We start from the raw sequence: 288358 nt of genomic DNA, 5'->3' as shown, positions 1-288358 counted from the left end.
AAGTGACCACTGCAGCTGAGGGGACGGCCAAGTAGGGTCAGCAACATTGAAGGCAGAACTGTAGATTTCTTGTTAGAGATGCCACCTGCCTTTACCTGGCCAGCTCTCCTCCCAGACCAGCTAGGTAATGGAAGTCAACAGGGTGCCTTCCCCAAGAAGGTTCACACCTCCCCTAGGATGTACCCTATGTGAAGAGATAGGTCTGGGCCTCTTATAAGACCTAAAGCCCACCAGATTATTATCAAACCCCTTCTGTCAGGTTCTATTTGCCTCTCAATCAGAAAACTTAGTTGACTCTACTCCCAACCTGTGTGTATTGATGGTCCTCTCCTCCACCTAATTTGTATGATTATTCAGCATTTCTCTCAGACAAACCCCTCTACCTGCAAAAGTTGAGTGGCCTTTCTCCTGGTCTTGGCTGGGATCAGATTTAAACCACATCCATCAAACAATCCTCACAAGGGTCCAGGGACCCCCCATTTCCTCTACTCTATGAAATCCTTTCATTACCTGTTTAATGCCACTCTTAGGATCATTGGTTGCTATTCTCACCCTGACTTGTATACTACAGTATCTGTTTAAGTGTTTACAGCAGGTTATAATGGAATGAACCAAGGCCTTCAGCAACCAGGCAGTCAACCAGATGCTTCTCCATCCATACATGCCTGTCGTTAAGGAGCCCCAAGATACCCCCAGCGGGCCCCTGTAGACGACGTCCTCAATCAGCAGGAAGTAGCCAGAGACTCATCGTTGCCCCCTTTCCTATCATCAAAAGTTCGGGATGGTAGCTTTGGGATCCACAAGGGGGAAGGCCTACACTTCCAGGAATGGAAAGGCCTACTTCTGGGGAAGAAAGTCCTTGTCAAGGTCCCTGCGGGTGCCTAAAGGTCAACCAATGAGGATCAGACCCACCTCAACCTTTAACTCCCATGCCCTGAATCTATAAAAGGAGCTCTCCCAATCTCTGATGCGTGACCTCCCCATCCCCCGCTCTGTTGCTCTGTTGGGACTGGAGAACCTCGTCCGGGAGCGGAACCCCAATAAAAGCCTGTGAATTAATCGATTCATCTGCCTGGGAAGATCTGTTACGCGCCGGACACCTTACAGCCAGGAAGAGGGGCAACCGGGACAGAATCCGGCACCCTGACCAGGACTAAACCAGGTGTGCCAGCACCGCAGGCGGAGGATTAGCCTATTGAGCCACGGCACCGGCCCAAATTTGATTTTTGACCAAGATTTATGATAGTCAGAAAAAGCAGTACTACAAGGGAAATTTGGAGTTTTAAAATATACAATCAAAAAAAAAAAGATTTAAATTATTGATCCAACAATACAATAGCTTAACTGCATAATACATATGACAAAGAAGTTTATTCCAGGAAAGCAAGGATATTTCAAGTGTCTGAAGTCAATCAGTATAATTCATAACATTAACGCAATAAAGGAAAGCAAGTATCTCATTAGATTTAGAAAAGACATGAATGTACTCCACAAACTAGGGAAAGAAGGCAGACTCAATTAGATTCAAAAAGGAAAACTATTACAGAAAAAAATGAGTAAAAATAAGTTGAGATAATATTTTGGCTGTTGCCTCACAGAACAAATTACATTAGTGAAGTTTATTCTTGCTTTTCCCTTTGGTTTTAAAGCAGTCAGAAAGATGATGATGATGGCAATAATAAGGACTACAAGGATACTTCTTGTTTTCTACTTAGAAAATTGTTTCAGGATTCATCATCCTGACTAAAGTAGTCTGGTCTGAATGAATACAGTAAAGAAGATATCTCCACATTCAGGAAACATACAGCTTAATTTGACATATTTTTCTGTTTAAAATTAAAGTAAACTTTTTTCACAAGACCCCATATCTGCTTAGGAATGGATAACACAAACTTATTAATTCAAGCTAAAGTCATTCATGCAAATATTCAACAAATATTTACTTACTACTTAGAACATGCCACATACTTAAGATTTACCAGTGAACAAAAAAAAAAAAAAAAAAAAAAAAGACCCTACCCTTGAGAGTCTTATATTCTAGCCAAAAAGATAGACAATAGCATTATTAATGAATAAATTATGTAATAGATTGAAAGGATATACATATGGAAAAATGTCAAAATAATATAGATTAGAGGGCTCAAAAGTGCTGGGAGGCACGTGGAGCTTAGGGATAAGGACATTTGGGCTGGGAATGAGTTGGGAAGGAATTTTCCGGTTACCATTGCTGGATAACAATTTTTTTTTAACTTTTATTTAATGAATATAAATTTCCAAAGTACAGCTTATGGATTACAATGGCTTTCCTCCCCGTAACTTCCCTCCCACCTGCAACTCTCCCATCTCCCGCCCCCTCTCCCCTTCCATTCACATCAAGATTCATTTTCAATTCTCTTTATATACAGAAGATCAGTTTAGTATATATTAAGTAAAGATTTCAACAGTTTGCACCCACATAGCAACACAAAGTGAAAAATACTGTTTGAGTACTAGTTATAGCATTAAATCACAATTAAGGACAGAGATCCTACGTGAGGAGGAAGTGCACAATGACTCCTGTTGTTGACTTAACAAATTGGCACTCTTGTTTATGGCATCAGTAATCACCCTAGGCCCTTTCATGAGTTGAAAAAGCTATGGAGAGTCGAATCCAAGATGGCGGAATAGGAAGGGAGCACATTGATATTCTTCGGCAAGACACAGGTTAATAAAAGTGGAGATACTGCAGGGTCAAGGAAGAGTAGGGGAAGAAACAGCAGAGGAAACTCTTCCGGAACTAGTGATTCACAGTGGACCTGCGTGGAGAGCGTGGGAGCCCAAGTTCGGGACACCAGCAGCAGACTCAACGCACCAGCGCTGGAACGCGAGGTGAGCCGAACCTCCATAGCCCGAGACACCAGCGGGCAAGCGGAAAGAGGAGGCTAGAGGGAACGAGGCTTGAAACTCCGTGGGGAAAAGTTCACCAGGCTAACTAGAAGAGAGAGAGGGAAAAAAAAAAGTGACCGATACAGACACGAGTTTCTCTCTCTCCGCTCACCCCTCAAGGGCGAGCAAGACAAAGAGCAGGCGCCATTTTGGACATACGTCATAAGCAGGGCGACCTCAGGTCTGCACCGGCCCTGAGCCTAGCAGAAAAACCTGACTCTGGGGGGAGGGGTGAAATAACTGGAGATTAGCATCTAACTTGGCAACCCAGTGGGAGACTGCAGGAGAATTGGAGCCCACACCAAGGGCAGCAGAGATTCCCTGTGTGGTCCTTGGGAAAGAGCTTCCAATCTCTGGCTCCTGTGGGTATATCATTTGCCTGCTAACTACCTCCAATTACATTCAGCTGTGCGGAATTACTTCCCTTTCGAATCAACAAAAGAAAGAGACATTTACCACACCTAACCTGGGAGTGTCATCTTGACACACCCTCAACCCTGAGGAACCAAACACAGCTCTCAGTCCACACCCATCTCAAGCCTCTAAGGCTCCACCAAAAGCAGACAGTCCACTTAATCTAGAGTCATAGTATAACAAGAAAAAAAAAACACCACAGTGAAGAAACCAAATATCTCCAACATGCCATACAACAAACGCAAAAACCGAGGTAACAAGAACAAGGAAGACACTATGACGCCCCCAAATGAAAAAGACACCCCAACTCAAGATTATGAAGATGATGAGATAGAAGAAATGCAAGAAGCGGATCTCAAAAAATTGATAAGAACATTAAGAAGTTCTCAAAAACAAATTCTTGAACTACAGAAATCCTTAAAGGACAAGATAGAAAATCTCTCTCGTGAAAGTGAAATATTAAGGAGGAATCAAAATGAAATGAAACAACTAGTGGAACAAGAAATGGTGATTGTGACGAGAAATCATAATGAAATGAAGAATTCAATAGATCAAATGACAAACACATTAGAGAGCCTTAAAAACAGAATGGGCGAAGCAGAAGAGAGAATATCAGACTTAGAAGACAGAGAACAGGAAAGGAAACAGGCAAACCAAAGAAAAGAAGAAGAAATTAGAAATCTAAAAAATATTGTCAGGAATCTACAGGATACTATTAAAAAATCTAACATTCGGGTTCTAGGAGTTCCTGAAGGCATGGAGAGGGAGAAAGGATTAGAAGGCATTTTCAGTGAGATACTAGCAGAAAATTTCCCAGGTTTGGAGGACAGAGGCATCTTAGTACAGGAAGCTTATAGAACCCCTAATAAACATGACCAAAAGAGATCCTCACCACGACACGTCATAATCAAACTCACCACAGTGAAACATAAAGAAAAGATTCTAAAAGGTGCAAGAGAGAATCGTCAGATTACTCTCAGAGGATCTCCAATTAGACTCACAGCAGACTTCTCATCAGAAACCCTACAAGCTAGAAGGGAATGGCGAGACATAGCCCAGGTACTAAGAGAGAAAAACTGCCAGCCCAGAATATTATATCCTGCAAAGCTCTCATTTGTGAATGAAGGTGAAATTAATACTTTTCATAGCAAACAGAAACTGAAAGAATTTGTTGCCACTCATCCTTCCCTGCAAAAGATGCTTAAAGATGTGTTACACACAGAAACACAGAAACATGGTCACCAATATGAAAGAAGGTAAAGGAAGGAAACCTCACAGCAAAAGATCACAGGAAGCTCAATTTCTCTTTGACATAGAATTAAACTCTGATGCTCTGTTAAAGCAATGTGTTAAAGTAATCTATTATGTTCTCTTGATGTCTGTTAAATTCTAATTGTTCAAAAACAGCTGAATTTTTATTAAGAGCTATGGGTTATTTAACTATGTGCTTATTTTCAAAGACTTGAATAATCACCTTGTAACAATGATCAAATTTGGTCTATGTTATGTCATGATTTTAAGGAATCTTAGTTCAACCAGATATTTTGGATTTTGATATTGGTCTATTATGCTATGTTATATGTGCGTACATATTGTATGTCCACATGGGAAAATTTTATTAAGAGTTTTATTTTAAATGGCTTTTAGATAAGATTGTCCATAAATTTAAGCTGCTAAAATCAATCAAAGATACATTTTAATTTGTGTGACCTGAATCTGTGTATCATATGTTTTAAACTTGTTGGTAGAAAGAAACTAAAAACATTTTAGATGGTTGTGCTTAAGTTTACTGGCTAAACAAACTACACCATGTTAGATATTTAAGAGGTGTTTCCAAATACATGATTCTTAAAATTTATAGAAGGCATTGGACCTTCTGGTAAATGTTTTATTAAGTTCTTATCTAAGGGTTGAAACGGTTTGCTAAGTATTCATGTAATATTGCTATTGTCAGCAAGTGATCTAGGACTTGCTCCCTCATTTCTCTATTCTAAGCCCAACTTGTTCTTTCATTTCTCTATTCTCTTCAAGGTAGGGAACTAATTCTATTATGAAGGAATCTGTAGGACGCACAATTTAATCTTTAGACCTTATAAGAGATGGCTAACATTTTTCTGTAATAGCATAGCCAAAATAAGAGCTTAAATAATAATCTCATAGCTAGATTCACATCGCCATCAGCGAAGTATACAGTAAGTAGAAAAAAAAAAACCTCCCTTTCAGACCAAAGGGAAAGAAAGTTTTAAAGTGAGGATATAATTTTCCTCATGGGCATTGTCTACCTTAGAAAAACTACTACAGAACATGCCTGTGACTATAGACTTGTAGTTCAGGCCACCGAAGATTAGAGATGGGACATGGGCACTCCCTTGACTTGCATCCTCTGGTCTGCTTTAACACAAATCAGGAGGAAAAGAAAGCTAGGCATCAGAAGCAATGGGTGGCAGGCCTATTAATGGCTGATCTGTACAGTGATCTGCCCTCAAGGAGACCCAACAGGCCAGTCCACTGCAGTGGCTTTCAATGTGGTAAGTCTGGGCTTCAGCAGAAGTCAGCTTGTGAAGAGCCCTGGCAGCTCTGCCAAGAGTTGGGTCACTGGAAATGGACCTGCCCTGGAGTCGAAGGATGCCCAGGTCAGAGCCACAGATCTTATTGGCTCTAAGCTGAAAAGCCCTTCACTCAGCCCAACTTCCAAAGTGACCACTGCAGCTGAGGGTATGGTCAAGTAGGGTCAGCAACATTGCAGGCAGAACTGTAAATTTCTTGTTAGAGATGCCACCTGCCTTTACCTGGCCAGCTCTCCTCCCAGGCCAGCCAAGTAATGAAAGTCAACAGAGTGCCTTCCCCTAGGAGGTTCACACCTCCCTTAGGATATACCCCATGTGAAGAGATAGATAGGTCTGGGCCTCTTAACTTACAAGGCCTAAAGCCCACCAGATTATTATCAAGCCCCTTCTATCAGGTTCTATTTGCCTCTCAATCAGAAAACTTAATTGTAGCTTAGACAGCACCTTTCTTAGCTCCTCTAATAATGACTCTGTCCTTTGTTCTAGACCCTGTCTAGTGCACTTGGGCCTCATTCCTTTGTAATCATAACCTCTACTCTACCACCAATGGCTCTACTCCCAACCTGTGTGTACTGATGGTCCTCTTCCCCACTTAATGCTGTATAATTGTTCAAACCTGGTAAATGCCACTCTTAGGATCATTGGTTACTATCCTCACCCTGTCTTTTATGACCTTGTCTAAATATGATCAGAGTCGGGGAACTTGGAAGGCTTCCATAGCCTTGGCAACTCATGATGACAGCCTAGGGTGGTTACTGGTGCCATAAACTAGAGTGTCAATTTGTTGGGTCAACAACAGGAGCCACTGTGCGCTTGCTCCTCATGTGGGATCTCTGTCCTTAATGTACTGTACATTTTGATTTAATGCTATAACTAGTACTCAAACAGTATGTTTCACTTTGTGTTTCTGTGTGGGTGCAAACTGTTGAAATCTTTACTTAATATATACTAAACTGATCTTCTGTATATAAAGAGAATTGAAAATGAATCTTAATGTGAATGGAAGGGGAGAGGGAGCGGGAGAGGGGAGGGTTGCAGGTGGGAGGGAAATTATGGGAAGGGGAAGCCATTGTAATCCATAAGCTGTATACTGGAAATTTATATTCATTAAATAAAAGTTAAAAAAAAATGAATAAACTGAAACCACAATGGCCAAGGATGGCCACTGGGGGAAAAAAAAAAAAAGCTATGGAAGCCTTTTGTGTTCACCGACTCTTATCATATTTAGACAAGGTCATAGTCAAAGTGGAAGTTCTCTCCTCCCTTCAGAGAAAGGTACCTCCTTCTTTGATGACCTGTTCTTTCCACTGGGATCTCACTCGCAGAGATCTTTCATTTAGGTTTGTTTTTTTTTTTTTTTTTTTTTTTTTTTTTTTTTTTTTTGCCAGAGTGTCTTGGCTTTCCATGCCTGAAATACTCTCATGGGCTTTTCAGCCAGATCCGAATGCCTTAGGGGCTGATTCTGAGGCCAGCTGGATAACAATTTACCCTATCATAAAACAACAAAATTTTTTTATATATCTTGATTTCATGAGTCAAAATCTCAGACAAGACTCAGCTGAGCAATTGCTGTATTCCATGTAGCAATAACCAATTCATGGTATTTTGCTGGTATAAGGGCTGTTTTGGATAGTCTATGTGGCGTTCAGTGCTTTTGAAGGTTAGGCTGACACTGTCAACTGGAGCTCCTACACATGGCCTCCACACCATAGTGTTCTTTTTTTTTTTTTTTAAGATTTATTTATTTATTTGAAAGTCAGAGTTACACAGAGAAAGAGGAGAGGCAGAGAGAGAGAACAATCTTCCATCCGATGGTTCACTCCCCAACTGGCCACAACAGTGGGAACTGTGCTGATCCGAAGCCAGGAGCCAGGAGCTTCTTCTGGGTCTCCAATGTGGGTGCAGGGGCCCAAGCAGTTGGGCTATCTTCTACTGTTTTCCCAGGCCATAGCACAGAGCTGGTTCGAAAGTGGAGCAGCCAGGACTAGAACCAGTGCCGGCGCTTCAGGCCAGGGCGTTAACCAACTGTGCCACAGCGCTGGCCCACACCATAGTGTTCTAAGGGGAATTGGATTCATACACAGAGAGCCTCAGGATTTCCGGAGAGTGTCCCAAGAACCAAGAAGAGTAAACAGCCCATTTCTTAAGACCTTTGCCTGGAAATTGGCACAATGTCGCTTCTGTGCGTTAAAGTTGCCGCAGAACCCACCAAAATTTAACTTGAAGGGTCATAGACCTTAATCTCTCAATGGGAAGAAGGTCAAGGAATTATGGCAAATTCTACAATCCATTCTCCAGGGATGAGTTACTTACAGTGCTTCACCTTATAAAATAAACTCACTTTCTCCTCAAATCCCTAAAATGTCATCCCTTATGGCATCAAGCTCAGGCTTACAGATTAGAATCTCATTATCTGGATCACATCCTTTTCCAAACTCCCACTTCTGCCAGACTGTGAGACCTTTAATGGAGTGAAGAACTCGCTTTGAGATCACCAATTTTTTTTTTTGCAACTTTTTAGGGCAAACATTTCGTATTCTATGGCGTTCAGGGCTTCACATTTGACTCTTTTTGTTTGACAAGTCCAACTCTATCAAATGAAGTTCTCGGTTTTCAAGACTATTGCCTCTGCTAGGAAAATTCTTTTAACATTTTAGAATAATCTATTCAGTAACATACTTCATTTTTTGTCTTTATCACTATGAGGAAATTAATGTCATAATGCAGAATGGACTGGCTTGGGAAGAAATTGCAGACAGAGAAGTCATTTAGGGGCTGCACTGGGGAGGATTACAATCCTCTTTGACATGAGATATTGTAGATCCAACTCCCTGCTAATGCCCAATATTCTGTCTGTGTTGAGTAGTTGACTTGTTCTTCAGCTCAACAATGATAAAAATTTTTTTCTTCATTAGGTTATATTGATGTAACTCCCAAAATAGTTTTACTATTCTATGATTTGCCATATTTTAAAGCTCTTAAAAAGGTCTCCAACTCAGTGTAAGTAGTCAATACACATAAATCATAATTGGTATTCACAGTACGTGGTATCTTTAAAACCAGTTGTTTTCAGTTCTTCATTAATTGAATAATATCGTGTAGAGTTACCAGTAGGTGGGGATGTTGAATAATATTTTTGGAGTTATCACATCCTCGTTCCTGACTTAAAAGAAAAGTAGGCCCCGTGAATAAGTATCTGTTCTATCTTATTACATAATCTAATCTTTGTAATAAAAGTTTTCAAAAATTATAAATATTTTAAAAGGTTTCACAATGAATAAAAATGACTGAATTCAACATACAGTGTGAACTCTGAGGCTCTGAGACAGGGGCTCTTCACTGCACAGGGTCAGTACTTCAGCCTTTTGCCTCTACGTTCTCTCATGGACTCTAAATCAAAATCATCTTTAAAATTTTGCATCCAAGGCTTTAAGAATGGATTAGGAAATATGAATGATGTATAAATGCCCGTGTTTGACCCATGTGCTGAAAATACAATGATAGAGTCTCACTCTAGTTATTTTCCTTCAGTTAATGATTGTTATTCAGTAAGTACAACCTGGTACCAGGTATTAAATTAAGTGCTTCCCATACTTGGTCTTACTTAATCCTCACAGCAGTCACAGAAGGTCAGTGTTGTTAGTCATAGTTAATAGACACTGAATGATGCAGTTGCTTGGCTTTGATTAATAAACAACGAACACAGAATTTGAACTCAGCCTTGCCTGACCCTCCTGTTTTATTTTTCATCTACCTAATAAGATAACAAATTTCATTTGCTTAATTTTATTTTTTAATAAAGATTTATTTATTTATTTATTTGAAAGTCAGAGTTACACAGAGAGAGGAGAGGCAGAGAAAGAGAGAGAGGTCTTCCATCCGATGGTTCACTCCCAGTTCACACTGGTTCATGTCCCCCTGCTCCAGTTCCAATCCAGCTCGCTGCTATGGCCTGGGAAAGCAATAGAAGATGGCTAAACCCCTTGGGCCTCTTCACCAGCATGGGAGACCCGGGAGAAGCTCCTGGCTCCTGGCTCAGCTCTGGCCATTGTGATCATTTGGGAAGTGAACCAGCAGAATGGAAGACCTCTCTCTCTTTCTCTCTCTCTCTCTCTCTCTCTCTCTCTCTGGCTCTACTTCTCGCTGTAACTCTGTCTTTCAAATAAATAAAAAATAATTCTTTAAAAAATTTATTTATTTCACAGGCAGAGAGTGACAGTGAGAGCAAGAGCAAGAGTGAGAGTGATAGAGAGAGAGAGAGTGCCCATCAAATGCTCCACTCCCCCAAATGCTTGTAATAAGCCAGGGACATGGATATCAATCCAGGTCTCCCATTTAGAGGACCCAATCACTCAAGCCGCCAGCACTGTTTCCCTAGATATGAAACTAAAGTCAGGAGCTAGTAGATATGAAACTAAAGTCAGGAGCTAGTAGATATGAAACTAAAGTCAGGAGCTAGAGGCAGGTATGAAACTCAGATATATTCCTATATGGGACTGGAGCATCCTAACCATTGGTTCAAATTCCCACCCCAAATCTTTAGGGAATAACAAAAGGGAGGGGTCTGAGGAAACATCACGCAGAGTGTTAAAAACAAAGAGGCAAATGAGTCTCTGTTTTTAACTAGGAAAACACATAGAAAAGGCACCTCACAAAAGTTAATTGCAAGTTAATTCCTGCAATATATGGGTGCCAGTTCAAGTCCTCACTGCTCCACTTCTGATCCAACTCCCTGCTAATGCACCTGGGAAGGCACTTAAAGATGGTACAAGTTCTTAGGTCCCTGAACCCATGTGGAAGACTCACATGTAGTTCTGGACTTCTGACTTCAGCCTGACCCACCCCTGGGCATTGGAATGAATCAGCAAATAGAAGACCTCTCACCCAACCCACCACCACCGATTCTGCTCCCTTCTGTAATATTGCCTTTCAAATGTGTAGATAAAATTTTTAAAAGATAATTCAAAGATGCTTGATAAGCATTTAGAAAGTTACTCAATGATTTAATTCACCAGAAAAAAAGTGCACATAAAGTATATGAGATAATACTACACAATCATCAGAATGGCTAAAATGGGAGAGATGATAATACCAAGAGCTGAAAAAGAAAAAAAAAAATGGAATCCCCTTACACCGCCAGAAGGAGTGGAAATTTTTGCAACCACACTGGAAAAAAATCATTTAACAGCTTCTAATTAAAGCTGCATGTGTGTGTGTATGTGTGTATATGTGTGTATGTACATATATCTCAGACTTATCAATTCAATTCCACTTCTTGACCTATCAGTTCAATTCTAATCCTTGCTATATGTCCAGAAAATACGTGCACATGTTTACTAAAAGGTATCACAAGAATATTTGTGGATCCATTATTTACGATAGCACAAATTTGAAACATCTAAACTTCAATCAGTGGGAGAAAGGATATATAAGTTGTGATATACTTTTACAATGGAATTCAATAAAGGAGTGAAAAAATGCAACAAAATGGATCAATCTCACAGACTTAATACCAAAAAAAGAAGCTAGACACTATAAGAATGTCTTTACATAAAATTTTAAAAGCAAACAGAAATCTTTGTGAAAAAAGTCAGAAGAGTAGTTGTCCTAGCCAAAAACTAGTGACTGGCATGAGGGAGGTATCCAGGTCACTGGTAACATTCAATATCTTGATCTATATGTAGTTACACATATTTTAATATGCCAAAATTAGTCAAAGAGTACACTTAAAATCTCTTCTCTCATGTGTACATATATTTCAGGAAAATAGTTAATAAATAAACCCACAACTTGGTAGAGCATAATAAAGATGTGAAACAGAAGGAATAGGGGCCAGCACTGTGGTGCAGCAGGTTAAAGCCCTGGCCTAAAGTGCCGGCATTCTATATGGCCACCTGATTGAGTCCCTGCTGCTCCTCTTCTGATCCAGCTCTCTGCTATAGCCTGGGATAGCACTGGAAGATGGCCTAAGTCCTTCGGCCCCTGCACTGGCATGGGAGACCTGGAAGAAGCTCCTGGCTCCTGGCTTCGGGTCGGCGCAGCTCGTCATTGCAGCCAACTGGGGAGTGAATCATCAGATGGAAGACCTCTCTCTTTGTCTATACTTCTCTCTGTAACTCTGTTTTACAAATAAATAAAATAAATTTTAAAAATAAATAAAATAAGAGGGCAAATAAATACCTTACTATTATAACAAAAAAAAAAAAAAGAAACAGAATGAATAGAAAATATATTGTATAACCATAGAGAAACACTGTTTGTCTACAAAGGAACAGAAAAGTCTAATGTTAACTTCTCCAAATGCAATTGTCAGCTTTCAAACCAGCAGAGGGAAAAAAATAGTGAAAATGTTATCATTCCAGTAGAGTAAAGAAGAGAGAAAAGGTAAAAAAAATATATATATAATTTGATGATTGAAGAGATGACAAGATGGCTGAACGGGGAAAAGACTTGCTGATTCTGACCAGGGGAATAGTGCAGAAAAAAAGGCAGAGGAGATGAGTCCCCAGTGGAGAGTTGGGGAGAAGTTGCAGAGGAAATTCTACAGAAAGAGGAGGAATGCCATGAAGCAATGTGGAACGTGGAAACACACAGCAGGGAGTGGGGACACCACCCAAGACAACCTCAGCTGGCAGCTGGAGGAGTTTCCAGGTTCTGAGTGCTAGGGGTGCCCACAACCAGAGAGGAGAAGGTGGCACACTGACACAAGTAGAAGTTGCCATGGCTCTCAAACATGGGATGAGGAGATTTTGGCAGAAAGAAAAATCCATGTTTTCCACTGTCTTTTAGTCTTGCTAGGAAGGTTGCCAGGAGGCAGGGCATCCACTTAAAATTGTGAGATGCCTCCATCCTCTCAATCTGTCACAAGCTCCAGGGCTCAAACTACTATGGTGGCGCACCCACAGGTAGCTGGCTCTGGAAATGACTGCTCTTTCCATGGATGCAGCAGGTTAGTGTTGTGGAGAGAGGGGATCTTCTGCACCCCATGACTGTGGGAGCTTTGTGCACTGTGATTGTGGGAATACTTTGGCTGCATGATGGGGTATGGGTTGCAACTGGGTCTCTGGGCAATCACTGTATCTGCTGTCAGAGGCTCAGAGCACCCTGATTATCTATGGTGGGTCACTGCTAAGGATTCCTTACACTGAGGACTGCACAGATCCTTTTAGCAGTTCATGTGCCAGCAAAGGTGAGTGTTGTGCTCACTGTGACCTAACCTCAGGCATTAATCACAATGGAAGCCAGGAAGTAAGATTATGATTGCACCAACAAATGTGATCATACCCCCACCCCAGCTGACAATAGAAGAGATCTGCCATGCCTAACTTGGGTGTCACCTTGGATTCTTGCTCCACTCTTATACACTGACCAGATTTCTCTAGCCAAACTCAGCACATCCCTATAGGTATTCACTGAAGGAACAGAAACTTCAGTAAGCCACAGTGGCATAATTAAAGATAAAATCCACCAGAGGAGAAAACCAACAAGTGTTTTGACAAATGCCTAAAAATAAACACAGAAATATAAGAAACAAGGAAGACAACATGACTTCTCCAAAGGAACACAACACTTCAATATTAGAATGTGAAGATGAAGAGATTGATGAAGTGCCTGAATGGGAATTTGAAAGAATGGTCATAGGATTACTGAGAGGCAATGAGAAGCAAACTCATGGGTAAGAGAAATCCATACATGACATGGATGAAATATTTTTCTATGAGATTGAGATTTTGAAGAGAAGTCAAAACAAAAAGTTAGAAATGAAGAATTGAATATGTCAGTTAAAAAATACAGTGGAAAATTTTAACAATAGACTTGGTGACACAGAAGAAAGAATATCCAGGTTAGAATACAAAGCTTTGGAAATATCTCAGTCAGACAAAAGGATGAATGGAAGGAAGGAAGGAAGGATGGAAGGAAGGAAGGAAGGAAGGAAGGAAGGAAGGAAGGAAGGAAGAAGAAAAAGATTAATAAATTAGAAAAACTAAACACAGTGCTGGAGATTTATGGGATACTATCAAACAACCCAACATATGGGTCTTAGGAGTTCCTGAAGGTGTGGAAAGACAGAATGGATTAGAAGGACTATTTAGTGAAATAATAACAGAAAACTTCCCTAATTTGGACAAAGAAAGTGATGTCCAAGTACAGGAAGCACACAGAACTCCTAACAGACATAACCAAAAAAGATGTTCATCATGATACATTATAGTCAAACTTTCAAAAGTAAAACATAAAGAAAAGATTCTAAAATGTGCATGAAAGAAATCCAGATTACCTTCAGAGTATCTTCAATTAGACTCACAACTGATTTCTCATCAGAAACCCTGCAGGCTAGAAGAGAATGGAGAGACATAGTCCAAGTCTAAAGAGAAGAAAAACTGTCAACCCAAAATACTGTACTCCACAAAGCTCTCATTTATGACTGAAGAAGGTGAAATAAAGACCTTCCATAACAAATACAAATTGAAAGAATTTATCACCACTCATCCAGCTTTACAAATGATGCCTAAGGATGTGATACATATAGAAACACAGAAAGACAGTTATCACTAAGAAAGAATGTGAAAGTTGAAAATCTCCTAGTAAAAGCGCAAAAGAAATCCAAAGCAATCAATAGGAATATTTGTGGAAAAATGATAGGGCCAAGAAATTATTTATCAATAATAACCTTGAATGTAAATGGCTTAAATTCTCCAATTAAAAGACAACTGGCTAAGTGGATTGAAAAATAAGAACCATCTATTTGCTCCCGGAAAGAAATACACCTCAACATCAAATATAAACATAGACTAAAAATGAAAGAATTGAAAAGGATATTTCATGCTAATGAAAAGCAAAAAAAGAATAGGTGTAGCCATCCTAATATTAGACAAAATAGGCTTTTATGCAAAAACTGTTTGAAGAGACAAGGGCATATCAATTCAATGAGAAGATGTGATTATAATAAATGTATATGCACCCAAGTCAGAGTGCCTGGCTATTTAAAACAAATGTTAAAGGCTCTAAGGGCAAACATAGACTTCAACACTCCACTTTCATCAGTGGACAGATCAATTAGACAGAAAATGAACAAAGAAACAACAGTTAGTCTACACTATTGACCAAATGGACCTAACTAATCTCTACAGAATCATTTACCCCACAGTTAGAGAATACACATTATTCTCATTAGTGCACGTAACTTACCCTAGAATAGACCATATCCTAGGCCATATACTAGTTTCAGTAAACTAAAAAAATTAAATCATGCCATGTATCTTTTCTGACCACAATAGAATGAAGCTGGAAATTGACAACTCAAGAATCTCTAGAACATATACAAACACATGGAGACTGAACAACATCCTCCTGAATGACCAGCATATTATATAAGAAATCAAACGGGAAATAAATTCACGGAAATGAATGAAGTTGACAATACAGCATATCAAAACTTCTGGGAAACAGCAAAAGCAGGGTTAAGAGCAAAGATTAGAGCAATTGGTGACTACATTTAGAAACTGGAAAGACATAAAATAAATGAACTACCAATGTATTTCAAGGACCTAGAAAAACAACAACAAACCAAAGTAAAAATTAGTAAAAGGAAAGAAATAATTACAATTAGAGAAGAAATAAACAAAATGGAAATTAAAAAAAAAAAGCAAACCAATGAAATGAAGAGCTGGCTGTTTGAAAAAAATAAAATCAATACAGCATGGCTCAACTGACCAAAAAAAGAGAGAGAAGACCCAAATCAATAAAATCAGCAATAAAAAAGAAATTTAACAAGAGATACCACAGAAATAAAAAACACCATCAAGAATTACTACACTCATATTTAACAGGGATCACTTTTTGGGTAAATTTAAATGACTAAGAATAATTGTGTGTTAAATAAAGAGTTCAACCAATGGTACTAAGTAAAACAAACAAAAAAAATACTAATAGGAATAAAATAGTAAGTTATTCCTCGACAGTCAGGACAAGGGCTGATCAAGACAAAAAAGTGATCCCCGTTAAATATAAGAGTGGGAATAAGAGAGGGATGAGATATATAGTTTGGCACATGCTCACTCGGACTTACCCCTAATGGTAGAGCTAGAAACGTACCAGGGGATTCCAATTTAATCCCATCAAGGTGGCATGTACCAATGCCATCTTACTTGTTAAAGTGATCAGTTTAAGTTCATAATTGATCAAAAAGATAGGATTAAGTGTCAAAGGGATTACATAAATAAGACCAGTGGCTGCAAATAATAATTGATAGAATTAAAAAGGAGAGAATGATCCTACATGGGAAGCAGGATATGCAGCAGATTCATAGAACTGCAAATGCCCTAAACAGCACTCTGGCCTCAGAATCAGCCTTTAATACATTTGGATCTGGCTAAAAAGCCCATGAGAGTTTTGCAGGCATGGAAAGCCAAGACACTGTGGCAAAAAAAATAATGACCTAAATGAAAGATCTCTGTGAGTGAGACCCTAGCAGGAAGAATGAGCCATCAAAGAAGGCAGTACCTTTTTCTGAAGGGAGGAGAGAACTTCCACTTTGATTATGGCCTTAACTAAACAAGATTGGAGTTGGTCATTTTTTTTTGTAGGTAGGTGAATTCACTTGTTAGAATTTCAAAATCAAGATAGATTTTTAGAAATCTGCTGTATGCTACTTAAAAGAAACCTAAAACAAAATGGCACATGAATGTTGAAAAATATAGAAAAATTTTACTCTAGATAAAATGCTAGTCAGTAGAAAGCTGGTAGTAAAATTTCAGTAACAGACAATATAGAGACTGATAAAAGATATACATTATTAGGGATATATATTATTATATAAATATATATTATATTATTATACATTACATAATATATTTTATTATATTGTTACATATTATTGTATTGTATATTATATTATTATATTAAACCATTATATAAATATATATATATTATTAGGGAAAAAATGAAAAGCTCACGAAGAAGATACAACTATCAGGAACATGGATGTGTGCACCATGAAATTAGTACGGCAACATCAGAATTTCACCATGACACTAAAAAAAATCACTTTGCAAATATTTTTGTAAACTTATATGTTTACATTTGTTTGGAGATGTTCCCAGCAGTGAAGTTATTGGGTAATTTGTATAGGTACATGTTCAACTTCAGTACAAACTGGCAAATAGTTTTCCAGTGTTGTAACAGTTTATACTCTCAGTGGTATGTGAGGACTCTGACTGCTTCCACTGTTGCCTATCCTTGTCATGTCACCTTTCTGATGTGTGTATTGGTATTCATGGTTTTAATTTTCATTTCAATGAAAGGAATTAGACCTCTTTTCATAGGATATTGGTTATTTTAATATCCTCATTTCTGAAGTGCCTTTTAAAGCCTTTTATCTTTTTTTTCTCCTGGGTTATCTGTATATTCTTTATTGATCTAAAAGAGTTTTAAAAATAGATTCTAGGTTTGAATACTTAGATCTGTATAACTGATATCTCATGTAAAATAATAAAATACTGGAAAGAATGATGGATATTTAGGAGTTTGATGACATATATTTTTATATCTGAAAAACAGAATTGAAATCCCATTTAATACAAAGGATATTGGTAAAAACTGACTATGTCACAAAGAGATGCTCGGTAAATTTTTAAAAAACTGTATACAGTTTATATTTTCTAATCACAATGCTGTTAGTATGAACATTTCTTTACAAACTGAACATGGAACTGTCATATGACCCAGCAAATCCACTACTGGGAATATACCCAAAATATATGCTTCATTGCATCAAAGAAATATCATCTCTACCATTTTTATAGCAACACTATTCACAATAGTCAAAATATCAAATCAATCAAGGTGTCTATCATCAGATAAATGGATCAAGAAAATGTGGTACGTGTACATAGTAGAAAGCTAATGAGCTATGAAAAAGAACAAAATTCTTTCTTCTGCACTAAAATGGATGGATGGAACTGGAGGACACCACGTTGAGTCAAATAAACCAGACACAGAAAGAAAAATACCAAGTGTTCTCCTTTCTAAGTGGCAGTTAAAATGGTTGGAGCACTGACAGGAGAAAGGATGGGGTGAGAAGTATCACTATGTTTCTAAATCTGTATATATGAAATACATGAAACTTGTATAACTTAAATAAAATTGAAAAAATACAAAAAGCAAACATATATACTGTAATATTTTAAAAATTTATGTTTGACAATCAGATTACGCAGATATGAATCTATAATTATAAAAAAATCAAGAATCAAGAGTATGGTTTGATAGTCTGAATTTCTCACCTTATATAGGTCCATAATTGTATAATATTAAGCATAAAAGACTGCTAAATTACATGAAATCCTTAAGACTTCTTTCTTATGATGTTGAAAATGAAAAAAAAAAAGTCTTAAGAGAATGCTGAGATGTACTTAAGAAAACATTATATCTCCACTATACCAAATTAAAACTTCTTTGAAATTATGTAAGCAAAACAAATTTCACATTAAAAGTGGGCATAGTATATAGTTAACTTTAAGAGAAAAGTTATAGTAAAAAACAAGTGGAGTTCTGTAACTTCACTAGCAGTAAGGGTGATACAAATTAAATAATGATGTTTTTCAGACTATTACATCAAAACATTTTTGCTATTGTCAGTATAGTTGATAAAAATACATTTCTAGTGCAAGATTTTATGAAAAATATAAGGAGTAGCTATTGGAATTTAAAATGTGTATTATTTTTGACTAGCAACCCCTGAAGTAGGAGTCTTTCCTACAGAAACAGTTTTTGGGGTGTACAAACCAGTCTACTGGTTACAGTGTTGTCTGTGTTAGGGAGATCACCATCAACAAAACTTGTGGACAACCTAAAATCAATCAAAAGAGTCCAGGTTATGTTGTATTTGTTTTACAAAAGAATGTTTTATATTCATTTAAAACTGCAATGAATTTACATATGTCTATGCTGCGTTGTTTAATATAAAATGGAAGATAAGAGGATGGAGGAAGGGAAGGGAGGGATGGGGGAGGAAAGAGTTCATATACTCTGATACAGGCATTTAGGAAACACTCTGGAAAGGTGTATTCTAACATGTTAACAGTTATTAAGAAATAGTGGTGGATTTTGAGTCCTTTTTCCCTCATATTAAAGAAATTTAACTTAAATACTTCTTCAAAAAGACAAAAACCAGTGTTCTCTCTTCTAAGTGGAAGTAAAAATAAAATAAAATACCTCAATTAAAGCATACAAAACTGATTTCTAGAGGCTGGGAGCAAGCATAAGAGGCATAAAATGTTTTCAGATTAAAAAATTAGGGGAAGCTGGGGTGGTTCATTAATTCTGAGAAAGATACTAATATGACATGTTAATGGGAAATAGGGTATATGACAACCACACTGTACTACAACCTCCCAATTTTTGCTTTATAAATTTGAAACTGTTCTGAATAAAATGTTTAAAAATCATAAATAAATAATAAGGAACCAGTTCTTGTTTGTTTCAAAGTTCTCCTTCAGTTCCCTGGACTAACGGACTCTGGAATAAGTTGAAACGACTTTGGGTATTAATATTGTGGAAAATTTTCCCAGATGATTATGGATCTGTGACAGGAAGCAGATGGCAAGGTCAAAAATAGCCAGTGAAGACTCAATGGCAACACATTTCATTTTCCAGGTTTGGGGAATGCTGCAGCCTGTATCTGTCTGCATATAGCCTATATCTGGGATAGGTAAGGGTTAAGTGAGAGCTCTTGAGAAAATAATCTGGTAACTGAGTTCAACCCAATATTTACCATTATATTTATACATAAAAAAAATCAGTGTATCAGAGAACTACTGTTAACACCATCTTAAAGAACAGTTTGGGAAACATAAATGTAGAGCTTTTAATTCTTGGTCTTTTCTTCTAGTAGCTCACTTTTTCTAAGTTATCAGAAATCTCCCTTTGGATGCTATCATTGACTGAATTATTTTTTTCCTTGTGTCTCCTGGAAGATTTTCTGAAGTAGAGTGAAGGCTTTCTGTTTACTTTACGACAATGAGAAAATGCTTTTATCATCTCTTATTTACTAAGGCAAATTATAGTTATTTTAAACTAACTATGAAAGCAAAATGCAAAAATATACTAAGAAATAGCAACAAGGTTCAAAAGTTAGAAAATAATTATTAGTCTTTTCCTGTTTGTCCCTTTACTATCTTTGAACAAACAGCCAACCTTTGATCTTCTGTGTTTTCCAAGATACATATATTATGTTATTGTTAGAGATACACTAAGATAACAACCATGAAATTCAAGTCAGATGTTTCAGCCACACCTCATCAAGATAATATTTACTAAGAGAAAGACAGTTTGCATCCTATCTTTTTCCCCATTTTATCTAAATATTCTAGGATAAATATAATAACAGAAAAATACTGAGAAATAGGGTGTAGTCCTTTCAAAATTTTATCTATTTCAGGATACAGACAGTGTAGCCAAGCTGTGCACCATTTTAAATTTTCCTTAGAACCTGTAGTGCATCTGTGGAGGAAAACTGAGAAATGAAAAAGACATGAACTTTTATAACTGACAATTTTTCTAGTCATTTTGGCAGGATAAACACTTGATCAGAACAAAAGCAGAATGAAAGATTCACTCTGTCTTTCCTTTGGCAAAGCGTAAATTCTATTTATCTCACAAATGCCTGCTCTATTTATAATCAAAAGTGCTCACTTCAAGGAGTTAATAACTTAAAATTCTTTGCATAAATCAAATATTCAGTATTCATTTAACTATTAGCATCAGAATATTATTTCAAGATCAATTTGTTCTACTATTCTTTGTAGCATACACACTACCAAACAGAATGTACTTGGCATTTGGGAGCTAGATTTTAATTCTCAAGGAATTCAAAAATTATAGAAAACAAAGATGGATAGACAAGTGTTATAATACTGCTATAATACTTGTTTATGCAACAAGTGCTAAAATAAAAACATTGACTTCCACTACTGAGTAGAAAATGGAACAATATTTTTCAGTGCTGAAAAAAAAAAAAACAAAAAACTGGGAAGCCAGAATCCTATTACCAGTAAAACTGTCCTTAAAAAATATGAGGCAAAGTAAGACATTCACAGTTCAAGGAAAACTAGGGGAATTTATCACCTGAAGATTCATCCTAAAAGAGTCGCTAAGGGAAGTTCCAAGTAGAAAGTTCTCCAGTTAAAGAAATGTTTTAAGGATATGGAGGATTTGCTTTAATCATATGCAATAAGACACATAGGCCCAGAAATGACTGTCATGAAGGACACTAATTTTTCTCAATGGATAGAAATCACCATGGGAGTCACATTGATCAAAAGATATGGATAAGAAAAAAATCTCAGCATAAGATGTTGTGGTGTTTTGTTTTCTTTAAGATATACGACATCTTTCTTCTGGGATGTTTGATAAATTCATCCAAAAGCTCCACTAAATTCTCTCTATAGCAGGGCATCCAGAACAGACATCAGTAAGAAATTAAGGACTTAAGTGTCTCTTGGGTAATTAAGGAAGGGATATGGATTAGGGAAGGTAAGAACTAAGGCTCTGAATCAAGACTGATGTGGGGCTGAATCCCAGCTGAAGCATTTAGGCCATGCCAACTTCAACAACTTACATAGTCCCTTCCAGGCTGGGATAGATATGTTAATAGGACCTATCTTGTAGAACTTTTATATAGTGGCAGAAATAGGATAAATTTTCAATGAATATTATCTATTATATTTCATTATATTTTATAGGAAAAGAATTATTTATATTTTGATGCTTGAATAGTTGATTAATAGGCTAGCCTTTTGAATATTTCAAATAGTACAATATTAACCTGATAAGCCTACAATAACTGAACCATCAGTCTGGAGGTGACCATTTGTGTTACTATTGCATGTTAATTTACCCCCATTGCTCCACCAAAATTACTGTTTTCAAAATCATCAGTGTCTTCAACATTACCAAATATAATGGTCAATTCCCAGATCTCATCTCATTTCTTCTGTGGAATATTTGATAAGATTGATCAATCCTAGAAATACCTCCTTAATCTACTGAGTCTCCTTATACCTCACTGGTTGCTTCACCTCATTATTTATTCTTCTAGCTTCCCTGTCATTTGTTTTAAGGGTAAGTCCTTATACCTCATCTCTTTAACATATACACAAGCTTTTTTTTTTTAACTTTTATTTAATGAATATAAATTTCCAAAGTACAGCTTATGTGTTACAATGGCTTCCCCCCTCCCATAACTTCCCTCCCACCCGCAACCCTCCCCTTTCCCGCTCCCTCTCCCCTTCCATTCACATCAAGATTCATTTTCAATTCTCTTTATATACAGAAGATCAGTTTAGTATATAGTAGGTAAATATTTCAACAGTTTGCCCCATATAGCAACACAAAGTGAAAAAACTACCGTTGGAGTACTAGTTATAGCATTAAATAACAGTGTACAGCACATTAAAGACAGAGATCCTACATAATATTTTTTTAAAATTAATTAATTTTCTATGCCATTTCCAATTTAACACCAGGTTTTTTTTTTATTTCCAATTATCTTTATATGCAGAAGATCAATTCAGTATGTAATTAGTAAAGACCTCATCAGTTTGTACCTACACAGAAACACAAAGTATAAAAATACTGTTTCAGTACTAGTTATAGCATCACTTCACCTTAGACAACACATTAAGGACAGATCCCACATGGGGTGTAAGTACACAGTGACTCCTGTTGCTGACTTAACAATTTGACACTCCTGTTCATGGCGTCAGTAATCTCCCTAGGCTCTAGTCATGAGTTGTCAGGGCTATGGAAGCCTTTAGAGTTTGCTGACTTTGATCTTATTCCGATAGGGTCATAGTCAAAGTGGAAGTTCTCTCCTCCCTTCAGAGAAAGGTACCTCCTTCTTTGATGGCCCCGTTCTTTCCACTGGGATCTCACTCACAGAGATCTTTCATTTAGGTCTTTTTTTTTTCCATGGTATCTTGGCTTTCCATGCCTACAGTACTCTCATGGGCTCTTCAGCCATATACACAAGCTTTTAATGAAGATCTCCTCCAGTTTCATAGCTTTAATATCATCTATATATTAATGATTTATGTTTATAGTCCCAAAAATCACTTCTGAACTCTACATTTACATTATATTTCCCACTGAACTTCTTCACTTAAATGTGAAAACTGTAGACATTTCCAACTGCGAAATCCAAAGTTGAAATTCTGATATTTCTCATTCTAATTCTGCTTCTCCTTCATTCTTATTCATTCCAAGTAATAGCAACTTGGTGCCTCCAGTTGCTCACAATGCAAACTTAGTCATCATTGACTCCAAAACTTGTGGCTCCATTTTTAAAATCTATTCAGAATTTGACTCGTTCTCACTTCTTCCACTACTTCCAGGGTCATCAAAACTGGTATCTCCTTGTCTGAATTATTCCAAAAGTTACCAAGCAGCCTCTAACCTATTCTCAACAGAGAAATAAAAAGGCCCTTTAAAAATCAAAATCAGAATATATCACTTTACTAAAGAAACTTCCCTAGACTTTCTGTTAATGAGGCAAAACTCATGGTCCTTATCAAGACTTGAATAGCTTTCACAATATAGTCTCTTGGCGTTTCTTGATCTCATCTCTTTTTCCCTCTTGCTCACTCTACTCCAGATTCACTTGCTCCCTCACTGGTCTGCTGGGCTGCCTCTTCAGCACTTTGTACTCACTTACCTGGATGACTTGGCCTCCTACATCACATGCTTTTCTCCACCTTTGGTTTTTATCCAAATGTCATCTTCTGACCAGAGCATTGATTGATCACCTTGCCTGACTAAAATCCCTAGCCTGGAACTTTCTATGCTCCTTCACTATTTTATTATTCTTCACAATCTTCTTAATACCTTCTAAAATATTATAAAAACATGTTTTAAATTGTCCACTTCTCTCAACAAAATATAAAATTCATGAGGGATTTTACCTCCTGCTTTTTTGGTTTATTCTGACACACAGAACAATGACTAGCAAAGAGTAAATAAGTATTTGTCGAATAAAGGAATAGACTAGAGGCATTGTTTAATATCGTCAGCAAGAAAAGGAGGGAAGCATTCACAAGCAAATGAAAAGTAACTTTGTTCAATTGCCAGGTAATTTTCTGCAGCTAATTCAGATAAAGCAAGCAATTCTCAGAATAGAATGATCAGTATAAATGGCCCAATTTCTCACTATACTTCCCCAAAGCACTACATTGCTACATAATCAGCTTACTTTTGATAACACTGAAAGAGATTCAATGATAGTCTTCACTACAAGAATATTTATGACTCAATCTCATTTCTTGTTTACAACTTTAATTCTCTACTTTGCATATTTAAAGGGTTATATGTTTATTTCTATAATATTTGAGGACCAGTTGAAGAATTTGCAGTGTTAAATCAAATGATTTGCCTATTAAAAAATTTAACCAAGCAGAATTCTATATAGTAGTCATGGGTAAATTTATCTTTCTAAGTTAGTTATCTGTTACACTGTCTTTTATCATAACAGAAGTTTCTACCTGTTTGTTTTAGTATGTGTGCTGCCAAAGCGAGCACGTACCTGTTTGTTTTAAATAGCTCTATTATCTCTTTCTACAAGGAAGCTTTTGAAGAAAACTTTCAACAATTGCTTGCCAACCAAAGCAGCCAGATCTGCAATAATTCACCAGCTAGTCTACGCATAGCTGTCTGTCTTTGTTTGAGGTATTAAAGCTGTTAATTTCCTGGAATCTCAAGGAAGAAACCTGATTTTTGTCTCTTACCAATGTTCTATCGCCCATGCAAAATTGCCAACTCCATATTTTTGTTTATATTCATGTAGAAGCATATAACTGCAACTATTCTATCCCTGAGCAGTTCTTACAGACAGTTCACTGATAGCTTATTCCTATATCATAATTTCCTAATGTTTTGTCAAAATAGTTATTTGATTTGGACTGTTCCTTGTTTTACTGAGTTGCAGATATTTGAGAAATGAACCAGAGGATGAAATATCGATCTTTCTCACTCCTCCCCACTCTGCTTTTCAAATAAATCAATGAGCATTTGTAAAAGAGCTGTATGTAGCACATATTTTTCCTTAAAATACAAACATGCCACATTTATAACATGAACTGTGAACCTGGTGGAGTATGTGTCTTGAAAACAAATAACAAGAAGGTGGTAGACAATCTCTTGTGCTCACAATCAGACAGGTGCTTGCTATATTGCCTCATTAGGAGAGAAGAGCAAAGAATGAATAAATAAGGAAGCAGATGTTACTGATTTCCCAAACAAATCCTCATTATAACATTTCAAACTGGAGAACACTAATGTAAACTTGGGGTTTCTGCTTTTAGCTTGTGAATTATCTTTACCAATATTCAGTGCTCAGAATATTTCTGGGTGTTGCAGGATTCCTAAAGCTACATTCATCCATCTAAGAAGCACAGGCTAAGCTATAATTATACATTTCAGTGCTGTTCCAATATGCATTTTCATTCATTCAATAACTAATTATTGAGTGTCTACTATGTGCAGGCTCTACATAAGATATTGAGTATGTTCCAGTAAACATAGATACATTATTTAGCTTTACAGTGTTTTATAATATAACAGAGGAAGGAGGGTGACTGGTCTAGTGTTTAAGACATTAATGGTTGGGGCTGGCGCTGTGGCACAGAGGGTTAAAGCCCTAGCCTGAAGCGCTGGCATCCCACATGGGTACTGGTTCGAGACCTGCCTGCTCCTCTTCTGATCCAGCTCTCCAGCTCTCTGTTAGGGGCTGAAAAAGCATTACAAGATGGCCCAAGTCCTAGGGTCCCTGCACCCACGTGGGATACCCGGAGGAAGCTCCTGGCTCCTGGCTTTAGATCATCCCAGCTCCTGCCATTACAGCCATCTAGGGAGTGAACCAGTGGATGGAAGACCTCTCTCTCTGTCTCCACCTCTCTCTGTAACTCCGTCTTTCAAATAAATAAAATAAATCTTTTTAAAAAAGACATTCTTGGGATGCCTGCATGCCACATCAGAATATCTAGGTTTATTTCCCATCTCCAGCTCCTGATTTCAGCTTCTTGTTAATGCAAATCCTGGAAGGCAGTGGTGCTGGCTCAAATAGCTGGGTTTTTGTCACTCACATGAGAGACCCAGATTGAGTTCCTGGCTTTCACTTTGACCTGGTCTAACACAGGCTACCGTGAGCATTTGGGGATTAAACAAGTGAATGGGAAACCATTTTCCCCACCCCAACTCCCTTACTCTCTTTCTCTCTCTCTCTCTCTCTCTCTCTCTCAAATTAAACACACATTTGCAAACTGGTAAAGCCATGAAGGAAGTTAGTCTGGAGATTCCTCAGAAACCTGAATATAACCCTACCATACAACCCAGCCATACCACTCCTTGGACTTTACCCAAAAGAAATTAAATTGGCAAGCAAAATAGCTGTCTGCACCTTAATATTTATTGCAGCTCAATTCACAATAGCTAAGACCTGAAATCAACCTAAATGCCCATCAACAGTAGACTGGATAAAGAAATTAGGGGATATGTACTCTATAGAGTACTACACAGCAGTCAAAAACAATGAAATCTGGTCATTTACAACAAAATGGAGGAATCTAGAAAACATTATGCTGAGTGAAATAAGCAAGCCCCAAAGGGACAAATATCATATGTTCTCCCTGATCAGTGACAACTAATTGAGCACCAAAAAGGAAACCTGTTGAAGTGAAATGGACACTATGAGAAACAGTGACTTGATCAGCCCTTGTCCTGACTGTTGATGAACAAATTAATACTTTATCCCTTTTAGCATTTTTTGTCCTACTTAATACCATTGATTGAACTTTTTAATCAACACAGAATTATTCTTAGGTGTTTAAATTTAACTGAAAAGTGATCCCTGTTAAATATAAGAGTGGGAATAAGAGAGGGAAGAGATGTACAACTTGGGACATGCTCAATCGGACTTGCCCCAAATGGTAGAGTTAGAAACATCCCAGGGGATTCCAATTCAATCCCATCAAGGTTGCATGTACCAATGCCATCTCACTAGTCCAAGTGATCAAGTTCAGTTCACAATAGATCATAATGATAGGTCTAAGAGTCAAAGGGATCACATAAACAAGACTAGTGTCTGCTAATACTGATAGAATAAAAAAGGGAGAGAACGATCCAACATGGGAAGCGGGATACACAGCAGACTCATAGAATGGTGGATGTCCTAAACAGCACTCTGGCCTCAGAATCAGCCCTTAAGGCATTCGGATCTGGCTGAAGAGCCCATGAGAGTATTATAGGCATGGAAAGCCAAGACACTCTGGGGAAAAAAAAAAAATCCTAAATGAAAGATCTCTGTCAGTGACATCCCAATGAAAAGAACGGGCCATAAGAGAAGGACGTACCTTTCTCTGAAGGGAGGAGAGAACTTCCACTCTGACTATGATCTTGTCTAAATATGATCAGAGTCGGCGAACTCAAAAGGCTTCCATAGCCTTGGCAACTCATAGCAAGTGCCTAGGGAGATTACTGACGCCATAAACAAGAGTGTCAATTTGTGAAGTCAACAACAGGAGCCACTGTGCACTTACTCCTCACGTAGGATCTCTGTCCTTAATGTGTAGTTCAATGTGAATTAATGATATGGCTAGTGCTCAAACAGTATTTGGCAATTTGTGTTCTGTGTAGGGGCAAACTGACGAAATCTTTATTTAATATATACTAAGTTGATCTTCTGTATATGAAGATAATTGAAAATTAATTTTGATGTGAATGGAATGGGAGAGGGAGTGTGAGATGGGATGGTTGCAGGTGGGAGGGAGGTTATGGGGGGGGAAAGGCATTGTAATCCATAAGCTGTACTTTAGAAATTGATATTTATTAAATAAAAGTTAAAAGAACACATAAATAAATAAATAAAATATTTTTAAAGTACAATGGAAGAAATGGACACCAAACAACTAACAGTGATGATTATTAGTAAATTATCTGAAGAAAATAAGTATGTTTCCTGAGGAAATCATATTTTAGCCAAAATAAAATATAAGAAGGCTCAAAATACTGTAACACCAACATTTGCAGGGTAAAAAGAATATTTTTTATGACTCTCAACTATTAGTCCAATACAGCAATCTGGGTAAAAAGAAATAGGTGTTTCATCAATTTAAACTTCTGTATTGTGTGCATAATGTTGTATTAGGGAATATGTGATTATATGGAGAACAGTTCAAGATTCCTGAACAAAATTTATTTGATATACTCTACTTTATTTGTCTACCATGTAGATAAGACCTAAGTGGTGGCCAGCGCTGTGGCTCAGCGGGTTAACACCCTGGCCTGAAGTGCCAGCATCCCATATGGGCACCAGTTCTAGTCCTGGCTGCTCCTCTTCCAATCCAGCTCTCTGCTGTTGCCTGGGAAAGCAGTGGAAGATGGCCCAACTGCTTGGTCCCCTGCACCCGCGTGGGAGATCCGAAAGAAGCTCGTGGCTTTGGATCAGTGCAGCTCAGGCCGTTGCGGCCATCTGGGGAGTGAACCATCAGATGGAAGACCTCTCTCTCTCTCTCTCTCTCTCTCTTTCTCTCTTTCTGTCTTTCTCTTTCACTGCCTCTCCGCTCTCTGTGTAACTCTGACTTTCAAATGAATAAATAAATCTTTAAAAAAAAATAACTAAGTGGTTGACATGGCCTAACTTCATACAGAACTCCACTGGATATGAGAGTTTGCAATACCTACATGGGAGATTCAGTAGCTACATAAAAGGAAAGCAGAGCAATGATTGAACACTGAGTTAGATTACTGCTTAGGTCCTTGAGGATTTTTATCTCCTTTCCTCATTTACAGTTAGTGCTGAGTTGAGTGAAAGAAGTAGTTTTTCTAACTGCAATCATAATATCATATATCAGGATTGTATTACCAGTACGTTTGAGGCAATTAAGGCTAGATCTAAAAGTAAACTAAAATGCTGAAGTTCTTCCTTTAACAGGGAGATACTGGGTAAATAAATATTCAAACATAAATTTGCATATATTTATACACACATATATTCAAATTACAACAAAAGAATTACTTAATAACAATGTTTTTGGGAGAAAATAAATTTTCAATGAAGGAGAAGGGAAGAAAATATCATTGTATTTTGAGAATTGTATCAATTGACTACATGAAATCTGCTCTCTTTATATTAATAAAAACATAAATAAAAAAGGAAAAAAGAAAATTTAGTGTCCTTAAAAAGTGAACATTTGACCTGTTCTGAACTATCAAAATACTATAGACAACTACTACTGCTAAAATTCATAAGAAAATAACCATTTTCTCTTCATTTTCTAGCAAGGTAAGATCTGATTCTCTTAGGGTAGTGATCTAGCTGTGTTCCTCCCTAGGATGGATGAGAAGTGATGTGTGAGCAATAATACTTTGATAATATAATAATTTGACAGGTGATATTAAAGGGTAACGAGTATCAAGCACATGACAAGGTGGCAGATTACTAAAAATATTTAGAATAATAAATCAGTAACAACAAAGGCAGGATCATTATCTCAGGCAATACTCCTGAGTCCCTGGGAAGGAGGGCTCATATCTGCTCTAATAGACAGAGTCTCTATTTTCATGGAGTTGCTGATCACTAAATGCTCCCCGCCCCCAAGAAAATTCTGTGAATGTGTGTTAATTCAGAATTTTTATGCAAGTTCAAGGGACTCAGAGACTTCCATGAATTTTATCCCCAGACCACCTATGGTGCCCTAAGTAGAATAGTACTTCTTACATGGCAGATTTTTAAGAACTACCTAATGTTAAAACTACACATTGAATTTTTAAAAATTTTAATATGCAATTTTAGCATTAACACATTTTTTAAAATTCTAGGTGAGAAATTCAATTGCAGGCAGGGCTACAGCAAAAGAAGATGGTGCATGAAGAAACAAAAATATTACACTGACAAATTCAACATGGAATATCACAGTGATGGAATACTGAGACAGGTGCATAATATGATACCTGAGACAGGGTAACATGGTAACTAATTGGAAACAGAGTGCAAGAGGACCAAAATCTTACTCAATTATTTTATAAACTTGTAAAGGACCAACACTAATCTTTTTAATACATTTGAAATACAACTAAATAAATTAAATTTCTTTGCTCTGCATTCAACTGGATCCAATGAGGATTTAGGCCTTTGCCTTGTATTTTTACCTCCAGCAGACTTCATTGAACTTTATGATTTAAAATGCAGTGACATCCTTCTAAGCCCCAATATTGATTAAGCAATGTGAATTAATATTTCTATTTTTATGGGTGAATGATACAGCAATACACCATAAACACTGCCAATCATATCCAGTGACAATTGAAGCTTGGATTAGTTTACTAGAGCTAATCTATCTGAGTTAATTGATACCTTGTTACAATGATCAGTCTGAAAAATGTACTTGTAATGTACTTAAGTAGATCACAAAACTGGAGGTATATTTTTAAAGCACTGAAATATGATGTATACAAAGGAGTATAAAACTCTATTCCAACCTTCAAAAAGCTTAAGTATTTAGAAGAGGAAATAGCAATCACAGAAAAATAGGAAATAATAATAAGATTAAATAAGAATACAATACATTAGCAAATAAGATAAATGTTGAAAATACCTAATCATGGCCCGTGTCGCGGCTCAATAGGCTAATCCTCTGCCTGCGGCTCCGGCACCCTGGATTCTAGTCCCGGTCGGGGCGCCAGATTCTGTCCCGGTTGTCCCTCTTCCTGACCAGCTCTCTGCTGTGGCCAAGGAGTGCAGTGGAGGATGGCCCAAGTCCTTGGGCCCTGCACCCGCATGGGAGACCAGGAGAAGCACCTGGCTCCTGGCTTTGGATCAGCGCGGTGCGCCGGCCGCAGTACGCCATCCGTGGCGGCCATTGGAGGGTGAACCAACGGCAAAGGAAGACCTTTCTCTCTGTCTCTCTTTCTCACTGTCCACTCTGCCTGTCAAAAAGGAAGGAAGGAAGGAAGGAAGGAAGGAAGGAAGGAAGGAAGGAAGGAAGGAAGGAAGGAAGGAAGGAAGGAAGGAAGGAAGGCCTAATCTCTGCCTGTCAAAAAGAAAGAAAGAAAGAAAGAAAGGAAGGAAGGAAGGAAGGAAGGAAGGAAGGAAGAAAGAAAGAAAGAAAGAAAGAAAGAAAGAAAGAAAGAAAGAAAGAAAGAAAGAAAGAAAGAAAGAAAGAAAGAAAACACCTAATCATGACATTCTTGGCTCAGTGCTTAAGATTGCATTCATAAGGGTATAATTTCTCCTGTTGTGACTTCTTAAAGGGATCGTTGTGGAGGAGGAGCACACGACAAACCAAAAAATGCATTTAGATTTAACGTTAATGAAATAAACTTCCTTATGGTATTGTATTTTGCATATTCGCTTGTTTTAGATAAAATTTTGTGCCACTCTGAAAAAAAAAAAAATGAAGCAGCTCAACAATATGCACTGATAGGTTAGGACTCATTCCTAAATTCTGTTTATTTTGCCCCTGGCTGTGGATCTTGGCATCTACCTTCACAAAACTGGTGTCTGCTGCTTCTTTGGTATTCTGGCCAGCTGTGTCAGGTTGGCTCTGTGTGGGCGGAGATGTCAGCTGCCTGTGCGGTGGAGTCTGAGGGCTCCCCATGACTGATCTCATGCAGTACTTCTCCCAAACCCTCCTTGCAGGTAACTGAAATTCCATTATTTTGGGTTTATTCCGTAATCTTTCTAAAAAATATTTAGTTTCTCTATTTGAAAGGCAGAGTAACAGAGAGACAGAGGGAGAGATAGAGAGAATCTTCCATTTGCTAATTCATTCCCCAAAAGGCCACAACCACCAGGACAGGGCCAGGATGAATCCAGGAGCCAGGAGTTTCATTTGGGTCTCCCACATGGGCACAGGGGCCAAGGACTTGGGCTGTCCTCCACTGCTTTCCCAGGTACATTAGCAGGGAGCTGGGTCAGAATTAAAACAGGTGGGACTCAAACAAAGGCCCATATGAGATGCTGGCATTGCAGGCAGCAGCTTAACATGTTTTACCACAACACTGGTCCTATTCCTTTAATCTTGAAGATGCATCTGTTTTAAAAATCTTATGTCAGGTACAAATAATAGCATGAAATTTAATTATCTATGAAAATGGAATATGCAATGGAGGAGAGTTAGTGGGATGCTGGAATGACAGGAAGGAAAAACAAAGTGCTAAAATATGATAGATGTCTGAACTCTCTGTGGGCTAAAGATAAGAAAACCCTATTCATCACAAAGCCACACTACTATCCCTAGGAACTGCAGCAGGCTAGACCACGGTGTCATTTATAGACACAGCTGACAATGAAAAGACAAAAGAAATCACTCAGTGACTACACCTTGAGGCTCACCTAGAACCGAAGTCAAAGCAACAAGCCAAGTGATACCTCCCATTCCAGCTAAACCACAAACTCTGCTACAAATAAACCTACTCCATAAAGAAGAAGGGATGACTACACCAGATGGGCAGACATCAATATAGGGACACAGGAGACATAATGTCTCCAAAAGAACACGATAATCCTCCAGAATTAAATCCTGAACTGAAGGAAATCTATGAAATGATAAGTACAGAATTCAAAATAATGATTATTTAAAAATTCAATGAAATGCAAGAGAATACAGATATACAGATAGAAATGAGGAACTCAATGAGTGACATGAATGAATATATTATTAAGGAGATAGAACTCATTATTCTGACATGACACCATCAAATTCACTAACAAAGCCAGGTAGAATCATTATCCTATCAACAAAATGACAGGTCTGAGTTCTCATTTATCACTGCTAACCTTGAATGTAAATGAATTAAATTCACCAACCTAAAGACTTAGTTTGGTTGAATGGATAAAAAATTTTGATCCCATCATATGCTGCTTTATATGAAACTCACTTCACAAAAAAGATACATACAGACCACAAGTGAAGGTTTGGAAAAGAAAGTTTGGAAGGTACCAGAAAAATGGAAACCAAAAGTGAGTAGGCCTATCTATACTGATATCAAATAAAACAAATTTTAAATCAAAATCTTTAAAAGGAGATAAAGAAGAGGGGGCAGAAACTGTGGCATAGTGGGTTAAGTCTCCACCTATTGGACCAACATTTCATATGGGCTTGGGTTCAAGTCCTGGCTGCTCCACTTCTGATCCAGTTCTCTGCTAATGCACCTAGGAAAGCAGTGGAAAATGATCCAAGGCCATGTGAGAGACCTGGAAGAAGCTCCTGACTCCGAGCTTTGTTCTGGCCCTGTTCTGGCCATTTCAGTCATCTCTCTCTCTCTCTCTTTCTCTCTTTCTGTGTGTGTGTGTGTGTGTATCCCTCTCTCTGTAACTTCGCCTTTAAAATAAAATAAATCTTTTAAAAAGAGAGAGAGAAAGAAGGACATTATGTTTTGATAAAAGATTTGATTCATCAGGAAAACATGACAATCATAAATATACATGTACCCAACACAAGGTCATACAGATAAATAAACACTATTAGACTTAAAGGGAGAATTAGACTGCAATGCAATAATAGTGTGTGTCTTCAATATTCCTCTCTCATCAATGGACAGACCATCGACAAAAAGTCAGTAAGGATGCAACAGAGTTGAAACATACTATTGGGCAAATGGACCTAACAGATGTTTACAGGAATTTCACTCAATAGCTACATAATACATATTCTTCTAATCAGCATATGGAACATTTTCTATGATAGACCACATATTAGTCCACAAATCAAGTCTCAGCAACCTTAAAAGGATAAAATCAGGGATGGATTTGTGGCCTAATAAATTAAGCTACAATGCTGGCATCCCATAGTGGTGCTGCTTTGAGTCCCCACTGCTCCACTTCCCATACAGCTCTAGAAAAAGCAGGGTAAGATGGCATAAGTCCCTGGGCCCTGCAACCATGTGGGAGATCCAGATGAAACTCCGGTCATTGCAGCCAATGGGAAGAGAACCAAGGGATGAAAGATCTATCTCTTCCTCTTTCTTTCTCTTCCTCTCTCTCTCTCTGTAACTCTGCCTTTCAGATAAATAAAATAAACCTTAAAAAATTGAAATTGTACCATGTATCTTCTCAGACCATAAAGGAATAAAACTAGAAATCAACAGCAGGAAGAACAATAGAACACTCACAAATGCTTGGAAATTAAGTAACATGCTATTGAATGATCAATGAGTCATTGAAAATACCAAAAAGAAATTCAAAAACTTTCTTAAAATAAATGAAAAGGAAGATAGACTATATCAAAACCTGTGGAATACAGCAAAAGCAGTATTAAGAGGAAAGTTCATATCATTAAGTGCTTACACTGATTAAAAAAATCTCGCAAATTAAAGATCTAATGATGCATCTTGAAAACTTAGAAAAATAAGAACAAACCAAACCCCAAATCAACAGGAGGTGAGAAATAATAAGAATCAGAACAGTAATAAAAGAAATTGAAAGTTAAATACAAAAGAGCAGCAAAATGAAAGGTTGGTTTTTTTGAAGATAAACAAAATAGTCAAACCTTTAACCAGACTAACCAAGAAAAAAAGAGAAAAAAATTTAAATAAATAAAATTATAGATGAAAAAAGAGACATTACAACTTACACTACTAAAATACAAAAGATCATAATAAATTACTATGAAGAATTTTATGCTAATAAACTGGAAAACCTCAAAGAAATGCATAAATTCCTGGCTACATAAAACCTACCAAGATCAATAAGATACAGACAATATAAACAGAGCTGTAATAAGCAATAAGATTGAGGCAATAAATAAAATCAATGAGAAGTCCAGGACATGATGGCTCTACTGTTGAATTCTACAAAACATTCGAAGAGGAAGTAATTACAATATTTTTAAATATTCGAAAATATTGAACATGCAAAACTCTTTTTATGAGGCCAGCGTCACTTTTATACCAAAACCAAAGACATGAAACAAAAAGAAAACTGCAGACCTATAACATTAATGAACATAGATGCAAAGATTCTCAACAAAATAATAGCAAATTAAATCCAAAACCAAATCAAAAGGACCATACATCATGATTAAGTGGGATTTATCCCAGAAATATAAGGGTGGTTCAACATTCTCAAATCAATAAATGTTATAAATCACTTCAATAAAATGAAAAGCAAAAATCATGCAGTCATCTCAATAGATGCAAAGAAACCATTTGACAAGATTCAACACCCCTTCATGACAAAAACCCTCCACAAATTAGGTATAGAAGGATCATTCCTCAAAATTATAAAAGTTATTTATTAAAAACTGCCAGTATTGTACTGAATGGGGAAAAACTGAAAGCGTCAGATGTGGAACAAGACAAGGCTGTCCACTTTTGCTACTCTTATTCAATATAGTACTGGAAGTTTTAGCAGGAATAAGTAGGGAAGAGAAAGAAATAAAGGGTATCAAAATTGGAAATGAGGAAGTCAAATTATCCATCGTTGCAGATGACATGATGTTGAACGTAGAAAATCCTAAGAACTCCACTAAAAAGCTGTTAGAATTGATAAACTGATTCAGTAAAGTTGCAGGTTACAAAATAAACATACAAAAACAGTAGCTTTCTTATATGCTAATGATGAACTCACAAAAAGAGAAATCAAGAAAAAAATCCAATTAACAAAACCACAAAAAAATCAAATACTTAGGAATAAATATAACCAAAGAATTAAAAGAACTCTACAATGAAAATTATCAAACATTGATGAAAGAAATCATCAAGAACACAAAAAAATGAAAAAATATTCCTTGCTCATGGATCAGAAGAATCAATATCATTAAACTCTATATTACCTAAATCCACAGATTCGATGCAATCTTTAACAAAATATTAATGACATTTTTTACAGAATTAGAAAAAGCAAGCCTAAAGTTCATGTGGAATCACAAAAAACCAGAATAGCCAAAGAGATCCTGAACAAGAAAAATCAAGCTGGAGGCATCACAATACCTGACTTCAAAGCATACTACAAAACTATAGCAATTAAAACAGCATGATACTGGTATAAAAACTGATACATAGATCAATGGAACAGAATAGAGAGCCCAGAAATTAATCCACATACATACAGCCAACTCATTTTTGATAAAAGTACTCAGACCATTCAGTGAAGTAAGGATACTCTCTTCAACAAACGGTGCTAGAAAAACTGGATGTATATATGCAGAACTATGAAATTTGATCCATACTTCTCAGCATATAAAAATCAACTCAAGATGGATCAAATACCTAAATTTAAGACCTGAGACTATGAGGTTACTGGAAGCATATACAGGGAAAACAAACCAAGACATTGAGACAACTTCTTGGACAAGACCCTCAAAGCACAGGCAACAAAAGCAAAACTAAATAAATGAGACAATATCAAAATCAGAAGCTTTTGTACAGAAAAGGAAATGATTATTATAGTGAAAAGACATCCAACAGAATGGGAAAAAATATTTGCAAACAGCTATCTGACAAACAATTAATATCCCAAATACACCAGCAACTTAAAAATCTCAACAAAAAAGCAGTTAATCCAGTTGAAAAATGGGCAAAGGACTTCAAAATATATTCTTAAAGAAGAAACACAAATGACCAACAAATACATGAAAAAATGTTCAACATCACTAGCCATCAGGGAATGCCAATCAAAATTACATGAGTTATCATTTTACCCTATCAAAATGGCTAAAATCCAAAACATGGAGAATAACAAATGCTGTCCAAGATATGGACAATAGGGGACACTTATATAACGTTGGTGGGAATGTAAGTAAATGCAACTACTGTGGAAAAGAGTGTAGAGATTTCTTTAAAAACTAGAAATAGACTTGCTATATGATCCAGCAATCCTACCACTGGGTACATATCCAAAAGGCTGGAAAACAATGTATCAAAGAGACACCTGCACCGTCATGTTTACAGCAGCACTATTCACAATAGCCAATTTGTAATCAACCAAGGCATCCATCACCAGATGAATGAATAAAGCAAATGTCATATATATATACACAATGAAACATTATTCAGCTTTGAAAAGAATGAATGAGTTGGCTCTGTGGCATAGTGGGTAAAGCCTTCAGTACTGGCATCCCATATGGGTGCCTGTTTGAGTCCTGGCTCATCAACTTCTGACCCCTCTTTGCTAATATCATGAGGATGCAGTGGAAGATAGCCCAAGTACTTAGACCCCAGCACCCCCATGGGAAACTCATGAGAGGCTCCTGGCTCCTTGCTTGGGAATGTCCCAGCTCCAATCATTGTAGTCATTTGAGGAATAAAACAGCAGATGGAAGATCTCTCTCCCTCTGTCTCTCCCTCTCTCTGTGCATGTGTAACTCTGCCATTCTAATAAATAAATAAATATTTATTTATTCATTTTATTTTATTTCATTTTATTTTTTGCCAGAGTTAGAAAGTGAGAAAGACAGAAAGAGAGTTATAGACAGTGAGAGAGAGAGAGAGACAGAGAGAAAGGTCTTCCTTCCGTTGGTTCACTCCCCTAATGGCTGCTACAGCTGGTGTTGCACCGATCCGAAGCCAGGAGCCTGGTATTTCCTCCCTGTCTCCCATGCGGGTGCAGGAACCCAAGCACTTGGGCCATCTTCCACTGCCCTCCCATGCCACAGCAGAGAGCTGGACCGGAAGAGGAGCAACTGGGACTAGTACCTGGTGCCCCAACCGGGATTAGAACCTGGGGTGCCGGTGCTGCAGGAGGAGGATCAGCCCAGTGAGCCACTGTGCCGGCCTAAATATTTTTCTTTTTTTCTTTTTTTTTTTTACTTTTTAAAATTTTTATTTAATAAATATAAGTTTTGGAAGTACAACTTTTGGATTATAGTGGTTTTCCCCCCATAACCTCCCTCCTGCAGCAACCATCCTATCTCACTCCATCTCCCATTCCACCCCTCATTAAGATTCATTTTTAACTATAGTTATATATGGAAGATCAACTTAGTATTATGCTAAGTAAAGATTTCAACAGTTTGCATCCACACAGATACACAAAGTATAAAGTACTTTTTGAGTACTAGTTTTACCATTAATTCGCGTAGTACAACACATTAATGACAGAGATCCTAAATGGGGAAAAAGTCCACAGTGATACTTGTTGATTTAACAATTGACACACTTATTTATGACGTTTGTAATCACCTGAGGCTCTTGTCATGAGCTGCCAAGGCTATGGAAACCTCTGGAGTTCACAAACGCTGATGTTATTTAGACAAGGCCATAATCAAAGTGGAAGTTCTCTCCTCCCTTCATAGAAAGTTACCTCCTTCTTTGATGGCCCCTTTTTTCCACTGGGATCTCACTCCCAGAGATCTTTCATTTAGGTCATTTTTTTGCCACAGTGTCTTGGCTTTCCATGCCTGCGAAACTCTCATGGGCTTTTTAGCCAGATCTGAATGCCTTAAGAGCTGATTCCAATGCCAGAGTGTTGTTTAGGACATCTGTCATTCTATGAGTCTGCTGTGTATCTCGCTTCCCATGTTGGATCATTCTCTCCTTTTTACTTCTATCAGTTAGTATTATATTAGCAGACACTGGTCTTGTTTATGTGATCCCTTTGACATTTAATCCTATCTTTATGATCAATTATGAACCTAAACTGATCACATTGACTAGTGAGATGGCATTGGTACATGCCACCTTAATAGGATTGATTTGAAATCCCCTGGCACGTTTCTAGCTCTACCATTAGGGTTAAGTTCAAATGAACATGTGCCAAATTGTACATCTCCTCCCTCTCCTATTCCCACTATTATATTTAACAGGGCTCATTTTCAGTTAAATTTAAACACCTAAGAATAATTGTGTGTTAAATAAATAGTTCAACTAATGGTATTAAGTAGAACAACAAAAAAAAATACTAAAAGGAATAAAATAGTAAGTTGTTCCTCGACAGTCAGGTCAAGGGCTGATCAAGTCATTGTTCCTCATATGTCCATTTCACTTCAAGAGGTTTCTTTTTTGGTGCTGGGTTAGTTGTCACTATTTGTTCCTTTGGGATTGGCTTATTTTACTCAGCATGATGTTTTCTAGATTCATCCATTTTATTGCAAATCCCAGATTTCAGTTTTTTTTACTGCTGAAAGTATTCTATAGAGTACATGTCCCATAATTTCTTTATCCAGTCTACTGTTGATGGGCATTTAGGTTGATTCCAGGTCTTAGCTATTGTGAACTGAGCTGCAATAAACATTGAGGTAAAAGAGAGCTCTTTTGTTTGCAAATTTAATTTCCTTTGGGTAAATTCCAAGGAGTGGGATGGCTGGATTATGTGGTAGGGTTATGTTCAGGTTTCGGAGGAATCTCCATACTATCTTCCATAGTGCCTTTACCAGTTTGCCTTCCCACCAACAGTGGATTAGTGTCCCTTTTTCCCCACATCCTCGCCAGCATCTGTTGTTAGTTGATTCTGTATGTCAGCCTTTCTAACTGGGGTGAGGTGAAACCTCATTGTGGTTTTGATTTGCATTTCCCTGATTGCTAGTGATCTTGAACATTATTTCATGTGTCTGTTGGCCATTTGGATTTTTTCTTTTGAAAAATGTCTATTGAGGTCCTTGGCCCATCTCTTAAGTGGGTTGTTTGTTTTGTTGTTGTAGAGTTTCTTGATCTCTTTGTAGATTCTGGTTATTAATCCTTTATCAGTTGCATAATTTGCAAGTATTTTTCCCGTTCTGTCGGTTGCCTCTTTACTTTCTTGATTGTTTCTTCTGCAGTACAGAAACTTCTCAATTTGATGCAATCCCAATAGTTAATTTTGGCTTTGACTGCCTGTGCCTCTGGGGTCTTTTTCAAGAAATTTTTGCCTGTGCCTATATCTTGCAGGGTTTCTCCAATGTTCTCTAATAATTTGATGGTGTCGGGAGGTAGATTTAGGTCTTTAATCCATGTTGCGTGGATTTTTGTGTAAGGTGTAAGGTAGGGGTCTTGCTTCATGCTTCTGCACATGGAAATCCAGTTTTCCCAGCACCATTTGTTGAATAATCTGTCCTTGCTCCAGTAGTCGGTTTTAGATCCTTGATCAAATATAAATTGGCTGTAGGTGTTTGGATTGATTTCTGGTGTTTCTTTTTTTTTAAACTTTTCTTTAATGAATATAAATGTCCAAAGTACAGCTTATGGATTACAATGGCTTCCCCCCCATAACTTCCCTCCCACCCGCAACCTTCCCCTTTCCTGCTCCCTCTCCCCTTCCATTCACATCAAGATTCATTTTCAATTCTCTTTATATAAAGAAGATCTGTTTAGCATATATTAAGTAAAGATTTCAACAGTTTACACCCACATAGAAACACAAAGTGAAAAATATTGTTTGAGTACTAGTTATAGCATTAAATCACAATGTACAGCACATTAAGGACACAGATCCTGCATGAGGAGTAAGTGCACAGTGACTCCTGTTGTTGACTTAACAAATTGACACTCTTGTTTATGGCATCAGTAATCACCCTTGGCTCTTAGAAAGGAGGAAATCAAATTATCCCTGTTTGAGATGACATGATTCTATATGTAGGGGAACCAAACAACTCCACTAAGAGAATATTGGAATTCCTAAGAGAGGTTGGTAAAGTAGGATAATATAAAATTAACACACTAAATCAATAGTCTTTGTATACATAGACAATGCCATAGTTGGAAAGAACTTGTAAGATCAGTCTCATTAACAATAGCTACCAAAAAATGAAATACCTTGGAATATAAATAACCAAGGAGATGCAAGATCTCTATGTTAAAATTACAAAATATTAAACAAAGAAATAGGAGACATTAAAGTGAAAAAATCTCTACACTCTTTTCCACAGTAGTTGCATTTACTTACATTCCCACCAACATTATATAAGTGTTCCCTATTGTCCATATCTTGGACAGCATTTGTTATTCCACGTTTGTGAATTGGAAAAATTAATATCATCAAAACACCCATAGTATCAAAAAAAATTGCAGATTCAATGCAATCCTAATTAAAATAATAAAGACATTCTTCTCAGTTCTAGAAGAAATGATGCTAAAATTTATATAGAAATAGAAAATACCCTGAATAGCTAAAAGCAATCTTACAAAGCAAAAACAAATTCAGACACAGCACAATACTAGATGTCAAGACATACTACAAGGCAGTTAAAATCGAAACAGCCTGGTATTGAAACAAAAATAAACATGTAGACTAATGCAACAAAATAGACACTCCAGAAATCAATCTGCATATCTACTATGAACTAATCCTTGACAAAGGAGCTATAATCAATCTCCGGCGAAAAGATACTCTTTTCAACAAATGGTGCTGGGAAAATTGAATCTTCATATGCTGAAGCTATGAAACAAGATCACAGCCTTAAACTTTATATTCAACTCAAAAAGCATCAAGGATCTAAATCAATGACCTGATACATCAAATTACTAGGGAGAACATTGGGGAAACTGTGCAAGATATTGACATAGGCAAAGACTTCTTAGAAAAGATCCCAGAAGCAAACTGTTGAAATCTTTATATATACTAAACTGATTTTCTGTATATAAAGAGAATTGAAAATGAATCTTGATGTGAATGGAAGGGGAGAGCGAGTGGGAAAGGGGAGGGTTGCAGGTGGGGGGGAAGTTATGGGAGGGGGAAGCCTTTGTAATCCATAAGCTGTACTTTGGAAATTTATATTCATTAAATAAAAAAAAAGAAAAGATCCCAGAAGCACAGGCAATCAAAGCCAAAACTGACAAATGGGATTGCATCAAGCTGAGAAGGAAAGGAAACACAGTGTGGTGAAGAGGCAACTGAGAGAATGGGAGAAAATATTTGCAAACTATGTAACTGATAAATGATTAATATCCAGAATCTACAAAGAGCTCAAGAAACTCAACAGCAGCAAAACAAACAATCTGCTTAAGAAATGGGCAGAGGACTTGAACAGGCATTTTTCAAATGAAGAAATTCAAAAGGACAACAGACACATAAAAAAATTCTCATGATCACTAGCCAACAGGGAAATGCAAATCAAAACCTCAATGAGGTTTTTCCTCACCCCAATTAGAATGACTGTCACATAGAAATCAAGAAAACATTAAATGCTGGTGAAGATGTGGGGGAAAAGTTTCCCTAATCCACTGTTAGTGGGAATATATACTAGTACAGCCATTGTGGAAGACACTATGGAAATATCTTAGAAAGGTGAAAATAGACCTATCATATGACGCAGCAATCTCACTCCTGGGATTTTACACAAAAGAAATCAAATCAGCATGTTAAAGAGTTATCTGTACCTCCATGTGTATTGTAGCTCAATTCACAATAACTAAAATATGGAATCAACCCAGATGTCCATGAACTGATGAATGGTATGGGGTGTGTGTGTGTGTGTGTGTGTGTATGGTTTGGGCCACTACTTAGTGGTAAAAAAAGGATAAAATCTTTTCTTTTGCAACAAAATAGATGCAACTGGAAACTGTTAACTTAGTGAAATAAGCCAGTCTCAAAAAGACAAATACCATATGTTTTCTCTGATCTGTGATAACTAATAGAGTACCAAAAAAGTAATGTATATTACTGAAATTGACATTTTGAGATTCAGTGATTGCTACAGCTTTTGTCTTTACTGTTGAGAAATAGTGTTTTTTTCTTATTATTATTTGTTAAACTACTTATTTTATGGTTAATCTTATAAGATTAACGGAAGGAATAAGAAAGGAAAGAGAAAGGAGGGTTGGAGTGTGGGCAGGAGGGAGAATAGGGTGGGAAGTATCACTATGTTCCTAAATCTGCATATATGAAATACATGAAATGTGTTCACTTACCTTAAATTTTTTTTAAAAAAAGTAAAGATTAAAAAAGAATTTTATCTACAAAACACATAGAACATGTTAAAATTGATTAAAATAAATAAAATAAAATAGATGTCAAATCTCACTTGACTACAACTTTTCTTGTGTGCTGAGGCAGTATTCTGTGCCCCTGGTCCCAGAGTTGTATTTCTGACCTGACCAGCAACCACATGGGATGCTAGCTTCAGAGGCAGTGGCTTTACCTGCTAAGCCAAAACAAGGGCCTTACTTTTATTTTTTTTTTAAATAGATCTTTTATAGAAGAATAAAAGCAGGATGTATTTTTTTCTAAATAGCTGATAAACTATTAAATCATTTGTGCCTTGAATGTGATACCTTTGGAAATGCAGAAATGTCCATTTCTAAAGTGAGAAAACTTTCCCAAACTGCTTCTTCTCAAAGATTCACATTCAGCTTCAAAAGAAATGCCAACATGACTCAAAGCCCTTGACATATCACTAGAGTAAGAGAGTATTCTTACAGTGAGAACTGTGTTTATGATTCTTTCAGCTTTTACCTAACATGACTGCAATCACGCATTTCTAACAATGGAGTGTTAGAATACGATACGCCCTCAGTGGTGAAAGGACTGTTTTGACTATCATCAAATATCTGTATACTGTGTGCTTCTGACCCCTGACACTGGTCTATACCTTACAGTGTGTTTGCAGGAGAAATAGGTATCTTATTGTCACTCTGTGAGCTGAATGATTAAGCACTCACAGGAACTGAGCAAGTGAGAACAAAACATGGCGTTATTAACTATACTAACGATCTGCTTTGTGATTATTCTTGCTACTTCCCAGTCTTGCCAGATGCCTGATGACTTTGTGGCTGCCACTTCTCCAGGACATATCATGATTGGAGGTTTGTTTGCCATTCATGAAAAGATGTTGTCCTCAGAAGACCATCCCAGACGACCACAGACCCAGAAGTGTGTTGGGTGAGTAAATTCCCCCCAAATACATTTAGATTTAAAGATTATGCATGGTGCTAGAACATGTTGTTTACTTGTGTTAACACTGATAATATATTAATAAAATGTAAAGTCATATATGTACACACACACATATACACACACATATTTGTTTCAGTTGCAAGTGGTTAGTCCTATAATTTTTCCTTAAAAGAAATCAGTTCTGTGGGCATAACCAGCCTCCAAGTGCAGAGGTAATAAATGTTTTTCATTAACATACTTTTTAAAATTTTGCTTTAAAAATAATCCAGTGAATTGAGAAAATACTGTAGCCTGTGCTTCACTACAAGCATATTTCTCTTTCCCATTACATAATATTTCTACTACTCACAACATATATTTTCTTTTAAACATGAATATATTATTAAAAACTTAGACCACCCTTCCTTTTTTCTCAACATTTGTCCACTAACATTTTTGTCAACCTTTATTCGATTCATTCTTGACATAATCTTTTGCATGATAAACTAAAGAACCTCCACCCACTAAATTCTTTCTTTCTTGATGAGCACTTTGTCTCCTGAGAGCAAAACTGCATTTGATGCTTAACATCACGTAATGGAGAATAACACAGCTGGGTAGAAGTCGTTATAAATTTCTTCTTTTTTTTCCACTTTTTTTTATTTTTTATTTTTTTTTTTTATTTTTTTTTATTTTTGACAGGCAGATGGACAGTGAGAGAGAGACAGAGAGAAAGGTCTTCCTTTTGCCATTGGTTCACCCTCCAATGGCCGCCGCGGTAGCGCGCTGCGGCCAGTGCACCGCGCTGATCCGATGGCAGGAGCCAGGTGCTTCTCCTGGTCTCCCATGGGGTGCAGAGCCCAAACACTTGGACCATCCTCCACTGCACTCCCTGGCCACAGCAGAGAGCTGGCCTGGAAGAGGGGCAACCGGGACAGGTTCGGTGCCCCGACCGGGACTAGAACCCGGTGTGCCGGCGCCGCAAGGCGGAGGATTAGCCTGTTGAGCCACGGCGCCGGCCTTTTTTTCCACTTTTTTTTACTTACATAAGGTGAAAAATTTCTTGTACTTCATATATACAAATTTAGGAACATAGTGATACTTTCCACCCTACCCTCCCTCCTGCCCATGTTCCAACCCTCCCTCCTCCTTCCTTTCTTATTTTTTGTAATTTTTACAATGACGTATGTTCAGTTTATTTTATAGTCATAAGTTTAATCCTCCACTAAGTAAAGAATTCAACAAATAGTAAGAAAAAAACACTTCGTCAACAGCAGACACAAGAGCTGTAAACAATAATCACATCTCAAAATGTCAGTTTTGCACATATACACAAATGAATTCTTTTTAAGCAGAGAAAAATATTTGAGTTCTAACTTCAGCTATAAAGCAAGCTAGTTCTGTAATCTTAGAAAAATCCCTTAAGCTCTAAAAGTTCCTGTTTCCATTTTCTCATCTGTAAAGTAAGAGTCTGGATAACCTCTGAGGGTGTGCAGGCAGCTTCAGCTTCAGTTGCTATGGTGATGTGATCTCATGCTTCCCTCTAACTCCAAAATTCTGATTCTATCTTGATGTTTTTGTGTGTAAGTTTAATCTCCTCTTTTCTCCTACCATTTTCCTTTTTATCAAAAAGTACTTAGCAAGCCCTCTAACAATGCTTTAAGATAAAATGTGGTCCTTTGTCCCACTAAGATTGCTTCCTGGCACTCTCCCTAGAAGTTGGGAGTTTTGAGCTATTGTCATCTTCATTATTTGGCAGGACTGCCAGGGAATGACACAAAATAATTAATGAAGATTTTCCAAGCACTACATTGACATCCAAAGAATGACTACAGATTTGAGGACTGCAGCATTTAAGATCAGAAAATACTAAGGAATCATTTGATCTAATTAAAAAATATTTTGGGAAAAATATTATCTTATTGTCATTTATCAAGAGAAATAGCATTCATTTAGTATTGAGCAACTATGATTAAATGTTAAGTGTCCACATTATCTTGGCACTGGGGAAACTGAAATAAATATATCAAGAGATTCTAACTCTAAAGGAGCTTTTATACTGGGAACTCTGAAAATATTATACAATTTCCACCCCAATTAATTAGTTTATCCATTTTCTCTTCTTTATTTTTCTCTTTTAAATTTCAGTTGCAATACTGATTTGCCAAACTTCATCTCTAGACAGTCCGCAATGAAAAATAATTATATTCAAATAGTTTCTTATCATAACTTAATAACATAACATAATCAGATGCCAAGGCCGCAGGCAGCATCTTTACCCACTACAGGCAGTGCTAGCCCCTAAGTTTAATCCTTAAGACTTAGTTATTTAGCTTCCAATTACAACTGATTAAAGTCAGAAAGCTAAAATATAAGCCTGTGAGCCTAAAAACCAAGTGCTAGGTAGCCACTATGGTATAGCAGGTAAAGCCAGGTTCAGGTCCCAGTTGCTCTGCTTTCGATTCATCTCTCTGCTCATGCACCTGGGAAAAGCCGCAGAAGATGGTCTAAGTGCTTGGGCCCCTGTTACCCATGTTGGAGAACTGGAAGAAGCTCCTGGCTCAGCCCTGGTCATTGTGGCCACTTGGGGAGTGAGCAGATGGAAGATCTTGTTCTCTCTCTCTCTCTCTCTCTCTCTCTCTCTCTGTCTCTCCCTCTCTATATGTAGCTCTGACTGTCAAATAAATAAATCTTTTTAAAAAGCAAGTACTTTGGCAGCAATAAAATGCTGACATGTAGCCAAAAAAAAGCAAATACGTAAATATCAAACACATTCAAATTAAAGAATACTAAACTAAATATTCAAAATTACCCCCAAAATTCTTCAAGAGCAGGTTAAATCCTGTACCACGGACTCTGGTTAAGAAAATATAAGTTCTTCTATTGTCTTTTGTAAATATTTCCTTCAAAAATTATTTTAATTAAAGTTTAGATCCTTTAAATGGCAGGCTTCAGTTACCCAGAAATTGTATGCCATCAGGCAGAGATGAGGATAAAATGAAATAGCACCATGTCTATGGAGTAGTTGTGTTCTTATTTCAAATATAATTGTTTCTCAACAGCTTTGAAATATCAGTCTTTCTTCAAAGTCTTGCCATGATTCACAGCATTGAAATGATCAATAATTCCACACTGTTATCTGGAATCAAACTGGGGTATGAAATCTATGACAGTTGTACAGAAGTCCCAGTAGCAATGGCAGCTGCTCTGAGGTTTCTTTTTAAATTCAACTGCTCCAAAGAAACTGTGGAGGTGAAGTGTGACTATTCCAGCTACAATCCAAGGGTTAAGGCCATCATAGGTGCTGGCTATTCAGAAATAACCATGGCTGTATCCAGGCTGTTGAACTTACAGCTCATTCCACAGGTAGGTTTTGTTCTATCTCTATCTGATGGTTTTGACCACAGTCATTATTACAAATCTGAAGAATCTAGTTAGGGAGTTGCACTTAGATTGACCGTTCTCTTCAATTAAAGAAAAGATGCAACCTATTATGAACACTGTCATGAAAAAGTGCCAAAGAATGGTCAACCCTGTCAAGTTTCTTTTCTGATACTTTTCAGCATGATTTGGATAACACAGAAACTTCTGAGGGCAACTGTTTTTTTGTTGTTGGTGTTTTTTTTTTTTTTTTTTTTTTTTTTTTTTTTTTTTTTTGGACAGGCAGAGTTAGACAGTGAGAGAGAGAAACAGAGAGAAGGGTCTTCCTTTTCTGTTAGTTCACCCCCAATGGCCGCTGCGGCCGGCGCACCGCGCTGATCCAAAGCCAGGAGCCAGGTGCTTCTCCTGGTCTCCCATGTGGGTGCAAGACCCAAGGACTTGGGTCATCCTCCACTGCACTCCCGGGCCACAGCAGAGAGCTGGACTGGAAGAGGGGCAACCGGGACAGAATCTGGCGCACCGACTGGTACTAAAACCTGGTGTGCCGGCGCCGCAGGCGGAGGATTAGCCTACTGAGCCGTGGTGCTGGCCAAGGGCAACTGGTCTTATCAAGAATCCAATAATTTCACAGGTAGAGAAATGTGAAGCAACTTTTACAAATACACTGGAGTCAGGATTTTAGCAGGTTTCTTTTTTCTCAAAAGCCTAGCAAGGAGTTTCAAAAAGTTCATAGAAAATGTGTATTCTCTTTTAATTTAAACTTTCCATGAACTTTTTGGAGCCCCATGATATCTTTTTGTTTCACTCAATATTTTTAAAAATGTAAAAGCTCAATATTCAGATAGTCATATTTGGTCTGCAGGTTCTGGTTTGCAGCCCTCTGTTCTAGTCACACAAACATTACCATTTGAGAGTTCTATTGAATATGTGCAGTTTTCCTGATTTATAATTTTGGTAATACTAAGAAGAATTATTACCTTCTATAGGTGCAATAACACCATGTCACTTGCTCAGCGTTTTCCTTCCTTCTTTCCTTGTTTCTGCCTTTTTCTCTCTCTCCCTTTCTTCTGTTTTCTTTCTCTTTCTTCCTGCCTTCCTTCCTTTTCTTTTTCTCTTTTCTCTTTTTTCCTCTTTTCTTTCTTTCTTTCCTTTCTTCCTTCTTTCTTTCCTTGTTTGTGTTTTTATCTCCCTTTCTTTTTTTTGCTTTTCTCTTGCCATCCTTCTTTCCTTTTCTCTTCTCTCTCTCTTCCTCCTTCTTTCCTTTCTTCCTTCTTTCTTTCCTTCTTTTTCTCACTACTTACCGAAGCCATGTGGTATAGTGAAAAGGAAAAAAAGTACAGTGGTAACTGAAAAATGAAATTAAAGAAAAATTTATATGTAAACTTTTTGAAGATACATTGTATAGATTGATTTAAGTAATGTGTAAAGTAGGAATTCACTGAAGGACCAAAAAAAATTAGAAAAAGGTTGTGCAGATATGAAAATCAAAGAAAGGAACACCCACTATGAATAGCCACCTGGAATTATTCAATACCGTACCTTACAGATTCTGTCTATTTCCAGGTTAGTTATGAATCAACTGCAGAAATCCTAAGTGACAAAATTCGCTTTCCTTCATTTTTACGGACTGTGCCCAGTGACTTCTATCAAACTAAAGCAATGGCCCACCTAATTCAGAAATCTGGATGGAACTGGATTGGTGTCATAACCACAGATGATGACTATGGACGATTGGCCCTCAACACCTTTACAAATCAGGTTGCAGCAAATAATGTGTGCATAGCCTTCAAAGAGGTTCTCCCAGCCTTCCTCTCAGATAACACCATAGAAGTCAGGATCAATCAGACATTTGAGAAAATCATTGCAGAAACCCAAGTTAATGTCATTGTGCTGTTTTTGAGGCAATTCCATGTGTTTGATCTCTTCAATAAGGCCATTGAAAGGAATATAAACAAGATCTGGATTGCAAGCGATAATTGGTCAACTGCCACCAAGATTATCAGTATCCCTAACATTAAAAAGATTGGCAAAATTGTAGGATTTACCTTTAGAAGAGGGAATATGTCCTCTTTCCATTCCTTTCTTCAAAATCTTCATATGTTTCCCAGTGACAATAACAAACCCTTACATGAATACACCATGCTTTTGTGTGCCTGTGCCTATGTCAAGGATAGTGATTTGAGTCAATGTATTCTTAACCATTCTCAGGGGACTTTGGCATGCAAGCCCAACAAGACTGTAGAAAAGAACTTCATGCGAAAAGACTTCCTCTGGCAATATACTGAGCCAGGACTTATTCATAGTATTCAACTTGCAGTGTTTGCCCTTGGTTATGCCATTCGGGATCTGTGCCATGCTCGAGACTGTCAGAACCCCGATGCCTTTCAACCATGGGAGGTACCAACTAACATATTCAAGAAAATTCCTGTACCATCATCATTTTTTCTATTCCATTTAATGTTTTAATTTGCAAAGATCTGTACTAACATCTTTTCATCATTCCCCTTTTATAAGTAGATACCTTCAGTGTTTGAACAGCCTGCATTTCTATCATAGTTCTTTATTCTTGAAGGTAATAGTCATATTTTACTTTCTTCTCTACTCAGACCCACCAAAACTGTGTACTTTCATTTTTCAAGAAGATTCTTGGAATGGTGCTATTTTCCTTGAGTTTATGGTGGATGCTCCGCTTCACATGATACAGACAAGTATTCCTTAAATACCTGGAAACAGAGTGTTTCAGATTTTACTTTTTAAAAAAAAATGTTTTAATACTTTCATATACATAATGAGGTTTCTTGAGGATGGTACTCAAGTCTAAACAGGAAATTCATTTGTTTCATATATACATTATACACATAGCCTGAAGGTATTTTAAACAATATTTTTAGCATACCTGAGCTTTGACTGCAGATCAGATATGGAATTTTCTACTTGAGATGGTGTTAGCACTCAAAATGTTTCAGATGTTGGAGTACTTTGGAATTTTAATTTTCAGATGAGAGTTGCTGAACTAGTATTAAGGATAGGGAAATTGAAGATAAGTGTTCCAGAAATATAAGACCAGTCTGGGTCTTCTGACTGCATACCATTTGCTCTTCACTGTGTTCCTGGTGGTTTACTTCCAACATCTCCAGTCTCCAGACTCTTACATAGTGTGGTCTTCCCAGGACTCCAGTTTTCAAGAAAGGAAAGTTGTTGGGTCTATTATGATAGTTCAGGTTTAAAAGAACCACTAATTGTGCATAAAATAAGTCTTGCCTTTTTCTATCTTTGATTAGTTTGGATAAATTTAAAACTTAATGTGGCTCTCTGTGGAAAAAATGTTTTTCCTAACCTTTCATGAAGGCATTTAGAAGTAAATTGTTTTTTTCAGTGATGATAAGCTTTACTCATTAGAAGCAAGTTTTTCAGTAATGTGTATTCAAAACCAAATTTGTATATCTTGAGACAGAATCATGTTATAAAATATACATATTTTTAATTTTTAAGAGAAAATAGGGTAAAAAAGCATGACAGTCATTTCTTTTCATCTTGTAAGTGAATGTCCAGAACAGATTATTTCTACCTTTTCATTTTTACTTTGAACATCCACAAGTACAATCTCGAAGTTCTAAGGTAACTAATTTTCATCTGGGTAGATCATGCAATGATCAGACGGTGTTTTGACCCACTTTTCACCTTGTAAATACAGAGACAAAAATATGTCGGAGGTAAAACTAGAGATTATGATACTTTTCAAATTAAAGGTCTCTTTTATATATTATATTCATATGTGCAATGATTTAAAGTTGCCTATTTGAATGATTTCCTTTATAGTGTAACACTTTACTGAGGGGATTGATTAAACTGTAAATCATCTTTTCTAAATCAGAAGTTTAAATCCAAGTTTTTTTGTGATGTTTTCTAATTTATTTAAATTGTGTATTTCTGATACATTGCAGAAAAAAACTAATCAGTTAAAAATAACTATCAGAATGAAGCCACTATATGGTATTTTAAGAATAAGAGATTGAGGAAAAGAAATGAAGAGCAGTTATAGAGATAGACAGGGTAAAGGAGATGAAAATAAAGGGACTCATAAGGAAAATGAATAAACTATTTACCCACTAAAGTCCTGGGTAAGATACGGGAAAGTATTTAAATCAAGGATAAGCTCTAAAATTTGGAGGAAAAGACTTGAGAAAGTCTAATCAGAGTCTTCTAAAGTGTTTTACTTAAACACTAGGAGGCTGAGGTTGTTCTTTATACCTCTGAGAACCTGCTAATCTAGAAACAAATAGAAACAGATTGGAAAGAAGGGAATAAGAGGGTGACTTGCTCCTTTGATCATGATGTTAGTGAGCCACATCTAGTCAGTGCCAGATTCAGTAGGACAAATAGTTCAAACAATGTCTTTTTCAGAAAAAATCTCCATAGACATTACATTCAAAGATTAGTGACTTTTAGGATCTTAATCAATGATACATTCCTAAGGATGACTTTGTCCTCTAGCAAAATTCACTAAAATCTAAATAATACTTTCTAATGGCTTTAGTTTTAAATTGTTTTAAATGAGGTAGTTTCTCCACGGTTCGGGGATAATACTTTTGACTTTATATTTGGTGATATTTGCGATTAGTATTCAGGGGCAGAACAGTCACTCTTCATTTACTGTAATTGATTTTTAATATTCTCTAGATATATATGAAGATACTATTTCCTTGTTGTAAATAGTGATTTTGTTTATTCTTTTTATTTTCTTTCCCTTCTAATGATGTATAAGGTAGTAAGCGATGTATATATGATGAGATAATTCTAATAGTCAAACTTCTAGTCACATATTTATTTAGTAAATCTTTGCTGGATACTTAAGTGGTCCAGGCATTGTGTTGAGTGCTAAAGATTTGATGGAGAGCAAGACAGAATTCCTTCACTAAAGAAGTCATCTGTCTAGAGGACTATAAGATCAATCAAGAAGATGATTAGAATGCAGGATTATGCACTATAATGCTTTATAAAGATATAAGATGTCAGAGAAGCACAAAATTGAGGCAGCTAATCCAGCATTAGCAAACCAAAAAATATTCTACAAAGAACATGACATCTATAGCAAATTGGATGGATGGGTAGGAGTTAGCTAGGATAGAGAGAACTATTCCAACAAAGTCCCAGACAAACAAGAAAGCATAGCATCCTCAGGGAAAAGAAAATAGTGCCATATGATTGGAGTTGCCCATGGAAGCTGTAAAATGAGCCTGGAGAACTTAGTGTAGAATATATTATTATAGTCTTGTCAATCTGGGCATTTCAAGCGCTGATGTGCAATTAAATTCCCTGGAAATCATTTTATAATGCAGGTGTTGATATAGTAGCTCCAGAATGAAACCCAAAAGTCTACATTTCTAATAACCTCTCAGCTAGTGCTGATACTGCTACTGTAGAAACCACTCTTTACATAGAAAAATTACAAACTATGTTTAGAAGTTTGAACTTAAGTAAGCAGGAGAGGAGTGACCTGTTTTCCATTGTAGACATAACATTCCAACTTTAGTATAAATTGATTAACAGAACACAAAACTGGAGAAAGAAAGTCCTTGGTAATCTAGAAAGGAATCATGAATACTTAGTTTTACAGATGTGACAGTAAGGATGGAGAGAGAGAGATATTTATAGATGCTTAAGAGGAAGGATGAAGGGTATTTGGAGACATGATGAGCACCACAAAGATGTTATAAATGATTCTAAATTTGGGCAACTGATGCCAATTGCTGAGATAGAAACATGAAGCAGAGAAAAGTGGAGGTCTGGTGGGGAGAAGAAATATTAAAGATTCCATTTTAGAGATGTGTTGGATTTGGAGAATTTATGATACACGCAAGTATAGCCATGTGGTTGTACATTAGTCCAGAAGTCAAGAGAGACATGAGAGTGATTTTGATGTGTTAAGGAGAATAACAACTAGTAATTTTAGATTCTATAATCTTGACGATATTACAGTAAGTCTACAGGACTCACATACTTTCCACCTGAGCTTAGAGAAGCAAGAGGAAGTGTTATCAGCAACCAAGACTTGAGGCAGTTTATAGATGAGGGGAACTCCACACTAGTCTGTTCCATGGCTACTTACTCATTTAGTACTAAAACTGTCATAGCCTAAGTTCAATATGATTTCTGCTGCAACACAGAAAATTCCACAAGAGAAGACATAGTTTGGCGCCATGAGAGAGATGTAAGCTGCTTTCTTTGCTGTTCTTCAATTAAGTCACATAAATATTATAGTACTTCAAAATTCTATTGTGGTTCAAAACCAATTTGAATCATGCATAGTTTTTCATAATACACATTTTCCATAAAATTTTGAAGACTTATATGTCTTTCCACATGCAAGTTTTCTTATGGAGACAGTAGATAGCACAGTTAGGGAATGGAACACAATACCAATCATAACACCTTAAATTTTTTTTAAAGATTTATTTTATTTTTTGAAAGGCAGAGTTATAGAGAGAGGTAGAGACACACAAAGAGATGTCTTCCATCTGCTGGTTCACTCCTCCAATGGCCGTTATGGCTAGAATGGAGCAGATCCTAAGCCAGGAGCCAGGAGTTTCTTTCTGGTCTCCCATGTGGGTGCAGGGAACCAGGAACTTGGGCCATCCTCTTCTGCTTTCTCAGGGCATTAGCAGGGAACTGGGTCAGAAGTGGAGCAGGCAGGACTTAAACCTGCTTCTATATGGGATGCTGGCGTGGCAGGCTGGGCCTTTATCCCACTGCACCACACCACATACCCCATAACACCTTAAATGGTATGGCCACCTGACTTTGTGTTTTTAAAACATGATATTATCATTATGAGATGAGTTACATAATAATTGAAATTCAAATCCCATTTTCTGAATTTTGCAGTGTAATTTTGTAGGGAATTTCCAAATCTCATGAAAAAGAAACAAAAAACTGATGGAAAAACCCTTGAATAGCTTAATAACTCAAGTATTAACAAAATTTATCTTAATCCAAACACATGTTCCATCATATTTAATGAATAATAAATTTAGTTTTATTTACCTCTACCTGTTCTTGTAAGAGCAAGCATAAAATTCGGTAAGTTTATTTACATTATACAATGTTATAATTATTTACAGAGCATATGTGCCAGAACTTTACCCTGTTAAACCTAATTAAATGTAGGAGAAAGCAAGGGGAAACTGTAGTTCAAACACAAGTGTAAAAACTGGATATATGCATTACTGGGCTTACACTTACATATTGCTTAAGGAAGGAAAAGAAAAAACAGTACACAGGTAGAAGTGAGAACAGTGAAGGTAGGCTTTATTATTGTTCCCTCTACTCTGTTTTTTCCCTCCAGGCAGTTGCTAAAATAAGAATTTGTTGGTAGGGGCTGGCACAGTAGTTTACTGGGTAAAACTGCCAGCTGAAGTGCCAACATCCCTTATGGGCACTGGTTCGAATCCCGGCTGATCCACTTTGAATCCCAGCTCTCTTCTAAAGGCCTGGGAAAGCAGTGGAAGAAGGCCCAAGTCCTTGGCCCCTGCACCCACATGGGAGACCCAGAAGAAGTTTCTGGCTCCTGGCTTCAGATCAGCACAGCTCTGGCCATTGTGGCCATTTGAGGAGTGAATCAGTGGATAGAAGATCTCTCTCTCTCTCTCCCCAAAGCCCCGTAACTCTGCCTTTCAAATAAATGAATAAATCTTTAAAAAAATAATTTGTTGACTGATTCCATTAAATTAGACCTTATTTTGTTTCTTTAAAGTACTACTAACATTCATGAAAAGGATTAAAAAATAAGGGGGACAAAACAATAACACAATAACAATAACAAAACAATAACACACTGAAGAGCTTTTGCTGAAGTGACTTTTGGTCATTGGAATGATCATCTTAGCAAATATATCCATCTTAGAACTTGGTTTTCATACATTCTACTGACAAAAAAATGAAACATCAAAAGAGATGAATTGAGGATGAATGGGCTAGAGAAGCTCTATTCAAATAGAATACTTTCTGCTTCATTCCACAGATTTTGAACTCAACAAAAGTCACCTAAAACCATCAATTTAGGTAATGATTGAGGTCACTGAGAGTACAGAGAGAGAATATTTATTTAGCAAAGCTTACATATCAAGTTAATAATGGAACCAGAATGGAAATCTGTTTTCCTGCCTTCTAGCCTTATGTTCTTCCACAAAACCCAAGTTCAATGACTGCTTTATTTGCCAGTGAAATATTCCCTATCCCAGGTCTACCATATGCCTCTTCTCACTGCACAATTTGGATAGCAGAACAAGTAGCTTTTAATTACATTTATTTACAGGCAAATGAATTAAGAAATAGATTTAGAGGTCACTTTAATATGTATTCAAACATTGAAGCAGACTAAGAACCATTGGTGATATTAAGATAGAAAATATTTACAATTTTTATAGTTGCATCACCAATGAGAGATGAAGCCAGAGTTAGAATTCAGGCATCTATTCCAAAGAACCTATTCTGAAATTCTGCAATTAGATCCATGCAGATGCTCAGATTTCAATTTTATAGGCTAGAGGAACCACCTCTATAGAAATTAATTTACATTCTCAAACATACATTGCAAGAATTTCACAGAAATGAGATTAGAATTGAAGTGCAACTCATTCTGAAACTATGGTCCAATGGTTAACAATATACCAATCAGTGAAACAGAATCTCCTTTTTTTCTCATTATTAAGTGATATTCTTATAATAATAAAGTGTTATAATTGAAATAATGATAGACTTCTAATATTTATATTCAATGTTTGTTTCCATTTCTTATAGTTACTTGATGTACTGAAAAATGTGACATTCACTGATGGAAGGAATTCATTTCATTTTGATGCTCGTGGGGACTTGAATACCGGATATGATGTTGTGCTCTGGAAGGAAATCAGTGGCCATATGGCTATTGCAAAGATGGCTGAATATGACTTGCAGAATGATGTCTTCATTGTCACAAACCAAGAAACAAAAAATGAGCTCAGGAATCTTAAGGTAATTTTGTGGCAGGCAGCTTTGTAAGATTCAAAGTAATTGTTGCTTCAGCAGTAAACATCCTTGACCCTACCAGTACCTGCAGCATTTTCACTGTCTCCACTTTTGTTCCTTAAATTCTATGACCAAAAAAATATACTGCTCCCTGGTACACATACTTAATTCCTGCCTACCCTCTCCTCTTTATCCCTGCATTCTACTAACACAATCCCTGTTAAATTCAACTTCTCCCTTTGTTCCTAAATTTGTATATATGAAATGCATGAAGTTTGCATACCTCAAATAAAATTTAAAGGGGCCAGCACTGTGGCATAAAGTGTAAAGCCACCACCTCCAGTGCCTGCATTGCGTATGGGTGCTGGTTCGAGTCCTGGCTGCTCCATTTCTGATCCAGTTCTCTGCTATGGCCTGAGAAAGCAGTAGAAGATGGCCCAAGTCTTTGGGCCCCTGAACCCGCATATAGGAGACCCATAAGAAGTTCCTGGCTCCTGGCTTCAGATCGGCCCAACTCTGGCCATTGCAGCCATTTCCAGAATAAACCAGCAGATGGAAGATCTCTCTCTCTCTCTCTCTCTCTCTCTCTCTCTCTCTGCTTCTCTGTAACTCTGCCTTTCAAATAAATAAATAAACCTTTAAAAATAAATAAATTAAACTTGTATGTAGCCACTATGTAGCTTAATTTAGCAAAACAAACAAAAAATGAAAAGAAAAAATGGAAAAGATAAGCTTTAGTGATTTCACTTTGATTACTTTTATTTATTTTAGAGGCAGAGAAAGAGAGAGTTCTTTTATCCACTGGTTCAGCTTTCTGATGCCAGCAGCTGCTGTGGCTAGGCTAAACCAAAGTCATGAAAATCAGGAACTCAGCCCAGTGCTCCCATGTGGGTGGCAGGAACCCAACTGCTTGAGTCATTGCCTGCTGCCATCCTGGATATGTGTTAGCAGGAAGCTATAATTGAGAGAAGCTGGGACTTGGACCCAGACACCCTGATATGGGATGCAGGCATCTTAACTACTTAGACCAAACTCCAACCTCATGATTCCACTTTAAATTCATGATCTCTGACCTCCAGTGGGTCCTTAGGGTTGCTGGGCAGTCAGACTATTGCCTTAGTCCTTTAACTCATACACCTTGCTAGATGACTATTTTATATTTCTCTTCTCGTCTGACTTCAACATGTCTTCCCCCATTCCCAATTTTAGTTTACTTGCCTTTTGGTTCCACTAACAAAATAGAATAATGGTGAGTGGACTCCCGTGTTCCCCTGCCACCACACCTATGCCTTCCATCTGTGGGTGGACTGAGTCCTAGGAAAGGTCAGCTCCTCCACGTAACATCTTCACTTACTCCCAGATATTGCTTGGCGATTTTATACTCTCCCCTGCATCCTTAATTATTCTCCCTTCTGCATGCTTCATACACTGATAATAAGTATGCTACTTCTCTTATTTTAAAAGAAACTCTATTGATTCCCCCATATCCTCCTACATATAATATTCTTCCATTTCTCTTTATATCAAAACTCCTTGAAAAATTTGAATATACTCACTAGTCCCAATTTCTCCCCTCCCATAACCCTTTGAGCCCTCTCCAATCCATCAAATATTTTCTGTCCAGCTCTCTAATGTTAATAAATCTAAAAATCATCTCACTTCTCAGCTAATTTTTTTCCCTCCATAAAATTCTTTCTTCATTTGCTCCCATAATACCACACTACCTTTATTTCTTGATTTTCTTCCTGTCTCCTTTGCTGATTCTTTGTTATTTCCACTACCTTTAAATATTAGGATATCAAGAGCTCAAAACTATTTTTTTTTTGGTCTACACTTTTCTTTAGTGATCTTAGGAAGTTCATGATTTTAAATAGTGTCATGATGACTTCTAGAATCTTACATTCTGACTTATAACCCAGATAAATGTACAGCTCCCTCATTGGTGTCTCTACTCAGATGTCTAACAGCCACCTTATTCCCAAAACAGAACTCCTGATATTCTCTCCCAAACCTACCCCCATCTCAATAAATGGCAACTCCCTTCTCCCAGCTGCTCATGAGAAAACCTGCTGGGATCCTTGTGACCTCTCTTTCTGTCACACTCCATGTGCCCTGAAAGTTTCACTTTCTAAATGTGAAAGGAATTTGACCACACTTTACCTCTACCTCACAGATGCTGCCTGACTCCAAGCTATAATTGCCTCTTGCTTGGATTATTATAGTAAGTTTCTAACTCTCTCTGCCCCTTTTCAGTCTGTTTTCAACATAGCAGCATGAGTAATTTTATAAAACATTATTCTCTGCATCCTTAGCATCCTATTTCACTCATGGTAAAACCCAATGTCTTCAAAAATCCTACACAAAGTGTCAGTGCTGCCTCACTGACCTCATCTCCTACTACTCTCCTCTGCCTTGTTCTTCCACACATGCCTTGCTTTCTATCTCAGAACTTTGCACCTGCTATTTCCTTTGCTTGCAGTAATTTTCTCAGATGTCTACGTCGTTAACTTCCTTACTTATTTTCTGTCTTTTTAAAATTTCAACTCCTCAGGCCTTCACTGAACAAGCTATTTGAAATTTTGATATCAGCCTTGTATTTCTTCACTATTTTATCTACTTTTCTCTTTTGCACTTATTCTATATGTTTTATTTTTATATGATTTATTGTGAACCTTGAACCAATAACAAAAGTTATTGTGAACCTTGAACTTCAATTCTATGAGGGAAGGGATTGGTATTTTATTCTCTTCTCTAGCTCCAACAGTTAGCATAATGCCTGGCATATCACAGACAGGCAATAAATATCCGACAAGTGAAAAAATGAATGCAGCAATGCTATAAACCATTTTTCTTAACGAAGTCCTCCTTTTAGAAATTTCAGTAAAGCAAGATAGTTTTCCCTGGAAGATAGGAATGTACCTGTCCTCTTGTGTTCTCAACTTTGGTTATTATCTTCTTTATCATTATCACCTTGTTCACAACTACATTAGGAACCCAGCACTCTGCTAACCATTGTAACTTGGTGGTTAAGCTATTCTCTCACCATTTTCTTACTGAATATGGAGAGGATTCTCTATTATTTTTTGAAAGAAGCACTGTGTATTGCCAGACTCAAGAGGAAAGACAGTGAGGGGGAGGGGATAGAATGACAGATAAGTGGGTGGGGTTTTTAGTTATGAAATGGGGAGGTGACTACTATGAAAGGACAAGTCTACCTTTCTCCTAGAGACACCCATGCATATTTCAAGGATATAGTAAAAACCAACAACATCTGAGATTATTTAGTTCAGATTCCAAGATCTGCTTGTCAATTTGCAGGCTAGTTGGGATATTAACATTTCTGATAAGTCACTAAAACACAGATTCTGAAACATCAGATAATCCTAAGTGTATTGATAAAAAAAAAAGAGCCCGGAGTTATCAGTTCTTGACTGTAGAATGGCATTACTGTTTCTTGATGTGGAGGAGGAGAAGGAAGGGACTGAGTTGCTAGGAGAGAAAGTTCCACTTTTATCCCCTTGATGATGCCTGGCTTTATCTAATAGTTAAATCCTTGAATGTCTGCTGAGCAATCTCACTGAGAGAGGAAACTTCAGATTAGAAGCTTACCCTGGTGCATCCACAAGGTGTATAGTCTGCCTGCTGAAAACTCAAAACAATAACTATGCTGAGAAGAAAGTCAGTGCTTGTGGACACAGGGCTACCAAACCTTGGCTGCTTTTTTATGTCAGCCAGCTCAACCTCACCTTTCAGAGAAAGGACTAGCAATAGCCATGAAGAGAATCTGGAGGAAGCCACATTAAACTGTTCACACTTGTTTCCCATTGGCAAAGTATAGCAACAACACAATTCATCTCACAGGGTATGCCATGAGAAGGGGACTAGGAATGGAAAAGAATAACAGCAAAGTGAATATAAGTATAAGCTGAATCTAATCCATAGGAGCCCTAAAAGTAGAATGCTGCATGTGATTTACATTGTGAAATGAAAAATTATTACCTAAATTTTCAGATTTTAATATTATTTGTGTACTTAAGGTTTTCCTTTTAACAAGCACTTTCATAGTTGTAAATTTCAAATATTCTTTGTTTTGATTTTTAAAATTCAACTGGGATTTGCTCCTTGGAAAGTATGGTAAGAACTTTCTTCTAAAGATTTTATTTCTAATATTTTACCATTTTCAAATACAGTGGGACTCTTCATTCAGCATGGGGTTGGAAATTACGTGACAATCATTTCTCTCTTTCTTGCTATCTACTATACGTCTCTCCCACTGCCGTGGAATTTCAGAAAGAGATAATTTTCATAATTTGCTTACAGAAGTGATTAACATGACAGTAATTGTGTTCTTCCTAAAGCAGTTTTACTACCTGAGACATTTTATATATTTTAAGCTGTCCATATAACTCAGGGCCAAAAGACTCGTTAGTGTTATGAAAAAAGCCAAAATGCCATTTAGTAAATATATATTTAAATTAAAGAATAATCTGTCAGTATACTTCCTTTCAAAATCAATTTGGATTTCTTTTTACTTTTCATTTAGCAAATTCAGTCTAAATGCTCCAAGGAATGCAGTCCTGGACAAATGAAGAAAACTACAAGAAGTCAACATATCTGTTGTTACGAATGTGTGAATTGTCCTGAAAATCACTACAGTAACCAGACAGGTAATTACAGTCACTACAGCAATAACAGTGATACACTGGAACCATTTCCCAGGCTGATTTTTTCACATAGATCCTATTTTTGTGTATTTTTTCATTTGGAAAAAACAAAAAAAAGTTTCCCATGTTCCTGCTAGATAAAATTCCATTGAGATTTCATTTAGCTCAGAATTTGTTCAATTATTTTAACAGATGCACAATCTACAAGTAATAGAGTTGCAAAAGCAACTTCACTTCCAAGGAAAAATGTCAGTCCCTCACACATGCTTTCTCTCCAGTACCTCTAAACAATGTAACTTTTCTGTCAATTTTTGCCCACATACACCCAAACAGACATTCCTGGCTGGTAATTTGAACATGTTAGAAACTCAAGCACTTGGAGTTAAGAAACAGATGTGCACATCCTAGTGATCCTATTAGTTCTTCCAAGGGACAAAAGTTAAGCCTATAAAGACAGAAGATTCCATGAGACAAGGGGGCCAACTATTGACAGAGATGAGGTGCTCATGACTGTTTGTCAACCCTATCTTTAACAATTTGACAAGATCAGAGCAAAATACACAAATTAAAGAACACAAGTGAGGTCAGAAGTTAGGATCTCTAAAAGAAACTATCAGCACTTTCTCTGGAGTTAAGGCTACTGTATAGCATCATGCTCCCTTGTTTATTGTAGCATTCCATTTCATTATGTACAAAAGAGGAGAACCTTAGAGCCGGAATAGTTTCCCCATGATACATGTACTTGGCCTTCTTTCTTCATGGATTCTGTACCCACAGATTCAACCAATCTCCAGTAGAAAATATTTTTTTTTGCCAGGCAGAGTTAGAAAATAAGAGAGAGAGAGACAGACAGAAAAGTCTTCCTTCCCTTGGTTCACTCCCCTAATGGCCGCTACGGCTGGCTCTACACTGATCCAAAACCAGGACCAGGTACTTCCTCCTGGTCTCCCATGTGGATTCAGGGACCCAAGCACTTGGGCCATCCTCCACTGCCCTTCCAGGCCACAGCAGAGAGCTGGACTGGAAGAGGAGCAACCGGGACTGGTACCTGGTGCCCCAACTGGGACTAGAACCCAGGGTGCCAGCGCTGCAGGTGGAGGATTAGCCGAGTGAGCCACGGCACCGGCCAAAAATATTTTTTTTAAATTGTGACTATTCTTAATATGTACAGACTCTCCTTGTCATTATTTTCTAGACAGTACGGTCTAACAACTGTTTATGTATTATGTTAGATATTGTAAGTACTCTAGAGGTGATTTAAATATTTCAGAAGGATGTGTGCAAGTTAATTGCAAATATTACATCATTTTGTATAACAGACTTGAGCATCCATGTATTTTGATATCCACACAGGGTCTTGGAACCAATCCCTCATGAATACCAAGGGGACAACTGTATTTCTTTTCTTTTTCTAGCTGCATTCTAATATGCATGCTCTGCCATTGTGTCACTAAAATGCCATATATCCAAACCAAGAGAGACTATGCTATAGCCTAAATAACTAAGCTACAGGGGAGGGGTTTAGGGATTGCAGCGGGTAGCAACTATCTTCCAAGTGAGAAAAGTCAAAATTCTGAGAGAGTCTTTCAAGGCCCAATCTGAGTTATACTTGGGTAACCAGGGTGAGTTGACTCCAAGAACAAATGTAGAAGACAGAGAAAAGTTAGGAGGTAACCTAAAAGGACCACATCCTATTCTCTTCATCTCCAGCATGTGGCTCCCATAACTAAACAAATGAAATGATAACCACCAACTGTCATGGTTAAGGCTAAATCTGAGAACAATTAATATTTATAAGGAAACAGGGATGGTAGAAAGGTCATGATGAACTTCACAAACAGAAACGCAACCTTACTTAAAGTTTAATGAAACAGAACCCCAAAACTTTAAAAAGTGGAATGAGCACTTGAAACTTCCCTGAAGTATAATTGAATGGATGCCCTAAGATGCCTTTGAAAAGCTCAAAGCGAGGGGCTGGGTCTGTGGAACAGCAGGTTAAAGCCCCAATATGCAGTGCCAGAATCTCAAATGGGTGCTGGTACAAGTCTCCACTGTTCCCCTTAACGATTCAGCTCTCTTCAACAGCCTGGGAAAGCAGTAGAAGATGGCCCTAGTGCTTGGGCCCCTGCACCTGTGTGGGAGACCTAGAAAAAGCTCCTGGCTCCTGGCTTCTTTGAATTGGCCCAGCCCTGACCATTGCAGCCATTTGGGGAGTGAACCAGTGGATAGAAGATTTTCTCTCTTTCCCTCTCTCTCTCTCTCTGTCTTTCAAATAAATAAATATTTTTTAAAAGCAGTTGAGACATATCACATGTAGCAAGTAAGGGTGGGAAGCAAGTGCAATCTCACTCCTAGACACTCCATACTAGCATCAATTATTCATACTGACCTGGTGCCCAAAACAGCATAAATCCTCCCCAGACTTTTCACTGCCAGTGTGAGAGGCTCGAGTTCAACAACCTCCTGGGGAAAAATTAAACTTTTATTTGTCATCAAATGTCATCGATTACCATCTTATATCATCTCACTTGTAGAAAGAGACTTAAAGTTTTTAAAATGGCCCAGCCATTTTAAAATTGCCTCTAATTTTATAAGAACTGCATCTTTATTCATAGGAGTAGCTTCCATATATTGAAGTCTACTGTGTGCTATGTCTATGTGCAGCATTCTATAACTGTCATCTCACTGAATGCAACAAGCCAATGAGGTAGTCTTTTTGAGAGAGAAAGAGATTTGGAAATAAGAGGAAAAGTTCAGTTAGCTTGTTCAAGATTACAGTTGTAGGAAGAACAGGACTTCAGCTATGCCTGATTCCAAAGCCCTTAACAGAGTGCCTGAACTGATACCTACAATTCCAAGTTCAAGAAAGGGGAGGGTCTGGTGTTTGTCTTGAGTATATTAATTTTCTAAATACGCATAGCCGAGCTGGCCTTTTTTCTCTCTTTTTTTTTTCTCTTCCCTACTTCCTCTCCCCCTCACCTTTACCCTTTCTCTCTTTCTTTGTGCTTCTGGGCATGATTTATTTTAATTAGTAACCAGTGTGACCACTACCTGTATCTGTTTTCTAGTCAAGACTGTTACCGAGGAGGAGTCTCATTTGTGGTAGTGTGGGCTATCGCCTAGTTTAAATGTTTGCGATGTAACTGAATCTCCTCTGTCTTTTAGATATGGATCGCTGCCTTTTATGCAACAACGAAACTCACTGGGCCCCTGTAAGAAGCACTGTGTGCTTTGAGAAGGAAGTAGAGTATCTCAGCTGGAGTGACACCTTGGCTATCCTGCTCCTGGCTGTCTCCTTACTAGGAATCGTGTTTGTTCTGGCCATTGGCATAATATTTACAAGAAACCTGGACACACCTGTTGTGAAATCATCTGGGGGACTGATGGTCTGTTATGTGATCCTCCTCTGTCATTTGCTCATCTTTGCCAGCACAGGCTTTTTCATTGGAGAACCACAAGACTTCACATGTAAAACCAGGCAGACACTATTTGGGGTGAGCTTTACTCTCTGTGTCTCCTGTATTTTGATGAAGTCACTGAAAATTTTACTAGCCTTCAGCTTTGATCCCAAGTTCCAGAATTTCCTGAAGGGCCTCTACAAACCTATTCCCATTGTCCTCATTTGCACGGGCATACAGGTTATCATTTGCACGCTCTGGCTGGTCTTTGCAGCACCTGCTGTGGAGGCAAATGTCTCATTGCCCAGAGTCATTATTCTGGAATGTGAGGAGGGATCCATACTTGCATTTGGCACCATGCTGGGCTATATTGCCATCCTGGCCTTCATTTGCTTCATATTTGCTTTCAAAGGCAGGAAATTACCTGAGAATTACAACGAAGCCAAATTCATAACATTTGGCATGCTCATTTACTTCATAGCTTGGGTCACATTCATTCCCATCTATGCTACCACATTTGGCAAATATTTGCCAGCTGTGGAGATTATCGTTATTTTAATATCTAACTATGGGATCCTGTGCTGCACATTCTTCCCCAAATGCTATGTTATTCTTTGTAAGCAAGAGACTAACACAAAGTCTGCATTTCTCAAGACCATTTACAGTTATTCTTCCCATTCTGCAGGCAGCCTTGCCATGAGTCACCTTTCACTGAACTCCACTAACAGCAATGTTGCAATGACCAATCCCAGCTCTAGTGGCAAGTCTGCAGCCTGGAAGAAAAGCAAAGAGCATCAAGCAAAAGCATTTGCACAGATAAACAGAGAAAATGTTACAAATATGTATAAAAGTTTGCCTCGAAAAAGAATTTCAAGTATATGAAGGGACCATATGTCATGTTCCAGAATAAAATGCTTCCAAGTGTCTGTTTTGAAAACATATATCTACACTCTCAGCAAATAGGCTCAATGCAGTTCTGTGTTCTGTCCAACTACCTTTGTAATGGAAAAAAACAGTACCTTTCTTCATTCCCTACCACTTCCATCAGCTTCCATCTTTACCTCCTTCCTCTACAGCATATAGCTAAAGGTGTGCCTTCTATTCAGTTAGCCTGTAATATGTCATCCTTATTCAATTCTCTGCCTCCTCATTTCTCATCTCTTTCTATGGGTTCGTCTTCTCTCTTGAGCAGCTTTATTCTCTCCATTTTACTGCCCAGTGAAGTTGAGTAAGAATCTGAGCAATTGCCATGTACCAGGTGACACATTAAATACAAAGTTGCAAGAAGTAAGGAGGCATCAATCCTGACATCAAGGAACATAAAATCCAGGTGGAGACAGTGACGTAGTGCTGTCTTGAATTCAGTGTGAGGAATTCAATGATTATAATGTGCTTTAGGAAGAATTGGAAATGAATCATGATGTGATTGGAAGGGGAGAGGGAGCGGTAAGGGGGAGGGTTGTGGGTGGGAGGGAAGTTTTGGGAGGGGGAAGCCATTGTAACCCATAAGCTGTACTTTGGAAATTTATATTCATTAAATAAAAGTTTAATTAAAAAAAATAATGTGCTTTAGGGTCTTATAACAGCATAGTAGGATGGCACTTAATCACCCTGATAGATGATGGGAGGGTTTAAGACCACTAAAGAAAGGATATTATGTTTGAGTGAAACCCTGAAAAATGAGTGACAATTAGTTAATCAAAGAAGCTATAACAAAGTGTTCTAGATAAAGGGGAGAGCAGGAGGCAAAAGATGACAAGAAATAGTGTTTTGGGAATTGTGTCCACCTTGTATTACTAGAGAGGAATCCTCTTTGATATGTTAAGTCATGAATAAATGCCACAGACTGCAGTTCCTTGGGAAGGAGCTTAGGACTTTATGCTATGGGCCACAAAATTATCTGGTAGAGATGTGACTGGCAGCTCGAAGTCTTATTCCTGAAAGATTGCTCTTATACAAGGTGGAGGACGGCGTCTGATCTAAAGAGGTTTAGAATTTATGTAGGAGAATAGAAAGTAGAACATGCATGTGAATTCAAGCTATATGGGAGGTGGTAATTTATAGCAGTGGTTAGCAAGGATGTTATGAGTCACATATAAGCCTCCAGTTTGGTTTATTGAAAGGTGGTATGGAATACAGGAGGAAAAACTATTTTAGTATAGAATGTGGGGTATTGAATTCAAGGTGCCTGAAGCAATTTCAAGCAGTATCAAACTTGAATGCATACATAGGACTTTGTATGTGTGGCATCAGGGGTACCAGTCAGGACTGGTAGTAAGGACTTGGATACCATTTTCACATTGCTCCCATCCTTTTAAAACATACAAAGTAATTTTCCCCAATCTTGACTTTCTCCTTAGCTACCATTCCTTTTTTCCATTTACAATTAAATATTTAACGGAATTGTGCCATTACAGAGTTGTGACCTATTAGTTCTTCATCTATTCAAGTCTGTATTCTGATTGCAACATTCTGCTGCAAGAGTTCATTGGAAAGTTTTCTGTGACATTTGTCTCTCTGATTTAATGATTATTAAATTTTATCCCATGCAAAGCTAAAATAAATTTTTTTACCTTAATGACTTGACTCCTAATGGCATTTCTAGTTTAATTTTTCTTTTAAATTCTATTTCTTCATTCTCTCCATGAATTTTAAAGCCTTCAATTAATCAAAAATCTTCAGTTTGATGCAGTGATTCAAAGCTTTCCTGGTTCTGTGCTGATGTTCTGACCATTCAGTTATGGTAACCTTTGCTGTTTATATTCCTCCATCTGACTTCTTTTTTTTTTAAAAAAAAAAAAAGATTTACTTAATTTATTTGAAAACAGATGCACACACACACACATGCCGAAAGGGAAAAGAAATAGAGGTGGAGAGAGAGAGAGAAGAAGAAGAGACAGATCTTCGACTCTGGTTCACTCTCCAAATGCCTGCAACAGCCACGGTACAGCCAGGCTGAAGCTAGGAGCCTAGAGCTGAATCCTAGTCCCCTACATAAGTAGGAATAACCCAAGTACTTGAGTCGTCCTCTGCTGCATCTCATAATGTGCATGAACATGAAGTTGGATCAGAGGCAGAATGGAGACTTGAAGCCATATACTCTGATACAGGATGCAGATGCCTCAAACAGTGATTAGAACACTGAGCCAAAAACTCATGCCACTTGACTTCTAAATGTGAGTATTCTCCCAGAGTTTCATCTTCAATCCACATCTCTTTTTCTTTAGTACACTTTCTCACTGCAACATTACTCATCGCATAAAATCATATCTCTGAAGCAGACCACTTTTCAACAAACTCACCTACTTGTCTCTGTGAAAATCAAAATCAATTTGCCTAAAATGTAATCCATTTTTCCCTTCTTATATCTTGCCTATCTCCTATTGCTTTCCATTGCTCAGTGTACTGCACCATCTTTGGGAAGATCTGAACCCTTGACACCACTGTTTTGTATTCCTTTAATTCACTGCCTGCCTTATTTCCTTTTTTAAAAATTTTATTTATTAATTTATTGCAAAGCAGAGAGAGAGAGAGAGAGAGAGAGAGAGAGAGAGAGATTTCCCATCTTCTGGATTCACTGTTCAAATGGCCGTAACAGCCCAACTAGGTCAGGCTGAAGTCAGAAGCCTGGAAATCCATCCAAGTATCCCATTCTCCCATGTGGGTGGCAGGGGCTAAATACTTGACAATCCTCCATTATATTCCCAGGAGCATTAGCAGAGAGCTGGGTTGGAAGCAGAACATTGGGGACTGGAACCACTGCTGTGATATGGGATGTTGGAGCCGTAGGTGGTAGTTTAACCTGCTGTACACAATGACAGCTCTGTCATCTGTGTTATTTTCCATGATCTCTCTGTGTGTCATCACTTCTTCAATACAGGCCTTTGTCACCTCTCCCATAGACTATTGCGATAGGTCTCTAATGTGACTCCAATCCTAAATGTTTTGCTCTAGACGCTAGGAGTTCTTGATATACTGGTAGTCACTTCCATTATATCTGCTTCTATAGTAAAACAAAAGAAGACAAAACTCTCCATGTACTCAGTGATTTTAAAACTGCAATAAGAAAAAACTCATGCTCTTTAAGTCCAACACCCATTTGTACTTTGTCTGCCTGGTGCAATACCCTTCAGAAATGGCAAAGTGCTAGTCTTGTTTATGTGATCCCTTTGATTCTTAGTCCTATCATTATGATCAATTGTGAACAGAAATTGATCAAATGGACTAGTGAGATGGATTGGTACACACAACCTTGATGGGATTGAATTGGAATCCCCTGGTATGTTTCTAACTACCGTTTGGGGCAAGTCAGCTTGAGCATGTCCCAAATTGTACATCTCTTCCCTCTCTTATCCCTACTCTTATATTTAACAGGGATCACTTTTCAGTTAAATTTCAACACTTAAGAATAACTGTGTATTAATTACAGAATTAAACCAGTAGTATTAAGTAGAACAGACAGAAAAATACTAAGAGGGATAATGCATTAAGTTGTTCATCAACAGTCAGGGCAAGGGCTGATCAAGTCACTGTTTCTCATAGTGTCCATTTCACTTCAACAGGTTCCCTTTTTGGTGCTCAGTTAGTTGTCACCGATCAGGGAGAACATATGATATTTGTCCCTTTGGGACTGGCTTATTTCACTCACCATAATGTTTTCCAGATTCCTCCATTTTGTTGCAAATGACCAGATTTCATTGTTTTTGACTGCTGTATAGCATTCTATAGAGTACATATCCCCTAATTTCTTTATCCAGTCTACTGTTGATGGGCATTTAGGTTGATTTCAGGTCTTAGCTATTGTGAATTGAGCAGCAATAAACATTAAGGTGCAGATGGCTTTTTTGTTTGCCAATTTAATTGCCTTTGGGTAAATTGCAAGGAGTGGGATGGCTAGGTTGAATGGTAGGGTTATATTCAGGTTTCTAAGGAATCTCCATACTATCTTCCATAGTGCGTTTACCAGTTTGCCTTCCCACCAACAGTGGATTAGTGTCCCTTTTTCTCCACCTCCTCGCCAACATCTGTTGTTGGTAGATTTCTGAATGTGAGCCATTCTCACCCGGGTGAGGTGAAACCTCATTGTTGTTTTGATTTGCATTTCCCTGATGGCTAGTGATCTTGAACATTTTTTCATGTGCTTGTTGGCCATTTGGATTTCTTCTTTTGAAAAATGTCTATTGAGGTCCTTGGCCCATCTCTTAAGTGGGTTGTTTGTTTTGTTGTTGTGGAGTTTCTTGATCTCTTTGTAGATTCTAGTTATTAATCCTTTATCTGCAGCATAGTTTGCAAATATTTTTTTCCCATTCTGTCAGTTGCCTCTTCACTCTCCTTACTGTTTCTTTTGAAGTACAGAAACGTCTCAATTTGATGCAATCCCAATAGTTAATTTTGGCTTTGACTACCTGTGCCTCCAGGGTCTTTTCCAGGAAGTCTTTGCTAGCACCAATATCTTGCAGGGTTTCTCCAATGTTCTCTAATAATTTGATGGTGTCGGGACGTAGATTTAGGTCTTTAATCCATGTTGCATGGATTTTTGCATAAGGTGTAAGGTAGGGGTCTTGCTTCATGCTTCTGCACATGGAAATCCAGTTTTCCCAGCACCATTTATTGACTAGACTGTCCTTGCTCCAGGAGTCGGTTTTAGATCCTTGATCAAATATAAGTTGGCTGTAGATGTTTGGGTTGATTTCTGGTGTTTCTATTCTGCTCCATTGGTCTATCCATCTGTTTCTGTACCAGTACCATGCTGTTTTGATTACAACTGCCCTGTAGTATGTCCTGAAATCTGGTATTGTGATGCGTCCGGCTTTGTTTTTGTTGTACAAGATTGCTTTAGCTATTCGAGGTCTCCTGCATCGCCATATGAATTTCAGCATCATCTTTTCCAGATCTGAGAAGAATGTCTTTGGTATTTTGATTGGTATTGCATTGAATCTGTATATTGCTTTTGGGAGAATAAACATTTTGATGATGTTGATTCTTCCAGTCCATGAGCATGAAAGATTTTTCCATTTTTTGGTATCCTCTTCTATTTCTTTCTTTAAGATTTTGTAATTCTCATTGTAGAGATCTTTAATGTCCTTGGTTAAGTTTATTCCAAGGTATTTGATTGTTTTTGTAGCTATTGTGAATGGGATTGATCTTAGAAGTTCTTTCTCAACCATGACATTGCCTGTGTATACAAAGGCTGTTGATTTTTGTGCATTGATTTTATATCCTGCTACTTTTCCAAACTCTTCTATGAGTTCCAATACTAGTGCCTGAAAATACTAACCGATAGAACAAAAAAGGGAGAGAACTATCCAACATGGAAAGCAGGATACACAGCAGACTCACAGAATGGTGGATGTCCTAAATAGCACTCTGGCCTCGGAATCAGCCCTTAAGGCAGTCGGATCTGGCTGAAAAGCCCATGAGAGTATTTCAGGCATGGAAAGCCAAGACACTCTGGCAAAAAAAAAAAAAAATGACCTAAATGAAAGATCTCTGCGAGTGAGATCCCAGTGGAAAGAACAGGTCATCAAAGAAGGAGGTACCTTTCTCTGAAGGGAGGAGAGAACTTCTACTTTGACTACAACCTTGTCTAAATATGATCAGAGTCGGTGAACTCAAAAGGCTTCCATAGCTTTTTCAACTCATGAAAGAGCCTAGGGTGATTACTGATGCCATAAACAAGAGTGTCAATTTGTTAAGTCAACAACAGGAGTCACTGTGCACTTACTCCTCATGTAGGATCTCTGTCCTCAATGTGCTGTACATTGTGATTTAATGCTATAACCAGTACTCAAACAATATTTTTCACTTTGTGTTTCTATGTGGGTGCAAACTGTTGAAATCTTTACTTAATATATACTAAACTGATCTTCTGTATATAAAGAGAATTGAAAATGAATCTTGATGTGAATAGAAGGGGAGAGGGGGCGGGAAGGGGGAGGGTTGCAGGTGAGAGGGGAGTTATGGGAGGGAAAGCCATTGTAATCCATAAGCTGTACTTTGGAAATTTATATGCATTAAATAAAAGTTAAAAAAAAAGAAATGGCACAGTGCTGATGATTTTCCCCTGCCATGTTGCATCATGGTTCCATCAATGCCTGACTCCTTCCCTCTGCCTTGACATCTTCTCCACCCCCTTGTCTTTTGGAAACATCCTAGTTAAATCCACCAGATCCAGTTCAACTCTCTGCTCTTCTACAAAGCCTCCCTTTCTATCACTATTATAGAACCTGTTAAATTTCATTACATTTATTTGCTTTTACTTTAATTTATTCAATGAACACATATTGAGTGCATATATGTACCAGTCATAATAGTATGCAACTGGGAATATTTAAAAAGATAATAGCAGACAAGGTCTCCACTATCAAAGAGCTTGTATTTTAGTGTTTTCATCATTTTGCAGTAAATAATAAATTCTTAAATAACAGGTCTCTCAACTTCTCTTTCTCCTCTATTACCATCACCACCAATATCATGTCAATTTCTTAATTTTATTAATTATTTATTGGAGTGCATTTTGTAAATACAACTTCAGGAACATAGTAATTCTTCCCACTGTACCCGCCCTCCCATCAGCACTCCCACCCCTCTTCCACTTCCTTCTCCTGTTCCCCGTCTTGTTTTTCACTTAAGATCTATTTTCATTTAACTTTATACACAGAAGATTAACTCTATTCTAGGTAAAGAGTTCAACACTTTGTATGAGGAAGAAAAAGAAAAACAAACAAACCAAAAAAAAAAAAAAATACCAAAAGCTGTTCCTCAACAATCCAGACAAGGGCTGTTCAAAGTCATTGCAGCTTGAAGGTAATTTCACTTTTTTTAGGAACATTTTTATCTTTAAAGAAGAACTCAAGAATGATACATCTTTTGTGAACTCTTAGACTTAATTATGAGACATACAAATATCTTCCATTTAATACACTAAAATGAAGTAATTCTTTGAGATCAATTTTACTATAAAGTCTCATAATACAAATCTTTCAGGAGAGAGGTCCTGCATGGGAAGTTAGTGCACAGTGACTCTGTTGCTTATTTAACAATCAGCACTTTTATGTGTGACGTCGGTGAACACTGAGGCTCTTGACATGAGCTGCCAAGGCTATGGAAGCCTTTTGAATCCACAACCTCCGTCAATATTTAGACAAGGCCATAAGCAAAGTAGAGGTTCTCTCCTCCCTTCAGAAAAAAAGTACATCCTTCTTTGATGACAACTTCTTTCCACTAGGGTCTCTCTCACAGAAATCCTTCATATAGAACATTTCTTTTCACCACAGTGTCTTGGCTTTCCATGCCTGAAATGCTCTTATGGGCTTTTCAACCAGACCAGGAAGCTTTAAGGGCTGATTCTGAGATCAGAGTGTGACTTAAGGAGATTGTCATGCTATGAGTCTGCTATATGGACTGCTTCCCATGTTGGACCATTCACTGCTTTTTAATTCTATTATAATTATTGAACACTTGATCCTATACATATGATCACTTTAACACTTAATCCTACCCATATGATCTCTATAATACTTAAAATGCATGTCAGTGAAAAAGGAAACAACCAACAAGATATTATTAATCCTCATATTCTGTTTAGCCTAAACTTATTCATATGCAATATATTGATAATATCTCATAAAAGTTTTGAGGGGAAATATTTTGATCTATATAAAAATACTAAGAAATGACTACTCTGTTTGTGATTTCACTGACTCCTTGCTCTGTTGACACAAAAACAATTCCTCCAATTTACATGACAGCAAAGCTGCAGGAGAGTATCCAGATTCCTGAGTGTGGTCACACAAAATAAAAACCCAGCCCTGTTGTGCAAATAGAACACAAAAAAAGAAATACTGTTTCATACAAGTTGTGGGTTTTACTACAGTTACATAGCTTTCAATAAATATTTCAGAGCAATACATGCCATTCAAGGTAAGAAATGAAGTTCTGAATTCACTAAAGCCAAACTATCCATGCCATCATGTAAAAAAAAGAGCAATGATTTTAATTTTCATTTTTCTTATAACTTCTGTGGCTCCTAAATTCAACAGGTTATGTTAGATTGTTTTTAATTTTTATTTTCAAATTTTATTTATTTACTTAAATACATTTTAGAGCAGTAATAGGTTCACAGAAAAACTGAAAGTATAGAAAGTTCTCATACTCCCCATCCCAACACAGGCACAAACTCCTATACTATCAACATTAATTTTTTCAGGGCTGATGCTGTGGCATAGTGGGTAAAACTGCCACCTGCAATGCCAGCTTCCGATATGGACACCATTTCGAGTCTTAGCTGCTCCACTTCTGATCCAGCTCTCTGCTATGGCTTGAAAAAGCAGTAGAAGATGGCCCAAGTCCTTGGGCCCCTTCACCCATGTGGGAGACCCACAAGAGCTCCTGGCTTCAGATCAGCCCAGTTCCTGCCATTGTGGCTGTTTGGGGCGTGAACCAGTGGATGGAAGTCTCTCTCTCTCTCTGCCTCTGTCTCTCTGTAACTCTGCCTTTCAAATAATAAATAAGTAAATCTTAAAAAAAAAGAATAGACACATCACCAGATCTTAAAAATAAACATTACTTTTTAAATAATTTCCCCTTAGATTTTAAAATATTTTTAGACCACGGATTTTAACATTTTGCCATATTCACCTCCTCTGTAGATATTATATATGTACACAAATATGTTATTTTTCTTGAAAACATGGATATCATCATATAATGTGGGATTCAGAATAAGGATCACAAAGTGAAGAATGAAGGGTATATTATTATGTAGATAGTATAATGCAGTTAATACATTTATAACTATATACCAAACAATATGAAAATCATACATTTTACTCTCTATATATCTCATATTTATATATCCATATATATATATATATATATATATATAAATGTCCACATGTAAGAGAAAACATGGAATTTGTCCTTGTCTGGCTTATTTCATTTAGGATGATAATATCAAGTTTCATTCATTATGTTGCAAATGTCAGCATTTCATTCTGTTTTATGGCTAAGTAATATTCCATCATGTATATATACACTTTCTTTATCTAGTCATCAGTTGATGGATATCAAGACTGATTCCATATCTTTGGTATTGTGAATTGCCCTGCTATATATGTGGGAGTGCAGGTATCTCTTTCATAAGCTGATTTGAATTCCTTTGAATGTATTCGAAGAAATAGGAGAACTGGATCCTATGGTAAATTCACTTTTCATTTTCAGAGTGATCTCCATTCCATCTTCCACAATGATTATATTACTTTGCACTCCCACCAACAGGATATTGGGGCTATCTTTCCTCCATAATCTCACCAGCATTTGTTATTTTTTGACTTCTGGATAATAGCCATTCTAAGTGAAATGGGATGATAGCTCACCTCACTTCACTGTGATTTTTACTCACATTCGTAATAAAGGATTTCTTCTCTTTTTTATTCAGGTAACACCTAAATATTATTTTAAAATAAGAAAATAAAAATAATATGCAAAAAAACCTCATAATTCTAACCAATCAACAATTCTTCATTGTGCAAGGGAACATTAAAATGTTCATGGAAAAATTGAATTAAAAAATAAGATTCTTTTGGTCCTAAAAAAAAGCTTCAAAATTCATGTTTAATTTTTTTTTTCATTGAATGCATTTTCCACGAACTTCATGAATACCCCTCTAGGCGTTCATTAAGATAAATTGATCTGGGGCAGGGGAAGCATTTAATGTCTTCAGTGTTGGACTAATTCATATAGTTATCCTCTTAGTCTACCCACAGAGACTCACATAATAGAATATTTCATTGCTGAAATGGAGAGCTGGATGGCTGATACACATGGATCTACAGGTTTTATTGGCAGGATGAGATTAGAAACCTGTCAGTTCAGGTAGGTAAGCAGAGTAAGAGCAAGGTTCAAATATGATTATTATCTGAATGCTCTGGTGTATGTACAAAACCATCTCAAAATTGGGGTTCAATAAATGTAGAATGTATAACTAACATTTTCACAAATATTACTTCAATCCTGGCCAACATAGTAATTCGACGATTCTCTTTTATTTCAGAGTCTCCATACCTCCTTAACTGTCTTTAAACAGACCCTTCAGATAGACTTCTACTGTCACTGTCAGTGAAACAAGACTCCCAGAAAGATAGAGTAGAAAGTAATTAATAGCAAAATGCTCAGACGTTGGGCGAAAGGAAGTTGAAGAATAAACATGAAAGCAATTAATCAAGGAAGTGTAAAATGGAACTTCCATTGTGACATTAAAAGGAAAGGGGTATTTCCTACTTTTTTATTCCCTTTCTTCCTCCCTGCATTTTCACCTCCCTACTTTTTAACACCCTTCTTGATGGTTGCTCTGAAGAAATAGAGTGGTCATCATGAAACTGGATCTGAAAGTTGACGATGGCAAATCGGTCAGATTGAGGAAGGCTTGATCCCAGGCATTCTGCAGCTGCTGTTTCAGGCCTGGATTCCTTATACTGCAAGCATATGCAATAAGAACAAGCAGTTGTGTAAAATGCAACTGTGGAATTCCTAGCTGAATCAACCAATTGACCAAGTACAGAAACAATATGAAGTGAAGAATTTAAAATTGAACACAGCAAACAGGTGCACTCATATCCAGGAATTTCTTGTATAAAAATCTCAGGTGAATGAAATTTCTTACATTTCATAATGTCTATCAGTTTTGCTGGTAGGATAGTGGTACGTTTCCAGCCAGAATTAGATTATTAGAAAATGAAATTTTAAGACCTAAAAAACAAGTTAATCAAATACCTTCTCACTTTCACAGGTAGCCATTTTCTTCCACTTCTGTAAATATGTGGAATTGATCTGTTTCTTGCTTGTTAGATGTAGAAGGGCATGTCTAAAAAATGTATAGGTGGGTGCCGGCACTGTGGCATACCAGGCAAAGCCGTCGCCTGCATTGCTGGCATCCCATATGGGTGCCAGTTCAAGTAAAACTAGTCTTCAAACAGTACTTTATATACTTTGTATGTCTGTGTAGATGTAAACTGTTGAAATTTTTACTTAGTATACAGTTGATCTTCTGTATATAAAGATATTAAAAATGAATCTTAATGAAGAATGGAATGGGAGAGGGAGTAGGAGATGGGATGGTTTGCAGGCGGGAAGGTTGTACTTTGGAAATTTATATTTATTAAATAAAAGTGTTTTATAAAGAAGAATCTAGTCTCTTAATGATTTTGAAACATACAATGTATTGTTACTTATTATAGTCGCAATTCTGTGCAATAGATCACTAACACTTAATCCTCCTGTTTAACCAAAAATGTGTAAACTTTGATAAACCTTCCCCTTTAACTAGTGTCTGATAACCCTGATTCTGTCTACTTCTATGAGTTCAGGTTTCTTTAGATTCTACATACAAGTGAGATTATGCAGAAGTTAGTTATCTTTCTGTGCCTGGCTTATTTCACTTGGCATAATGTCCTGCAGGTTCATCATGTTGCCCACTTGACACAATTGCCTACCTTTTAAAGACTGAAGAGTACTCCTCCACTGCAGTTAACCAGTGGGCTTGTGTTGGAACATTTCTCACCAAAAGAGATACCTGTTGTAAATACTCAAGATAAACAGAGGCCATAGGAGCCAAATTCTGGAATTTGCCAGTGTAAAGCAACAGAATCCAGCATATTAGAAAAATTGCTATATCCTGTATGAGACTAAATGGAAGTGAAGCGGCCAGTAAGGAAGAGAGCACATGCTGCTAAACAGAAAAGAAAAGCTGAAATGTTAACAGGTATACCTTATTTGTTATATTTGCAACTAGCTATTTCCAAAATACATCTGACATGAATTCTATAAAAATAAAATACACTTAATAAAACTCTCAAAAATATTTTAAAACAAATATAAAATGGAATAAGATAAAACTTTGAAATCCAGGCTAGGAATAGTGATTGCTCTACTATTAAATTTATATGTAGGTGGGCATCAGGACAGACAAAAGAAGTGGACATCATAGCCCTCAACTGGCACTGCCTGCTCTGTTGCTGAGAATTTTATATTCTAGGAGGTGTGTTTACTGGTTTCTACTCCTTGTGTTATTTGCTGTGTAACCTCGCGGGTGCCCACAATTCTGACAAACCTGTCTATTCCCTGTGGCACTGGACAGGTTGTTAAATCAGAGTGATGAAGTAGCCAAGATCAAGTTATAAGAATCCTCTGGTCCTTCATACCATTGGAGGGAAGCAGAAAAAAATCCCCAATTTTGATTTGTGAAAAATAGGACTTCTGACCATTCTGACCATTGTCTTTCCTGTAGGCGGAGGAAAACTGTTTGAGGCAGGAGATAATGAGATCGAAATGAAACATGAAGAGCTGAGAGAGAAAGAGACAGAGGGAAGGGGAGGGGGCAGAGAGAGAGAAAGAGAGACAATCCAGTCTATGACCCATTCCAAAGTGGGTCTTTCAGGGCTTTAAAACAGTGCTTATAATGAAATTCCAGCATAAGCTTGGAAAACTGTGGTTCAGTTCCAGTGATTATAGAAGGAAAAAAATTTGACTATTCTAGTGTCAGTGGGCCTGGGTGGGATGAATCACTATATAAAAGCAACAATCATTCTATAATTCTCAGTATTTTTATAATGGACACACATATAAGTCATATACTCAAACTTCTACTCTTAGATGATTAAACTTTTCTCCATCACCACATACAAAACATTTCAGTGAGGAAAGCAAAGAGAGAAAGTTTATCAAAGAGTAAATAATATCCTTAGGAAGGTTGAAATGGTAATGCCACACATAAATCGTATTTTTGGAAGTTCCTTGCAAGAAAAAGTATGTATTTCTTTGTCACTGGTATTACATTTGTGTAGAACTTGTCAAGACAACCTTGCTTGATATTGTTAACAAACCTTAACAGTGTGTCCTAATTTTTTAGAAGCAAAATGGTGATAAAATTCTTGTCTGCCCTATGATATGAGTTTTTACAAATGTCCCAATAGATAATGCACATTAAAATACTATGAATGCTGTAAGTCACTATTCAAAATATTATTACCAGGGCCTGCGCTGTGGTGTAATGGGTAAATCTGCCACCTGCAGTGCCAGCATCCCTTGTGGATGTTGGTTTGAGTCCTAGCTGCTCCACTTCTGATCCAGCTCTCTGCTATGGCCTGGGAAAGCAGTAGAATATGGCCCAAGTCATTGGGCCCCTCTATCCACATGGAAGACCCAGAAGAAGCTCCTGGCTCCTGGCTTCAGATCAACTCAGCTCCAGCTGTTTTAGCCATTTGGAGAGTGAACCAACGATGGAAAACCTCTCTCTCTGCCTCTCGGTAGCTCTGCCTTTCAAATTAATAAATAAATATTTTAAAATATATATTATTACCATCCTCATCATTGTTAGCATTGTTTTCACAATAATCTTGTGAGGTGGGTAACTATTAAGGAACAGTCAATCACATTAATATCTTCCTTAAAGTTGTACATTTATTCAGTAGCCCAATAAAAATTAATTCAGATACCACGACTTGCAACTACGGCATCACTTAGTATACAATGAAAATCAGAAAGATTTCCAGTATTGTATAAGAACAATTTTTATAATTTCTTGACCTACATTTTTCAAATATGAGAGATCAAGACAAAGACAGAAATGGAGAGGGATTAAATAACTTCACAGACATCTAAGACAAAACATCACATTAGAATCATAAATTGGTTTCTCCAGGAAATCAGTCACAACCAGATGTGGAACAGGAGGAAGGGATGGGCTCCAGAAGGTGTTTACCCAACTAAAAAGAGACAGATAATCTCAGACCTTCAAAATATGTTAAATGTGCTTGTTTGGATGTGGGAATTATTACCAACCTGAGCTGGAAAGATACTCCAGAACAACTTTTAGAGACCAGTTTGTAAATACCTATCAGAAATAAATGAACATATTGTCTCTGGTCTAACAATCCACTGCTAGGAATTTAGATATCAGAAATAAATCTTCATCTGCCCAGAGAGATATTTATTTACAAGATGACCTTAGCAATAATCTTTAAAATACTGAAATAAATTTAAAAGATCAAAAAATGTAAAGGTCCACAGAGAAACAATTACATAAATAGTGGTACATGTTCTCAATGAATAATGCGCAGCCATTTTAAAAAGTGAGGTAATTTATACCAATAGATACCAAAAGACCTGGGCATGCAATGTGAATGAAGGAGGCTACTTGCAGAGCAGCGTAATTTTGCACATGTTATATATATGAAGATTGTGGAGACCCATACTGCAGTGATAACAATGATCTCTCCTAAAGAGTGAATGCGTGAGATGTTCACTTCATGCTCTTCACTGTTTCAGTTTTCCTTAAAATAAGACCTGTTAATTAAGAATAGAACCTTAAATAAAAATGTCACTTCTTAACCTATTTCCCTGTCTAGTTAATCACAATGAAAATCATAAAAATGTCTTACATAATAAAAATTTTTTAAATAAACATTAAAGAATATTCTAAAAAAATAACAAAGATGGAAGAAATAAAAGGAGATTCTAGTTCTTCCAAAGTAACAATAATTAAGTGATGCAATACCAATGCAAAAGTAAGCATAAGTAAAATGGAATTTTAAAAACTAAATAAACTCTTTTATATATTATAGTTAGGTGTTTGGTGATATAAGAATGACATAATTCCAGGTGACTGAATATTATTTAATGGAGAAAAATAATTACAGTGTAGCATAGAGAAAATTAAATTAGATCTCTCATTATACACCAAATTAATAGCATGGCAATTATTTGGATATAGAGATGCTAAAAGCACAAATACAAAGCTTTAGTTACAAAAAATAAAGATATGCTAACATTTCCAGAATTTAAATAAAGTATGACAAGATATTCCATTATTCAGATACTTTTTTTTGAACTATGTCCTTAAGTCAATTTCCAGAGTGAAATTGCTGACATACATACACTTACATAGTTCTTGGCAGGTTTTAGGAATCAGGCTCAGGATGTGCACATTTTTGAAAAATGGAATGAAAAGATAATGCCCATTAATATGTGTATTTACGGTTAGAATTCAAAAGTATATAAATTCAAGCCCATCTAAACATCCTATAATTAATTAAATACAACTTAATTGTCCACAATTAAATAAATCATGATACATTGAAAAAAACTAAGAAAAGGAATAAATTACTTTATAACGATAACAAGATGCTATATAAAAAGGTAAAAATAAAGGTTACATTGCAAAATGGAAATGGCTTATGAACTTGAAAAATTTTAAACAGTATTGATACTTAATTAGAGCTCAGCATAAATTTGGATAAAGATCCTAAAAAAGCATAGAGAGAGAGAAAATATTTTGTGTTCAGGATGTAGGAACAGGAGGTAACTATCTTCAGTGTTACATATTTTAACAATATGCAATATATTTCAGTAACATAATGGACCATATTCAAATGTATGAATAACAAGCACATGATTCTCCCATCAACTTGAAGCTTTCCTGTCACTAACTAGAGAGAAAGTAGATTATAATGTAAATGTGATAAATATGAACCAGATACCTTAAAAGCACAATTACTTTCTAATAAATAAGCTGAGAAAAATGATGAAGCAACACGTGCCTGAAACTGCATATGTTTTTATTGGAAAAGTTATCACAAAATATCTATTAAATTGACTGCTTAAGGGTGTGGGATTCACACGACAGTTATTTCACTTTCTTCTGACACTTCATAATATTCCGTATTTAGATTTTTGTCACTAATGAAAGAAAAAAGTACAGAAAGAAAATAAATATATTTGACCTACAGAATGCAGGCGGAAAATTTGTTGAGATGAGACAGAACTTACCCTGCTTACCACATTTGAGAAATTTAGTAAAGTGGTCCTAGTCAGTGGGTTTGTAGAACAAATTGAAGATACTGCTGCCACCTGGTGGGCAATTCTATTTTTACTTTTTATAGAAAGTGTAACAATTTCATTATAAACCCTAATATTGGTGTGTCCATTTAACGCAATGCTAATGAATACAAGCGCTAATGTAGAACACGTATCTTACTACTTTACTGAGCATGAATAACTAAGAAATTGTGACATAAAGATATGTTTTTAGGGAGGGCATTTAGCCTGGCAGTTGAGATGCCCACATCCCAAAGCCCAGGGTTTTATGCCTAGCCCTGACTCTTGACTCCAGCTTCCTGATGACGTGGCTTCTGAGAGGCAAGCAGCGATGGCTCAAATGATTGAGCTCCTACCACCTCGTGGGAGACCTGCATTGGAGACCTGGCCCCCAACTTCCGCCCAGCCAGCTCCAGTCTGCTTTGTACATTTGAGGAGTGAACCAGCAGATAGGAGTGTGCTTTCTCTCTCTCTGTCTCTCTCCACTACTCCACAAAAAAAAAATTAGAAGAAAATAATTTGCTTTCAAATTGATTCTTAGGAAAAACCACAACTTTTAATTTTGACAATCATCCCTGACTTTGAATTTTCACAAAATTTGCTCCCTTAGGGAAAAGTAGTTGATAGAATTGTCTCTTCTTTCCAATCTTCCAATTAAAATGCTTCTTAACAAAACTTTCATTAACTATTTTAAATATTTCATCAGTTATTCCTTCATTCCAACATTTTTCAGTGTTAAAATATTCACTCCCTGGTCCAAGCAATGAGAAAACATTGTTTCAAAATTTTGAACTTCTTTTCTGTGTGGGTACAAACTGATGAGGTCTTTACTAATTATATACTGAATCGATCTTCTGTATATAAAGATAATTGGAAATGAAAAAAAAAACAACCTGGTGTTAAATTGGAAATGGCATAGAAAATTAATTAATTTTAAAAAAATATTATGTAGGATCTCTGTCTTTAATGTGCTGTACACTGTTATTTAATGCTATAACTAGTACTCCAACGGTAGTTTTTTCACTTTGTGTTGCTATATGGGGCAAACTGTTGAAATCTTTACCTACTATATACTAAACTGATCTTCTGTATTTAAAGAGAATTGAAAATGAATCTTGATGTGAATGGAAGGGGAGAGGGAGCAGGAAGGGGGAGGGTTGCGGGCAGAGGGAAGTTGTGGGAGGGGGGAGGCACTGTAACCCATAGGCTGTACTTTGGAAATTTATATTCATTAAATAAAAGTTTAATAAATGAAAAAAAATTTTTGAACTTCTTAATTTGTGTCATTGCTCAACAATGGGTGCAATAAACCTTAAACATAATCTGGTGTTCCTAACTTAATTTTTGTGCTAATTTAGTAGTAAATCTGGTTTTTTGGGGTTTTTTTGCTTGTTTGTTTGTTTGTTTTTGATGCTGAAGAAATTCTTGTGTGGTCACCATCTAAATGAAACAAAAACAAAGTCTTTTAAAGTAAAATCTTTTAAAATGTTCACTAGAAATGCATCTTTCACATAAACTGGTATCCTGGGACAAAGCCTCAGTTACCCACTGCTGATGGCGCTCATGGTTTCTGAGAAAGTTTGTGAAGTCCTGGTTTAAGAGATGAATCATACCTGATGTTCACCTAGGAAAAGTCTAATGAGAAACATGAGTTTATGTAACAATTGGGCCAAAACACGCTGCAGAAGCTATGCTGTTGGATCCAGGGTGGTTTTACTCTTAGCTTTGAGCAGGTGACCTGAGGAGTTTGCATTTCCCCAGATGCAAATTCTGCTTCCTTAATTAATAAAGGTGAGAAGGATATGTAGGTAGGGCACAATCAAATGGAAGAAGAATGGGGTCTGAAGTACATATTGAGTGATTTGTAGCTGGGTCTTTGATGCTCAAGTAAATATGCTTTAATGTTTGCCTCAGATGAAAGAATAAAAGGGAGAAAGCTGCTAACTGGACATCCACTTATCATTAAGCACAAAAATTAACAGTGGTTTATTTAGTGTTTAAAGAGTCTTCTGCTTTGTCGTCCATATTCTAAATTTCCTTTAAAAAGGTATTTACTGATCTGTAAATTTCCCTCCTCTGGGTTGAACATATATTTTGTCATCCAAACAGGACACTTTGGAGAGCAATAACAGTTTTGCCGTTTCACTCTTCTCTAATGGTTCTTCCTCTAATCTTTGATCTCTTAATGTTGGAGGTTCCAGGGCTTGGCTTTGGTCCTCTTCTCTATCCATACTCCCTTGGTGATCTCAGCCTCTAATTATTTTTTTAATATTTATTTATTTGAGAGGTTGAGTTAAGAGAGAGAGGGAGAGACATAGAGAAAGGTCTTCCATCTGCTGTTCACTCCCCAAATGGCTGCAACGGCTGGAGCTGGGCCAATCTGAAACCAGCAGCCAGGTGCTTATTCCAGGACTCTCACATGGGTGCAGGGGCCCAAGTAAATGGGCCATCTTCCACTGCTTTCCCAGGCCATGGCAGAGAGCTGGATTGGAAGAGGAGCAGCCGGGACTAGAACCAGCGCCACAGGTGGAGGCTTTAGCACACTATGCCACAGCACCTCAGCCTCTGACTATTAGTATCATAATATTGTACTCATGTCCTCTAAATTTTAGGCTTCACATTTCCCCATGGAGGGCTAATAGATACCTGTAATCATTACTTTTTGTGTCAACTTGGGGCTATGGATAACATTATGGGTACCCAGAATTCACAGATGAATTCCCAGTCTACAATATTTGTACTGACTTCTTTTGTAGATAATTAAGGTCAAGCTAGGTCATAAAGTTTCCCTCATAAGATGAGGAGATAACAGAGGTCTCTCTGCACTATGTGATGATACAGCAAACAGGTAGCCACTGGCAAGACAGAGAGAGCTCACCAGCAATCAAATCAGCCAGCACCTTGACCTTGGACTTCCTAACCTTCAGAGCTATGAGAAATAAATTTACATTGCATTTCATTACAGACACAAAAGCATACTAGGACACTTGGCTAGGCCATGGTGCCCAGATATTTAATCAAACACCAGTCTGGATGTCTCTGTGGAAGAATTTTTGAAAGATGAGATCATCATTTAAATCTGTAGACTCTGAGTTGAGACAGATCGTCCTCCAGAACATGGGTGGGCCTCATCCATTGGCTGAAGGCTTTAGGAGAAGAAGATTGAGTTCTCCTGATAAAGAAGAAATTCATTTCCCAGACTACCTTTGGACTCCAGCGGCAACATGAGTTCTGGTATCTAGCCTGTTATTCCGCCCTGCACATTTCCAACTGTAGAGTTTGTCAGTCCCTACAATCACATGAATTGAGAGCAAATTTTTTAAATCTCACTCTCTACTTCTGAAGCTTTTTTCTCCTTCTTCTCTTTCCTTCTCTTTCTTTCTCTCCTTCCCTTTCCCTCCCCACTGTCTTCTCTTTCTCTCCCCATCTCTCCCATTCGCACTCCACCATTGAATACCTAAAAATATCTCAAATTCAAGATATCCAAAAGTGAGCTACAGCTAGATCTTGCTTTCGAATCCTTTTCAAACTACATTCTTCCCAATTTCATGTGACAGCAACAACATCCTTCAGATTTCTTGATTTTGGGGTCTTCTCTTTATTTCATTCCTTACATTCATTCTGTTAGGGAATTTTGTTCACTAAACACTTAAAATGTACTTGGAATTTGACCATCCCTCTCCACTTCTACTGCTGCCTTTCATGACACAAGCCCCTGTAAGCATTCACCTGGACTATGTGCAATGACCTCCTGACTCCTTGCCTCAGGAGTCACAATCTATCCTGAATAGAGTATCTGTATTCTAGCATGTCGCTCATCAAAATTGTCCAATGACTTCCAATTTCATTTAATGTAAATTCAAAAATGATCTGTAAGTAAACTGTGTGATCTGCCTCCTCCCACCCCAACCCTCACTCACTCTGCTCCAGCCACACTACCTTCCTTGCCATAACACCTTCAATGTACTCCCTTCTTTGCACTATCTCTTCCTTCTACATAAAGCATTCTTTCTCCAGACAGCCTCTTGGCTAACTCCTTCACTTCATGTCTTTGTTGTTTTTTAATGTATATTTATTTATTTTCATCTACTTGAAATTCAGAGAGAAAGAGAGAGAGAGAGAAAGAAAGAAATGAAAAATCAACTGGTTTACTCCCTAAATGTCTGCAACATCCAAGGAGGGGCCAGGCCAAAGAAAGGAGCCTGGATCTTCACTCAGGTCTCCCGTATGGGTGGCAGGGGCCAAAGCACTAAAGCCATCATCCACTGTCTTCTAGGACACATTAGCAGAAAACTAGATTAGATATGCAGAGTAGCTGGGATTCCAACCAGCATTCCAATATTCCATGTGGGCATCCCAGGTAGTGGCTTAAACCACTGTTGCACAATGACCATCCTCAAGTTTTTACTCTAGTGTCATCTCTGTAATGATTTCTATCTAGATCATTCTATGTAAAATTGAACTCTACCTCCTGTCTAACCATTTTCAACTTCCATTATCAGTTAAATGTGAGATTTAACTCCCATTAAAGCTCTATTTTTAAATAGAGATTTTAGCATTAATTTTCCTATTTATAGTGTTTCTTTTTAAATTATCTGTCTCATCGAAATTGACTGAACTTCAAGAGAACAGAGATCTTGGTTATATTCACTAATATTATCACAAGTGCCTGGAATTATTGTACCTAGTGGATACTCAATAAATATTTAAATATAAATAGTAGGGTTAGAAATAAAATTAAGTAAATTTCCAAAAACTAAGATAAAAACAAAGACATGGAAGATATACGGAAGAAAATTATAAGACCTAAGAGATGTAAATAAACTGTCCAGAAAAGGAGTACAGAGAAGATGGTGGAATGGAATCTATCCGAGAAATATTTCCAGAAATTCCCTATTATTTCATTACTAAGTGATGAGTTTGAAAAAACAGCACACAGTCTCAAGTGCTTGGGATGAGCACATAATCATGCTAAAACATCCTGTTTTGAAATTTCATATTAGTAGAATGCCAAAGAGAAAAGTCTAAAGGATTCTTAGAGGGAAAAAAAATCCTTTTTACTTCTAAGGATTAAGAATCAAAATAATACAAAACCTCCCAACAGAAACACTGGATGCTAGAGTTCAACAGAAAAAATCTTTGAAATTGTGAGAATGCATTTTTTTCTCAGAATTTTGTGCTCAAAGAAGTTTTTGTATTAAGGATGAGGCCCTATTCAGAGATGGATTGGTTGGGGCAGGCGCCATGGCTCACTTGGTTAATCTTCCACCTGCAGTGCCGGCATAAGGAAGACCTTTCTCTCTTTCTCTCCCTCTTACTGTCTATAACTCTACCTGTCAAATAAAAAAAGAAAAACAAAAAAAGAAATGGATTGGTTAAATGAAACTTATCATCACATTAAACATGATATAATGTGACAAGTAGCTTTAATTTAAGCATCTTAGATCATTTAACAGATCACAAAAAAAGAACTTGTAATAAGTTAATATTTATTATCTTAAAAAGTTCATTGAAGCCTAACAATAGAAAAAACATCCTATGACAATCAACTCCATCTACTCTACCTGTACATTGAATTGAATAGTGTCCTTCAAAATTCATGTATACCTGAAAAGTGACCTTATTTGGGAATAAGTTGTTTGCTTATATAATACAATTAATACACAGCCACAGTAGATTGGGGTGGGCCCTAAATTCTATATGACTAATGTATTTATAAAAAAGTTAAAAGGCTGGGGCTGACACTTGTGGTATAGTAGGTAAAGTCACCACCTGCAATACCGGTATCCCATAGAGACACCAGTTCAAGTCCAGGCTGCTCTAGTTCTGATCCAGCTCCCTGCTGATGCTCCTGGGAAAGCAGCAAATGATGGCCCAAGTCCTTGGGCCCTTGCACCCATGTGGAGACTTGGAAAAAGCTGCTGGCTCCTGGCTTCGTTTCTTTCCAGCTCCGGGTGGCCCTTGCAGCCACTTGGGAAGTGAACCAGTGGATGGCCGTGTGTGCGGCCTTCAGGTTGCCCCCCTCTCTGGCTCCTGCCAGCCTCCTAGACTACCTGTGGCTACTCCTAAACTCATGCTTTGCTCCACGTGGCTCCTGGCCTGCCCTCTGCCTGGTATGGACCCAGCTTATGCTCCTAGACTCCCTTCTCCCTTAAATAAAGCCCTCACTTTCCTGTGTATTTCTCTCACTAAATAAATGCTAAAACTAAAAAACAAAACAAAAAATAGTATATAGTAGATTTAATTCTTAGAATTCTAAATTCTAACTTCAACACATAAAATTGTTAGTAACAGCTTTGTGGTTTCCAATTTGATCACTGGGCAAACTGCTTTGCATACACGTGCATACACGATTGCATACTGTGACATACATAATCATTGACTTAGACTACAAATGTAATTTTTGATAGAAACAATGTGAGTGGTGTGGCCATTACAAAGGGACATACACCTCTTCACTGTCTGGGGGACAGTTTGCATCGATTATTCTTCATAAATATGCATGCATTACAGATTTGCTATTTCCAAAACAAAGAAAAATGTGTATTAAGAAGTGTAAAAGGTTTGGAAAAAATTCTTTTCTGCATAAGCAATTAGTTCAATGTTTTCCTCTTGTGAATTTCTCGGACTAATACTTAGTGATATGAAAACAACTCAATCAACTTAGCCAGGCCCTGATGAACACTGGTCACACACATACAGGACTGACCATCACCCTACAAGTCAGAACTAAACTATGATGTTAATTGATAGCTTTGGTGGATCACTATCAGTGTAGAATAATTAAATATATGTACTGGGGCTACTGTCACTTTATTTCTAGGAATATGATAAGAACAGAAAATTTGAATCAGACCATGCAAAATATCGAAGCAGGAGAGACTGAAAACACAAAATACAGGTAGTTGTGTTTTTTTTCTTATTGAGAATCTTGTTGGAATGAGATTAGGCAATATCTATCATTCACTCATTTATTCACTTATCATTTTATCCAAAATATACTTGAGAACTTGCAAATATGCTAGGCATTGTGCTACATCCTGACCATACAGTGCTGCTCCCAAATGGGCAGGTTCCACCTGGCCATGTAAATCACATTCTGAATCAGGGACAGATCATACACACAAACACAGAAAGGAAACTGCCAAGGAAAAACAGGATAATGAAACAGAAGATGACAACCATAGCTGGGGAATGGAGGGTGGGATAAGGAGGGGCTGCTCTTGCTCAACAAAAACCTACACTGAGAGCAAGCAAATGAGAAGGAGATGAATATATGAGACAAGAGTAAAAACAGACCCTGAGAAGAAAGCAAGAAAAGTCCTGCTTAAGAAGCTCAAAAGAGACAAGGTGACTGGCCTATACGGAAAAAGGAGAGTCTGCTTGGACAGGAAAGCAGTCCCAAGCCACCAAGCACCCTATAGATCTTGGTAAAGAGTTTTAATTTTTGGAGGGCCAGTGCTGCGGCATAGCAGGTAAAGCCACCGCCTGCAGTGCATGCATCCCTTATGGGCACCGATTTGAGTCCCAGCTGTTCCACTTCCGATACAGCTCTCTGCTATGGCCTGGGAAAACAGTAGATGACCCAGGTCCTTGGGCCCTGCACCAAACTCGGAAGAAGCTCCTGGCTCCTGGCTCCTGGCTTTGGATCAGCATGGCTCAGGCCATTGCAGCCAACTGGGGAGTGAACCAGCGGATGGAAGACCTCTCTCTCTCTCTCTCTCTCTCTCTCTCTCTCTGTGTGTGTGTGTGTGTCTCCTTCTCTGTGTAATTATTTAAACAAATAAATAAATCTTTTTTTAAAAGTTTTAATTTTTTAATTTAAAAATAGATTCATATAAGGTGAACAAATTTCATATATAGATTTAAGAGCATAGTAAAACTTACCACCCTCCCTCCTCCTTCCTTTCTTACTTTTTCTCTTAATTTTTACAAAATACTTTTTTTTATTTTATAATCACAAGCTTAGGCCTCCCACTAGATAAAGAATTCAACAAGTAGCAAGTAGAAAAACTACTGATCCCCAAGAGTATAGACAAGGGCTGCAAACAATAATCAAATCTCAAAATGTCAGTTTTGCTCATATGCATTCCATTTTTTGTACTCTGCAAGAGTTTTCATTTTATTCTAAGTGCAGTGTGAAACCATGGGAAGGTTTTACCAGGATAAGGAACTTATCTGACTCTTGTTTTTTCAACGATCACAATTAGATCAAGTTTGGGTGTTATTATCAACTTTGGCTATGAGAACCTAGGCCAAATTAAGACTTCTGACTTCCTCAAGTGCTGAATATAGAACAGATTTCTTCAACCCACATACCAATATATATTTAAGAAAGAAATATAAGGACATTCAACACACTTCTGATGTGCCTATGATATTTTTAAAGTTTCAAGTAACACAATAATTTTGAAACGCTCCCTCATTTTTTTGGTGCCTCTTCTACTGCTGGTGTCCTTTGTGCACGCTTAATATGTAGTGAGTGATCAAGAGACTAGCTACATGATAAGGTTGCCCAAAGTACTGAAGACCTTTGTGAGCTGGCTCTGCAGGGAAACTGTGGCTTTAGAACTTTTCCTACAGAAAGATTAGTAGGTGGCTGGAAAAGCAAGTCAACTGAGGTCCCTCCCCCCAACCCCCCTCCCCGGGAGCAGGGCATTTCCTGACTAGGGAAAATCCCGGTCAGACTGGGAGCTCCACAGGGGCAGCTGAGTTCTAGAAATGTCTGTGCATCCCTTGCCTTTGCCCAGCATTCAGCACACAGATTTCTATAAATAAATAAGTAAATAATACACAAGTTCTTTACTCAGTCTTTATGGTGACTTTACTTAAAATCTGTTCTTAATTATAATAGCATGTCTTAAGAAATAACTAGTTTTAGAAAATGGAAAGGTAATCCATACTAATCAAAAATGGTCTTGAAGAAGCCATACTGGAAACAGTAGATTCAATAAAGTACATGAGCCTTTGAATTGACAAACTGCATGGAATGGAACAAATAAATTGAAACCACCATGGAGTAAAACAAAAGCTCTGTGTCCTCGGGCAGAGATCTCACAGGAACATGAGACGTTCACGGGGTATAACCTCAGAGCTTAGACCAGCGTCCAGCACATGGGAAACACTCAATAAGTCATTTGTGTAATAAATAAGTGTGCAGTTTCAATTAATAAAAAGGCATATAATTAGTTTTTTCTTCTATTCAAAGCTGACTCAAGTCTTGTTTTTTAACTTGATCTAATTTTAGAACCAAAGAAACTATTTTTATACAGCTGTAATTTATTTTATAGACTATTGCCAAGTAGTGATATTTTAATCCAATCAGGGATGGAGAATCAGAGAGTAAATTGTCCTTTCTCTCATGACTTGAGCTCTTTTCCTCTTGCCACATAGTTCTGCAATACTAGAGAAGCTCCAGACAGAAACTCATATGCCTTTGCATGACATTCAGTTATCCAAGGAACTATCTTTTTCAAATTTTTTAAAAAATTTATTTCACAGGTAGAGTTATAGACACTGAGAGAGAGAGAGAGAGAGAGAGAGAGAAATGTCTTCCTTCCTTTGGTTCACTCCCCAAATGGCCGCAATGGCCGGCACTGCGCCGATCCAAAGCCAGGAGCCAGGTGCTTCTTCCTGGTCTCCCACGTGGGTGCAGGGGCCCAAGCACTTGGGTCATCATCCACTGCCCTCCCGGGCCACAGCAGAGAGCTGGACTGGAAGAGGAGTAACTGGAACTAGAACCCTGCGCCCATATGGGATGCTGGCATTGCAGGTGGAGGATTAACCTAGTGAGCCACAGAGCTGACTCCTAATGAACTATCTTTTAAATATTTATTTATTTATTGGAGAGGCAGAGTTACAGAGAGAGGGGGAAGAGACAGAGAAAGAAGCCTTCCATCTGCTGGTGCACTCCCCACATGGCCGCAAAGGCTTGAGCTGAGCCAGTCTGAAGCTAGGAGCCAGGAACTCCTTCCAAGTCTCCCACATGGATGCAGGGCCCCAAGCATTTAGTCCATCTTCCACTGCTTTCCCAGGCTATCATCGGAGAGCTGGATCGGAAGTGGAGGAACAGGGACTTAAACCAGAGCCCATAAGGGATGCCTACGCTGCAGGTGGAGGCTTAAACTACTACATCATAGTGTTGGCCCCCCTTAGTGAACTATTAATGATTGGTACGATCTAAGCTGGTTTTTCTCTAGCTCTATAGATTTTCCCTTTCAGTAATGTGAAGAGCACATATCAAAAGGGGGGGGATGGTGGTGTGTGTTTAAACAATGGGAAAATTTTTAAGTAGCATAATACTGGAACAATCAGATATTTTCTATGACAATGTACTTTCGCAGGCAGGAATTCACTCAGTTCTGTTCCATAAATATTTATTTGGAGACTGCTATGTGCTAGGCAACATGATAGAGAAGATACAAAGTTTAAAGGGACATAGATTCTCATCAAGTATTTCAGTCTGAAACAAGCCCAGAAGAAGCCTATTCTGCTTAAAAACAAACAAACTTGCGTTCAGCTACTCATTTATTCAATAAATACTTATGAAAGATCTATTAAGTGACAAGTTTTCAGCTATGTTAAGGAATATAATAGCAAATCTTTCTGATCAAAGAGCTCACAGTTCCCAAGAGATTTCATGAATTAAAACGCTCTGCTATTTGGGAATTATTTAAAGACTCTGAAGGGAAAGAAACCAGGTCTTTCTGAAGGGTTATGTTCCAGGCACATTTAAAGGGGCATCCCTGGCCATCCTTTCTAAATACATTTCACCCCATCCATGACTATTTTTTTCACTTTGCTATATTTTTATCAACTAATCCCCATCAGATATTGTCGCTGATCTATCCTTAGCTCTGAGAACAGCTGACACACAGCAGGTTTTTGATAGTCACTGGATGAATGAACCTAAAAGGTATTTGCTCGTGATCGTTCAACACTTTAAATAACCAAGATGTAAAAGAAAAAACCCATGTTATTTCCACAATCACGTCTGTAAATGCATACAAGTGTCACCCCCTTAGCCTCAGGAAATACAGTTCAAGACCCCTAGCAGTTGCCTGAAACCGTGGGCAATATTGAACCCTATACTCAAATATACTGTGTTTCCTCCTATTCATACATACTTATGATAAAGTTTAATTAAGTCAGACACAGTAAGAGATTAACAATAATAACTAATAATAAAATAGAATAACTATTGCAGTGCACCATAGTGAGTTATTAAAAACATTTTTTCCTGAAACTTTCCATTTAATAATTTCCACCCCAATTGAATGCAGTTAGATAAACTACGGATAAAGGGAGACTATTGTATTGTACTTCTATATGGAGAGCTATTAATCTGCCTCCTTCTTAAACATTGTTATGTGAAAGGAACCCAGCTGGGAATTATAGAGAAATTCGTGCCTTCAGGAGTGTAACAGTCTACTCAGGAAGAAAAGTCACTGTAAATCCTACTCTAAGTGGAAAGCACTTAGTATGGAAGAAACCCCAGGACCAGGAGAGGGGCTCACACCCATGAGCATTGTCATAAGTGAATTCCTTCCAAGTAGAGGAAGGAATTTGTGCAGCCCCTGTCTCTCCAACCATTGAGTCTGAGTCTTTGTTTTCAGGGCTAGAGAACAGGAGCTTCTTGCCTTTTAGCAGAGGAGTGGTGGAAGGTGACAAAGGAAACATACTTTGAAGGGAGTTTGCAAGGTCTGTGGAGTTACTACAATAGGAAGAGGTAGAGAAAAACAGTTGTAACTTAAGTGGTTTTGCATAGAAATAGAAACAGTCTGAGTGGGAGTAGGGTGAGGAGCAAATGTCAAACCATCTTCCCATGGGGAAATCAGAATTTTGTGGAACGCACTTCCAAGGGTAAATATTTGAATTGAAGTTCCCTGCACTTGATGGACTGTTTGTTTCCGCAGTTTAGATTTATTCTCCAGGGCATTCACGGCGGAATCAAAGGCTGAAAGCCTGATGGAAACACTCAACACAAAGAAATGCGTTTAAAATGAGTTATCTCTGGGGAGAGGAGCCAGTGTTTTCACACAGGCAAAGCTGCTCCCTGGGGAATCAGCCGGACCGTTCCGGGGTCGCTGGCAGGGGCGGGGGCTGGGAGCTGAGTGGGCGGGCCGGCGGCTCCAGATGCGCATTTGGGCTCCCCTGGCCGGGAGGAGAGTTCTCTCTGGGCGGGTGCTGCGCTGGCTCCGGAGAAGAGCGCAGCATGCTCAGGGCGGTGGGCAGCCTCGTGCGCCTCGGCCTGGGCCGCGCTGTCCGCTGCGGCCCGGGAGCGCGTCTGGAAGCAGCGCGTCGGCTCTCACCGGCTCTCCCTGTCCACGGGCTTGCCTACTACTCCAGCGGCGGAGTCCCCAGCGGTTCTGAGCAGCAAGGTCCAGGTGAGCCAGGGACGTCCTGGAGCCAGGGGTGAGGGAACGAGGGCCAGGGATGGAGGCGGGAGCGCGCCCTTAGCCACCGTGCGGTCGGTAGGTCTGTGCGTAACGCGGTCCATCTCTATCACTTTCCCAGCAGGGAAGGTTCACAGGGTCCCCGCTCAGCACAAGCCTTCGCAATTCGACAAGAAAATCCTACTGTGGACCGGGAGATTCAAATCCATGGAGGAGATCCCCACGGAGGTCCCGTAAGTGGGGCGGGTGTCATGGCCCGGGTTTACACGCGAGGGAGTGTCGGCCCCAGACACTAGGGATGAGGTGCCCATCCGCCGTCCGCCGCACCCTAAGGAGTTTACATTCTCCCAGTGAGGTTAAATGTCAAGTTCCTTACAAGGTCACTGCGTGAGAACCCTGAAATTCAGGGAGCACCCCCACCATTGTCCAGATCCCGGCTCCCCGCGATCTCCAAGAGCTGCTCCGCACTTGACCAAGAACAAGGCAAGGTCTGCGGGGTGGCTGCTGGCGGCTCGCTAATCCACCGGAGGACAGGGTCCGATAATCAGGGTTCCTAGGGGGCAGATGGAAGGTCTCTGGGAAGGTGCATCCACTTTGCTTCCTCTTCTGGGGCAGGAGAGCCTGGCGTGGTCATGCAGATCTCTGCCCGGTTCACTCAGGCTGGGATGTATCTCGGTTTGATTGGTCTCCAACTTCCGAACACTCCAAGACAGGTCCGCTAAGTGATAAAACTCAAGCTAACAGCTTCACATGTAGGGTTATGTAACTTGTAAGAAAATGATAATAGCAATAACATAAAAAGCAGTCTTTCTACAGTTTCAGTTGATGCCAGATACAAAAACCTTTGCAGCGATTCTACAAAAGAAAGGCTAAAAAGGGAAGGGAACAGAGAAAGAAATCAACCCTTTTTCAAACTAATATTATTTTTAAAAAATAAATAGGAAGGCTAAAAGTGTAACGTTGAGTAAGGAATTCCAATGTTCAAAGTTATGTTTTAACTTAGACGATGGTCTAATGCCTGTTAGAAGGAATAATGGAAACTGGCCATGCACCTTGTTTTTCATCTATTGCCTGATGCTTATTAGTTGACAAAAGCATCTCAAATAAACGGAGGGAAAACACGTGGTTACAAATTATACTCAATGATGAATTTGAAGCATTTTTATTCCTTTCTTGGAGTTATTTGATGAGGCATGGACATGGAATTGGAGATGGCATGAGACTTGAAACCTGTTTTCATCATTTATTTAACTACAGAAACATTTTCTGGTAACATAAAACAAGTTACATTTTCCATGAGACCTACAGAATCCAAACTACAGACTTAGCCCAAGCTGAAAATGGCCAAAGAAGTCTTTTTATCATCACGAGCTCAATTTATCAAAGTTTAGTTGATGTCTGAAAATCTAATACTTTAAATGAAAGAAAAAGAGAATGAACAAAATGAAAAATAAAACACCACTCTCAATTTGGATTTTGATTTCTAGTGCCATAGGAGAGTAACCAGGAATATAAGGAGCCAGCATTTTAATAAATTAATATTTGTCAAAAGAAATTATGGCCAGTATTGCACTATTATACTTGTATATGTGAAGATAATCATTTTTACAGAAATAATTTAATAATTTAATTTCCTCAGAGTAAGAGTCAAAAGAAATATAAGCAGAAGCATTTAAGTATGACCAAGATGCCTATAAAAATTAATGAGTTGGAAACATGACAGTACTTGAATTTTCTTTATTATTTTTCTATTTGACATTGCTATTTAGCAGGAATATTCTTGTTAAGCTGTTAGATTTAAAAAGCAAACAACTTTCACTTTCTATGCTTTTATTGGGGGTATAATTAACATGTGACCTACAATTTTTGTACCATAAAATTATAACTGATTTTTTTCTTTTTGTTTTTCAGTGCTAAACTAATTTATTATAACAGATCAGAGCCAGATGCATGGACAAAAAGACCAGATCCCTAGGTCGCATCTGGAACAAAAAGCTAGCCACACATATAATCTAATAATGTCTCCATAGTCACTACCTGAGACTGTTTGCAACTAACATTTAAAACCTAAGTGTATTCTGCCTAAAATTTAATGAAAGTAGGACAGATATTATTTGTGATCTTTCAATTAGTGGAGAAGTACAAAAGCCTCTCATTTTTAAGAGAAATTGTACCTTGTATTTTTGGGATTATTTTTATGTAACTGTACTCTATTTAAGTTTGACATTATATGGGAAAGAATGCCACTAAATACATTCTCAAGACTCAAGTGCCTTAATTATGCATTTAATAAACTGCCACTTTATATTACTGTATATTATTAAAGATGATTTCAACATGAAAACCCCCAAAGGCATGATTTCTTTGTAACACTGCTTTGTAAGTAGTATTGCTAAAACTGTGTACCACTTGCATATATCATTATTAAACAAACAAGTACACAGTACTCAAGCATATCAAATTTCAAAATAATAACCTCAAAAAGTGTCTTTTGTCTTTTTCTTTGACAAAGTACTGTGATTTTGATAACTTCTTCTGAAAAAAAAAAACACAAAAAACAGTGTTTCCCAAGAGTCATTTCCACAAATCTATAATACTCTCTCTTAGGGATAATATGGGAGGGGGCAAGCAGAGATTGGAAGGCCAGTAAACTAAGAGATGAAAATGAGTTTTAAAGAATAACCTATCTAAAATGGAAGACAAACTCTAACAGAAACTAAAGGAATACAAACCATGGATATATATGGGTTTTAACTGAGTTTTATCTTTAGAAAATAAAACTGATGGAGTGTCAGGCCATAATTTCTTGTAGTCATATTTTGAACAATTGGAAACTAATAACATTAGTTTAATATCTGAGTAAATACCTGTTAAGTTGAAACCAGTAAGATAATGGAATAGTATTTGGAAGTCTTTTACAATCGCAGTTTGCATTTGGGAAAGTTTTTGGAATAGCTGCATTACAAATCATGTTTTATCATGACTGTCAAAACACCATATTACTTTGTTTAACAAAATACAAATCTTGCTTTAGGCCAGAAATGATAGATGCTGCAAGAAACAAAGCTCGAGTGAAAGCTTGTTACATAATGATTGGACTTACAATTATTGCCTGCTTTGCAGTGATAGCATCAGCCAAAAGGGTGCGTACTTCCTTAAATATGGACTTGTGAATTAAGAAATGTTAAGGACTTTGTTCTCAATTCAGAGACCCTCCCCTTCCCTCCCCTCCCTTTCCCTCCCCTCCCCTTCCTTCCCCTCCCCTCCCCTCTTCTGTTCTTTCCAGATTTTACTTACTTATTTGAAAGAGTTATAGAAAGAGGAGAGACAGAAAGAGAGTTCTTCCATCTGCTCGTTCACTCCCAAATGGCTGCAATGGCCATGGCTGAGCCAGGCCAAGGTCAGGAGCCAAGAACTCCATCCAGGTCTCCCATGTGGGTGGCAGAGGCTATAGCACTCGAGCCATCCTCCTCTGCCTTCCCAGACACATTAGCAGAGAACTGGATCAGAAGTGGGGAAGCTGGGACAGAGGTGCCCATATTGGGTGCTGGTGTCGCAGGTGGCTTAACCTACTAAGCCACAACAGCAATGCTGGGGGATATTTCTTTAATGTAAGAACAATGTTGCCACTCAGACCTGCGTCCACACACATAAATCTATCATATTGGAAACAAATTTGTTCATGAAATTTTAAATTAACAAATTAACAGGTCATGAGAGATTAATTATAAATTATGTGGTCGGGAGGGACAAAAGCTTATTTCTATTATAAGATATATAGAACTAAAAGCAGGGCAATTTACAACCTGGTTAAAATCTGCACGTGGAGAAAGTTGTTGTATGAAAGTTATCCAGATTAGAACTTTTTTTTTTTTTTTAACAGGCAGAGTGGACAGTGAGAGAGAGAGACAGAGAGAAAGGTCTTCCTTGTCCGTTGGTTCACCCTCCAGTGGCCGCTGTGGCCAGTGCACTGTGACCTGTGCACCGCGCTAATCCGAAGCCAGGAGCCAGGTACTTCTCCTGGTCTCCCATGTGGGTGCAGGGCCCAAGCACTTGGGCCATCCTCCATTGCACTCCCGGGCCACAGCAGAGAGCTGGACAGGAAGAGGAGTGACTAGGACAGAATCCGGCGCCCCGACCGGGACTAGAACCCGAGGTGCCGGCGTCACAGGCGGAGGATTAGCCTATTGAGCCACGGCGCCAGCCAGAACATTTCTTAATTCATGAACTCAACTAGTTATTGAATAGAATTATGAATGTTATAAATGTAAAAGTTGGAAGTGAACACCAAGACCATCTAGTTTGTTGTATCCTACATATGAGCCTTTACCTTGCTATCCTAATGTATGGTTTCTATTTGATACCTCTAAGGGTAAATTTAGAGTTAACAGCTTTCTAATTAATTTTGAGTTGTTTTCCCAAAACCTTCCACCACTGGTCACTTTTTACCCTAAAGAACAGCCCCACAAATACTGGGAGACCTCTGTAACACACTCCTGTGGATCATATCTATTTCAATCTTCACATCTCTGTCCCTAAAAATTTCCTTCTATCTTTGAGCTCTCATCTAGACACATTCTAGTTTACTAAGTTTCCTCTTCTGTGGTAACTGAACCATTATAGCCAGATTATAACTTCCTTAGCTATGAACACTGCATTTCAATAGTGCAACCACATCACTCAACAATAGTTTACACAGCTATCCATCCTCACTGTATGGGCATATTTAGCTAATTATCATTCTGCTTAATTCTATGATCCTATTCTTGTTTACACCTCAAATTCTCAAGTACATATGAGCCCACTCACTTCATGCAGGGACTAGGACTAATATATATACTTACTAATGTTATATTGATGTGCATTTATTCTATTAAATTAGAAAAGAGACTTTGCTTTGAAATTATTCTAATGAAAAGGAAAATTTTAAAAATGGTTACTGGGCTGAACACTCAAACATGTAAATAAAGAAATTCACTCATCTCATTTTCAATCTACCCTAGACAAATATATGTCTACCAAATTGACAATTCTCTAGTGTATAGGAATAATTAAATGGTTAAGATATTGCCTCTTCTATAACAAAAAAGACAAAATATGTTTTTAAAGATTTATTTGAAAAACTGGGTGATAGAGAACGAGAGGGAGGGAGAGAAAGAGAGAAGAGAGATCTTTCATCTACTGGTTTACTCTGCAAATCCTGCAACAGCTGGAACTGGATCAAGCCAGAAGCCCCAAACCCAACCTGGGTCTCCCATGTGGGTAGCAGGAACCCAAGCATATAGACAATTATTGCTGCCTTTCAGGTGCAACGGCTCAACTGGAAGCTGAGAAGCCAGAACTTGAACTGGCACTCTTTGAGGGGATACAGACATCTGAGCAGTGACTTAACCTGCTGTACACCAATGATGAATATTAATTAAATCATTTGCTTGTTTGGGATAGCACTCTAATGGTTTATTTAAGGGTATAAAAACACTTTAACGTTTTCTATTTTGGGAATCACAAATTCTCCAAATGGAGTAAGAATACTAATTACACTTGATATATCCATGTTATTAGCAAATTTATATATTAGAGATCTACTTATATCACTTTTTGTACACACAACTCAACTCGCAGAAAAGTTCCCTCATAATTGTATTATGAGTCAATAGCCAGGATTTTTCTCTTTGTAAAGCTAACACAAATAACTGGTTAAAATGGGAATCAATAGTTGAGCCCTATTTATAATTACTACAGTTATTATACTGTTTCTTCCCCAAAAGTGTGATAGCAGATACATTGATTTTTTTTTTTTTTTTTTGACAGGCAGAGTGGACAGTGAGAGAGAGACAGAGAGAAAGGTCTTCCTTTTTGCCGTTGGTTCACCCTCCAATGGCCGCCGCGGTAGCGCGCTGCGGCCGGCGCACCGCGCTGATTCGATGGCAGGAGCCAGGTGCTTATCCTGGTCTCCCATGGGGTGCAGGGCCCAAGCACTTGGGCCATCCTCCACTGCACTCCCTGGCCACAGCAGAGAGCTGGCCTGGAAGAGGGGCAACCGGGACAGGATCGGTGCCCCGACCGGGACTAGAACTCGGTGTGCCGGCACCGCAAGGCGGAGGATTAGCCTAGTGAGCCGCGGCGCCGGCCAGATACATTGATTTTTCAATCATCAGTACAATAAATATTTTTAACCACGTGCCATATGCCTGCCATGCTTGTTGTAGGATACAGTAGGGAAAATAACATAAGTATCTTCTAGTGGGAAAAATGGAGAGTGATCCAGTAAACATACACATAAAAAAGATAATCAGGAACTACCAGTGCATTGAAAGAATTGCTCAGAGTGATAAAATAATCTGGCAGAAGTATTTTAGCTAGGGTGACCAGAAAGGCCCCCAACAGAGGATGACAATAAGCTAGCCATGACTAGACAGGAGAAGAAAGTAACAGCATATAGAAGCCTAGAGATGAGAAAGGTTTTGCTATGTCAAAAACCAAAAGTGGGCTCATGTGGCTGGAGCACAATGACCAAAGTATAAGACTGGGAGCGCCTAGATAATATCAGGCTCTATAGGTAATGAAAATAGTTCACATTTTATTTCATACCATGGCACTAGTACTTGGGAACCCTGCCGCAAAATGTGGGAGACACAGATGGAGTTCCAAGCTCCAAGCTCCATTTTGGCCATTTGGGGAGTGAAACCAGTGAATGGAAAATCTCTCTCTCCCCCTCCCTCCCTCCCTTCCTCTCTGTAACTCAATCTTCCAAATATTTTAAGCAACATAGTGATGAGATTTAAAAATTTCACTCTCCTTATTCAATGATCAAGAAAAGTTTAAAAACCCTAATTAAAATAACAAAAAATATAAAGTACTTAATAAACTTTAATATCTATCTGAAGACAACTTTGAAAGACTACCAGTGGCCACAAAAAAAAAAAAAAAAAAAAAAGACTAGACTCAAGAAATTTCATGATCTTGAATAGAAAGATCCGACATCTCTGATTGCATTAAAATAGCAATAGGGGGGCCGGCGCTGTGGTGTAGTGGGTAAAGCCTCTGCCTGCAGTGCCGGCATCCCATTTGTAAGCCATTTCAAGTCCCGGCTGCTCCACTTCCAATCCAGCTCTCTGCTATGGCCTGGGAAAACAGTAGAAGATGGCCCATGTGGGAAACCAGAAGAAGCTCCTGGCTCCTGGCGCAGCTCTGGCCATTGTGGCCATTTGGGGAGTGAACCACTGGATGGAAGACCTCTCTCTCTTTCTCTCTCTCTCTCTCTCTTCCTCTGCCTCTCCTTTCTCTGTGTAACTCTTGAATAAATAAATAAATCTTTTTTAAAAAAGCAATAGATTTATTTTGGAAGAAGACAAACTAATTACAAAATTCATATAAAAATAAACAAGATATACAAGTAAATGCTAAAAATATACAGTACTAAAGGATAACTAGCTCTAAATGTATTAAAACGATAATAATTATTAAAACTGTAGTACTTCCATTTCTGACACATGAAAACTTCCCTTTCTTGATTTTGGGATCTTTTATTGAAATATATGCTTGTTATATTTAATCCAACAGCCATATCTTATACACCAAGAGAGGATGAGGACAGATTTTTGACATCAGCTGTCCTATCCACTGGAAGACTAGCAACTTGCGCAATTTTTTCCCATACCAAAGAATGGTTTTTCTTGGATAGCATTTATGATAGATTTTTTAAAAAATTTTTCATATATCTTATTTACATGAAAAGCAGGAAGGGATATAGATACAGGAAGATAGATAGCTAAAGGTTTACCATTCACTGGTTCACTCTCCCAATACTTGGGGAGAGTGTAGGTTGGGTCAGGACAAAGCCAGGAGTCAAGAACTGAATCTGGGTCTCCAACAAGGATGGCAGGGACCCAAGGACTTGAGCCATTATCTGCTGCCTCTCAGGATGCATATTAATAGGAAGCTGGACTTGGGAGAAGAGCTGGACTTGAACCCAGGCTCTCTGAGATGGGATGCAGGTGTCCCAAGCAGCATCTTAATGACTATGGCAAACACCTGGCCTTATGATGCTATTGTAAGTTTTTTTTTTTTTTTTGTAATGAAGTCTCCCATATGTATGTCTTTATGAAACACAAGATCTTCCAGAGATTCACAGTATTCTACTGGGTTTTATGTTTGTTTGTTTGTTTTGCAGGCTGCAGAACGACATGAATCTTTAACAAGCTGGAACCTGGCAAAGAAAGCTAAGTGGCGTGAAGAAGCTGCATTGGCTGCACAGGCTAAGACTAAATGATATTCTGTAATAAAATATTAAGCTGAATACCATCACTAATAATAGCAACAAAGATATGTGAAATAAAATATTTAACAAAATACTTGTCATGGTTTCTCTTAGTAACAAGAAACACTAGATCTTTTTAAAGTCTTTTTTTTTTAATTTTTAAAGATTATTTATTTGAAAGGCAGAGAGAGAGAGAGAGAGAGAGAGATCGATCCTCAATCTACTGATTCATTCCCCAAATGGCAGCAATGGCCAAAGAAGGACCAGTTCAAAGCCAGGAGCCTGTAGCTTCTTCTGGGTCTACCATATGGGTGCAGGGGCTCAAGGACTTGAGTTATCCTCCACTGCTTTCCCAGATGCATTAGCAAGGATTGGGAGTGGAGCAGCCAGGACTTGGAAATGGCACTCATATGGGATGCAGGCATCACAGGCAGTGGCTTAACCCACTGTGCCACAATGCCAGCCCCCTTTGAAAAATTTTTAGTTCTTCATAAACTCTTATTGAAGAAAACCGTATGTTCAAAAAGTGCACCAATAGTACATGCAGCTTGATAGATTTTTACATGGTGAACATCCGCTTATAACCACTGTCTTTATCAAAATGCAGAATATCAATAGCACTTCAAGAAGCTTCTGTTTTGCCCTCAGTCATTAACCCCAAAGGTAACCATTGTCTTGAGTACAAAAGTAAATACACTAGTTTTGCCTGTTTTTGAACTTTATATAAATGGAACCACACAGCATGCGTATGTACATGTGTGTATGTGTGTGTGTTTACTCTTTACTTAACACTGTTCTGAGAGATTCATTAACAAGTAGTTTGTAGCATTAGCTCATTCATTTTTGTTGCTGTATAGTATTCTGTTGTATGAATATGCTGCGATTTATCTGGATATTTTGTCCATTTTTTGGTGACTAGAGATAATGCTAAGATGAGCACTTTTTGAATATCATTAAACTAAATCATTAATCATTAAGGGGACAGCATTGTGGTGGAGCCATTCAAGCATTGGGCACTGGTTTGAGTCCCAGCTAATCCACTTCCAATCCCTACTAATTTGCCTGGGAAAGTAGTGGAAGATGACCAAAGTCCCTGGACCCCTGCACTTGTGTGGGATACTTAAAAGGAGCTCCTTCCTGGCTTTGGATCAGCCCATCTGTTGCAGCCATTTGGGCAGTGAATCAGCAGACAGATGCCCCGGAAACTCTGCCTTTTTTTTTTTTAATAAATTTTTATTTATATAAGATGAACAAATTTCATAGATTTAGGAGCACAGTGATACTTCTCATCCTACCTTCCCTCCTCCTTTATTCTTTAAATTTTACAATGGTTTATTTTATAATCATCAGCTTAACCCTCCACTAAGTAGAGAAGTCAACAAGTAGTGAGTAGAAAAACTACTGTTCCTTAACAGTAGAGACAAGAGCTGAAAATAATAAGTCTCAAAATGTCAATTTTGCTCATATACATTACATTTTTTTCTACTCTATTAGTTACCACAGATCAGGGAAAACAGATGATTTTTGTCTTTTGGGGACTGGCTTACTTCACCAAGTATATTTGTTTCAAATTGCATCCACTTTGTTGCAAAAGACAAGATTTCATTCTTTTATGTTTTCTAAAATAAATATATCTTTAAAAAACTAGTGTACATCAAAATCAATTTTCAACAAAGCTCTACTGTGTTTGGTAACTTTATTGTCCCTCAGGAAATTCCTTTCATAATTTATAACTAAGTGAAAAGGGTTTGAAAGGTATTACACACTAAGAACTATTAATGTCAAAATCATTTACTAAAATAAAGTACTATAGTAGTTTTAAAAGCAATTTAAAAATGATAAAAGTATCAAAGAAAAAACAGTATGTATTAATGGTCTTCAAACTTGTTTCATAAGCCCTACTTACTTTTCAAATTTTACATCTTATCCTCACGCATTTTAAATTCGATTGGATGTAACTTTTTGAATTAGAAATCTAAGAGACATAATTTCTGGTATATTTTGCAACATAACCTTAAAGCTGCACAGTTAACCCATTCAATTTATGGAAATGGTCTGCCTTTCAATTTTAAGGTTGACACCAGTTCTATCAAACTAATGTGCCAAACTGAACTTATACTTACATTGTTAGAAGAAGTTTTCCTCTGATTTGAAAATGAAAATGTTCACACACATTCCTGTGACAATAATTTCAGTTTTGACTTCTAAGAATAGAGAAATCTGAAGCATTTTGAGCAATCTGTTACCTGGATGAACCAAGGTAATGCCTGCTTTAGAATTTTTCACAGCCTGATACTTTCATTTGTTCTCATGGAGCTCCAGAAGGGTTTGTTTAGAACAATTTCTTAGATTTTTCTTATCTACTTCACATATACAACTCATCTATATGCACATGTGTACTTTTCTTTAAAACAGGGGTAGTTACATTAATATAAAATGGGATTCATAATAAAATACTACAATGAAGAAAGAAGAGTATATTATTACATAACAGGTATCATTCGGTGAAGACAACAATTACAACTATCTAGATACCAAATAATATGATATCCCATAAGGTTTTTGTACCATTCAGCTAATAACAAGTAACATTCAGGATGAAAAAGAAATATCTTTTAATTTGTGGATTTACTTTTGTAAAGTAATCAAAGTTAAACATGAGGAGAGCTGAGAAAAATAACAAAAACAGACCACATTCTTGGGCATAGCAACTTTAGGAAAGAATACATATATGTATCTAAAGATTGAGAAACCAATTCTCTAAAGAATATACTAGACTTAAAGTTTTCTTGTGTACCCAGCTTGATGACTCCTGGAATACTCTAAATGTTATCGAAAATCTCAAATAAAATGTTTATAAGGATAAATGTTAATATTTCCATTTTAGGCTACGTGAAAGACTAGATATTTGGAGAATATCTTTAGTATTAAACTAAAATTCTGAGTAAAACATTTGCTAAAATAAAATCCTCGGCTAAACTATTGCGAAAATAAGGAAGAACCTTGTAATAGATAATAAGAAAGTAAATACCCAGAAAGTTAAGCAAATCTGGGACTGTTTTTTGCCATGAGGGTATCTAGCTATCAAGGTGGTCATATAGTGGAGAGTACAGAAAAACTATAAAGCTTCTAAAAGGTGACAGAGTGGACTGGAAAACACCCCCATGAAGCCACAATCACAAAAGGATTAAACTGTCAGATGGCTGAACTGAGTTTGGTGATGATGTGGTGCCTGTATCAGGATTCAGACCAGAGAAATGGAATCAACGAGAGAGTGTACACACACATACATATGTGTGTATTTGTATATGCATGTATAAACACATGTGCACACATAGGCATATGCACATGCATGTATACACAAATATATACATACAATATACACACACATGCATCCCACAGTAGCCATGGGGAATTGTTTCCAGGACTCCTAGTGAATACCATCCAGGTGATCAAGTCCTTTATATAATATAGTATACCACTAGGTATATATCCGAGGAAAATGAAATTAGTCTATCAAAGAGACATTTGCTCTCCCATGTTTACTGCAGCAGTACTGACAATACCAAAGCAATGGAAAAAAAAATCTGAGTCCAACTACTGATGAAAAATGAATAAATGAAACATATATGTAATGGAATACTACTCAGTCAAAAAAAGGATGCAGTTTTGTTATCCACAGCATGAACAGAAGTGAAGGATAAAATATTAAGTAAAATAAGCCAAGTAGAGAAAGACAAATATTGCATGATTTCACTCATATATGGCATCTAAACAAAAGATGATCTCACAGAAGTTAGAAGTATAATGGTGGTTACAGTGGCTGGGGATGGAAGGCAGATATAGGGATAGGGAAAGATTACTAAGTTATTGCTATATAGGAGTAAGAAGTTCTGGGGTTGTCTTGCACAGTAGGGTGATTATAGGTAATGTTAAAAAATTCTATATTTTTCTATTTACAAAACCTTAGAAGATAGGATTTTGGATGTCTTCACCATAATTACACTGACTGGATACAATCAATGTCTGTACCAAAACACCCCTTAAAGGCACAGTACTTTCACATAACCTTTGTATATCTTCCCATGTACTGTAAGTCATCTCCAGATTACTTATACCAAAGTCAATATAAATGCTACATATATAGTTGTTATACTGTATTAGAGAATAGTGATAAGAAAAACAATTTGTACATGTTCAGTTTAGACACAGTTGTTTTTTGTAAATATGTTTCATCTGTGTTTTATCAAATCCATGGATACAGAAGCAGACAGATATACAGAGACAACTATATTTGTATATGTTAAAGTACATATGTTTATGAGTGTACTTCATGAAGGTTGTGGGAAAAAATAGAATTAAATTATATATATTTTTGGTATAAAAATTTTGAAATCCATAGTTTTTTCATAGTAGGCATTTTCATGAACATTTTCAAGATCCTAATATGCACAGATTTCCATTCTTTTTCCCACCAATATATCTTTCAATTCCATTTTCTGTGAACTTTTTAAAGTAAACTCATATAAACATATTAAGAGATTTATTTATAGGAATTGGCTTACATGATTGTGGAAGTTAGCAAATAAGAAATCTACACAGTAGGCCAGCAGTCTGACAAATCTATGGAGTAGCTGAAGAGATGACACAGAACACAGAATTTATAGACAAGGATATCATGATCAAGCTATTATGCTCACAATTGAACTTGATATATTCAAGACAGCAGGATGTTTTAACAAGATTAAGAAAGATGGAAGGCTTGGTGTTGTAGCGTGATGTAGTGTAGTAGTGTGGTATGTAGTGTTGTAGTGTAGTTGTTGGGTTATGTGATCACTTGCCACGTGAGCAGCCCCTTTCCAAATACTGGTGCAAGTTCTGGCAGCTCTGCTTTTGATACAGTTACCTGCTAATGTGTACCTGGGAAAGCAAGGAAAGATAGGCTGATTGTTTGGGCCCCCACAACCCAAGTGGGATACCTGGATGGAGTTCTAGGCTCCTGGCTCCCGTCTGGCCCAGGCCTGGTTTTTGAAGCCATTTGGAGAGTGAACCACTTGATGGGAGCTGTTTCTCCCTGTCACTCTGCCCTTTAAATAAATAATCTTTTTAAAAAGAAGAAACATGGAACATATAAAAATCCAAATACAATGAGTGATGAAAAATGTTTTGGTCCCAGATGATGTCCAATGATGATGTTACATTTTTCAGATGTTCCCATGGGGGGAGAAATCCAAATATAACTTCTAGAAACGAAATATACAAAGTCTGATATAAAATTACATTAATGGAATTATGAGATTAGACAACAAAAAACAAAGACATGAAAACTATCCAAAATGAAACAAAGAAAAAAAATGAGCAAAGCATTAATATGCTGCATGATTATTTCAAGTAGACTAATTTAAGTAGAATTAGTAAAGTATTTGAAGAAATCATGGTTGATATGTTTGCAAAATTGATAGGAGCTCTAAACTTACAGATCCAAGGAAGTTCATCTAACTTCAAGAACAGTAACTGTTTGCTTCAGTGTTTAAAATACACTGATAAAAGCCTAACAAAACATTTTTTATTTTTCATTTGACAGGTAGTGAAAAAGACCTAGCGAGCTCTCATTTACTTCTTCACTCCTCAAATGCCCACAATTGCCCAGAGCCAAGAACTCAATGCAGGTCTCCCACACTGGTGTCAGGAACCCAATTACTTGAGCCATCACCGCTGTCTCCCAAGGTCTGCATTGATGGTGTCAGTAGCAAATGCCAGGAATCGAACCCAGACAACCCAATATGGATAGAAGTGTCTTAACCAGTAGGTTAAATGCCTGCTCCTAAAATATACATTTTTAACTTAGTCTACTCACAATTGATTAAAAAAAAAAAAATAAGAGGCCTGATGTTGGAGTGCAGCAAGTTAAACCACCACGTGCAATGCCAGCATTTCCACTGGAGCACCAGTTGGAGTCATGGCTTTCTTCATTTCAGATCCAGTTTCCCACTAATGCTCCAAGGAAGGCATCAGAAGATGGCTCAAATACTTAGGCCTCTGTCACCTGTGTGGGAGATATGGATTGAGTTCCTGGCTCCTGGCTTCACCCGGGGTCCAGCCCTACCCATTATGGTCATTTAGGGTAATGGACCAGGAGATTCTGTGTCTCCCTGCCTTTCTGCCATTCTTCCATCCAAATAAATAAGTAAATAAATAAATTATACATAGCACTGCACTTTCCTACTGATTTCTGAAATGTAGGTAATGTCATCAAAAACCCAAATTTTGATTGTGGTGATAGTTGTACACTTTCATGATCATACTAAGAAATCACATTTTCATTAACTCAAAAAGGAATTGTGTGCCCAGTCACTCCTTTTGTCCCTCCAACTCTTCCTCAGTCTAGACATCACTAATCATTTTCTTTCTGTAGATTTTCCTAAACATTTCATTTAAATGGAATCATACAATATTTTTTATTTTGTGAATGGCTTCTTTCACTTAGCATGTTTCCAATATTTATCTGTGTGGTAGGATGTATCAGTGTTTAATTCCATTTTATTACTGAATAATGTTACATTATATGGATATAACACATTTTCTAATCCATCCACCAGCTAATGGACATTTGCATACTTTACACATTATTACAAATTAATCCCTTTATCATAGGATCCTCTTTATCTTTGGTAATATTCTCCACTCAGAAATGTGTCTTGATATATTAATATGGTCACTCTGTCTTCCGATTTGTGATAAAATAGCATATCTTTTCTCCATCCCATACTTCTGTCTATTCTGCTTCTTTATTTTTTTGAATGCTGTATATGGGTGTTTTTTTAATTCTGCATTTCATATTATAGTATTTAAACAATTAATTATAGTGATTACTGTATCAATGAGTTTATTCCTGCAATCTTGCTATTTGTTTGCTCAGTCTTTTTTGTCTTCCCTTTTTCTGCCTAGTCTTAGATTAAATACAGTTTTTATGATTCAATTTTATTTTCTTTGCTGGTTTTTATAAAGTAGACAGAATGTTAGCTAGTGATCACATCTGTTTTGCTCTGATAGGAATACATAATCTTTTTTCTTTTTCTTTTTTTTTTTTTTTTGACAGGCAGAGTTAGAGACAGAGACAGAGAGAAAGGTCTTCCTTCCGTTGGTTCATCCCCTAAATGGCTGCTACAGCTGGCACGCTGTGCCGATCCGAAGCCAGGAGCCAAGTGCTTCCTCCTGGTCTCCCATGCGGGTGGAGGGCCCAAGGACTTGGGCCACAGCAGAGAGCTAGACTGGAAGAGGAGCAACCAGGACAGAATCTGGCACCCCAACCAGGACTAGAATCTGGGGTGCCGGTGCCACAGGCAGAGGATTAGCCAAGTGAGCCGCGGTGCCAGTCAGAAATACACAATCTTAAGTGAGAACAAATAAAATAGCAACATTTATATAAATGCAATTGTAAAATAGTATTTTATTATTTTTAGTATAGTGTTATAACATTTCATAATATTGCATACTGCTTAAATACTGTTTTTATTTAATTAGGTAAGAATATCCTCCCCTCATTTCCCAGAGTTTAGAGACACAATATCCACTGACAGCTCTATATCTGAGCCTACTAAAACATCCTATTTCATAAAACAGCAATGCTATGAACATGAATAAACTATCAGCAATTTGATTTCACAGTTTCACAACTAAGCAGCCTGCAGATTGCTGAAGTTAGAACAGCAACAGATATCTAAGACATTTTTATATTTACTTTTTCTGTAATGCTCCTTCTTAAGAGAAAAAAAAATATAAAGGCAAAGGTAATAAGTGCTTTGTTTAGTCCTTGATCCAACAAATCAACTTTTAACTGTAAACAGGTTTTAACAGTCACCACATGATATGTTATTCTGTGCCAGCAGATTTCCATTTTTTGTATTTTTGGCTTTCTTGTTCTGGTGCTACCAGTAAGTGAACAAATGATACTAAAGCCTAACGACACTAAAAATTAAGTTAGAATAACCTTCCAAAAACTACTTACAGAAAAAAAAGGGCCAGGCCAGTGAGTCAAACACTTATAAATATAAAACAAGGAAGCAAAGTTGCATAGATTAACTTGTAGAAATTACAATCTGAACAAAATAAAATACTAAATTTAAATATTTTCAAGTATCTTCCTAATTTTTGCATTAATGTTGCATGCATTTTCTTTTTATAACACATTTTAACTTTTTGGCACAGTTTCTTTCAGATTTACATATAATAAATCTTAGAACAGCAAGTCAAAAAAAGAAAAAAATTCACAAAACTCAGATGAAGACTCATTTTTGGAGCATTTTAAATGTTACAATTACAAAGAATTGTCACTTTTTTTAATTAATAAAACATGTTAGTCTTGATTCAATGAATGCAGCCCTAGAAATAGGGCTGATCCCAACTAGTATACTATACTTTGTATTCAAATCTAATCAAATTAACTACCCAAGTAACAGATCCAAGAAATTAAATATAACTTTGCATTAAAATGTTTAACATATGGTCATTAGCACTACTCAGACATATGTCTGTTCTACTGGCGAATGTTTTAAAATCTTTCATAGGTCACTATATGTATATATGCAGGGTACACACACATTATCTTCCTTTCTATAAGAACTATTTTATTACAAAGATTTGGCTTAGTAACTTATTAAGTTACTAAGTTATTAACTTACTGACTAAGGAGTTCTCAAAATAAAGGCAGGCACAATTGGCTAGTTTATGAATTATGCTGTACTATCAAGTTCGATTCACTGGAAAGAGTAGAATACCCTGTCACCTAACACTTAGAAGAACCATCTGCACCACAAACACAGTGTTTATCTGATAAATTCATCATCAGTTTAGCAATCTGTAACATAACTACCCTATTTCTTTAAATATATATAATGCAAAAGAAAAAAACATTTTATACTCAACTATAGAATAACTTTCACAACAATTAAAAGGACACAGATACAATCTTTTACTTAATATAAAAGAGGGTTGACAGGTGCAGTCAGCATTATGGGCACTATGTAAATCGGTACTTTGTAGCTATAGGTTTTAAGTGTCTTGCCAAAAGATACTTTCATAATGTATTATTTACCAAGTGTCATACTATTTAAAAGTATTCCTATATACATTTTCCTTCTGTAATATGCCTCTGATTTTCAGCAGAAACATTATAAATGCTATCAAAGATGAAATCTTTCTTCACAGAATAGACTAGAAATCATATCAAAACTGTTTTAGTTCCCATCTTAAAAAGTTGAAACTAAGTTTTAAATAACTGGAAATGAATAAGGCTTGCATATAACTATAAATTAAAAGATTGAGTTCAACAGTACCATATCAACATAGAAAATTCTATCAACCATCGTACTGTGAGATTAACACATACATACACACACACATCTACCTATCTATAAATAAATATATAATTTTTATTGAAACATTTACACTGTCATAGTTTGAAGAAGTTTCAAAACACACGCATTGAACTGACCAACCTGATAAAATGTAAAGATTCATAACAAGCAGCAGTAGGACCCTCCATATATTACCAAAAGACAAAATTGGCAATATAAGTTTCAACCATATTAAAGAATCCTTAGAAATTTTCATTAATATTATCAATTAATATCTAAACACCAACTGCATTTAATAAGAATTAATAGATAACAAGATATCTTCAGGAAAATTTTGCCTGTCAAGTACCTAAGTTCATTATGACACAGAGAATGAAACCTTTCAATTATTGCTCTGAGAAACCCAGAGAAATAATTACAGGATTATTTTAGATATGCAGCACTACTTTAGATTCATGATGGCATCCTTATCATGATGCTCTTTAATATGAATAATGAAAAAATAATAAAATACTATTTCAAAAATGGTAGCATATTTGGTTGAAATACAAAATATACAAATATAACAGCATTTGTATGCTAAAAACACAAGTACTTCAATGCTTTGTAATCCTTTTAATGTGTTCAAAATGAAGAACAGCTTTTCCCTTCACAATTACCACATTTTAATTGATTATCAATACAATATTTCTTCTATATTAATACATTTTATAGGCTTTCTGCTGCAATTTTTATGCAAAGTATAACCAACAGCACAGTGATTTATAATTTAAGGTAATAAATATTTTCACATTCTAATTTAACTTTTACACTTATTTTATGTCTCTGAAGCTTTTGTTTTTATTTTTGCTTCAAAATAGAGGTAGATTTGGTGGAAATTGGGCATGTCAGACTTAATGTCAAAATGTAGTTATCAATAGCTGTACTGCTAATGTACAGTTTCCAAGATGCTTGAAAAATTTCAGAACCATTATGTATTACTTTGTTAAAGTTCTTCTTTTCAAGCTTAGTTATCAAATAATTGCATAACATACTTATTTGTTCATAAATATAAAAGTCCAAACAATAACAGACATAAATATAGGCACACCAAAAAAAATCTATAAGAGAAGCTTGCATCTGAATGGAAATTTTGTTTCATATTATGTTTTTAAAGTGCAAACTCTTTCTTTTCTGTTCTATGTGAAAAACATCAAACATCTCTACAGAAACTGGCAATGAAAAGAAGGTATCTGAAGCTACCCTTTTAGCCAAAAATTTTTTCCCTCATCAAGTCAAAGTTGAAACCCTTCCATTGGTGCTTCTTGCTGTTGAAATACAAACTGTTGTTGGTTTTCATCCACCTGAGGTGCAATGCTGGGATCATCTTCTTCTGCACCAAAGTAATGTTCAATAAGATCAAAAGCCTTCTGGTAAATTTCCTGATTTTCATGACTTTGAAGAAATTCAATTTTATCCAGACCTATTATACAAAGCATGTATATTTAATCCAAATAATAATAAATCAAGAGCATCTCTCACTCCACTGGCCATGAGCCTGCTATTTTTTTCTACTTTTATATATATGGATAACCAACACTTATTCTTTATACTTCAAAAGAATGAGAGAATGGGGAAGTGTGATAAGGACTACAGGCCTGGGAATAAGATTATAGAGACCACCCTTGTAGCTGGGTGGTCTGGGGCAAGAAAGCTTAGTTTCTCAACTGGAAAATGCCATTTTTTAAAAAGATTTATTTATTTATTTGAAAGGCAGAGTTACAGAGAGGCAGAGGCAGAGAGGAAAAGAGGTATTCCATTCACTGGTTCACTCCACAAATGGCCACAATAACCAGAGCTGAGCCAATCCAAAGCCAGGAGCCTGGAGCTTCCTCTGGGTCTGCCATGTGGTTTGCAGGGGCCCAAGGGCTTGGGCCATCTTCTACTGCTTTCCCAGGCCATAGCAGAGAGCTGGATCAGAAGTGGAGCAGCTGAGACTTGAACTGCACCCATATGGGATGCCAGCACTGTAGGCAGTGGCTTTACCCACTATACCACAGCACCAGCCCCAGAAAATGATAATTTTAGATTAAGTAACTTTGTAGTTTCTTTCCAGAGTAATGATGCTAAATAACAAAGGATAAAAAGGATAGCCATAAAATAATTTAATTGAACAAACTGAAACACGCTGAGGTAGAGGGTATTAGTATGGAATAAATTAAAAGGAAAAAATAATTTAGATCCACACCTTATCGTAAAGTAAATTCCATATATGTTAAATGTTTCAAAAATTCAATCAGAAAAATTTAACTAGGGGCCGGCATTGTGGTACAGTAGGTTAATCCTTTGCCTACAGTGCCGGCACCCCATATGGGCACTGGTTCTAGTCCTGGATGCTCCTCTTCTGATCCAACTCTCTGCTATGGCCTGAGAAAGCAGTGGGAGATGGCCCAAGTGCTTGGGCCCCTGCACCTATGTGGAAGACCTGGAAGAAGATCTTAGCTCCTGGCCTCAAATCAGCCCAGCCCCAGCTATTGCAGCCATCTGGGGATTGAACCAGCAGCAGATGGAAGATCTCTTTCTCTCTGTCTCTCCCTCTGTCTATCTGTAACTCTACCTGCTAAATAAATAAATAAAATCTTAAAAAAAAATTTTGACTAATAAAAACTGATTTCATCATGTGAATCTCTATGAAGGCAATGACTCTGTAAACTTTGAAGAAATAAGATATTAATCATGTTAATGTTATATTAACTATGTCTATTTAATATAAACAAACATGACTCACTTTATGAAAATTAAAAAAATAAGATTTGGGGAAAAATCATATCAAAGTAAATGACTATGAAAATTAATTCAAAGTTGTATAAAAAAGAGACAAACAGGTAACAGTAAATGTGCAATTTGGATGAGGAAATACACTAAGGCATGGAAAACACATACTATCCTCTATATGAAACAAATCAAGAAATACACATAAGAGCAACTTTGTGACACCACTTTGTATCTGCTAAATCAGCAAAAAAACAACAAATCAAATTCAAATACGAGGTTTTTGAGTAGATTTACACAATTCCAGTGACACATCAAGTAACAGACCTTGGGAACGAAAAAACAGGGCTTAAATTTTGTGACTAATTCTCAGCAACTGTATTCTCGAATGTTTTTCTGAAGATATTAATTCAACAGAAGCAAATTACATGTCAAAAGACGTCTATTTTGCTATATATAAAGCAGTAAATAAACTACAAACAAACTAATGACCAAATATGGGTATGTGGCTAAAACTACACTCAATGTTTATTCAATATAACATCGTGTGGCTACTACAACCATTAAAGTTATAAAAAAACATAAAATTCCTTCAAAATGTTAAGATTTAGAACATAAAATTATATATAGACTGCAATTAAATCAATGCAAAGTATTTGTTCATAAGGATAATGTAAAAAGAATTCTCAAAAATTAAAATAAATCATTGGGGTATTATGAGTAATATTATTTTTTTAAAATATCATAAGGTTTACATAGTACATTTTTTATGAAACTAGAAGTGGGAAAGGTCTATGATAGGTAATTGGAATTGACTGTACTTATACATTTTTAACTGATTACTTACCATATGCTTCTTCAATGAGAGCACAGTAGGGATTAACGCCTATTTCATTCTGCTTGGATTCTTGTTCTCCAAGACGTAAAATATTTTCAAGTCCATTTAAAGCCACTTGTACTATTTTGGAATCCATAACAGTCAAAAGGTCACAAAGTGGTTTAATGCAGCCTAAGGCTACCAAATACCTTCACAGTAATGGAAAAAAAGAGAAGAGAGAAAGAAATGGATTGTAGGGTGACATTTTTAAAGACTTAAATACTATTTATAATAATGATGTAAAGATAGTCTTCAATGTTATATGAGCAATTCTTGAAAAGTAATACTAGTAGAAATTCAAGTATTACAAACATTTTAGTTTTCAAATAGGTAGGAACATGAAATTACTCTCCTATTCTCTAACATAACTAGTATAAACAGTACTGCAAATACTACAAAATATACACACAACCAAACTGGTACTTGGATCTGTTTCTGCATGGCATATGAGCACTAATAGTAATGAGATCCTCAGATATCTTTCTATAGGTACCTATACAGGTCACATAAGGTATAAGTAAAAACTGTGAGGGAGGAAGGACATTTCAACTTCAAGAGGTTCCTCACAAAAACAATCACAGCTAATTTTTTTAAACACATGCTATGTTTTAAAAGTACACAAGCCCTCTGAGAATAAAATAGGCCATTTTATAAATAATTTTCATAAATGATGTTCAAAAATACGCCATTTCCTAACACTTTGCCATCTTTTTCCAGATGTTACTCGCTGCTTTTCCATTCTCTGTAATACATTGCTTTGTAATTGATTTGTTCACTTGTCAAAAGTTAATATTAAACAGAAAGGATAAAAACAAGCTGTGAAGCCAGACTGCCGGGCTTTACGATCCAGTCCCATTTTTTTTTTTTTTTTAGACTTAGCAATTTTTTAACATTTTGCAGTATTTGCTTCATATAAAGACATACATGTTTTTCTTCAAAGCAGGGGTGGGGGCCGGCATTGTGGCATAGTGGAAAAAGCTGCTGCCTGCAGTGCTGGCATCCCATATGGACACCGGTTCGAGTCCTAGCTGCTCCACTTCCCATCCAGCTTTCTGCTGTGGCCTGGAAAAGCAGTGGAAGATGGCCCAAGTCCTTGGGCCCCTGCACCCATGTGGGAGACCTGGAGGAAGCTACTGGCTCCTGGCTTCGGATTGGCACAGCTCCAGCCATTGAGGCCATTTGGGGAATGAAGCATTGGATGGAAGACCCACCCCCACCCCCGCCTGTCCTCTCTCTGTGTAACTCTGACTTTCAAATAAATAAACAAATCTTTAAAAAAAAGAGCAGTGGTGGATATATTAATATCATATAATGTAGAATTCATGACAAAGATCATTAAGTGAGGAAAGAAACTATTATGTAAGGCGTATAATTCAGCAAAAACAATATTTATAAATATCTTTGTACCAAATAATATGACATCTAGACACTTTTATACTATATATATATGTATATATAGTAATTTCTACATATGAGAGAAGACATAATATTTGTCTTTCTGTGGCTGGCTTATTTCACTAATCACAATAATCTCCAATTCCATCTCTTTTGCTGCAAATGTCAGGATTTCATTGTTTTTTTATGGCTGAGTAATGTTTCATTACAAACAATTCTTTATTGTGTGACCATGAGCAACAGCTGCATGCTTCAGTTTCCACATCATTTTTTTTTTAAGATTTTTTTTTTTTTTTTTTTTTTTTTGCTGCTTTTGTTGTTCTGAAAGGCAGAGTTAGAGAGAGAGAAGGAGAGACACAGAAATTTTCCATCTACTGGTTCATTCCTCAGGTCTGGGTGAGGCCTCCTCCAGGTCTCTCATATAGGTGCAGGGGCCCAAGCACTTGGGCCATCCTCCACCACTTTGCCAGGAGCATCAGCAGGAAGCCGGATCAGAAGTGGTGCAGCCAGAACTCGAGCCAGTGCCCATATGGGATGCTGGCACCACAGATGGCAGCTGAACCCATTGAACCCACTCATCATAGTGCTGGCCCCTAGTTTCCACATTTTCAAATGGGAATAATAACCAACCTCGGAGGATTGTTATGGAACTATAATAAGCATTTAACTAAAGTTAGTTTCCGTCCCCTTTTAAAAAATATACATACAGTGGCTGGCATTGTGGCATAGAGGGAAATGCTGCCTCCTGAAATGCCAGCATCCCATCTGGGTACTGATTAATGTCCTGGCTGCTCTATTTCTGATTCGGGTCTCTGCTAATGGCCTGGGAAAAGCATCAGAAGATGGCCCTACCACCCATGTGGGAGACCTGGAAGAAGCTCCGGGCTCCTAGGTTCAGACTAGCCCAGCCTTGGCCATTGTAGCCATGGGAGGAGTGAACTAGCAGATAGAAGACCTCTTTTGATCTCTCTCTTTCTCTGTCTCTATGATTTTCAAATACACAAATACATCTTTTAAAAAAGTATATACATTCACCACAGCATTGACTGTCATATATGGTACTGAAATCGATCCAAAATATTTTTGAATGAATAACTTCCTCACAAAATTATGATGTAAAAGGAGACAAATAAATGAAAGGACTTGAGACACTGGTGATGGTGCACAACAATTGAAATGACTTACTTACCACAACTGGCAATAACAGGCACTCAACAAATCTTAGAGATGTATGCGGAACCTAACCCAAAATCAAGAAGTTCTCTACCTGTGTATCTTGAGGTTAGAAAAATATTTAGTTTGGTCACTTGACCCAAACTAAGAAATTGAAGGATTACTGTATGGAAGTGATATATTCATTAAAATAATAGAAAAAAAAAGACTTTGCAGATGAGCAAACTGTATGAAAAGCAGATAAAAATAGCATTTTTTAAAAATACAAGATAGAATAAAGAAAATATTTTATTACTGCTTGTATTCGTGACACAAGTGAAGTGGGAATATTGAATAAAGCATAAAAGAATGAAAAATAAAAGTGTAGACATATATTATTACCATAGAAATATGAATCTGGGACAGTAATATAAGAAAAGAAGGCAATAAATGACAATGATATCTGGGGTTGATGCTGTGATGTAGTCAGCTAAGGCTACGCCTGTGGTGACAGCATCCCATATGGGCACCAGTTTGTGTCCTGGCTGCTCCTCTTCCAGTCTAACCCTCTGCTATGGGCTAGGAAAGAAGTATAAGACAACCCAAATGCTTGGGCCGCTGCACCTGCTTGAGGGATCTGGAGGAAGCATCTAGCTCAGATCCTGGCTTTGGATCAGCTTAGCTCTAGCTGTTGCAGCCATTTGGGGAGTCAACCAGAGGATGAATAACTTCGTCTCTCCCTTTCCCTTTCTGTAATTCTAACTCTCAAAGAAATAAAATCTTTTAAGAAGGACAGTTATCTCACAATTTCTATACTTCCATATTCTAGTTGCAAAATACCATTATAATTTGACTTTTGTTTTATGAGTTAAAACACAACTCAAATATTTATTAGAAAATATTTCCTAAATAGTCACTTCAAGAACAAAAATTCTTGACGTTCACTGAGTGCTCCTTAAAATAAAAGGATGTTGTAGTAAGTCAAGCTTTTATAGAGTTGCAGAAAAGATAAAAGGATTGAAAGCATCCGATAAAAAGAGGCTTAGGAGGGGCTGGCGCTGTGGTGCAGCGGGTTAATACCCTGGCCTAAAGCGCTGACATCCCATATGGGAGCCAGTTCAAGACCCGGTTGCTCCACTTCCAATCCAACTCTCTGCTATGGCCTGGTAAAGCAGTTGAAGATGGCCCAAATCCTTGGGCCCCTGCACCCACATGGGAGACACAGAAGAAGCTCCTGGCTTCGAATCTGCACAGCTCCAGCTGTTGTGGCCAACTAGGAAGTGAACCACTGGATGGAAGACATCTCTTTCTCACTCTCTCTGCCTCTCCTCTCGGTGTAACTCTGTCAAATAAATACATAAATCTTCTTTTTAAAAAAGAGATTAGTAATCAATACTGATCAAAATGATGATTACAATAACAGTGATAATAAGAGCAGCAAAACATAGGAGAGAACTGAATATGTTTAGGCTCTAGTACTGTTATTGAATTCATTTTTAAAAATGAAGAAAGTGGAGGCCAGCGCAGTGGCATAGCAGGTAAAGTAGCCACCTATAGTGCTGGCATCCCATATGGGTGCTGATTCAAGTGCCGGATGCTCAATTTCTGACCCAGCTCTCTGCTATAGCCTGGGAAAGCAGTGGAGGATGGCCCAAGTGTTTGGGCCCCTGCACCCGTGTGGGAGACCACGAGGAAGCACCTACCTCCTGGCTTCGGATCGGCGCAGCTATGGCCGTTGCAGCCAACTGGGGAGTGAACCACTGGATGGAAGACCTCTCTCTCTCTCCCCCTGCCATCGTGTTTCTGCCTCTCTGTAACTTTGCCTTTCAACTAAGTCAATAAATCTTAAACAATTTATGAAAAACCCACGGCCAATATCCTATTGAATGGGGAAAAGTTGGAAGCATTTCCACTGAGATCTGGTACCAGACAGGGATGCCCACTCTCACCACTGCTATTCAATAGAGTTCTGGAAGTTTTAGCCAGAGCCATTAGGCTAGAAAAAGAAATTAAAGGGATACAAATTGGGAAGGAAGAACTCAAACTATCCCTCTTTGCAGATGATAGGATTCTTTATTTAGGGGATCCAAAGAACTCTACTAAGAGACTATTGGAACTCATAGAAGAGTTTGGCAAAGTAGCAGGATATAAAATTAATGCAAAAAATTAACAGCCTTTGTATACACAGGCAATGCCATGGCTGAGAAAGAACTGCTAAGATCAATCCCATTCACAATAGCCACAAAAACAATCAAATACCTTGGAATAAACTTAACCAAGGACGTTAAAGATCTCTACGATGAGAATTACAAAATCTTAAAGAAAGAAATAGAAGAGGATACCAAAAAATGGAAAAATCTTCCATGCCATGGATTGGAAGAATCAATATCATCAAAATGTCCATTCTCCCAAAAGCAATTTATAGATTCAATGCGATACCAATCAAAATACCAAAGACATTCTCCTCAGATCTGGAAAAAATGATGCTGAAAATCATATGGAGGCACAGGAGACCTCAAATAGCTAAAGCAATCTTGTACAACAAAAACAAAGCCGGAAGCATCACAATACCAAATTTCAGGACACACTACAGGGCAGTTATAATCAAAACAGCATGGTACTGGTACAGAAACAGATGGACAGACCAATGGAACAGAATAGAAACACCAGAAATCAACCCAAACATCTACAGCCAACTTATATTTGATCAAAGATCTAAAACCAATTCCTGGAGCAAGGACAGTCTATTCATTCAATAAATGGTGTTGGGAAAACTGGATTTCCACGTGCAGAAGCATGAAGCAAGACCCCTACCTTATACCTTACGCAAAAATCCACTCAACATGGATTAAAGATCTAAATCTATGACCCGACACCATCAAATTATTAGAGAACATTGGAGAAACCCTGCAAGATATAGGCACAGGCAAAGACTTCTTGGAAAAGACCCCAGAAGCTCAGGCAGTTGAAGCTATGGCCTTGTCTAAATAAGATCAGAGTTGGCGAACTCAAGAGGCTTCAATAGCCTTGGCAATTCATGACAAGAGCCTTGGGTGATTACTGACATCATAAATAAGAGTGATAATTGTTAAATCAACAACAGGTGTCACTGTGCAACTACTCCCCATGTAGGATCTCTGTCCTTATTGTGTTATACTATGTGAATTAAAGGTATAACTAGTACCAAAACAGTACTTTATACTTTGTGTTTCTGTGTGGGTGCAAACTGTTGAAATCTTTACTTAATATATACTAAACTGATCTTCTGTATATAAAGATAATTGAAAATGAATATTGATGTGAATGGGATGGGAGGGGGAGTGGGAGATGAGATGGTTGTGGGTGGGAGGGAGGTTATGGGGGGAAAAAGCCGCTATAATCCAAAAGTTGTACTTTAGAAATTTATATTTATTAAATAAAAGTTAAAAAAATAAATAAAAATTATTTAAAATCCATGATAGTGTTTTGCAAATTATATAGATTCTGTACAGATTTTTAATCTCTGATTTTTCATAAATGTTCTGCCAATAAAAATGACATTGATTATAGCTTAAATTATTTAATTATTATTCGTATGAATAACTGATATAACAAAAACTGTCACTTCATATTAAAAATGCTTATCGAACCAATGTAGATACTCTCTTTTAGTTGCATCAATAAACAGAATTTTATCAAATTTTATCTCCTTTACATTAAAAAAAGGTTTTTAAAGATCTGCATATACCTTATTTGCTCCGGAGTGCCTCCTGATGTCGCATTAGTTATAGCCCAAGCTGCTTCTTTCCTAGTGCGAAACTCTGCTTTTTGAAGAATCTCAATCAAAACAGGAAAAATATTTGCATCTATAACAGCCTGAGAGGAAGAAAAAAGGCAAATATATTTTTAGAAATATTACCAAGTAGGTGAGTCTTAGAATTCAAGGACTTTAAAACATCAGTGATTTGGAAATATTTTATTGAGGTCAACAAACTTTCACACGCCTACCTTCTTAAAAAGAAAATTAGTTCCTTAAAGCCTGAAGAGGATAATTACCACACTATTATTCAAAATGGACAAGTAATCACTGATTAAAAGAGCCTGACAAGACCCTAAGAACTCACTCAAGGTTTAGAGGAAAATCATTACCTAAAACTCACAGAAAACAATCTCTTTTTAAAGAATTATCATTAAATGTTGAGCACTATTCTAGGCATTTTTATGTATATAATTGCTATTCCTCACTAAAATACTACAAATAAATATTATTTTAGAAGAGGGAAGGCATGTTCTTTAATATTCTTTTCCAGGAATCCTTTTATAAAGAATCTGTTTTTAGTAACTCACTAAAAAATTACTGATAAAGATTTACTTCTTAGACTTTCCTAAATAATTCTTAGATCTGAAAGGTATTTACCTGAATCTGAGCTCTATTTCCAGCAGTGATGTTAGAAACAGTCCAGCAAGCTTCTTTTCTTATTGATTCCTTTGGGCTACTCAGTAAGTGTAAGAGACAGGGCAATGCAGAACAGTTCAAAATTACCTAAAACAAGTTACAAATGGAAGTGAAGTTTTATAGTATACAATTTACACAAAATCTACTGATAAGTCATGTATAAGTAAAAAGAAATCAAACATTCTAAAAAAGAATTTAAGAAAAATCTCTCTTAAAGTAAAACTCAGACACTTGGTTCTTTTCCCTTTTTGCTGTTGCCAAAACTTGTTGAATGCCAACGTAGTGATGGGCCCTGTTCTCAGTCCACTAAAAAGCAAATCAGAGTTGTGTCCTTCAGGATTACAAATGCACTGCAAGTCCAAATTATGTAACTATGTGAAGAAAGGGTAAGTAACTAAGGTCAGGATCCAATCTCTAGTTTTGTAAAAGAACTAATGAAAACACACACACACACACACGCAACAATCTCAAAGTAATCTATAACCATGAAAGAAATCTCAACGTATACAGTAAGCCTTTCATTAAAATTTTTACTGTTCCACTTTTTTTTTTTTTTTTTTGACAGGCAGAGTTAGACAGTGAGAGAGAGAGAGAGAGAAGGGTCTTCCTTTTTCCATTGGTTCACCCCCCAAATGGACACCATGGCCAGCGCACTGCACTGACCTGAAGCCAGGAGCCAGGTGCTTCCTCCTGGTCTCCCATGTGGGTGCAGGGCCCAAACACTTGGACCATCCTCCACTGCCTTCCGGGGTCACAGCAGAGAGCTGGACTGGAAGAGGAGCAACCGGGACAGAATCCGGCGCCCCAACCAGGACTAGAACCTGGGGTGCCAGCGCCGCAGGCAGAGGATTAGCCAAGTGAGCCGTGGCGCTGGCACTGTTCCACTTTTCTTCTGAAAGAAGTATACTCTGTCGGCAAGCATTATTGCTGGTGGTTAAGATACAAGTTAAAAAGCCTGTGCTGCACGTTGGTGTACCTGGGTTAGATACCAAGCTCTGATTCCTGTCTCCAACTTTCTGCTAATGAAGACCCTGGAAGACAGATGTGACAGTTCAAGTTATAGGGCCCTTGTCATTCAAATGAGAGACCTGGATTAAATTCCATGTTCCCAGCTTCAGCTGCTGCCTGGAGCTGATGGCATTTAGGTAGTGAATCCATGAACAGGAGCCCTCTCTCTCTCTGCCTCTCAAATAAATAAAAATTTTAAAAAGTAAAAACTCTACTTAGTCCCTTTACATTATTTAATCCATGGAAAGTTAAGTATGTTCCTATATTCAAAATATTCCAAAGTCTGTTCACTTTTCTTGGTAAAGAATACATCAAAGAGTCCATGGGAAACTCAGCTGAAAATTGGGTTTTCAGAATATTTTCATCTAAAGAATTATTACAACTGAATAACAACTGGTAAGCATCAAATGCTTAATAACTTTGGTAATTAAATGTATCTTTAAAAGATTAATGATGAAATAAAATATGCAGGTTAGAATAAAAAGTATGTATGCTTATTTTAGCAATATTCACAATAGCCAAAATATGGAATCAAAGTGTTCAACAGAAAAATGAACATACACAATGGTGCTCATGTATATAATTTATGTGTGTATGTGTGTGTGTATGTGTGTGTAGTAGTAGTAGTAGTATTCAGCCATAAAAAGAGATGAAATCCTGCTATTTGCAACAGGATGGGACTAGAGCACATTAAATTATATAAACCTGGCACAAAAGACAAATATCATAGGATCTCAAACATATATGGAACCCAAAAGGCTATTCTTATAGAAGTAGAGAAAAGACCAGCGCTTACTAGAGACTAGGGAAGGCAGGGGAAAGAGGGAGAAGAGAGATTAGTCAATGGGTACAAAGTTACAATTAGGAAGAGTAAGTTCTGAGGTTTTGTCATGCAGTAAGGTAACTACAGTTAATAGTAGTACCAAAATAGCTAGAAGAGGGAATTTCAAATATTCTCAATACAAAGCAAAAATAAATATGTGCAGTATATACTAATTACCCTTATTTGATCACTGCATACTATATACATGTATCAAAGTAATACAGTGTACTCTGCAATTGTGTATAATTATGTGTCATCAGACATGAACAAAACAAATAAACATACACTTTAAAGTCTGGTAAAGGAGAGTTTAATGTGTTATAGAAGTTTTGATTTTCCAGAATGACTATACCCCAAATCTGGAGCCAATGTGGACAGCACACCTTCTTTGACACCTCACCATCCTCTAAAAGATACACATACACACACTCTCTCTCTCTCTCTCTCTATATATATATATTTAATATATAACATATATATGTATGTATATAATTAATTACCAATATTGGATTCTTCTCTTGCCATCTTTCCTTCCATTATCATAATATGGGTCTTCAATCTAATATAAAAGGCCCTCTCATTTTCAACCCACTTGTAGCTTAATTATGATCAATTACCCTGTCACTAGTGTTTCTATTCCAGTCAGGTTTAATGTCTCTTAAACCTAACTCACACATATGCCTGGTCTACTTAAGAATTTTTTGCTTTTAAGATCTAGCTTTGGTTTTAACTTGTTTATGGAAGTCCATAGATTTCTTAGGACACTGATCTCTTTTTTTAAACTTCTATAGCATTTACTGACTAACCAGTTTTACAGAGAACACAAAGTATCTTGAATAATTTTCATTGTTTTAATACATAAATTCTCCATAATTAGATGCTTCAAAAGCAGAACACATATCTTGCATTTCTTTGCATTGATACAGGCATAGGATAGTGCTTTTCTGTAGAGGTATTTGAGGTTGATCAATTGTTTCCAAGAATATGCTTACTGGCACATTATAGGTTACTGTGTAGTTATGACAATGCTAGGGCCTTGGCTAATATGTAATCAGGTGATATGAAATATAGTGAACTTCCTAAAGCTTATTATATTAGTCTGTCATATTGAAGTGTGAACTCACCTGTGTTTGAATATCATCACCAGTCACAATGTTACCAACTGCTCTTAGTGCAGGTGATATAACTTTATAATCATTGTGCCTAAAAACAATAAAAATATTAACTTGCATAATATTAACAATTTAAAATTTACAAAAGAGTTGAAGAAGAGTACAAAAAAAGTTTTTCATACCCTTTTTTCAAAGATCTCCTTCAATTTTCACTAATTATACTGGAAATATCTTTAAATCAGTTGGCATGTCACTCCTGTCTGTTTAAATCCAGAAAAGTTCTTCAACCTTCCCTTGATTTTCATGATTTTAACATTTTTTAAATCACAAACCAACATTTAGACTTATTCAGTTTCTTCATAATTATGACACAGGTTATATATTTTTGGCAGGGACGTCACAAAAGCTGTAGTCCTTTCATTATATCCTAATAGGTGGGAATAGTGTCTTATTTTATCACAACAGAGTGGTGTTGAACTCGTCAGTAATGAAAATGGGGTGTGGCATGTTTCTATACTTTACCATTACTGTTTTCTCCTTTATAATTAGTGTTCTTTTTAAAAGATTTATTTATCTGAAAGAGGGAGAGAGGAAGAGACAGAGAAAGAGAAAGGTCTTCCATCCCCTGGTTCACTCCCCAAATGGCTGCAATGGCTGGAGCTGGGCTGATGTGAAGCCAGGAGCCAGGAGCTTCTTCTGAGTCTCCCATATAGGTGCAGGGGCCCAAGGACTTGGGCCATCTTCTACTGCTTTCCCAGGCCATAGCAGGTAGCTAGATCAGAAGTGGAGCAGTCGAGACTTGAACTGGTGCCTACATGGGATGTCAGCACTGCAGGCTGGGTTTAACCTGCTGTGCCACAGTGCCGGTTCCTTAAAATTAGTATTTTATGGGGTTGACATTGCGGTGTAGTGAAATAAGCCACAACCTACGATGCCACCAGCTTCCCATATTAGAGTGCCAATTCAAGTCCCAGTTGCTCTATTTCTGATACAGCTTCTTGCTAATGCACCTGGGAAAGCAGCCAAAGATAGCCATGTGGGAGACCCTGATGCAGTTCTGGACTCCTTGCTTTGGACTCGACCAGCCTTGGATATCGCAGCCACTTGAGGAGTAAATCAGCGGATGGAAGTTCGCTCGCTCTCTGTCTCATTATCTATCAGTCTGACTTTCAAATAAATGCCTTTTTTTAAAATTTATTTTTATTTATTTGAAAAGAGGAGTTATAGAGAGGGGGAGGAGAGATCTTCGATCCATTAGTTCATTCCTCAAATAGTAGCAACTGCCAGGCTGGACCAGGCGCAAGCCAGGAGTTTCACCCAGGTTTCCCACATGGTTGGCAGGATTCCAAATACTTGGGCCATCCTCCACCGCTTTCCCAGGCACATAAGCAGGGAGCTAGATCAGAAGCAGAGCAGCCAGAATTTAAACCGGTGCCCATATGGGAGGCCAGCATCACAGGTAGTAGGTTAACGTAGTGTGGCACAGTGATAGCCCCAAATGAATCTTACATAACATGAAATACTTTGAAACTATATAAATTGCATTCCTTAACCTATTTGTATCACTAGTTACAGCCCCTCTGGTTGCTACTATCTTAAGTTATTAATAATTGTTAGTATTATTATCAATGATGATTTTCTAATACTATCATTCCAACAACATACATGCCTTTCCAGTCTACTGAATTATTGATTTCAGTGTGAACTCATGAGTTTTCTATTTTTATTTATTTACTTAAATTTATTTGAAAGAGATGACAAAGAGAGGAGAGACAGAAAGAAAGAGACCTTCCAACTGTTGGTTCATCCCCCAGAGGCCACAACAGCCTATGCTGGACTGAAGCCTGGAACTCCATCCAGGTCTCACACGTGGGTGGCAGAGGCTCAAGCACTTAGGTCATCTTCTGCTGCTTTCCCAGACATAATAGCAGGGAGCTGGATTGGAAGCAGAGTAGCCAGGACTTAAACTGGCACAATGATATGGGATGATAGCACTGCAGGCAGTGGCTTAACCTGCTGTAAATCAATGTTGGCCCCTCCTATTTTGTCTAATATTATATTACTATAACTTATTTCAAAGCTAAAATTATACAAGGTTTCAACAGTGGAAGTCCCTTCATAGTGGGTTTCCACATCCTTCTGTCATTTCTCCATTCTCGGAGTACTCATTACTTTCTGTGTTCAATCTTTTTTTTTTTTTTTTTAATCAATCTCATCTTTGGAATTAGTCATTTCTCTGAGAATTCTGGGGAATAGATAGTGGTGTTTAAAAACCCAGATATGTCACTCAGTGTGCTCATCTTACTAATACAAGGTGTCACTACTCTAGGTTCTCTATGAACATATTTATATTCATTCCTACACCTATCTCTTTATGTGGAGAGTTATGAGTTCACACTGATATATCTACTTCTAATTCAACAGCACAAGGTAATTCAGGCTTTCTCTTCTATATTTATATTTCTATTCTCTGAAGAAATAAATCTATTTCTACTATCTTGATCTCACTAAATATGGCCAACCTTTTGATCCAGTTCTGCTCTACCCTATGATGTGTTGTCTCCAAGAATTACTCCAGCCTGTGTGTCTGCTCTCCCTGGTATGTGACATTCTCAGGCTTGAGTACTGATCCCTGAATGTTCCTACCTGCACACCCTCCTCTGATATTGTCCTCACACTGGGGCCCCCAAAACTTATCAGGCCTTTGTTACGTCTGCCTTGTCTGACCTTTCCTAATAATTTTATTTATTTTTTATTTATTTTATTTTATTTTATTTTTTGACAGGCAGAGTTAGACAGTGAGAGAATGAGACAGAGAGAAAGGTCTTCCTTTTTCCGTTGGTTCACCCCCACAAATGGCTGCTGCAGCTGGCGCACTGCGCTGACCCAAAGCCAGGAGCCAGGTGTCTCCTCCTGGTCTTTCATGCGGGTGCAGGGCCCAAGCACTTGGGCCATCCTCCACTGCTTTCCCGGGCCACAGCAGAGAGCTAGATGGAAGAGCAGCAACCGGGACAGAATCTGGCGCCTCAACGGGGACTAGAACCCGGGGTGCCGGTGCCGCCAGCGGAGGATTAGCCAAGTGAGCCACGGCACTGGCCTCCTAATAGCTTTTTAACAAAAGAAGAAAAAAAGAAAGATAACAAAAATTTTAAAGAAAATAACAAGATGAAGAAGGTATAAAATCCTGTATAACAAGTATTCTTAAAAGTTTTAAACTTCGGGCAGAAAACCTGTACTTTCAAAAGAAGGTCACTGTAAAAGCCCAGCAAAGAGAAATATTATACTTAATATAATTGAAACACTAAATGGGTTTTCACTACATGGTCTTTACACCAATTAATAATTATAATAAATAATAAATGCGATTATTGGTTCTATGAGTGCAAGAACTACATTTATACCTCATTAACAGCATCTCATACATTAGCCCATAACAGGCATTCCATAAGTACTTGTTGAATTATGTCTCTCATACTTGTAAACAGATCACATGAAAGAAAAGAAATTAATTTAAAAAATAACTGTTCCCAACTACATGAAATAAAACACAAGTTTAAAGGTCAACTTTTAAGGTTTATAGCTGGTCATTAGAATGTGGAGGCAGTGGTATTTTAAGTATTCCTGAATACAGTGACTCATTAGATGTTTACAAGGGTATTGTTTAATATAAAATCATAAAATGATTAAGCAAAAATTATAATTACATCAAAAGCTCCACCAATCTTCGACAGACTCCTGAATCAATGACAGCTTGAATTTTATCATTGGGTCCATCAGAGAGATAAGAAAGGGCCCAACACACATCTGCTAACACATCGGGGTCACTGCTAAACAATAATCGTGATAGTACATTTAAGCAAGGTGAAACCTGGAAGAGATGAAAGAATAAGTATTTAATTTTTTTTCTCTATCTGAAATCAAGTCCCTTAGAAAAATACAGAAACTCATTTTAAGATAAAAATTTAATGCCATAAAAATGTCAGAGAAATTATTCTGTTGCTTTAAAATGATCAAATAAACATTAAATTGACTATGACTCGTATTAAAATCTTATGTTGCTAAGATATGTGGTAATTTAAAATTTTTTTTAATGAAATGTGTATTTGGGACCACCATACACACCATACACACACACACCTTGAAAAGCTTACCAAAACTGAAATGTTTAAATGCTTAAGTGTTTAATATAATGAACATAAAACATGATTTAACTTAAATCTTACTTTACTCATTACATGAAATTTATTGGAAATACATCTAATAATCATTCAAGGAGCAAACATATAAAACATTTCTGAAGGATCTTCAAATGGAAATCACTAGTAAACTGTATATCTTAATGTAACAAAATCTAAATCTTCATTTAAAAAACCAAAACACATGCCAATAGAGATTTTTTTAAATCCCTATAGCAATAATATTATAACCAATTAGTTGTGGAGGTGTGCAAACCATTTTACCTCTTTGAGACTTGGTTTTCAAACCTGTAAAACAAGGGTTAGGTTACATAAACTGCATATTTTCTGTCTTCCTGTCAGATGGATCCCTAAGTTCAAACATTGCTTATGAGCTCTATGACAAAGGAAATTATCTAACGTCTTTAAGCCTCAATATGCAGTCAGCACTCAAATGTTGGATCTTTTCATTCCCATAATCAATTGAACAAATTTTTGGCTTCTAAGACTTTTATTTTATATTCCTTAAAACTGACTTTTTAAAAATCAGCAACCTAACAACCTCAGATAATACATACGCTGGGCAGGAGGAGCCGCAGCAGCCAGGCATCCCAGCTTTCACAAAGGTCTCCTCACCTCCCACTCCCAGGCCAACATGCCCAAAAAGAAGGTCAGCTGTGCTGTAGGGGCACTGAAGGAAGAGCCCAACAGGAGTCTGGCCAGATTATCAGCTAAGCCTCCTCCTGCCAAAGTAGAAAGGAAGCCCAAGAAGGCAGCAAGGAAGAGAAAAAAGTACAAGCAAAGGGGAAGAGAAGGGCAAAGGGAAAACAGGCTAAGGTAAGCTAACCAAGAAACAAAAGATTTGCCTGCAGAAAACAGAGAAACTAAAACTGAGGCAAGTCCAGCCTCTGATGAAGCAGAAGAGAGAGAAGTCAAGTCTGGTTAATATCATACACCATGTATTACAATCCAGAGAGATAACTTTTATCAACTATTTTGTAAGTGCAAGATTTTCAGTAGCTCTAGAAACACTTTTAAGAAGGAGGGAAACCCACCTCATCCCATTTTATAAGTGTGGATTTTTTTTTTTTTTTTTTGACAGGCAGATTTAGACAGTGAGAGAGAGAGAAAGACAGTGAGAAAGGTCTTCCTTCCGTAGGTTCACCTCCCAAATGGCCGCCACGGCCAGCGTGCTGCACCGATCCAAAGCCAGGAGCCAGGTGTCTCCTCCTGGTCTCTCATGTGGGTGCAGAGCCCAAGCACTTGGGCCATCCTCTACTGTCTTCCCGGGCCACAGCAGAGAGCTGGACTGGAAAAGCAGCAACTGGGACAGAATCCGGCACCCCAACCGGGAATAGAACCCAGAGCACTGGCGCCTCAGGCAGAGGATTAGCCTAGTGAGCCGTGGTGCCAGCCAGTAATTTAGGAGGTGAAATCATTTGCTGGTTGTTTATGTTTTGGAACAACCAGCAAATAGTGGGATATTGAATTATGGGAGACTCTGATTGTCTTGAATGTCAGCTTAACATTCCATAGGTGGGAGAAGGATTTGTCTATCAATACAATGCATACTAATTGACAATCTGGGGTCATAGTTATGCATTTAATTTGTCTTGAACATTTTCAATTGCTTCTCCCATTGTTGTCTAGAAAAATTGTTTCCTACAGAAGATCACTCATTGTTGCTCTGTCAGAACCATGTGAGCTCTGTAACATCTTTGCCTGTAATAGTCCAGTTTTCCTAATAATTTTGCTAATGTGCTGTGAAAGATTGAAAATTTGAGTATGTTGTGTATAAAATGTTAAGTTGTGAATGGGTGGAATTTATGTGACTGCAACCTCTGAAGTTACTGGTCTTGATAGCCTCTTAAGGAAGAGTTGCCTCCAGCTTTGAAGCTGGAGAGGCACTGGAATAACTTTAAAAAAACAAAGACAACTCATGGCTTTTTAATTTTCATTATGCAGGTTAAGAATTGTGCACAAATTGAAATGTCTGTGTGCTGATGCTCAATACCAATAAAATCTCAAGAATGTATATAAAAAAAGAATCAACCATAAGCTAAATGTTGGATATGTCACAAATAAAAAGAAGTGATAGCTTTTATATATTCTAATATGGTATACTGGTTTTCCTCTTACCTCCATGTTCTGAAATCAGTTATTATTATCTGATAGGCCCTTGTTCCAGGACCCAAATGCAGAAATCAGTTTACAAAATAAATGTATCCATCTGTACATTACTAAATAGAATCTGCATAACTGGATCCTTCCATGACAATCATGCTTTCACCCTTGCCAACTCCTGTTTTGAGATCAGAGAAATGTCTGAATACTTTTTTTTGGGGGGGGGGGGATTTTTTTATTTGAGTTTAGAGAGAGGAGACACACACACACACACACACAGAGGGAGGGAAGGAGGAAAGGAGAGAGAGAGGGAGAGAGAATCTTCTGAAATCTGCTGGTTCACTCCCCAGATGGATGCAATGGCCAGGGTTGGAACTGGAGCTTCCTCTGCATATCTAATATGGGTGGCAGGGTGCCAAGTACTTGGGCCATATTCTGCTGCTCTTCCCAGGCCAACAGGAGGCAGCTGGATTGGAAGTGGAGCATCCAAGACCAAACTGCTGCCCGTATGGGATGCCAGCATTTCAAGTGGTAGTTTTTTAAGCTATGCCACAACACTGGCCCCAGGAATATGTTATATAAAGACAACATAAAGCTTCCAGTTAAAAAAAAAATCATTATAATTGGTACATAACTTTTTCTGAATTTAAAATAAATAAAGTCCTATATATCTGTAGTTTTAAGACAGCAAAACAGTAAACACTTCTGCTCCACTGTGTTTTCAGAAACAAGAAAAGGAAATATAAATTCCATCTCTTTGAAGAAACTAGTATACATTTACTACCCACAAAATACGAAGATGCCAAGTGAATAAAGGAACAACTTGCACTGGCACTGTGATGCAACAGGTCAAGCTACTGCCTAATGCCAGCATTTCATAAGAGAGCCGGAAGTCTGAGCTGCTCCACTTGCAACCGAGCTCCCAGCTAATGCACCTGAGAAGGTAACAGAAGACAGCCCAAGTGCTTGGGTCCCTGCCACCCACAGGCGAGACCAGCATAAAGCTCCTGGCTCCTGAAGCCAGTGGGTGGGTATGGCCATCCAGTGGGTATGGCTATTTGGGGAGTTAGCTAGTAGAGGAAACTCTCACTCACTTGCTCGCTCGCTCTCTCTCTCTCTCTCCCTGTCTCATTCTGTAACTCTGCCTTTTAAATAAACTAATTAATTAATTAAAATAACATAACATAACATAAAATAAAAGGAACAACTGACTTAGAAGGAGAGGAAAAAGCACAATTTCAGTACCTGGAGAGGCAGCTACCAATAAGAGGAAAGCTAAAAAGAAAGCTAACATATGCCACTGTCTCACACTCTATCATCACCACAACAAGGCCTTACCAATCAGAGATACCAAGGATCTCAAAAAAGTGTGAAATATGGTGCTAAAATAGAGGAAAAGAATAAAAATCTGAGACGAGGCAAATTAACTGTGGGTCCCCACTACAAAGTAGGTAACTAGCTCATGGTGACTGGAGATTTAAATAAAAACTGAACAACAAATTGTGAACAACAGAAACTGAACTTTGAGATATCAGGCTTTGTGGAGGCTGAAATGAAGCACTGGATAGAAATCTAGGGAAAATAAATAAAAATGTATATATTAATTGGTAAAAATGTCTGGCTGTCTTTCCCAATATCTAGTTTTTAGGTCTTCAGTCTTCAATAGCTAAGGTATATTACCTACTGAAGATTCCAAACTAATCTACCCATTTTTTAGCAAGGGAATTAAAAGGGAAAACAAAAATCTGTCTCTAGAAAAATGGAGTGGTCACAGAAAAAAACAAAACAAAAACCCTGAAATCTGAAGTCCCTTCAAGAAAATGTGGTTCTGCTACCTGAGGATCCTGAGAGGATAAACCTTACCCATCTTTTGATCACATTTTTTAGTGCCTCCCACCTAAATATGTTCAAAGAGCAAAGGCATTAGCAGATGAAGAGTAGGAAAGAGACCAAGATAGACAATAAACAGTAATTAAAAGATTTAAAAAGATGCCAGAAAAAAGAGAACTTCAAAAAAAATCTGTAAATCCTCAGAAAAGATAAAATAATAGAATTCTGTGTAAAGATGAGCAACCAGAGAATCAGAAAACTAATTTTGAAAAAACAAAATATGACTGTAGAAACAAAGTTTTTTAAAAGTAAATGATAAAAATTTTCATAGAAAATCACAGAAAGCTTACCTAACAACAAAGTCTTAAGCTCAATAAGGTGATAATATCTATAAATTTGAAATATATAAGTAAACAAAAGAGATAAAGCTCTAAGGGGTTTACATTCTAGTGGAAGAAAGATTTACCTTAAATTAATGTATATATAACATAAAATAAAAATATATATTATGTTAAAAGGTAATTTGGAAAAATAAGAATAAAATGAGGAGGTCAGGAATACTGATGGATTGGGGCTGGTGAAAGATGACATTATTCACTACAGCAGTCAGGGCAGAGCTCATGGAAAAGGTGAAAGAATCATACAAGTAGCTGCAATAATGTCATTGGTCAGTGGCTCTCAAAGTAGGATCCAAGGCCCCTAAGGTATTCCTGTAATGCTTTTAGAGGATATATAATGTCAAAACTATTTTTGTAATAACACTAAGACACAATTTTAAAAATTTATCAACACTGGACCTAAAGAAAAAAAAAAGAATGGTGGACAAAACTGTTGACACATTAGCACAAATCAAAGCAGTAGTACCAAACTATATCATAGATCTTTATCTTCTTTACCTACACTTAAAAGGGAAGAGGGAACAGTTTTATTTAAGAATTACAAAGAGAAAGCAGTAAAAATGACTAATTTTATTAAATATCAATTCTTGAGTTCATTATTTTTTTTTATTTATTTATTTGGCAGGTAGAGTTATAGACAGTGAGAGAGAGAGACAGAGAGAATGGCCTTCCTTCCATTGGTTCACTCCCCAAATGGCCGCCACGGCCAACGCTGTGCCGATCCAAAGCCAGGAGCCAGGTGCTTCCTCCTGGTCTCCCATGTGGGTGCAGGGCCCAAGCCCTTGGGCCATCTTCCACTGCCTTCCCAGACCACAGCAGAGAGCTGGACGGGAAGGGGAACAACCGGGACTAGATCCCCATGCCCATATGGGATGCCAGCGCCACAAGGTGGAGGATTAACCAAGTAGGCCACAGCGCTGGCGGAGTTTATAATTTTGAAAAAATATTTTGTGAGATGAAATAGGAAATATACACAAAGCACAAAAGTGGTCTCCATGAAAAACACTCTTGTGATAGCACTGTACACTGAATTAGCCACTCTATTCTACAGAACACCATTTTTACTTGAAAGTCTGTTTATCTAGTCATGGGCATTTGGAGGACATTATAAAAAAATAAAGTAAATATCTCATTTCTTTGTTTCTTCTTAAATTTTATTTATTTGAAAGGCAGATAGACAGAGACAGAGACCTCTACTGTTTACTCCCCAAATGCCTTCAACAGGATTGGGCCAGGTTGAAGCTAGGTGCTAGTAAACCAGTTTGGGTTTCCCATGTGAGTGACAGGGAATCAACTACTTGAGCCATCACCTGCTGCCTTCTCTGTATGCTGGAACAGGACACTAATTCAAGATATGGGCATCCCAAGAAGTGACTTGACTGCTGCACCAAATGCCTGCCTCGGGTCTTTCTGAGGAAATAATTATCACTATTTGCTGACAACAATAAATTTTGAGATTTCAAGTATTAGAATTATAGAAAATGTGTGTATCTGTCACCATTAAGTTTAACTGTTTCCCAAACTGGTGGAGTTACTGTAATTTTTTTTAAAAAATTGCATAATTAAGTATGTCAATATTTGGTAGAGCTACATAATTCAATGAACCAAGTTATTTTCCAAATGATCAACATATGATGTTATAAAATCATGTGAGAAAAAGAACCACTCAGAATGCAAGGCCAGTGGATTTTAAAGTAACAGAATACAAAAATTTAAATTTGACTGTGGATTCTTCTATAAAACTAACCTTTAAGAAACTACCACTCAAATTTGGGGGATAACAAAGAATATCTGAAAAGATTTCATAAATCAACACTACTCATTTCACCAAATTTATCCTTTTGAAAACTATTTTCATATTGAATATTTAATGATTTTATTTTTAAATGAATTAACAAATATTTAATTTTTTTCTTAGTTTTTTGTTTTTAATATTGTGTCACTAGCTATAAATCACACAAACAAGAGGTTTGAGTCCTTAATAATTTTTTAAGAATGGATCATTTTCCAGGTGGAGAGAGCAGTTAGAACAAAGTTAAGATATGCTTTGCGAGTTTGAGGAACAGCAAGTAGGCCACTGTGGCTACAGTAAAATGAAAATAGCAGGAGATGAGGCAGAGAGATAGCAGAAGAGTTAAGTGATTAAAATTCTTATAACACATTTAACAAAGTTATCTTTTAAACTGAATAAAATATAGGGTTCTGAAAAAGAATATGAAATGCAGAGTTCTGAAAAAGGATATGGAATAAATGACATTTTAACAGAACTAGTCTGGTTTTCTTGGGTACAGAAAATGATGGGTGGACAAAGACAAAGTAAAGTGTATTAGGAGGCTATTGCAATAATCCAGGCGAGAGTTACCAACTATGTACTAGTTGGTCTCATGGGAGGTGGTATGCTTCCTCCTCAATATATTGTTTTGAAAATTCCAAACCTAAAGATTTGTAAAAATAGTATATTAAACACCCATGTGCTACTCACCTAAATTCCTTATTTATTAAAATTTGGCTATATTTACTTTCTCTCCATATATATACATATATAAATTTTTTTACTGGCTCATTTGAGAACTAATTTCAGACATCATCATGAAACTTCATTCTCTAAACACTTAGCAAAGAAAAAGGGTACTCTACATTCTATTATAAGAATCATATCCAGGGAATATAACAATGATACAAAACTATTACCTAAGGTATGAATCATATTCAAAATTTAAACTAAAAATTTAGTCTGATCCATGATCTAATTAGGGATAAGACATTTCATTTATTAATTTTATTTTTAGTGTCTTAAAAAATACTAGGTTCACTGAGTTATAAGTTACATGAAGTAATATTATATTCTTTTTAGGTATGTATTCTACTTGGAATTTTGATAAACACATATAGTTTTATAACCACCACCTGATAAAAATAGAAAATATATCATCCCAGAAAAGTTTCTTTTTATCATTTTATAGTCAATTCTCTCTCCTCAATCTCCAATCTAATTTTTGTTTCTACAGTTTTGCCTTTTTCCAAAACATTCTATATAAAATAATGCAAAATGTAGCAATTTTATGTTGTTTTTTTCCATTTAGCTTAAACTTTTGAAATACAATCACATTATTGCATTTATAAGTAGTTTGCTGTTATATTCCATCTTATGAATACACCATAATCTGTTCATATATACTGATTTGTATTTGGACTGTTTCCAGACTTTTGGTGCTTGTGAATAAAGCTGCCATAAATATTTGACACAGATAATTTTTATAGGGAATACTATTTTTTTTAGAATTATTTTATTTGAAAGACAGAGTTACAGAGAGAGGTAAAGCCAGAGAGAGAGAAAGAGAGAGTCTTCTATCCCACTGATTCACTCCCCAAATGACCATAAGAGCCAGAGCTGAGCTGATCTGAAGCCAGGAGCCAGGAGCCTCCCCTCAGTCTCCCAAACAGGTACAGGGGTTCTAGGACTTGTGCCATCTTCCACTGCTTTCCCAGGCCATAGCAGAAAACTGGATCAGAAGAGGAGCAGCTGGGACTCAAACCGGAGCCCATATGGGATGCCAGGGCTGCAGGCTAAGGCTTTAACCTGCTGCACCACCAGCCCCCTAGATAATACTATTTCAAATGTCTTAGATAAGTAACATATACTGAAAATGTTAGATGGTTTATACCAAGGTATCTGTACCATTTTCCATTCCAGACTTTCTACCAAGATATGAATGTGTCGGGGCCAGTGGCCCTGGCCCGACATGAGATGCAGCAGGCTGAGGCTGTCCCTTATCTAATCCTGTTTCCTGCACTTATTGTCCTGATGGCCGAAGGCACAAGATTTTTCATCCCACATTCCTGCAGGCAGGATGTGACTTTTGATGAAGGTTTATGATGTTCTTTGCACTATCTGCAGAGCTTGTACCCTGATCATTGCTACTTTGTAAACTTGCTCTGTTCCTGTGCTATGCATGATTGCACACAATGAATGTTATCTGTATGGGGTCTGGGGTATATATCCTTGTCTTTCTGGGTGCTCGCTGCTGGAGACTGAAGGGTTTCCTTAGGGAGACTGCCTCCAGTCCCTCATCGCCGGGCCCCCTACTTTGGCTTGGAACGCGATGAGGCAATAAACGTGGTGATGAATTGACTGAGTGCTGCGTGTTTCCATGTGGTTTGTCGGGTGGCCTCCGACATGAATGAATTATTTTAATTTGAGGGGGAGAGAGGTCTTCAAGTTTTAAGTTCCATAAACAAAAAGAACCAGATTAGAGTACCTGCAAGATACATAAAAACATCTAGTGAACTGCTATTGTGTGGCAGAATTTGAGTGGTAGAGGAAAGAGTAGAAGAGAAACTTCCTTTCTACCTTAAATCTAAATTTCATATATATGCAAAATTATCTAATCAGTAAAGAAAATACTAAAAAGAAATAGAATCCCTTCAACTTGAACAAATCTATTATAAAGAAACTGAATGGAAGTACATCCCTTAATTTGTATATTTTAATCATACCTTACTAAAGTTTGGAGGAGGGTTTTTGCCTCTACATAAATTTGAGAGGGCCCATACAGCATTTCTGGTTGTTGTAAGTCTGTTTGAATTTGTTAATAACCTGTCAAGAAAAAGAAAAAAGGTATCGTCACTTTGCATTCATTTTTCTTCTTCAGCTATTTTTTCTCATAGTATAAAAAAATCTTTTCAATATATTTTATGAGATATCCATAATGGTAAAATAGGAAGAGAGAATCTTTAAAGGGAATTTTTGAAAATAAATAATAATTTTTTAAATATATGTTTTCTAAAATACGAATCTACAGTGTGAATTGATTCTCTAAAAACTGTCATCAAGCATTCTGAAAATAAAGGGTATACAGGAAATTTTATTATTTCTACATACTTTTAAAAAGAATACTAAATTATTTGGCTTTAATCATGAACATTATAATAATTCAGAAAGCAGAAAAAAATTAAGTAAAATTGATAGACTGACTGGAAATTTTTGTGCTTTGTTTTTAACAGATTACATGTCAGTATTTTTTAATCTGGTTTGCAACAAATATTGGCATCAGCTAAGAAACTAAGTATCTATCTGAAACAAGGTTTTTTTTCTCATAACATAATAAGTAATGTTTTGTTCTTTATGTTGAAATAGATGCTCTAAGGTAGTAATACTTGAAATTTTTAGGGGGTTATAGGCCCCATTGAGACTATAATATAACCTCACTTCAGAAAAAAGGCAAATCATACAATGTCTGGAGTTTGTTAACTCTCTAAGGACCTCCATAAACCAGAAAGAAGTATATATAGACTTCCTGTTTTGGAACAAGATCAGCAAAAACGGTAAAGAAGATAACTCCAAAGAGCCTGTCCCTCCCAAGAAGCACAAAAAACTTGAAAAACCATACATTTTTACTGGAACTCTGCAAGACAGTCAGAAGCTTACAGAAACAGAGGAAGTGTTTAACCAGGAAAGGACTGAAACATAGCAGGGGAGCTTTCTGACATTCCAGCTTATCTTTGCCCAAACCCCTCACCACCCTGGCAGCAGCCTTTAAGATGGGGTCCATATTCCCTCTATGGGTTCCTGGTCCCAGGGGGAGAAGGTATTGTTTCCAAGAAGCATGTTTCTATGTTTTGACATGTGTGGGGGCACCCTGAAAAACTGATGTTCCTGAGTGTTCCTCTGTTTTACCTAACTTGGAATTCTCTCAGCATGAAACAATAACTTTGAAAAAATTTCCTAAAAAAAAATTAAAGGCAAATGAACAAGGTGCTTATATCTGAGGCAAAGAATGTAGGTAAGGCTAATAAGAAACACACTGAAAACATAGAAAGAAAAGGTGGTGAGGTACTTCGTTTAATAAGGGATTTAAAAAGATCCTGCAATATCAGACAATCTAGAAAGCTTTGCACATGCCTAGGTCATAGTGAATGCAAAGAAAAACCCTGAATAGACCTCAGATTTTCCATTCTGGTGGACCTTTAAGGTTTAGCATAAGCAAGAAGTGAATGCTCAGGCAGAGGAAAAGAGGCCTGGCTAAGCTTGAAGCTAAGCTTGGAAGCTTGAAGCAGTGACCCAACACAGAGCCAATCTGTGAAAAACTTGACAATTTTTATTCTTCTTTCTTGGCTCTAGACATTTAAGGTATTCTCTGCTATCAATGCTCTGGCTAACAACTAACCTGAAGTAATAGATTAGAGACTTAACAGACTATACATGACAAAGATTATCAAATTAATTTTTAAAAATATCTAAAGAAACAATTACAGCAAGTAGTAACAGTTGTACCAGCCTCAATTACTGTGCCCAGGGACTAGCTGAGCAGAGAAGCCTGAGTGTGGCTGGGAGAACTGACAGGGGGCTGGGTCATGAGCATGACTGTGGGAGGTCTGGAGCCAGGGCTGTGATAATACTGTGGCTGCATGGGAGAGCTCAGGGTATGGCTGGGACTTTGTGCAGTCACTGTGGGAAACTCCACATGCTCATGGCTCCCTGATTCCCTGGTGAGGGTCATTGCTGTAGAATCCATGGTTACATCAAGGACTGTACAGATCCTTTGTGTTGTTGTGACAGTGTGGATGCACATTATACCCACTGGGGTTTGTGACCAGGCACTGGTCTCCTTTGAAAAGAAGAGATGGGCATGAGACTATGCCAACAGAGCAGAAAAACCTCCCCTCTGATTAAAATAAAAAGAAAAAAAAAAAGATTTACCACACCCAACCTCAACCTGCATGTTACCTTGGACACTGCCTTTACCCTGAAGCATTGAACAGAGCTCCCAGGCCACACCCACTACATGCCTCTAGGTATTCACTGAAAGAGCAGATACTGCACTAAACCACATAGGCATAGTCTAAAAATAAAATCCATCAGAGAGAAAAAACAAAATTCTGGTGTACTCATCCTAATATCAGTCAAAACAGACTTTAACACAAAAACTATTAAAAGAGACACAAAGAAGGGAACTATGTAATGATTACGGGATCAATTAAACAGGAAGATGTAGAGAGCGGCAAGATGGCAGAATAGGAAGGGAGCACACTGATAGTCCAGGAAGAGACAGTTTAATAAAAGTGGAGATACTGGAGGTTAAAGGAAGAGTAGGAGAGGAAAGAGCAGAGGAAACTCTTCCAGAACTAGTGATTCACAGTGGACCTGCGTGGAGAGCATGGGAGCCCACATTTGGGACACCAGCGGCAGACTCAACGCACCAGTGCTGGAATGCGAGGTGAGCCGAACCTCAATAGCCCGAGATACCAGCGGGCAAGCAGAAAGAGGAGACTAGAGGGAACAAGGCTTGAAACCCCGTGGGGAAAAGTTCACCAGGCTAACTAGAAGAGAGAGAGAGAGAGAAAAAAAAAGAAAAGTGACCCATACGGACACGAGTTTCTCTCTCTCCGCTCACCTCTCAAAGGCAAGCAAGACAAAGAGCAGGCGCCATTTTGGACATACGTCATAAACAGGGTGACCTCAGGTCTGCACCAGCCCTGAGCCCAGCAGAAAAACCTGACTCTGGGGGGAGGGGTGAAATAACAGCAGATTCACATGAGTGCTCTCCAGAGACGCTACAGTTCGGTAGCCTTGGCAACCCAGTGGGAGACTGCAGGACAATCTGAGCCCACACTGAGGGCAGCAGAGATTCCCTGTGTGGTCCTTAGGAAAGAGCTTCCAATCTCTGGCTCCTGTGGGTATATCATTTGCCTGATAACTACCTCCAATTCCATTCAGCTGTGCGGAATTACTTCCCTTTTGAATCAAAAAAAAAAAAAAAAAAGGAAGAAAGAAAAAAAGAGAGATTTACAATGCCTAACCTGGGAGTGTCACCTTTGGCACACCCTCAACCCTAAGAACCAAACAGAGCTCTCAGGCCACACCCATCTCAAGCCTCTAAGGCTCCATCAAAAGCAGACAGTCCACTTAATCTAGAAAAGTATAAAAAGAAAAAAAAACACCACTGTGAAGAAACCAAAGAATATATCCAATATGCCAAAAAAAACGCAAAAACCGAGGTAACAAGAGCAAGGAAAACACTATAATGCCCCCAAATGAAAGATACCCCAATTAAAGATTATGAAGATGATGAGATAGAAGAAATGCAAGAAGCAGATCTCAAAAAATTGATAAGAACATTAAGAAGTTCTCAAAAACAAATTCTTGAACTACAGAAATCCTTAATGGACAAGATAGAAAATCTCTCTCGCAAAAATGAAATATTAAGGAGGAATCAAAATGAAATGAAACAACCAGTAGAACAAGAAACTGTGATAGTGACGAGAAATCATAATGAAATGAAGAATTCCACAGATCAAATGACAAACACATTAGAGAACCTTAAAAACAGAATGGGTGAAGCAGAAGAGAGAATATCGGAAATGAAGACAGAGCACAGGAAAATATACAGTCAAACCAAAGAAAGGAAGTGGAAATTAGAAATCTAAAAAATATTGTTGGGAATCTACAGGATATTATTAAAAAAAAAAAAAAAACAACAACAACATTCAGGTTCTAGGAGTTCCTGAAGGCATGGAGAGGGAGAAAGGATTAGAAGGCCTTTTTAGAGAGATACTTGCAGAGAACTTCCCAGGTCTGGAGAGGACAGATACATCCTAGTACAGGAAGCTCATAGAACCCCTAATAAACATGACCAAAAGAGATCCTCACCACGACACGTTGTAATCAAACTCACCACAGTGAAACAGAAAGAAAAGATTCTAAAATGTGCAAGAGAGAAACGTCGGATTACTCTCAGAGGATCTCCAATTAGACTCACAGCAGACTTCTCATCAGAAACCCTACAAGCTAGAAGGGAATGGCGAGACATAGCCCAGGTACTAAGAGAGAAAAACTGCCAGCCCAGAATATTATATCCTGCAAAGCTCTCATTTGTGAATGAAGGTGAAATAAAGACTTTTCATAGCAAACAGAAATTGAAAGAATTTGTTGCCACTCATCCTGCCCTGCAAAAGATGCTTAAAGATGTCTTACACACAGAAACACAGAAACATGGTCACCAATATGAAAGAAGGTAAAGGAAGGAAACCTCACAGCAAAAGATCACAGGAAGCTCAATTTCTCTTTGACATAGAATTAAACTCTGATGCTCTGTTAAAGCAATGTGTTAAAGTAATCTATTATGTTCTCTTGATGTCTGTTAAATTCTAATTGTTCAAAAACAGCTGAGTTTTTATTAAGAGCTATGGGTTATTTAAATATGTGCTTATTTTCAAAGATTTGAATAATCACCTTGTAACAATGATCAAATTTGGTCTATATTATGGCATGATTTTAAGGAATCTTATTTCAACCAGATATTTTGGATTTTGAGCCTTCTTGGCATTCTTGACAGGCATTCAAAAAATCAAAGTTTCAAACAATCTGGACTCTAAAATTTCCAGTAAATCTTGGACTTTGGTTTTTCCAGTTTGGCCCAACTGAAAAAATCGAAGGACCTATGTCTCTCATCTTATGGAGACACCAAATAATCAGGCTATTTGGATTATATTAGAAGTACTGTCAAGATGTGACATGGTACTAAATTTTAAGTTTCTATAATGGAAAATGCTATTAATACAAATGTTTGAGAATTAAAAAGTCTAATGATCTTGTGTTACTAGACATGATAGTTATCTTAATGAGAAATCCCCAGAGGCCTAAAAGGTTAAATACTTGTAAAATCCTACAGGTGCTTTCAAAAATACTGTGAAGTAAGCAAGTGCCTCTTATGGGTTGATGAGTTTATAATTTTAAACATGGCAACTTTAAAGTCTTTTGTCATCCACAGTTATATATGAATTGCAGCTCATAAAACTAAAGCGTTGTTGGTTCTGTGTTTAGCTGTCCTCCTATAGGTTCCTATGGACTTTTTCCAGCCACTTCTATTGTATTCAGTACTTTGGGATGGCTCTGTAAACAGATGAAGCCAATAATGTATTAACAGTACCAACTGAGAGAAAGTATGGTTAATTGAGGTTACTAAAAACAAAAAACAATTCAAATCAATTGGCAATTTACAAAAAAGAGTTAAAGATTTTAAAAGCTATTATTAAAATTGCTATATTGGTCTATTATGTTATATGTGTGTACGTATTGTAGGTCCACATGGGAAAATTTTATTAAGAGTTTTATTTTAAATGGCTTATAGATAAGATTGTCCATAAATTTAAGCTGCTAAAATTAATCAAACATACATTTTATCGTATGAACGGAATCTCTGTATCATATGTCTTATACTTGTTGGTAGAAAGAAACTAAAAACATTTTATATGGTTGTGCTTAAGTTTACTGGTTAAACAAACTACATCATGTTAGATATTTAAGAGGTGTTTCCAAATACATGATTCTTAAAATTTATAGAAGGCATTGGACCTTCTGGTAATTGTTTGCTTAAGTTGTTATCTAATGGTTGAAACTGTTTGCTAAGTATTCATGAAATATTGCTATTGTCAGCAAGTGATCTAGGACTTCCTCCCTCATTTCTCTATTCTAAGCCCAACTTGTTCTTTCATTTCTCTATTCTCCTCAAGGTAGAAAACTAATTCTATTATGAAGGAATCTGTGGGACGCACAATGTAATCTTTAGACCTTATAAAAGAGATGGCTAACATTTTTCTGTAATAGCATAGCCAAAATAAGAGCTTAAATTATAATCTCATAGCTAGATTTACTTCACCATCAGCGAAGTAAACAGTAAGTAGAAAAAACCTCCCTTTCAGACCAAAGGGAAAGAAGGTTTTAAAGTGAGAATATAGTTTTCCTCATGGGCATTGTCTACCTTAGAATAACTACTACAGAACGTGCCTGTGACTATAGACTTGTTGTTCAGGCCACCGAAGATTAGAGATGGGACTTGGGCGCTCCCTTGACTTGCATCCTCTGGTCTGCTTTAACACAAACCAGGAGGAAAAGAAAGCTAGGCATCAGAAGCAATGGGTGGCAAGCCTATTAATGGCTGTTCTGTACAGTGATCTGCCCTCAAGGAGACCCAACAGGCCAGTCCACTGCAATGGCTTTCAATGTGGTAAGCCTGGGCTTCAGCAGAAGTCAGCTTGTGAAGAGCCCTGGCAGCTCTGCCAAGAGTTGGATCACTGGAAATGGACCTACCCTGGAGTCGAAGGATGCCCAGGTCAGAGCCACAGATCTTATTGGCTCTAAGCTGAAAAGCCCTTCACTCAGCCCAACTTCCAAAGTGACCCCTGCAACTGAGGGGACGGCCAAGTAGGGTCAGCAACATTGCAGGCAGAACTGTAAATTTCTTGTTAGAGATGCCACCTGCCTTTACCTGGCCAGCTCTCTTCCCAGGCCAGCTAAGTAATGAAAGTCAACAGAGTGCCTTCCCCCAGGAGGTTCACACCTCCCTTAGGATGTACCCCATGGGAAGAGATAGGTCTGGGCCGCTTAACTTACAAAGCCTAAAGCCCAACATATTATTATCAAGCCCCTTCTGTCAGGTTCTATTTGCCTCTCAATCAGAAAACTTAATTGTAGCTTAGACAGCACCTTTCTTAGCTCCTCTAATAATGACTCTGTCCGTTGTTCTCGACCCTGTATAGTGCACTTAGGCCTCATTCCTTTGTAATCATAACCTCTACTCTACCACCAATGGCTTTACTCCCAACCTGTGTGTACTGATGGTCCTCTTCCCCACTTAATGCTGTATAATTGTTCAGACCTGGTTAATGCCACGCTTAGGATCATTGGTTACTATCCTCACCCTGTCTTTTATGACCTTGTCTAAATATGATCAGAGTTGGCGAATTTGGAAGGTTTCCATAGCCTTGGCAACTCATGACGAGAGCCTAGGGTGGTTACTGGCGCCATAAACTAGAGTGTCAATTTGTTGGTTCAATAACAGGATTCATGTGTACTTGCTCCTCATGAGGGATCTCTGTCCTTAATGTGCTGTACATTGTGTACTATACTATAACTAGTACTCCAACAGTATGTTTCACTTTGTGTTTCTATGTGGGTGCAAACTGTTGAAATCTTTACTTAATATATACTAAATTGATCTTCTGTATGTAAAGAGAATTGAAAATGAATCTTGATGTGAATGGAAGGGGAGAGGGAGAGGGAGAGGGGAGGGTTGCGGGTGGGAGGGAAATTATGGGAGGGGGAAGCCATTATAATCCATAAGCTATACACTGGAAATTTATATTCATTAAATAAAAGTTAAAAAAAAAGGAAGATGTGACTGCTGTAAATATATATGCCCCCAATTACAAGTCAAGTCACCTGACTATTTAAAAGAAGTGTCAGTGGACCTAAAGGGAGTCATGACCCAATAAAATTGTAATGGGGGACTTTAATACTCCACTTTTAGCAAAGGACAGATGAACAAGATAGAAATCAGCAAGGAAAGTAGAGTTAATCAGCACTAGACCAAATAGACCTAACAAATATCTACAGAACTTTTAATCCTACCATTGCAGGATACACATTATTCTCACCAGTGATTGGAACTCTGTCTAGGAGAGATCACATGCTAGGCAATGAAGAGGTCTCAGCAAATTCAAAATAATCAAAATCTTGTGGATCACAACAGAATGAGGCTGGAAATCAACACTCAAGAATGTCTAGAATATATCCAAACACATGAGACTGAACAACATGCTCCTGAATGAACAGTGGGTCATAAAAGAAATCAAAAAAGAAAACAAAAAAAATTCTGGAAACAAATAAAGATAACAATACAACAAATAAAAACTTATGGGATTCAGAGAAATCAGTGTTAAGAAGAAAGTTTATAGCAATTGGTGTCTACATCAAGAAATTGGAAAGACACCAAATAAATGAGATATCAATGCATCTCAAGGATCTAGAAAAACAACAGCAAGCTAAACCCAAAACTAGTAAGAAAAAAGAATTAGAGAAAAAATAAACAAAATTGAAACTAGAAAAACTATACAAAAGATCAGCAAAATGCAGACTGTTTTTTTGAAAAAATAAACAAAATTGACAAATCATTGGCCTAACTAATGAAAAAACAAAGAGAGAAGACCCAAATCAATAAAATCAGAGATGAAAAAGGGAATGTAACAACAGACACCACAGAAATAAAAAGAATCATCAGAAATCACAATAAAGAGCCGCATGTCAACAAAAAGGGAAACGCAGAAGAAATGGACAAATTCCTGGACATACACAACATAACTAAATTGAGTCATGAAGACAAAGAAAACCTCAACAGACCCATAACCAAGACAGAAATTGAATCAGTAAAAAAGACACTTCCAACAAGGAAAAGCCCAGGACTGGATAGCTTCACTGCTGAATTCCACCAGATATTTAAAGAACTAAAGCTAATTCTTCTCATGCTGTGTAAAACAATTGAAAGGGAGGGAATCGTCTCAAATTCTTTCTAAGAAGCTGGTATCACATTAATTCCTAAACCTGAAAAACATACAACATAAAAAGAAAGCTACAGACCAATTTCCCTGATGCACACAGATGCAAAAATTCTCAACAACATACTAGCCAATCCAATCCAACAACACATCAGAAAGATCATTCACCCAGACCAAGTAGGATTTATATCTGGTATGCAGGGATGGTTCAATATTCCCAAATCAATGTGAGACATCACATTAACAAACTGAAGAACAAAAACCATATGAGTATTTCAATAGAAGCAGAGAAAGCATTTGACAAAATAAGACACCCTTTCATGATGAAAACTCTAAGCAAACTGGGTATACAATTAACATTGCTCAACACAATAAAAGAAATTTATGACAAATCCACAGCCAGCAATGTAATGAATCAGGGAAAAGTTGGAAGCATTCCTACTGAGTTCTGGAACCTGACGAGGATGCCCACTCTCACCAATGCTATTCAATATAGTATTGGAACTTTTGGCAAGAGTCATTAGACAAGAAAAAGAAATCAAAGGCATACAAATTAGAAAGGAAGAAGTCAAATTATCTCTATTTGCAGGTGACATGATCTATATATAGGGGATGCAAAAAACTCCACTATAAGACTACTGGAACTCATAGAAGTTTGGTAAAGTGGCAGGATATAAAATCAATCCACAAAAATCAACAGCCTTTGCATACACAGACAATACCATGGCTGAGAAAGAACTTCTAAGATCAATTCCATTCACAGTAACTACAAAAAAAAAAAATACCTTGGAATAAATTTAAGCAATGATGCCAAATATCTCTATGATGAGAATTACAAAACATTAAAGAAATAAATAGAAGTTATTATACCAAAAAAAAATGAAAAATTTTTCCAGGTTCATGGATTGTCAGAATCAATATCATCAAAATGTCCATACTATCAAAAGCAATTCACAGATTCAATGTGATACCAATCAAAATACCAAGGACATTCTCAGATATAGAAAAAATTATGCTGACATTCATATTGAAACACAGGCAACTCCAAAGAGCTAAAGCAATTTTATACAACAAAAACAAAGCTGGAGGCATCACAATACCAGATTTCAAGACATACTACAGGCAGTTATAATCAAAACAGCCTGGTACTGGTACAAAAACAGATGGATAGACCAATGGAACAGAATAAACACTCCAGAAATTAATCCATGCATCTGCAACCAACCAAAAGAGCTAAAATCAATCCCTAAAGCAAGGACAATCTCTTCAACAAATGGTGCTGGGAAAACTGTATCTCCACATGTAGAATTATGAGGCAAGACCCTTAACTTACACCTTACACAAAAATCTATTCAACGTGGATTAAATACATAAATCTCCGATCTGAAAACATCAAATTATTACAGAACATTATGAAAATCCTGTAAGACACTGGCATAGCAAAGAATTCATGGAAAAGACTCCAGAGGCTTAGGTAATCAAAGCCAAAATTGACATATGGGATTAAACCAAATTGAGAAGCTTCTGCACTGCAACAGAAACACTCAGCAATGTAAGCAGACAACCAACAGAATGGAAGAAAGTATTTGCAAACTGTGCAACTGATAAAGGATTAATAAGCATAATATATTAAGAGATTAAGAAACACCACAACAACAAAACAAACAAGCTAGTTCAGAAATGGGCAAAGGACTTATACAGGCATTGTTTAAAAGAGGAAATCCAAGTGGCCAAAAATCACATGAAAAAATGCTCAGGATCACGAGCTGTCAGGGAAATGCTAATGAAAACCACAATGTTTCACCTCATGCCAGTTAAAATGGCTTTCACAGAAATCAACAAATTCTGGTGAGGATATGGGGAAAAGGTACCCTAATCCACTGTTGGTAGAAATGTAAAATGTAAAGACAGTATGGAGATACCTCAGAAATAAGAATATAGATCTACCATATGACCCAGCTATCCCACTCCTGGGAATTTACCCAAGGGAAATGAAATCATCATATGAAAGAGTTATCTGTTTCCTCATGTTTATTGCAGCTCAATCACAATAGCTAAGATGTGGAATCAACCCAAATGCCCTCCAACTGAAGAATGGATAATGAAATTATGGGATATTTACATAATGGAATACTACACAGCCATAAACAAAAACCAATGAAATCCAGTCATTTGCAACAAAATGGATGAAGCTGCAAAAGATTATACTTAGTGAAATAAGCCAGTCTCAAAAGGACAAATATCATATGTTCTCCCTGACCTCTTATACTAAAAGGCAATCTGCAGAAGTGAAATTGACATTTTGAAAAGCAATGACTTTGAACAGCCCTTGTCTTAACTGTTGAGGAACAGTTCCTTTTTTTTCATACTACTTGTTGAACTCTTAACATAGAGTTAATCATATGTGTACAAAGTTAACTGAAAATAGTTTTCAGTAAAAATAAAATAAGTGTGGGAATAGGAGAGGGGGGTGGGAGAGTGGTGGGAGAATGGGTGGAGGGTGGGTAGAGTAGGAAGAATCACCATGTTCCTAGAGTTGTAATTATGAAATGTATGAAGCTTGTATTCCTTAAATAAAAGGTTTCTGGTGGTGGGAAGGAACCACAGGAGAAAAAGATAATCTGATTTTCACAGTTGCCATATTGTAATGACAAAAATGTCCAGTTTTCAACAAGAAAGTATGAAGTATACAAAGAAATAGTGTGACCCATTAATACTAAAACATATAAATTAAAAGAAATTTTCCCCAGGGAACATTTGGATTTGCTATGCAAATATTTTAAATCTATTGTCTTAAATATTTTCAAAAGAGTTAATGGGAGGATTCCAAGATGGCTGAACAGGGAAAAGACCTACTAGTATAGGTGAGGTGAAAATAGCAGAAAAAAGTGGTGAAGTGCATTCCCAAGGGAGACTGGAGAGACCTCTTCGGTGGAAATTCTACAGAAGGAAGAAGGATGCTGCAGATCAGCATGTATGGTACAGATGTGCAGCAAGAAACACATTCTTGGCAGCCAAGACCTAGAGGACATGCCAACTTTGGAAAGTGAGGTGAGAGCAAACTGCAGCTGTCCATTACTGGTGATACTGCCAGAGGCAAAGCCTTGCAGACCACAGTGTTTTGAATCCAGCCTGGAGCCCCAACATGGGCAGGGTACCCACCTGACACAATGAGAAAAAAAAAAAAGCACATTTCTCTCCATCCCCTAACAAGGGACCCCTGCAACCAGCAGGTAGAAAATGCTATTTTGACACCAGCAGCGGCTACGGTGGCTCTTGTGTGCACGTGTGATCTGAGGATTTTACCAGAGGAAAAAATCTGCATTCTCTACTGATGTTGAGTCTGGCTGGGAGAGTTGATAGAGGGCTGGGAGGTGCCCACAGCCTCTCATCATGTCAAGGCTCTAGGGTTGAAATCATAAAGGTGGATCACATACAGACAGCTGGCTCTGAGAACATATCTGCTCCCTCTGTGGACAGGACAGGCAGGCAGGGCCGATCATATCTCTGTACCCTGTGACTGTGGGAACTCTATGACTGCATGATAGGGTGCAGGGTGTAACTGAGTCTCAGGGCAATCACTGTGTCTGGCGCCAGAGGCTCAGAGCTCTCTGATTACCCAGGGTGGGTCACTGCAGTGGGATCAATGCTAACACTGAGGACTACATAGATCCTTTCTGCAATTCATGTGACAGAATGGGTGAGTGTTGCAACCACTGCCAGCTAATCCTGGGCATTGATCACCCTGAAGAGAGGAAGTGAAGGTGTGATTACATCAACAGAGGTAATCACACCCTCCCCATGCTAAAAAAGATCTATGACCCCCATGGCCACACCCACCACAAACCTGAGTATTCACTGAAAGAACAGACACTCCACTAAGCTACAGAGGAATAGTTCAAAGATAAAAGCCATCAGAGGAGAAAACCAATAAGTACTTCACAAATGCCTAAAAATAAATGCAGAAATTTGATAAACAAGAATAAGGAATACAACATGACTCCCTCAAAGGAAAATAACAATTCAATATTAGAAATGTAAAGAGAAAGATATTGATAAAATTTCCTGAAAAGGAACTCAAAGATTGATCAGAGGATTACTCAGAAGAAATGAGGAGCAAATCCACTAGTTAAAGAAATCCACACATGATATGAGGAAAAATTTTCCCATGAAAATGGAGGTTTTGGAGAGAAATCAAAATGAAATATTAGAAATGAAGAATTCAGTATGTCAAATAAAAATACAGTGGAAACACTTAACAACAGACTTGTGAGGCAGAAGAAAGAATATTCAAGCAAGAATAAAACCTTTGGAAATATTTCAGTCAGACAAAGAAAAGAATGAATTAGAAAAATTAAAAACAGTAATGAAGATTTATGGGATACAATCAAATGACCTAACATATGGGTCTTAGGAATTGGTTTGTAATTTCTTTTTTATTATTTAAAAGACAAATGCATAAAATAATAATTATAAATTTATTGTAACAGCACAATTCTGAAGCTAAATTGATTGTAATTTAAACAAGGTTATTATGTATTTAGGATGTTAACTGTCATTAAGAAAGTAACTTTAAAAATATACAGGAAAGGAAATGTGAAAAGAATCAATGGAGTCCCTTACAAAGAAATCAAACAATGGCAATTAGAGAGGAAGGGGGAGACTGCTCTCCCTTCCTGTGAGCCTTTCAAATAAATAAACAAATTAAAATAAACAGCACAATCTTCCCCACTTAAGAAACTAGAAAAATTACAGTAAATGAAACCTAAAGCTAACAGAAGGAAAGAATGAATAGAAATATACTAATGAATAAAAAATTACAACCAACTAAGTCAAAGATGGCTCTTTGAAAAAAAATCAACAAATTAACAAATCCTCATCTAGATCAACAAAGGAAAACAGACTCAAATCATTAAAACTAGTAATGAAAGTGAGACTTTTATCACTGCCCTTTCAGAAATAAAAAATAATATGAACAATAAAAAAACTCATTAGATAACCTATAGAGAATGAAATTAATCTTAAAACATAGAAATAGCCAAAACAACTCAAGAAAAAAAATAGGACATCTGACCATAACAAGTGAAGATACTGAGTCACTTACCAAAAACTTCTCAGTAAACAAAAGCTCAGCATCAGATTGCTTCACTGGTGAATTCCACCAACAATAAAGAATTAAATCCTTCTCAAAATCTTTCAAAATATTGTGGCACAGCAGGTTACACTGCCACTGCAGCACTGGTATCCTATATGGGCACTAGTTTGAGTCCCTCCTGTTCCACTTCCAATCCAGCTCCCTGCTAATATGCCTGGAAGGCAGCAGAGGAAAGCCCAACTGCTTGGGCCCCTGCGTACATGAGGAAGACCCAAAAGAAGCTTCTGGCTTCCGGTCAGCCCAGCTCCAGCTATTGCAACCATTTGGGGAATGAACAAGCATCTCTCCCTCTCTCAGTCTCTGTAACTCTGCCTTTCACATAATAAACGCTTCTAAAATGTAGAAGAGAACACAACAATTACAGTAAACTGAACCCAGTAGTGTATTAAAAGTATTATATACTTAGACAAAATGAGATTTATTCCAGGAATGAAATGACGGTTCAATATACAAATATCAGTATAATAAACCACATTAATAGAATGAAGAGAAAAAATATGATCATGTCATCTGATGTAAAAAAGGCATTTCAAAGAATTCAGCACCATTTCACAACCCCCCCAAAAAAAACTACCTCAACAAATCAGAAGGAAACTATCTGAACACAATAAAGGACATTTACCCAAAAAAAAAACAAAACAAACAAAAAAAACCCTAGCAACAACAAAGAAAACCATGGCTACCATATTCAACTGTGAAAGAATGGAAGCTTTCAACTCCAAAATAAGAAACAGTAAAAAGTTACTTACTTTCCCCACTTCTTTGCAACACAGTACTGAAACTTCTTGTCAGTACAATGGAAGTTCAAGCAATTACAAACAGAAACAGAAATGAACTGGAAGGCAAGAAGGGGAAGTATATTCACAGAGGAAAAGTTCTTACATAAAGAATTCCAAAAGAACCTACAAAATAACTATTAGTGTAAATGAATTCAACAAAGTCACAAGCTAGAAGATCAATACACAAAACACAGCTGTATTGGATATAAGATCACTGAACAGGAGCCAGCATTGAGGCACAATGAATTAAGAACCACCAATGCTGGCATTGCATATGAACCCTGGTCAGAGTCCCAGCTGCTCCACTAGCACTCCAGTTTCTTGCTAATACACCTGGAAAATAGCAAAAGATCCCGGGCCCCTGGCACCTACACACAGGAAATCCAGATAGAGTTACAGGCTCCTGGCTGAGGCTCTCTGTGGCCATTTGGAGAGTGAATGAGCTGATGAAAAATCTCTCTGATTCTTTGTCTCTTCTTCTGTCTCAGTTACTCTGTTTTTCAATAATATTTCTTTAAAAATAGATCAATGATCCAAGTTCCTGCTGTGGTCTGGGAAAGCAGTCGAAGATGGCCCAAGGCCTTGGGCCCCTGAACCTATGTGGGAGACCTGGAAGGAGCTCCTAGCTCCTGGCTTCAGAATGGTGCAGCTCCAGCTGTTGTGCCATCTGGGGGAGTGAACCAGTCGATAAAGACCCCCCTCTCCCTCCCTCCCTCTCTCTCTCTCTCTCTTTCTCTGCCTTTCCATAGCTCTGCCTTTCAAATAAATAAATAAATCTTTAAAAAAAATACATCAGTGAAAAAGTAAAAAAAAAAAAAAATGCCAAGTGTAATAGCATTAAAAAGAGTAAAATACAAATGTTCCTCAATGAATGATGGTGTTACCTCCCAATAAGCTTATTGCAAAATGAAAATATTTTAAGACAAAAGTGAATTTAGTGGGTCCGGCTCTGTGGTGCAGCGGGTTAAAGCCCTGGCCTGCAGTGCTAGCAGCCCATATGAAGCCGGTTCGAGTCCCGGCTGCTCCACTTCTGATCAAGCTCTCTGCTATGGCCTGGGAAAGCAGTCGAAGATGGCCCAAGTCCTTGGGCCCCTGCACCCATTTGGGAGACCTGGAAGAAGCTCCTGGCTCTTGGTTTCAGATCAGCTCAGCTCTGGCCATTGTGGTCATTTTGGGAGTGAACCATTAGATGGAAGACCTCTCTCTCTCTCTCTCTCTCTCTCTCTCTCTGGCTCTACCTCTCTCTGTAACTCTGTCTTTCAAATAAAATGAATCTCTTTTTAAAAAAGTAAATTTAATACATCTGAACATCATAACTTAACAATAGTATACTGTAGAGTATCAGTTGTTTACTTCATATTAGCATGACTGCCAGGAACTGTGGCTCCCTGCTGCTGCCCAGCATCATGAGAGTAACATACCATATATCATTAGTCCAGGAAAAGGTCAAAATTCAAATTTCCAAGTACAGTTTCTCCTGAATTGTATCACTTTCATACCAATAAAAACTCCAAAAAATTGAAAGCTAAATAAATCATGCTATGTCAGAGACTATCTATACTTTGAAAAAGAAAAAATTAACCAAGGAGGTATAAGTCTTGTACACTGAAAACTATAAAATGTTGTTAAAATGAAATATCTAAACAAAATAAATAATATCTCATGTGCATGGAACGGAAGACAATATTGTTAAGACAGTATTTTCCAAGGAAATCTACAGACCTGATAGAATCACTATCAAAAAGATATGGCCCACGGCCAGCATTGTGGTAAAGTGGGTTAAGCTGCCACCTGTGAAATCAGCATCACATATGGGTACCAGTTCAAGTCCTGGCTGCTCAACTTCCAATCCAGCTCCCTAACGGCCTGAGAAATGTAGCAGAAGATAGCCCAAGTACTTAGTCCTTGTATTTACACAAAAGACCTGTATGAACCTCCTGGTTTGGCCAGACCCAGCCCTGGCCTAGGTGGCTATTTAGGATATGAACCAGTGGATAGAAGTTCTCTTTCTTTCTCCTTTTCTCTCTGTAACTTTTTTTTTTAAATTAATGTATTTGAAGATAGTGGCTCTCAAGTGTCTGCAACTGTCAATCTTGAAAAAGAGTAAGCTGGGGGGGGGGGGCTCCAAACGGAAAGGAAACAAAGTTGCTAAGCCTTCGCTCAACAAGGCCGCTAAACCTTTGCTCAAGTTTGCCGCACTTCCGCATCCCAGTGACTCAGCATTTCCAACAATCCAAGATGGCCCCTGGGGGAGGTACCTAGCCTGACAGGAGACTTCCATATTCATGGACAGTATGTGTCCTCGGCTGTGATAGGCCCTTGAGGGTGTGCCCGGCTCGTGTCCTGCCTTACCTTTCAGCTGGTTGGCTTGGTTCCCTTGTGCCCTGGAGAGACCCCTTTCTGTGTGTATAAAAGCTCTTCCCCTCCCAATAAAGTCGAGAACCTGGCTGCACCCTGGGCGTTGACTGATCTCCCAGCTCCTGTGTGGTTCCTCTGCCGCCGACACTCATCATCCTGCTCGGCCCCTGAGCTCCCCAGGCTGGCCCTAAGGAGCTCTATCGGACCTGCTGCCCCGTGACGAGCAGCAGTTGGAAAACTCACATCTCTTTTGATAGTTATGGCTATCAAAATAGTTTGGTACTGGTACATATACAAATCAATAGAATAGAATTAAAAATCTAGAAATAAACTCACGCGTCTACAATCAAATAATTTGCAACAAGGTACCAAGACCATTCAATTGGGAAAGAAGACTCTCCCCAACAAATCATGCTGGGACAGGTGGATGTCTATGTGCACCTTGATATTTTTTAGTACTTAAGGATTTGATACACATTTCTCCAAAAGAGATATACAAATGGCCAACACTCACATGAAAGGACGTTCACTGTCATTGGGGAAAAGCAACTGAAAGCAGAATGAGATAATACCTTATACCTTCTAGGATGATTTAAATCAAAATAATAGTTGATATGAATTCTTGGTGAGGATGTAAAGATGGGAATTTAAGATGGTAGAGTTGCTTAGGAAATAGTTTGGTAGTTACAAAAAAGTCAAAGATAACAGATACACATGCAAATTCTTCTTCTAGGTGTACTACATACCCACAAGACTTGAAAACCCATGTTCAAACAAAAACTGTACATAAATGCTCAATGGCACAATTATTTATAGTGGTCAATAATCAAATGATCAAAATGCCCATCAACTGACAAATGGGTAAACAAAATACATGCTCTACAATGGAATATTATTCTTCCATAAAAATAAAGTACTAACACATGTAACAACATGGAAACAATACACTAACAGGAACAAGTCAGTACAAAAGGTCATATATTATATGATTCCATTTATATGTCAAATCAAGTACAGGAAAATCCACAGAAACAGAAAGCATACTTGTGGTTTCCAAAAACAATGGGGAAATGGCATATAACTGCTTAATGGGTAATGGGTTTCTATTTGTGGTTGTAAAAAGGTTCTGGAACTAGGGAATAGTGATATTTGTTCAACACTAAAATGTACTTCATGCCACTGACCTATACAATTGGTTAGTTTTATGTTATTTATATTTCACCACATTGAAAAAAAGTCTGTCCTTAAAGTATCACTATAAATAGATTTGAGTCCTCCTAAAAATACAATTCATTTAGAAATAAGAGTTAAACTAATTGTGTGTATTAGGGTTGACAATTTTTTTTTCAATAAATATTTCATGCTTTGTAGGCACTCTTTTTCTGTTGCAACTGAACTCTGCTGATGTAACAGGAAAGCAACCAAGACATTAAGTGATCGAATCTGGCTCTGTTTAATAAAACTTAATTTACAAAAGCAGAAAGCAAGCCAGATTTAGCCTGAAGGCTTAAAGTTGGCCAACTATTAATATACATTGTTTTTTTTCTGTATCAATATCGTTACTATGAGAAAGTAAATCCTTTCTTGCTATATTATATGCTGAAGTAGAATTAAATTAAAATAATAAAGTTTCAGCATGAAATCTATAAAACTTAAAGATTCACATTTACTGAGAATAAAATGAATTACTAATAAAATTCATTCAAATAGAATTAATCAAATGACAGGTACATAAAAAGCTTTTATATTTACTTACACATTAGCTAAATGTAAATTTCAATGTGAGAATACATAATTCATAATAATTTTTAAGCTAACAAATCTTCATTTTGTCCAACTAAATAAGGGCATCTGGTAGTTGACTTATTTCCATTTTTATTACTTCTCTCAATTTTTAAACAAATCTTTCTAATATCAAATTTTATAAAAATGAAACTCTGAAACTAGCTTCTCACAATTTTTTCTGAAATTTACTGTAACTGGTAGTTCTAATTAAACTGTTTATTTACTATTAAGACTTACTTTCTTGTTGGGTTTCTTCAGTTATTATTTAAAAGTCCCTTAAATATTCAAAGGGATTATACATAAGAAGTGTTTACTATTTCATAAACAGTTATCAACCAGAGATATTAACAAACAATAAAATGACCTAGAGATAGAGAATCAGGACTAAAAAGAGAAATAAAGCGCTCAATATGGAAACCATAAAATCAGGTCAGTAAAATCTCAGAAATTTTAAGAGATGTTTTCAATAGAACAGACTTCAAAATGACTTTGATATTGAACTCTAAATTAGTATTTCCTTTTATAATGCAGATAAATTCTGAAATACAATGGAACATCAACTTTGGTAAGCCCACAGTAAATGAAATTTGCAGTAAATGGTTCAATGGCGTGTGTAAAGTAGGTCCCAAATTAATGTTAGTTGAACGAAGTCATGCCAAGATATCACTTCTGTCCACAGAAAGCTAGTTGCTCTAAAGGAGAAAAATGTCTTTTGTAAACTACTATCTAAACATTGATTCTGTTTAATTCTTCAGCTGGCGAGGATGCAGAATGGAATAGAAATTATAAAGGGTAAAAGCTTTCCTTCTAACTACCTGGTACGTAAATTTCTTTCTTATTACTTGCCATTGACATTTAGTCTAAAGAAAGATCATTTTAGTGAATGACAAATTACACATATAAAGACACTTTCAAACTATTTTATTATTTCAGTAAAATATTTTATATGATTGGTAACTGATTTTAAGTAAAATTCTAATCTAAAGAAAAGTCTCTTTCATCTTTCTTCTATAAACCTTTGAAAATAAAAAAGAAAAACCTACTGACACCCTAAATATCTCATCTATTCAAGTATTAAATATTTGCTGTGTTATAAACAACCATATATCCTTGTTCGGTAGAACAATTATTTTAACACAGTAAATAAACATGAAGGAACTAAAAACCACTGGTGAGTTCGTTTTAAGAGACCATGAAAAATGTAGTTATGACATTGTTTGAAATTGTTTCCTGGTTTGCCTACTTTAGGCTACTGCATACAGGGCTAACCAGAAGCAAAATTTTAAAATATTACTGGAGAACTTAATTGTAAATGAAGAACCACAATGAAGTACATAGCTTTCTTTTCCAAAAGGAGTCATAATTTAATTATGATAAATTTAAATAAAGTACTTACTCTAAAAGAGGTGGAAGTATTTCACAGTTCAACACAAAATCTCTGCATTCTGCATTATCACCAGCAATATTACCAAGTGCCCAAACAGCCTTAGCAATATAAGAAAAAAGTGTTATTTTAAAATAGTACCTTAAATAAAATGCTTTCTCTAAGAAGGGAATTTTAGTACAAAATGAACAAAGCAATAGTTTTCAACAATATATGAAATTAAAAGCCAGGGCAATAAGAAAAGAAAATCTACAAAATTTAATTTAATATTATTTCTAATCAAATTGGAAGTGAGAGTATTTTAAAAGTTTCCTTCCAAAACAGTGGAATTTCAGTACTATTCAACAAAGTAAATTTGTTGAATCCACATAGAGAGACAAAAACCATCTATCTGGTGAATTTTCCAATTACTTATACTAGAAGTTTGCCAAGAACTTCTCTTATTAGAAGAGACTGTTTTGGGGCCAGCACTGTGGCATAGAGGATAAAGACACCGCCTGCAGTGCCGGCATCCCATCTGGGTGCCAGCTCGAGACTCAGCTGCTCTGCTTCCAATCCAGCTCTCTGCTATGGCCTGGGAAAGCAGTAGAAGATGGCCCAAGTCCTTGGGCCCTGCACTCGTGTGGGAGACCCAGAAGAAGCTCCTGGCTCCTGGCTTCAAAACGGCGCAGCTCTGGCCTTTGCAGCCAATTGGGGAGTGAACCAGCAGATGGAAGATGTCTCTCTCTCTCTTTCTGCCTCACCTTGTCTCTCTGTGTAACTCTGACTTTTAAATAAATAAATATTTAAAAAAAAAAAAGGGACTGTTTTGTAAAATAACAAAAGTAAATAAAGACAAAGAAAAATGAGGCAATAGCTTAGATTGATCCTGAAAATAAATTTAGGATTAAGACTTCACTTTATGTTTTAAAACGAATGACAGCAAAATGTCAAATTATTCACTTAAATAAGAAATTTTGCAAATTATCATTTTAATATATTTTCACTTAAATATTTTACATAAATACAAAAATACATGTTATTTCTTCAACTGAGAAACTTTAATTTTAACATTTAAAACATGAATTAATATTTTTAACATCTACTCTAGTAGAGCTAAACTTATCTTTAAAGTAAACATACTATCTACCCCATGAAGTATAATAGATTGCTGATGGAACATTACTTAGAATAATACTGTTGGTCAACTTTGGAGGCTACTAAGAGTCTTAAGAAATTTCTATCTTTTGACAGAGTAGTCATTTTCCCTAATGAACCAATATAAAGGCACATTAAGAAGGATAAATAATGATGGATAAATAATGATGCTCATCACTTTTGTACCTTAAGAATATGAAGTTAAAAATAACTCAAATGTACAACAATTGAGGACTAGATAGAATATGGTACATATCTAAGTGGATTTATTAATTAATCAGTAAAATTTTCTTGGAAGAATAACTAACACCAGAAGAAAGGCTTCCAAAACAAAAGAAAGGCTTAAAACAAAAATGCCAAAATACTTGATTTTCTAGAAGAGTACAATTATATAATACTAAATTTTCCCTCATAACAAATTTATTCATGAATTTTATGAAAATGGTTCTATTAAAAGTAAAATGATATTTAAAAGTAACAACAAAATAATCCACATACATGCAAAGAATAAGGAGTCAGTTTAGCCCCGGTTTAAAACCTGGTTCAGCCATTCCCTATGATGGATATGTTACTAACTTTTCTGTGGCTCAGTACTGCTCTTTATAAATAGGAATAGTAATTCCTGTGCTAGATGAGATCACTTACAGGGAATCCAGGATTATGCCTCAGAAAATTCATTGCTCTTACAATTATGCACTACAAAGAAACTACTATATTTTAATAAATCCACAGTACAGGCAATTATATACAAAAATGGAATATAATCATAATTGCAAATGGTACTTTGAAAATTTAAATATAGCTAATAAAACAGTATAAATTAGAAACTTACTTGTTCCTGAACATCTTCATGTTCTGAATTAAGAAGTTTGATAAAAATTGGAACAGCCCCTGTTTCAATCACTACTTTGGTATGTAGAAAAGTTCCAGATGCTATGTTAGTTAATGCCCATGCAGCTTCAAACTAAAAGGAACAAAAAGTGAAATAAATGAAAACAGCAAAGAAACATCAGAAAGGAAAAGACTAAAGATTCAGTTAGACAAGTCTAAAAGAAAGACTGATTTGGATTATTCAGATTCACTGTGAAGTTGGATTTCCTATATAGAAACTCTTAATTAAGAAGTGTTTTTTCACTCTGGAAAAATAAGAACTCAGAATATAATGAAAATATAAACACATTTGAATTTATACTTTAAAAAACTGCTTATTATTGAGAATCAAGTGTTCTCCAGCAAGTAGTTTATATAAATAAGATATATTACTTCTTTATAGAAAGCTTTTAATAAATATAAATTTCAAAATACAAATTTTGGATTATAGTGGATCTTCCCCCCATACCCACCCTCCCACCCCCAAAGCATTCCACCTCCTACTCCCTCTCCTATCTCATTCTTCATTAAGATTCATTTTTAATTATGTTTATACACAGAAGATCAACTCTATATTCAGTAAAGAGTTCAACAGTTTGCACACACAGACACAGGAAGTATAAAGTACTGTTTGAAGATTAGTTTCACTGTCAATTCTCATAGTACAACACATTAAGGACAGAGGTCCTACATGGCGAGCAAGTGCACAGTGACTAATGTTGTTGATTTAACAATTGACAGTCTTATTTATGACATCAGTGATCACCCAAGGCTCTTGTCATGAGCTGCTAAGGCTATGGAAGCATCTTGAGGCCACAGACTCCAACATTATTTAGAACTTAAACTGATCACTTTAACTATTAAGATGGCATTGGTACCTGCCAACTTAATAGGATTTGGAGTACCATGGCAAGTTTTTAGCTTTACCCTTAGGGGTAAGTCCAAGGGAATGTGTGCCAAACTGTATAGCTCCTCCCTCTCTTATACTTGCTTTTATTTTTAACAGGGATCAATTTCAACCAGATTTAAACACCTAAGAATACTTCCGTGTTAAGTATTTCCTTCTAGGTGCTCAGTTAGTTGTCATAGATCAGGGAGAACATGTGATATTTGTCCTTTTGGGTCTGGCTAATTTCACTCAGCATGCTGTTTTTCCAGATTCCTCCATTTTGTGGCAATTGACCAGATTTCATTTTTTTTTTTTTTTACTGCTGTGTAGTGTTCCATAGAGTACATATCCCATAATTTCTTTATCCAGTCTTGCATTGATAAGCACTTAGGATGATTCCATGTCTTAGTTATTGCAAATTGAGTTGCAATAAACATTGAGGTGCAGATAGCTATTTTATTTGCCAGTTTAATTTCCCTTGGATAAATTCCGAGGAGTGGGATGGCTGGGTCGTATAGTAGGGCTTTATTCAGATTTCTGAGGTGTCTCCAAAGTGTCTTCCATAGTGGCTTTTGCCCAGTTTGCATTCCCACCAACAGTGAATTAGTGTGCCTTCTTCCTAACATTCTCACCAGTATCTGTTGTTTGTTGATTTTTATATAAAAGCCATTCTAAACAGGGTGAGGTGAAACCTCATTGTGGTTTTGATTTGCATTTCAGTGATGGCTAGTCATCCTGAACATTTTTTCATACGTCTGTTGGCCATCTGGATTTCCTCTCAGAAAAATGTCTGTTTAGGTCCTTGGCTCATCTCTTAAGTGGTTTGTTTGTTTTGTTGCTGTGGAGTTTCTTGATGTTTTTGTAGATTTTGGTTATTAATCATTTATCAGTTGGGTTACTTGCCAATATTTTCTCCCATTCTGCTGGTTGCATCTTCACTTTGCTGTTTCTTTTGCAGTACAGAAACCTCTCAATGTGATGTTATCCCAACTGTTCATTTTGCCTTTGGCTGCCTGTGCCTCTGGGGTCTTTTCCAAGAGGTCTTTGCCTGTGTCAATATTTTGCAGGGTTTCTCCAGATGTTCTCTAATAATTTGATGGTGTCAGGTTGTAGATTTAGATCTTTAATCCATGTTGAGTAGATTATTATGTAAGGTATAAGGGAGGGGTCTTGGTTCATATTTTTGCATATGGAAATCTAGTTTTCCCAACACCATTTGTTGATAAGACTGTCCTTGTTCTAGAAATTGATTTTAGCTACTTTGTCAAAGTTAAGCTGATTGTAGAAGCTTGTATTGATTTCTGGTGTTTCTATTCTGTTCCATTGGTCTATCAATCTGTTTCTATATCAGTACCAGGCTGTTTTGATTACAACTACCCTGTAGTTTGTCTTGAAATCTGGTATAAGGTTGCTGTAGTTTTTTGTTTTTTGTTTTTGTTTTTGGACAGGCAGAGTGGATAGTGAGAGAGAGAGAGAGACAGAGAGAAAGGTCTTCCTTTTTGCCGTTGGTTCACCCTCCAATGGCCGCTGAGGCCAGCACATCGCACTGATCCGAAGCCAGGAGCCAGGTGCCTCTCCTGGTCTCCCATGCGGGTGCAGGGCCAAGGACTTGGGCCATCCTCCACTGCCTTCCCGGGCCATAGCAGAGAGCTGGCCTGAAAGAAGGGCAACTGGGATAGAATCCAGCGCCCCAACCGGGACTAGAACCCAGTGTGCCGGTGCCACAAGGCGGAGGACTAGCCTGTTAAGCCACGGCGCTGGCCAAGGGTTGCTGTAGTTATTCAGGGTCTCCTGTTTTCCATATGAATTTCAGCATCATTTTATCTAGATCTGAGAATGGCTTTGGTTTTTTTTTTTTTTATTGGTATTGCATTGAATCTGTAAATTGCTTTTGGAAGAATGGACATTTTGACGATACTGATTTTTCCAATCCATGTGCATGTTAGATTTTTTCCATTTTTTGTTATCTTCGCCTATTTCTTTAAGTGTTGTAATTCTCATCAGAGAGTTCATTGACATCCTTGGTTAAGTTTATTCTAAGGTAATTAATTTTTTGTATCTATTGTGAATGGGATTGATCTTAGTTCTTTCTCAGTTATGGCATTGTCTATGTATATAAAGGCTGTTGAATTTTGTGCATTGACTTTATATCTTGCTACTTTACCAAACTCTCCTATGATTTCCAATAGTCTCTTAGTGGAGCTCTTTAAATAACTGTTTGTTCCATTTGGTCTACAGTGTTGATTAAATCTGCTGTTTTCTTGTTGATTTTCTGTCTGGCTGATCTGTCCATTACTAAAAGTGGAGTACTGAAGTCCCCTAGTACTATTGTATGGAGTCTAAGTCTCCCTTGAAATCCCTTAACATTTCTTTTAAATAGCCAGGTGCCCTGTAATTAGGTGCATATACAGTCATAATAGTTACATCTTCCTGTTGAATTGATCCTTTAATCTTTATATAGTGCCCTCCTTTGTCTCTTTTAAAAGTTTTTCTGTTAAAATCTATTTTGTCTGATATTAAGATGGCTACACTAGCTCTTTATTGATTTCTGCTGGCATGGAATATCTTTTTCCAACCTTTCACTTTCAGTCTGCATGCACCTTTGTTGGAAAGATGTGTTTCTTGTAAGCAACAAAGAGATAGGTTCTGTGCTTTAATCCATTTAGCCAGTCTGTACGTTTTAACTGGAGACACGAGGCCATTTACATTCAATGTGATTACTGATAAGTAATGACTTTGCCCTGCCATTTTTCCAAAGATACTTAAACTTTGAAATTCCTTTGATCTTTTACTGATATTCTTCCTTTACCTTCTTTCAGATTGATGACCATGTTTCTGTGTGTAACACATCTTTAAGCATCTTTTGCAAGGCTGAAGGAGTGGTGACAAATTCTTCCAATTTCTGTTTGCTATGAAAGATCTTTATTTCTCCTTCATTCACACATGAGAGCTTTGCAGGATATAATATTCTAGGATGACAGTTTTGTTTTTTTTTTCTTAGTACCTGGGCTATATCTCGCCATTCCCTTCTAGCCTCTAGTGTTTCTGATGAGAAGTCTACTGTGAGTCTAATTGGAGATCCTCTGAAGGTAATCTGGCATTTTTCTTTTGCACATTTTAGAATCTTTTCTTTATGTTTCACTGTGGTTAGTTTGATTACAATGTGTCGTGGTGAGGGTCTTTTTTAGTCTTGTCTATTGGATGTTCTGGATGTGTGCTTGGATATCTCTTTCTTTTTCCAAACCTAGCAAGTTTTCTGCTAGTATTTCACTAAAAATGCCTTTTAATCATTTGTTTCTCTTCATGCCTTCAGGAACTCCTAGAACCCAAATGTTTGACTTATTATAGTATCCTGTAGATTCTCAACAATGTTTGTTAGATTTCTAATTTCTTCTTCTTGCCTTTGGTTTGACTGTATGCTTTCCTGTGCTCTGTCTTTTTAGCCTGATATTCTCTCTTCTGCCTCATTGATTCTGTTTTTAAGGCTCTACACTGCATTTTTTATTTGTTCTATTGAATTCATTTAATTTTGACTTCTCTTTAATATATCAATTTCATGTTACCTTGAATTTTTCAATTCATTTTGATTCCTCCTTAAGATTTCAATTTCATGAGAAAAATTTTCTTTCTGCATGGATTTCAGTAGTTTGTGTGTTTGCTTTTGATTACCTCTATGTAATCTTACGATCAATTTTTTGAGCTCCATTTCTTGCATTTCTCTGTCTCGTCATCTTCATAATCTAGTATTGTAGTGTCATATTCTTTTGGGAGTATCATATTGTCTTCCTTATTCTTGTTTCTTGGATTGTTGTGTTTGTTGTTCGGCATTTGTGAAGATATGACTCTGAAGACAAGTGGATTGTCTGCTTTCAGTGAATCTCTAGAGGCTTGTAGTGGGTATGGTCAGAGAGCTCTGTTCAGTTCTCCAGGGTTAAGGGTGTGCCTAAGGTGACACACCCAGATTTGGTGTGGTAAATCTTCTCTTTTTTTTGAATCCGAAGGGAAGTAATTCTGCTCAACTGAACTCTTCTCCCTGATGGAGACCAGTACCTGAGTGCTAGCCCCAGTGGGTACAATATTTGTCATCCCTGTCCCAAGGAACACACAGAAGATCTGTGTAGTCCTCCATATAAGTTCAGATTCCCCAGTGATGTCTCTTACCAGGTAACCAGGAGCCCCCAAGCTTGTGGTATCTCCCACTGAGACTGCTTAAAGTTCCAGCCATACCGTGAGTTCTCCCACCACTTTTTTTTTTTTTTTTTTTTAAATTTGTCTGTTTTTCACTGTCCCAGTTCAAAAGCTTCACACAGTCACAAGCTCCTAGCTCCCTGTCATTTTTCCCCATCAGAGTCAGGAGTTTCTGCTCGGCTGACTGCCAGGCACAGACACAAGCTGGTGCAGCTGTTACTTATAACCAAAATAGCACCTGCTCTATCGGCTTCTCCACTTTAGTAAGGTGATTAGAAAGAGAGAAACATGTCTATACCATCCTTTTTTTTTTTTTTTTTTGTTCTCTAGTTTGGCTGGTACATTTTCCCCCACAGGGCTTCAAGGCTTCAAGCCTTATTCCCTCTAGGCTCTTCCGCCAGTTTTTCTCCAGTGGCTTGGGCTACTGCGGTCTCATTTCACCTCACTTTCCAGCACTTGTGCGTAGGCTCTCAGCTCATGGAGTCCCAAGCCATGGGCCGCCCACATCCTCCTTGTAGGTCCATCGTGTCTCTCCAATTCAGTAGTTTTTCCTCTGCCGTTTTTTCCCTAATTCTTCCCTGAGACTGCACTGTCTCCACTTTTTTTAAACTATCTTCTCCTGGGCTAGAGCAGTAAGCTCCCTCCCTACTCTGCCATCTTCGCAGATCCAAGATACATTACTTTTTACAATTATATTCTATTAAGGAACTCAGAATTATAAAAGGTACTACTGTTTCCTTACGGATCATGTATCCTTATTTGGCTAATTTCAGAAACAAGGATGTTTGAAATTGAAAGATGTATGTCTTTGCTCAACATTAAGAGGTCATTATTAATTAAGCACAGTCAGGACAGGGACTTCTGCTATTCTTTTAAATGTCACAACTTTTCAGAATTTATTCATATCAACTCAATCAGGATTCAGATATACTTATACACAATAGTTTTTTCTGTTGTTGTTTTTTTTTTTTTTTTTTGACAGGCAGAGTTAGACAGTGAGAGAGAGAGAGAGAGACAGAGAGAAAGGTCTTCCTTTTTCCGTTGGTTCACCCCCCAAATGGCCGCTACAGCCAGCGGGCAGAGCTGAACTGAAGCCAGGAGCCAGGTGCTTCCTCCTGGTCTCCCATGTGGGTGTAAGGCCCAAGCACTTGGGCCATCCTCCACTGCCTTCCCAGGCCCAGCAGAGAGCTGGACTAGAAGAGGAGTGACCGGGACAGAATCTAGCGCCCCAACCAGGACTAGAACCCAGGGTGCCGGCGTTACAGGTGGAGGATTAGCCTAGTGAGCCACGGCACCAGCCCAAACAATAGATTTTTAATTGAAGCAAACAAGAGAAAAGTCAAGCCTATGCTCCATCATAATGTTAGTGAATAACTGAAAGCAACCTACAAATCCACAGGCAGATTAATCAGTAACTATAACTGACACATCACTGAAACATAGTAAAGTAGTTACTATTATATGTGATACTAAGAAAAAAATTTAAGGGATTTATATAAAAGAATGTAGAGGCGGGCACTGTGGCATAGTGGATAGGGCTGCAACCTGCAGTGATGGAATCCCATATGGGTGCCGGTTCAAGTCTCAGCTGCTCCACTTCTCGTCCAGCTCTCTGCTGTGGCACGGGAAAGAAGTGGAAGATGACCCAAGTCTTTGAGCCCCTGTGCCCATATAGGAGACCAGAAAGATGCACCTAGCTCCTGGCTTTGGATCAGCATAGCTCCAGCCATTGCAGCCATCTGGGGAGTGAATCAGCGGATGGAAGACCTACCTACCTTCCTCTCTCTCTCTTTCTCTCTCTCTCTCTGCATATCTGTTGCTCTGCCTTTCAAAGAAATAAATAAATCTTGAAAAACAAAATGAAGAACATAGTCCTAATCAACTGTAGATTTTTTTTTTTATTTGACAGATAGAGTTAGACAGTGAGAGAGAGAGACAGGGAGAAAGGTCTTCCTTCAGTTGGTTCACTCCCCAAATGGCCGCTACGCCGATCCAAAGCCAGGAGCCAGGCACTTCTTCCTGGTCTCCCATGCAAGTACAGGGGCCCAAGCACTTGGGCCATCCTCCACTGCCCTCCTGGGCCACAGCAGAGAGCTGGACTGGAAGAGGAGCAACCAGGACTAGAACCCAGCACCAATATGGGATGCCAGTGCTGCAGGCGGAGGATTAACCAAGTGAGCCATGGAGCCCACCCCTCAATTGTCAATATTTTTTACAAAGGACACCTAAAAGCTTACTTCATAAAATTCTGCTTGGTATCTTCCAGGAGAAAGCCTACTGATGATTGGCAAACTCATAAATAAAAGGAGACAATTAATATAAAATGAGCCATGAGCAAGTGAGAATTGTGAAAAAACTGAAGTACATGGCAATGATTAAAAAAAAGAGAGAGAGAGAGACCATGGAGCAGGTGTTGTGGCATTGTGCTTTAAGCCACTACTTAGAGAGCTGGCATCACTCTCATTCTCTTTGTCATATTGCCTTTCAAGTTGATGAAAATAAACATTTGAAAAAAAAGAACATTCTAATAACTAAAAAAAAAAAAAAAGACATTCAGCTCTATTTCATCATGATTATGTAGCAGCAATGTCAAATCTTGTGATTTGTCAAAAGAGGCCATCTATAAGTCTGGATGTTCAAATGAAATGCCCTGAATTTTTAAATTCCTCTAATTAACATTTTAAAACATATACAGGCCAACCTGTTTATAGGGCCAACCTGGCCTGTAGACCGCCTATCTGAGGTCTTTCTGTTAGTAAGACTGACTTTTAGTCTGACCTAGCAGATTTCACACATCCTTGCATAACACAGTAGGGACATAGCCACACCAAAACCTTACTCTTGGATTTAATTATGTTTTCATTATATTGACTAAAAATGCTAAAGTTTCCTACATACTTGAATACACGCTCTCTGCATATGCAAACTGTTACTCCTAAAATTAATTTTTCTCTTTTCAGTTAATCAAAGATTATTTCATAAAGACTCATTCTGTAGAGGCTGGCACTATAATGCAACAGGCCAGCAACACCAGCATCCTATATAGGTGCTGGTTCAAGTTCCAGCAGCTTCACTTCTGATCCAGCTCTCTGCTGGTGTACCTGAGAAAGCATTCAAGGATGGCCAAAGTATTTGGGCCCCTGCACCCTTAACAGAGAAGGAATCTCCAGGCTCCTGGCTTCCTTGCAACCATTTGGGGGAGTAAACCAGTGGATGTAAGATCTCTCTCTGAGCATTTCAAGCATGGAAAGCCAAGACACTGTGGCAAAAAAAGATCTACATGAAGAATCTCTGTGAGTGAAATCCCAGTGGAAAGAAGGGGCCATCAAAGAAAGAGGTACTTTTCTCTGAAGAGAGGAGAGAACTTCCACTTTGATCGTGGCCCTGTCTAAATACTGACAGAGTTTGAGGACTCAAAAGGCTTCCATAGCCTTGCCAGCTCATAACAAGAGCCTTGGGTGATCACTGACGTCATAAGTAAGAGTGTCAATTGTTAAATCAACAATAGGAGTCATTGTACTGTTGCTCCTCATGCAGGACCTCTGTCCTTAATGTGTTGTACTATGAGAATTAACGGGAAAAGTAGTCTTCAAATAGTACTTTATACTTTGTGTGTCTGTATAGGAGCAAACTGTTGAAATCTTTACTTAGTATAAGTACTTAGTATAAGTTGATCTTGTATATATAAAGCTAATTAAAAATGAATCTTAATTAAGAATGGGATGAGAGAGGGAGTAGGAGGTATGACAGGCGTTGCGGTGGGTGGGCAGGTATGGGGGTAAGAACCACTATATTCCAAAAGCTGTACCTATGAAATTTATATTTATTAAATAAAAGTTTTCAGAAAAAAAAATCTGTCTCTCCTTCTCTCTCTGTAAACTCTGCATTTCAAATACATCTTTTCTTAATAAAGAAAAGCAAAAAAGCATTGATAAGTAAGAGGTACATCTTGTGTAATTCCTGGAACGAATAAAATTCTACTCTGTATTACAACTACACAATAAAATATAGCAATCAAAGTCAGGAAAAGCAATCATTTTTTACCAGTAAAATATTTGCAAACTTTAGTAATTCAAATCTTAGTGAGAAATTATTTGGAAGGTATCTTAAAACTGGATCATGGTAGGAAAGCAATGCTCTTTAGACAAACCTAACTTGGATCACATTTCCAGTAGATCATACTAATTTATTCTTTTTCCTAAAATAATTAGTTAGTTAAAAATGTTTAAAGAGGTGAAAGTTACATCACTGGGAAGCTAAGAACAGAAAGAAATTTAACCATTAACATTCTAATTTAAGGTTTTCTAAGATAGAAAGTTACTAAAGGTAACTTTTTTTTAGGAATGATTTTATTTACTTTAGCTAAAATTGCTTAAGAAAATAAAAAGTGGGGTGGGAGTTGTGACCCAGCAGGTTAACCTGCTGTCTGCCATGCCAGCATCCCATATAAGCACCAGTTCGAGTTCTGGTTGCTCCACTTCCTATCTATTTCCCTGTTAATGCACATAGAAAAGCAAAGGAAGATGGACCAAGTACTTGGCCCCTGCTATCCATGTGGGAAACGACCCAGATGAAGCTCCTGGCTTACGGATTTGGCCTGGCCCAGCCACAGCCATTGCAGACACTTGGGGAGTGAACCAGAAGATAGAAGACCTCTCTCTGTCTATTCCTCTGTACATAATTCCACCTTTCAAATAAATAAATAAATAAATAAATCTTAAAAAAAAAGATTCCTGAAGAAACTAGCATTGCAACTATATCAAAGGTAAGACAGGTAAATGGCAAAATATTTTCCTTTAACTGACAAGTATTACAGAATGCCCACAATATAGTCAATATTGCAGAAGTTGCTTTCACTAGAAATTAATAGGTCATCTCCAGAAATAAAGAAAGAAAATTTAGACTCACTTGTAAAGTACAATTTTCGTTTCTTTCAAGAAATTTCACAAATCTCTGTACAACTCCTGGCTTTTGTATAACTTGGTCTATTGGTGGATTAGGTTCTAAAAATTGAAAAAAATTAAGTTACTACATAGTTACAAAAAGACAATGATACTATTGCTGAGTCAATCAACAGAGTACATAGAATAAATTTTCAAGAGTTCCCTGGCTCAAATTTAAAGCGCTTGAGCTACAAGTAACTGAAGACAAATGTTTTCATAATTAAAATATTTTGGGGGAAGCAAACTATACTTACTAACTATAATGATAAGAACTTTAAAAAAAAAAATATTTCCTGGCGTGGGCATTGTAGCATAATAGGTTGAACTGATGATAGAGATGCTTGCATCCCATATCTCAGTGCCTATTTGAGTCTTGGTTACTCAGCTTCTGATACAGTTTCCTGCTAATGCTCCTGGAAAGGCAGCAAATTATGGCCAAGTATTTGGATCCCTACCACCAATGTGGGATTTTCAAGCTCCTGGCTTCACCCTGGCCCAGCCATGCCTGTTTTGGGCATTTAGGGGGTAAAACAGCAGGTGAAGATCTCTTGGTCTGCTATCAGTCTTTCCTTGTTTTTGTGTCACCCTGCCATTTGAATAAATATAAAAACAATTCCTATGTAAATATTTAAACTTCCTAAATCTCTGCTTGGGATGCCTATATACCATATCACAGTGCCATGTTTGTATCCTGATTCTTCTACCTAGCTACCTGCTAATATATACCCTGGGAGGCAGAAGATGTCTTTAGTATTTGGGTCCCTGCCACTCACATGGGAGACTAGGACAGAGATCCAGGCTCTTTGCTTTGATCTGCTCCAGGCTGGCTGTTGTGGCCACTGGGGGATGAAACTGTGGATGAAAGACCTGTCTGTCTCTCTCAGCCTTTCAAATAAAACATGAAAATAGGAGCTGGTGCTGTGGTGTAGCAGGTAAAGCCACCGCCTTCAGTGCCGGCATCCCATAAGGGCGCCAGTTCAAGTCCTGACTACCCCACTTCCAATCCAGCTCTCTGCTATGGCTTGGGAAGGCAGTAGAAGATGGCCCAAGTCCCTGGGCCCCTGAACCTGAATGGGGACCTGGAGGAAGCTCCTGGCTCCCAGCTTCAGATCAGCGCAATTCCGGCCATTGCAGCCAATTGGGGAGTGAACCAGGGATGGAAGACCTTTCTCTCTTTCTCTCTCTCTCTCTCTCTCTCTCTCTCTCTGCCTCTCCTTCTCTCTCAGTGTTACTCTTTCAAATAAATAAAAATCTTTAAAAGAAACTCATAAAAATAAACACATAAAAATTTTACAAAGAACTAGGTTTCTCCATCATAAACGTTTTCAGTGTTTTAAATAAAAAGTCTACCTTCTTCAAAATGTCATTTTCAGGTCCTAGAATCAATTAAAATCTTACAGTACTAAAACAGCAACATAATAAAGCAATATACATATATTTTTAATCCTTTTACCCGGGCCGGCGCCGCAGCTCACTAGGCTAATCCTTCGCCTGCAGCGCCGGCACCCTGGGTTCTAGTCCTGGTTGGGGCACCAGATTCTGTCCCGGTTGCTGCTCTTCCAGTCCAGCTCTCTGCTGTGGCCCAGGACTGGGAAGGCAGTGGAAGATGGTCCAAGTGCTTTGGCTCTGCACCCACATGGGAGACCAGGAGGAAGCACCTGGCTCGTGGCTTCAGATCGGAGCAGCACACCAGCCATAGTGGCCATTTGGGGGGTGAACCAACAGAAGGAAGACCTTTCTCTCTGTCTCTCTCTCTCTCTCTCACTGTCTAACTCTGCCTGTCAAAAAAAAAATTAAATAAATAAAAATAAAAAATATAATCCTTTTACCCTCACCTTAAAAAAAACTCAAAACAAAATTATACAATTGTAGTTACCACCTTCGTCTTCTTGTCTTCTTTTTCCACAATAAAATTATAAATTTACAACATTTTCTTTATTTTTAAATTAAGGGAGAGACATTTTGTCTTGCTCTTTTTAAATGGAGATGAGGTTGTGAGAAAGGAAAAAAAAGTAGAGTTTTCTGGGTAAAGGTTTAGGTGATGTAGGCACTGAGACTGTCACTTATATCTGAATATGAAGGTAAATATTAACAAAGTTATGATATACACCTAGATATAAGAATTCAAAAATTCATTCCTCCTGGAGAATTAAAAGCAACACTATTATGGTTACCTTCACCTAAAAGAAAGCAATTAAAGTTTAGTTGGATAATTAGTAACTATAACAGGCTTCATGAACTGTTATTAGTGTTATATTAATTGATACACCAATAGTCTATATAATATAATACAGGCGATAAACTATTATGGAGAAGACTCAATTGTCACTATAGTAATGTAAACACAGCAAAATAAAGGCATAGCTGTTTCAAGCAAGAAAAACTAAGCAAGAATTATACAAAACAATAAAGCTTTGGAGAACTTGCTACAAAAGGAGGACTGACTGAGGTTGAAGGATGACTTATGATTTACATTCAGAAAAGTAGCCATGATAAGGAAATAAAAAGATTTTAGCAAAAGTCACTATCATGACTCTAATCAGAATAAATGCTGAAACTGAGGGTAGCTGGTAGCTGTAGAGTAGCCACGAGCATACAGTAAGAGTCAACGGTAAGAATGCTAGTAAACTTTTTCAAAAGGGGTAAATTTTCTTGCTGTTTTGGTTTTCAGTTCTAGTTCTAGCTGTTCTCCCACATTTTCTACACTAACAGATTAAGTAAAGATATAGTAAGTCTGGTACTTTTCTAGGTCTAATAGATTTGGCAGCAACTCACACCATTGTACTTACAACTTACACCAAATTGTAAAGGAAAACATTTGCACCTGCTGCTGTATGCCACACCTGGGTAAGCATAATATTACTACAAAGAAGAAACAAAGAAAAACAACTGCTAGTAAGAAAAGATGGTTTAACAGAAACAGAATACCTCAAAGAATTACAGCGAGTATACAATTTTGTGATCAAAGAATTCTAAACCTAAACAATTTGCTCAAAGACACAAGGTATTATTTAGATATATAAATTTTTCTGGGGAACAGGAGAAAAGAAAATCCTTCATGCAAAGCTCAAATCATAATAAGGGATTCAATAATAGGGAAGTTGTAGTTGTTATTACAACATTGGTAGCAAATTCTAAAACTCTTAAACATAATTACATGAATCCTTCTAATCAGTTATAATACATAAAAAGAACTTTTGAAACAGAATGTAGCAATTAAAAAAAAATTAAAAATATGCATCTAGACCCTGCAAAAAATCTCAACTACCAAAACAGAAACTGAAGTTTGGTGAGGAAGGATGAAGAAACTATTCTTGATTGCATAAGTATTTCTTAACATTGCTATGTTCTTTCAGCTTGGGAAATAAGTAATGAAAAACAAAAGTTAAAAGTATTTAAGAATACATACTATAATAATAAAGCAAAGGCTGAGGCTGGCACTGTGGTACAGTAGGTTAAGCTACCCTTTGGCAGCACCAGTATCCCAAATGGGTGCCAGTTCTAATCTGGCTGCTCCACTTCTAATCCAGCTCCCTGCTAACACACCTGAGAAAGCAGTGGAGGTTGGCCCAAGTGCTTGGGCTCCTGCATCCAAGTGGGAGACCCAGATAAAGCACCTGGCTCCTGGCTTCATCATGGCCCAGCCATGGCCATTGCAGCCATTTGGGTAGTGAACTAGAGGATGGATGATCCCTCTCCTCTCTCTGTCTCTCCCTCTCTCACTGTAACTCTTTCAAATAAAAATAATCATTAAAAAAAAAAAGAAAAGAAAGCAAAGGCAAAAACCTTGTAATCTATGCTGACCTGACAAGAAAGATTTTTCCCCCATTTATCATGTGCTACAAAATTCTATTTCCCTTAGGCAGACAAGGCAAGTGACTCAAAAGATTTTCAAAAACCTTTTCAGCTCATGTACATAATTGTGCATATTAGAATTACTAATTTTAAATATGAAATATAACACAAAGGTTTAAATTTTTAATAATGAAATCTTATAAACTCAGTATAAAATGGGACAAATAACAAAGATGTAATTATGAATTATCAAGGTCAATAAGGAAAAATATTCAATCTAATCACCAAAAATGTCATACAATGAACTACTATCACATAAACTTTTTTTTTTCTTTTAACAGAGTTATAGACAGTGAGAGAGAGAGACAGGGAGACAGGGAGAAAGGTCTTCCTTTTGTTAGTTCACCCCCAAAATGGCCGCTACAGCCGGCACTGCACCGATCCAAAGCCAGGAACCAAGTGCTTCTTCCTGGTCTCCCATGTGGGTGTAGGGGCCCAAGCACTTGGGCCATCCTCCTCTGCCCTCCTGGGCCACAGCAGAGAGCTAGACTGGAAGAGGAGCAACCAGGACTAGAACCCAGTGCCCAAATGGGATGCTGGTGCTGCAGGCGGAGGATTAACCAAGTGAGCCACGACACCAGCCCCTGCATAAGCTTTTTTTAAAAAAAGATAACTGTGAATGTTAGTAAAAATACAGTGAAATAAATAAAACATGCATAAACTGAAGATAGCAATATAAGTTAGTACAATTTATTCCTTTCGACTATTTGTATTTATGACTAGATAGTAAGGAAGTTTTAGGTAATTTTTTTTTTGTAGCACTGTTTATGATCATCAAAAATTAGGAAGAAATTTAATGATTATTTTATATCCATACTCAATAATGCAATTGTCATTAAAAAAAATCATGTCTGGGTTAAGTGTTTAGCCTACTGGCTAACACACATGCTTTCCACATTAGAGAACGTGGATTTAATCCCTCCTTCTGACTCCTGACTCCAACTTTCTGCTTACACAGCACAGTAAAGCAGTGGTGCTGACTCAGTACTTGTGTTTCTGTTCTTAGCATGGGAGACTTGGATTGCTTCCCCAGTCTCAGCTTCAGCCCTAACCTCAGCCTAGCCCTTAATGTTGTGGGCATTTGGGCATGAACCACTGGATGAGAACTCTGTATGTTTCTGTCTCTGAATAAATAAATAACATTTTAAAAAATCATGTCTAAAAACTACTTCTACAAGAATTTAAAAACATGTATCTCTAACCTTGCTTTTTGGTACCAGGATTAATGATTTTTGTATTTGTATCTTTAAAATTTCATATTTTGCAATTTTTCTATGATTAATATAAGCTGCTTTCATAGCATGTTTAAAAATAGACGCTATTTTAAAGAGAAACTAGAACCTACTTTGTCAGAGAACTGTGTCTCAAAATGAAAATATAATGAAAAAAATCCTAATACAAAATCCAGTAATATCAAATGAGTATAAGGAAAATAATCCTTGCCTTTAGAAAGCAACTTTCTAAATTTCTGTGTTGCTGTTAGTTGCTGATCAGCATTATTAGAAAAAATCATCTGAACCATATCACTGGTAATAACTTCTTCCTAAAACACAAAAAAGAAAATTTAATTAATATTTAAATATTTCTTATAATATTTGCTGCATATACTACCTCTGAAATATGGTAGAGATACGTATTTTAAAAATTATACCTCTGGAATGGGTACAGTGGAAGTGATATCTGGATCCTGGATAGGACTTTCTAGCATAGATTCATCATTTCTGGGCAAGGAGACATTTCTGCGTTTGAACAACTGCAATAAAGAGAAATCACTTTCTATATTGAGCTTTCCATAAAACATTCAACCAATACACAATTCCATTCATCATCCAAATTAATAATATAATTATTAAAAATATTGTAAAAATTTAGTATTTCCAAAGTCATCAAGAATATTTGGGGGTTTCTGTTGCAATGTAGCAGATAAAGTTGCTCGCTGCCTGCAATGCTGGCATCCCATATCGGTGCCAGTTCATGTTCCTGCTGCTCCACTTATCATCCAGCTCCCTACTAATGGCCTGGGAAAAGTAGTGGAATATGACTCATATGTTTGGGTACCTGACACCCATGAGGGAGGATGGGATGAAGCTCCTGGTACCTGGTTCCGCTTGCCCAGTTGTGGCTGTTGCAGCCATCTGGGGAGTGATCCAGAGGATAAAAGATCTCTCTCTCTCTCTCTCTCTCTCTCTCTCAGTCTCTCTCTCTCTCACTTTCCCTTTCTCTCTGTAACTCTTTCAATAAAATAAATAAATTTTAAAGAAAGGTCTAAAATAGTTAAGAAAAATCAAGCTTTCTGGGACTTTGCACTCACAGACTGTTTTGAGTCATTTTTCAATCTCAGTTCTTTCACTAATGGTCTACCATAAGCAAAGCATATTTCACAGAATTTTGAAGGCATGTATTTCCAGAGTGGATTATGAGGTACCTAAAAATCTTCAAAGAAAATCGTAATTAGAAAGCATATAATGGGCAGTGTTTAAGATATTGCTTGGAATTCTCATATTCCATAATAGAATGCCTACATTTGAGTCTTGGCTGTATGCCAAGTTCCTCTTACTCCTGATATGCACCCTACAAGGCAGCAGGTGGTTTAAGTGCTTGGGTCCCTGCCACCCACATGGGAGACTGGGATTTGAGATCCGGGCCTGGCCCAGTTCTAATTTTTGATCTCTCTCTCTCTCTCTCTCTCATCTTGTCTCTCTGACCTTCAAATAAATAAAATTTTAAAAGCAAACCTGTTAGAGAATAACATGACATGTTAATAGACTTAGTATATCTGATTAACAAGGAATAGAAAACAATTCTCAGGAAAAATTTTTATTAATTCAATGGATAAAAATGAAAAAAAAAATGTGTGTGTGTGAGGTGGGTAGGGAGTAAAGTGACATAGTAGTATCACTAAGGAAGATTTGTAAGTACATCTCCTAAGTCAAAACTCAGGAAAAAAAATCTGGTTATGTATTTTTCAGTAGTTAAACAAGTAGTGCTCTTCAATCTGTACACAGATCTCCACCTAATCATTCATTTAACCACACTGTTTTGAGTACTGACTATAATATACTAAGGGCTGTGCTACATCCTACAGATAGGGAGATGTAACCATAGTTCTAAAACATGTATTTTTCTGCTTTCTTCATCAGTTTTAATTCATGTACATGTGGAACATACCCTCTCACTTATAAATATTTCTCAATGTAAGTATATTATGAGATACACCCTCTTAAATGATTTTCTAGTCTCGTATACAAAGAATAAACAGAGAAATTAAGACATATGGCTAGGAGACTACAAGAGGAATAGTATGAGTAGTAAACAAAAATGACTAGGGAGCCAGCATCATGGTATAGCAGGTTGACCCACTGTTTGTAATTGCCTATATCCCATAAGGGTGCCAATTTGAGTCCGGGCCGCTCCACTTCCAATCCAGCTCCCTGCTAATGGCCTGGGAAAAGCAACAAAAGATGGCTCAAAGGTTTAGGCCCCTACCACCTATGTGGGAGAATGGAAGAAGCCCCTGGCTCCTGGGTTCAGCCTGGTCCTGCCTTGGCCCTTGCTGCCATCTGGGGAGTGAACCAGCAGATGGAAGAATTCTCTCTGATGGAAGATATCTCTTTCTTTCTCCCCTATCTGTCCCTCTCTGTGTAACTCTGAGTTTCAAATAAATAAATAAATATTTTTTTAAAAAATGACTGTAAGTGACTTCAGGGCAAGAGCTATGAAAAACACAAAACAGCAAATAAATATAATTAACATATTTTGGGGAACAAATTTTATGATAGAAATGATTAAATAGACTCAAAAGTAAAAATTTCTTACCAGTGATCACATAGAAGGTTTATCAATAACAGAGAAAAGTCATTCCTCTCAGTGACTAAAAGCAATAAAGGATTTTTTAAAAGAATTTATTTATTAATTTGAGAGGTAGATTTACAGACAGAGAGAGGGAGAGACACAGAGAGAAAGGTCTTCCATCACTGTTTCACTCCCCAAATGGCAGCAATGGCCGGAGCTGTGTCCATCCGAAGCCAGGAGCCAGAAGGGTCTCTCACCTGGGTACAGGGGCCCAAGGACTTGTTTTCCCAGGCCATAGCAGACAGTTGGATTAGAAGAGGAGCAGCCAAGAAACAAACTGGTGCCCATATGGGATGCTGGCACCACAGGCAGAGGCTTAGCCTAGTAAGCCACAACATCAGCCCCCATAGTAGAGGAATTTGAATGTATTATTCCTGGAGTCTAAAAAACTAAAAATACATTGGCTACATTCAATTTCCTAAGATACTTTTTCATTTAAAACTGTCTAACATTCAGCAATACTAATTAAACTTTTAAAACCTCTAAAAAACTGTATTGCTAAACATAACTAATTATTTTTTTAAGAGTTATTTATTTTATTTGAAAGGCAGAATTACAGAGACAAAGAGAGATCTTCCACCTGCTGGTTTACTCTCCAAATGGCCACAATGGCCAGGTCTGGGCCAGGCCAAAGCCTCAAGTCAGTAGCTCTATCTGGGTCTCCCACATGGGTGCAGGGGCCCAAAGACTTGGGTCATCTTCTGGTGCTTTCCTAGGCATATTAGCAGGGAGATGGATTGAAAGTGGGGCAGCCAAGACTTGAACAGGCACCACCATGAGATACCAGCATCACAGACTGTTGCTTAACCAGTTAAGCCACAATGCCAGCCCCCACAATTAAATATTTAAATACACCTACCTGTTCTTCCCTCTTTTGTTTCCGAAGCTGTATTCCTTCTTCTTCTCTTCTTCTCCTCATCTCTTGAGGATTTAGAGCTTTATTCTTGTAACTTTTCATTCTATAGTTATCTTTCCCTGGACTAGCCATGGCATCTTAAGTGGAGAGAAGAAAACAGATACTGATAATTCTTTAAACAACACAGATGCTTACTCCAGGGGAATTAAATTCAAGCCTACTGATTGAATACACCATCAAAACCTATCCTGAAAACATAAACGATGAACACACTCTCACAGTCCCACAAGACTGGCATAAATGCACCAAATATTTTAGAAGTAACATATTTATCTTCATCTATTTTCTGCTGTTATATCAGACAGTTAAGGCTGGGCATTTATAAAGGAAAGAAGTTTATTTTCAATCACAATCATAAAGGCTGGAAGTCTTTCAGGGAGAGCCACTAGCTACTGCACACACAACAGAAAAGGAGACAGGAAAGTGGGCATGTGTAGAAGACAGACGATGACAAAGGTGTTGGCCTGCTTTGTGACAATCCTCTTTCCCTGAGAACTAATCCAGTCTTATCAGAAAGATAATAATCCCTTTTAAAAGACTCACCACCCAACAGCTTACTATTTTATTCTTTTTAGTATTTTCTTTTTCTACTTAATACCATTGGTTGAACGCTTAACACAGAATTATTCTTAACTGTTGAAATGCAATTGAAAATTGATCCCTGTTAAAAATAAAAGTAGGAATAAGAGAAGGAGGAGATGTACAATTTGGCAGACTCATAGAATGACAAATGCTCTAAACAGCACTCTGGCCTCAGAATCAGCCCTTAAGGCATTTGGATCAGGCTAAAAGGCCCATGAGAGCATTTCAGGCATGGAAAGCTAAGACACTGTGGCAAAAAATGACCTACACGAAAGATCTCTGTGAGTGACATCCTGGTGGAAAGAAGGGGCCATCAAAGAAGGAGGTACCTTCCTCTGAAGGGATGAGAGAATCTCCACTTTCATTATGGTCTTGTCTAAATAATGTCAGTTTGTGGACTCAAAAGGCTTCCATAGCCTTGGCAGCTCATGACAAGAGCCTTGGGTGATCACTGACATCATAAAGAAGAGTGTCAATTGTTAAATCCAGAATAGGATTCACTGTGCACTTGCTCTCCATGTAGGATCTCTGTTCTTGGGGTGTTGTACTATGAGAATTAATGGTACAACTAGTCTTCAAATGGTGCTTTACACTTTGTGTGGCTGTGTGGGTGCAAACTATTGAAATCTTTACTTAGTATACAGTTGATCCTCTGAATATAAAGATAATTAACAGTGAATCTTAATGAAGAATGGGATGGGAGAGGGAGTAGGAAGTGGGATGTTTTGGGGGTGGGAGGGTGGGTATGGGGCAAGAACATCTATAATCTAAAAGTTGTACTTATGAAATTTATATTTATTAAATAAAAGTTGAAAAACAAAAAAGACTCACCTCCCAATACCAATATACTGACAAACAAATCTCAGTTTCACTGGGGACAAACTACACTCAAACCAGGTTCTATGAAAACTTATATCCTTCACACATAGAAAATACAATTCCTTTCCCAAAATCTCAAACACGTTAATTCATCCTGGCAACAATGTAGATGTCCAAAGTTCAAGGTCTCTTCTGAGATTTAAGGCAAACTCCTTCCAGCCATGAGCATATAAGATCAAAACAAGTTACCTACTGCTGATGTACAACAGTGGAATACAGATAAGATAGATGTTACCATTCCAAAATGGAAACACTGGCCAAAAAAGCAGTAACTGGCCTAAAGCAAGTATATTACTAGGAGAGCAGACATCAAACCTCAAAACTGGCAAATACATTTTCATACCATCTGCTACCTCCTGGACAACTTGGGTCACCCAATACCTTAGAAAACCCTGAGCACACAATCAGCTTTTCTGGTCTTGGCTCATGTGGCTGATGTCTAGAGCTGGAGTCAGCTGACTGTATCTTTTCTAGGTAGGTGCTGTACACCACTGTGGGCTCAATAGTCTATAGTTCACAGAGTGATCCCAATTCCCTGGCTCCACTGGGCAATGCCCTAGTACAGATGTTCTGTGGTGACTTCAGCTCAGCAGCGGGTTTATGCCTGGACTCCCAGAAAATTTAATACATCCTTCGAAATCTAGGGGAAGGCTATTATACCTCCACAGCTCTTGAATACTTGTACCTGCAGAAGTAGCACCACAAGCATATGAATGCTACCAAGGCTTACTGGTTGTGCCTTCTGAGAGGCAGTTCAAAACATGGCACTGTTTAGTGTAGCTCTGGGCAGCACTGAATAGTCTGAGCCTATGATGTAGGTGGGAAAACTTGGAAGATCTCTGAAATTCCTTCAGGTCTTCTTTCCCTTTATCCTGATGAATACAGTGTGCAACTCCCTTCAATCTGAACAAATATCCTTGCTTTATTCTCCCAAACAAGTTTTTCCCTTCACATCAGGTGGCTATGTTCCAAATCTTTCCACTCTGCTTTTCTTTTAATTCCAAACTCTGTCTTTAAACCACTCCTTTGTTTCTGAATCTCAGCATGGGAAGTTAAAAGTAACCACGTGTCCCCTCTATATTTTGCATAGAAAATTCCCCCACCACATCTTCTGAACTCTTAAATTTGCCCTTCCACAAAGCCAAGAGCATGGACAGAATGCCACCAATGTCTTAATAAAAATGATAGCCTGCATTTCCATTTCCAGTATGATACTCCTAATTTCCATCTGAGATCTCAATAGCATGGCCTTTAACGTCCACATTTCTATCTGGTCACTACCATTTAAGCAGTCTATAAAAAGTTCCAGAATCTCCCTAGTCTTTTTGTGTTCTGAGTTCTCATCAGAATCACCCATAATCATCTTATTCCTCTAAACTCTTTCAATCTCTGCCCATTACTCAGTTCCCAAGCCACTTTCACACTTTCGAGTATTTAGTCTTAGCAAAAGTTCCACTTCCTGGTGTTAATTTTCTCAGTGCATATCTGTTGCTTTAGCAGAACATCCAAGACTGGGTGATTTATAAAGAAAAGTGAGGTTTATTTAATTCACAGTTCTAGGACCTAAAAAGGCACCAATATCTCCTTAGCTTTCAGGAGAGATTCATGCTGCTCCATGTGTGATGAAAAGCAGAAGGGCATGTAGGTGTGGGTAATGAAGAGAAGACAAAGGAGTTGACCCATTTTATAATAACCCACTCTGGAGAATCAAATCTTTAAGGCCCTAACTCCCAACGCCCCTCCATTGGCAACTAAATTTCAATATTGGTTTTGGTGGGGACAAACCATATGCATATCATAGCAATATTAAACAAATAAGAGATTCTGATCTAAACACAAAGTCCCCTTATTTCACTGATTCTAAGATACAACATCCTTCATCTCTCTCCCTCACTCCAATTTTAACCTTTCTTAAGTAGGTTGCACTGTACATTCACTGTGAGTCAGGATATAATCATCAACTAATAGTGCTTAAAACAAAACAAAACAAAACAAAAAACCTTCTAAGTTATAGCTTCTGGCAAAAATCAAAAAAAGCCAGCACTGAAGTGTCTTCTTTTCAATTTTTTTTTTTTTTTTTTTTTTGACAGGCAGAGTGGATAGTGAGAGAGAGAGACAGAGAGAAAGGTCTTCCTTTTTGCCATTGGTTCACCCTCCAATGGCCGCTGCGGCCGGCACATCGCGCTGATCCAAAGCTTGGAGCCAGGTGCTTCTCCTGGTCTCCCATGGATTGCAGGGCCCAAGGACTTGGGCCATCCTCCACTGCCTTCCCGGGCCATAGCAGAGAGCTGGCCTGGAAGAGGGGCAACCAGGATAGAATCCGGCGCCCCAACCGGGACTAGAACCCGGTGTGCCAGCGCTGCAAGGCGGAGGATTAGCCTGTTGAGCCACGGCGCTGGCCTTATTTTCAATTAAAAGTATTAGGACTGAGTAAGCACATCTCAACCATTTATTGGAGCCTGGTTTCTTTCACTAAAACATGGCCTTAAGAACTAAAGCCACAAGGGCCATGACTTGTGTTATGACTGCAATACCAGTTTTTTAGTACTTTAGTATAATTAGTTCTTTTGAAATATTGAAATATTTATGCATTTCATTTTTAGTTTTATTTCAACATATCTTAAAATATGAACATTAATACAAATATTTTATTATAAAATTTTAAATCTGAAACATGTACAAGTTTTACTTGTTAAGAATGAATTATAAGCTTCCAAATAATCTAACAGAATTACCTTAAATTTAGGTATTATAAGATACGAATATCAAAATGCTCATATTATAACCTATGCTACATTCACACACAAAGAAAACAATCATTCTACTTAAGATTAACGTGAGAGATCATTAGTGACTAGTTAATATGTTATTCTGAAAAATTCAGAGGATATACTCATGTCCAACTAGATAGAACACTGTGATTAATCAGCTTATGAAGTAAACACAGGAAATGAAGAGGCTGGCATCCAGCTTCCATCTGTGAAGTAGATGAAATACACCAAAAAAATTGGCAATTTTTTAATTTACTTATTGAAAGGCAAGGAGATACAGAGATTCAGGCAGGCAGATATCTCTCATCCACAATGTGGGCATCCCAAATGCCCACAACAGCCAGGGTGGAACCAAGCCACAGCCAGTAGCCAAAACTAAATTCAGGTCTCCCACATGGGTGGCAGGGCCAAAACCACTTGAGCCATCATCAGCTGTCTTCCAAAGTGTTCATTAGCAGGAAGCTGGAATTGGGAGTGGAGCTGAGACTCATACCCAAACATCCCAACACTGGATGCAGGTGTCCCAAGTGGACTCTAAACTGCTATGCTAACCACCTGCCCTAGTGAATCTCATTGTGAGTAGTACATTAACACATATGCATCAACTTCAGTGAGAGCACAGAAGATATAGCAACAAGCTGTATACCTTAGGATTCTCTGAAAGGCTTCACGGTTACCCTATCTTAAAGGATAAACAGAAATTTGCCAGGGAAGAGGATGGAAAGTGAGAAGGGAGAAAACATTCATTTCAAGCAAAGAGGATGGAAGACAAAGCAAAGTGTTTGAAGAAGCCTAGCACAGCCACAGAACAGTAAGAAATCTAGTGTACCTAAGCAAGAAGATGCTTGTGAGAAGCCTTAAAGTGAGGATACACGGTTTTGCAATTCAGTTGAAAAATCTGGACTTTCAGTGTGCCGCCACCGGGGCCCATGGCCGCTCAGGTCTGTTTCTTGGTGCCTGCTCCTGCCCAGCACCCGCAAACCCAGGCTACAGCAAGGGTGTACCAGAAGTCAGGAGTGAGCCTGCTTGGCAGAGGGCTCCCAAACCACCACCCCCCATCTGAAGAAATGAGTGGTGAATTGGTCCCAAGTAAAAGCACCATGTGTTTTTCCAACTTACCCTTTTCCCTGACAAACAATGACCTATACGGGATATTTTCCAAGTATGGCAAAGTTGTAAAGGTTACTATAATGAAAGATAAAGATACCAGGAAGAGTAAAGGGGTTGCATTCATTTTGTTTTTGGATAAAGACTGCGCAAAACTGCACCAGAGCTCTATCTCTCCCTCTCACTGTCTGTAACTCTACCTCTCAAATAAATAAAAAAATCTTTGAAAAATAAAAAACTGCACCAGCGCGATACACAACAGTTCTTTGGTAGAGTGATTAAAGCAAGCATTGCTAACAACAAGGAAAGAGCAGCTGAATTCATCCTAAGATGAAACTACTTTGATAAATCCGAATGCTATGAATGTGGGGAAAGTGGACACTTAAGTTATGCCAGTCCTAAAAATATGCTTGGAGAACGTGACCTTCCAAATAAGAAAGTAAAAAAGAATTAAAAAAAAAAAAAAGAAAAAAGAAAGTTCCTGAACCAGAAGAAGAAATCGAGGAAGTAGAAGAAAGTGAAGATGAAGGGGACGATCCTGCTCTGGACAGCCTCAGCCAGGCATAGCCTTTCAGCAAGCCAAACCTGAAGACGAACAAAGAAAAGGGAAACCCAGTTCAGGGGGTCCCTCAACATCAGATGAACAGGATGCATAAGGATAAAGAAAAACACGTATTTCAGTGATGAGGATAGCACAGTGACTGAAATTACATTTACTGTGTAAATATCCCTAAAACATGAAAGTCTTAGAGCACAAAGTGTAGCTGAGGACTATGGTTACTTTTAGAATTTGAGCATAAAAACACTTAATACCAAACAGTTTTTTTTACTAGAAAACAGTTCATAGGAAATTTAAAAATAAATAGAAAGTATTATGTTTCTATCTTGCCTAAGCACAGTATAGTTTGCACATCCCTAATCTGAAATCCTAAACACTGCAAAATCTGAAGCCTTTTCAGTGCCAACACAGTGTCTCAAGTAGGACATCATGACAATGTTATTACACATCCTATGTAAAATTACCTTCAGGCTTTGTACATAAAGTTTATATAAAACATAAATGAAGTTCATATTTAGACTTAGTTCCTATCCCTGCGATATCTCATTACGTCCGTGCAACTACAAAATCCAGAAAAACCTGGAATCCAAATACTTCCGGTCCCAAATATTTCAGATAAGGGATACACAACCTGTACTAAAAATCAGAATTTGTTAGTAATAATCTGGAAAGAGCTAATTTTAATAAAAATAAGAAAGTATTATAATAAAACTGCTACCATCCCATGAGAAAAAGGTATTAAAGTGATTTATTTGAGATGTTCATTTCAAAACTTGTGTCTGGTTTACATAGCTTTCAAAATTTAATCTTCAAAACAAATACTTTATAAAATGTTAAACTTTTTCAAAAGAACTTTGTCTTTAAAAAAAAAAGTCTGGACTTGATTCTAAGGAATAGAATTAGATTCCATGATTATTAGCTTGAGCCATTTCAGATAATATTATGACAAAATAACTCAATACAAGGAATACAAGTGGGAGATCACCAAAATGGTTATTTTGTTTACTTCTCTACTTGTTTCTGAAACAAGAATAATGAATTCAGTTAGTATTTTATTTTATATTTTCAAACAGTAAAAATCACTTTTATTATATGGTTCTATGAATTTAATAAATGCACAGGAATATAACTATCATTATCAAGACACAGAACAGTTCTTTCACACCCAAAACTCCTTCATGTTGCTCCTATTACTCCTTCTTCCACAATTTATACCCGGCAACGACTGACTTATTCTCCATCCCTATAGTTCTGTCTGCCTTTTCTTGAACTTCACATAAATGGAATCATTTAATTGTAGTCTTTTGAAACCAGCTTCTTTCGTTTAGAATAGTATTTGAAAGTAATATACATCTCTGGCATATATCAATTGCTTACTGTATTATAGTTTATGCATTTACAAATTGAATGACATGTGAGTAGTTTCCCAGTTTTGGTAGTTATGAATAAATTTTCTACATTCATGTGCAGGTGTTTATGTAAACCTAAGTCTGGGTTTTCATTTATCTTGGGTAAATATCTAGGAATAGGATTTGTGGAAAATATGTTAAGTTTTGTTTCACTTTTTAAAAAATCACCAAACTGTTTTCCAAAGTGTCTATACCATCTTAGCATTCCCATCAGAGTTCTGAACAGGGTAAATTGGGCCAAAATGTTAGTTGTTTAATTATGCTCAGTATATATAATTGAGTAAAATAAAATGTTCATGAAAAGAAGTCTCAAAATATTTCATATTTGATCACATACTCTTATACATACAAAATGTGTGTATTAATTCTCAATCTGTAAGTATTATCACTAATATTTCACCCCGTTTAAAATTCACACACAAAAAATAAACTTTTAAAGAAGGAGTAGTTTCAAAAGGTAAATAATCAGAACTTTTAATATTTTCTACCCCCATCTGATTGAATTACCGTGGACCTCACTTCCTCACCCCATAGGCACACACCAACTAGACACTAGTTCCCAGACTCTTAACCTGGGCAGTCAAATCTTTCAATATAAATCTCCTAACCAAATAAAAGGCAGTCCCCACAAGCATATATCATTTGTTCCTTTTTCGTCTATTGTACAACTTCCTGCTTCCTTTTTAACTGTGGATCCTCGCTGTATTGCTTTAACAGGGATAAATTAGGGCCAAGGAACATTATTCCTAAAGTTGCCCCACTCAATGGAATTCTTCGTTCACTGGGAAAAAAAAAAAAGTTTAAAGACTGTAAGCTGGAGTCTCATCAAAGTTATTTTAAATATAAGAAATGCTATTTAAATATTTTTAAAGTTCTTCAACGGAGGCATTTTTTCATTCACTCATAAGCTTATTTTTTATCCAGCTCCTGAGAAAACCATGTTGAAGGTGGGTAAATAACTGGAACCTGAACTTACGAGTTGTTTTGCTAATTTCTATCAACAGAAATCCTTATGCCAGTAAAGCTTTCATTTCTATGCGTCTGGGTTCCTCGTGGGTAAAAATTACAGGACTGTACATGGGAGAAGTGTTGACTGGAGCCCTTGCAAGCAAGCAAGCAGCACCTAGGTCTATGAAGACACAAGTCCTACAAAACTTGAGTCATCAGTAGCGCCATAATTAAGAGACAAGTCTGAAGTCTTTTTGTTGCTTTTTGGTTGTTCCAAAAGCTCAAGAGTAAATGCCAGTGTCACACTCCTCTGAAGTTATCAGAACGCCCTTTCCAATGCTTTGATCTCTCAAACATTATCTGCGAACACCGTTAAGTTTTCATCTTGGCATGGAGCTGACAGGCTCTCAGAGAGAAGCGCTAACACACGTCTGCAGAAGTCGGGCTGAGCTCGTGCAGCCTCCCAGGTGGGAGGAGGGCGGCTGGAGGGAGTGGGTGCGGCACCTAAGCTCTGGGACCGGGACCGGCCTCTTCCCCCGACACTGTGGCACCCCCACGAGCTGCAGGACCTGGCCGCTTGGAAGCAGAAACGGGTGGCAACGTTTGGCGAGATCGCGGATCGAGAACTAGCGAGAAACGGTGTGGCCGGGCGGCGACAGCAGGCGACCGGCAGCCCACGGCTCCCGCGGAGGACCAACCGGGCCGGGCAGCGAATCTGGAATCGCCTCGCCTTCGCCTCGGAAAGCGAAAGGTGTGGCTGCCACGCCCCCCACGACCACAGTCGCCTCGGCGAAACCTGAGACACTCCGGCAAAGCCAGGTCCGGAACCGTTCGCGAGGCAAGGGGCACATAAAAAGTAGCCCAGGCGCTGGCAGCACCCAAAGGGACCAAGCCCAACACCCCCCCCAACCTGGTCCTGTCACTCCCACTTACCCATTAACGTGGTACTCTCCTGTGCCCTGACTTCCCACCTCCCGGCGGTGACGGCTGCTGCGAGTGACAGACGGACGGCCACTCCGCCCCTACCGCGGAGGGCAGCGCGCCGGTTCGAAATCCAAGATGGCGGTCACCTGCGCCCCTTCCCTGAGACCCCGAGTCTCGGTTCCCAGAAGCCCTTGCAGGCGGCGGCGGTGGCGGCGGCGGCGAGCGCAGGAGGAGGCGTGGCCGCCCAGATCAGCCCAGTGCTCCGCGGCCCCAGCCGCGCTCGGGCGCGTGGGCGCCTGCGCCAACCCCTGGATTTTAGTGGCCGCTGATTGTGGGGGAGGGACGGTTATAACGTGTTTGCCAGGGCTAGTAGTTGAAAAATAAACAGAGGGGAGGTATGTGTGACCAAGAAAGGAAGGAAATTTTAACACAGGAAACCTAGACAGAACTTTCTGAAATATTAACAGGATTTTATCCGCCTTAAACACCTGGCCACTCTGACATTCATATTTCCCTCTTCCTCTCCTTCCAGAGAAGAAGGAACAATGGCCAGCCTGTATACAAAAAACAAAACTCTAACCTATAACCTGAAGCAAGGAATCCAGCAAGAAACCTGTTATGCACAAGAACAAATCAGGCCAACCAGTGACTCCTTGTAGAAGTCAGCCCAACGTGGCCAGGACTTCACAGTTAACTGACGGCCTCCCTAATTTTTGTCTCCACTCCCAATTAAAGACAAACTATAGAGAGCCAAATGTGCCTTCACTCCTATGTTACTACATTCAACACCCCGCTTCTACCTAGCCCACCAATCAGGACGTATCTGAGTCAGATAGTGGTGGCTGACTCCCTCACTATTGTCACTGCTGAACAAATTTGTTGTTCCTGCTTCTCATTTAGGTGGTCTCCATTTGTTTCCACACACCTGAAGATGACTCTAGAGTATGTCTCCCTTCTGAGTAGACTTGGAATGTGTGTCTCTTCAGCAAGATCGGGGGTTTCTCAACCCCACTGAACCTTTACATCCCTAATCAATTAGTCATTAGATATCATGGAATCAAACCCAAGGAAGGTGCCCAATCTTGAGTGAGACAGCTCCCTTTAACCAGAGGACAATTTCTGGAGTGCAACCTGACCTAGAACCCTTAGCAGTATGGGAATAAGTGCGTTAGTCCTAAGGATTTGAGCAGTGCACCATAGATAAACACCACACACTTGTTCAGTTTTCCACAGACAAACCAAAACCTTCTTTCACTTCATGTCCACTCTTTCTCATCCCCTTTCCTGAGCCCTCCTCCTCTACCAGCCTCTAAATCTTCATTTCCCAGGCCTGTTGTATTCACTCACTGCAGTGTCATGAAAGTGTACCTACCTACAACTTCTTTCTGCCAAATTAAAACCTCAGCCCTTGAGGTCCAAACTCATATATGCAACTTCCACTTGGATGACTGATGGCATCCCATATTTGATAACTCAAAACATATTTATTGATCCCTTTCCACTCTTACCCACCTCATTTTTTCTTTTTTTCTATTTCTGTAATGATGTCACCATGAAGCCAAATGCTTCATCTATAAAACCTAGAAATTATCATCTATCTTTTCCTTTCTTTAGGATCTATTTACAAAATCACCTTCATCTGCTTAGTCTGTCTGCTGACATCTGCTCCAGTGTTTCATCATCTCTTTCATAAACTCACTGTCCTGATAAGCAGTTTCTGCCCATCTTGACTCCTTTACAATTTATTTCCTAACCACAAGGCAGAGTAATTTAAAATTAATATTTTATTTATTTTAACAAAATATAATTAAATATCTCTATAACTCCAATATTACAAAGTTTTTTTGTGTAAAGGTTAACACTTCTCTCCCTGACCTTCCCAAATTGCCACTCTCAAGGAGCTACCATTTTAAAATTGCTTATTTCATTCATATTCTGGAATCATATATTTATATTGATATTTCTTTTATATTTTTAAAAATATTTTAAAAGTTTCATACCTAATATATTGCTAATCTTTTTTATGAGATGCTGATTTATCATTCAAAGCTATACTAGCTTTCCAACATGTGTGCACAAACACACATACACACAACTTCCTCATCTCACATCCTCTTATATATAGTTCTATCAAAATTATTTTGGTTAATATATATGTAAATCATTTATATTAATAGTGATCAAAGCTGTACCTCATGGTATGCTATAATTAATTTTATTTTCTTCTTTACATAGCATTTTTATTGTTCTAAATTTAATGACCACTTGTTTTCTATTATCATTTGCTCAGTTTTCTATATGTTCATCATTAATCCATCATCAAACACACCACTAAATGTATGCATTAGTTTCCTATTGGTGTTATAGTAAATTGCCACAAATTTATTGGTTTAAAACAACAGAGATTTTATTGTCTTATACTTTTAGAGGCCAGAAGTCCAAAATAGGTATTACTGAGCCAAAATCAAGGTTCTGGCAAAGCTATGTTCTTTCTTGAGGCTGTTGGGAAAATCTATTTCCTTGCCTTTTCCAGTCCTTAAGTTTCCTGAATTCCTTGGCTTACATATCCTTTCATTAATCACATCACTCTGGCTTCTGCTTTTGTTGTTGGGACTCCTTTGAAACTGGCCTTCATGTTACCTTTGTATAAGCACAACTGTGACTATTTTGTGCCCACCAGATAATCTCCCTGTCTCAAGATCCTTAGCTTAATCATATCGCAGGCAGTTTTGTTATGTAAGGTAACATACTCACAATTCCTGAGAATTAGAATTAGAATATGGACATCTTGGAGGGCCGCTACTCTGTTGACCACAGGGCATAATTCTTTCTCTCAATGTAGTCATGGGCTTGAGGTGATCTGTAAATTGCTTCTTCCCTCCCTCTGTTTATCCTTCCTCCACTTCCTCCCTCCCTTCCTTCCTTTTTCCTGTCTTCCTTTCCTCCCTCCCATTCTTCCCTCATTTTTATGTAACTTCTTTTCAAATTGTACATCTTTGCTTTTTGTTTCCTTCCTTATTTTCGTGGAATCTTCCTGGGAAAGAATGAACAAAGAATAATGTTTTGGGGGCTGGTGCTATGGTGCAGAAGGTTAAAGCCCTGGCCTGAAGCACCAGCATCCCATATGGGCGCTGGTTCTAGTACTGGCTGCTCCTTTTCCAATCCAGCTCTCTGCTATGACCTGGGAAAGCAGTAGAAGATGGTCCAAGTCCTTGGGCCCCTGCACCCATGTGGGAGATCCAAGGAAACTCCTGGCTCCTGGCTTCGGATCAGCGCAGCTCCGGCCATTGCAGCCATCTGGGGAGTGAACCAGCAAATGGAAGACCTCTCTCTCTCTCTCTCTCTCTCTCTCTCTCTCTTTCTCTGCCTCTCTCTGTAACTCTTTCAAATAAATAGAATAAATCGTGAAAAAAAATTTTTTTTGAAAAAAAAAAAAAGAATAATGTTTTGAGGGGTGTGCATTGTGGTATAGCAGGTAAAGCTGCCACCTGCTGTGCTGACATCCTATATGGATGCCAGTTCAAGCCTGGCTGATCCCAGCTTCCGATCCAGCTCCCAGCTGATACACCTGGAAATGCAGTAAAAAATGGCCCAAGCCCTTGGGCCCCTGCATCCACGTGGGAGCCCTGGAAGAAGCTCCTGGATCCTGGATCAGCTCAGCTCTGGCCATTGTGGCCATCTGGGGAGTGAACTAGTCAGTGGATGGAAGACCTCTCTCTCTCTCTGCCTCTGACTCTCTGTAACTCTGCTTTTCAAATAAATAAATAAATCCTTTTAAAACATTTAAAAAATAAAAAAGAATAATGTTTTGAAACATTACCTTCAATTTCATTTCTTTGATCATTAATTTCCAAATTTGTTTTCCTGATACTCCTTTCCATATCTCTTTTTGCTCAATGTGGGACCCAACTTATCATTTGACATTTTTTTCTTCTATTTTCCAACCATTATTCTGATAAATTTCTTGAGATTTATCTCTTAGGCTTATATTTAGATATGTATTTTAAACCTAGAACTGTAATTTATTTACAATAATCATTTCCTATTTTTGATTCAGAACATATTTCTGAATATGGGAATATTAATTTTTTCGATATTTCATTTTTTTCTCCCTTCTTTGAGATTTTTCAGAATTCACTTTCATTTTTTAATTGTTTTGTTTTCCACCTTTCCTGTCATTGGTTGTACTCAAATGCCTAATGATTCATGAGTATCTATTCATATTGAAGAATAATTCACTAAAGAAAATTATTGGAAGCTATACATTCATGGTGCTTTTTTTTTTTTTTTTTGACAGGCAGAATGGACAGTGAGAGAGAGAGGTCTTCCTTTGCCATTGGTTCATCTTCCAATGGCTGCTGCGGCCGGCGCGCTGCGGCCGGCACACCGCGCTGATCCGAAGGCAGGAGCCAGGTGCTTCTCCTGGTCTCCCATGGGGTGCAGGGCCCAAGGACTTGGGCCATCCTCCACTGCACTCCCTGGCCACAGCAGAGAGCTGGCCTGGAAGAGGGGCAACCAGGACAGAATCCGGTGCCCCGACCGGGACTAGAACCTGGTGTGCCGGCGCCGCAAGGCGGAGGATTAGCCTGTTGAGCCGCGGGGTGCTTTCTTACTCACCAATCCACCAATCGATGGCCTTCTAACAGAGTGTTGAAATGGGACCTGGCTACTCCACTGGAGAACTTTCTAAAAGTCCATGTATCTGTAAATATTTTCTCTTGGGGCAATCTATTTCTCTGGGGAGAAGCTTTCCAACCTCCTGCCTTGGAAGCATAAATCAGATATCAGAATATGAAGCAAGGGGTGTTCATAATTTAGTAATTTACTTTTCCGTACTCCTTCCCTCCAACCATTTTCAGTCCAGAGGCTTTATTCATCTCTGCACCTCTGGGTTTATAGCCTTCCTGGTGTGTGACTATTTTCTTCTTGGAGTAAGCTTGTAGCCTTCTGCCTGCCTGGGGAGGGAAGATGAGTCACTTGGCAGCTGCTTTTGGAAGAAATCTGGAGGTGGGTTTCTAACTGCTCCTTATTTAGACTTTTAGCAAAATGTTACTTTTTTTTCTTAGTCTCAGATTTCAACATCTTTCATCTGGTCTTTAATTTACAAACATTTCCAGATTTCTGGGGTTATGAATTAACTCATTTTTTGTTGACTTCTCATCTTAGCTAAGGTAATTGTTGTTTTATGGAAACCTCATTAGCTTGTTTTTATTTTTTACTCTTCTATTGTCATTTTAATATATTTTAAAGGGCAAGGAAATATAAGTGTACATATCCAATCTGCTATGTTTCACCACAACTACCTAGAATAAATTATAAAAATATCAAGTATAACATTAGATATCACCTTCTTATTTAAATCCAATAGCTTTCAACAAGATCCTATATGATTTTGCCCCTGCATATAACTTTGACTTCCTCTTGTAATAACTCTCTCCCCTTGTATATTATGCTCTGAACATATTCTTTTTGCTCTCACTTTATGCCTTCATTCTTATTTTATCTGCCAGAAATGCTCTTCATCCTGTTGATGTAAGATTTGTTCTTCAACACGCTCATCTGAGAGACCTTTTCCAACAGTATTCATATTTATGAACTCGATTTTTATTTTCTTCATAGCACTTATTGTAATCTCTTTATTTATTTTCTTTGCCTCATTGGAATGTCGACTTATAATGTCCTGGATTTTGTATGTTCTGATTGCTGCTGTAGCTCCTGTTCTGAGCAGAATGCCTTTCCAGACATGCAGTCTGTAACTGTTGAATTAAATAAGGACTAATGACAAAAATAAGGTACTTGTGACCTCCTAACCTTGAGTTAAAAACCTTAGTTATCTCCACCTGTGGAGCCTAGTGTGGCGCTTGACACCTAATGCTAATATTAGAACTGAGTGCTAGCCCGCCAGGCCCTGGGCAATTAAGTACTGTCCACAGCTGCTTGCCCTAGGGCTCTTCCTGTGAATTCACTCAGACTGACTCTGAAAGAACCCACAGCCTAATGATTTTTCTAACAAATCAGGAGTTAGGGCCCCTATGGGAGAATGAAGGAAACAATGCTGCAGTGACTACGACTACCAGAAGGCACCACAACCCAGCCTGAGCGGAGCGGGGCATCCTGGGATTCCCTCCCTTCCTGCAGACCGAGGAAGTGCTGTTTTGAACGCGGAACTGGGGATTAAGGTTTCTTGGAGCTGTTCATTCTTTTCTAGTTAATTGTGAATCTCTGGGCTCCGGGAAGGCTTGAGCTTAGGCTTTCAATACAGGAGAGGTATCGGACGCCGCACACGCTCTCTTCTGCCGGCGGGACCCTGCTGCTGTAGCCGCGGGCTCGAAGAGGAAGCAGCGGGGTGCGTGGGGTTTCAGCTGCCGATCTCTGGGCGGGTAAGAACTGGCAATGCCAGCCCTCACTCCCCCAGCCTGGGCTGCTTTCGTGTCCTCGCTCCGGACGTTGGTCTGGAACTTTACTCAGACTCGGACATTCCCGCCCTTACTGCGTTTTCCACATACCGAGCCCTACAACTGCCGTGGCCTTCGTGTGTGGCTCACTCACTTCTGAGGGCAAGTCCAGGTGCACCCTGTATCTGAGCTCACCCCGACCGCCGGACTCGATGAAACCCAGAGTGTGATGTTCGTCTCCCTGGGGTGGGGGTGGGAGTTGGGGCGGGGGCTGCTTAGGGGGGACTTCCTTCTAAAATCAAAGGCTGTTTTCACTTGGCAGAAAAATGAGAAAGGTGAGGACCGCGTGGGGGAGGTACTGTAAAGCTAAATCTGTTAAATGAAGGGACCACTGCTCTTAGACTAATATTTTGATTGTTTATAAATAGTCTTTAGTGGGAAGGTGGTGGAGGTGATTGCTTTTTAAAAATTGTCATCACCTTGATGCAGTAGCCAGTTCTTTATTAGTCCATGTAATCCAAGAGTGTCTACTGATCCAGTTCAGCTCATTTTACCACCCGAACCTCTGTGAGATGAAATGTCTTACCTAGAGTCATGAAACCTGAAATTTTAAAACTGTTCTTGCACCTGTGGACGAAGCGCTCTTCCACTTTACCCCCTCAACTTTTCTCTTTTTGGTTGAGATACAGCTGTGGAATGTGACTGTGTAACATTTTTGCTCCCACTGTTTTCTGGCTGTGGAGAACTGAGACAAAATTCCCGTATGTGTAGAATGATAATAACAGTACTTAGGATAGTTACATATATCTAAAGCTGCCTAAATGGTACCTGCTATTAAGATGTGTTTATTTTCCCTCCCCATTATAATTAACTTCAAAAGTTCTGTATTTAGATACATTAGTAGTTAAATAGGATTCTTCTCTTTGTTTTCTCTTATCTGACATCTTACATGGAACATATTTTTTAAGATTTATTTATTTATTTTAAAGAGTTACAAAGAGAGAGAAGAGGCAGAGAGCACACGTGAGAGAGGTTTTCCATGGTTCACTTCCAATTGGCCGCAACGCCCAGAACTGTGCTGATCTGAAGCCAGGAGCCAGGAGCTTCTTCATGGTCTCCCGTGCGGTGCAGGGTCCCAAAGACTTGGGCCATCTTCAACTGCTTTCCCAGGCCATAGCAGAGAGCTAGATTAGAAGCGGAGCAGCCAGGACTCGAACTAGTACCTATATTTGATGCCGGCACTGCAGGCAGCGGTTTCACCCACTGTGCCACAGCACCAGCCCCTGGAACATATTTTAAAATACTTTATTTTTAGAATTATTATTTTTTTATTATTGCCTTTGTTTTCTTGAAAGTTAAAGCTGAAATGTAGTGAAAATTTATAAATAAATATGAATGTTTAAGCAACAATAAATACAAAGAAAATTTTATCATCAAAGTAATCCAGCACTAAATGTGAAATTATTGTCCCAAATCATTTTATGAATTACCTTTTCCTTCAACTCTTACTGTGAAACTTAAAAATGTTTTCTTTTCCAGCTAGCTGTCATACCATGCTTTCTTGTGATATTTGTGGTGAAACAGTAAGCTCGGAGCCAGACATGAAGACTCATCTCCTGATTGTTCACATGGAAAATGAAGTTATATGTCCATTCTGCAAGTTGTCTGGTGTGAATTATGATGAAATGTGCTTTCATATTGAAACTGCTCATTTTGAACATAGCACACAAGAAAGAAACTTTGAGAGAATAAATACAGTACCTTATAGAAGTTCAGATAACAAGAAGGACAACACCTTGCAGGGTAGAATAGAAGTTAATTCAAGTCATTCAGCTTGTGCATCTAATCATCCAAAAAAATCAGCTCAAAACCTGCCTGAGGATGGTGCCTTAAAACATGACTTGTATTCAGAGAACTTAACTGAGTCAAGAAAATTCATGAAAGGTAGAGAAAAACAGCCTCGCATAACAGAAATAAAAGGATCAATTTATGAAACCACATATAGTCTTCCTGAATGTCCATTCTGTGGAAAAATAGAGGATCATAGTCAAGATATGGAAACTCATGTGAAAACCAACCATGCTGATCTTTTGGATACTCCCTTAGAAGGTAAAGTATTCATTTTGTTATAAATTATAAGTAACATTAGTCTGTTTAATATGTGGTTTCCTGAAAGTTGCTTTGTGAATCAGATTACTACAAATGTGTTTTTGAATTCAGTTTATGTGTATAATAATATTGTTCATTTGCATTATTGCAACATAAAAGTTCAATGTATAAATGAAAAGATATACAATGTTTCAGCTATACTGAGAGTAGTTTAAGAACCTCTGTGTCTAGTTTCCAGCAAGTAGTCTTTTATTTCAAACAACCCAGCAGCATTTGGACTGTTGTGGACTCCAACTTTGTGTTGTTGAATTCTAATTTGACTCTATTATGATCAGATATGATGTAATATCAGCTTTTAAAAATTTGTTGAGGCTTATTTTATGGCTCAAGAACGTACATGTTGCATGGCTACCTTAAAAGAATACTATGCATCATTAGGTGGAGAATTCTATATGTGTCAGTTAGATTGTGTTTGTACTCAGAGTATCTCTATCTTTGGTTATTTCTTGTGTAGTACTATCTAACAGTTGTATCAGTTTTTGAGAATGGGTTGTTGAAATCCACAATTGTGAATTTCTCTGATTTTTCCTTCTAGCTCTGTCAGGTTTTGTCTCATGTATTTTGAGGATCTATTGTTCATGAGTTCACATTCAGATCTCATGTTTTTTCCTTATTGTTGAGCTTTAAGAGTTCCTTTATATTTTTGATACAAGTATTTTATCCTATACATATATTCCAAATATTTAAACCCAGTCTGTGGCTTGTCCATTTCTCTGTCTTTTTACAGAGCTGGAGTTTTTAATTTTAATGAAGTATAACTTGATAATGTCCACTTTCACGTTTCATACTTTTGCTTTGTATCTAAAAACTCAAAACTCCTAAAAATTTTATAGTTATGGGTTTTACACTTAGATCTAAAATCCATTTTGACTTAGCTTTTGTAAAATATATAAAGTTCATGTCTAGGTATTTCTTGAAGTGCATTTCCCTGATAAATTAATTTCTTTTACAGTGATTTTAATTTCCTTTGTTGAAAAGTACATATTAATTTTTTGTCTACTTTTCCAATTGCCTTTATATTTTTGTCCCATTTGCTATTGAGTTTTCACTTTCAATTGCTTTTTAAATTCATTTTCAGTTCTAATACTTGAATTCAACTGTATGCCATAGGCTTATTGCTTATCTTTTAAATTTCTATGGGATTTAAATATTCTTTGAAGTTTTCTTCTATGCATTATCTAAAAAAGTGTCTTTTTACCCTGAGGTCATAAAGATACTCATATATTTTCTCTTATGAAGTTAACTGCTTTCTGTTCTTTTTTGACACCATCTGGATCTTTTTTTTTTTTTTTTTTCTCTTTATATACAGAAGATCAATTTAGTATAAAGATTTCAACAGTTTGCACCCACATAGAAACACAAAGTGAAACATACTGTTTGAGTACTAGTTACAGCATTAAATCACAATGTACAGCACATTAAGGACAGAGATCCCACCTGAGGAGCAAGTGCACAGTGGCTCCTGTTGTTGACCCAACAAATTGACACTCTAGTTTATGGCGCCAGTAACCACCCTAGGCTGTCGTCATGAGTTGCCAAGGCTATGGAAGCCTTCCAAGTTCGCCGACTCTGATCATATTTAGACAAGGTCATAAAAGACAGAGTGAGGATAGTAACCAATGATCCTAAGAGTGGCATTTACCAGGTTTGAACAATTATACAGCATTAAGTGGGGAAGAGGACCATCAGTACTCACATGTTGGGAGTAGAGCCATTGGTGGTAGAGTAGAGGTTATGATTACAAAGGAATGAGGCCCAAGTGCACTAGACAGGGCCTAGAACAAAGGACAGAGTCATTATTAGAGGAGCTAAGAAAGGTGCTGTCTAAGCTACAATTAAGTTTTCTGATTGAGAGGCAAATAGAACCTGATAGAAGGGGCTTGATAATAATCTGGTGGGCTTTAGGCCTTGTAAATTCAGAGGCCCAGACCTATCTATCTCTTCACATGGGGTATATCCTAAGGGAGGTGTGAACCTCCTAGGGGAAGGCACTCTGTTGACTTTCATTACTTGGCTGGCCTGGGAGGAGAGCTGGCCAGGTAAAGGCAGGGGGCATCTCTAACAAGAAATTTACAGTTCTGTCTGTAATGTTGCTGACCCTACTTGACCATCCCCTCAGCTGCAGTGGTCACTTTGGAAGTTGGGCTGAGTGAAGGGCTTTTCAGCTTAGAGCCAATAAGATCTGTGGCTCTGACCTGGGCATCCTTTGACTCCAGGGCAGGTCCATTTCCAGTGATCCAACTCTTGGCAGAGCTGCCAGGGCTCTTCACAAGCTGATTTCTGCTGAAGCCCAGGATTACCACATTGAAAGCCACTGCAGTGGACTGGCCTGTTGGGTCTCCTTGAGGGCAGATCACTGTACAGATCAGCCATTAATAGGCCTGCCACCCATTGCTTCTGATGCCGAGCTTTCTTTTCCTCCTTTTAAAGTCTTTTGTCATCCACAGTTATATATGATCTGCTGCTCATAAAACTAAAGCGTTGTTGGTTCTGTGTTTAGCTGTCCTCCTATAGGTTCCTATGGACTTTTTCCAGCCACTTTTATTGTATTCAGTACTTTGGGATGGCTCTGTAAACAGATGAAGCCAATAATGTATTAACAGTACCAACTGAGAGAAAGTATGGTTAACTGAGGTTACTAAAAAGAAAAAGCAATTCAAATCAATTGGCAATCTACAAAAAGAGTTAAAGATTTTAAAAGCTATTATTAAAATGGCTATATTGGTCTACTATGCTATGTTATATGTGTGTACATATTGTATGTCCACATGGGGAAATTTTATTAAGAGTTTTATTTTAAATGGCTTATAGATAAGATTGTCCATAAATTTAAGCTGCTAAAATCAATCAAAGATACATTTTAATTTGTGTGACCTGAATCTGTGTATCATATGTTTTAAACTTGTTGGTAGAGAGAAACTAAAAACATTTTATATGGTTGTGCTTAAGTTTACTGGTTAAACAAACTACACCATGTTAGATATTTAAGAGGTGTTTTCAAATACATGATTCTTAAAATTAATAGAAGGCATTGGACCTTCTGGTAAATGTTTTCTTAAGCTGTTATCTAATGGTTGAAACAGTTTGCTAAGTATTCATGTGATATTGCTATTGTCAGCAAGCGATCTAGGACTTGCTCCCTCATTTCTCTATTCTAAGCCCAACTTGTTCGTCCATTTCTCTATTCTCTTCAAGGTAGGAAACTAATTCTATTATGAAGGAATCTGTAGGATGCACAATTTAATCTTTAGACCTTATAAAAGAGATGGCTAACATTTTTCTGCAATAGCATAGCCAAAATAAGAACTCAAATAATAATCTCATAGCTAGATTCACTTCGCCATCAGCGAAGTATACAGTAAGTAGAAAAAACCTCCCTTTCAGACAAAAGGGAAAGAAAGTTTTAAAGTGAGAATATAATTTTCCTCATGGGCATTGTCTACCTTGGAAAAACTACTACAGAACATGCCTGTGACTATAGACTTGTAGTTCAGGCCACTGAAGATTAGAGATGGGAAACGGGCACTCCCTTGACTTGCATCCTCTGGTCTGCTTTAACCATCTGGATCTTTTGTGTATGTAGGTATTGTGTGTATTGTGTAAATTTGGGATCTAATTTTTAATTTTGTTCTGTGTGGAAACCAGATTTACCACTGACTCATTGTAATTTTTCTGTATTTTAAGTTTTATGTCTGTGGGTTAAATTCTTTTTTTTTTTTTTTTTTAAGATTTATGTATTTATTTGAGAAGCAGAGTTATAGACAAAGGGAGGGAGAGACAGAGAAGTCTTCCACCACTGGTCTACTCCCAGAATGGCCACAATAGCAGAAACTGGACTGATTTGAAACCAGGAGCCAGGAGCTTCCTCTGGATCTCCCATGTGGGTGCAGGGGCCCAAGGACTTGGGCCATCTTCCACTGCTTTCCCAGGCCATGGCAGAGAGCTGGATTGGAAGAGGAGAAGCTGAACATGAACCAGCACCCGTATGGGATGCTGGCGCCACTGGCAGAGGCTTAACCTACTATGCCACAGTGCTGGCCATTAATTTTTGTTTTTTTAATTCTGTTTTATTTGTGTACTTGACTATTGTTTCCTCAGTACAACACTTTAGAACTATAATTTTATAAAATGTAAGCTAGGACAGTGCTTCCCTCTTTCTTTGTTTTCTTTTTTAAATTAACACATTCTATGTTATTTCCTTATGCTTTTTTTTTTTTTTTAAGATTTATTTATTTGAAAGAGTTACAGAGAAAGGTAGAGACAGAGAGAGAGGTCTTCCATCCACTGGTTCACTCCCCAGATGGCCACAATGGATGGAGCAGAGCTGATCCAAAGCGAGGAGTCAGGAACTTCCTCTGGGTCTCCCATGTGGGTGCAGTTGCACAAGAATCTGGGCCATCCTCTGCTGCTCTCCCAGGCACATCAGCTAGGAGCTGGATTGGAAGTGGAGCAGTCCGGGCTTGAACTGGCACCTGCATGGGATGCCACACTGCAAACCAGGGCATTAACCCTCTATACCATAGTGCTATCCCCTCTTCATTTTCATTATCAATTAGACCCTCTCATTTTTTAAATTTTTGTTTGTTAGAACCAGTTTGTCAAGTTTTTAAAGTCAACTATAAAGAGCTTTTATTTCTATAATAAAGTTAGTAGGTGTTAGTTTTTGGCATGGGGTGAAAAATCTAAGAATTTCAAAATAAAATCAGTTCAATTGTGTGTCTCATACAGAATGTGATCGACCACTCTACGACTGTCCTATGTGTGGGCTCATCTGTACAGATTACCGTATTCTGCAGGAGCATGTTGACTTGCATTTAGAAGAAAGCAGTTTTCAACAAGGTATGATTATATGTTTAAACATATAAAGTCTTCATTTAATTTCTACTTCCTAAGACCTCCATAATTTCTAGATTAGTTACAGACAGAAATCTTCATATTTGAAAATAAATCTGTCCCTTTACAGACTTCTTGTCTTGTACCCTTTGCTTTAGTTGTTCTACAGAAAAGTAAAGGGTGAATTATGGTGACTGACATCCAAACTGGGCTATGCGTCTTGAGTTTTGTTCCAGAGCACCAATATTTGGAGGGTGTACATGTTGAAGAAAATGATTTTTTAGTGTTATGCAATACAAGAAGTATTTTATTTATAAGTTGAGGCCATTCCTTCAGCAGCTAGAAGTATCTGAACATACTGTACCACTGATCAGCAAAAATCATTGAACTAGGAAGCTGCCATGTGGCACTGATAATTTAAAATATGTCCTAAAGTTTTTCAGTCCTCTTCCAGCTGCTTGCCTTAGCTTCTGAAATTACATGTTGACTTTATAATAACCCTGTAAAAACTCTGTCTCCTATTTTTTTAAAAGATTTTATTTATTTATTTTAGAGGTAGCATTAGGCAGTGCGAAGGAGAGAAGAGAGAAAGGTCTTCCATATGCTGGTTCACTCCCCAAATGGCCACAATGGCTGGAGCTGAGCCAATCCAAAGCCAAGAGCCAAGAGCTTCTTCTGGGTTTACCACATGGAAGCAGGGGCCCAAGCATCTGTGCCATCTTCTACTGCTTTCCCAGGCCATGGCAGAGAACTGGATTGGAAGAGGAGCAGCTAAAACTAAAATTGGTGCCCATGGGATGCAGGTGCCACAGGCAGAGGATTATCCCATTGAGCCACAGCGCCCTATCTTTTTTAATGGCGTTAGATAATCATTATAGTGCCTTGAAAGTAGAACAATCCTATATGGGTTTTACAACTCAACTGAAAGAAAATATAAAGTGGACCCTAAGAGAAACCAATTGTGTTCTCCCCTATTTCAGGTTCTTAAGGTAGATAGATAACTTCTAGTAATGTAGGTACTCAATATTGAGTATCATAGTACCAGTATCAGTGACTTCCCTGGACAGCATTACCTGCTCATTTAGGCTAATCCTAAAATAAGAATTTCTGGAACAAAAATGGAATAGTCCTGTGGTTGTTCTTTGCTTACTACTGCAGCTGGTGTGCTGTCTTTTGACAAAATTGCAAAGAAATTACTGTAGAAGAATAACCCTATTGGAGCTGAATTCTGGTAATCTAATTCAATTTGTGATAGGTTTTGTATGGGTGCATCTATTATTCTGTAAGCCTGTAGAGGGTAATGAGACAAAAATGTGATCTGAGTAAGTCACTGTAGGTGGGATCAGGGTTGATTAAGAAAAAAATCAGTTTAGAATTGCACATCCCCCAGGATGCAAGGAGGACCAAATAGGAAGATGCAGCAATTACTGAGCACTGTGAAAGGAAAGCAAGCATATTCGTATTCAATTCATAATTACATCATGAGGTTGGGGGGCCAAGGAGAAAACGTACTAAGCAGAAGCCACTGATTGAAGCCTATGGAGAACACTGGGAGAGAGGACTTAGGGCAGCATGTATCAAAGTTGTATCACTTGTCTAGGAGCAAGCTGTAATTACTACCTAACACCCGTACTATGCAACTGTTTATTATTATGCTCTTTATTACTCTTTGGCCCTCCTCCAATATTTCTTTGAAAAATCAATCTAACTAGTGTTAAAGAAGCATCAATGAAAATTGTTACTTAACTCTTTAAATTCTGGTTTCCTAATTGGATAATAATACCTACTTCATAATGTTGTCTGTTGAGATGAATGAGATAATTAATGAAAAAAAGCTTATCACTGCTTAAACACTTAATGAATATTAGTTATGATTTAAATAGATCTTATTTCCTAACACAGGCTGTTTTAAGTTCTGCTAGATTTGCACTCAGTGGTTCCATGACATCATAGTCATTATTAAACAGCAAAGGTTAGAATTCACAGTCCTGATTGAATAGCAAAGATTAGAAATTGCTGTTTTAAAAAGATGTAGTAACTGATAGGTAAGCTCTGGTTTTACAGCAATTTTTTTAATATAAACTTCAAAAAATCTGTTAGGCATGGACAGAGTCCAGTGTTCCAATGATTTACAATTGGCTCACCAACTTCAACAAGAAGAAGACAGAAGGAGAAGATCTGAAGAATCAAGACAAGAAGTGGAAGAATTTCAGAAGCTACAGGTACAAAGATTAATAACAATTTAATCTGGTAGAGTTCTGATTTTACAAATATGCTTTCAAGAGTTCATCCTATTTTTGTCATTGTTATTAAAATATTTTATGTTTTTGTTTTTTTTTTTAAGGATTGATTGAAAAGCAAGGCAATACAGAGAGGAAGGGAGATAGAGAGATGTTCCATCCGCTGGTTCAATCCCCAAAATGCCTGTAACAGCAGCTTTGGGCCAGGCTAAAGCTAGGAACCACGACTCTATCCATGTAGGTGGGTGGACCAAGTATTTGGGCCATCTTCCACTGTTATCCCAGCACATTAGCAGGAAGCTGGATCAGTAGTGGAGCAGTTGAAACTGGGACTCCAATGTGAGATGTCCACATTGCAAGCAGCAGCTTAACCCACTGTGCCACAATTCCCCTATAACAGTCACCATTTCTAAGTTTTCATTCTGGTCAGATAAGGGGTAATCACATCATATGATATCTTGAAATCTCCACAACAGATCCACAGAGAAATTATTTAGCCTTATGCCCATCCTATTTGCTGTCAAGATGAAGAAATGGAGACACAGAATAGCCAGGTAATTTATTTGCTCAGAGACAGCAGCTATTAATTGGTGAATCTTGGATTCAAACCTTTGCAAGTTGAGGCAAATTAGGAAACAGAGTGAGAATTTTTAAGTTTTTATACTTGTTCAGTTCTTAGAAGTGGAATGTGTGCTTAGAATTAATATCTACTGAATCAAATTCCTTATAGATTCCAGTTTCAGGTATTTAAAAAGAACAATTTTGAATGGAAAATCCTTCTTGATAATATTTGAGACTTCATTTATCCCAGGTGCATGATAGTTAACTGTAGGACTAAACTGATAGCATCTATTATATTTTTGATATATTTAAATTTTTTATAAATGTTTCTCTTTTTTCAGTCATAATTTGAGCTTTATAGAGTCATCTCTGCTAGTCATTCCCATAGTTTTTAGTTTTAAGATTTATTTCTTTATATGAAAGGCAGAATAATAGAGAGGAGAGACAGAGTGAGAGAGAAAAAGATCTCTCTGCTGGTTCCTCCCCAAATGACCACAGTGGGTGGGGATGGAGCTAGTTCAGTATGAAATGAGGAGCCCAGAACTCCATCCAGGTCTTGTATGTTGGCGACAAGGGCCCAAGTCCGTAGGCCATCCTCTACTGCCTTCCCAGGTGCGTTAGCAGGGAGCTTGAGTGGGACCGGAGTTCCTGGGACTCAGACCAGCACTGATATGGGATGCCAGCATGGCAAGCAAGCAGTGGTTTAACCTGCTGCACCACGTGGCTTGCCCCTTCCAATAAAGCTTTTAAATGTTTTTCTGTGTATTACTGGGGTAGCATATGAAAGTGCTTGAAAAAGTTTATGAAAAAATGAAAAGATTTCTCTTGGTTCAAGAAGTATTTGACATCTCTGTATAGGTTTTCATAATATGCGTCTTCTACGAACTTTTTGAAAACCTTATGTATAAGTAAAAGGGCTTATGATTCAATAGGTGTGAAAGTGTTCAGATAAACAGGTTTGTGTACTTCATGACTTCAGAAACCTTTAATATATTAACACGGATTATACATGTAATTGTCCCATTTAATTTGTCTGTCTTTTTTTCCCAGACATCTCACATATGGTTATTGTTCCTTAGAAATGTGCTTTGAAAAATATACTTTAGGATTTTTTTTCTCACTAGTGATTTATTTACTTACAAAACATTTTCCCACAAGCAGAGGCTTAACCTTCTACGCCACAGTGTCAGCCCCTTGGAAAGTTTTTTTTAGAGAATATTTTATATATATTAGTTGAGATTCTCAGTCCAGAATAGTATTGTTTATTTACTGTGCAGCATGACTGAATGAATGAATTATGGATGGAGTAGGCCTTTGTAGACTAGTTGAACCAAGCAATCAGGACTGACAAGTTTCCTTTAAAAATTAGCAATATGGCTAGCACCGTGGCTCACTAGGCTAATCCTCCGCCTGCGGCGCCAGCACAGCGGGTTCTAGTGTCAGTTGGGGCACCGGTTCTGTCCCAGTTGCTCCTCTTCCAGTCCAGCTCTCTGCTGTGGCCTGGGAGTCCAGTGGAGGATGGCCCAGGGCCTTGGGCCCTGCACCTGCATGGGAGACCAGGAGGAAGCACCTAGCTCCTGGCTTCGGATCGGTGCAACACGCTGGCCATAGCGGCCACTTGGGGGGTGAACCAACGGAAAAAAGGAAGACCTTTCTCTCTGTCTCTCTTTCTCTCACTGTCTAACTCTGCCTGTCCAAAAAATATGTTCAAAACTTCTCTGCTTCCATAACACCTTTAGTAGCAAAATAGGATCCTCTTCTCTCTCTGCTATAAGGAAAGCAAGTATCTGGGCCACAGTGGTTGTTTAGAGAAGCCCTTGTTAATTAAGTCAGAGATTTGTATTGTGTTTGTGGGAGATTTTATTTTCATAAAAGTATTTATGTTGACTTGTGAACCATGATATTTCAACCTACCTTTCCAAATAAATAAAACTAGTAAATTTCTATCCTGTTTGAATTAAAGTTACATTAAGATTTATCATTTCTTTTTATATTCAATAGAAACAGTATGGTTTAGATAATTCTGGGGGATACAAAGAACAGCAACTACGAAATATGGAGATAGAAGTAAACAGGGGAAGGATACATCCATCTGAATTTCATAGGAGAAAAGCTGATATGATGGAATCATTGGCTGTTGGTGTTGATGATGGAAAAACAAAAACTTGTGGTGAGTACTGAAACATCCAAATAATTTAAAACTCCATATATTTCTGTAGTGATGATCAGAATCATTTGAATTTTGCCTTTTTCAAAGCTCATGCTTTATATGGTTTTAGGTGATACATGTAAACATGTTCAAATACTTTTTTTTTTTTTTTTTTGGACAGGCGGAGTGGACAGTGAGAGAGAGAGACAGAGAGAAAGGTCTTCCTTTTGCTGTTGGTTCACCCTCCAATGGCCGCCGTGGTAGCGCGCTGCAGCAGGCGCACAGCGCTGATCCAAAGGCAGGAGCCAGGTGCTTCTCCTGGTCTCCCATGGGGTGCAGGGCCCAAGCACTTGGGCCATCCTCCACTGCACTCCCGGGCCATAGCAGAGAGCTGGACTGGAAGAGGGGTAACTGGGACAGAATCCGGCACCCTGACCGGGACTAGAACCCGGTGTGCCGGCACCGCTAGGCGGAGGATTAGCCTGTTGAGCTGCAGCGCCGGCCGTTCAAATACTTTTTTTTACAGTAAATAATTCACTTGAAAATAATTTACTTACATTTAGTATTAACATTTGAAAGTGAACCTTTTTCTTTTTAAATTTTTAATATAAAGAGAACATATTTCATAGATAAAAATTCTCCCCTTTTTTTCCTTTAATTTTTGCAATAACTTTTTTTGTATTTCTTATATATAGTTTTTAAGAGGCTACTGATACTTTCCACCATACCCTTGTTCCCTCCCTCACTCCCAAGTTTTTATTAGATGCTTACCTTGTTCTGGATCAGTGTGGTCAAATGGGAAGAAAAATAATATGAGACTAGTGAATATAGACTTTTTTTAAAAAAATTATTTATTTATTTGAAAGGCAGAGTTGCAGAGAAAGAGAGGAAAAGACACAAGGAGAGAAACAGATATTCCATTTGCTGGTTCACTCCCCAAATGATCACAACAGTTGGGACTGGGCCAGATAAAGGCCAGGAGCTTAGAACTCCATCCATGTCTCCCATGTGAGTGGCAGAGGAAAAGCATTCAGGCCATCTTTTGCCACTTTCCCAGGAGCACTAACAGGGACCTGGATTGGAAGTGAAACAGCCAGGACTTGATCCAGCACTAATATGGGATGCTGGCATTGCAAGCAGCTTAACCCACTATGTCACAGTATCAGGTCTTGGAATAGAGAATTTTAAATGTCCAAGAATGACATTAAATGAAAGTAAAAGAAACAGGTAAAATTACAGATGATTTTCAATTTATGAAGTTACAACCTGATAAACATATGATAAATTGAAAATATTCTAAGTTGGAAATGTGTTTAATATACCTGAATATCATAATTTAGCAAATGGTCCATTGTAGAGTAGTTATTGTTTATTCTTGTGGTGACATGGCTACCTATGAATATAGTTCATAGCACCTGCATGACGTTATCACCCTATATATATGGCTAGCCCAGGAGAAAAATCAAAACCCAAAACTTGAAATGCGGTTTCTGCTGAGCTTTTATCACTTTTGCACCACCATAAAGTAGAAAAATTGTAAGTCAGCCATTTTAAGTCAGGGACCATCTGTATTGGAATTTTAAGTCAATCTCATACATGTCTTAATACTCTGAAAAAAATTTTTTTAAGATTTATGGAAAGGCAGAGTTACAGAGAGGCAGAGAGAGAGAGAGATAGAGGTCTTCCATCGACTGACTCAATAGCCAGAGCTCCGCTGATCTGAAGCCAGGAGCCAGGTGGTTCTTCCATATCTCCCATGTGGGTGCAGGGGCCCAAGGACTTGGGCCATCTTCCACTGCTTTCCCAGACCATAACAGAGAGCTGGATCAGAAGTGGAACAGCCAGACTCGAACCTGTGCCCATATGGGATGCCAGCACTGCAGGCGGTTGCTTAACCTGCTACACCACAGCGCTAGTCCCTGAACATTTTTAAAGATTTTTTATGTTTATTTAAAAGGCAGAGTGACAGTGAGAGAAAAGAAACAAAGACCATAAATATATAAATATATTCCTGTATATTTTCTTTAAATATTTATATTTTTGAATTTTATATTTTGATCTTTAGTCCACCTAGAATTTATTTGAGAAAGTGTATGTATTGCTTGGAGGTGGAAGGGCAGAGAGAAGGTAGGGATCTGATTTTTCCCCTTATTTGTAACAATATTTATTATAAATATTTGTTATGCTTCTCTCAATACCATTTATTAAGTCTGTATTTTCCCCACTTATTGTAGTACCACATATTACATATTTTTGTATATTTGTGGGTCTATTTTTTAAGGGTATCTTTATACTTCTTCAGGGATCTTCATTTTCAAAAGATCTGTTTATGGCATAGGACATTCCAGTGGATATATAATAATGATTCATCAGGGTACAGGAAGAAAATATTACAACTTTCTTTGTATTTAAGTTAGCCCATCTTTTAATTTCATTTTGTGCATCTATTTTAGTTATAGGACATAGACATTTATCTATAGCTTAAATATAGCTTTAAAAATAATTTGTACTGCCATGTCCTTTTTATAAGCTGCTTGAATTTACAAGTGATTTAGTGGCAAGGATTTTTGTTTTTGAGAATTTTAAAAAGAGATTTATTTTGAACGTCAAAATTAGAGAGAAAGGTCAATCTTCCATCTGCTGTTTCACTTGCCAGATGGCAGCAACAGCCAGCAGTGGACTGGGCCAAAGCCAGGAGCCAGGAACTTCAACTGGGTCTCCTGTATGGGTGGCAGGGGCTCAAACACTTGAGCCATTTTCTGCTGCTTTTCCCAGGCCATTAGCAGGGGCCTGGATTGGAAGTGGAGCAACCAGGACATGAACTGGCATCTCAGGTGGCAGCTTTATGTGTAGTGCCGCCACATGAGCCTCCTTTGATAACTTTATAAAAGTTGAAATGACTTTTTTATTTAAAGTGAGTTTTTAATTTACTTATATACTGCAGTTTTGTTATAAATTTAATAGTATCTAATTTAAGAAACAAATAATTTCATCTTGGAAAATAACCAAGAGATTTGGGTGCTAAGGAATAAAGACACTTAATTGTAAGGAAATAAAGCAGTTATATGATGTTATGGTTGCTGAGACAGTGTTACTTACACAATGAGATATCCTGTCTTATATGTAGTAAGTACGTCAAAGTGTACTAGAATATATGTTACTTTATTCGCTATTTTTCTGCCCCCCTACTCTTAAATATCTGCCTGAAATCTTGATCTCTTGATCAAAGTGTATGATACTGAAATTCATATTTATATTTTTTTCTCTGATTTCCTGGAGCACACATTCCATGCTACAATAACAAGTTCTCAAGTTATAAACCATTTCAATTGTTTTTTTCCATGAACATGAGTCTTCTTTGGAAATGCTGGTAGGCACAACTGCAACTATTGGCTTGATTGTTTTGATTTATTGACCTTTACCTTGGTAAAAGTGAAAGCCCGTTTCTCTGTAAGCTACCCATCATTCAGGTGGAAAGCATTTAGTGATTATCTTTGGCTCCATATGCTATGAAAACGCATATCCTAAAGACATCCTTGCCGATGAACTTCCCAGAGTTTGTAGGGTATGTAAAGTATGCACAAGGAACTAGAATATTCTGCCGTGGCAGAATGTGAATATTACCTAGGCTACACAAAATATTAATTTATTGAGTGTTTAGAAAAATAGTCATAAAAAGTGTCTTAGTCAGAAAACAAGTTTGTGAAGACATTAGCATTTGATTCTTTTTTTTTTTTTTAAAGATTTATTTGAAAGGCAGTTAGAGCAGAGGCAGAACGAGAGAGACACAGGTCTTCCATCTGCTGGTTCTCTCCCTAGATAACTGCAAAAGCTGGAGCTGCGCTGAGCCAAAGCCAGGAGGAGGAATTTTCTCCAGGTTCCCTGTCACGGGTGCAGGGGCCCACGGACTCAGGCCATCTTCCACTGCTTTCCCAGGCCCTAGCAGAGAGCTGGATCTGAAGTGGCACAGCCAGGACTTGAACCGGCTTCCATATGGGATGCCAACACAGCAGGCGGTGACTTTACTTGCTATGCCACAGCACCAGCTCCGTGATTCTTGACCCTATAAGATTTTGAAACACAAGAATATACTGAAAAGATAGCAACTAGATATTATCCTAATACCTAGTTTATTCATATTATAACACAATATTCTAGGTGTTTGAGATTTCAAGGGATATTATTATATTCATCTTTTTATCCTCAACATTTACTGTAGCAATAGATACATAAAAAGTACTTAGCAAATGCTGAGATTGAATTAGAATTCCGTAAGTGAAATCATGTTCAGTATGTGTAGTTACACCACAGCCTTCAAACCATGACCAGAAGAATAGTATGAAATATAAGTAAGTTTGAAAATAACTTGATGTGTGCTTCACACACCACAGAAGAAAACCATTCTATGGGTAATAGGGAGCTATTGATGTTTTTTTGAATGAGATCAAATTAATTAGGACTGAGTGATCAACAGCAGTGTTTATATGACAGTGAAGAGGCAGGAGGAACATTCATTCAGTAGTTGCACAGATGGCAGAGATAATGAGAAGAAAAAGATGAAGACCATTTCTGTTCCACGTGATGAGTAGTACACTAGTGTTAGGAAACCCGGATTGTAATGACAAGCAAATACATGGGAAAATGTTGTAACGGTAAGAAGATAAGAAGATGGAGCTGACAAGATTACGATAACAGAAATGTGTAAGACAGTCATATAAAGATGATAAATCTTTCTAAATCTTCAACATCTGTTTTCTGCTTCAGGAATTATGGAAGCACTTCAGAGATATTATCAGAACGCTGCCACAGAAGTGAGGCATGTGTGGCTTTCTACAATGGTGGATCACTTTCATTCATCTTTGGGCGACAAAGGCTGGGGTTGTGGTTACAGAAATTTCCAAATGCTACTTTCATCATTATTACAAAATGATGCTTACGATGACTGCTTGAAAGGTACGTAAGTTACAGTACTCAGAACTTGTCATCTGGTGAATATATTTGATGCAGAATGATTTAATACATAGAAAGCATAATGAATAGTCTAAACGAAGTATTGTGGTGGGTCTGTACGTAAGAAAACTAAATTCTGGTTAGATGAAGAGAGGATGATATAATTGAAGATATGTGAGCAGTAACTGTCTTCAACTGCCATAGGTTCAGGATAGCGTGTGATACACTGCTAAATGATAATGTTAACTACTTTAACATTTATTAAGTTTGCTTATATAATTTTAGGTATGTCAGTTCCTTGTATCCCCAAAATTCAGTCCATGATTGAAGATGCCTGGAAGGAAGGTTTTGATCCTCAGGGGGCTTCTCAACTTAACAACAAGTTACAGGGAACAAAAGCCTGGATTGGAGCATGTGAAATTTATACACTCCTCACCTCCCTTAGGGTAAAGTATGTACCTATAATCCCAAATAAATGTTATTGCCATATCTGGGAACTTTTTTTGTTAATCAAAGAAATAGTTAAAATATAAAGTTAAGTAGCATTAAGAAGCTTGCAGCATGTTAATCCCTATCTCATGCTTGTTTCTGTTCTTAATCCTTGTTCCTTGGAGGCAGCTGTCACTTCCATCTTCTCCATTGTTTTTAATTTTTATTGATCTGAAAGGCAGAATGACCTCTCATCTTCTGGTTCATTCCCCAAATGTCCACAATAGCCAGAGTCAGGCCAGGCCAAAGCCAGGAACTGGAAACTAAGTCTAGGTCTCTAAAGTGGGTGGCAGAGACTCAAGTACTTGAACCATCACCTGCTGCCTCCCAGAGAATGCGTTAGCTGTAAGCTAGAATCAAAAGCAGAGCCAGAGGACTGGTGTTGTGGTGCAGTGGGTTAAGACACTACTTATAACATTGGCATCCCACATCACAGTGGAAGCAGCAGAAGATAAGTCATCAAGTACCTCAGTCAGGTACTTGGGCCCCTGCCACCCACATGGGAGATCAATGTAGTTCTCGGCTCCTGGTTTCAGTCTGTCCCAGCCCTGACTGTTGGTATCATTTGAGCAATGAACAACTGGATTGGAGCTCGCTTGCTCTCTCTCTCTCTCATGCTGCCTATAAATACATCTTTTTTTTTTTTTTTTTAAATACATCTTTAAAAAAAGCAGTAGCAGCAGAACCAAGACTTGTGTCTGGATAATCTACAGTGAAATGCAGGTTTCCCAAACTGCATCTTAACTGCTATGCCAAATAATCACCCCCACTGTATTTAAATAATATGCCTTTATAGCCAAAAATTTTTTAGTTTATCAATTTTAGACCTTTTCTTTTCTTTTTTTTTTTTTTTTTTTGACAGAGTTAGACAGTGAGAGAGAGAGAGAGACAGAGAGAAAGGTCTTCCTTTTTCCATTGGTTCACCCCCCAATGGAGCTGCTACAGCTGGAGCTATGCCGATCCGAATCCAGGAGCCAGGTGCTTCCTCCTGGTCTCCCATGCGGGTTCAGGGCCCAAGGACCTGGGCCATCCTCCACTGCACTCCCCGGCCACAGCAGCAAGCTGGACTGGAAGAGGAGCAACCGGGACAGAATCCAGCGCCCCAATAGACGTTTTCTATTGTATTTTTTATATCTTCCATCTGCTCACCCTCAATCCTAGTTAATTTTTTCATCTCAGCTTCTGTCAGAGTTTACATTATGATTGTGTGAATATTGCTCATTGCTCATTTTATCTCCCTTCCTGAAAAGCTTATTAAAATTTTCCTTAACTTAATTGCCTTTCCTTTTCTTTTTACTATTTGACTTAAATATTCTCTCTAAATTATTCTTAAGGAAAGTTTTCCTCTAAAATGCCTGATACATCCAGCAGCTTTCTTGATGCATTGAATACTTTTATAAAAGTTTTCATTAATATTCCCTGAATTTATTTACTAGCTATTTAATGTTTTTCTTTTGCTCTCGCTGAGGTTTACTCTGTAAGGTACTATTCAGTATTCTAAATCTAAACATGCAGTCTAACTGCTAACCCAAAAACCCTGTTCTACTTCTAAACAGTTTATCCAGAAGTTCATTTGAGCACCTGGAGCTCAGTAATCAGTTGCAAGTTGTCAGCGTTAAAACTATAGGGCATAAGGTTAGCAGTCATTATAATTTTGTCGTTATGGAGATTTTATTGCCAACAGAGACAAGGACAGGATCTCTGTGTTGTACTTTCAAGTGTTCCCAGTGCTATTAAGTAGCTTAGTTATACCTGACTTTTTACTATAGTTGCTGAGGTTTAAAAACAGTGCCTCTGATTAAAAAATTCATGTTTTTCCAATGGTGCCTCCCTCACATCACCCTAGTCTGCAGCCAAGTAGGAGAAAGATATTTACCAGAATTATTATTTGTTATTGGCATTTGAGAGAAATGATACTCTTGATATATATAAGTGGCTACTGAGAAACTAAAATCAGAACTCGGCTTCTAACTGATCATCAGGGTTGTAGACTTTAGAAAAAAAGCTGTATCCCAGATTATGTTTCGGTGACTTTTTAAAAAATCAAATGTGGTTCACATATGCTATTCATAATTTTTTTTACATCAGCAAATGTTTGTAACTTTGCATCAGTCATCAGCTCTATTGTGAATAATAATAGTAATATCTTCTACAAAAATGAGTTTTTCAGATAAGAAATTAGATTTAATCTTTTTTCCTTCATAGGAAAGTAATGTTTAGATAAAATTAATTCTAAACAATAATATTTCATTTTGACACCTCCAATGATTTGAAATATTTTAAAAATATTCTCTAAATAATCCATTTTTTGTAGGTGCCGTATTATTGATTTTCACAAGTCAACTGGTCCTTTAGGCACACACCCTCGCTTATTTGAGTGGATATTGAATTATTATTCTTCAGAGAGGGAAGGGAGTCAAAAGGTAGTGTGTACATGTAAACCTCCTATCTATCTTCAGCACCAAGGTTAGTATAAACCATAGTTAACAGTGTTACTTGTAAGACAAAAAAAGGTTATCTACTGCTTTAGGATGGGTTAATATTCTAATAAGTGGGGCTGGTATTGTGGCGAAGCAGGTTAAACAGCAGCCAGCGCAACGCTGGCATCCCATATGAGCATCAGTTCTTTACCAGCTGCTCTACTTCCAATCCAGCTCCCTGTTAATGTGCCTGGGAAAGCAGCTGACTTGAGACCTTGCCACCAACATGAGAGACTCAGATGATGTTGGCCCCTGGCTTCAGCCTGCCCCACCCCAGCCGTTGTGGCCATTTGGGGAGTGAAACAGCAGATGGAATACTCACACACACACACACACACACACACTCTTTCTCCACCCACCCCTTGTCTCTCTCCCTCTCTCTCAGTAACTCTCTCTTAAATAAATATATCTTTAAAAAAGAAAAAATTCTTCTGGAGAGAAAGAAGAAGGGTTGGAACATTAGTCTGGTTTTCTGAGATGCTTCGTCATTACAATGCATTCTTGGATAATGAATTCTGATGTGCTGGCGTCTTCATGGCCTTTGGCACTTGTTCTTTTCTTTGTCTGCTTCATTCTTCTTGGTTCATTCTTTATCTTCTTCGGTTGTTACCCATATGTCACTTAAGTAAGCCTTATTTAAAAAGGCAGCTTGTGTTTCCAAGCTCCCATTACTGGCATTTCCTTCATTGATTTATGTTGTTTAAAGAGTGACTTTTTCGATGGATATGAACCTCATGAAGGTGGGCACATGTGTGTGTTTGCTGGTATACCTTATGGCTGGAATCATGGTTGGCACATAGATACTTGATAAATTTTGTTATATGGATGACTTGGACTGAGAGGAGTAAAGAGAAGCTAAATATTTAAGATTTTTCATTGTTTAGGAAAAACTACAGGAGATTAAGTCTTCCCTGTTGGTATTTTAGAATACATAATTTTACTTTTGTTTACCTTTTAGAGCCCTAAAAGTTTTGTTCTAAGGTAAATTTCAAATCATTTCATTTGAAATAATTTAAATAAGGGATTGGGAATAGAAAAGGGATCAAGAGAATGGAAAAGGGAAAAGTAAAATATGTGGCAGAGGAGAAGCAGAATGTTTTGTAATGAAGCTAAACTAAAATTGAACAAAAGTAAACTGCAGTTTAGAAATAGAACTACTTCTGTGTGTCTTGGGAGAGAGCTCAGATACAGACATGTCCAAGAGACACAGTATATGTTCATTCTAAACACACAATACATAGCCGTACACTGTGTATACAGAGAGAATGTGAGTGTATGTTGTGCATCTGTGTATATGTTGTTTAGTTACAGATGGATCTGACTTAGATCTGTTACTTCCTGATAGGTCACAGTCGTATAGTTGTTGGAATCGAAGAGAGAAAAAACCGTACATTATGTTTACTAATATTTGATCCTGCATGTCCTTCTCGAGAAATGCAGAAACTATTAAAGCAAGACATAGAAGCTAGCAGTTTCAAGCAACTTCGGAAATGTGTGGGAAATTTAAAACATAAGCAATACCAGATCGTGGCAGTAGAGGGCACTCTTTCTCCAGAAGAGAAAGCTGTAAGTATTGAAATGTGGGAAGCTTGCATGTATTGAATCTAAAGCTTAACATTTTTAATTGAAATCAATGTTATCACCTTGTATCTCCTCACACCTCATTCTTTTTCATTATGTTGGCAAAGATGTTTGTTTTTATGTCATTTAATTTCTAGAATGGGCATCTTTAAATTTAAAATGGTACCCAGTGGTTTTCCATAAGTTTATGTAGCTTCATAAAGATGTTCAATTTTATAATATTTAGCTTAATGTCAGGTGAGTAATGAATACTGGCAACATGTGTGGTGTAAAATCCTAACTTAATCCAGAGAGACCTAACTCATATTGACGTTTAAATTATTATTCATTAAAATGAGATTCTTATGATTCCTGAAGCTCTACTTTATGCCTTTAGGCATACCATGTATACACACTTCTAGCATTTATATACATTAGATTTGCTTCTTGACTCAGTTCCTTCCAGTTAAATATTAAAATATTATATTATTATATTATTTAAAAAAAGACTTCTAGAAATTGAAAAACCTCCACTTGGTAAGAATTGAAGGTATGTTGGGGCCGATGCTGTGGCGTGGCGGGTAAAGCCGCCGCCTGAAGTTTGGCATCCCATATGGCTGCCAGTTTGAATCTCAGTTGCTCTACTTCTGATCCAGCTCTGCTATGGCCTGGGAAAGTAGTGCAAGATGACCCAAATCCTTGGGCCCCTGCACCAGCATGGGAGACCTGGAGGAGGCTCCTGGCTCCTGGCTTCAGATTGGCTCAGCTCCAGCCATTGTGGCCATTTGGGGAATGAGCCAGCAGGTGGAAGACCTCTCTCTCTCTCTCTCTCTCTCTCTCTGCCTCTGTCTCTGTCTCTGTCTCTGTCTCTCGGTAATTCTGCCCTTCAAATAAATAAATAAATCTTTAACCAAAGAACCGAAGGTATGTGATAGCACATCCAATCTAGAAAAAACACAGGCTATGTAATAAGGAAAAAATGCCCTTTTTTAGTACTTCTAAAAGTTTATTTATTTAAAGAGAAGAGAGAGAAGACTCAAAAACAATTGTGAAAAGTAGTGGGATCATGGAGGAAAGGACTAAAATTCTTTGAGACATAGTCTTTTCAGTCTATAACTTGAGATACTAAGCCAAGCATTGTGAAAGAGACTTTTCAGTTTAATTATGATACATTAAAAAATTTCTTTACAGTGATTTAAGTACCCAAAATTTTTTTTACCCTATTGTTAATTTGGCCAGATAAAGTTAGTGGTCCATTTAAATTATTTTAAAATACAGAGATACTTGCTCACCAAGATACAGATGAATTTTGAGATTGTAGATATATTTAAATATTATCATGGATTCTCTGTGAAAGGTTTTTTTTTTTTTTTTTTTAACAGGGTGGACAGTGAGAGAGAGAGACAGAGAGAAAGGTCTTCCTTTACCGCACCGCGCTGATCCGAAGGCAGGAGCCAGGTGCTTATCCTGGTCTCCCATGGGGTGCAGGGCCCAAGCACTTGGGCCATCCTCCACTGCACTCCCGGGCCATAGCAGAGAGCTGGCCTGGAAGAGGGGCAAGCGGGACAGAATCCGGCGCCCCGACTGGGACTAGAACCTGGTGTGCCGGCGCCTCAAGGTGGAGGATTAGTATGTTGAGCCGCGGCGCCAGCCAAAAGTTTTAATTAATTGTTTTCTTTCTGGTTTCAGAAATTAAGTCACTGGTGGTATTAGAATCCCAAAAATATGCTCCCAAAAAGCATTTGGCCGGCGCCGTGGCTCAACAGGCTAATCCTCCGCCTGCGGCGCCGGCACACCGGGTTCTAGTCCCTGTCGGGGTGCCGGATTCTGTCCCGGTTGCCCCTCTTCCAGGCCAGCTCTCTGCTGTGGCCTGGGAGTGCAGTGGAGGATGGCCCTGCACCCCATGGGAGACCAGGAGAAGCACCTGGCTCCTGCCATTGGATCAGCACGGTGCGCCGGCTGCAGTGGCCATTGGAGGGTGAACCATTGGCAAAGGAAGACCTTTCTGTCTGTCTCTCTCTCTCTCACTGTCCACTCTGCCTGTCAAAAAAAAAAAAAAAAAGCATTTGATACTGTTCTGTTTTTTGTATTTTTTAGAATCATGGACAGTAGCTGTGCTGCTTTTTTGGGGGGGGTGGGTGGGGGTTGGGAGGGAAAGTGATACAGCAAGAGAGAGAGATATCTTCTATCCTTTGGTCACTGTCCAAATGGCCATAATGACATAATGGCCATAAAGGCCTAGGCTAGGCCAGGCCAAAGCCCAGAGCCTGGTACTCCAACAGGATCTTCCATGAGGTGGCAGGGGCCTGAGTACTCGGGCCTTCTTCCACTGCCTTCTCAGATGCATTCTCAAAGAGCTATATCAGAAGCAGAGAAGCCACTGTTCAAACCAGCACTCCCATCTGGGATGTCAGCATTACATGTGGGGTCTTGAATAGCCATTTCACATTTACTGTGGAAAAGATATTACATTTTGAAAAATGAAAAATAATTCATCTTACTAATTCAATTTAGCTTGCCAGTTTTGCATATCTCCTTCAAACTTTCTTTTTTCTGGTTTTTGTTTGCTTTCATATATATATATATATATATATGTGTGTGTGTGTGTGTATATATATATATATACTGTTCTTTAAATAGTACTTTATATATTGAAGGAATTCAGTAAATATGAATGTACAAATTGACTTTCAGGTCATCAGATGGAAATTTAAAGCTTTAAATAAGGAAAAATAATTTTACATTTATTTTATATTAGTTTTATGGATCATTTATTAAATGTTTATTTCCTACTAAGCAATAACTGCAGTTTAATTATAGGATTCTAAAACAAATTTGATGTTTTACAGTATCCCAAAATATATATGTTTAAAATTGTTTCTAATGTTGTGTTCTTCCTATGTGGACTTACAATTAGTTCTGATATTTTAAAAGTAGCTGATTTTAAAAATCATGTAACTTTTTTTCAATAATAGACTTTTAGGCCAGCGCCGTGGCTCAACAGGCTAATCCGCCGCCTTGCGGCGCCGGCACACCAGGTTCTAGTCCCGGTCGGGGCACCGATCCTGTCCCAGTTGCCCTCTTCCAGGCCAGCTCTCTGCTGTGGCCAGGGAGTGCAGTGGAGGATGGCCCAAGTTCTTGGGCCCTGCACCCCATGGGAGACCAGGATAAGCACCTGGCTCCTGCCATCGGAACAGCACAGTGCGCCGGCTGCAGCGCGCTACCGCGGCGGCCATTGGAGGGTGAACCAACGGCAAATGGAAGACCTTTCTCTCTGTCCCTCTCTCACTGTCCACTCTGCCTGTCAAAAAAAAAAAAAAAAAAAAGAATAATAGACTTTTAAAAAATTATGTTTATAGGATACTATGTGTTGTTTCATTGCATGTATACATGTGCAATGTTCAATCAGGTAAATATATCTTTCAAGCACTTAATGTTTTTATAGTGAAAATAATCAAAATCTGATATAGTTTTTTTAAAATAGAAATATGCAGTACATTATCTGTATAATCACCCTACTGTACAGTATGACCCCAGAACTTACTCCTTTTTAACTCTAACCTAGTAACCTTCAATTAAGCTTTCCCCATTCTTCATCTCCCCATTTCCCTCCCCAGCCTCTGGTAACTGCCATTATATATATATAATATATATATAATATATATAAATATATAATATATATAAATATATATATAAAAGAAAGATTTATTTTTACTCATTTGAAAAACAAAGTGACAGAGAAAGAGGGAGAGACAGAGTGAGAAAAAGCTCTTTCATTTTCTGGTCCACTCCCCAAATGACCACAACAACCAAGATTGGAGCCTGAAATTCCATCTCAATGACTTGGGCCTTCTTCCGCTGCAGCAGCCTTGACAGGGGTCTGGATCAGAAGTAGAGCCCCAGGGACTGGAACTGACACTCCATTGTGGGATTCCAGCATCACAAGTGGCAGCTTAACTTGCTGCACCACAATACCATCCCCAATACCATTACATTTTTTAATTTCTATGAGATCACCTATATTCTGGATTCCGCATGTGAGATCATGTGACATTTATTATTCTATGGTTGGCTTATTTCATTTTATATAATGACCTCCATTTCCATCCATGTTGAATACAATAATTTTTAAAGAGAATGGTTGTAGCTGGCACTGTGGCTCAGTGGGTTGAAGCCATGTCCTGCAGCGCCGACAATCCCATGTGGGTGCTGGTTTGAGTCTCAGTTGCTCCACTTCCAATCCAGCTCCCTGCTAATGTGCCTGGGAAAATAGCAGAGCTTGGTCTGAGTCCTTGGGCTCCTGCACCCACATGGGAGACCCAGAGGAAGTTCCTGTCCCCTGGTTTTGGCCTGACCCAGCCCCAGCTTTTGCTGACACTGGGGAGTGAACTGATGGACGGAAAATCTCTGGGTCTCTCCCTGTAACTCTGCTGCTCAAATAAATACATCTTTAAAGAGAGAGAGAGGTTGGTTTTCAAAGAAAAAAAAATTTATCCTGACAGTTGTCTTTTAATTGCCATAAGACATTTTTGTCATAGATAAATTTTGAGTTTCTACCAATTCCAGACCCTATTCTAGATGTTGGAGGACCTGTTTTGGTGAAGGGGCTTGTTTTAAACATTATATCCTAATGTACTTCAATTAAATGATAAATACAAGTCTGTGTTACACCCATGCTTTGAATCCTGTTGTGACTGGCCACTGGCCGTGGTTAAACTACCTGACCCGTTCTTAGTTTTCCATTATGCTGTCATTAGGCTTTCCACTTGATTGAACTTACCTTGTTTTAACGTAGTTTAACATGCCTTGATTTGCAACTCAGGTTGCAAAAAAAAAAAGCACAAGCATTAAAAAACTTCTCTGAAGTGAGATTTTCAGACTGTAATGAGGCAGCTAATTTTCCTTTCTTTTAAAAGATTTATTTATTTATTTATTTGAAAGAATTACACAGAGAGAAGGAGAGGCTGAGAGAGAGGGAGAGAGAGAGAGAGAGAGATGTCTTCCATCCACTGGTTCACTCCCCAATGGGCCACAACGGCCGGAGTTGTGCCAATCTGAAGCCAGGAGCTTCTTCCCGGTCTCCCACGGGGTACAGGGGCCCAACCATTTGGGCCATCTTCTACCGCTTTCCCAGGCCATAGCAGAGAGCTGGATCAGAAATGGAGCAGCTGGGACTCAATCCGGCGCCCGCATGGGATGCTGACACTGTAGGCGGCAGCTTTACCCTCTACACCACATCAGCAGCCCCAACTAATTTGCTTAAAGGTTCTGTGCTTATAGCCTTGTCTCACTCAATCCCTCTATATTTTATCTATTTCCCTCTGACTTTGAGCCAGGATTCTTTACCTTGGCTCATTATTCCATTAAAAAGTGAAATTTCCTTTTTTAATTTAATCCTGTTGTCTTTTTCTGAAATTTTGTTTAATTTCTTTATGGCTCACTTTAAGGATGTTTATTCCTAATTTTATAAGTGTTTGAGGCTATAATTTTCCTTTAAGATTTTCATTATTTTCAAAAAGTTCCAGATTTTATTTTTTATATGAGGATGGTAATGTAAGGATGGTAATGTTCTAATTAATTGACTTCTAGATGACAATTAATGTTTTTTGAAATTCCTTTTCAAGGCCAGGAGACAAGCTTCTCAAGTCTTTACAGCAGAGAAGATTCCTTGAAGAATTAAGCATTTTAGCAATTGTGGAATTGTACCTTGTTCTTCAAATTAAAATATTGAACTCCTTAATACAGCTATTAAATCTATGAATTCTCCAAGGACTTAATATATAATTTAATTTCAAAATTGCCTAGATTAATTAAAATATACCTTTAATACTTCACTGTTTAGTAATTCCTTCAATAAAATCTCGTTTGCATTGTGGGTTTGTTTTTTATTCCATGTTTCATAAGCTGGTTTTGTATTATAGTCGTAAGCTAATTATGCATCAGGCCTTTGCTGATGGGAGGTACTCTTAGTATTTTATGTGTATTAATTAGCTTAATCTTCTGAATAGTTCTGTGAGACAAGCACTGTTATTAGTCCCAGTAGGCAGCAGAAGCTCTGAAAGGTTAGTTACTGCTCCCCCCGAGTGAATGTGATCCAGGATGGGAAACTAAGCTGTCTCACCTCCAAGCTCTTACCACTCTAATATTTGGCTGTTTCTGTTAGAGAACACATTTAAAAAAATTCCCTCCTCACTACTTAGAAGTCACCTTTACATTTCTTTAGCAGGCATGTTTCTAAAAAGCAAGGATTTGTTTTTGTTAAATGTGGATACTAACCATGCAGCCGTGATTTAGTCTCTTGTGTTTAATGTGTCCTGCAGGAAGGAATCTAGATTTTAATTGGCAATGCTGTGTATTGTTGCAAGCAGCAGTTATACTTGGGCCAATGTAAGAAGGGAGTTCATTAAAATATTATCGGAAGTTCTCAGAACCTGTGGGTAACTAGATAACTAGAGAACTGGGCTTGAACCAAGGCAGTTCTGGAGTCTAGAAGGTGGTCTGACTTATAGCAGGAACATTGTGATAAGTAGCTGGAGTAGAATGTCCAAAATTCAGATGCTGGAGAGGGCATTTCTTCCCCCCACCCCCTTCTCTGGGTCTTTTATCCTTTTTAAGATTTATTTATTTGAAAATCAGGTTACAGAGACAGAGAGAGGTGTGTCTTTCATCTTCTGGCTCACTCCCCAACTGGCCACAATGGCCAGGGCTGTGCCAGGCCGAAGCCAGCAGGCAGGAGCTTCATCTGGGTCTCCCACATGGGTGCTGGGGCCCAAACACTTAGGCCATTTTCTACTGCTTTTCCCAGGCCACTAGGGGGAGCTGGATCAGAAGTGGAGCAGCCAGGACAGGAACTGGTGCCCATAATGTCTGGGGTACTGACATGGCAGTAACAAAAAAGGAAGTGCCTATTAGACTGTGAGAAAATTAGCAAGAACCCACACAGGATGCAGTCAGGCTAGTTCTATTCTTAGTCATAGTCATCTTCCTCATCTTCATCTTCCTCAGTTTCTTCATTCTCTTCAGATGCAAGTGCAGCTGCTTCTTGTGCAGCTTTGAAAGCCTGCTCCTGTTCCACACTGGGATCATCCATTTCCGTAATTTCTGGGCCACTGGGGTACTCTAGATAAACTGGTGGTGGAACTGGAGGTGTATAATTGTCTACACTATACTTATGGCCCCAGCCTATGTAGAGATTTTCAAATTTCCTATAAGAAAAAAAAAATCATTTAATTTTCAGTGAGAAATATTGACCCTTCTGTAATTATAAAGTGCTTATGATATTATAACACCATAATTTAAAACAATACATTTAAAATGTGGATTTGAAATATTCCTCAATTATTTAATTGTTTATTTGAAAGCAAAGAAATAGAGCCAGAGAACGAGCTCCCATCTGTTAGTTCATTCCTGAGATCCCTGCAATCCAGAGTGAAAGCCAAGTGTCTCAGTGAGTGGTCATCTCCCCTGCCTCCCAGGAACTGTATTAGCTGGAAGCTGGAACCAGAGCCAAGAATCGGAACTGAGGTACTCTAATGTGGTACATGGGATTCTCAGTGTATTAACTGCTAGGCTAACAATCTGCCTGTCCCTCAGAGATTCTTCTACCATGGAAATTATTTTGATTCAAACTGCTTACACTGAGAAAACAGGAAGGTCAAACCCCTTCAAAATGTACCCTACACCTAGAACACAAGTTAAGGCTTTGACCATTTAACCATTTCTAAGGGGGAAAAAAGTTAGTACTTTCCACAGTTAGAAAGATTTAAGACGTTACTAGTGCAACAGTCATTTCCTGGGTGAGGAGTTGGGCTTGTGGTTAAAAACCTATGTGTTAGACTCTAGTGCCAAGGAGTAGTAGGCTAAGCCTCTGCCTGCAATGCTGGCATCCCATATGGGTGCCAGTTTCAGTCCTGGCTGCTCTACTTCCAATCCAGCTCTCTGCTGTGGCCCGGGAATGCAGTAGAAGATGGCCCATGTGCCTGGGCCCCTACACCCACATCAGAGACTTAGAAGAAGCTCCTGGTTTCTGGCTTTGGATCAGCCCAACTCCAGCTGTTGTGGCCATTTTGGGAGTGAACCAACAGATGGAAGAGCTCTCTCTCTGTCTCTCCCTCTCTCTCTAACTCTGCCTCTTAAATAAATAAATCTTAAAAAATTAAAAAAAAAAAAAAAAACTTTGTTAGTTTTCAGCCTTACCATAAGCTTGGCCTGGCAGGTCTCCCCAGGGAATCCTGCCTTTCCCACACCATTGATGAAGTCAATGGATTGCCATTTCCAAGATCTCTAAGGGGAGTTTCTGTCAAGGACTTTGGCTAGTCAGGCTCTTTGTCTATTTGCATTCTTAGCCCAGATGCTTCATTTCTGCATCTCTTCACCTGATGCTTCAGCAGAGGCCTTCAGGCATCTCTTCCCCACAGACTCAAGTACTTTCAGCTTCTAGTCCTACCTTCCCCTGCCTCCAGGTCTTTTAAACTCCATGAGCCTCACATCAGTGACACCTACACCTGTGCTGGTTGACCTGACCTTCTGGTGGCCCATTCCATGGGGGAGAATGGAATGGGGCAAAGTTGGTGCTTTTTCTTGCATAAACAATCATTGGAAATGATTGGAGGATAATGCATTTTTGGCTTGTAGTTGCTTTAATGGCTACTCTGACACCCGGCAGGCCAGCTGTCTCCAGCTCAGTTGAGCTTCTGACACTGGGTTATTAGGAAAGAAATGGGAGCAGAAGACAAAGAAAATATATGTTCTAGGGGAGGAATAAAAGGATGTAGTATGCTCTTGATCTTCATTCCCTTCAAAGTGATAGCTCAAAGAGGCCATATTGTAAATTGTCTTTTATCAAGATGTCCAACAAAAGTGGTTAAGATTTAAACCAATTTAAACACTTCTTAGAATTGCTTCCATTAATCTACCAAGTAAGTAAATAAACCAATTGCACAAATAATTATAGATGAAAAGCCATATTTATCCCGGTTACTTGGGTAATTAAGAAATTATGAGGTGAAGTCTGAATTACTCTAATGTCCTGAATTTGGTACTTTACTGTATAATAGATGTTTTAAGAAATCTTAAGCCACACATACCCAATATGCCAAAGGTCAATTATAATAATAGCTTAAAAGTCTGGTGATAGCTTAGAATTTCTGGAGCTTGAATAGTCAATATAATTGCTTTATTAGTGGTCAAATACTTACTTGCCATTGGAAAAAGCATAAGCTCCAGGCCAAATGTTGGATCGAAGGACTGCAATAGCATATTGTGGGATGAGATTTGAGGACAGCCGTGTAGTCCAAGGAGGTATAGTTTGAATCTCTGGAAATCAAAGAGAAATTCAAAAGTGCAAATCCTAAATAGACACTAATTCACTATGTAACAAAAAACCTTTTAATAAACACATATTTGATACAGAAAGAAAAGATGGAGAATATATTTAGCCTAGCGATTTACACACTCCCATCCCACATCAGAATGTTAGTTTCAGTCCTAGCTCTGGCTCCTGACTAAAGCCACCTGCTGCTGCTGTCCTTGGGAAGCAGCAGATGATAGCACAAGTACCTGGGTTCCTGCTACCCACATGGCTTCAGCCTGGCCAGTCCTGGCTGCTGCAGGCATTTTGAGAGTGAATCAAGAGGATGGGAAATCTCTGCCTCTCAAATAATTGTTTTTAGAGAAAGGAAAGTTAAAATGGCAGCTTAGCATAAAGGCAGAAGAGTATTTTATCAATGTTTACACCATGAAATATACGAGTATCCATTTCTGCAATAGAGAAAAGTTTTATTAAGGGAAAAAGAGGCTTTTGATGTAGGGGATGTAATATTCAAATCAAATAGATAAAGGTCAAGTCATTCAAGAGATCGAAAGTTACGGGCACAATTTTCCCTCTAAAACAGACTAGGAAGAGAAAAATATGGGGGCAAGACTAGGTTTAACAAAAAGCAAAACACTATCTCATGATTTTTAACTATCACTATGCCATGTGAGCTGCACAATTCAAGATACAAATAATGTGCAAGATAATCATCAGCATTTGCAGTAACAGTAATAACCATATTATCTCCCTGTATTGTTCTTCAGCCTCTGTCAGATAATGCTATGATGGCTAACCACATTTTTTATTGCCCACCATCACCATGCCAGAACACATGAAGGGGAATTGAGATGAAACTGTGGCTCCTATTCACTTTTAAGATATGTCTTTTCAGAATTTAAAAAATATTATTTCATCTATTTGAAAGAAAGAGCAACAGAGATGGAGGGAGGGAGGGAGGGAGAGAGAGAGAGAGAGAGAGAGAGAGAGAGAGACTTTCCATTCAGTGGTTCACTCCCCAAATGGCCACATTGCTGGGTCTAGACCATGCCAAAGTCAGGAGCCTGGAACTCAATCTGGGACTCCCCTCTTGAGAGTCAGGGACCCAAGTACTTGAGCGATCACTACTGCTCCCCAGGGTGAACATAGGAAGCTAGATCAGAAGCAAAGCTGAAACTTGAACCCAGGGACTCCAGTATGGATGCCAGGGTTCCAAGCATCTTAATTACTTCATCAAAACCCAGCCCTAGAGGTCCCTAACTCCCATGTTTTTACCATATAATGCACATAGGATGTTACATAGTATATGTGTATGTCCAAAGTTATGTAAAATTACCTGTATCTTCAGAGATTGGTGTCAAAAGAGGAGGTCCCACTTCTTGTTCTATATAATCAGACTCTTCTCCTTTTTCTTCTTCTTTTCCTTCATCTTCTTCCTCTTCCTCCTCATTCTTTTGTATAGGATTGAACCAATTACAGCGACCCTGGGAATGAATGGTGCAACATTTAAAAATCTCACAAGGACTTTAAAAATCTCAGGGCTTGCGCCGTGGCTCAACAGGCTACTAATCCTCCACCTAGCGGCGCCGGCACACCAGGTTCTAGTCCCGGTCGGGGCGCTGGATTCTGTCCCGCTTGCCCCTCTTCCAGGCCAGCTCTCTGCTGTGGCCAGGGAGTGCAGTGGAGGATGGCCCAAGTGCTTGGGCCCTGCACCCCATGGGAGACCAGGAGAAGCACCTGGCTCCTGCCTTCGGATCAGCGCAGTGCACTGGCCACGGCGGCCATTGGAGGGTGAACCAACGGAAAAAGGAAGACCTTTCTCTCTGTCTCTCTCTCTCTCTCACTGTCCACTCTGCCTGTCAAAAAAAAAAAAAAAAAAAAAAAAAAAAAAAAAAAAAAACTCGGAATGTTAATTTGGATTGAAGCAGTTATCTGGACGAAATTTCATTGTGTGGGAACTTAACCAATCTTCATTAATTCAACATATATTTACCAAGTACTATTTGATCCAGGTTATTTCAAGCAAAATGTTGTGTTACTATTTATTTTAAGAATTTGCCAATTTTTGAAGCTACAGAACTTGAAGTCTCACTATGTTTTAAAATGCACAAAACCTTACTAGAAATGGTTAAATGTATTTTACTGGTTTGTAATAAATAGATGAAACACGTAAAGCCATGATGATGATGATGATGGCAAAGACAACAACAAAATTTAAAATTAAGTAAAAAGGTAACTTGTGGAGGTTTTAAGTCCATGACTGTCTATTTAGTTCCTACCTAGAGATATCTAAGAGTATCTCTTATTTAGATGAAAGTAAAACAATGATTTTCTCCTTGCAGATTGAGCAATAGAGTGGTTAGGCAGATGGATTATGGGTCTACACAGCCACACAAATGACTCTTACTGAGATATATTTCCTTTTTCATGTGGCCTAAAGTTCCCTCCTCAATTTTCTTCATCTATAAAACAAGGAAAATAAAACTTTTTTACAAGGTTGTAGATATATGGATATACATAGTACTGCATATGAGGATATATATTTACTATATACGGATAATAGTAATTGGCACAATAGGTGCTACATAGCTGCTAAATAGGACTGTTTGCCTTTTTTATAATTCTTTATTGTTTTTATTATATGGTTTATTATAATCATTTATTGCAAAAATGTTCCTTGTGTTATAGAGATATAATAATTGTCTTTATAATTAATGCATCTACATATATTTATAAAATTAAATATATATAAAAATTTATAAATACATAAATATTTAAAATTAATACAGCTATTTTCAGTATATATTCAAAACAGAAAAATTTCAGAATATGCATTCATCTAGATCTATGTATCAGCTATCAAATAGTCCATAAACCTATTATTTTATTTACCATTTGAAAATTTAAACTATGTTTGACTATCCTTGGCATTTGGCAATATATACAATACTCTGTGGTTTTACTTTGTCTTTAATTATCTCTCTCTGTCTAGAATCTGAAGGCCTGTCTTTTATATATCTTTGTGCATTGTAGGGACAATTTAATAATAAATATTTGCTGACTGGATAAGAGATCGAGAAATGCAAAGCCCCTACCTGAGGGAGAATATGCTGTACATGGTGAACCCAATTGGATAGAGATTCCACTAGATCAGTCACTTGGATGCCTTCAAAGTCAGGGTTTTCCTCAAAGCTGTCTCGCCCACCTTCCAGCTCTTCCTCTTCCTCTCCTTCCTCTTCACTAAATTGGTAGAATCCTAGAGGGCTGACGTGAGTCCCTGCTGAAATTCGGGCAATTTGTGCTCGTAAGTAATTGCTCTCATTTCCTGGGAAGGGTGGGTAGCTTATGATAGGAGCATCCAATCGCCCAGTGAAAAATTTCTTAATTTTTCTTGCAACAACAATTTGCGCAGGTGTAACTGATGGTAACTTCACCCATGGTCTTCCTGGTTCATTGCAAACAAAATAGACATATTTATTGGCTCCTGTTCTACTTTCTTCTTTTGGTATGACTGGTGGGGCCTTGTAAAAAGACTTTGGTAATTCGTCCTCCTCATCTTCATCAGGTTCGCTTTCTCTGTTGTCCCTCTCTTCAGCCATATCTTCCTCTTCCACCTCCTCTTCATCTTCCCCCTCACGAAGTTCCACTTCAGCTACAATATAATTCATTTCTACACCCAAGATTTTCCCCCAGAAACGGCATCTTTGGATTGGGTGGGTGTCAGTGAGTTGCTTGAGAGCAAGAAATATGCGGTAAGTCTCATCAGTGCCCAAACCAATTCCAGCTTGTTCAAAATAAAAAGCTGACTCCATTATATTTGGAAGAGAGTTTTCTACCTGTGAAAACAAATGCTGCAATTAAATGTTTTTCTTACAAAGGGAATACTTGCTTCTCCCTTGTTTTGTATACATCTCATTACTTACTTTCTATCTCATCACTTTTTTGCCATTTCTTTCAGCATTTAGATCAAATTATAATTCCCGAATTTCAGTTTACTTTCAATAAATGTAGTTTCAATAAATTTAGCTTTTACCATTGGGTCTTATACTCAATATAATTTAATAGCTAGAATTTGATAACTATTTCAGTAATCAAAGTTTGACACCTCTGTTTTATAAAAAATGTTTGACTCTTTTACATCCTAAAATAAGATGTAAATCAAGATTAAAATAAGTATTTTTATTCCTCCTTTTGTATTATGTATCATTGACATGATACATAATACCATGAAATTATATAAGGGAATGGTGAAGGTATTTTAGTTTCATGATATCCACACATTTAGTAAATTTTGTGTACAAGAATACTGATCAGAATGTTTTACCCATGGAAACAGAATTCAGATTACTTTGTTTTTACTATTAGAGTCTCAAGTATAGAAATTGTAACACATGAATAAGATTTTCCCTACTATATTTAGAGATCGTTAATATTTCAATATCTTCCTAGGCTGATGAATTCAAACATATCTCCAAATCTGTGGCAGTGACCCCCAGTCAGACTGAAAACATTTGCTTCAAACCAGTGATATCCAGGGTTAAAATAAGAATCAGTTAACTAGCAAGACTGTAAAATTATACCAGCTTGATATCAAAATGTTATGTAATAGACTATAAATAGTGGCTAATGAGAACATCTTAGGACATTCTCAGATTACCTTTCTTACTGTATTAGTTTTCAGAATGAATATAGAAATGATCCTGTTAGCTGCTTGAATGTTCTGTTCTTGAAAGTGTTTTTGCTTAAAGAAACAGGCCGGCGCCGCGGCTCACTAGGCTAATCTTCCGCCTTGCAGCGCCGGCACACCGGGTTCTAGTCCCGGTCGGGGCGCTGGATTCTGTCCCGCTTGCCCCTCTTCCAGGCCAGCTCTCTGCTATGGCCTGGGAGTGCAGTGGAGGATGGCCCAAGTGCTTGGGCCCTGCACCCCATGGGAGACCAGAAGCACCTGGCTCCTGCCTTCGGATCAGCGCGGTGCGCCAGCTGTAGCGGGCTGGCCGCAGCGGCCACTGGAGGGTGAACCAACGGCAAAGGAAGATCTTTCTCTCTGTCCACTCCGCCTGTCAAAAAAAAAAAAAACACCTTTTGGTATTTGTTTGTGAGGTGGAAATGTTAGAATCATCCTTGCTCTGTTTCAGTTTTGGTTCTTTGAAATGAATGTTTAGTTTTCTGAGCCACTTGGTCATTTTGTCCTCATGTGTTGTTAAGACCAGTGTCTCTAAGCCTGAACTGTGAATAAATTACCAAAAACATGCTGAGAATTAAAAAAAAAAAAAAAAAAGAAATTATATAAGGGGTTGCATTAGTAGAGAATACAAGTAACATTGTAGATACTTCTACATTTTCTAATAAATTGAAGGGAAAATGGATGAATAGATTTAAAATCTAATTTAAAATTATTTGATATTTATTCATTGTTGAACAAATATTTAATAAGAAATAGTTACACATTCAGATCTTCACCAATTACCTTGGAAAATGTAAAAATGAAGAAGCCATTTTCCCTGAAATCAAGGATAGACAGAACAAACTTCTTTTTTTTTTTTTTGACAGGCAGAGTGGACAGTGAGAGAGACAGATAGAAAAGTTCATCCTCCAATGGCCGCCGCAGCCGGCGCGCTGCAGCCGACGCACTGCGCTGATCCGAAGGCAGGAGCCAGGTGCTTCTGGTCTCCCATGGGGTGCAGGGCCCAAGGACTTGGGCCATCCTCCACTGCACTCCCGGGCCATAGCAGAGAGCTGGCCTGGAAGAGGGGCAAGCGGGACAGAATCCTACGCCCTGACCGGGACTAGAACCCGGTGTGCCGGCGCTGCAAGGCGGAAGATTAGCCTAGTGAGCCGCGGCGCTGGCCAGAACAAACTTCTAAGGCCTGTAAGGTGCTGACACGTAACGTGAAAAAAATAAAATACTAAGCAAAAAGTTGAGTGGTGTGAAATGAGGTTTATTGGAGGGACCCTGAAGAGATTTAAGAAATATAAGATGCACATACTATTTAGGGAGCTCTGAAAGATAGTTGGTATGAATGTAAGGCCACATTTACTTATCCCAACATCTAACAATTTTAATCTAACAATTAAAATTTATAGTAGTGACTCACTATTTCCTCCTCCTCTAGTTCTTGATCAGCTCCTTCCAAATGTCCTTGGAGAAAAAGAACCTTTTGTTTTTCTGCTATTTCATATGTTGGAAGCATTTCATTCTCATTTTGGAGTGTGTCTAATTTTTTATTAAAATGTTCCATTTTCACATCTTGGCTTATGTTTTCAATGATGTCAACAGCATCTTCAGGACGCTCATCTAATATCTTGGTCAGCACATTAGAAAGATGATCATATCTACCCAAATAGAGAACATTTCAAATCACATACTTGGCGAGAGCTTATAAAAAACATTTCATCCGGACTCAGTTCGTTGAATTTTAGTGAACTTCAACAACTTGAAGTCTTCAGAGATTTTCAGTGTGTAAACGCTTACGGTGGTTTCTACCATGCCATTTCCTTAGGAAATGTCTCTAATATTATGTAAATGTTTAAGTTATTAAAGAAAAAATATACAGCAACAGGAAACATTCCAAATCAGATATATTTTTACATTTTATATCTAAAGCTGAAATCTCTTGGGTATATGTTTAAAATTAATTATTGTTAAATTCTCATCCTTTAACCTTATTCTCTTTTCCATTCATCTCCCCTTGCCCTTACTAAAATCAACTTGACTTCTAAACTGTTGGTTTTGTCTTAAGATCTATTCTTTTCCTTTCCATTTTATTTTTTAGCCCAGTTATTTAGTTCAGTTTTCTTTTTTAGACCTACAAGGTTTCATATTGCAGTTTCAAAAACCAAATTTAGAATGTGAATTTACTTTTAAGAAGTCAAGGTGCTCTCATGTTGAAAACAAATTATTCTATTCAATGTGAAAATGCATAAATTGCCTCTCTGGCGGGTATGTATTTTATCTCAACAAACTTCATTTCTAATAATTCTATCTATTTAATTACATTTCCTATCCCAGAGAAGTAAATCTAATAAATTACTTTAATAAATTTTTAAAGTCCCACATGAAAGCCTTTGCTTGTTATGTCCCATTTATGTCTGGAAAAAAATAAAAACAAAACTTAAAACACCCTTCTTCCTCAAAGACTAACCACCCAAATCATCCACCCAAACCATTGCTCCTCACTTTAATCATTCTGAAAACACTGACATACTGCTATGATGTCGTGTACACGTTATATATTTCATATTCAGCAATTGCATTGAGTTCTACTGTGGCCAAAATTAGAGTATTTATACATCTCCTCAAATACTATAAATTCCTGGTATATACAACAAACCAAACTTAAATGAACAAGATATAGAAATTATCAATGGACCAATAACAAGAAATGAGATTGAAGGAGTAACTAAAAGCTTTCCATCAGAGAAATGCGAGGGACTTGATGGTTTTGCTACTGAAATCTACAAAACACTTAAAGGGAAACTAACTCCAGTACTTCTCAAACTAGTCCAAAATTTTGAATAAGATTGACTTTTGTTAAACTCTTTTTATGAGGCTGACATTACTCTGATAACACAACCAAAGACACATACAAAAAATAAAGCTATGAGGGTCAGCATTGTGGCATAACAGGTGAAACTACTACCTACAATGCTGGCATCTCATATGAGTGCCAGTTTGAGTCCTAGCTGCTCCACTTCTGATCCACTTCCCTGCTAATGTGCCTGGTAATGCAATAGAAGATGGCCCAAATGTTTGAGCCCTTGCCACCCACATGGGAGACCTGGATGGAATTCCAGGCTCTTGGCTTCAGCCTGAATCAGCCTAGGACTGTTGCAGTCATTTGGAGAGTGGACCAGGGGATGAAAATCTCTCTGTGTCTCTCCCTTTATCTTTGTAACTCTGCCTTTCAAATAAATCAATAAATCTTAAAGTAGAAAGAAAGAGAGTGAGAGAGAGAGAGAGAAAGGAAGAAAGAAAGAAAGAGAAAGAAAGAAAGGAAGGAAGGAAGGAAGGAAGGAAGGAAGGAAGGAAGGAAGAAAGAAAGAGAAAGAAAGAAAGTTAGTTACAGGTTGATATCCTTAATGAACAAACACACACAAATTCTCAACAAAATATTAGCAAACTGAATCCAGCATTACATCAAAAAGATCATATATTACATTCAAGTGTGATTTATTATCCTAGGGAGGCAAGGGATGGCTCAACATTTGTAAATCAATAAATGTAATAAATTATGAAGAACAAAATCACAATCATCTCAATAAATGCTTAAAAAGAATTTGATGAGTCAACAACTCTTCATGATAAAAAGTCAACATATTAGCTATAGAAAGAGCATAGCTAAAATAATAAAGTGAAACAGAATAAATATGTTTAATAATCACCTACTTTATTAACTGATCTGAGGTTTTTTTTTTTCCTTTAGTTTCTGTATTTATCTAATGGGCATTAGGAATGTTACAGAAAACAGAAAAACATATGTAGATTACATGGTCAACACATGTGAAGAACAGTTAAAAATTTATATTTGACGGACATATCATACTTTTTCCAAATATTGTTATTCTTAAAAATAAACAGAATTGTTTTGAATGGCAGTTTCTTACAAATTTTACCATGCTTTCATTTTTTTTAAAGGTTTATTTATTTATTGGAAAGTGAGAGTTACACAAAGAGAGAAGAAGAGGCAGAGAGAGAGGGAGAGAGGTGTCTTCCATCTGCTGGTTAACTCCCCAACTGGCCGCAATGGCCAGAGCTTCCCTGGTCCGAAACTAGGAGCCAGGAACTTCTTCCAGGTCTCTCATGTGGTGCAGGGGCCCAATAACTCGGGCCATCTTTCACTGCTTTCTCAGGCCATAGCAGAGAGCTGGATTGGAAGTAGAGCAGCCGAGACTCGAACTGGCGCCCACATGGGATGCCGGCACTGCAGGCAGCAGCTTTACCTGCTACAACAAAGCACTGGCACTCATGCTTTCTTAATATTAACTCAGTGCTGAAACTAATGGAGAAGGTTTCAGATTGAAAATATCAAGCAATAAGTTGAGTTTATAATTAAAGGATTTGATTCCAATAGGGGCCATGTTTGACATTATTTTTATAATGTATATTATGTGGTTATTCATAAATTTCCATTCTAGATATTTTATAAATGTCTTAAGTTCATATATGAAAATGCCTTTTTGTCAAATATCGAATATGTTTATTAGATTTAAATCAGGATTACAATTTTTATTATACAGGATTAATAAATTGTTTTGATAGAATGGTATAAAAAGATATAGAAGCAAGAAGAAATTCTTTCCTGTATTTGTTTTGTAAAAAACCATTATCAGATTCTGTATGTTGGTCAAAAATTGTTTCAATAGCCACGAAAAATAGCTTTTAGAGGTATCAAATTAGAGCTGCACGAAGAGATGCAGTTAAAGTCATCCTGTACTAAGCAGTTTTTAACTGAAGGCTTTAAAATATTTAAAACATAGCAGTGTACATTATAAAATATTTTCATTTATTATCTCAGATACAGCATTTGAAAATAATGTTTAGATATTTGAACAAAGCCAATAATAGCTCAGTAATTTTCTGTTTTTGTTTTAAATTGTTAATGAACTCACAGGTATTTACATGAGCTATTTTGCAATTTAAACAAAGTTTATAAATCTATTCTTGTTATTTAATCAAAAGCATTATGTAAAGAAGTTTATATCAGAACTTCAAGTAGAATCCACAAATAACACATTTTTAAAGTTTAAGTAAATAGTAATTTAAAATAAGATCACATAAAACATTTTAAATCATCCAATTTCATATTTAGTGAGTGACTCCTCTTGTCAAATATTGTTTTTTTCATTCATTACACCTTAAATTTGTATCTCATTTTTATTAAGGACTAGTTATAGCTTCAAACATTTGTCATTGTGTGTATTCTGTTAGCATCAATTAGTATTTACTGTTTTATCAGGCTTATCAGCAGATATGATGATAACTGAAGTAGAATCAGAGGTGTGGATTGTAGCTCCTGTGCTGTCCTTCATTTATTCATACATCCATTCATGATTATTCAATAAAGAGTTTATAACACTGTGTTAGGCACTAAATGTCTAGTAGTGTACAAAATCTAAATGGTCTCTGTGCTCTTAGGGCCTGTTGTCTAGTAAAAGAGTCAGACCATAAAATATGTCTGTAAATATATCTACATAAAAAATGCTGAGGGCTATCAGAGTGACGCACAGGCTGTTATAATAGAGTTTCATGGAAACTGAGCCAGTCAGGCAAAGACTTGAGAAAGAAGCTCACTGGGCAGAGAAAACAGCTTGTGTACTGCCTAGGCCATGTCACTGGAGCACAGTCATAGAGGGAGAGGTGCAAGCCAGTGAGTACTGGGAGCCCAGGATTTGAGCAAAGTAAATTCTCCATGATTCAGTCTACTTATTATAAAAAACAAACTACTTGATTTGATGTTTTCTAAAGCCCCTTCTAACCCTAAAATTCTGTTGACTCCTTGACTGTGTAACCCTGAAAGCAAGAATCTCTAAAAACCGTTATTGTCATGAGTTTTGAAAGTAAAGCTGTAGTTGGATAGCTAGAACATACCTGGACCATTGGTCACCACATTTTAAAAGAAATCTGTATAAAATGTCGTATGTCCTGAGTTGCCTGAATAATGACTAAATTTCATAGTTTGTGCAGGATTGAGGGGTTTCTTTTTTTTTTTAAAAAAAAGTTTTTATTTAATGAATGTATTTTTTCATAGATACAACTTTAGGAACACAGTGGTTCTTTCTCCCATACCCACCTCTCCCCCTCAACTCCCATTCCACTCCCCTCTCCCTCTCCCATCTCCTTCTTCATTATGGTTCATTTTTAGTTTGACTTCAGAGAAGAGTACATCCTTCTCTGATGGCCCTTTCTTTCCACTGAGGTCTCACAGAGATCCTGAGGGGTTTCTTAGAATACACAACTTTCAGTATTCAAATCAGGATAGTCCAGGTAAACTGAGATGTTTGGTCATTCCAGCACCAGCCTGGATGGAAAAAGATCTAGCCATGCAAGTTACAGAATGCTCAGACTCCCTGGGTACTCCCAGACCACTGGGTAGATCATTATTCTTTTCAAGCATCCTGGAGGGATGCTTGAACTCTATTATCTTTATGATCTCTTTGAAGTCTGAGATTCCATAATTACTAAGTTTTATTTCTGTGTTCCTAGAAACTTTGAGGAACCAAAAGAATCCCCACTAGCGACTTGTTTTGGGTACTGGGTGGCAGAGTTGTCAGTAACTCTCCCTTTGTCCCAAGATTTATTTACTTATTTGAAAGGCAGAGAGACATAGAAAGAGAGAGAGAAAGAGAGAAGGAGAGAAAGAGAGAGAGAGAGTGAGAGAGAGAGGGAGAGACCTTTCACCTGTTGGTTCCCTCCTCAGATGGCCACAACAGTGGGGGCTGGGCTGGGCTTCAGCCAGGAGCCCCTGAACTCCATCAGGACCTCCCATGTGGGTGGTAGAGACCCAAGCACTTGGGCCATAATCTACTGCCTTCCTATGCACGTTAGGAGGAAGATGGATCAGAAGCAAAGGACCTGGGACTCCTATTGACACTCTGGTATTCAGCTGTCCCAAGCCTTGGCGTAACCCAACTACACTACAATGCCCACCCCTAGTCTCTTTTACTAATGCAATCTTTTCAGATATATTTCTGTTCACCCACAGAATCACACTCATACACACAGAAAGACACACCATATCTTTTTTTGTTGTTGTTGGAGACTCACACATTGAAGCCGGATCTGCTGCTGGTCTTTAGTAGGTAAGCCTTTGCATTCTGAATGGCAGTTTCCAGCATGCTGGGGGCCACTTCGAAGGCTCCTGGCTCAGTCTGATCTAGACCATAATTACTGTTAGAATCTTCCTCCTGAAATACATCAAATCTCTGCCCTTTTGATTTGTCATTATGGCTCACATTCCTTGTTCTCTGCAGGAGAGGTTTGGGTTGCTGGGGCAATTGACAGGTGTTTCCCTCTGGTTGGCTTGAGTGATATTGAGTTGGTTCTTTCTTATCAGATGGTTGTTCCAGCAGATCAGGATGAAGTTTCCCAGCTTCAGGAATCTCATTAGTGGTCCTGTCTGAGGGAGATGGTATGGCAAGATTCTGTTTTGCCAGAGCCAAGGCAGAAGGAATAAGAGAAAGTTCCCGAGGAGAGGAATGGGAAGGTGACGCATGTGTTCTGAGGTCATCCAGATATGTGCTGTCTTTAGACTGGGGGCTTCTAGGAGGGCTATTCTTGTGAGGAGGTCCAGTTTCCCGCCTCTGTTCCACTTCCCAGTGGTCAGATGATGCAGGCTCAGAATCTTGGGAAGAAGATGCTATCTTTCTTTCCCATGGCTTCTCTGTTTCCTCCTGTTGTTTATTTTCTTTTTCTTGCTCCAGAGAGGCCGTGTCTTCCATGGAAGAAGTCAAGGGGGGAAAGTCTCTGGATGAAGATGTGGTAGAAGGCAATGCAGAGCAGAAGCTTTGCTGGGATCTCCTGAGCGATTTCTGGATCCTGACTGTTTTGCAAGTTGCAGCGTCCTATCACCATAGCAACGCCAGGCAGGGCCCTTCGGTGAAAAACAATACACTGACGTTGCCAAGATGCTACTAGGGAGGAGACGGTGATGCAAATCCCAGATTTGTGATTTGATGGCTCCCCTGCTCCTCTTGCTGGCGCAGCCAATCATTTCTGAACTCCACCAAACTGGGTTGGTAATCTGAGAACTGCGAGTTAGAGCCTTGAGCACAAAGTGGGAGGACTGGTAGTTCTATGCGGGAGAATTTTAAGGGTCTTGGCTTGGTACAAGTTGTACAGTGAGGAAGCAGTAGTGCATTAGTGAACTGAAGATGTATTTACGCTGTGTGTGGGGGGGGAGGGGGGAGGAGGGAGAAAGAGAAAGGGCAGGAGCTTGGGAATCTTGTTCATGCCGGTGACAGTGGGATCCCAGGGTGCCAGCCTAGAGAGCCTAGATTTCAGACTTAGAGTACCCTGAAGATGTCTCATTTGCATCAACCAAACAAGTCCAAAAGAAAAACGGAGTTCTGAGTTTTTGCACTTCTCCCTTTATATGGACCCTGCTCTATGAGTATGCAGAATATTATTTTCAAGAAGACAATGTAGAGTTACCTTATATAAATAGATAGTTAATAGGTTACTTGTTTTCTAATAATTTAAATCCAAATTAACTCTAACACTATGTTGATATAAAGTATTACTTTTCATGTGTGAATTCACAATTTTGCAATGACTTTGCAGTGATTTTGAATCTTAATTTCTGGTATGCAATCTCCAACATGAGGAAAACGGAGGATTTCCTCATATCTGTCTTTTACTATAAATATAAACCATAATTTAAAATATTTAGGATTAATTTGTTACATTTATCTCTTCCTTTTTAAGTAAAACAACAAATAATTGGAATTTGACACTTTCCATTGATTTAGCAAGATGTAGATTATGAATTCTAATTACATGGAAGAACAAAATACTACCTTAACCCTAGTTAGGTAGTTTGGTGGTGGTGGTGGGGACCACAGAACCCTTCAATAATTTGGTAAAAGCCCAGGATCTTTATCCTTCCCCAAATACAGATGTGTGCATACTCACAAAATAGTGCTCATAATTTGTTCTAGTTCAGGGCTCCTTAAAGTCGGGTCTTAGGATTTATGACTTTTGGAATTCTAAAAGCAAACAAAAGCTTAAGATTAAGGAGAAAAAATTTACGTGTAAGTTCTGATCCATCACCTGCTGCCTCCAGAGTTTGCCTTAGAGGGAGTGTTGAATCTGAAACAGAGCAAGGACTCAAACTCAAGCACTCGGATATAGGATGTAAACATCTGAAGGGACTTCCTAACTGCTTCACCTAACACCCATCCCTCTTTTCTTACCTAATGCGAGCATCTGGTATTTTACATGTAAACACTCTTTCTAGTTGATATCCACATATTTGACATGTCTTATTCCTTTTTCACTCAGTTCAGTATATATTTGAAAATCATCCCTGAAGCATTCTCTTTGATTCATCAATTATTTATATGTGTATTGTTTAATTTCCAAGTGTTTAGAGATTTTATTTTTCAGTGGTGAATTTATATATAATTCCTTTACTATCAGAGAATATACTTTGTATGCTGTTATATCAGGGTAAATTTCTAATTTTGAACTTATTCTCTTTGGAGTTCTCACAATTTTTAAAATACATATATGTGTGTGTGTATATATATATATATATATATATATATATATATATTTCAACACATAAAGGAACTTTTCATCCATTATTTCTTCAAGAAATTTTTTTGTCTCACACACATACTCTTTTTCTGCAACTCCAGGGTCACAAATGTTAGATCTTTGTTATGCCCTGTGACACATGAAGTTCTAGTCATTTTCTTCACCACTAAATTGGATAACTTCTATTGATCTATCTTCAAATCACTGTTTATTCCTCTGTCCTTTACATTATGCATGAGCCCATCCAGGGAGTTCTTTATTTCAGTTATTTTATTTTTCACTTCTATTTTTTTAAAAGATTTTATTTATTTATTTGAAAGTCAGTTACAGAGAGAGGAGAGGCAGAGAGAAAGAGAGAGGTCTTCCATTCGATGGTTCACTCCCCAGTTGGCTGCAAATTAATCCTAAATCCGGCGCTGCACTGATCGGAAGCCAGGAGCCAAGAGGTTCTTCTGGGTCTCCCACGTGGGTGCAGGGGCCCAAAGACTTGGGCCATCTTCTACTGCTTTCCTAGGCCATAGCAGAGAGCTGGATTGAAAGAGGAGCAGCCAGGTCTTGAACCTGTGCCCATATGGGATGCTGGCGCTTCAGGCCAGGGCATTAACCCACTTCGCCACAGTGCCGGCCCCTTATTTTTCACTTCTAAATGATCCATTTTGTTTTCTTTATATCTTCTTTTGTTTTGCTGAGATTTTCTATTTTAGAATTTGTTTAAAATAATTTTAACATCTGTGCCAAATTGGAGTCGGTATCTATTTTTTTTTTCATTTAATTTGAGGATTTTTGAATCATGGCATGACAAATAATTTTGAATGCAACTTAGATATTTTGAGACTCTGGTTCCTATATAAATTTTCTATTTCGGTAGGCAGTCAACATTCTTAGCTTCAGAAAACAAGCTCAGACTCAAATTTGTGAGCTGTAATTTAAAAGTCAATTTGCTTTTCAAAATCTGTGCAATAAAATTTTGATCTGTCTCTCTGCTTGCTACCCAGAGGTAAGTTGAAATGAGAGAAGTATTTGCACAATAGTTCAGTGCTCACAATTTCGTTGTATTGATTCTTATTTGTTTTATTCATTGGGCCATTTGAGATATTGCTAGGAATTTACACACAGATTTAAAACCTGCCGCCTTGACTATTTATTTATTTATTTATTTATTTATTTATTTATTTATTTATTTTGACAGGCAGGGTTAGTGAGAGAGAGAGAGACAGAGAGAAAGGTCTTCCTTCTGTTGGTTCACTCCCCAAATGGCTGCTGTGGCTGGCGTGCTGTGGCTGGCACGCTGTGGCCAACGTGCTGCGCTGATCCGAAGCCAAGAGCCAGGTGGTTCCTCCTGGTCTCCCATGTGAGTGCAGGGCCCAAGCAGTTGGGCCATCCTCCACTGCCTTCCCGGGCCACAGCAGAGAGCTGGACTGGAAGAGCAGAACCGGGACAGAATCCGGTGCCCCAACCGGGACTAGAACCTTGGGTGCCGGTGCCACAGGCGGAGGACTAGCCAAGTGAGCTATGGCACCTGCCCACCTTGACTTTTAGTCTCCTCTTCACTCTTTTTAACCCCATTTTGTTATTGGGAGGAGGTAATGAGCCCCATCTTTGTCATTGTTCACTTATTACACCATAGGATTAATTGACAAAGCTCTACTCTATTCTCTGCACCTCCCAGAGGGGAAGGAATGAGGCACTGTCTCCAGCGCTTGCTCTCTTTTTGGTACCATATGTTACATTATTTTTTTCATGCCAATGCGATATTAATACAAAGAGTTTCAGTGTAGTTTATAGATACAATTCTAACAATGTAATGATATTCCCTTCTTCCCTCCCTTTCTCTTCTCTCTCTCTTTCTCCCTCCCTCTCCTCCTTTCTTTTCTTTTTTCTTTTCCTTTCCTTTATTTTCTTTTCTCTCTCCCTCATTCTCTCCCTCTTTCTTCTCTTCCTCTCTCTCCCTCCCTTCCTCCCTCCCTGCCCCCTCCTTTCCCCTTCCTTCCTCCCTTCCTTCTCCCTCCCTCCCTCCCTCCCTCCCTTCTTTCCTTCCTTCCTTCCTTCCTTCCTTCCTTCCTTCCTTCCTTCTTTCCTTCCAGTTTTTGAGACAGCATATGTTATATTATATATATTATATATATATTTACATTATGGTCAAGGGGTTAATGTTCCACTAAATAATCAACAAAATAAAAGACCCTAGTTCAGTGGGAATATAGGCCAGGATTATAAACAATAATCAAATGAAGAGATGACTACTTCACCCATATACAATAAATTTTACAATAATCACAGATCGTTATCCCATAGTAGCACAGCATTCTTTTTTAATTTTATTTCAGTTATACAAGTTTCATATATTCATATATACAGATTTAGAAACATAGTAGCAGTTTCCTCTTACTCTCTCCCCCACCTATGCTCCAACTCTTCTTTCCCCTCCCTCTCAGATTCCCACTCTTAATTTTTACAATAATCTATTTTCAGTATACTTAATGATCATACAGTTTACCCTACTCTAAGTGAAATAATTCAAAAATAGTACGAAGAGAAACAAAGCAAAACAAATCACTGCTCTTCAGTGGAAGAGACAAGGGCTATAAGCAATCATCAATTCTCAAAATGTCATTTCACTCCAATACATTACATTTCAGGTACTCTATTAGTTACCTTGGATCAAGAAAAACATGATAGCTGTTCTTTTGGGATTAGCTTATTTCATGAAGTATAATGGTTTCTAGTTGTGACCATCTTATTGCAAAAGACAGGATTTCATTTTTCTTTTCTTACAACTGAGTTGTACTCCATAGTGCATATATACCATAATTTCTTTATTCAATAGCCATTGATTTGACAAAGATATAAAAAAATTTGGCAAAACTATATTTGAAGCAATATTGATGAACACAGGCCTTTTATGTTTTTTGACTTTTTTCTATTTGAATTTTAGCTCCCATTTTTATAAGGGAGAAAATGTTTTTGTTTATCTGTGTCTGGCTTATTTCACTCAACAGGATGTCCTCCAGTTGCACCTATTTTGCTGCAAATCATTGAATTTCATTCTTTACTGTGAAGTAATATACCATTATATGTTTATATACCTCATTTTCTTCATTCATCTGATGATGGACCCTTGGTTGATTCCATATTTTAGTGATTATGAGCAGTGCTGTTATAAACATGGTGGTACAGATATCTTTTAGACAACATGTGTACATGTTTTTGGTATATACCCAGTAGTGGGATTGCTAAACCATATGGCAATATGGCCAGTATCTTTATAGTTTTTTTTTTTAATCTCCATACTGTTTTCCACAGTTGTTGCACTAATTTGCCTTCCAAACTACAGCGTATAACTGTTCCTTTTCTTCATATCCTCACCAGCTTCTGTTACTCTGTCTTTTGGATAATAGAGAGAGAGAGAGAAAACTCAACACTGGATCATCCCTGAAGTCCTGTGATCTCTGTCAAGCTTCTCTTCTTTCTTCCACTTTCTAGAATCTTCAGATATTTGCATTAAATATTTTATTCAGGATTTTCAGGAGTGCTTAATGGAAGTAATAGTGTAGAACATGCTGACTTTATCTTTCAGTGATCAAGGAGCTAAATCTTGAAGGAATGAGAGACCAGCCTGGAAGTTGATTGATAATGTGAATAATGATAGATCATAGAAGCTATCGGTAAATAGCATGACACTTGAAACTGTGTTTTTATGGAGGGGAAAGGGTAATAGTGTGATGGTAGAAATAAGAAGAAAGGAGGACAAAACTCAATTATGAGAGACAAGACACTGATAAAGTTACAAAGGAAGCATTATTTTCATGGGTAGAATGTGGGATTATAGCAAGAAGGTGAGGGACAAGTTATCAGAAAATGCATAGATTTTAATGTTTCAAACTCCAAAAGCCTGCAGTGAACAGAACTGAGCCGGACTTGGTGAGGTCAAAGCAACTTCAGCTGGCTGACAAGGTTACAGCAGAAAGTTTGTCTAAGCAAGGCGTTAACAGTCCTTTTGTTACAGAATGTTGTGTGTCATTACCCAGATCCCCCAAGGTAGGAGTGGAATTTTTATGGGTTTCTTCTGGTGTTAGCCCCCAGAAGCTAAGGTGAATCTCCCTGGTTCACATAGGGTGCTAATGCCCAAAAAGACCATAGCCATATGTAGGAGATCTGTCCTTTGCTCCACACATTGATCTGCCTTTGACTCTGATTCTGGTAGGAGCAGAATATTGGCGAGCTGTGTAACTTCACGTCTCTGAGTATGGCACTCTGTGGGGGTAGGGGAGGGGAGGGACCAATTCAGCTTCCCTTCTCCTAGCCTGGTAGTTGCTTCAGCTCCCCAGGTTGAAGTCATTGGTTGACTGTGGACTCCCTTCCCAGCTAAAACTGCCAGTGGTGGGATACATAGCAAATTCTTCCTACTTTGTTGTAATGCGATGGTGGCTCACAGCCAGCAGCTGGCTGCACCTTTTGACTGGCTGCAGTGGTGTCAATGTCTTGTGTCCTCTTGTCCCATGGAGTCTTTGTTGCTTTTTTACACTTTTTTTTTACTGAAATTTTTGTCAATCAGACCCTTAGAGACATCGTCCTTCCTTTTTTTTTTTTTTTTCAATTTTAAGTAATGCAAACTTCATGCATTTCATATGTATAAATTTAGGAACCCAGGGAAGTGGAAGTTAGTATGGCTATACCCTATTCAGTCATCTTGGATCAACCCTGAATTTTCCTTTTATCCTACCTTGCTGCAGTTTTTTATCTGAGTAGTATTTCTGAAATGCGTTTTCCACAGTCATTGATATAACCATGTGATCACTATTCTTTAGTTTGTTAACATGATGGATTTCATTAATTGGTTTTCAAATGTCGAACAGTCCTGTCTACTTGGACTATATAATTCTTTTTGTGAATTGTTGGATTAAATGTGATAATATTTTGCTGAGAATGTGTGCATCTATGTTCATATTTTGTAGCATTTCTTGTTTGTTAGTACTACCATTGATTTGGATTCATAGCATGTGTTTTGAAGTCCTTCTGCTTCTTTTGTTATAAACAATTTGTATTGTTTGTTTTTCTAATATCTGACAGAATATCCTAGTGAACCTCTCTCAGAATTTTTTTTTTTTAATTTGACAGAGTTATAGACAGTGAGAGAAAGAGACAGAGAGAAAGGTCTTCCTTCTGTTGGTTCACTCCCCAAATGGCTGCCACGCCTGGTGCTGCGACGATCCAAGCTATTAGCCAGGTGTTCTTGTTCTCCCATGTGGGTACAGGGGCCCAAGCTCTTGGGCATCCTCCACTACCCTCCTGGGACAGAGCAGAGAGCTGGACTGCAAGAGGAGCAGCCAGGGCTAGTACCTGGCACCCATCAGAAAAATGTTTTTTTTTAAATTATTAATTATTAATCTATGTTTTTAATTGCTCTTCATCTAGCCAGATGAGCCATGTCCCTTTGTGTGAGATTGGATAAATCATGTCTTTCTAGGTATTGTCCCATTTCATCTTCTTATCACAGTTGTCAATATAGAGCTATTCATGGTCCTTTATTATTCATTTAGTATCCATGGAATTTACAATGGCAATCTCTTTTATGTTTCTGTGTTTTTAATTTGTGTCTTTCTTTTTTCTTCTAAGCCCTTATACTTGTTTACCATTTTTATACATTCTTTCAAAGAACCAGCTTTTTGTTTCACTGATTTTGACTATTAATATCCAAATTCCAGTTCAATTTTGTGCTCTGAGTTCTATTATTTCTTCACTTCTTTTTACTTTGTAGCTAATCACTTATTTGTTTTATTTTCCTAAGGTGGAAACTCAAGGACTTTCAACATTTTTTCTCTTTTATTTTTACTTTTCCTTACTGTGCTATTTAGTGTTTCAACATATTAAATATCATAATTTATATATTTACACTAATATTCATAGAGATAAATGTGGCTTATTACACTTGAAGATTATTATAAATTATATTGTTAGAGAGATATTCCTCCCTGTGTTTCAGTCCTCAAGTGGCTGTAACAGCTGGAAATGGCTCAGATTAAAGCCAGGAACTGGGAATTCCAGCCTATTTTGCTATATCGGTGGCAAGGGCCCATTTGTTTTGATTATCATGCACTGCTTTCCCAGGCACAATAGCAAGGACTTAGATTGGAAGCAGAGCAACTGGGACTTGTGCTGGGAGTCAGTACGGATGCTGGCATCATAAGTGCTGACAATTCACTATACCTTAATGCTAGCCTCAACTCATTAAACTTTGTAAGTTTCCTCCACAGCTTTCTTGCTGCAGTTTTTCTTTCATTTGAGAATTATATACAATTTCACCTGTATTTTCTCAGTTAATTAAAATGACTAGATATTTAAATATTAAATGTATGCGAAATTAATTTAATTAGTGATTATGATGGGTAAAACTATTTTTATTAAAGTTATTTAATTATTTTAAAGATTCATTTTGTTTTTTATTTATATAAAGGGAACTAATTTCCTGTATTCATATATATAGTTTAAAGAGCATAATGAAACTTTCCACCCTCTTATGCCATAGATAATTATTCCTTCTTTGATATCTGATATTTAGTGCAAACTGTGAAATAGTTATTAAAAAGGTATAAGTTTATATATTATTTATTTCTTACACAAGTCATATTTCTACTTTACATATATTCTGAAACCAGAGATTAAAGTTGAGTTACAAGAATAAAGGAATTTTTATGTTTTATTGATTCTTACTTTAATATAGATAAAAAAGAAAAATATGCATCACAGAACACTTTCTGCATACATTTACAATTATTGAATTATGATTTGCACTTACTGCATTATTATACAGAATGACAATGTTATGATTTTGTTTTACCATTATGCAGAGTGATAATGCTATCTCTGAAATCAATTTAAATTAATTTTGAAAATTTCCATGACTGATTTATTCTGAATTTAAATTCTCAGTTTCAGTAGTTGAATATGAGTCAATTTTTTTTCAATTATTTTCCCGTGGAACTCATGACAACTACTACTACTAAGAATTTTTTATTCATTATATTTATTAATACATTGGCATAATTAATAATTGAATGAAAGTGACAAGTTAGACTAATTTTCAATGTGATTACAGTTCTATTCATTTAATCCCAGATGAATTCCAAGGGAACACCTTTCATCTTTCTCTGGAATATCCTGTCAAATCTTTCACTCTGCTCCACAGTCAAATGATGTTTCCAATCTCCAATTGTACCTAACGGGATAAGCACAGAAAAGTGGTAACACTGTCAGTGTGAAAGTTACCCCAACCTATTATAATCTTTTCTTTAAACTACACTAAATCTAATGAGCTAAATCCACATAATGAGATGACCTAAGAAAGGCTCATAGGAATGCAGCAGCAGGAATTAGGAAGAGTCTTTAAGAAGCTCTTGGAAAATACATTTCATGGAAGAATTATTCAGGGAACTCCAAAAATACTTGCCACAAAGTAAAAATATTATTGAATTCAACTTTATGTGAATTTTAGCAGTTCATTTTTATGAGAGACAAAAGGAGTGAGGAAAGAAAGAGAGAGAGAGAGAGAAAGAGAGGGAAAGACAGACACAGAGTTGGAGAGAGAATAGGCTTCCAGCTACTCTTTCACTCCCAAATGCTCTCTATGCCAAGCAGGTCTAACACTACAGTAAGGAACAGAGTCCAGGTCTGCCATGTGGTTGATAGAGCTCAATAACTTGAGCCAACATTGTTGCAGGTCTGCATTAACAAGTGGGAATCAGTAGCTGGTGCCTAAAATTGAACCCAGGTTCTCCACTGTGGAACGTTTTCATCTTGGCCACTAGAGGAAATGCCTGCTCCTATTTGAGCATTTTAACAATTTATTTTCTATGTGAAAGGCATCATACTAAGTAAACTACTTATATCATATAATAGAGTTCACAGTGCAGCTTTACATATATGCATTTCTTCCATTTTAAATGGAAAGTTAAGACTACCAAAGTTTTCATCTAATGAAGATAAGGTGACATCATTATGAAACTTAAAAAAGGAAATCATAACAATTTGACACCTTAAATTCTCATATTCTTGTGTTAACATTAGCATTCACATTAGGAACAGATATCAAGCTATTATGGATGTGAGAATTGCATTACATCTGATCTAGTTGAGGAATGACAGGAAGAAGTTGATAATAAATGGCACTAAAGAAAGCATAGATGGGAGCTGGCATTATGGCACAGCAGGTTAAGCTGCTACCTGGGATGCCAGCATCCCATTTGAGCAGGGGTTCAAGTCCCAGCTGCTCCAGTTCCCTGCTAATGTCACTCCTCTAACTCTACATTTCAAATAAATAAAAAAGAAGGCATAGAAATGTTTTAAGTATGAATATCAAGGTAAGTATCAATAATAAATTACATAATTACTTATAAAGTAAGATCCATCATAATAATAGCAAGTTCGTATTAAATTAGAGAATATAATATTACTGATAATTTCAAATTACATTTTAGATTTCTATACATTAAATTCTTTTTTTTTATTTAGTAAATATAAATTCCCAAAGTACAGTTTATGGATTACAATGGCTTCCCCCCATAATTTCCCTCCCACTCGCAACCCCCATCTCCCGCTTCCTTTCCCATTCCATTCACATCAAGATTCATTTTCAATTATCTTTATATACAGAAGATCGATTTAGTATATATTAAGTAAAGATTTCATCAGTTTGCACCCACACAGAAACACAAAGTGCAAAATACTGTTTCAGTACTAGTTATAGCATTACTTCACATAGGACAACATATTAAGGACAGATCCCACATGAGAAGTAAGTACACAGTGACTCCTGTTGCTGACTTAACAATTTGACACTCTTTTTTATGGCATCAGTAATCTTTCTAGGCTCTAGTCATGAGTTGCCAAGGCTATGGAAGCCTTTAGAGTTCGCCGACTTTGATCTTATTCCGACAGGGTCATAGTCAAAGTGGAAGTTCTCTCCTCCCTTCAGAGAAAGGTACCTCCTTCTTTGATGGCCCCTTTCTTTCCACTGGGATCTCACTCACAGAGATCTTTCATTTAGTTTTTTTTTTTTTTTTTTTTGCCAGAGTGTCTTGGCTTTCCACGCCTAAAATACTCTCATGGGCTCTTCAGCCAGATCCGAATGCCTTAAGGGCTGATTCTGAGGCCAGAGTGCTATTTAGGACATCTGACATTCTATGAGTCTGCTGTGTATCCCGCTTCCCATGATGGATCGTTCCCTCCCTTTTTGATTCTATCAGTTAGTATTAGCAGACACTTGTCTTGTTTGTGTGATCCCTTTGACTCTTAGACCTATCAGTGTGATCAATTGTGAACTGAAATTGATCACTTGGACTAGTGAGATGGCATTGGTACATGCCACCTTGATGGGATTGTATTGGAATCCCCTGGCACGTTTCTAATTCCACTATTTGGGGCAAGTCCGATTGAGCATGTCCCAAATTGTACATCTCTTTCCTCTCTCATTCCCACTCTTATATTTAACAGGGATCAAATTGTTAAGTCAGCAACAGGAGTCACTGTGTACTTACATCCCATGTGGGATCTGTCCTTAATGTGTTGTCTAATGTGCAGTGATGCTAACTAGTACTGAAACAGTATTTTTACACTTTGTGTTTCTGTGTGGGTACAAACTGATGAGATCTTTACTAATTATATACTGAATCATCTTCTGTATATAAAGATAGTTGGAAATGAAAAAAAAAACCTGGTGTTAAATTGGAAATGGCATTAATTCTTAAATATTAACATTTGGAACTTATGGGATATTACTGAGTAAGAAGGTCTATTCATCTTAACAGAAACTACTGGTACATAATAGAAGCAGAGTTAAATTAATATACTCTTGGAATAATTGAATTCAAAGAAAATTGCTCTTTTAATCTGATTCTAAATTTTATGGAGATGAAATCTTCCACCTAAAGACACACTAATCAAAATTTTTCTCCCACATAAAAAATGTTTGCATCCTAGAATATTTCATGATAAATAAAGAAAAACAGGAAAAGGAATTATCCTAGTAAAAAAATCTGCCTCCTTCAGACAGCATTTGATAAGTAATTTTCAAGAGAAGGAACATGTGTCCTAGAAGGAAAGAATATAATGTTTATTAAGCAAAGGTCAATGGTCATAGTGTGTACTAAAACACTTTTAGTTTTCCAAAGAAACTGCTCTGAGCTGTTTTTGGTTAGGAGCCTTGCTACCTGTTCAGTCCTCAGTGGCAGTATAACTTGGAGTGACATATGGGAAACCCTGATGAGTTCTCCCAGGGGCCAAATCACAGCATTTTTGCATCGATACACAACTTAACATCACCTTTGCGCATGAAATGTCCGTCCTGATGTCTCATCGCACCCTGACTTTTTATAATATTAGTATAGTTTGCTTGTGGAAGAGACTTCATGTTCTCAAATGTAGCCTGATTCACAACAGCATCCACATCTTCTTCACTCAGTTCTTTCTGAAGAAATGAGCACATTTTAAGCACTGAGCTTCTGAGATCCTGAAAGATAATGGGTGTGAAGAATTATTTAGGTTATGAAGAAAGCATGAGTTACAGCCTAACATACACTGTGCTCTAATGTATTTTCCATTGAATTCTAAATTGATTCAAAAAAACTCCGATCAATATATCACATGTACAGAATGAAGGAAAAATGTGAATATCTCCATTGACGCAGGAAAAACATTTCAGAGTATCTAATTATATATTATGAAGAAAGGACTCAGTAGTTAGAAACAGAAGTAATCTTCATAAACATAAAAATCCCTACAGCTAACATTATATTCAATGGAGAGACCATGGAATATTTTTGGCTAAGTTCTGGAACAAGAACAATTTTATCACTTCTACTTAACATAATACTAGAAATACTAGTCCTAGCAATTGGGAATAGAAAGGCACTGGAATTGAAAGAAGTAAATGTATCTCTGTTAATAGACAACAATGTTATGTGTTAAAAGAAGTTAATGATAGGCCGGCGCCGTGGCTCACTAGGCAATCCTCCGCCTGCGGCGCCAACACCCCGGGTTCTAGTCACAGTCGGGGTGCCGCATTCTGTCCCGGTTGTCCCTCTTCCAGGCCAGCTCTCTGCTGTGGCCTGGGACTGCAGTGGAGGATGGCCCAAGTGCTTGGGCCCTGCACCCCATGGGAGACCAGGATAAGCACGTGGCTCCCGGCTTTGGATCAGAGCGGTGCGCTGGCCACAGCACACTGTCAGCGGCGGTCATTGGAGGGTGAACCAACGGCAAAGGAAGACCTTTCTCTTTGTCTCTCTCTCTCACTGTCCACTCTGCCTGTCAAAAAAAATATACTAATAAAACATACCTACCTAGGGTCCTTTTATTTAAAATATTTTCTAGGGTATCTACAAGTGAAATTTAAGAAAAAAATTAAGAACACATAAGTTTAATTTATTCACAAGCCTTTATATTTTCTTTTCTTTCAGTTATGAAGAAGTAATTTATTTCTCGGTCTAACAAATTTACTCAGAGCTTATTATCTGCTTAGCAATGTTGTAAATACTGAACAAAATAGATGCAATTCCTATTGTCCTGCAGGACAATTACTAGTGGGCCAAGGTTTATGCTAAAAGACAAATATATGTTTTCCCTGACTTATAATAACTGATATACAGAGTATGAAAAAAATGTAATGTATTTGAGTGGAATTGATAGTTTGAGATTTGATTATTTTTATAGACATTGTCTATACTCTTGAGGAACAGTGGTTTTTCTAATTACTACTTGTTGAATTCTTTATTTGGTGGAGGGTGAAGCTTGTGATTATAAAGTAAATTGACCATTGTTCCTCAACAGTGAAGACAAGGGTTGTTCAAAATCATCGCATCACAATGTATCAATTTAATTCCTACAGATTATGTTTTAGGTACTCTATTAATTACCACAAGTCAGAGTAATACATAAGTATTTGTCTTTGTGGGACTGGCTTATTTCACTAAGAATAATGGTTTCAAGTTGCATCCATTTTGTTGCAGATAGGACTTTCTCTCTCTCTCTTTCTCTTTTAACCACTGTGTATCCTCTGTAATTTTGATAGCCAGGGCCTTATTTTTGGTGCCCAGGGAGGCAAAGGTGGCTATTTTCTTGTCCTTCTGGCAGGCCTGAGTGAGGCTGGGTCTTGTGGCCTATTGATGTGGCTCTAGGTCTGTTTGATGTGGACAGACTCTTCCTCAGATCTGGCTAGAAGAGTGCAACTGGTGCTGTGGCTTTTAACACCAACAGCTCTAGCCTTGGGACTAGCGGATGTGAACTGAACTCTTTTCCAGTCCTACAGTGTGACTTCACAGTATATAGGAGATTCTGCTCAGGAGGGTATGAGTCCAGAGATGTGGAATGCAGGTAGGTCATTCCCTAGGTCCGCTGGGTAGATTCCAGTGGCTCTGAGAAATTTCAAACTAATTGTTAACAGTCCTTGTGTTGCAGAATATTGTGGGGTCATTACCCAGGTCCCCCAAGGTGAAGTGGAATTTTTATGGGTTTCTTCTGGTGTTAGCCCTCAGAAGCTAAGGTGAATCTCCCTGGTTCACACAGGGTGCTAATGCCCAAAAACTCACACAGTAGCCATATGTAGATCTGTCCTTTGCTCCACACATTGCCCTGCCTTTGACTCTGATTCTGGTAGGAGCAGAATATTGGTGAGCTGTGTAACTTCACATCTCTGAGTATGGCACTCTGTGGGGGTAGGGGAGGGGAGGGACCAATTCAGCTTCCCTTCTCCTAGCCTGGTAGTTGCTTCAGCTCCCCAGGTTGAAGTCATTGGTTGACTGTGGACTCCCTTCCCAGCTAAAACTGCCAGTGGTGGGATACATAGCGATTTCTTCCTGCTTTGTTGTAATGCGATGGTGGCTCACAGCCAGCAGCTGGCTGCACCTTTTGACTGGCTGCAGTGGTGTCAATGTCTTGTGTCCTCTTGTCCCATGGAGTCTTTGTTGCTTTTTTACACTTTTTTAACTGATATTTTTGTCAATCAGACCCTTAGAGACATCGTCCTTCCTTTTTTTTTTTTTAAATTTTAAGTAATGCAAACTTCATGCATTTCATATGTATAAATTTAGGAACCCAGGGAAGTGGAAGTTAGTATGGCTATACCCTATTCAGTCATCTTGGATCAACCCTGAATTTCTCTTCTATTCCTACTTCACTGCAGTTTTTTATCTGAATAGTTTTTCTGAAATGTGTTTTCCACATTCATTGATATAACCATGTAATCAGTATTCTTTAGTTTGTTAACATGATGGATTTCATTAACTGGTTTTCAAATGTTGAACAGTCCTGTCTACTTGGACTACACTATTCCTTTTGTGAATTGTTGGATTAAATATGATAATATTTTGCTGAGAATGTGTGCATCTATGTTCATATTTTGTAGCATTTCTTGTAATTTACTAGTTTTTTAGTACTACCATTGATTTGGATTCATAGCATGTGTTTTGTAGTTCTTCTACTTCTTTTGTTATAAACAATTTGTATTGTTTGTTTTTCTTATATTTGACAGAATATCCTAGTGAACCTCTCTCAGAAAAATGTTTATTTATTTATTTTTATTTTTATTTTTTGAAAGGCAGAGTTAGACAGTGAAAGAGAGAGAGACAGAGAGAAAGGTCTTCCTTCCATTGGTTCACACTCCAAATGGCTGCTACGGCCAGAGCTGCGACGATCCAAAGCCAGGAGCCAGGTGCTTCCTCCTTGTCTCCTTTGTGGGTGCAGGGCCCAAGCACTTGGGCCATCCTCCACTGCAGTCCCAGGCCACAGCAGAGAGCTGAACTGGAAGAGGAGCAACCGGGACAGAATGCGGCACCCCGACTGTGACTAGAACCCGGGGTGTTGGCGCCGCAGGCGGAGGATTGCCTAGTGAGCCACGATGCCGGCCAGAAAAATGTTTTTTTAAAAATTGTTAATTATTAATCCATATCTTTAATTGCTCCTCATCTAGCCAGATGAGCTATGTCCCTTTGTGTGAGATAGGGTAAATCATGTCTTTCTAGGTATTGTCCCATTTCATCTCTTATCACAGATGTCAACATAGAATTATTCATGGTCCTTTATTATTCATTTAGTATCCATGGAATTTACAATGGCAATCTCTTTTATGTTTCTGTGTTATTAATTTGTGTCTTTCTTTTTTCTTCTAAGCCCTTATACTTGTTTACCATTTTTATGCATTCTTTCAAAGAACCAGCTTTTTGTTTCACTGATTTTGACTATTAATATCCAAATTCCAGTTCAATTTTGTGCTCTGAGTTCTATTATTTCTTCACTTCTTTTTACTTTGTAGCTAATCACTTATTTGTTTTATTTTCCTAAGGTGGAAACTCAAGGACTTTCAACATTTTTCTCTTTTATTTTTACTTTTCCTTACTGTGCTATTTAGTGTTTCAACATATTAAATATCATAATTTATATATTTACACTAATATTCATAGAGATAAATGTGGCTTATTACACTTGAAGATTATTATAAATTGTATTGTTAGAGAGATATTCCTCCCTGTGTTTCAGTCCCCAAGTGGCTGTAACAGCTGGAAATGGCTCAGATTAAAGCCAGGAACTGGGAATTCCAGCCTATTTTGCTATATGGGTAGCAGAGGCCCATTTGTTTTGATTATCATGCACTGCTTTCCCAGGCACAATGGCAAGGACTTAGATTGGAAGCAGAGCAACTGGGACTTGTGCTGGGAGTCAGTACGGATGCTGGCATCATAAGTGCTGACAATTCACTATACCATAATGCTAGCGTCAATTCATTAAACTTTGTAAGTTTCCTCCACTGCTTTCATGCTGCACTTTTTCTTCCACTTAGAATTATATACAATTTAACCTGTATTTTCTCAATTAAAATGACTATCAGGGGCCGGTGCTGTGTTGCAGCAGGTTAATACCCTGGCCTGAAGCGTTGGCATCCTATATGGGTGCCGGTTCTTGTACCAGCTGCTCCTCTTTCGAACCAGCTCTCTGCTGTGGCCTGGGAAAGCAGTGGAAGATGGCCCAAGTCCTAGGGCCCCTGCACCCACGTGAGAGACCAGGAAGAAACTCCTGGCTTCTGGCTTCAGATCGGTGCAGCTCCAGCCATTGCGGCCATCTAGGGAGTGAACCAGTGGATGGAAGAACTCTCTCTGTTTTTACCTCTCTCTGTAACTCGTCTTTCAAATAAATAAAATAAATATTTTAAAAAAGACTGTCTAGATATTTAAATATTAAATGTATGCAAACTTAATTTAATTAGTGATGTATGATGGGTAAAACTATTTTTATTAAAGTTAATTATTTTAAAGATTTATTTTTTATTCATATAAAGGGAACTAATTTCCTGTATTCGTCTATACAGTTTTAAGGGCATAATGACACTTTCCACCCTCTAATACCATTGATAATTGTTCCTTCTTTGATGTCTAATATTTAGTGCAAACTGCCAAGTTGAATTATTAAAAAAGGTATATGATTATATATATTTTTTATTTCTTACACTTGTGTCATATTTCTACTTTACATTTATTCTGAAACCAGAGATTAAAGTTGAGTTACATAAATAAAGGAATTTTTATGTTTTATTGATTCTTATTTTAATATAGATAGAAAAGAAAAATATGCACCACAGAACACTTACTGCAGACATTTACAATTCTTGATTTATGCTTTGCATTTATTGCATTATTATGCAGAGTGACAATCTTATTATGCTTTTTGCTTTATCGATTATTATGCAGAGCGATAATGCTATCTCTGAAATTAATTTAATATTTAATTTAAAAAATTTTCATGACTGATTTATCCTGAGTTTAAATTCTCAGTTTGAGTAGTTGAATATGAGTTAACTTTTTTTTCAATTATTTTCCCGTGGAACTCATGACAACTACTACTACTAAGAATTTTTTATTCATTATATTTATTAATACATTGGCATAATTAATAATTGAATGAAAGTGACAAGTTAGACTAATTTTCAATGTGATTACAGTTCTATTCATTTAATCCCAGATGAATTCCAAGGGAACACCTTTCATCTTTCTCTGGAATATCCTGTCAAATCTTTCACTCTGCTCCACAGTCAAATGATGTTTCCAATCTCCAATTGTACCTAACGGGATAAGCACAGAAAAGTGGAAACATTGTCAGTGTGAAAGTTACCCCAACCTATTATAATCTTTTCTTTAAACTACACTAAATCTAATGAGCTAAATCCACATAATGAGATGACCTAAGAAAGGCTCATAGGAATGCAGCAGCAGTAATTAGGAAGAGTCTTTAAGAAGCTCTTGGAAAATACATTTCATGGAAGAATTATTCAGGGTACTTGAGCCACCGTTACTGCCAGGTCTGCATTAACAAGTGGGAATCAGGAGCTGGTGCCTAAAATTGAACCCAGGTTCTCCACTGTGGAACATTTTCATCTTGGCCACTAGAGGAAATGCCTGCTCCTATGTGAGCATTTTAACAATTTATTTTCTATGTGAAAGGCATCATACTAAGTAAACTACTTATATCATATAATAGAGTTCACAGGGCAGCTTTACATATGGGCATTTCTTCCATTTTAAATGGAAAGTTAAGACTACCAAAGTTTTCATCTAATGAAGATAAGGTGACATCATTATGAAACTTAAAAAAGGAAATCATAACAATTTGACACCTTAAATTCTCATATTTTTGTGTTAACATTAGCATTCACGTTAGGAACAGATATCAAGCTATTATGGATGTGAGAATTGCATTACATCTGATCTAGTTGAGGAATGACAGGAAGAAGTTGATAATAAATGGCACTAAAGAAGGTATAGAAATGTTTTAAGTATTAATATCAAGGAAACTTTCAATAATAAATTACATAATGACTTATAAAGTAAGATCCATCATAATAATAGCAAGTTCTTATTAAATTAGAGAATAAAACTGATAATTTCAAATTCTATTTTAGATTTCTATACATTAAATTTTTAAATATTAAAATTTGGAACTTATGGGATATTGCTGAGTAAGAAAGTCTATTCATCTTAACAATAACTACTGGTTCATAATAGAAGCAAAGTTAATATACTCTTGGAATAATTGAATTAAAAGAAAATTGCTCTTTTAATCTCATTCTAAATTTTATAGAGAAGAAATCTTCCACTTAAAGACACACTAATCAAAATTTTTCTCCCACATAAAAAATGTTTGCATCCTAGAATATTTCATGATAAATAAAGAAAAACAGGAAAAGGAATTATCCTAGTAAAAAAATCTGCCTCCTTCAGACAGCACTTGAGAAGTAATTTTCAAGAGAAGGAACATGTGGCCTAGAAGGAAGGAATATAATATTTATTAAGCAAAGGTCAATGGTCATGGTGTGTACTAAAACACTTTTAGTTTTCCAAAGAAACTGCTCTGAGCTGTTTTTGGTTAGGAGCCTTGCTACCTGTTCAGTCCTCAGTGGCAGTATAACTTGGAGTGACATCTGGGAAACCCTGATGAGTTCTCCCAGGGGCCAAATCACAGCATTTTTGCATCGATACACAACTTAACATCACCTTTGCGCATGAAATGTCCATCCTGGTGTCTCATCCCAACCTGACTTTTTATAATATTAGTATAGTTTGCTTGTGGAAGAGACTTCATGTTCTCAAATGTAGCCTGATTCACAACAGCATCCATATCTTCTTCACTCAGTTCTTTCTGAAGAAATGAGCACATTTTAAGCACTGAGCTTCTGAGATCCTGAAAGATAATGGGTGTGAAGTATTATTTAGGTTATGAAGAAAGCATGAGTTACAGCCTAACATACACTGTGCTCTAATGTATTTTCCATTGAATTCTAAATTGATTCAAAATATGAAAACTCCAATCAATATATCACATGTACAGAATGAAGGAAAAATGTGAATATCTCCATTGACGCAGGAAAAACATTTCAGAGTATCTAATTATATATTATGAAGAAAGGACTCAGTAAGTTAGAAACAGAAGTAATCTTCATAAACATAAAAATCCCTACAGCTAACATTATATTCAATGGAGAGACCATGGAATGTTTTTGGCTAAGTTCTGGAACAAGAACAATTTTATCACTTCTACTTAACATAATACTAGAAATACTAGTCCCAGCAATTGGGAATAGAAAGGCACTGGAATTGAAAGAAAGAAGTAAATGTATCTCTGTTAATAGACAACAATGTTATGTGTTAAAAGAAGTTAATGATATCCCCTGAAAGAAACAGAAACATTGCAGGAATTTAAATCAACATAAAAATCAGATTAATTTCTATAAGCTAATAGTGATCAAGCAAAAGGAAATTAAAAAAACAACATATTAAACAAAATAGAACACTGTAAAAATTAAAAGAAAGAATAAGAAAGGAAGGAGGAGGGAGGGTAGTACTATTACTAATTCCATTTTCCACAGACATTTTGTTGTGGCCTTATATTTGTACATCCATATTCATAATATTATTATGCACACTCACTAATAAAAGGAAGCAACGCAAGTGTATAAACATTAAAATTTAAAACAATGGCGTATACATACAATATAATATTATTCAGGCTTTAAATGGAGGAAATTTTTATACATGTTACAACAGTGACAGACATTGCAGACTTTATATTAATGACAAAATCAGTCAATGATAAAAAATGCTATATTATTACATCCATATGAAGTACTACTGTTATTCAGTCATAGAGAAAAAAAGTAAAATTGTGGCTCTAAGTGTTGAGGGAAGGGGACGATGAGGAGTGATATTTTAATGAGTATAGTTATGGGTATAAAGAGAAATGTTTTGTTGATGGACAGTAGTCATTGTTGTATAACATTATGAATATAAATAATGCCACAAAACTATAGATTAAAATGATTAATCTGGTACATTTTATATTATCCATTTTCTATGATTAAAAATGGAATGAGGGAAAAAACCTGATACAGAAACATAATGTATCTCATAGGAAAGAGAGATGAATGTTATCTCAGAGAATGTAGAACAATCTTCATGGGAATATATATTTTCATTTCAAAATGAAACATAAGAAATGTCTGCAAAATTACGGAATCCTTTCTGAGTGTAGACAATCCAACATTACAAAAAATTTTAAAGTCTTTTAATACTTAATGATAATTGAAGTGCAATATGGTTGGTACTGGATAGATATATAGGAAATGAGGTTGGTTGGCAAGCCTGGGGCCGAGGATAAAGAGCTTTTCTCAGTTTATTGGGTGTCTTTGTTTTAACCTTTGTAGTTGGGAGGCGGAGAGATTGAGTGTGATGGAGTCAAAATAGTAGGAGTTTAGTTTTTAAATTATTCATAGTTATGAAATATTACGTTCATGTGACAATTTTTATGACTAAAATGAGAAATTAAATGAAGAGAGGACATGAAGGGGTAAGACAATGATACCAGAAACCATCAGAAAACAAAGGCAATGGAAGTGGAATTATAGATATACAGCTACTAGAACTATCAGAATCATTTTAAAAGGTTTAAATTATTTATTTGAAATACAGAGTTATAGAGAGAGAGAAAGAGAGAGGCAGAAGAAGAAGGGGGAGTAGGAGGAGGAAGAGGAAGAGGGAGAGAACAAGACAGAGACAGAAAGAGAAAGAGAGAGATCTGCCATGTGCTGGTTCACTCCCCAAATGGCCATAACAACATTTTGGGAGAAACCGAAGCTAGGAGCTTCATCCTGGTCTCTGACATGGGTGCAGGAGCCCAAGCATTTGGGTCATCTTCCATTGCCTTCCCAGGTGCATTAGCAGGGACTTGAATCAGAAGTGGAACAGCTGAGACAAACTAGCATCTATATGGTATCAGGGCATTGGAAGCGGCTGTCTAGCGAGATACATTACAATGCCGGCTCACAGAGTGATTTTTAAAGTAACTACAGTCATTATACTTAAGGAGCAAAAGACATTATAAAAATGGCCTCAAACTAGTACTAGAAATGTCATATCTGGTGAATCAGAGATCCCAAATACTGAAAAGAAATGAAAATCAAAGTGAGTAAATTTTACAGCCAATTGAACACAAATGAATACAATCAAGACTGATCTTGGAACAAGGGAAAGAAAGCATATTGATAATGACACATCACAGAGAGATAAAAAGGAGGTGGTTACCTGCAAACAGAATTTCTGCTTGGAAGACAATTCTTGAAATTCTTCCTGCATCTCCTTAAATTTCTTCTTTTATGTTAATTCTTCCCTAATTCTATGTGCTACTATTACTGTTGTTAAATCTGAGTCATATTCTGGGAAATAGTAAACAGAATTTTTGGTGGAATACACTGAACACATTTTAAAAACTTCTCTCTCTACAGTCTACTCCACCAAACATACAATATTATGAATTCCTCTGTGAAATATTCAGCCATATGAGAGGAAATATCATAGGATAGGAAAAAAGAAACTCTCCATTACATTATTCTCCAAGATATGTTACTAGATTCTCACTTCTTTTAAGATGAAATTCTTTCTTATCTTTTGTTATATTTTAAAATGTCTTGCCTATAGAAGAGACATAAGATAAACATGCAGATTGTTGAACTGTGAAATGAGCATTCATGATTTCCACATATTCATGATTTCCACATATTTCCACACACTTCAATAAACTGAGTGATATCGGTATTCCAGAATTCCAACACAAACTTTTGTTCTTATCCTGAATTTGTCACTACCCTCAAAAGTTAACCCCATCTTCTTTATATTAAAAATTCTCTTTTTATTATTTAACCATATATATGAAAATTTGAATATTACACTTGTTAGTGACTTCATTCCAATTGCTGATTCCTGGTCACTTGAAACAGAGAAGTAGAAAATAACCCTGTACAGTCTCTGTGGTCCTCAGGCTATCACCTCCACTCAGGAGAAAGCTGGAAACTTTTCTGACAAAATTGCCTTGCTTTTCAGTGCCATGATGACTTTATCTTTGGAGAAGGAGATAAAGACAGTATTAGCAAAATTACCAAGATATTTACAATGGAAGCAGCAGACAAGGGAAGACCTAAAGTTTTATGGCTACCTAATTGCTTGAGAAAATTGAGGACATCTTTTAGAAAGAGATTTAAAAATGAAAAACTTGAATTGAACAAGAACTCTCCCAAGATTCTCATATTATGATACAGTATTTTTTTGCAAGGCTGGCAAAACACATTGATCAAATATACTTTAACAACAGGCTAGATTGTGGAAGTTGAGAGGAAAGTAGTATCAGGTGACAGTGTATTAAAGGTAGAACAGGGGCCTGGCACTGTGGCTCACTTGGCTAATGCTCCGCCTGCGGCGCCGGCACCCCAGGTTCTAGTCCCAGTTAGGGCACTGGGTACTAGTACTGGTTGCTTCTCTTCCAGTCCAGCTCTCTGCTGTGGCCCGGGAGGGCAGCAGAGGATGGCCCAAGTGCTTGGGTCCTTGCACCCACAGGGGGGCCAGGAGGAAGTACTTGGCTCCTGGCTTCAGATTGGCACAGCACCAGCCGTAGCGACCATTATGGGAGTGAACCAACGGAAGGAAGACCTTTCACTCTGTCTTTCTCTCACTTATAACTCTCTCTCTCTGCCTCTCTCTCTCACTGTCTAACTCTACCTGGCAAAAAAAAAAAAAAAAAAAAAAAACAGGGAGGTATTCAAGAGGATTTACCTAGTTTTTTACCATGTTTGCTTTGTCTGAAATTTCAGTATAACACACTATGTATGAATGCTGTTGTTTGAGAATATGCTTCTGTATGAACTCAAAGAGTAAACTAGCAAGGGGATCAGATTTGGATTTTAAAATTATAGCTGTTGTTGAAGCATGGAGAATGAATGGAATAAAGATGAGACTGGAGGCAGGCAGACAAATCAGGATGGATGTTATACAGACTATGCTAGAGATACTGGTGACTGTTCCACAGCAAAGGCAACATAAGTTGGAAAATGTTTGTGTCTTCCACAATGAATACAAAGACAAATGACACTGATTAATTAGTTATGTGAAGATGTGAGAGTGGAGCACATAAATACATAGTCTTGTTTCTGATTTTGGACACTTTCATTATAGTGCAATTCATAGGCAAGGCATCTTATGTAGGAGAGGAGATAAATTCTACTTTGGACATGATCTCCATGAAGTACAGTTATTTGATAAAAATAAGTATGCAGAGTGTAGCTATAACATGTATGTACCTGGGCTGGTGATATTTATTTGAAATTCTTTAACTTATTCCCCAGTCCACTGTAACCTGGCATATTTGCTTCCAACACACTTCATATAACTGAATTCAATTGATGTTCTAAACTCTCATTTTCCTTGTTTTATTGACCATGTTAAAGGTTTTTCTTTTTCTTTTTTTTTTAAAGATTGTAAAGATCTTTGTTGAGCCACCTGCTTGGCTTCTGTGTCACCACCCACTCCATATAGTCTATCTACTTTTGATTGCTCTTGTTCTGTTTCTATGGAGGGCTCATTCTTCTTCCCCAAACTTACATCTTAACTTCACTTCTAATTGATTTCAGCTTCCCTAGTCTCCTCTGTACCTCCTATTCCCCCTCCTTGCCTCCTTTTATTTCTTGCTGCTGCTTTCCTTTCTGCCTTCATCTCTTATAATACTTCCCTCTCTCTCGCCTTTCTCTATTTTATCTATACTCATTATTTCTCTTATGTTCTTACAGTGATGATGTCCAAATTACTATCATTAGTATCTTCACCCAAATCTCTGAGTTTTTGATTTGTATTTCTCCTTATTTCTCAGTCTAATTTTAATACTTTTCAGTTTTGGTAGTAGTTTCTTGCCCAGTGCTCCTTTCACCTTTACTAACTTATACAGCTCAAGAAGTTGCCTTCTTTCTGTAGATGATTATGTATGACGTGATCAGAAAGATGACTGCACAGTGTGAAGAGAGCTCCATAAAGGACCAGGAATCAAGGGAGGGGGAGGAAATTAGATACCTAGAAATAAGGATAGGCAAGAAAGTTAGATGTGATGATGTCTCCAAGAATGTAGCTTTCTGGAACTAAAAGAAAACAAATATTTGAATGCAATGATTTCAGAAAATAACCTTCTCACCTTACCTTCTTCATATCTTCATACATCATGAACAGAATATTGAAATCATGTTTGTGTTCATACCAGCCTCTGATGTGATCAAACCAGAGGCTTCCCACCACTATGAGAAAGATTGATATACAAGGTTATTAGGTTGCACTCATTTTCAGAACACTATACTGTTTCTTTTTAGTTTTGGAATTTCAGAAATCAAAACTAAGCTCCTGGTACTGGTCATCTAAGTCCATCAAATGGTTAGTGCTCTGGGGAACATTTACATGATTTTTATGGTAACTTCCCTCAGCAATGCTATTCCATATATCTTGCAAAGGATCACTAGAAATTAGTCTAAACATCTGAGTTTGAATATAACTTCCTGATAAACCCTTATTTTCCTACCTTATCCTCCTGAAAACATATGTCTCCATTTTTCTTCTTATTCTCTGAGATCTAGGATTACAATATTTGCCATGAACATGAAGATAAACCTGAATGCAATCATCGAAATTCACGAGAGTCTAATCCCACAATCCACAAATTTCTTGTGTCACTGTATCCTCCTAAGGAGTGGAATGAAATCATCCACAGAACTATATAAGGTTTAACACAGAACCGTGACAGAGCATTCAAACTCATTAGCTATTCTGGAAAATTTGTCTCCAGCAATGGATCTAATTAGTGTGAGTTGCAAGAGTATTTGTGCCTCTTTGAAGGTATGGACACAAATCTTCTAAAGCATATATGTTTGCCAACTTGACATCCCCCAAATTGTCCTGGCAAGGATAAAAAAATCCCTTGGGATGTTGTTAAATTACTGTCCAATTTTAACCATTTCTGTGGGCTCCATACTCAAGGCAAATTTCCTCTCTCTAAAATATTTTCTTGTAGTATAGAATTTTGCTAAATGACAAGTATCAGCTCCTAAATATATTGCTTGGTAAATGATCCATTACCTTTTCCATCTAGAAACTTTTCCATATAATGTTCTATGGTGTCTGTAGGTTCATGTACTTTTACCCAATTTGAAAAATAAAAATATGATACCAATACATCCTTAGGATTTCTGTAGATATAAATAACCTGCAGAGAGAATTATGAAAAAATTTTGAGTTCTTAATTATTCTTATAGACTTTTCCTAACCATACCATCATTTCTTATTACACGAATGCATAGTAATTAATTTCATTCAGTCTATAAGTGAAGGAAAGCTATGCTGTCATCAATTTTGTTTGCCATTACAAAGAGTGTTGAAATAAATGAATTTATTTCTATGATGTTGAACATGTGCTTAAAATTTTAAGATAATATGAAGTTGATTGTAGACTTCAAAATACTACATTTTCGATTGCATAAAAGCTCTAGTGACTACCTTTCATAGGAACTATGTTGTAGTTGATGTATAGAGAATATAGCATTCAAGATTAGTGACAAAATGAGCTATTTATGATGGAGCAGATAATCATGTAGATGGAAAAGCAAGTTTTTTTTTTTGGACAGGCAGAGTGGATAGAGAGAGAGAGAGTCAGAGAGAAAGGTCTTCCTTTTTGCCGTTGGTTCACCCTCCAATGGCCGCTGCGGCCGGCGCATCTCTCTGATCCGAAGCCAGGAGCCAGGTGCTTCTCCTGGTCTCCCATGTGGGTGCAGGGCCCAAGGACTTGGGCCATCCTCCACTGCCTTCCTGGGCCATAGCAGAGAGCTTGCCTGAAAGAGGGGCAACCGGGATAGAATCTGGCGTCCCAACCGGGACTAGAACCTGATGTGCCGGCGCTGCAAGGCGGAGGATTAGCCTGTTGAGCCACGGTGCCGGCCAGCAAGTTTGTTTTTTAACTCACATCATGCAAAACATTAATTACTAAATGATTTAAATATGCACTAAACCATGGCATTGACACTAATAAAAAGTTTATGGGTTGGAACACAAAAGAATTTATTAAGGGGAAAACACTCATTTAAAGTAAAAATTGAACATTTTCACTACATTAGGAGTGATTCTTATCAAAACAAACCATAAAGTGTGGTGGAATGAGAAGGCCATGCCACGATGGCCGCTGGTAAGCGAGCATCAGTTACTCAGGAGTGGCTTCGGAAACTCCCTGGGAAACCACCTGGCAACAGAGCCTGCCTGGCAACAGGCTGTGATTGGATAGCTTCGGATACTGCCTGGCAACAGGCTGTGACTGGTTAGGGCATAAACTGTCCCTTTACCGGATTGGCTGCCTTGGCTATATAAGCCGCTGTGCCAACTGACATAAACGAGTCTGAGGGTTGATAGCCTCTGGCCCGCTTTCACCCAACTCCCTGGGTCTGTGTGGTGACTCCGTGCCTCTTGCCGGCACCACACTCCTCCTCTCAGAGGGAATCCACTGCAACAGTAGAGTTCAAAATTTGAGAGAAAAAACACCATAAATAGAGTATTACTATCCAGAATACATATATAATTTATATACATATATACATAATATATATTTATGAGAACATTAACAAGTAATAAAAAGTTGGGCAAAAACACTGTCACTTCACAGAATAAAAATAATTATGGCTGAAGAACATAGCAGGAAATAGTACATAAAATTGATGAAGATAAGGGGGCCGGCGATGTGGCACAGTAGGTTAATCTACATCCTGTGACACCAGTCCCAGCTGCTCCTCTTCCAATTCAGCTCTCTGCTGTGGCCTGGGAAAGAAGTAGAAGATGGCCCAAGTCCTTGGATCCCTGCACCCACGTGGGAGACCAGGAAGAGGCACCTGGCTCCTGGCTTCGGATTGGTGCAGCTCTGGACATTGTGGCCATTTGGTTATTATAGGAAAGGCAGACTGCATTAGATGCTGACAAAGTTGTAGAGAAGGAATACTTACATACTTTTTGTGAGAATGTGAATTAGTGATGACATTATGGAAAATAGTATGAAGATTTCTTATAAAACTAGAAGTAGACTTGCGATATAAGCTAGCAATTTCTGGGTATATACCACAATGATACATGAACATGATGTATCAAAGAGAAACCTGCACTACCATGATTATACCAGCACTGTTCACAATAGCCAAAGTATGGACTCAACTAAAGTGTTCAATATCAGATGGATGGATAACAAAATTATGATTATATTTGTATAACCATACATGTATACATATAGACACATGCATGATGGAATATTAGCTATAAAAATAAAGTTCTATCATTAGCAGTAAATTGGATGCAACTGGTGTACATAACAAGTCTTTTTAAACCATAAATGAGGCCGGTGCCACAGCTCAATAGGCTAAGCCTCCGCCTGTGGCGCCAGCACACCAGATTCTATTCCCAGTCGGGGTGCTGGACTCTGTCCCGGTTGCCCCTCTTCCTGGCCAGCTCCCTGCTATGGCCTGGGAGTGCAGTGGAGGATGGCCCAAGTCCTTGCGCTCTGAACCCACATGGGAGACCAGGAGAAGCACCTGGTTCCAAGCTTCGGATCAGCGTGATGAGCCTGCCACAATGCCGGCCACGGCGGCCATTGGAGGGTGAACCAATGGCAAAAGGAAGACCTTTCTCTCTGTCTGTCTCTCTCTCTCACTGTCCACTCTGCCTGTCAAAATAAATAAATAAATACCAAAAAAAAAAACCATAAGTGAATGAAATGCTGTGTGCTGATGTAGAAGAAGTTTTTCTATGCACTGTATAATTAAATTGTAAACATTTAAGAAGATGGCTGTGTACATGCACACACCTATAATTCCACATATATTATTAGTGTGCAAAATAATATCCTAAAGATGCAATAACCACACATTTGTAAGAATATCGAGGAGTAGTCTGGGGACAGTATTTAGAGAAGGTGCACTGTGTGCACAAAATCCATAAGATATTATATTTATTTATTTATTTATTTATTTATTTATTTATTTTTGACAGGCAGAGTTAGACAGAGAGAGAGAAAGAGAGAAAGCTATCCTCCTGTAGGTTCACCCCCCAAATGGCCACTACGCAGCTAGGAGCCAGGTGATTCATCCTGGTTTCCCATGCGGGTGCAGGGCCCAAGCACTTGGGCCATCCTCCACTGCCTTCCCGGACCACAGCAGAGAACTGGACTGGAAGAGGAGAACCGGGACAAAACCCAGCATCCCAACCGGGACTAGAACCCAGGGTGCCGGAGCCACAGGCGGAGGATTAGCCTAGTGAGCTGCTGCACCGGTCCATAAGATATTTTTATGACTTACTTTAGTTTTTTTGTTCTTCAGATTCTTGGGTGCCAAATAATATGGAATATGGGAAGCGAAGAGGCGTGGAGATGGTCTGTTTTCAATGTCGATTTGATATCTAGAGTATTCAAAGAAAGGGACTCTGTATATTGTTTCCAAATTTTCTGTTCCATTACGATGTTCCTCAAAATAAATCAAGCTTAGTAGTTGCTGAGCCCAGACTGTACCTGTCAAAATAGAAAATCATGTTTTCAACTCTGCATAGTTGTTTTTTTTTTTTTTTTGACAGGCAGAGTGGACAGTGAGAGAGAGAGAGAGACAGAGAGAAAGGTCTTCCTTTTTGCCGTTGGTTCACCCTCCAATGGCCGCCGCAGCTGGCACATCGCGCTGATCTGAATCCAGGAGCCAGGTGTTTCTCCTGGTCTCCCATGCGGGTGCAGGGCCCAAGGACTTGGGCCATCCTCCACTGCCTTCCCAGGCCATAGCAGAGAGCTGGCCTGGAAGAGGGGCAACCGGGACAGAATCTGGTGCCCCAATGGGGACTAGAACCTGGTGTGCCGGCATCGCAAGGCGGAGGATTAGCCTATTGAGCCACGTCACCGGCCAACTCTGTATAGTTTTAAATAATGCAAAAGCATTATCATATATCTGAAATTGATTTTCAGCTTTCTTTTAAACATTACAAATTCCTATTAGTTTGTGTTTTTTTTTTTCTGTATTTTACATTAAAATTAGTGAAGACAAAATCAAGGATTCTTCTTTGCTTTCTTATCTCAAGACTTGGGTTGCTCTGATTCCATCACTGAGATGATTCAGATGATTTCAGCAGCTCCCTCTCTGTTTCTCACATAAGTAGGGTCACTTATTACTGTCTCTAATGTGTACTTCTATTTCTCCATCTATAGACTCCTTTATTTGTAATTTATCTTTTGTAAGAATTGACAAATTAAGGCTTTATGGCCTGGATGTTTTTTTCAAAATGAAATTAGGATGTGTTCAGTTTTAAGGTCTCCAAATCTCTAAATTATGAAACCTTTTTTGGACAAATTGCAAGACTTAGCAATTGGGCAAAATGAGAAAGAGGAACAATTTCACTGTTTTGGTTGAGTTTCAATTTCTTTTTTAAAATTTATTTTATTTATTTGAAAGGCAGAGAGAGAGAGAGAGAGAGAGAGAGAGAGAGAGAGAGAGAGAGATATCTTCCAAATACTGAAGCACTCCTGATACTGTTTCAGTAGCCAGGCTCAGATGGGTTGAAGCCTGGAAGCAGGAGCTTCTTCTGCATGGGTGCAGAGGCTCAAGCACTTGGGCCATTCTCTGCTGTTTTTGCAGGAAAATTAGCAGGGAGCTTGATTGGAAGTGGAGCATCTGAGAGCTGAACCAGTGCCCATATGGGATGCTGGCACTGCTCGTGGTGGCTTAATGCAATATGCCACAATTCTGGCCCCAAGTCATGATTTCTTGAAGAGAAAATCCAGTCACTGGTTTTGGAGAGTTTGAAAATTCTCTATTTCCATTTAGATGAACACTGTGTTCAAACATAGTGACACTAAGGTTTGTCCTTATTTGTAAAATGATTGTTTTGATCCTAGTACTATCATCATTCCAAGAAACACTCAATGGTGTTTCTAATGAAGGGGAGTCTGGTATGCCAAGGATCTCTGGCTCCAGTGCTAGTAACACAAAGTTTCCGCTATGTGCTATAGCTCGTTATGAGCTTTCATGATCTCCCCAGTCTTGGCTCCAAACCTTCAAGAGTAACTGGCAATTTGTTGTTGACTTCTGGGAACACTGCTGCCTATTGCAGTTGAGTGATCACAGGAAGATGACTACTTTATATTATCCTGTCATTGGCAAGTCATTGCTTGGAAAGATGAACTTTGGCCTGGCCATCAGTGTCTGTGCACATACATTGTCAAGAAACATGATTGATTCCTTATCTCCATAGAAACAAGGACAACAAACATTGCTGTAATTATTGGGGTCTTGGTGTGTTCACATACCAGGCAGACTATAATTCATGCTGGATTAACTCTTGTCTCTGGAAATCACCAAGGGGCGCTTATAATTCATTAGGAATACTGAAGAGGGAATCGATGTTGGATAGCATTTCTTCAAAGGAAACCCTTGCAAACATGAAGCTCATGTTGTCTTTGTGTCGTGTGTCATGAGTAATAAAATTCCTGGTTTCTGACTCAGGTGTCTTCTACCTGCCAATATTTTTGGAACTCTTGTAGGCTAACCTGTTAGCCGCATGAAGGACAAAATCTTAGACTCCTCCAGATTTTGACACCCAAAATCTTGGTTCCAGATCTACAAAAAGACAGAGTGACTTCCTCATAATATCCTTCAATTGTGACAATATTTTTATACTTTCCAAAAATGTGTGAACATAGCAAGACTTGAAAATGAACAAAGAAATATATATGAGAATTATATTTATTTTTCTTATGAAAAACTAGGTGTGTTGGGTGTGTTCTGGACCAGCAATGTTATAAGCAAGCAAAAAAGTGTATGAAATTTAACAGCTTCAGCTTTACATCCACGTGTATTTTAACTGCTGTTAATACTCTAAGTTCTCCACCTTTCACCCCATGCTGAAGAATGGGTTTCTTCTAGAAATGGTTTCTCAGGTGTGATTGATTAGCCTAGTGCATTAATTTGATTCCTGGCTCTGGCTCCTTATCCCAGTTTCCTGCTAATCCTTGGAAGCAGCAGCATTGGCTGGAATAATTTGGTTCCTGATATCCAATTGGGAGACCTAGACTATTTTTTGGCTCTTGGATCTGATCAAAGACTAGGTGGTTGGCACTGGTGTTGTTAGAATGAACCAGTGGATGAGTTTTCTCTTTTCTTCCTCCCTCAATTTCTCCCTCCCAAACTCATTTTCTTCCTCTTTATTTTTCATTTCCTTCCTAATTTCCTTCATCTCCCCTTTCTTCCTTCCCATGTTTCATCCCTTTGTTTCTCTTCTTCTTTCTCTCCTTCTCTCTCTCTCTGTCTCTCTCTCTCTCTTACCTCACTGTATCTAAAATATGTAAAAAATTACTTTTTTAAGAAAAGTGCTATTTCTGGGACTCCTGTATCCAAGAGGACTTTATTTTGCCACTTTATTGTACTAAATGTCTTCAGATAGAGAGATGGAGATAGAGATGGTAGATGAATAATAGACAGACAGAAAAATAGATATAATCATTCCAGGAAACCCAAAGATCATGACCTTTTAAAAAACTTAAGTGGAATCCAGCTGTCATATTTAACTTATGAAGAAAACAAAATCTGTAGGAAAATTAACCTTTAGGGAAGTTAATCCTCTAACTAGAAAGCACTGACAATTTTGAGATGGAAGATTTTGTGTTGTCTCAGACCTATCGAGGTAAACAATAAGCATTTTGGATCAGGAACAAAAAACAAATCTGAGAATTTTTTTTAAAAAATATCTCTTGTTCAGAAATCAAATAAATGCCAATGTTTATGTTCACACAATTTATTATGGATCTGTCATATTTCAAAACCATGAAGCAACCTAAAGTGATACCATTAGCAAGAAGTTCTCTTTGCATTTAATCCTAGAGCCACATGATCCAGGTCAGTGATTAAGCTCTATGTTGTCTCCTTTCACAGGATGCTTTCCTGCTAGTTCTGCCTGTCCATTGCATCTTTGTCCTAACTAATCACATAGAAAATTCTGCAGAAGCATCAGCTGTCCGTACTAAATACAACTGCTACTGAGTTCTCCTCTAATATCTTCAATGCATCCATTATAATACATATCCTTCTCCTGGAATTTTTACTATTCATCTAAAATATCATTGTATGGTTTACTTTTAATTATAAGCAACATGCTATCTTATAAAGAAACTTCATGACATTGTAAAATATGCCCCCAACAAAGGGAAAGAATAAAAAGAATGAAAGCCTGGTTGGCTGGTTTCATTGGTTTATGTTGTATGTATGTATTAAAGTGTGGCACTGGACTCCAGTGCCACACTTTATATGTTAATCAAAAAATTACATAAATATTACATAATAATTTATTTGTGTTTTGTAGCAGGAATAGATATTAGTTTTAAAAAACATTAAAAACAAGACACAAAGTGTAACAAGCTTTTTCTTGAAAAAAAGTTATTTAACTTTTTTTAAAAATAGAAATACCTCATCTAATGCTTAAACTCAATCCACTCTCAGACATAACTTCTCTTAACATGTTACAGGATACTCTTCTTTACTGTAGACATTATATGGAAATCATTTGTACTTGTTAAAGGAAAAGTAAGCTGATAAATATAGATAGATATAGATATATATATAGATATTGATATAGATATATGTGTGTGTTCTATAATTTTCCTATTTTTGGCCAAACACATAACAAAGTCACCAGTTTTTGTCAATACATCAGATAACCTGCATATTCATCAAAGAACTGCAGCTCAATTAGTGAAACAATCTTTTTTTTTACTGAAATATACAAATAATTGAAAAATGTACTTTCAGATACACCAATCTGCCTAGTGTCACAACACAGTACTCCATCCATCTTTCTGTTTATTAATCTCAATAATTGGTTGCGGTTGATATATTTTACATATAAGGTCGACCCATGTTTGCTATAGAATCATCCAGTTTCAAATATACTTGGTAAAGCATTGAAGTAAGAAACAAATTCATAGATGACAACCCCAAATTGCGAGGCTCTCTGTCTTAGCAGTCGTAGCAAATTCCTATGGATCTTCAGGTAAAGAGTCATCTCAGGAAGAATGTAGTGAGCTATTATAATTGCCTGGAAAAAATCCTCAGGCAACAGAAGGGAATTGACAGCAACAAGATGTGTTTCATATGTTCATAATAACTGTTGTTCTCCTACTGAGAACAGTTCCTATTTTGGGTCCATCCCTCATCTGTTTATATGTTCCTTAAAAGTGAAATTTCCTATTTTAATTAAAATATTTGATTATTTGTTTTCCTTTTTCACATCATTGCTGCTGAGTCTTTATATATTTAACATACACAGTTTCATTAACAATATATAAAATTACATGTATAACATATAACTTTATTAAATTATATGTAATTTTATTTCAGACAACACGAACAGGTTAGCTATTATGCTGTACCTCTCTGCTCGAATTTTATTTCCCTATATTTCTCATCGGAATTGACAATGTGTGCACTGCAAATGGCTTTATACCTTGAGACTTCAGAGTATTTTGTTTCTGATCATAAGTAGAGATTTAAATGCAGGTTGTACTGCTGTTGATATCTGAAAAAAGCACATTATTACATGTTCTACCCTATCTAAGTGAAGACGGGTTCAGATGAGCCACTCCTTACACTTACCTGATTTGGGATATGTGATTATGAAAACATCATCATCTCTAGTTTCAAAGTTTTCTATATTTTCTAATAGGTCCATATCAACATGAGATGAGAAATTATAGCCCTTAAAGTTGATTATATATGATTTTGAAATCTCCATAATTTTTCACCTAAAAGTAAAAACAGATAAAAATCTCTTCAAATTTTGAGTGCTTTATAACTATGACTAATGCTTAGGGAGAATTCAATACATGCCAAGCACCATTTATATGTCTGATGCATACCAACTCATTTGCCAAACAGTATTTTCATTGTATGTATGTATATATATATATATATATATATATATATATATATATATAAAACGTTAGTCAAACTTCAGAGTAATTCAATGTTATTCAATGTTGTTTTACTGTTTTCACCACTATTTTAGGGATGAGCAAAGTAAGACGCTATGAGTTTAAGTAGCTTTCTCTCAAACCTTACAAGGGATGATTATCATGATTCCAATGTGACAGATAAGGACATTGAGGCACAGAGAAGTCAAGCACATTACTCATGTTGCCCAGCTAGTTAGACTGGAGCTGGGAAGATTTGATGTTAAATATTTTTGTCAAAGAGTCCAAGATCCCATTCTAGAGATTCTTGGTATTTTATGTATTTATTACTTATTTTTCTTATTGCTAGAGAAATAAAATTTATTGTGAATGTATTTTTATTTCTGTTTTATTATTCCTAAAGTTGAATAACTGCTCTCTATGAAAGAGGCTTCTGATGGTTTGGAATCTGATACAGGTTTCTGCCAGCAGGCACCCTGTGAGGTAGCAGGTGATAGCTAATGTAGCTGAGTCCCAAACGGGACATCAGGATTGGATTTCCAACTACAAATTCCCAGTATATGAGCATTTGAATAGTGAACGCATTATGATCTCTCTCGCTCTCCTCCTCCTCTGCTTCCTTCTCCTCCTCCTCATTCCCTTCTCCTCCTCCTTCTTCTTCATCTTCTTTTTGCCTCTTCCTTCCTCTTCTCCTTCTCCACTCCTTCCTTTTCCTCCTCCTTCTCTTCCTCTTCTCCATCTCCTTCTCCACTCCTCCTCCTCCTTCTCCTCTTCGCTCCCCTCCTGTCTTCCTAACTCCTTTTTCCCCTCCCTGACTCTCTGCTTCTCAAGTTATCAAAGAAGAAATATTTTAAGAATCATCCTACATTAGTTATTAATTCTATAAATGTTTGGAAATAAGCTTAGGATTTAATAAACTTTTATAGGGACCATGTGTGTCTTTGTCAAGTTACCTTAAAAAACACAAATAGACATGGAACTTCAGTATTTCTGAAGGGTAAGAGTCTATTTACTATTATGCCAGTTGTGAAATTGTTTTTTTGGAAATGTAAATCAATACTAAACAAAATTCTAGTAAGTTCCCTTATCAGAGTTTGAGGATGTATTTTAGATATTAAAATGCTATCATCTGGACAAATTAAACAGTAAGTATCAGAATCAACTTACATACAGATAATTCTTTAAAAGTGTGATGAAACCTATTTTAAAGATTAAGAAAATGGACTATTCAAGCAAATGAAGCTGAAGCCTTTTACAGTCTATCACCCCAACCCTCTGGATGTTGTCAGTAGAGGAGAGACTGTCATTCAGACCACACAAACTTTCCGAATGAATGTCATTTTTTGTTGTTGTTGTTATTTATTAAGATTAGTCACTCAACTGATCTGTCACGTACAGTCTCAGGAGAGAAAGTCAAAGCAACTGTGGTGTCACAGGTATAATGGAGTAGGGCAGAGTATGAGGGGAAATCATGTAGGTTCTCAACACTGTCAAGATAACACTGTTTGAAACTGATTATTTAAATATAAGGAATATCTGATACTCCCTTTTCAATGTGATCACCAAGACAGAGGAAAAATAGAAAATTATGGAGAAAACAATATATATATATGCATATGTATACATACATATATATATATATATATATATATATATATACATACATGTTACATAGAAGGAAAATGAGATTTGCAGGATGCTTTAAGTCTATACTTTCCTACTCACCCTTGTAGATCAGCTGAGCAAGTAAAATCACCTCTGGTAGGATTTTACGGATGATAGGGACTGAGGCATTGCTCAGAAATAAATATTCCCCATAGAGTTTGATTTGGCCAATGACTGAAGTTGCAGAGAATGAGCAAGCAGCTCAGCTTGGAAAAGTTAAGTAAGATTTTGTTGACATTAGGCAAACCACATCATGTTGTTGCAGAAATGTGGAAAGACCCAAACCTTTAGAGCTACTAAAAAGAACCGGTCTTAACCACAAATCATAAGCACACAATTTTGACAAATATCAAACAAACACTATGTCTTGCATTCTAGAAGAACAACTTTGTTGTACATCTTTTGTGGTAAAAAAAAAATTCCTGAAGACATAATTCAGGAGGTGGCTGTCCAAATCAGGTCCTTATTTATTCCATTCCACTTCTTTTTCTACTTTTAGTCTCATCTGATTTGTGCCCAATATTGAAAAACTGGCTGTACCAATGTAAGGTTTCAGACCCTGGTTTACCCATATATCAGAAAAATTCGTTTTCCAATGTTATTCTTTTTAAGTAATGCTCTGTCAATTCTATAATTTTTTAAAGGCTGCTAGTATTAATGATTCAGCCTGCCTTTTAATTCAAAAATAATTTATACTTATCTGAGGTCTATCTGAATATTACCCCTGGACTTGTAACCTGTCCTTTACCCTTCTGTTGCTCAAATGTCATGCTCTTGATGATGATATTCAGGTTTCTACTAAATAAAAAATTTTTCTATGAGAGATTTTTAAAGCTTTGTAATGTATAAATCTCCACTTGTAAAAAGTTATTATTTACTGTGAAGCTAATATAAACTAGTACATATTGAGAAAATCTCTTGTTTCTTACAATGTAAATTGAGTCAATACTGATTCCATATTTGTGAAGGGAATATACTCTGAAGGATACAAATCAATTGGAGTATATTATTTATTCAAATGCATAGCTAAGCCAGATTTTCTGGTGGTTTAGCATTATTTTCTTGGGGCAAAATGCTTTAGAGGTTTCTGAGATGTATGGGATCTTTACCCTATTCTTTTTTTTTTAATTTGTGATAATTGAACATTTACCAGTATGGATTCACAGATTGTATAGTAGTGGTGTATCCACATTCATTTTCTGCTTTTGGTTACTGTATTTACTGAATTATTCTTAGGAAATACTTTTGCAAATATTGAGTAGAGGCACTATTTCACAGTCCTAAATATTTTACATATATATGAAAGAAAAAGGAAAGTGAGAGTAAAAAAAGAATAATGGAGTAATTAGGTAATTTATACACAACAGCTTATTGGTGCTGAATGTACACAGGAACCCATTGTTCCATTCATGAGGCTTTGTTTACATTTGAACTGATGTAAAAGCTAAAAATTTAGAAATATCTCAGTCATATCCAAAAGAAGAAGCTATCATAAAAACTAATAACAATGTTTGAGATTTATGAGCTGCTATCAAATAACTCAACATATGGGTCTTGGGATTTCCTGAAGGTATCGGAAGAAATGATGGACTACAAGTGTTACGCAGTGAAATAATAGCAGAAAAATTCCATAATTTGGAGAAAGATAGGACATTTAAGTACAAGAAACACATAGAACTCCTAATCATAACCAAAATAATCTTCACTACAAAATATTATTGCAAAGCTCTCAAAGGTAAAACATGAAGAAAAAATCCTAAAGTGTGCATGAAAAAAAATGCCAAGTTACTTTCAGAGGATTTCCAATTAAACTGACAACTGAATTATCAGCAGAAAACCTACAGGCTAGGAGAGAATGGAGAGACACAGTCCAAGTCTTAAAAGATAAAAAAGAACTATCAACCCAGAATACTTTACCCAGCAAAATGCTCATGAATGAAAATGAAATAAAGACTTCCTATAACACACAGAAATGGACAAAAGTTTTCACCATTCATCCATATTACCAATTATAAATAAGGATGTGCTTCAAAAGAAACACAGAAAGATAATCATCATTATGAAGAATGTGAGGCAGGAAATATCCTAGTAAAATTATAAAGGAAATCCAAAATAGTCAATAGGAACATTTATGGGAAAATGATAGGGTCAAGTAGTTATCTATCAATAATAACCCTGAATGTAAATGACCTACATTTTCCAAATAAAAGATACAGATTTGCTGAATGGATTATAAAACAAGATCCATCTATTTGCTGCCATCAAGAAACACACCTCATGAACAGAGATGTTCACAGCCTGAAAGTGAGAGGATAGAGACAGATACTTCATCCTAATGAAAACCAAAATAGACTAAGAGTAACATTCCTGATATCAGACAAAACAGTAATATGATTGTTTGAAGCAGGGATTACAAATCTTTACAAATATTCATCAATGACGGAATGCACTAAAAGAAGTAGGGTATCAGGATCAATGAGTCCATGGCAAAGCAACCATGGAAAAATAATTGTTTCATTCAGGTGGTGTTCTTGAATATGGATGGGAAAAAGCAACATAAGACAACATAATAACAGCAGTGAGTTTTTTGTTAATTGAGTCATTAAGGCTATCAAAAGAATCTTAGGGATTTCTTTTTGCTATTCTTGTTGAAGTAATTGCTGAACTGAAGCAACTAGTGACTTGAGGTTTCCCCAGGTAACTGGTAGTTTGTCAGGTCAAGGAGGTCTCTGGTGGTGAGATGTCATCTCTCTTTTCTTGAATGGGAGGTGGAACTGAGGGATCAGGTCCTGAAGGCCTTGAAACCAACTCATGGTGTCATGTAGGGTGAACACAATGAGCAGGAATCCACACAGGTCCTGTGGGAGTGAGAACAGAGGCATACCCCTGCCCTCATGTTGGTGATGGTTCTGGTCCTTTTTTTTTTTTTTTTTTTTTTTTTGAGATTCAAAAGTATTTATTAGAATCAAGGACCTCCAGCCAGAGAGGCATGGAGGGGGTCTTCCAAGAGTGGAAAAACCCAAAGGGGACTGGTGGAGGTCCACTTTGAGTACTATTTCAAAGGAAAAAAAAAACATAACAATCAAATTGGCATTTGGTTACCAGGTAGAGCCAAAAACCATCAAAAGACCCTATTTACAATTCTCCATCCTGTCTGGCCTATGAAGGGTGGGGTAGATTACTTCTATTCACAATAAGCTGTGAGTTCTGGAGCAGCTCCCTTGCTCTTCTCATGGTAAATTTGGAGATTCTGAAGGAAGGAGGGTGGCCTGTTAGTTCTTGTTAAAGATAACATTTTGGGGAAGGAAGCAAATATTTTACACCCCAAATTCCGTTGGGATCCTCTGAGTATCTATTAACCCATCTGACTTCTCACTCACATACCTTCTTCCTAGAGATGGAAGCCCTAACATCTGTCAGGGGGAACTGGGTGATTATCACTCTGGCTGATTCATGCTGAAAAGGGGCCTCTTTGGGAATGGGAGTCAAAGCAGGGTTACATCAGGAGGTGGCTCCTCAGCAGGAGGTGGTTTTTCTAGGGGGATGCAGTTCCAGCTTGTAGAAACTGCTTCCATCGGAGGTTTCATGTGCATGGCCAGTTAGAATTTTACTTTTTATGTCCATAGAAAATGAATCTAACAAGCAGTTTAAACTCGCAGGATAAAATCACAGAATCTAAAACCAAGGACAGAGTCATTATTAGAGGCCCTAAGAAAAGCATCTAAACCATGATCAAATTTTTTCATTGAGAGGCAAATACAAACTGACAGAAAAGGCTTGAAAATAATCAGGTGGGCTTAAGCCCTTGTCAGTTATGAGGCTCAGACCTATCTACATCTCTGGTAAATCATAAGGGAGGCACGTTGCTTACTTCTATTACTTAGCTGGCCTGGGAGGAGAGCTGGCTTGAAGAGAAGGAAAACATTTTGAAAAGGAAAACATTTATTAGTTAATATACAATTCTGCCTGCAATGTTGTTGACCCTACTTGGCCATCCCCTTGACAACAGGGGTAACTTTGGAAGCTAGGGTGAGTGAAGGGCTTGGCTTTTCAGAATAGAGTGAACAAGGCCCATGGCTCTGACCTGGAGATCTTTGACTCCAGGGTAGATCTGTTTCTAGTGACCCAACTCTTGGCTGGCATAGCTGCCAGGGCTCTTCATAAGTGACTTCTGATGAAGCCCTGGCTTTCCACATCCAAAACAAATGCAGTGGACTGGCCTGTTGGGTCTCTTTGATAGCAGATCACTGTGTACAGTAGCCAATAATTGGCCTGCCACCTATCTTTATATTGCTTCTGCAGCCTAGCTTCCTCCTCCTCCTGGTTTTGTTAATGCAGACCAGACGGCACCTTTAAGAGAATGCAAGTCAAGGGGGTACTCTGACTCTAATCTTTGGTGGCCTAAACTGGAAATTTGTAGTCACAGGCATGTTCTGATAGTGGTTCTTATTTGAGGTAGTCAACACCCATGAGGAAAGCTATGTCAAAAATGATGATGACCACCTGGGGCCGACACTGTGGCACAGCGGGTTAATGCCCTGGCTTGAAGCGCCGGCATCTCATATGGGCGCTGGTTCAAGACTCAAGTGCTCCACTTCCGATCAAGCTGTCTGCTATGGCCTGGGGAATCAGTAGAAGATGTCCAAAGTCCTTGGGCCTCTGCATCCACGTGGGAGACCCGGAAGAAGCTCCTGGCTTCGGATTAGCACAGCTCTGGCCATTGTGGCCAATTGGGGAGTGAACCATCAGATGGAAGACTTCTCTCTCTCTCTCTGTCTCTCCTCTCTGTGTAACTCTGACTTTCAAATAAATAAATAAATCTTTAAAAAAAAAAACAAAAATGATGACTACCTTATTTATAAAATGTTAAGTCATTAGTAAAACTCTATCCCTTTGCTTGGTTTAAAAAAGGGGAGGTTTTGCCTGTTTACTGTGCCCACGGCAAAGTAAATCTAGCTGTAGAATCATAATTTAAACTCTATTATTACAGAAACATGTTAGCCATCCTTTTTATGAGAGCTAAAGATCAAATTGTACATTATAGAGAGTTCTTCAGAATAGAATTAGCTTCCTATCTTTAAGAGATTAGAGAAATAAGGGAACAAGGTAAGCTTCCCAGATTGCTTACTGACAATAACAATATCAAATGAAAATTAGCAGACAATTTTAACTGTTAAGTAACAACTTATGAAAACATTTTCCTGAAGGCCCAATGCCTTCTATAAATTTGAGGACAATAGTATACATATTTGGAAACATTGCTTAAATATCTAACACAAGTGTAACTTGTTTGAACAGCAAACCCAAATGTGAACATGTCAACAAATCTATAACATCTGATACATAAATTTAGGTCATACAAACCAAAAAGATATCTTTGATAAACTTAGCAGTTTGAACTTAAGAGCGATATTTTATCTTTAAGCCAATTAAAGCAGAATCCATTTCTCATGTAGACATACAATATGTTCACACATGTAACATAACATACACGATAGAACAATAAAGCAGCTTCAGTAACAGTTTCCTTAAATCTTTAGCTGTTTTTTTTTATTACCATCAACCAATTAGAATTACTATCTGCTCTTAGTAATCAGAATGAACCATACTTTTTAAAGTTGGAAACTGTAGAACATTATTGGCTTTATCTGCTTACAGAACTGTCCCAGAGTATTGAAAACAATAGAGGTCAGGGAAAAAGAAGTCCTTTGAAATCTGAAAGGACACGTTTAACCAGAACCAATGATGTTTTAACTTTATAAGCAGTAAATCTCATTTTTAAGATTTAGAGAATACACAATTGTGATGACAAAGGCTTTAAATATCCATGTTTAAAATTATAAACTCATTAACCAACAAAAATAGGCACTTGTTGATTCCACACAGTATTTTTAAAAGCACCTGTAGGATTTTATCAAACATTTAACCTTTTAGGCCTTTGGGCCCTTTTCATTAAGATAATCATCTTGTCTGACGACAACAACACAAGATTATTAGAATTTTGGACATTTGTATCAGTAGCATCTTTACATTATCATTTAAATAGGACCCCTTACATCATGATAATATAGATCAAATTTGATCATTGATACAAAATGATTTCTCAAATGCTTTAAAATAAGCATTATTTAACTAATTCATAGCGCTTAATAAAAGACTCAGCTGTTTTGTTTTTAAACAATTAGAATTTAACAGAGACATTAAGAGAACACAACAAAAAATCTTGTCTTTGGTCATCACAAGAATTAAGTAAATAAAACTTAAATTAGTTAGCAGTAAAACTTAAATTAGCATAATTAGATAATTATGGAATTATCCCATAACTTGGAACAATTTTAACAGTCAGAAACTAGGGAAGAAAAGATAGCTTACTGGGGCTAATTAAGAGGATTTGCTGTACTTTTTAAAAAAAGAAAAAAAAACAGATTTTATGGGGCCGGCATCATGGTGCACTAGATTACTCCTCCGTCTACAGTGCCAGCATCCCATACGGGCAATGGTTCTAGTCCTAGTTGATTCTCTTGCAGTCCAGCTCTCTGCTGTGGCCTGGGAAGGCAGTGGAGGATGGCCCAAGAAATTGGGCCCCTGCACCCGCATGGGAGACCAGGAGGAAACACCTAGTTTTGGATCGTCATAAATCTGGCCGTCGTGGCCATTTGGGTAGTGAACCAACAGAAGGAAGACCTTTCTCTCTGTCTCTCTCTCTCATTGTCTGTAACTCTACCTGTCAAATAAATAAATAAAATCTTAAAATAAATAAAAGATTTTAAACCCTATTTCAGAATATTTACTAGCATAAATGCATTGCAAAAATCTCATTGCTTTAACAGAGGATCAGATGGTAGTTCTATGTGAAAGAAAACTCAATTAATAGCTTTCGTATCAAAAAATTTCTTTCTTTTTAAATTTTTTTAACTTTTATTTAGTAAATATAAATTTCCAAAGTACAGTTTATGGATTGCAATGGCTTCCCCCCCATAACTTCCTTCCCACCCGCACCCCTCCCATCTCCCACTCCCTCTCCCATTCAATTCGCATCAAGATTCATTTTCAATTATCTTTAAATACAGAAGATCGATTTAGTATATATTAAGTAAAGATTTCATCAGTTTGCACCCACACAGAACATAAAGTGTAAAACAGTGTTTCAGCACTAGTTATAGCATTAATTCACTTAGGACAACACATTAAGGACAGATCCCACATGAGAACTAAGTACACAGTGACTCCTGTTCTTGACTTAACAATGTGAAACTCTTGTTTATGGTGTCAGTAATCTCCCTAGGCTCTAGTCATGAGTTGCCAAGGCTATGGAAGCCTTTTGAGTTCACTGACTTTGATCTTATTCTGATAGGGTCATAGTCAAAGTGGAAGTTCTCTCCTCCCTTCAGGGAAAGGTACCTCCTTCTTTGATGGCCCTTAAATTATACATCAACAGTCAGGACAAGGGCTGATCAAGTCACTGTTTCTCATAGTGTCCATTTCACTTCAACAGGTTTCCTTTTCGGTGCTTGGTTAGTTGAAACTGATCAGGGATAACATATGATATTTGTCCTGTTGGGACTGGCTTAATTCATTAGCGTGATGTTTTCCAGATTCCTCCATTTTGTTGCAAATGACCTGATTTCATTGTTTTTGACTGCTGTATAGTATCAAATACCTTGGAATCAACTTAACCAAGGACGTTAAAGATCTCTACGATGAAAACTACAAAACCTTAAAGAAAGAAATAGAAGAGGATACCAAAAAATGGAGAAATCTTCCATGCTCATGGATTGGAAGAATCAATATCATCAAAATGTCCATTCTTCCAAAAGCAATTTACAGATTCATAGAGATACTGATCAAAATACCAAAGACATTCTTCTCAGATCTGGAAAAAATGATGCTGAAATTCATATGGAGACACAGGAGACCTCAAATAGCTAAAGCAATCTTGTACCACAAAAACAAAGCTGGAGGCATCACAATACCAGATTTCAGGACATACTACAGGGCAGTTTTTGTCAAAACAGTATGGTACTGGTACAGAAACAGATGGATAGACCAATGGAACAGAATAGAAACACCAGAAATCAATCCAAACATCCAAAGCCAACTTGTATTTTATCAAGGATCCAAATCTAATCCCTGGAATAAGGACAGTCTATTCAATAAATGGTGCTGGGAAAATTGGATTTCCACGTGCAGAAGCATGAAGCAAGACCCCTACCTTACACCTTACACAAAAATCCACTCAACGTGGATTAAAGACTTAAATCTACAACCCGAAACCATCAAATTATTAGAGAGCATTGGAGAAACCCTGCAAGATATAGGTACCAGCAAAGACTTCTTGGAAAAAACCCTGGAGGCACAGGAAGTCGAAGCCAAAATTAACAATTTGGGTTACATCAAATTGAGAAGTTTCTGTACCTCAAAAGAAATAGTCAGGAAAGTGAAGAGGCAACCGACAGAATGGGAAAAAATATTTGCAGACTATGCAACGGGTAAAGGATTAATAACTAGAATCTATAAAGAGATCAAGAAACTCCACAACATCAAAACAAACAACCTGCTTAAGAGATGGGCCAAGGACCTCAATAGACATTTTTCAAAAGAGGAATTCCAAATGGCCAACAGGCACATGAAAAAATGTTCAGGATCCCTAGCCGTCAGGGAAATGCAATTCAAAACCACAATGAGGTTTCACCTCACCCAGGTCAGAATGGCTCACATTTAGAAATCTACCAACAATAGATGCTGGAGTGGATGTGGGGAAAAAGGGACACTAACCCACTGTTGCTGGGAATGCAAACTGGTTAAGCCACTATGGAAGTCGGTCTGGAGATTTCTCAGAAACCTGAATATAACCCTACCATACAACTCAGCCATCCCACTCCTTGGAATTTACCCAAAAGAAATTAAATTGGCAAACAAAAAACCGTCTGCACATTAATGTTTATAGCAGCTCAATTCACAATAGCTAAGACCTGGAACCAACCCAAATGCCCATCAACAGTAGACTGGATAAAGAAATTATGGGACATGTACTCTATAGAATACTATATAGCAGTTAAAAACAATGAAATCCGTTCATTTGCAACAAGTTGGAGTAATCTGGAAAACATCATGCTGAGTGGAATAAGCCAGTCCCAAAGGAACAAATATCATATGTTCTCCCTGATCGGCGACAACTAAATGCCCATCAACAGTAGACTGGATAAAGAAATTACGGGACAAAATTTCTTTCTTTCATAACCTTCTGTGACTTCCACGCACCTTCCTCAACTTTCTTGAAACATCCTATCATTTCCATTCCAGTCTAAACTTGCCATCAGGGTAACATACTTCTTACAAACTAGGTCCTTTTTTTTATTCAAAACTAAACAAAAAAAGCTCTTTCCTTCTTAACATTTCTTACTAAGAGCACGCTTTCCTTCTTAACATTCCTTACTCTTTATATGCTTGTGATGTTTTCCATCTGCCAATTTCCTTGATTTATGTTTTGAAATAACCCGCTAAAAATCTCCAAATTAAGACAATATTTTAAAATAAGGCAACATAAAATTTCAGCCTTAGTTACTTTCAAATGGTGTTGAGCTATTTTCATATGGACAATTTATAAAAACATATTTGTTAAACAAACCCAACTAGCTTCTCCATAGTGTATAAGGTTCCAAGAGTACCAAGTTTAGATTTAAACACATTTAAATCATTTGCTTTTCCAGATTTACATTTAGTGATTAGATGACTGAAGTTGTTGATATTATATCATATCTCTATCTGAATTAAGGTCAAAGTTACATTTATATCAAATTCTATTTATCAAAGACATCATTTTAGATTCTAATTGAATTTGAGACTAGTTTTCCTTTTACACAAAAAAAGCCTTTGATGCCTATTCAGCAGTCAGCTAATTGGGACTGTCTCTGAAACAAAAGTTTTAGCAACTTTGCAATGGGTCTCAAGGGTTACTGTAGACTAGAGACCCGTGTGCCAGGGACAGGAAGTCCACTGGAAATTGCACACCGTTGTTAGGTTTTAATAGGAGAGGACATCCATTAGAGCAGGTGGGCATCTCTCCAGAGATTCTTAAGGAGAACCTGATGGGTGGTAAAAGAGGGCAATTACTACAAGGAGGTTCCTATAAGAGCCTGAAAAGGAGCAGGGTAGAATAAAAATGGAGGCCCTGCAAAGAGACAATAACCTTACATCTAAAACCAAAAGCCAATACTGGACATGTCTAACAGTGAGGCTGTCACTCAAACAAGTCTTGGGGATGAGAATTCAGCTTGGGAGGTGTCTCAAGAAGTCATCATGTTGATTAATCCAAATGCATTCAATATCATCTGAAGTTATTGGGTCTAGATTCTTGCCTAGAATCTCCCAGGCAAAATTAAAACAATGGGGGAAATTATCACCTGATTAAAAAAAACTCCTCCACTGTGATTAAAATCTCAGTAATCACAATCAGTAACAGAAGAACCCTGGTGGCTCATTGAATAGACTCAAAGACTCTGATACTCTGGGAAAGAATTTAATGCATATCGGAGCACATGCTGGGAAATAGAGGCAAGAGGTCTGTTAGGAGACAGAGTTCGGAGATGGGGAGCAGTGTAGAGGCTGGCACTTTTTATAACTCACTTAAGCTAACTTCTCCATCCTCTAGCTTGTAAGCAGGCCAGGTAGTGGTGTAGAAAATGATGAGGCATTTTTCTGTAAGCTTACAGGCTAAAGAAATAAAAGTAGATGGTTTGCCTCCTGGCTGGAATGAGAGCATAAAAACAGAAGCATACTTTGGGTCTTATGTCTCCTGAGTTTGAGACATCTCTCAGAACTGTCTCCCTGCCTGTGGTGTCCAGACGTGCACTGAAGCCCACAGGGAAGGGAGGAAGGTGAGGGTGGTATTACCACATGTCACCCACTCTCACTCAGCCTTCCACACCTATAGCCTAGGGTATATATTTGTTAGAATAGCACAGGCAGGGAGTGATCAGTTCCCTTACTGGTGGTGTGCTAGACTGGGCCTCTGCCTGGTCAAATATATACTGTAGCTTTGCTCTTATACATAAGAAAAAATAGTTGTTCTATGCCTCTCCTTGAGTCTAGTCTAATAGGCCTGATTTCGACAATGACTTTCATGGTGAGAGCCTTAGCATAGGTGTTTTTAAGCTAGAGTGCCAGCCCTGGCTACCACCTACACTGGATACTATGCAGGTGAAGCCACAAAGAAACAGAATGGGGGAATATAATTCTCCCCAGTAAAACTCTGAGGGGCTCCAAAAGATCAGACTGGAGAATGAAGGTGTGGGATTCCATGGACATGCTGAGACTTGCCTATGCCACATAGAGACTGCATCTAATGCGAGTCCAGATCCAGAGACTGCCTGTGGAGATAGTTGGACTTTAACTCAGAACTAAGCAACAAGTTATTTAGGAGATAGCCATTAATGAGACCAGGAAATCGAGTTTGTAGAAATTGTGGAGACTTGAGGAGTTATAGAAAGCATTTAGAGAAGCAGAGGAAAAGAGATGGAGATCTGTCGCGATCTGGGGTAAAGGAGAAACTCACTGAGGCATGGAGCCCAGAGCTCACAGCTTTACTCCAGGCTGTGCCCAGTCTCACTGACAGATTAATCTCCGGGAAGAAAGAACAGAATGCAGTTTTCAGCTGACATCCGAATGGGCTATTGAGATCTGGTGTCCAGTCAGGGAGTACTTGAAAAACGCCAGAGTGGCCCTGGCCTGAATTTCAAGGTTACTCCGAACTGTTCTCCCAGTCCCTTGTGTCGGGCCGATCCCCACGAAAGGAAGCTGAGTTAGGCCAGACCAACATTCTCAGAGCTGAGAGGAGAAGCAAGAAGAGTGGAGTCTCTGGCTTACAGCTCATGAGTACTCCAAAAGGGCAGGGGACTGGCTCCTTGCTGGAAACTGCATTTCTCGGCCCAACACCATTCCCGTAGTCACAGCCTAGTGCCCAGCCACTAGATCATCTGAAAACACTGGAGTGTAGCCCCAGCCAGAATCCATCAGTTGTCTCTAGGCCTTCTTCCAGTCTCATGCGAAGGGCTGATCCATACAAGGTGGGGTGGGGGGAGCTGTTAGGATAGAAGCTCAGCTCCAGAGGATTGATCTGGTCTTAGTCAGGAAGACTCACCCCTGAGTCTTAAGACCGGCAGCCGTGCTAATCGCTTTTATGTGGCTAACAGGGACCTGGTGTTTTGAGAAAAAATGTGTTACTATGAATGAGCGGAAGCCTCTCTGAAAAAAAGCTACAGCAGTCCACATGCTTGCCAGTCTGGCGGCATGATCTGAAGTGGAATCCGCATCATGTTGGAGTGGCAATCTGAGTCATGTTGGAGTCGCAATCTGTCATTGCACCAAAAAATGTTATGGGAAAACAGTGGTGGAGAAATTATTGTTACCTCGGTTCTTTGTCTCACATGGAAGAAAAATATCCAAGCAGACGGCAAAGAGATTTATAAGTATTTATTAGAATCAAGGACCTCCAGCCAGAGTGATGTGGTGGGGGGCTTCCAAGAGAGGAAAAACCCCATTGGTCCTTTTTAAGTAGGATCACTAATGGATGCAGCGCATCCTGTGGGAAGTAAAAATGTTTCCTTGGGGCTGGTGCTGTGGCGCAGTGGGTTAATGCCCTGGCTTGAAGTGCTGGCATCCCATATAGGTACCAGTTTGAGACCCGGCTGCTCCAGTTCCATTCCAGCTCACTGCTATGGCCTGGGAAAGCAGTAGAAGATGGCCCAAGTCCTAGGGCCCCTGCACCCTCGTGGGAGACCCGGAAGAAGCTCCTGGTTCCTGGCTTCAGATTGGAGTAGCTCCGGCTGTTGCGACCAACTGGGGAGTGAGCCATTGGATGGAAGACCCTCTCTCTCTCTGTCTCTCTCTCTACCTCTCCTCTCTCTGTGTAACTCTGACTTTCAAATAAATAGATAAATCTTAAAAAAAAAAAATGTTTCCTTGCTGGACCTCAGCTGGTCCAAAACTATTTGATGGGTAAGATAAATGATTAAGTATACATAAAAGAATAAACATTGTTTGATTAAGTTGTCACAGGGCATTTTCCCCTTTGATTATTTATGTAAATGTGGGGCTTGAACCCATGACCCTGCGATTAAGAGCCTCATGCTCTACCAACTGAGCTAGCCAGGTAGCCATCAATGTAGGTCCAAATTCCTGGTTTCTCATAAAACATCATTATTATAAGTAGAAATATATGGAAGAACAAGTAGTTGAGCAACAGAAGTTTGAGAGGAAAATGAACAGTAGATCTAAAAGACATTTCTCAACAAAAGATGGAACTTGGAAGGCTTCCATAGCCTTGGCAACTCATGACGAGAGCCTAGGGTGGTTACTGGCGCCATAAACTAGAGTGTCAATTTGTTGGGTCAACAACAGGAGCCACTGTGCACTTGCTCCTGATGTGGGATCTCTGTCCTTAATGTGCTGTACATTTTGATTTAATGCTATAACTAGTACTCAAACAGTATGTTTCACTTTGTGTTTCTATGTGGGTGCAAACTGTTGAAATCTTTATACTAAATTGATCTTCTGTATATAAAGAGAATTGAAAATGAATCTTGATGTGAATGGAAGGGGAGAGGGAGCGGGAGAGGGGAGGGTTGTGGGTGGGAGGGAAGTTATGGGGGGGGGGAAGCCATTGTAATCCATAAGCTGTACACTGGAAATTTATATTCATTAAATAAAAGTTAAAAAAAAAAGATGGAAATAAATAAAAAGTATATGAGAAAAATTTTTACATCTCTATTCCTCAGGGAAATGCAAATCAAATCAAATATGATATTATATCATTCTCATTAGGTTAAGACAAAAAATAACAAGTTTTAGGTGAGAATATCACATACTTTAGTGGGATGTAAATTAGTACAGCCATTGTAAAAAATAATACAGAAATTCCTCAAAAAAAACCCAACTGAAAGTAAAACTACTATATGTTCAAACAATGCCACTATATGTTAACAGTTAGATGTATATCAAGGGAAATTGAATTGATCTGTCAAGGTGACATCATCTTTCCCATATTTATCATAGTACTGTGCACAATATCCACAAAATGGAAACACGCTATGTTCCCATCCACTAATGAATGAGTAAAGAGAATATAGTAAATGTGCACAAAAGAACACTACTCAGTCCTAAAAAGATAAAAAGCACTCATGACAAGGATGAAATTGCAACAAGGAAGGAGCTGATATTATTGCAAGTGAAATAAAGAAAACACAGAAGGAATCACATGAGTTAACTCATATGTTGAGTCTTATAAAAAAGGTGTGCTCAAAAATTTAATAGTATAATGGTGGTCACCAGACGCAGGGGAAGGGGGAACAAGAAAACTAATTAATGAGTACTAAGTTATAGCCAGATAGGAGTAAAGAGTTCTGGGGTTGTGTTGCATTGTAGAAAATCCAGAAATGTCATCATGCTGTATAATACAGCTGAAATATATAGAATATATGCAGAAATATATAGAAAAATAAAAGAACTCAAAGATAAGATTTTGGATGTTTTCAGTATAAATAAATGTTAAATACTGAAAGATATACCCAAATTTACTCTGATTGGTTATTACACAATATATACATGTTCAAAACACCACATGATATCAATAAATGCTTAACAATTATTATATATCTGATAATAATTTTGTTACAAAGTGAAAGTAAATAAAATATGGAGTTAAATATCCTTCAGTTATTTTAATGATTTTTACAT

General features: G+C 37.7%; 6 protein-coding genes, 1 long non-coding RNA gene, 1 other non-coding gene and 2 pseudogenes across 14 annotated transcripts; 6 read left to right on the top strand and 4 right to left on the bottom strand.

Moving 5' to 3' along the window:
• Positions 1–43492: 43492 nt before the first annotated feature.
• GPRC6A (G protein-coupled receptor class C group 6 member A) lies at positions 43493–65011 on the top strand. Of its 3 annotated transcripts, none has more exons than XM_062187684.1 (6): positions 43493–43686; positions 46743–47046; positions 48625–48936; positions 55861–56073; positions 60611–60734; positions 63897–65011. In XM_062187684.1, exons 1-6 carry the CDS (start codon positions 43493–43495, stop codon positions 65009–65011), a joined length of 2262 nt encoding a protein of 753 aa, XP_062043668.1. The 3 variants fall into 3 exon arrangements, with proteins under 3 accessions (XP_062043668.1, XP_062043665.1, XP_062043667.1); XM_062187681.1 differs by having other exon boundaries at positions 48625–49458; XM_062187683.1 differs by lacking the exon at positions 55861–56073 and having other exon boundaries at positions 48625–49458.
• A 28204-nt stretch (positions 65012–93215) lies between these two features.
• On the top strand, positions 93216–101668 carry FAM162B (family with sequence similarity 162 member B). The gene is made up of 4 exons (XM_062187680.1): positions 93216–93387; positions 93521–93629; positions 96431–96539; positions 101570–101668. Exons 1-4 carry the CDS (start codon positions 93216–93218, stop codon positions 101666–101668), a joined length of 489 nt encoding a protein of 162 aa, XP_062043664.1.
• A 5134-nt stretch (positions 101669–106802) lies between these two features.
• Positions 106803–106869, top strand: LOC133757237 (small nucleolar RNA SNORD73). The gene has a single exon (XR_009865612.1). It is a non-coding gene; the product is annotated as a small nucleolar RNA SNORD73 (small nucleolar RNA).
• A 2217-nt stretch (positions 106870–109086) lies between these two features.
• On the bottom strand, positions 109087–187893 carry KPNA5 (karyopherin subunit alpha 5). Its single transcript, XM_062186663.1, has 14 exons — positions 187724–187893; positions 178479–178612; positions 175419–175520; positions 175211–175310; positions 169878–169972; positions 159855–159986; positions 157898–157986; positions 137590–137689; positions 128270–128433; positions 124578–124656; positions 121584–121709; positions 120915–121042; positions 114611–114789; positions 109087–112474 (listed from the first exon to the last, which is right to left on the bottom strand). The coding sequence occupies exons 1-14, from the start codon at positions 187725–187727 to the stop codon at positions 112287–112289; spliced, it is 1620 nt and encodes a 539-aa protein (XP_062042647.1). The 5' UTR covers positions 187728–187893; the 3' UTR covers positions 109087–112286.
• LOC133756359 (non-histone chromosomal protein HMG-14-like) lies at positions 129396–129686 on the top strand (annotated as a pseudogene).
• On the top strand, positions 183835–187012 carry LOC133756358 (zinc finger CCHC-type and RNA-binding motif-containing protein 1-like; annotated as a pseudogene).
• Positions 187894–193844: 5951 nt separating the features above from the next.
• On the top strand, positions 193845–221413 carry ZUP1 (zinc finger containing ubiquitin peptidase 1). 3 transcript variants are annotated; one of them, XM_062186661.1, is made up of 10 exons: positions 193845–194060; positions 195649–196218; positions 201007–201117; positions 203212–203333; positions 205914–206082; positions 210826–211014; positions 211297–211462; positions 213815–213966; positions 215326–215546; positions 221165–221413. In XM_062186661.1, exons 2-10 carry the CDS (start codon positions 195663–195665, stop codon positions 221210–221212), a joined length of 1734 nt encoding a protein of 577 aa, XP_062042645.1. In that variant the 5' UTR covers positions 193845–194060; positions 195649–195662; the 3' UTR covers positions 221213–221413. The 3 variants fall into 3 exon arrangements, with proteins under 3 accessions (XP_062042645.1, XP_062042646.1, XP_062042644.1); XM_062186662.1 differs by having other exon boundaries at positions 193845–194094; positions 215413–215546; XM_062186660.1 differs by having other exon boundaries at positions 193845–194094.
• A 1094-nt stretch (positions 221414–222507) lies between these two features.
• Positions 222508–237288, bottom strand: RSPH4A (radial spoke head component 4A). 2 transcript variants are annotated; one of them, XM_062187678.1, is made up of 6 exons: positions 236615–237288; positions 230946–231183; positions 227946–228686; positions 226187–226334; positions 224738–224855; positions 222508–222745 (listed from the first exon to the last, which is right to left on the bottom strand). In XM_062187678.1, exons 1-6 carry the CDS (start codon positions 237286–237288, stop codon positions 222508–222510), a joined length of 2157 nt encoding a protein of 718 aa, XP_062043662.1. The 2 variants fall into 2 exon arrangements, with proteins under 2 accessions (XP_062043662.1, XP_062043663.1); XM_062187679.1 differs by lacking the exon at positions 226187–226334 and having other exon boundaries at positions 222723–222745.
• Positions 237289–245786: 8498 nt separating this feature from the next.
• Positions 245787–250102, bottom strand: LOC133756145 (uncharacterized). The gene is made up of 2 exons (XR_009865514.1): positions 249425–250102; positions 245787–246323 (listed from the first exon to the last, which is right to left on the bottom strand). It is a non-coding gene; the product is annotated as an uncharacterized LOC133756145 (long non-coding RNA).
• Positions 250103–254781: 4679 nt separating this feature from the next.
• On the bottom strand, positions 254782–273789 carry LOC133757064 (amine sulfotransferase-like). Of its 2 annotated transcripts, XM_062187676.1 has the most exons (7): positions 273686–273789; positions 271644–271792; positions 266322–266530; positions 263077–263203; positions 262150–262244; positions 256636–256822; positions 254808–255206 (listed from the first exon to the last, which is right to left on the bottom strand). In XM_062187676.1, exons 2-7 carry the CDS (start codon positions 271780–271782, stop codon positions 255097–255099), a joined length of 867 nt encoding a protein of 288 aa, XP_062043660.1. In that variant the 5' UTR covers positions 271783–271792; positions 273686–273789; the 3' UTR covers positions 254808–255096. The 2 variants fall into 2 exon arrangements, with proteins under 2 accessions (XP_062043661.1, XP_062043660.1); XM_062187677.1 differs by lacking the exons at positions 271644–271792; positions 273686–273789 and adding an exon at positions 268547–268605 and having other exon boundaries at positions 254782–255206.
• Positions 273790–288358: the final 14569 nt, after the last annotated feature.

Source organism: Lepus europaeus, chromosome 3 (genome assembly GCF_033115175.1).
Source record: "Lepus europaeus isolate LE1 chromosome 3, mLepTim1.pri, whole genome shotgun sequence".
Taxonomy (NCBI): Eukaryota; Metazoa; Chordata; class Mammalia; order Lagomorpha; family Leporidae; genus Lepus; species Lepus europaeus.
Note: the sequence above shows the minus strand (reverse complement) of the source record. Positions and strands in the feature narration are given on the sequence as shown.

What these genes read in the sequence shown, in the direction of transcription:
- GPRC6A (XM_062187681.1), top strand. Translation starts at nt 43,493, where the DNA reads ATGGCGTTATTAACTATACTAACGATCTGCTTTGTGATTATTCTTGCT. An exon ending in ATGAGCTCAGGAATCTTAAG is followed by an intron (nt 56,074 to 60,610) that starts GTAATTTTGTGG and finishes CTTTTCATTTAG; the next exon opens with CAAATTCAGTCTAAATGCTC. An exon ending in TCACTACAGTAACCAGACAG is followed by an intron (nt 60,735 to 63,896) that starts GTAATTACAGTC and finishes TCTGTCTTTTAG; the next exon opens with ATATGGATCGCTGCCTTTTA.
- FAM162B (XM_062187680.1), top strand. Translation starts at nt 93,216, where the DNA reads ATGCTCAGGGCGGTGGGCAGCCTCGTGCGCCTCGGCCTGGGCCGCGCT. An exon ending in TTCTGAGCAGCAAGGTCCAG is followed by an intron (nt 93,388 to 93,520) that starts GTGAGCCAGGGA and finishes CTTTCCCAGCAG; the next exon opens with GGAAGGTTCACAGGGTCCCC. An exon ending in TGATAGCATCAGCCAAAAGG is followed by an intron (nt 96,540 to 101,569) that starts GTGCGTACTTCC and finishes TTTGTTTTGCAG; the next exon opens with GCTGCAGAACGACATGAATC.
- KPNA5 (XM_062186663.1), bottom strand. An exon ending in AACAAAAGAGGGAAGAACAG is followed by an intron (nt 175,521 to 178,478) that starts GTAGGTGTATTT and finishes TCTTTATTGCAG; the next exon opens with TTGTTCAAACGCAGAAATGT. An exon ending in TAGAAAGTTGCTTTCTAAAG is followed by an intron (nt 169,973 to 175,210) that starts GCAAGGATTATT and finishes TTCAATTTTTAG; the next exon opens with AACCTAATCCACCAATAGAC.
- ZUP1 (XM_062186661.1), top strand. Translation starts at nt 195,663, where the DNA reads ATGCTTTCTTGTGATATTTGTGGTGAAACAGTAAGCTCGGAGCCAGAC. An exon ending in TTTGGATACTCCCTTAGAAG is followed by an intron (nt 196,219 to 201,006) that starts GTAAAGTATTCA and finishes TGTCTCATACAG; the next exon opens with AATGTGATCGACCACTCTAC. An exon ending in AGAAAGCAGTTTTCAACAAG is followed by an intron (nt 201,118 to 203,211) that starts GTATGATTATAT and finishes AAAATCTGTTAG; the next exon opens with GCATGGACAGAGTCCAGTGT.
- RSPH4A (XM_062187678.1), bottom strand. Translation starts at nt 237,288, where the DNA reads ATGGAAGACACGGCCTCTCTGGAGCAAGAAAAAGAAAATAAACAACAG. An exon ending in ACCAATCTCTGAAGATACAG is followed by an intron (nt 224,856 to 226,186) that starts GTAATTTTACAT and finishes TTTGATTTCCAG; the next exon opens with AGATTCAAACTATACCTCCT. An exon ending in TATGCTTTTTCCAATGGCAA is followed by an intron (nt 222,746 to 224,737) that starts GTAAGTATTTGA and finishes TTTTTCTTATAG; the next exon opens with GAAATTTGAAAATCTCTACA.
- LOC133757064 (XM_062187676.1), bottom strand. Translation starts at nt 271,782, where the DNA reads ATGGAGATTTCAAAATCATATATAATCAACTTTAAGGGCTATAATTTC. An exon ending in AAAGTTTCTAGATGGAAAAG is followed by an intron (nt 262,245 to 263,076) that starts GTAATGGATCAT and finishes TCTTTCTCATAG; the next exon opens with TGGTGGGAAGCCTCTGGTTT. An exon ending in TGTATGAAGATATGAAGAAG is followed by an intron (nt 256,823 to 262,149) that starts GTAAGGTGAGAA and finishes ATTATCTTTCAG; the next exon opens with GATCTCAGAAGCTCAGTGCT.